Source organism: Somniosus microcephalus, chromosome 5 (genome assembly GCF_052327205.1).
Source record: "Somniosus microcephalus isolate GS21.2 chromosome 5, FLI_Smic_1.0, whole genome shotgun sequence".
Classification (NCBI taxonomy): Eukaryota; Metazoa; Chordata; class Chondrichthyes; order Squaliformes; family Somniosidae; genus Somniosus; species Somniosus microcephalus.
The window spans coordinates 267066966-267306517 of record NC_140991.1 but is presented as its reverse complement, the minus strand read 5'-3'; the positions used below and the strand labels follow the sequence as shown (position 1 = coordinate 267306517).

At 45.7% G+C, this 239552-nt stretch overlaps 1 protein-coding gene and 1 long non-coding RNA gene across 2 annotated transcripts; one reads left to right on the top strand and one right to left on the bottom strand.

Annotated features, from left to right (window-relative positions):
- The first annotated feature begins 41988 nt into the window (after nucleotides 1–41988).
- On the top strand, nucleotides 41989–227614 carry mboat1 (membrane bound O-acyltransferase domain containing 1). Its single transcript, XM_085988926.1, has 13 exons — nucleotides 41989–42243; nucleotides 60471–60616; nucleotides 94632–94709; nucleotides 115604–115699; nucleotides 123270–123325; nucleotides 152827–152881; nucleotides 167210–167393; nucleotides 180266–180458; nucleotides 184532–184635; nucleotides 189128–189192; nucleotides 198310–198442; nucleotides 216553–216704; nucleotides 226331–227614. The coding sequence occupies exons 1-13, from the start codon at nucleotides 42154–42156 to the stop codon at nucleotides 226494–226496; spliced, it is 1518 nt and encodes a 505-aa protein (XP_085845052.1). The 5' UTR covers nucleotides 41989–42153; the 3' UTR covers nucleotides 226497–227614.
- Nucleotides 152855–165113, bottom strand: LOC147117709 (uncharacterized). The gene is made up of 3 exons (XR_015078506.1): nucleotides 165015–165113; nucleotides 164210–164297; nucleotides 152855–152914 (listed from the first exon to the last, which is right to left on the bottom strand). It is a non-coding gene; the product is annotated as an uncharacterized LOC147117709 (long non-coding RNA).
- Nucleotides 227615–239552: the final 11938 nt, after the last annotated feature.

Here is a 239552-nt window from a genome sequence, read left to right as displayed (position 1 = left end):
TAATTAAAATGCTAATTAGACAACACAAATCAGTTTTGCATTAATGAGTTAGGTGGTAGTTAATAACTGGTTCACAGGTATCATCCATCAGTCACCCCATCAATGGGGGTTGGGCCTAGGCTGGGGAACAGGCCTGCACCCACCCCGCTCTCCCCCGGTTTAGCGGCCGCGCTGCCGTTGGTAAAAGGCCCTCCCCTAAGGGGGGGGGGCCATGTCCCATGGCCCATGGCCCAGTGTATCCCACAGCAGCCTGAAGACATTCTGCAATATGGGTACAAACTGGTGCTTTCTCTAAAATTGTCCAATGCACGGCACACTCTGAGTGACAGTGATTAATATCACACTGACCAGTCAAAATGGCACTCATGTTGGTTGGTCACGGAAACAAATGATACTGAAACTATAGCTGATGTGTTTCCAATGAAGTAAAAAGTCCCAAGCTCCCAGAAAGTCTTTTGCAAAGTTAATTTGTCTGAAATTCAGTTCACTTTCATTGAGCGAGACCCGGACTGCAGTTTTACTACATTAATGGTCTGGGATTGATAGTTGCACTGGGAGAATCTGGGTTATACTGTGGAGTATGCATGGCTACAAGTCAACATTTGTGCTGCCATGAGCAGTGTGCAGGCTTGGTTGCACAGATATGCATGGCTCTACTGCAAGAAATTAAAGTTGAAATGTTTTTGGAGTGGGCAGGAGCTCCCAAACTCTCAAAGCATTAAAAAAAATCCTACTCAGTCAGTGTATAATATGTCCAGGTAAACGGAATCTCTCAGCACTTTTTAAACTCAGCTGGACACCACACTGGAGTTTCAATTCGTACACTCCAGAATCAGATGGGACCCAACTTTAGAGTTACATCACCACTTTTGCAGCAACTCTTTCAGTTAGAGCGATACAAAAGTAAAGCATTAAGGCATCCCAATGAGAAACAACTTAGATGATTTGACTAAAATTAGAGTGCAGTGTGATTGATGATCCCGGCCGCCTTCTGTCCACCTCCGCATCTTCGCCACCCGTCTCAAAGGCCCATTGCTGGACTCCCCTGCGGCTTCAAAGACAATGACCCGCCTCCTGACGTCACGTAGGGCAGGATCAGGTGCGGCAGACTTTCGGCCTCGAAGCCAGGCCTTGGTGGGCCAGATGGAATCCACTAGCGGGCCGGATGCGGTCCACGGGCCGTATTTTGCCCGCCACTGGGTTAGGCCATTCTGTGCACCGCACCTTAGAAAGGATATATGGAAGGAGTGCACTGCAGATGCACCAGAATGTTACCAGGGTTCCAAGAGTTAGATTAGGAGGAGAAATTATATAAACTAGGCATTTATTCCCTGGAATAGAAGGTTAAGGGATGATTTGATTGACATTTTTAGGATTTTGAAAGGAATTGATAGCATAGAGAGAAACTTTTGCCGCTGGTGGGGTGGGTCTAAGTCAAGGGGAAATAACCTTAAAATCAGAGCCAGGCCATTCAGAAGAGAAGTTAGGAAACATGCAAAGGGTGGTAGAAGTGTAGAACTTTCTCCCACAAAATTCAGTAGATGCTAACTCAATTCATAATTTTAAATATAAGATCAATAGATGTTTGCTAGCCAAGGGTATTAAGGGGTATAGAGCCAAGACAGGTGAATGGAATTAGGATACAGATCAGCCACGATCTCATTGAATGGCGGAACAGGCTCTTGTTCCTATGTTGTCCTGTGCTTGTAAAGAAAGAAAGATTAACTGAACACTTTCAGGAAGAGAATGGTGTTTTAATACAGATGTGGGATCTCTAGTACTTAAATAAGAAAGTAGATAAGTGCAGGAATTATTTCTAATATTAATTCATGTATTTCAGATTGTTCTTGTTCGATTATCTTCTTTATTTCCGTCACAATCAGAAGTTCAAAGTTTTTTTCTGTAAAACTTCATTCACTCCATCATTGAGATAGTGAACCACCCAAGCTTTTAAAACAACAGTTCCGATGTTTGCACAATTCTGGTGGTGCTTTACACTATGATTCAGAGGTGGAAGCGGCAGAATAATTGTACGTTGTTACACAATATTGCCATTGAAAGGTGGATACATTCTTGAAGAGGAGCTGCAGGAAGGCATTCCCCAGGAAGAGGATGAGGGGAAACGTGAGTCCCTGCAGTACACCAACCAGTGCCCAACAGGCACTTATTAACAATGTTTTTCTCCTGAGGCTTGCATATGCCCCTTTTTGCAAACAGAAAGTTAGAACTTTGTACTTTAGCTGTAGCTTCCTGGCTCTTCTCTGTATTTCTTGGCACAAGACTGATTGCTTTTTCCTGAAAGCAGTCAACCTTATCTTTTTTATAACAACAAAGTTCCCCAAGCACAACCATGATTTTCATGATGAAGAGTGCATGTGTGCAATACGTTAAAAATAATGCACCAGTGTTTCATGGCAATTCGTGTGTGTGCTACTTCTAAGTGATGTCCTATTAGAAGGACTAGGTGGGGAGGATTCCTGAGTGGTCTCCTGAGAACTTGCTTGCAATCCCACTAGCCACATCTGTCTATGTTTGGAAGATCCAGACAATCCAGCCTGTGTACCAGGGTTAGCCTGTCGTGTTCCTCCAGTGGGGGCCTGCAGTGCTTTGGAGGGCATCCTAAATAACAACAGAAAATGCTGGAATAACTCAGCAGGCCAGGCAACATCCGTGGAGAGAAAATAGAGTCAACGTTTCGAGTCAAACTCTTTGTCAAGACTGGAAAGGCACAGGAAATGAAATAGATTGAGAGGCCAGGCTGGGAGAGAACAAAAGAGAAGTGAAGAGACATTAAGAGGTATTCAAAACGAGACGAGATGGTGATAGGACTAGTGGAGACAAAAGACGGCTCTAGATTAGGTGTGAAATGTTCTGGCAGAATGGGAGACAGCTGCCATGTGGGAGAGAAAAAAAGGGGGGGGGGCGGAAAAGGGTCAAAACAAAGGTGTGGATAAAAAATAAGCGTAAAAATGTCATGGGGGCCGAGGTTATGATCTGAAATTGTTCAACTCTATGTTGAGTCCAGAAGGCTGTAAAGTGCCTAATCGGAAGATGAGGTGCTGTTCCTCGAGCTTCCGCTGAGCTTCCGTGGAACAATGCAAGAGCCCAAGTACAGTGAGGTCAGAGTGGGAATGGGGCGGTGAATTAAAATGACAGGCGACCGGAAGCTCGGGGTCATCCTGTTGCTTTACCAGATGCAGATGTTAATTATAGTGCTTCTGAGTCTATTATAATGGTTAACTAGAGGTTCAGCACCATTATTGTAGGGTTGTTCTCACTGAAAAAGTGCACTATATAGCACCTTTCATATCCTCAGGATGCCACAAAGCACTTCACAGCCAATGGATTACTTTTGAAAAGTAGTCTGTGTTATGCAAACACAGCAGCCAATTTGCACAAAGCAAGGTCCTACAAACAGCAATGTGATAATGACTGGAGTGGGACTTGAACTCATAACCTTCTGATTTGGAGGCAAGAGTGCTACCACTGAGACAAATTAACTGGCTGCTTAGTTTTACATTTAAGTGCAATACACTGTGATATACCTATCAATTCATTCCATGAAAAGCGACGAGTTAAGATAGTAACTATAGGTTTTTATTGGCTAAATAACAGAGCCCACCCTCGTGGGTGATCGGTTCCAACAAGGAAGAATACTAGCCAATCAGTCACCTTTATACCTGGGCAAGCAGGCGGAGCCATGGGCGGAGTCAGCTGAGGTATGCCTAGGTATAACAGCGTGCGTGGCAAGAGGTAACCTTGTGTAGTGATAACAACAGTGTAAACAGTGATAACAACAGTGTAACAATAGTGAACGGTTGTGAACGATAACAGTGGTTTACCACACACTGTACCTCAAAGAAATCACAAAGAGTAAATGTATGTCTCCCTGTGATTGCACTAAAGGGGGAAAAAACCCTTAAAGAGAAAGATTACCAGTTGGCTCACTTTTCCACTCCCACTTCTAATCTAAAGGACCATGGCAAACTTCCTCCCTCCATTGCTCCATTCTGTCCTACCACTGTGAAAAACTCCAGGTTTCATCCATCTCTATGTATGTTGCAAACTTCACTCTTTGGCTTGTGGGCCTGACAATATTCTTCCTATTGTTTTAAGATAGTAGGTGCCTCCAAATACCTGCCTGCCCTACGATGTCTCTTCATCCTGTCCTACTCCTATTCGCCTGTCTTTGGAAATTTGCTCATGTCCATCCCTCCCAAATAAAGTGATCCCTTCTTACCCTTCCAGATATTGCTCTTTTGCCCATAAACTCTAAAATAAGAAGTTTTAGGAAGGCCAAAAGGAATGATTGAAAGATCTTGCATTTAAATAACTCCTTTCACGACCTCAGGACCCCAAATTGCTTTACAGCCAATGAAGTACTTTTGAAATGTAGTCACTATTGTAATGTAGGAAACACTGCAGCCAATTTCCACACAGCAAGGTCCCACAAATAGCAATGAGATAATGACCAGATAATCTTTTTTTTTAGTGATGTTGATTGGGGATAAATATTGGCCAGGACACTGGGAGAACACCCCAGCTCTTCTAAGAAATAGTGCTATGAGATCTTTTACGTCTACCAGCGAAGGCAGACAGGGCCTCAGTTTAAAGTTTCATCCAAAAAACAGCACCTCCGACAGTGCAGCACTCCCTCTACTGCACTGGAGTGTCAGCCTAGATTTTGTGTTCAAGTCTCTGAAGTGGGACTTGAACCCACAACTCTGACTCGCAGCTAGCAAACCACTGAACCAGTATAAATATGGAAAACTTTACTAATCCAATATTTGTGCTAAACGGCTCAGTGAAATTGAGAATACCCTGACTTGCCCACAAGGCCCTGCATGTACTCAGGTCAAAAAGACAGTCCTTTCATGCTTGAATTACAGTGCTATGATGTTAATTTTTGACACTGTTGGAAAGATTCCTTTATGTACGATTGTATCCACATTTTCTTATTAAACAAAATCTATTCCATACTGGGTTTTCTGTATGTCAGTGTTTCTTATTGCAAACTTTCAGCTCTGGATCAAGCTTACATTTTAAAAACAAAATGTAGATTCACATTCGCAGAAGACTGCATACTTTCTGTTGCTATGATAGCTTTACCAAAAAAAAGAGCATTTATTTAAAATGTAAAGCTCTCAGGAACAGTACAGAGGCTGTGAATTTCCCAGGAAAGCCAGGTGCAAAACTGCTCAAATGTAGCCAGCTCAAAAACATTTATTCAAAAGGAAAACGTTTTTTTTTAACCAATCTGCACACTGTCCTGATTCATGAATCAGAAGATGTATATATTTTTTTTAAGTTATCAGGTCTCAAAATTTTAACAAAGCTACAAGATCTGTAAAGTTAGACTTGCAAAATATTGTGGTCCAAATCTTATAAATGAAACTAAGTATGCAATCATGTCACAGTTTATGCACCTTCCATCCAGTTGTGGCATTGCAGTGTCCTTGTCCTTTCTGAGCCCGGCTGCACTGCATTATGCAGTGCACACCAATGGCTGTTATAACTGTGGTATCAATTTTTTAAAAACTCATACGCACTATTGACATTACTGTGATGATGCTTCAAAATATTGTTGTTTTGTAAACTCACTGACATGGAGTAAAATGCCTTTGATTTGACTGTGCAGCTTCATAATTCATGAATAAGTACAGAAAGTACCAGAAATATACAGCAGGTGGGCAGAATCTGCAAAGCAAAAAGACAAGTTAATGTTTCAGGTATATTGCCTGCTGTAATGGCCTACTCTGGTAACTTATTCCATGGCTGTTTTACTTTTGGTTGAAGATGATTCATGTGACTGCCCTTCTAACTTCCATAATTCTTAACTTGTGATCCTTGATATTTGAACAGTGAACAATTTGCCTAGATCAATTTTGTCACTTCTCTTCAAATCTTGAAGATTTCAGTTAAATAACCTAAGACCTAAAGGAAACAAGACCACACCCTCCTCCGCCTGGCTGAGCTTGTTCTCACATTGAACAACTTCTCCTTTAACTCCACTCATTTCCTCCAAATTAAAGGTGTTGCTATGGGTACCCGCATGGGTCCTAGCTATGCCTGCCTTTTCGTGGGCTATGTGGAACAATCTTTGTTCCAGTCCTACTCAGGTCCCTTCCCTCACCTCTTTTTCCGATACATTGATGACTGTATCGGTGCCGTTTCCTGCTCTCGCCCCGAACTAGACAATTTCATTCACTTTGCCTCCAATTTCCACCCTTCCCTCACCTTCACATGGTCCATCTCTGACTCTTCCCTTCCTCGACTTCTCCGTCTCCATCTCTGGGGATAGGTTATCGACCAATATTCACTACAAGCCCACTGAATCCCACAGCTACCTGGACTACACTTCCTCCCACCCCGCCTCCTGTAAGGACTCTATTCCATTCTCCCAGTTTCTCCGCCTCCGCCGTATCTGCTCCGATGATGCCACCTTCCACACCAGTGCTTCCGACATGTCTTCCTTTTTCCGCAACCGAGGATTCCCCTCTACCGTGGTCGACACGGCCCTCGACCGTGTCCGTTCTATCTCCCGCACTTCTGCCCTCACCCCTGCCCCTCCCTCCCGGAACCACGATAGGGTTCCCCTTGTCCTCACCTTTCACCCCACCAGCCTCCACATTCAACGGATCATCCTCCGCCATTTCCGCTACCTCCAAAGTGATCCCACCACCAAACACATCTTCCCCTCCCCTTTCAGCATTCCGTAGGGACCGCTCCCTCCAAGACACCCTAGTCCACTCCTCTATCACCCCCAACAGCCCTTCCCCTTCGCCTGGCACCTTCCCGTGCAAGCGCAGGAGATGTAACACCTGCCCCTATACCTCCCCCCTTCCCACTGTCCAGGGCCCCAAACACCCCTTCCAGGTGAAATAGCAATTCACTTGTACTTCTTGCAATCTAGTATACTGTTTTCGCTGCTCACGATGCGGTCTCCTCTACATTGGGGAGACCAAACGCAGATTGGGTGACCGCTTTGCAGAACACCTCCGTTCAGTCCGTAAGGGTGACCCCGAGCTTCCGGTCGCCTGTCATTTTAATTCACCGCTCCATTCCCACTCGGACCTCACCGTCCTTGGCCTCTTGTATTGTTCCACGGAAGCTCAACGTAAACTCGAGGAACAGCAAATCATCTTCCGATTAGGCACTTTGCAGCCTTCTGGACTCAATATCGAGTTCAATAATTTCAGATCATAACCTCAGCCCCTATTACTTTTTTCCTTTTAATTTTTTCCACCCCTTTGTTTTGGGTCCTTTTTTTCTCCCCCCCCCCCCCTTTCCTTTTGTTTCTCTCACCTGGCAGCTGTCCTTATCCTGCCAGTACACTTCACACCTAATCTTAGCTGCCTTTTGTCTCCACGGGCCCATTACCATCTCATCTGGCTTCGCATACCTTTTATTGTCTCTTTTTCTTCTTTTGTTCGATCGCAGCTTTGCCTTCGATCTTTTTATTTTCTTTCCAGGTTTGAAGAAGGGTTTCAACCCGAAACGTCAACTCAAATTTCTCTCCACGGATGTTGCCTGACCTGCTGAGTTTTTCCAGCATTCTCTGTTGTTATTTTCCACATTTCTTAATCTTTCTTAATAACTTAAATTCCTGAATACTCACAATTAATTTGATTGCTTGTCTCTGTACTCTGTCAAGGGCAATAACTTAGATGACCAGAATTGCACAGAGCACTCCAGAGGGATGAATTCCTCTATTACTTACAGTGAAACCATAAATGCATTTAAGGGACAGCGATGGCTCAAGTGCCTCTGAGTCAGAAAGTCATAGGTTCAAGCCCCACTCCAGTGACTTGACCATATTATCTTGTCTGACACTTCAGGGAGAATTTTAACTCAAGAAAACAGGTGGGTTGGGGTCAGGTGGGAAGTTAAAAATCTGAATCCTGACAACCCTTTTAACAGAGGCGGGACGGGGGCCAGCAGTCAGCCCTCTCCCGGGAGGCGGGTCGCCCATTTAAATATTATAATGAGGCTGATATGCCTCAGATTGAACTACCATTTCAAATTTAACAGTGGCTGGTCGGGTTTTGCAGGCCTCGTGAAACCCGCCAGCTAATGGAAGGCGAGGATTGCAGGATCCAGGAGGTAAGTGCCTTTACACTTACCTCCTGGATCCACCGTTCCTGCCTAACCCACCCCCTGCAATCAGAGACCACCCCCTCACGAGGCCTCCGATTCTCCCCATGTGGCCTGCTGCCTGCCTCCCCCCTCCATGCTCCTCCAGCCCCCCCAATGTCGAATGCCTCCACCTCCCCCCCCCCCCCCGATGATGCTCCTCCATCCTCCCCGATGAGCCCCTGACTGCATCCCCCACCCCCTCCCACTCCTCTGGCCCTCCGATCTGCTCCAGACCCCCCCACCCCCCGGTTACTCCGATCAGCCGCTCAGGCTCCCGATGAGCTCCAGAACCCCCCTCCTGCTCCCTGTGCTCCTCCAGCCCCACCACCACCACCCCCCGATCCTTCCCTCCCTCCTCTCTGCAGCCTAGTGCCGCATGTCTACCCACCTCCCGCAGCCAGCCAGCCTCTCAATCTAGCTGGTTAGTTCTGACAAAAGATCATCGACCTGGAACGTTAACTCTGTCTCTCTCTCCACAGATGCTGCCTGACCTGCTGAGTATTTCCAGCATTTTCGGTTTTTATTTCAGATTCCCAGCATCCGCAATATTTTGCTTTTGTATTAGAGAAAGCGCAACATGGAAGAAAGAAGAGAACCTTGAATATAACTTTGCTGAATGGTCATATAATGGTAACTTTATTTGCATGTTTTCTAAGAGGTTTCTAGCTTCCAGCTGGATCATGAAAACCCTTCAACTGCCACTGATACAAACTGAAATATACCCAGTTCCTCTCTTTAGTGACTCAGCAATCCCTGTAATGGCATTTATTTATATTACACATATACATAATGGCACCCAATCCTACAAGCCACTTTAGAAGAAATACTATCAAATATTTTTAATTCTCTGTTGCAAACTACAAAGGAAACAATATAACCCTAGTTTCAATAATGTTTGTGCATTTTGTTGAACCAACTCAAACAATAATATTCAAATAATCTTCCTCCAATAGCAGCCCAACCAGTCCTCACCTACCATTACCTCCTCCACCTGGCTGAGTTTTGTTCTCACGCTGAACAACTTTTCCTGAAACTCAACTTACTTCCTCCAGGTGAAAGGTTTAGCTATGGGAACCTATGAGCCCTGGCTATGCTTGCCATTTTGTAGATTATCTTGAACATTTTTTATTCCAGTCCTACTCAACGTTCCTTCCATCACCTTTTCTCCATTACATTGATGACTTTGTCGGTGCTGCTTTCTGCAATTGCCCCAATCTAGGGAATTTCATTAATTATTCCAAATTTCTGGCCCTCCCATGAGCCATCTCTGACTCTTTCCTTCCCTTGCTGGACTTCTCTCTCTATCTCTGGGGATAGGCTTTCAACTGACATTAGAAGCCCGCAAACTAACAACTACTTGGATTGTACTTCTTCCCCTTCCACTTCTTGTAAGAATGTCATTCCTTTCTGCCAGAGGTGTCTTCTTTACTTTGGTTATTCTCATCCTCCAATGTGCTAGGTTGAGGCTCTCTGGGTGTCTTTTTCTGTTGGTTTGGGACTATTTTTTTTTACAGAAGTATTTGGTGTTGCTGTAATCAATTTTGAGGCTTCTTGTTGCACTATTGGTTTTTCAATTTTTCACCTGGGTTTGGAACCTTCACTCAGATTTGATCGCCCTCTCACCATTAAGAAAATTACACTCATGGCTATGTCTACTTCCTGTTTCCTGCAACGGTGTTGATTTGAACAGTTTAATTAATGATACTTAATAGTAAGACACTAGGAGCTATGGAGGAGCAAAGAGATTTGTGTGTCCATGTATACAAATCATTAAAAGCTAGCGCACAGGTATAAAATGTGTCAAAACGGCTGAAGGAATGTTTGCCTTTATCTCAAAGGGGCTGGAATAGAAAGGGGAGGAAGTCATGCTTCAGTTGTACAGAGTCAGGCACTATCTGGAGTACTGCGTTCAGTTTTGGGCACCGTATCTCAGAAAAGATATATTGGCCTTGGAAGGGGTACTGTGCAGATTCACCAAAATAATACCAGGGTTTAAAGGGCTACATTTGGCTTGTGTTCCCTTGAGTTTAGAAGTTTGATGGGTGATCTATTCAAGGTATTTTAAATGATTCGATAGGATAGATACAGCGAACTATTTCCTCTGGTGGGGGAATCCAGCAAAAGAGGACATGATCTTAAAATTAAAGCTAGACCATTTAGGAGTGAAATCAGGAAGCAATTTTTCACACAAAGTAGTGGAAATCTGAAACTCGCTTCCTCAAAATGCTGTGGATGTTGGGTCAATTGAAATTTTCAGGTTTGACATTGATAGCTTCTTTGTTTAGGAAGGGTTATCAAGGGATATGGAAAAAAGGTAGGTAAATTGAGTTGAGGTACAGATCAGCCATGATCTAATTGAATGGCAAAATAGGCTTGAGTGGGTGAATGGCCTACTCCTGTTCCTATGTTTCATTCTGACTCTAAAAATATATTTTTTCACTTGACACGACTTGTGCTCCTTTTCACAGAAGCTGGATTAATATGCCTACAAAAGGAGCAAGATTTGCTGTTAGTAATGCCAATGTTGTTCTTAGTTAACTTCTTGTTAATAATTCTACTGGTCTAAAACTGTTTGTCAATGGTCTAACTTGGTATGCCAAAATGTCCAGTATGAGTCTCTTGATTTCTTCAGCAAATCCTTCAGGGTTTCGCCACACTGTCTGCTTCCTCACTACCCTGTGTATTTAGGGACACATCCAAGTTGAATACACTCAAATTCTTCTGGGACTTCACAATGCGTTCTGCCAAGAACTTTTATTTATACTTGTTTCAGGGATGTGGGTGATGCTGGCAAGGCTGCATTTAATACCACTCCCCAGTTGCACTGAGACGGTGGTGGTATGTCTTCTTTTCAGGGACTTGCTAGGCCACTTCAGAGGGGATTAATAGTCAACCATTTAATATGGAATCGGAATCAACATATAGGCTAGACCAGGTGGGGTTGCATATTCCTGAAGAACATCAGTTAGTCATTCCTGAAGAACTTCCAACAGCTAGTTGGATTTTCACAACAACACAGCAGCTTTTCTGGTGCTAGCCCACAAATTGAATTCAATTTTACAATTTACCCTGGCAAGATTTGCACTCTGCGTTGTTAGTCTAGTACCATAACCACTGGTCCATTATGTGACATTACTTCTCATAGTATTCCTAGTGGTTAAATATGGATTTCATATATGTTACCACTGCTTGTGATGTAGTTCTAGTTAAAAGCACAGTTTTTGGAGAACATGGTTAGGATAAACAGGTGTTGCTCAAACTGGAGAAGGGTTGGAAGTAATGTATCCCAGGGGTCAGTGCTGAGTCCACTTTTGTTATACAGTGTATATCTAATTTGGATTTGGCCACAGGGAGCACAATCTCAAAATTTGCTGATGACACAAAAGTAAGGGGTTTGGGAAACATCAAGGATTGTAAGGGGTTTGGGAAACAGCAAGGATTGTAAAGGGTTTAAGGAAGACATAAACAAGTTAGCAGATGCAATTGTACATATGCATATAAGTGTGAGGTAATGCATTTTGGGAAGAAAAACAAGGTGTCGAACCAGACCTAAACCTCTGGGATGTACAAGGAATCTCCCACATCATAAGTTCTCTGTTCCTTAAGGGGGTCTTTCTATAATCTTGCTTCTGAGTGCATTTTGGCTGCTGTGGTCTTCCTCACTTTTTCAACTGGTTGATATTTGCTTTTCCTACTGGCCTGATTACTACTTGCTGTCCCTTAGTAGCTACAATCTGTCTAGTTTGAGTTGCTGGTTTACCAAAGGTTAACTCTGGGTCTAACTATAATCTCTCAGACAGTATCCGTCTTGTACTCTCGCTATAATACAATTACAAGTCGTTTTGTCACAGAGTAGCAGAAACACAGTGTTCAGCCAAACAGTAAAAAGTTGTTTATGAAACCATTCACCAAATCTATTTCTTCTTATTTCCTTTGAATTTAGCTCTTTCAAAAATTGGATTTCTGTAGATAAATGTTTCTCAAATCAATCTTTTACTATTTCATCAATACCTGTGCCATTCCTGGATTGCATTGAAAAGCTAACAAAAAATCTTCCACTTCCTCACCCACTGAATGGGCTGAATTTTCTGGGGTGGTAGCAGGCTAGGTGGGAACCCGCTGTCGTCTCGCTCCCGCGCGCCTTTCCCACAGGCTCATCTGTCATCATGGAGCCGACCCGACCTGCAGCGGCGGGGGACCCAACTGAAATCATTATGAGGTAGTTTACAGGCACTTAAGAGCCTTTTCCCCCCTACTTTTTAAATTTTCCTGCATGGCCATGGGATTCACACAGCTCAGAAACCACGTGTGTCAACCTGAGGCTTGGGTTCCGTGGCCATTGCTCCAGCTGATTACTTGTCAGCATAGAAAAACCAAAATAAAAACATGTTGATTACATCAGCTAACAGATTGATGGAGATGAGGTTCTACTTGAAAAGCTACTGGTAAATGTTAATTCAGAAATTCTTGAAGGGATGTAAGTGCTACCCTGGATGGTGAGGGAAATACACTTTTTATTGGCCATTCTTGGCTGTTGCCTTCCAACTCAACAGTAATCATAGTGAATTGATCTGCACTATAAAAAATGACATATACCATTTAAATAAATGTTTGTGTTGTTTCTGGTCAGGTTTATCTCACAGTACACTGTGATTGTTCAGTTACACATTAAATCAAGTCATCAACCGTAACCATTTCATTCTCATCACTCATTCTACTGGTTCAATTTGCTCCATCTCATTCAGCCGGGTAACACGCTGGAGGCCCCATTAAGGCAAGTTCATTTTCTACAGCAGGATGGAGTCAGCAGCGACGTTGCGACCCGCCACGGACACCTGCCACACCGGATCCGCCAAGGTAAGGAAAATTCCAGCCTTTATGTTAAAAAAGAAAAAAAGACTTGCATTTATCATAGAAATGGTTACAGCACAGAAGGCAGCCATTTGGCTCGTCCAGGCTCTCTGCAAGAGCACTTCAGCTAATCCCACTCCCTCGCCCTTACCCCTTAGCCCTGCAAATTTCTTTCCTTCAGATACTTATTCAACTCCCTTTGAAAGCCACAACTGAATCTGCCTCCACCACCCTTTCAGGCAGTGCATTCCAGATCCTAACCACTCGCTGAGTAAAAAAGTTTTTTCTTACGTCGCCTTTGTTTCTTTTTGCCAATCACCTTAAATCTGTGTCCTCTGGTTCTCGACCCTTCTGCCAGTGGGAACAGTTTCTCTCTTATCTACTCTGTCTAGACCCCTCATGATTTTGAACACCTCTATCAAATCTCCTCTCAATCTTCTCTGCTCCAAAGAGAACAACCCCAGCTTCTCCAGTCTATCACCATAACTGAAGTCCCTTATTCCCGGAATAATTCTCATAAATCTTTTCTGCACCCTCTCTAAGGCCTTCATATCCTTCTTTAAGTGTGGTGCCCAGAATTAGACACAGTACTCCAGTTGGAGCCGAACCAGTGTTTTATACAGGTTCATCATAATTTCCACACTTTTGTACTCTATACCTCTATTTATGAAGCCCAGGATCCCGTAAACCTTTTCAACTGCTTTCTCAACCTGCCCTGCCACCTTCAATGATTTGTGCACACATACCCCCAGGTCTCTCTGTTCATGCCCCCTTTAGGATTGTTCCCTTTAGTTTATATGTCCTCTCCTCATTCTTTCTATCAAAATGTATCACTTCACACTTTTCTGTGTACAATTTCATCTGCCACGTGTCCGCCCATTTCACCAGCCTGTCTATGTCTTCCCGAGGTCTATCACTCTCCTCCTCACTGTTCACTATACTTCCAAGTTTTGTGTCATCTGCAAATTTTGAAATTGTGCCCTGTATACCCACGTCCAAGTCATTAATATATATCAAGAAAAGCAGCGGTCCTAGAACAGACCCCTGGGTAACACCACTATATACCTTCCTCCAGTCCGAAAAACAACCGTTCACCACTACTCTCTGTTTCCTATCACTTAGCCAATTCTGTATCCATGCTGCCACTGTCCCTTTTATTCCATGGGCTTCAACTTTGCTGGCAAGCCTATTATGTGGCACTTCGTCGAACACCTTTTGGAAATCCATGTACACTACGTCAATGCATTACCCTCTCTGTTACTTCAAAGAACTCAATCTTAGTTAAACACGATTTGCCTTTAACAAATCCGTGCTGGCTTTCCTTAATTAATCCACACTTGTCCAAGCGACTGTTAATTTTGTCCGATTACTGTTTCTAAAAGCTTCCCCACTACCGAAAGCGCCTTTCACGACCACTGAACGTTCCAAAGCGCTTTACAGCGAATGAAGTAGTTTTTGAAGTATAGTCACTGTTGTAATGTAAATGAATTATAATATCTGAGTTGAACTGATTTAGTTCTTCTTTGAGTATAGTAGTTCTAGCTGATACGAGAGAAATTTAGAATTTCAATATTGCCTCTTTGCAAGAAAGTGAAAGTCGATCTGCAGAGATGTCAGCTTTCTTCCTTTTTATGGGAACGGATAGACTATCTTAAAGTGTCTTTTTCACCCAGTTATTGTACTTGTTATTCACCATCTTTATGCAGCTGGTAATTTTTCAAAATAAAGAATTAACAGTTCAGATATTTGTCATAGGTGAAGGGAAACTGGAATATCCTCGTGGGGGAATCTAGAAGTAGGGGGCATAGTTTCAGAATAAGGGGTCGCCCATTTAAAATGGAGATTAAGAGGAATTTCTTCGCTCAGAGGGTCTTGAATCTTTGGAATTCTCTACCCCAGAGAGCTGTGGAGGCTGAGTCATTAAATATATTCAAGGCGGAGATAGAGAGATTTTTGAAAAACAGGGGAATCAAGGGTTATGGGGAGCTGGCTAGAAAGTGGAGTTGAGGCCAAGATCAGATCAGCCCCGGAGGAATTGAATGGCCTACTCCTGCTCCTATTTCTTATATTCTTATGTTCAGCAACTTTACCTTCCATATGGACGTCTCACCAAGACTATCCTCGTGAAAGTTACCAATGATACTGTTCTGCCTTATAATTGCAGGAGTTTTGTTTTGTTGCTGCCAGTAGGCGGCAGTAAATGGAAATGGCCAGTAGGGTCACTCAACAGGAAGTAGTATAGTGAGAGCAAACAAAGAGGTCACACCACAGCATGGAGTGTGCTGCAAGTTAATCCGCTGTAATCTTACATTGTTACGCCTTTGAAAGCATTGCCTGTGAGTTGAATGGTTTCATTACATATTCATGTTTAGATGTTAGTTATATCTCATGTATGTAACAAGGTGCATTTCTTTCTTTTTTCTTTCTCAGTTTTACTCCAACCCAATGCAACTGATTTGTATTGTTTCATTGACCTCATGCAAGTGTGGCATTATTAAACACCGGAGCTTGGACGCTACATCCTGACTCCCATGTCGTTATTGAAAGGAGTTTGGCTAGCTGTCTAACTGTATACAGACACATACACATAGGGAGGGCAGTACAGATACTCTGTGTGACTGCAACCATGACTCTCTCCTTGTCCTCCTCTTCCTCTCTGCAGCTTTTGACACAGTTGGCCATTCTATCCTCCCCTACCATCTTTCCTCTGTGGTCATCAAATCATAGAAACTTACAGCACAGGAGGCCATTCGGCCCATTGTGCCTGTGCTGGCTCTTTGAAAGAGTAGTCATGCTTCGTCCAACATTCTCGTATTTTGTCCATAACCCTGCAAGTTCCTCATCCTCAAGTACATGTCCAACTCTCTTTTAAAATTATTTATGGAATCAGCTTCCACCACCTTTGCAGGTAGAGCATTTCAGATCCTGACAGCTCATAGTAAAAACATTTCTCGTCATCTCCCCTCCAGATCTTTTGCCAATGATTTTGAATCTGTGACCTCTTGTTACTGACTTACTCGCCAGAGGGAATAGTTTTTCTCTATCTACTCTATCAAAACATCTCACCATCTTCAAAACCTCTATGAAGTCACCTCTTAATCTTCTCTGTTCCAAGGAGAATAGTCCTAACTTTTCCAACCTCGCCTCATAACTGAAGTCCCTCATCCCTGGTACCATCCTGGTAAACCTCCTCTGTAACCTTTCTAAGGCCTTCACATCTTTCCTTAAGTGTGGTGCCCAGAATTGTCCACAATACTCCAGCTGAGGCCTAACTAGTGATTTATAAAGTTCTAGCATGATCTCTTTGCTTTTATATTCTATTCCTCTATTTATAAACCCAAGTAATCCATATGCTTTTTTAACCACCTTGCTGTGTCACCTTTAAGGATTTGTGCATATAGACACTGAAAGGATTCGCAAATTTCATGTCTCCCCCGAGGATTTACTTTTGGTTTATTAAAGAAGCCCTGGTTGGACTGAGTTTGGAATCCAGGGCTCAACAAGATGGCTGCAGTCAGCCTCATGGCCAAAGCCTATAAGTTTCAGTTTGGACTGACAAGCTTGTATTCTGATGACTGTGAGAAGGAACTTTCCAGAACTTGAATGCAGACAGACCTTCTGCATTTATGCATGAGAAACAAACCCAGTGGCATTCGGGCCTCTGATTAAAAGCCATCAAGGTTGTTTGCACAAACAATCAAGAGCAGACAAGGCCTATTCAATATGTAGTGGGACAAGCTCAGCTGCATTCAGGCTTTCATTTAGAGGACGGCAACATTGTTTACCCAAGTGCTTCAAAACGATCAACGGGGCATTCAGACTGGAATGGCCCCATCACGAAACCAGTTAGACAAAGGGGAACACTGATGAGGCGTTTAAAACCGATTACTGGCCATCCAGGTCGATGGGCCCAGATCGGTACCTTTTGTATGAGTTTCAATACGTCCAGATTAGACAAAAGAAATGAGCTGATCTGGCGGGAGATAAGGGCTACCGGGAAGGGTATAACTAGTCCCCCGGGAGGCCATTTCTCTCTCTCTCCCGCCTCGCCTCCAGTGCCCTGCCTTACCATCAACCCAGCAAAAAGGACAGTCAACGAAGAGCCCGGCCAGGGAAGTAGAATACCCGCAGTTACGTTTAAATTACTGGGTTATCTCTGCTTTGGGGCGGTGAAAACCTAAGACATCGGCAGGCAACAGGGCACGGAGCAGGCGTTTCAACATCCTAGACTGGTGAGCATCAGTTTTCTGGCTCATCACAAGATAACCTAGATAGGTGTAAGGGTGGGAGTTAAATGGAATTGCTAAAGTGTCATTCTAGTCATTTTCCCTCGATGCGTCCGTTTCTCCTCCCCCGTTAAGTGTAATTGTGCTGCATCCATAGTGATTTTCTCTGTGTAGTAATTGTTCTCTATTTTAATAAACATTGGTTTTCTTTGCACTGAACCACTGGTCTCGTTTGTCTATATCGCTACTTGTAAATAAGTCCGGTGGTCAGAACCAAAGGGGAAGCGATTCGAACCGCACGGGGCTGAGGCAGCTCAGGCACACGACTGACTGACCAGACACAAACCCTAAACCAAAACCCCCTACAACACCAAGGTCTCTCTACTCATCTACACTTTTCAAAATCGTGCCATTTATAGTATACTGTCTTTCCTTATTAGTCCTCCCAAAGTGCATCACTTCACACTTCCCCACATTGAATTTCATCTGGCATGCTTCTGCCTATTTCAACATCCTGTCAATATCATCCTGAAGCCTGTAACTATCCTCTTCACTATCGACTACTTTACCAAGTTTCGCATCGTCTGCAAACTTTATAATGCTGCTCCCTACACCCAAGTCTAGGTCGTTTATAAATCTAGGTCGTTTATAAAAACTGAAAAGAGTAATGAACCCAAAACTGACCCTTGGGGAACACCACTGTAAACCACTTCCCAGTTTGAAAAACATCCATCCACCACCACCCTTTGCTTCCTGTCACTGAGCCAATTTTGTATCCATACCACCACTTTCCCCTTAATTCCATGGGCTTCCATCGTCTTAATAAGCCTCCTGTATGGCACTTTGTCGCATGCCTTCCGAAAGTCCATATGTACAAAATCTACGGCAGTACCTTAATTAACCTTCTCTGTTACCTCATCAAAGAATTCAATCAAGTTAGTCAGACATGATTTGCGTTTAACAAATCCATGCTGGCTCTCCTTGATTAACCCATGCCTTTCCAAATGAAAGTTTATTTTGTCCCTGATACTGGTTTCCAATAACTTCCCCACCACAGATGTTAGGCTGACTAGCCTGTAGTTTCCTAGTTTATCCCTCTCCCCTTTCTTGCATAGTGGTATAACATTAGCAACCCTCCAGTACTACTCCTGCATCCAATGAGGATTGAAAGATTGGCCCAGAAATTTGGGTCGGGGGCTTCCCACGGGTGCAATCCCCCGACCTGCACTTACCTAGCACACCGCATGGGATTCCGATCCTGGGCCTCCTCCAACTGCCGGCGCGCAGTGCTTACATATCCCAGGGGCGCAGTTAGTTCGATGCGTCCCCTGGGATCACGTGGGCCATGGAGAGCCAATGGTAGCAGGGAATGCTTCATTCATAAGTTTGACAGGAAGAGCTGTCAAACCTATAAATACTATAAGCCCCAAAACATCACTAAAACTTCAAATAAATTTTTTTTTTTAATCACATTTTTAAAATAACTATAAATTACATGAAATAACTATTTTAAACAATAATTTAAATGTTTGAAAAAATTAATTACATTTTCTAACGGGGCTAAAAATAAACTTACCTTTCTTTAAAGTATTTAAAAATAATAAACCTGTGGAAAAAATGTTTTCATTTTAATTAATTCACCGCTTACCTTGTTAAAAGCAGGCCTTGCACCTGCTTTTTAAAAGTGTAACTGCTGGAGACTTGCCCTCCCAGAGAAACCTGCAAAAAAAACGTACATTTGATGCGCACGCGCTGCCTCTCCGGCACACGCGTTCGACTTCTGAACCCCTTCTTTCAGGGGAACGGAAGTGCCGGTTTCCTGCGCATGCGCAGTGCATGCACGAAATCGGCACTTTCGTTGGGCCTACGCGCGAGTACCCCGTGCGTACTCACAAGTTGGGACCCGAATTTCTGGGCCATTGTGCCCAATGTCTCTGCTATTTCTACATTTGCTTCTTTCAGCAACCTGGGATGCATTCCATCTGGACCCGGCGACTTACCAACTTTCAGTAATGCTAATCTTTTTACAGTAGTACGTCTTCTCTATCTATTATTATCCTGTCCTTAACTTCCCTCTCTTTTAGTGTAACCTCCACATCATCCACTTCCTTTATGAAGACAGATGCAAAGTACTCATTTGATACTTTAGCCACGTCCTCTGCCTCTACATGAAGATTTCTCTTTAGGTCCTTAATAGGCCCAATTAAATGTTGCCTGCTAATCTTTTCTTGTAACCTCTCTTTGCCTCCCGTATTAACTTTTCTATTCCCTCCTATACTTTCCATAATCTTCCTGGTTATTAACTGAATTTTGCTCCTGACATTTATCATAAGTCTCTTTTTTCTTATTTTAACTTTTATTTCCTTTGTCATCCAGGACGCATTAGCTTTGGATACTCTACCTTTTCCCGTCAAAGGAATATGCCTAGTTTGTACCTGAACTATCTCTTCCCTGAATGCCCTCCATTGCTCCATTACTGCTTTACCCGGCAATCAACTTTTCCAATCTACCTGTGCTAGGACCCTTAAATCACTGACATTAGCTCTTCCCCAGTTGCGCATTTTTACCTTCGATATTTTCTGGTCTCTTTTCATAATCACTTTAAACCAAATGATGTTGTGGTCACTGTGAGCTAGGTGTTCTCCCACTGTCACACACTCCAATTGCCCTACTTCATTTCCCAGAATTACTGGAAATGGTGGAAGGCAGGGAAGATTAAATGACAAAAGGGATGGCAGAAACATTAACAACTGCCAACAGTGAAAACATAGGGGCCGAGGTTATGGTGTGAAGTTGTTGAACTCGATGTTGAGTCCAGAAGGCTGTAAAGTACCTAATCGAATGTTGCTGTTTCTGCCATACCCATTTACACCTCTTCTAGACTCATCTTTTGTTTCTTTACTTGACCCATTACCACCTCCTTTCACTTTGTACTATCATCCCCTTTGTCATTGAATCTTTGCTGCCTTTCACCCTATCAGAGACCTTCCCTTTTGTTCTTTCCTCGCCTCTGCAGCTGCTTAAAATCTGTAACCTCTCTAACTTTTTCCAGTTCTGACAAAACGGTAAGTCTTTCTCTCTCCACGGATGCTGCTTGACCTGCTGAGTATTTCCAGCATTTTCTGTTTCTATTTCTGCTTCCTTCCTTGTTCTGGACTGGAGACCTTTTGATTGAGAAAATTCTAATTCTAATTTTAACTGCTGTTTATATCTCTCTGTCCTCATTTCTGCTCCTTTCTCTTATTTTCTGTTGATGTTTCTACCATTCCTTTTGTCATTTAATCTTTCCCGACTTCCACCATTTCCAGTATTTTCTGGTTCCCCTCCCCCTGCCAAATTAGTTTAAATCCTCCCTAACAGTACCAGTTAACCTCTTAGTGAGAACATTGGTCTGGGCTTTGTTCAGGTGCAACCCATCCATCTTGTACAGGTGCCCCTTCCCCCAAAACTGTTTCCATTGCCCCAAGAATTTGAAATCCTGCCTCCTGCACCACTTCTCCAGCCACACATTTACCGGCACTATTTTCCTGTTTCTATACTCACTAGCACGTGGCACTGGGAGTCATCCTTTGAGACCCTGTTTTTTAATCTTTTTCCTAGCTCCTGAAGCTCTGCCTGAAGGACCTCAACACTTTTTTGACCTGCCATTGGTTCCAACATGGACCATGACTTCTGGCTGTTCCCCTTTCCCTCGCAGAATGTCCTGCACCCGCTCGGTGATATCCTTTATCCTGGCACCTCGGAGGCAACATCCCATTTGGTAATCATGTCCCGCTCTGTGACACACCCTATTATGGTTCCATTCCTAACTGTTCCAAATAGCTACCACTGCTCCTGCAAAAAGCTTCTTCTATGCTCACACCATCATCTTCAACGTGGTCTAACGTTTTATCCTTGGCCCCCATTCCTCATCTACATAGTGCTGTCTCTAAGCAACATTATCCAAGTTGTATACTGACAACACCCTTCTCAGCCACCCCCATTTCCATAACTGCTGCAGTGCTGTCCAACTGCCTGTCTGACCATCAGGACTTTTTCCAACTCAACATCGACAAGACCAAAGCTATCCCGCTTGTTCCCTGCCAGAAAATTCACATCTTGATTCTATTCCCTTTTCCAGGTGTCACTACCACCAAAGCCCACACCCATCACCTCCAGGCTCAAGTTTCTCCAATGCTGCACCATACACAAAATCTATCTCATTGAGAACTCTGCTGCCTGCTTCCTATCCAATATTAAATCCCATTCACCTATTATGCCTGCCCTCGCTGACCTCCAATACATTGATTTAGAATTCTTCATTATTTATAAATTCCTCTATGCCTTTGTTCTACGCTACCTCTGCAACCTCCTCCAACCCTCCAACCCAGCTCGTGCCCTCCACTCTTTCAACTTTGGTCTATTGCGAGTTCTCCACTCTACCATTGCTTGCAGAGCTTTCAATCATCGTGCTCCGGCACTCCGGAATTCACTTCCTTAAATCCCTCTACCTAACCATATCTCTCCCCACTTTCAAAATTCTCTTCAAAACCTACCACTTCTCCATGCCCTTAGTCACCTTTGCTAACCCTCCTAGTACACTCCTGCTTAGTGTCCAATTTCCATGCTTTGTAAAGCATCTTGGGACATTTTGTGATGTTTAAGGTGTTATATAAGTGCAAGTTATTGTTAGCCTTCCAAGTATGGAGAACTTTTCATTGCTTACTACGTTAAATCAATGTTGATCTGCCTTAAAATATTAACCACATTTTACTTTATTCTAACAAAAACAAGTGAATAGGAATTAAGGAATCCAATAAGCAAAGGAAACCTAACCAAGAAATGTGATTCTTGTTCACTTACTCGACGAGCATTACTCCAAATACAATGCCTTTGTTTCAATGAGATCACCTCTCTCTTTTAAACTCTAGAGAATATAGGCCAAGTCTACTCAATCTCTCCTCATAAGACAATTCCCCCCATCCCAGGTGTAGGAATTCGCAATAATTTACAGTTCTGAAGATCAATTTTTTTGATTAAAGAATCCCTGGGCGTTGTGCTTTTAAATTTCCAGGGATAAAAATGGCTGTCACCACATGGCTGAAGACAAAGGACAATGCTTTGTTTACAAAGCAATTGAATGCTATTAGCATTTGTTTGTATATCGAGTAGATACATCTGAACTGCAGAAGAGACTTTTGTACCTTGAATGGGAAACCTTTAAGAATTGAATGGGTTTTAAATCACTCAGCACTGGACAATAGGGCTGTTGCATTCTTTTGTTTCAGCCCAGGGAGCTCCGGAATATACATTAACCCAGTCTAACCACTTTGAGTTAGCCAATCAGCTTTCTCTTGTGTATTGGTGGGGAATTTTGCACACAGCCCTTGCAGGGCAGAACAGCAGGGGGGAGGGGGGGCTCACCATATATAAAATAGCTGCTGAGAAGCTATCTCTCGCTTTTACTTCCTGGGACCATAGGTGAGCCTCTCTCTCTCTTACTTCGCTGGACCAGAGGTGAGCAGGGTGTTCTGACTCCTCAACAAGGCAACCTAGCAGGAGTTTGGGGTGGTGATTTAAGGGAATTGCTAAGATTGTTTAAATAACATTGTAGCCATTGTATCCCTCGTTTTCGCCGTCTGCAACCCCGTTATATAGTTTTACTGTAATTACTGTGTTCGTGTGGTATAGTTTATTCTTTGGATTGTAGTTTATTTAGGTAATAAAACTGGATTTTTCTCTCATCCAAACTACGTGTCTGTTTTATAATATCAATAATTATAAGCCCTGCAGTCAGAACTGGAAGGTGGGGTAGCGATTCGAAACCGCTGTTTTAAAATTGGTTTTATTGGAATTGGTCTGAGTGCAGGCAAAGGCTGCAAGACCAGGAAAATTACTTTAAACCAGTTTAAAGAAGCCCCAAACCCTTACAATGGCGACCGCGGCAGGACTGCAGGCCGTTTTTGATATATGTGGTCTGGATCTAGAGAAAGCATCAGTTATTGTCTTTCTTGCTTTCAGTTTGTGGGCAGCCCTGCGGAAGGTAGTGGCAGTGTGTAAGCTGACCTATCGGGGTATAGGTGGCTGGGCTAGGAAGGGTGAGATGGGAGAGCAGGAGGAGTTTAAAGAGGCCAAGAATCGGGAGTCCCAGCTTGAAAAATGCCAGGCGGAGGTAGAACGCCTCAGAGAGGTGTATGAGGCCAGAGCTGGTACGAGGGTGCGGGAAGAGAATGCACGCCTCACACTAGAGGTCACGAAATGCCAGGCATTTATAGAGCGCCTTGTGCAGGAAGTCACAGAGGCGAGGGACAGAGAGATGAGGCTACAAGAGGAGAATGCACACCTCACCCAAGAAGCTAGCGAGGGAGAGAGCCATGCGAGAAACAAGATAGAATTCCTAAAGTACCAAATCACTGAGGCCAGGGAAAATGAGATGAGACTGCGGGAAGAGAATGCCAGGTTTGGTGAAGCAGATCATGGCCCCTGTAGGGTAGAGATAGAAAGCCTTAACATGGCTTTAAAGGCATCAAAGGGAATGATTTGCATGATCAGCCCGAAGGCAGGTCAGCCGGATTTTACTGGCAGCCCAAGTGAAACCATCCCACAGGCAACACCCAGGGAAAGGCTGGCTAGGGAATTAGAGACCCCAAGACCACAGCCCACAGCTCCGAGTCTTGAGGAGCTCTGGCAGCGAGGAGGGGTGGAAAATGGGGTGGTAGGAGAACACCAGCAGGTCCCGCTAGGCAGGCGGGGACCAGGATCAGTGTACCCCCTCCAACAACGGAGGTACGGTCCACCTGTGAGGAGTGAGCCTGAGAATAGGAATCCTCAGCCCACAGCAAGTTCGCGTTCACAGGCAAGCACTGTGGCTTGTGTGGGGGGAGGAGCCATTCATGTTCAGAGTAAGCTGTTTAAGCCAGGGAACAGGGAAGGAGAGTTCTGGGACCCCTGTAGAGCAGGTCCAGTAGCAGAAATCCGGGACAAGGGAGGCACACAGGGGATAGTTTTGGCCCCAGAAAAAAGGCAGGTCCAAAATTTCCCAGTTAAAGCCACCCGGGTGAGGGAACATGAGTTTGCTGTCCATGCAAGTTCAAGTTCACCGCATGTAAAGACAGGCACTGGGACCTGTTTAAAGGGACCAGCTTCTCAGCCAGCTTCTAGAGTGGTCCCCCCCATGATGTGGGACCCTGGGGAGGCAGGGATAGCAATCCCTCTTGCAGGAGACATAGGGAGGGAGCTGACACCAAGTTTTAAACATGGGGAGGAAAATTTCCAGCCACCAGCAGCGGGTGGTGAGAGTATACCTGCCCCCAGCACAGGAGTGGGCAGGGAAGAGCAGACAAACCCAGAGAGAGATTTGCACCGGCAGGCTGCCAGGTATATTATACAGTGCGGGCTATTTGGACATGGGGGAGCAGGTTCCCAGCCAGCTGGGGCTGTGACCCAAGCTCAGGGTCCACCAGCCAAAGTTTCCCCCATAGAGACACCCCTCAGAAGGTCTCAGCGGGTGCCCCAGCCTAAGAAAGCATGGTCACCCACTTTACAGTGGTGTAGGATGGTCTCCCGAGCCAGGGAGAAGCCAGAGAACAGAGGCCCCCACTCAACAGCCATAAGCTGCGAGGGACCAGAGACAGGAGGCAGTCCAGCTTCGCTGCAGCCAGCAGCAATCTGCGACAGTGCCAGAGATTAGTCTGGCCGTCCGGAGACAGGCGGCATCTGTATTATAGCTATGTGTGTGTATATAGCTTGATTTAAGGTGTATTTTAAGTTTGTTCACATAACGAGTTGCAAGTTTAAGTTTAAAGAGTTTAAGTTAACATGTGTGCCAAATGTTTGTATTTTTGGTCTGAGGTCGAGGGACCCGACCATGTCTCCACCTAAGGCAGCAGTTCAGTGAGACCTGGCTGCATGTCCCTTTTAAGTTTTTGCAGGAGATGAGAAAATGAAGCAGCCATGTTCGCCCAGCCCGAGCTGGACATCGAATGAAGATACGGAATGTTGGGGATCACCTCGCCACTGGACGAATCCAGGAGACCCCGCAGCGATCTTCGGGAAAAACCAGACAGAGTCCGGAGGAATTTGCCTACTCCTCCTACGGGGAGGAGATGGCCCCAGCTGGGTGGGGCACGGCCCCCAACCCAGCACTATCCTGACCGATGTTCACTTGCGGGAGACCTCGCTGTTGAGGAGTCATGATGGGGAAGCGCGGGCGCCTGGTCATAGGGACGCGTTCCTCGGGGGTGGGTGGTGGTGGCCCGGGAAAGATCGTATAGAGGAGGGGGAGACCCAAGAGTCGCGTGGGTGCGGTCGGGTGAGGGAGGAACTCACCCGGGGGCCCACGGGCAAAGAGGATAATTGTGGCTGGGAAGGATGAGTGGGTGGCCGGATCAGTGTGGGGCCAGGGAGAGCCGCCACACAGGCACCCATCATTTTCTGCAGCCAGTCGAGGGAAGACGGGAGGGGGAGGGACTGGGAGTCATGAGATCCCATACTCCCCGGTCTCAGTCTGTGCCAAGGTAATTTTTAATACATGAGGGTTACCCCGCCTCCACAAAAGGACAAGGGAACGGCTCGGGGCTGGCGGAGCAGGCTGGTCTGTAAATCCATTCTGCCTGTTTTAAAGTTTAAGACGATCAAAGGGGGGTGGAAGGTACTTTTACTGCCCGAGTGGGAGGAGCAATGCCCACTTGAATTTCGTGACCCATCATCGGCACGTGATGATCGGGGTTCATTTAAGCATGGTGTTTAATGATTTTTTGTATTTTGTGTTGCAGCCCCAAGTTGAGCAGAGGCGTAGGATCCTCTCCGTGCTTGGGACCAGTTTGTGACAACTCCAAGTTGAGCAGAGGCGTAGGACCCTCTCCGTGCTTGGGATCATTTTGATTACATTGTGTAACTAAGATTGCAACATTTTGTAATAACTTATGAAAAAAAGTGATTGTAAATTTGGTTTACACTGTATAATTTTACAAGCGCGTAGGGGTATGAGACCCCTTATTGAAAACTGAAGTATCTGTAAGATGCCTACCGTACCATGGTATTTTTTCTTGAATTTAAGGGGAATAGACGGGACGGGGATCAGTGGCAGATAGCTATTAGGTAAATACAGGGGATGGTTGTTTGTGAGGGGTCAGAAATTATTGCTCATTTCTTCAAGAGGATACTACAAGCAAGCTGGAAGTATCCAAGGGCGGACTGTAGGAATTCGCAATAATTTACAGTTCTGAAGATCAATTTTTTTGATTAAAGAATCCCTGGGCGTTGTGCTTTTAAATTTCCATGGATAAAAATGGCTGTCACCACATGGCCGAAGACAAAGGACAATGCTTTGTTTACAAAGCAATTGAATGCTATTAGCATTTGTTTGTATATCGAGTGGATACATCTAAACTGCAGAAGAGACTTTTGTACCTTGAATGGGAAACGTTTAAGAATTGAATGGGTTTTAAATCACTCAGCACTGGACAATAGGGCTGTTGCATTCTTTTGTTTCAGCCCAGGGAGCTCCGGAAGACACATTAACCCAGTCTAACCACTTTGAGTTAGCCAATCAGCTTTCTCTTGTGCATTGGACCCTTTGGGTGGGGAATTTTGCACACAGCCCTTGCAGGGCAGAACAGCAGGGGGGAGGGGGGGCTCACCATATATAAGATAGCTGCTGAGAAGCTATCTCTTGCTTTTACTTCCTGGGACCATAGGTGAGCCTCTCTCTCTCTTACTTCGCTGGACCAGAGGTGAGCAGGGTGTTCTGACTCCTCAACAAGGCAACCTAGCAGGAGTTTGGGGTGGTGATTTAAGGGAATTGCTAAGATTGTTTAAATAACATTGTAGCCATTGTATCCCTCGTTTTCGCCGTCTGCAACCCCGTTATATAGTTTTACTGTAATTACTGTGTTCGTGTGGTATAGTTTATTCTTTGGATTGTAGTTTATTTAGGTAATAAAACTGGATTTTTCTCTCATCCAAACTACGTGTCTGTTTTAATATCAATAATTATAAGCCCTGCAGTCAGAACTGGAAGGTGGGGTAGCGATTCGAAACCGCGGTTTTAAAATTGGTTTTATTGGAATTGGTCTGAGTGCAGGCAAAGGCTGCAAGACCAGGAAAATTACTTTAAACCAGTTTAAAGAAGCCCCAAACCCTTACACAGGAACCAGTCTGGTGAACCCTCATTGCACTCCCTCTATGGCAAGTCTATCCTTCTTTAGGTAAGGAGACCAAAACTGTACACAATACTCCAGGTGTGGTCTCACCAGGGCCCTATACAATTGCAGCAAGACATCTTTACTCTTATACTCAAATCCTCTTGTAATAAAGGCAAACATACAATTCAATTCAATTCAATTTTATTTGTCATATATGCAGCAGACATATGTACTGCACAATGAAATGTTGATTTTTACGAGTCCTCCCAACATTGGAATAAATATGGCATAGCAATGATAAAAATACTAATAGAAATACAGTAATAATAAATAAGACAACAGTAATAAGTAATAATAAATTATTCATTCATGAGTCTTATGGCCTGGGGGTAGAAGCTGTTTCGAAACCTGCTGGTACGAGACCGTATACTTCGGTATCTCTTACCGGACGGGAGCAGGGCGAAGAGGTTGTGGCTGGGGTGGCTCGCGTCTTTGATGATTCTCAGGGCCTTCCCCCGGCACCTCTCAGGGTAGATATCCTGGACAGCAGGTAGTTTAATTCCTATAGTATGTTGTGCAGCTTTCACCACCATCTGTAGAGCCTTGCAGTTTATGGCGGTGCAGTTGCCATACCAGGTAGTGATGCAGCCGGACAGGATACTCTCGATGGTGCACCGGTAGAAGTTGGTGAGAATTTCTTCAGTCTCCTGAGGAAGAACAGGCATTGGCATGCCTTCTTGGTTACGACGTCGATGTGATGGGACCACGTTAAGTCCTCCGCAATGCATACACCCAGGAATTTGAAGCTGCTGACCCTCTCCACCTCAGCCCCTTCGATGTAGATTGGGGTGTGTCCCTCCCCCTGCCACTTCCTGTAGTCGACGATCATCTCCTTTGTTTTGCTGATGTTGCGGGAGAGGTTGTTGTACTTGCACCATTCTGCTAGGGCTCTTACCTCCTCCCTGTAGCCTGTCTCATCGCCATCTGTGATCAGACCTACAACGGTAGTGTCATCAGCAAACTTGATGATGGAGTTGGAGTTGTGCGTGGCCACGCAATCGTGAGTAAACAGGGAGTACAGAAGGGGGCTGAGCACACAACCCTGGGGAGCTCCCGTGTTCAGGATCAGTGTGGAGGAGGTATTCCTGCCTATTTTCACCACCTGGGGTCTGCCCGTCAGGAAGTCCAGGATCCAGTTGCATAGGAAGGTGTTAAGTCCTAGCTCACTGAGCTTGTTGACAAGCTTGGAGGGGATAATGGTATTGAATGCTGAACTATAATCAATGAACAACATTCTCACATAGGTGTTCCTCTTATCCAGGTGTGATAAGGCAGTATCCAGTACAGTGGCGATGGCATCATCCCTAGATCTGTTTGGGCGGTAGGCAAATTGGAGTGGGTCCAGTGTCTCAGGTAGTAAGGAATTGATGTGGGTTTTGACCAGCCTCTCAAAGCACTTCATGATGACAGAAGTGAGTGCTATGGGGCGGTAGTCGTTTAAACAGGTTACTTTTGTTTTTTTGGGGACTGGAATAACCGACGTCATCTTGAAGCGGGTGGGGACTACAGACTGGTACAGTGAACGGTTGAATATATCCGTAAACACGGCTGCCTACTGGTCAGCGCATGCTCTAAGGACACACCCAGTGATTCCATCTGGACCGGGTGCTTTGTGGGTGTTCACTCTCTTAAAAGTCTTGCTCACGTCAGCCACGGAGATTGAGAAGACCCAGTCGTCCTGAGCCGCGGGCGCCCTTGTAACAGGCCAGTTGTTGTTGGCCTCAAACCAGGTGTAAAAAGTGTTGAGCTCGTCCGGGAGAGAGGCATTACTGGGCATGACACAGCTGGGTTTCCCTTTGTAGTCCGTAATAGATTGTAGTCCACTCCACATCCTTCGCGAATCTGAGCTATGATAGTATGACTCCACTTTGTCCGTGTATTGTCTTTTTGCATTTTTGATGGTTTTTCTGAGCTCGTATCTTGATTTCTTGTACTCATCCATGTCCCCAGAGTTGAATGCGGATGGACCGTGCTTTTAGCATAGCACGGATATCGCCATTTACCCATGGTTTCTGTAACGATCAATAACATGTCATTCTATAGTGGACACTAGGTGGAGCCGTAGAGCTGTATATAGCTGTATGTATAAGACTACACTACCCAGCTATATATTATATTAAGACTACATTACCCATGAGGCTAGGCTACCCACAAGGCAGCAGTCAAGATGGAAGCCTCTACAAGATGCTGTACAAGTCCATATGTGCTCAATAAAGGAACTAGCAAAAGCTAGCTGTGTTCATAATAAGAATGTCTATTTATTAATGAACATAACAGTTTCTGGTTGGGAAATGTTCATACAACAATCCTCGGAACAACGTCGTCTGTGCACTTGTTTATGAAACTAATGACTGAATCTGTATATGTGTTGATGTCATTGTCCAAGGCATTCCGGAACATATCCCAGTCAGTGGAATCAAAACAGTCTTGTAACATAGCGTCTGATTGATCTGACCAGCATTGTAGAGATCTTATCACAGGCTTTTCCTGTTTCAGTTTCTGCCTATAGGTGGGTAGCAGCAGGATGGAGTCGTGATCTGATTTGCCGAAGGGAGGGCGGGGGAGGGCCTTGTATCCATCCCGGAACGGAGTGTAAACGTGATCTAGTGTGTTCTTGGCTCACGTTGGGCAGGTGATATGCTGATGGTACTTAGGCAGTACTTTCTTCAGATTGGCTTTGTTGATATCGCCAGCCACGATGAATGCAGCCTCTGGATGGTTAGTTTCAAGCCTGCTAATGGTCCCATACAGCTCATTTAGTGCCCTATTTGCGTCGGCCTGTGGTGGAATGTACACCGCTGTAATGATCACGGATGAGAACTCTCTCGGGAGGTAGAAGGGTCAGCATTTGATCATCAGGTGTTCGAGGTCAGGTGAACAAGAAGATGTAAGTAGTTCCACGTCGGAACACCAGGAGTTGTTGATCATGAAGCATACTCCACCCCCTCTATTCTTCCCCGAGTCCTTTGTTCGGTCTAGCCGGTGAATGTTGAATCCCTCTGGTTGAATGGCCGAAGCCGGTATCGATGGATCAAGCCAAGTCTCAGTGAAAATCAAGATGTTGCAGTTCTTAATGTCTCGCTGGAAGGTGAACATAAGAACATAAGAAATAGGAGCAGGAGTAGGCCAATCGGCCCCTCGAGCCTGCTCCACCATTCAATAAGATCATGGCTGATCTGATCCTAACCTCAAATCTTCTATCACTCTGCATCCACCCGAACCCATGTGATCTCCCGGGAGAGGCGAAAAACCAGATAAAGACCCAATGGCCAATTTGGGAGAAAAAAATCTGGGAAATTCCTCTCTGACCCATCGAGGCGATCGAAATTCTTCCAGGAGATCACTCTGTCCCTATATTTTCTACAGTACTTACCTTCTGTAAAGGCGATCTCCACCCCAGCCAGGAACAGGAATAAAACCATCTCCTGAAATCTAACACAGAATTAGAACACAGTAGGAGCAGAACCAGGCTACACGGCCCCTGGGCCCACTCCACTACCCGCAGGGCCATGAGCATTCCGAACCTAGACTCATGTCCAATTTCCTGCCCGCTCCCCGTAACCCTTAATTCCCTTTACTTCTAGGAAACTATCTATTTCTGTTTTAAATTTATTTAATGATGTAGCTTCCACAGCTTTCTGGGGCAGCAAATTCCACAAACCTACCACCCTCTGAGTGAAGAAGCTTCTCCTCATCTCAGTTTTGAAAGAGCAGCCCCTTATTCTAAGATTATGCCCCCTAGTTCTCATTTCACCCTTCATTGGGAACATCCTCACCGCATCCACCCAATCAAGCCCCTTCACAATCTTATATGTTTCAATAAGATCGCCTCTCATTCTTCTGAACTCCAATGAGTAGAGTCCCAATCTACTCAACCTCTCCTCATATGACCACCCCCTCATCCCCGGGATTAACCGAGTGAACCTTCTTTGTACTGACTCGAGAGCAAGTATGTCTTTTCTTAAGTATGGACACTAAAACTGTATGCAGTATTCCAGGTGCGGTCTCACCAATACCTTGTACAACTGCAGCAATACCTCCCTGTTTTTATATTCCATCCCCCTAGCAATAAAAGCCAACATTCCATTGGCCTTCTTGATCACTTGCTGCAGCTGCATACTAACTTTTTGAGTTTCGTGCACCAGGACCCCCAGATCCCTTTGTACTACAGTACCTTCCAGTTTCTTGCCATTAAGATAATAACTTGCTCTATGATTTTTCCTGCCAAAGTGCATAACCTCACACTTTCCAGTATTGTATTCCATCTGCCAAATCTCTGCCCATTTACTTAGCCTGTCTATGTCCCTTTGCAGGTTTTTAATGTCCTCCTCACTCACTACTTTCCGTCCCATCTTTGTATCATCTGCAAACTTTGATATGTTACACTCGGTCCCCTCCTCCAAATCGTTAATATAGATTGTAAAGAGTTGGGGACCCAGCACTGACTCCTGCGGAACACCACTAGTTACTGGTTGCCAATCTGAGAACGAACCATTTATCCCAACTCTCTGCTTTCTGTTAGAGAGCCAATCCTCCACCCACACCAGAATATTACCCCCAATCCCGTGATTTTTTATCTTGAGCAATAATCTTTTGTGTGGCACCTTGTCAAATGCCGTTTGGAAGTCTAAATACACTACGTCCACTAGGTTCCCCTTTATCCACCCTGTATGTTACATCCTCAAAAAACTCAAGCAAATTTGTCAAACATGACTTCCCCTTCATGAAACCATGCTGAGTTTGTCCTATTAAATTATGTTTATCCAAATGTCCCGTTACTGTCTCCTTAATAATGGACTCTAACATTTTACCAACCACAGATGTTAGGCTACCAGGTCTATAGTTTCCAGCCTTCTGCCTACTGCCCTTTTTAAATAAGGGTGTTACATTAGCAGTTTTCCAATCTGCTGGGACCTTTGCTGAGTCCAGTGAGTTTTGGAAAATTATTACCAATGCATCCAGAATCCCTACCGCCACTTCCCTCAAGACCCTAGGATGCAAGCCATCAGGTCCAGGGGATTTATCCGCCTTGAGTCCCATTATTTTACCAAGTACCACTTCCTTAGTGATTTTAATCGTGTTTAGCTCCCCCCCCCCCCCCATTGCCCCCTGTTTGTCCAGTGTTGGGATATTCTTAGTGTCCTCTACTGTAAAGACTGATACAAAATAATTGTTCAGTGTTTTTGCCACCTCCATGTTTCCCACCATTAATTTCCCGGTCTCATCCTCTAAGGGACTAACATTTACTTTAGCCACCCTTTTTCTTTTTATATAACTATAGAAACTTTTGCTGTCTGTTTTTATATTTTTTGCTAATTTACTTTGATAATCTATCTTCCCTTTCTTAATCAATCTTTTAGTTATTTTTTGCTGTCTTTTAAAGACTTCCCAATCTTCCATCCTCCCACTAGATTTGGCTACCTTATATGCCCTTGTTTTAGTCGGATACTATCCTTAATTACTTTACTTAGCCACAGATGGCTATCTTTTCTTTTACACCCTTTTTTCCTCAGTGGAATATATTTTTTTTGGAAGTTGTAAAATAACTCCTTAAATGTACACCACTGATCATGTACCGTCTTACCCTTTAATCTATTTTCCCAGTCCACTCTAATCAATTCCGCTCTCATACCTTCATAGTCTCCTTTATTCAAGCTCAGCATGCTTGTTTGAGATCTAACCTTCTCACCCTCTAATTGAATATGGAATTCAACCATGTTATGGTCACTCATTCCAAGGGAATCCTTTACTAGGACATTTTTAATTAATCCTGTCTCATTACACAGGACCAAATCTAAGGTTGCTTGCCCCCTGGTCGGTTCAGTTACATACTGCTCAAGAAACCCATCCCTAATACACTCAATGAACTCATCCTCAAGGCTGCTCTGCCCAATTTGATTTGTCCAGTTAATATGATAATTAAAATCCCCCATAATTATAGCTGTTCCCTTATTACAAGCCTCAACTATTTCCTGATTAATACTCCGTCCAACAGAGTTGCAACTGTTCGGAGGCCTATAGACTACACCCATTAGTGTTTTTTCCCCCTTATTATTCCTTATCTCCACCCAAACTGTTTCACTATCCTGCTCCTTTGACCCAATATCATTTCTCTGTATTATAGTGATTCCTTCCTTTATTAACATAGCCACCCCACCTCCTCTCCCTTCCTGCCTGTCCTTCCTGGTTGTTAAATAACCTGGTATGTTTAATTCCCGGTCATGGTCACCCTGCAGCCATGTTTCTGTATTGGCCACAAGATCATACCCATATGTCGTTATTTGTGCCGTTAACTCATTCATTTTGTTACGAATGCTACGTGCATTCAGATAAAGAACTTTCAAATATGTTTTGTAACACTTAGTTCCTGTTTTTTCCCTTTTTAGTACTTTACTTTTTACTCCATACCTTCTGTCCCTTCCTGACACGTTCTGTTTTTTAATTCCCCCACTGCTACCTAAGTCTATGACCTTCTCTGTTGTCATTTCTATTATTTGCTCTCTAGAAACCTCCCCCCAACTAATTAGTTTAAAGCCCTCTCTACAGCCCTAGTTATATGATTCGCCAGGACTCTAGTCCCAGCACTGGCCAAGTGGAGTCCGTCCCAACGGAACAGCTCCCTCCTGTCCCAGTACTGGTGCCAGTGTCCCAAGAAGCAAAACCCATTTCTCCCACACCAGTCTTTGAGCCACGCATTTAACTCTTTAATTTTATTTATCCTAGCCAAATTCGCTCGTGGCTCAGGTAATAACCCAGAGGTTATTACCCTTGAGGTTCTGTTTTTTAATTTGACCCCTACTGCTCATACTCCTTTAACAGAACCGTCTTCCTTGTCCTATCTACGTCGCTTGTACCAACATGGACCACGACAACTGGATCCTCCCTCTCCCACTCCAAGTTTCTTTCCAGCCCAGAAGAGATGTCCTTAACCCTGGCACCGGGCAGGCAACACAGCCTTCGGGACTCCTGCTCTTGACTGCAGAGAACCCTATCTATCCCCCTAATGATACTATCCCCTACCACGACATTTCTTTTTACTCCCTCCACTTGAATGGCCCCCTGTACCACGGTGCTGTGGCCAGGTTGCTCATCCTCCCTGCAGTCCCCGCTCCCGCTTTCACAGGGAGTAAGAACCTCGATCCTGCTGGACAAGAGCAAGGGCTGCGTCTCCTTCAACACTACATCCTGGATCCCTGTACCTTCCTCACTCGTAGTCACACCGTCCTGTCCCTGACCACGGACTACATCTGCAGTAATTAACTTCATAGGTGTGACCATCTCCTGAAACATAAGAGTCCAGGAACTTCTCCCCCTCCCTGATGTGTCGCAGTGTCTGAAGCTCGGTCTCAAGCTCCATAACATGGAACTCCCCGAGTTCGTCCAGCTTATTGTCCAATGACTGCACATTCGCCAGGAGAATATTCGGAAGAGGGGGGCGGTGTTCACGTCGCCTCAGCTTCACTAATGCACCTGATCGTCTGCTCCGCTTGCACCGTCGTCGCTTCCTGATCACACTAATGAAGTCAGGTAAGCTGGTGGGAGGGTAGATGGTAGTAGCAGCAGAATCCCAGTTCGAAAAATCAGGGGTAGGTCCTATATCTCTGGACGATCTTATGTCCAGAAGTGATTGACGGTCGTAGCGGATAAGCGAAGAAACAGTACGTACAAAAGTGTTTAATAATAACAATAAAATAATTAATAAGATGGAAAGTTGGGGACGAGCTCGTAAAACGGCGGCTACGCTCGTCGGCGCCATACTGGGTTTGGTGAGGGGAGGAGAGAGACCTGGCTGCGGGATCTGGAAGAGGAGCAGCGAGGAAGGAGCCCGGGAGCGGGTCCTGGCTAGTTGGGGGTGGTGGGGGGAGCAGCAAAGCTGGGGCCCGGGAGCAGGTCCTGGCCAATGGGGGCGGGGGGAGTGGCGAGGCCTGGGCCCTGGAGCGGGTTCTGGCCGGCGGGGGGAGCGGGCGGAGAGCGGTGAGGCTGGGGCCCGGGAGCGGGACGTGACCAGCAGGGGCGGAGAGCAGATAGGCTGGGGCCCAGGAGCGGGACCTAACCAGCGAGGGTGGGGGGAGTGGCGAGGCCTGGGCCCTGGAGCAGGACCTGACCAGCGGGGGTGGGGAGCGGCTAGGCTGGGGCCCGGGAGCGGTTAAACGGTAGAATACTTTTTTAAAAAAACAACTAAACTACTGATACTAAAACTAGAATGCTAAACACTAAACAGCAGAATACTAAAAAACTAACAGTACGATATATTAAAATACAACATTAAATACAACATTAAAATACCAGTTGGGGAGGAGCTCGTAGAACAGCAGCCATACAGGTTGGCGCTATGACATCCTTGTTGCTTGCTGTACCTGCAAGTTAACTTTCAGTGATTCATGTACAAGGACACCCAGGTCCCTCTGAACACCAACATTTCCCAATCTCTCACCATTTAAAAAATACTCTGCTTTTCTATTTTTCCTACCAAAGTAGATAACTTCACATTTCTCCACATTATACTCCATTTGCCTTGTTCTTGCCCACTCACTTAGCCTGTCTATATCCCCTTGAAGCCTCTTTGCATCCTCCTCACAACTTACATTCCCACCCAGCTTTGTATTATCAGCAAACTTGGATATATTACATTTGGTCCCCTCATCCAAATCATTGATGTAGATTGTGAATAGCTGAGGCCCAAGCACTGATCCTTGCGGTACCCCACTAGTTACAGCCTGCCAACCCGAAAATGACCCGTTTATTCCTACTCTCTGTTTTCTGTCCGTTAACCAATCCTCAATACATGCTAGTATATTACCCCCAATCCCATGAGCCCTAATTTTGTTTAATAACCTCTTGTGTGGCACCTTATCGAATGCCTTCTGAAAATCCAAATACACCACATCCACTGGTTCCCCCTTATCTATTCTGCTAGTTACAACCACAAAAAATTCTAACAGATTTGTCAAACACGATTTCCCTTTCTTAGCTCCGTGTTGACTCTGCCCAATTCTATTATTATTTTCTAAGTGCCCTGTTACCACGGCCTTAATAATAGTTTCTAGCATTTTCCCTACTACTGATGTCAGGCTAACTGGTCTGTAGTTCCCTGTTTTCTCTCTCCCCTCCTTTCTTAAATAGTGGGGTTACATTTGCTACCTTCCAATCTGCGGGGACCATTCCAGAATCTATGGAATTTTGGAAAATGACAACCAGTGCATCCACTATCTCTATAGCCACCTCTTTCAACACCCTAGGATATAGGCCATCAGGTCCAGGGGATTTATCAGCTTTCAGTCCCATTAATTTCTCCAGTACTATTTTTTTACTAATACTAATTTCTTTCAGTTCCTCATTCTCACTAGAGAATTGGTTCTCCACTATTTCCAGGAAATGTTTTGCGTCTTCTTCCATGAAGACAGACACAAAGTATTTGTTTAATTTCTGAAAGCAGAAGGCAGTAGAGGCTAATTCATTAAATATATTCAAGAAGGAGTTGGATATATTTCTTAAGGCTAAAGAGATCAAGGGGAATGGGGAGAAGGCAGGGACCGGGTACTGAATTTGGATGATCAGCCATGATCTCATTGAATGGCGGAGCAGGCTCGAGGGGCCGAATGGCCTACTCCTGCTCCTATCTTCTATGTTTCTCTGCCATTTCCTTATTCCCCATTATAATTTCTTCTGTCTCAGCCTGTAAGGGACCCACATTTACTTCCGCTAATCTTTTCCTTCTTACATACCAATAGAAGCTTTTAAAGTCTGTTTTTATGTCTCTTGCTAGTTTACTCTCATAGTCTATTTTCACTTTCTTTATTAATTTCTTGATCCTCCTTTGCTGATTTCTAAAATCCTCAGGCTTACTACTCTTTTTGTCAAAATTATAAGCCTCTTCCTTTGATCTAATAATATCTTTAACTTCTCGTTAGCTACAGTTGGATCACTTTTCCTGTGGGGTTTTTGTGCCTTAAAGGAATGTATATTTGTTGTAAATTATGTATTAATTCTTTAAATGCTAGCCATTGCTTGTCTACCGTCATACCTTTTAATGTAGTTTCCCAATCTACCGTAGCCAACTTGCCCCTCATACTTTGGTTTAGATTTAAGACCCTAGTTTCGGATTTAACGAAATCGCTTTCAAACTCAATATAAAATTTTATCATATTATGGTCACTCTTCCCTAAAGGCCCCTTTACTACAAGGTTATTAATTAACCCTTTCTCATTGCACAATACGAGATCTAAAATAGCCTGTTCCCTAGTTGGTTCCTCAACATACTGATCTAGAAAACTATCTTGCATACATTCCATGAATTTGTCCTCCACACTATTATTGCAAATTTGGTTTCCCCAGTCTATATGTAGATTAAAGTCCCCCATGATCACTGTATTACCCTTGTTATATGCGCCTCTAATTTCCTGATTTATACTCTGCTCTATATTACAACTACTGTTTGGGGGCCTATAAACAACTCCCACCAATGTTTTTTGCCCCTTGCTGTTTCTTAGCACCACCCAAACTGATTCTACTTCTTGATTTTCAGAGCTAAGATCTTTTCTCTCTACTGTCTTTATCCCATCCTTTATTATCAGGGCTACCCCTCCTCCTTTTGCATTTTGCCTATCTCTTCTTAAAGTTAAGTATCCTGGAATATTTAGTTCCCAACCTTGACCATATTGCAACCACGTCTCTGTATGACTATTCGATTAAACCTGTTAATTTCTATCTGTGCTATTAATTCATCTATTTTATTGCGAATGCTTCTCACATTCAGATATAGTGCCTTTAGCTTTGACTTTTTTCTATTTTTCCCTGATGTCACCTTGGTCACTGATGCCTTATTACCATTGTCCCTTCTTGACCCACTCGGCTTATTTTTACCCAAAACTCTATTCTGCTCTAGAGCCTTGACATTTCTCCCGCTGCTTTTAAATTTACTCTTTCCTGAATCCTCCCACCCCTTCATTAGTTTAAAGTCCTGTCTAAGAGTTAAGATCAGGCGTTCATCAGGAATTACAGGCATAAACTTGTATTTTACCACTCCATGGTACAACTCAATGGAGCTGCAATGCAGTGTAGGAATAACATTACTGAAATTACTACTAAAAATGTTTATTACAAGGGGTCAACCTTGGCTCAGTGGTAGCAGTCTTGCCTCTGAGCCAGGTGGTCATCATCACATTGCTGTTTGTGGGAGCTTGTCGAGTGCAAATTAGCTGCCACATTTCCTACATTATAACAGTGACTACACTTCAACAGTACTTAATTGGCTGTAAATGCACTTTGGGACATCCTGAGGTTGTGAAAGGTGCTATAGTACATTCTTTCTGATAAAAACAAATTAAAATGTACAACAGCAGTGTACTCTTTTGATGGGGTGTTTCAACAAATGGACTGTAAATTAATAAAACTTTAAATAAAACTTAACAAATTAAATTAAAATTTGGTTGGCCAGGTTGATGATGCACTCCAGTCCCCGTGGCGCCCACCGATCGCGGAAGGCCTCAAGCGTGCCGGCGGACACCGCGTGCTCCATCTCCAGGGCCACCTGGATGCGAACATGGCCACGGAAGAGAGGCAGGCAATCGGGCCGAACGACCCCCTTGACCGCCCGCTGCCTGGATCAATTGATGGCTTTTTTGGCCAGGCCCAGGAGCAGTCCAATGAGGAGGTCCTCCGATCTGCCCGCTCCCCTCCGCACCGGGTGACCAAAGATCAGGAGCGTGGGACTGAAGTGCAGCCAAAAATCGAGCAGCAGCCCCTTCAAATAATGGAAGAGGGGCTGCAACCTCTCACACTCCACGTAAACATGAAACACGGACTCCTCCAGGCCGCAGAAAAGGCAGGCGGCCTGGGAGTCCGTGAACCTATTTAAAACCATATTGCACGGGACTGCTCCGTGCAACACCCTCCAGGCCAAGTTCCCAATAGAACAAGGGAGGTCACAACAGCAGTGTACTCTTCTGGTGGGTACATTAACAAATTTGACTGTAAATTAAACAAACTTCAAATGAAACTTAAACAAATCAAATTAAAATTGTATTGTCCGGGTTGATGATGCACTCCAGTCCCCGCGGCGCCCACCGGTCGCGGAAGTACTCAAGCGTGCCGGCGGACACCGCGTGCTCCATCTCCAGGGCCACCCGGGCGCGAACATGGCCGCAGAAGAGAGGCAGGCAATCTGGCTGAACGACCCCCTCGACCGCCCGCTGCCTGGACCAATTGATGGCTTTTTTAGCCAGGCCCAGGAGCAGGCCTACAAGGAGGTCCTCCAACCTGCCCGCTCCCCTCCGCACCGGGTGACCGTAGATCAAGAGCGTGGGACTGAAGTGCAACCAAAAATCGAGGAGCAGCCCCTTCAGGTAATGAAAGAGGGGCTGCAACCTCTCACACTCCATATATACATGAAACACGGACTCCTCCAGGCCGCAGAAAAGGCAGGCGGCCTGGGAGTCCGTGAACCTATTTAAAACCATATTGCACGGGACTGCTCCGTGCAACACCCTCCAGGCCAAGTTCCCAATAGAACAAGGGAGGTCACAACAGCAGTGTAAAGTTAATGTTGCAGCAGGTGTCCAATCTGCTGAAATACAAGGCTGCAGCAAATGGGGCAGTGTTGTACAAAAGTTTTCAAAGACGGTTCTTGGCTTTCTGCCTGCCCACGTGACTGGTGTATTAGTAACAGCACATCTTCGAAAAGGTACCATCATGATCGTTATGGAGGGAGAACAGCCACAAGAGTTATGCATCATTTTGATGGAAACTGTCTGATACATTAGTGATATAGTTAGAATTGAAATGACTCAGCAGGAGGAGGGACTCCTGATTTACCTGGTCAAGCTGAATGCTTAACTGAACCTGTGGTTTTACATGCATAGGATTACATCGGCTATACAGCACAGAAACAGGCCATTCGGCCCAGCCACTCCATGCTGGAGTTTATGCTCCACTCGAGCCTCCTTCAGTCTTTCCTCATCTAAATCTGACAGCATAACCCTCTATTCCCTTCTCCCTCATATGTTTGTCCAACCTCCCCTTAAATGCATCTATACTATTCGCTTCAACCACTCCCTGTGGTAGCAAGTTCCACATTCTCACCACTCTTTGGATAAAGAAGTTTCTTCCGAATTCCCCATTGGATTTCTTGGTGACTATCCTATATTGATGGCCTCTAGTTAGGCTCTTCCCCACAAGCGGAAACAGTCTCTGTATCCACACTATCAACATTTTTCATAGTTTTAAAGACCTCTATTCGGTCACCCCTCAGCCTTTTTTCAAAAGAGACCCAGCCTGTTCATCCTGTTTTTCATCCTCGCATTTCTGATATCATCCTTGTAAATCTTCTCTGCACCCTCTCCAGTGCCTCCATATCCTTTTTATAATATGGCAACCAGAACTGTATGCTGTACTCTAAGTGTGGTCTAACCAAGGTTCAATACAGGTTTAGCATAACTTTTAGTGATTTGTGTATTTGTACTCCGAGATCCCTTTGTTCCTCTACCCCACCTAGACTTGCACCCTCCAAGTAAGAAGTGACCTCCCTATTTTTCCTACCAAAATGTAATACCTCACATTTATCTGTGTTGAACTTCATTTGCGAAATTATATGCAAACTAAACACTTGGCAGTTCTGCTGTTCTACGTTTCTGATGTGGCTCTTTTCTGTGATAAATGTGAAAACTAGGTGAGAGAATAGAACACAAGGGCATGAATTGCATTGAATAAATGACCAAATATATGGCAAACATGCCATCGCATTACAGTCAGTGTTTGGGGAACTTTTAACAGACAGGGGAAATGTTTGCCAAACTCTTCAACAAAGACAAATACAGTGCCTCTTTGACTATGCAACTTTAAAGCAGCACCTGCAGTGTTTTAACAAACTTTGTTTTAAGAATCACTTTTTAAAATCACTATAGCGTCTTACAGGTGCTATGCGGTTTATTACACCACTTGACTGATGTGTTTGTAAACCAACAATTAAAGGCTTAGTGTTGTAAATGTGCGAGTTATGTTTGATCTGCGAAATGATTAACACCGAGGTGGCCCTCGATTAGATCAAGAAGGGTGTGAACTTAAAACTCTTCTCCGCTTGGAAGTTTACCAAAATTGTAATGGCAATTGGAGATTGGCAGGTTTACCCCAGGTTACAGCAACAGGTAACACCGCAGATATGGTTCTAAAACTGCATCTTCAACAACCCCCTTCCGGAGCCGTAACCTGGGATACGTTACCAAGCATTCATTCCTGGAACCACTCTCGCTTTGGTTCTCCCTCTGCAGCCGCTTCTTTTAAAATACTTTTCCAGTTAACTTCTTACTTAGGAATCTTCGTGCTGGTGCGCGTATTATTTCACAATTAAGCTACGTGTGAACCCAATGTCACGAGCCATTTTCCAACACCCCACGAAAAGACATCAACCCGACCCTTCAAAGGCAGGTGCACCAACACAACCCTCAGCAGAAAGAGGCTGAGCGACGCCTGCGCCAGCTAATCAGAAGCTCGAGCCTCGGCAGCCACTCGCATGCCTTGCACCAGCCCCGCCGCAGCCAATGAGAGGCGGCGGGTGAAGCGGGTCTTGAGGGCGCGGCGCTGGGTTGGGTGGGGTCGGTGAGAGGGGGAGGGAAGGTTTGAAGCGCACGCGTCAACGGAAGGAGAGCGGTTGTCAGTGACCGCGCTTCGTCAGGCGCTGGCGGCAGCGGCTTGCGACTGTGACGTTCTATGCGGCGTCGTTGATACTTCGTTAGAAGGAGAGCCCGTCACAATCATGTAGAATGGCAGAACCGCCAAGCATTCCATTTCGAACCACGGGTTCCAGATTGTTACACCCACTCAGCGTCCTCGTCAATGTGCCGCTGGACCAGGTAAGAAGACCCTCGTCCCGCAACCTCAGTGATCTGTTCTCATTCTCCAGCTCTTCAGTTCGTTGTGCATTCCGATACAGCATATCTGACTAGTAACTGCAGAGAGGTTGCCCACAGTGACACATTGACACGTTTTGCGTTAGAAGTGATAGTGCCTCAGAATGAATGAATGAACGAACGAACGGAGGTTTCTGTGAGGTGGCTTATCTTCAGCAAGTGTTGCCTGAAGGTTGGCTTTTCAAACAACAACTTGCATGTACCGTTAATGTAATAAAATGTCCCAAGGCGCTTCACAGGAGCGCTGTCAAACAAAATTAGACATCGAGCCACATACGGAGATATTAGAAATAAAAACAAGAAATGCTGGAAATGCTCAACAGGTCCGACAGGATCTGTGGAGAGAGAAACACAGTTAACGTTCCAGGTCGATAACCTTTTGACAGAGGAGATATTAGGACAGATGACCAAAAGCTTAGTCAAAGAGGTAGGTTTTAAAGAGCGTTCTAAAGGGGGAGGGAATTCCAGAGTTTAGGGCCTAGGCAGTAGTGGAGCGAAAAAAATTGGGGATTTGCAAGAGGCCAGAATTGGAGGAGCGCAGAGATCTTGGAGGGTTGTAGGGCTGGGGAGGTTAAGAGATAGGGAGGAGCGATTCCATAGAGTCACTTGAAAACAAGAATAACATTTTTAAAATTGAGGCGTTGCCTGACCGGGAGCCAGTGTAGGCCAGTGAGCACAGGCGTGATGGGTGAACAGGATTTGGTGCGAGTTAGGATATGGGCAGCAGAGTTTTGGATAAGCTCAAGTTTAGAGGTTTGTAGGTGGGAGGCTGGCCGGGATGGCATTGGAATAGTCAGGTCTAGAGGTAACAAAGATGTGGATGAGGGTTTCAGCAGCAGATGAGCTGAGGCGGAGATGGGTGATATTATGGAGGTGGAAGTAGGCCGTCTTGAGGATGGACAGGATATGGGGTTGGAAGCTTAGCTCAGGATCAAATAGGACACCAAGGTTGCGAACAGTCTAGTTCAACCTCTGACAGTGGCCAGGAAGTCGATGGCTAGGGAACAGAGTTTGTGACGGGGACTGAAGACGATGGCTTTGCTCTTCTCAATATTTAATTGGGGGAAGTTTCTGCTCATTACTGGACAAGCAGCGTGACAAATCTGAGGCAGTGGAAGGGTTCGATAGAGATGGAGGTGAGGTAGAGCTGAGGGTCGTCGGCATACATGTGGAACCTGATGTGTTTTCGGATGGTGTTGCTGAGGGGGGTAACTTGAGTGCGAAGAGAAGCCATTGCAGGTGATTTTCTGGTTATAACTGGATAGATAGGAATGGAACCAGGTGAGGGCAGTCCCACCCAGCTGGGCAATGGAGGAGAGGCATTGAAGGAGGATGGTGTGGTCAGCTATGTCAAAGGCTGCAGACAGGACGAGAAGGATGAGGAGTGATAGTTTACCATGATTACAGTCACATAGGATGTTATTTATGATTTTGATGAGGGCCGTTTTAGTGCTGCATTAGGGGTGTAAACCTGACTGAAAACCTTGTATTTTTGTACAATATTTGAGATAGGATCTTCTAGCATGCTCCGCTTGAGAATTTTGGCTTTGTCCAGTTTAGACTAGCAGTTCAATCTCTCTTTCTATAACTTCTGTTGTAATGTTTTACTGTCTCTTAAAAGGACTTTTCAATTTAGATAGAAAAAGGTAGGCCTGATGGAAAATAGTGAAAAATGTCTCGGTTGTATTTTTGAATATAAACACCCTTTTACTCGATTAGGGTGTCATATACAAAATTGCTGAAATAAAGTTTTTATGATTCATAAAAATCTATTGAACCAAGTTGTAGTACATTTCAGAACCTTATCGCACTTGCTGTACAGGGAGATGATCACATAAAAATAGTGATGTGACTGGCAAAAACCCTGATTTTTTGTGATGTGCATTAAATACTGTGGTAAATTTTGTTGATGAATTTGTTTTATAAAAAATAAAGATATTTAAAAATCTCGTGCCTGTGTACTTTTGCTTTCTTAAATGTTTTGTGTGTTGTAAGGAAATTTTTTTTATTATTCATTCACGGAATGTGGGCGTTGCTGGCAAGGGGCCAGCATTTATTGCCATCCCTCATTGCCCTTGAGAAGGTGGTGGTGAGCTGCCTTCTTGAACCGCTGCATTCCGTGTGGTGAAGGTACTCCCACAGTGCTGTTAGGGAGGGAGTTCCAGGTTTTTGACCCATTCACGATGAAGGAACAACAATATATTTCCAAGTCAGGATGGTGTGTAACTTGGACGGGAACTTAGAGGTGATGGTGTTCCCATGTGCCTGCTGCCCTTGTCCTTCTAGGTGGTAGAGGTCGCGGGTTTGGGAGGTGCTGCCGAAGAAGCCTTGGCGAGTTGCTGCACTGCATCTTGTAGATGATATACACTGCAGCCACGGTACACTGGTGGTGGAGGCAGTAAATGTTTAAGGTGGGTGATAGGGTGCCAATCAAGCGGGCTGCTTTGTCCTGGATGGTGTCGAGCTTCTTCAGTGTTGTTGGAGCTGCACTCATCCAAGCAAGTGGAAAGTATTTCATCACACTCCTGACTTGTGCTTTGTAGATGGTGGAAAGGCTTTGTTGAGTCACTTGCCACAGAATACCCAGCCTCTGACCTGTTACAGCCACAGTATGTGGCTGGTCCAGTTAAGTTTCTGGTTAATGATGACCCCCAGGAGGTTAATGGTGGGGAATTTGACACTGGTAATGCTGTTGAATATCAAGGGGAGGTGGTTAGACTCTTTCATGTTAGAAATGGTCATTGCCTGGCACTTGTCTGGTGCGAATGTTACTTGCCACTTATCAGCCCAAGCCTGAATGTTGCCCAGGTCTTGCTGGATGCATGTAGGGACTTCTGATCTTATGATGGAGGGCATGTCATTGATGAAGCAGCTGAAGATGATTGGGCCTAGGATACTGCCCTGAGAAATTCTTGCAGTGATGTCCTGGGGCTGAGATGATTGGCCTCCAACAACTACAACCATCTTTCTTTGTGCTAAGTATTGCTCCAGCCAGGGGAGAGTTTCCCCCCAGATTCCTATTGACTTCAATTTTACGAGGGCTCCTTGATGCCACAGTCAGTCAAAAGGTGCCTTGTTGCCAAGGACAGTCACTCTCGCCTCACCTCTGGAATTCAGCTCTTTGTCCATGTTTGGACCAAGGCTATAATGAGGTCTGGAGCCAAGTGGTCCTGGCAGAACCCAAACTGATCATCGGTGAGCAGGTTATTGGTGAATAAGTGCCACTTGATAGCACTGTCGATGACACCTCAAATCACTTTGATGATTGAGAGTAGACTGATGGGGTGATACTTGGCCGGATTGGACTTGTGAAGGGGAGGTGGTTAGATTCTCGCTTGTTGGAGATAGTCATTGCCCGGCACTTCTGTGGCGCAAATGTTACCTGCCACTTATCAGCCCAAGCCTGAACGACGTTGCCCAAGTCTTGTTGCATGCGAGCATGGACTGCTTCATTATCTGAGGAGTTGTGAATGGCGCTGAACACTGTGCAGTCACCAGTGAACATCCCCATTTCTGATTTTATGTCGGAGGGAAGGTCATTGATGGAAGCAGCTGAAGATGGTTGGGCCTACGACACTGCCCTGAGGAACTCCTGCCGCAACGTCCTGGGGCTGTGATGGTTGGCCTTCAACCACCACAACCATCTTCCTTTGTGCTAGGTATGACTCCAGCCAGTGGAACGTTTTCCCCCCGATTCCCATTGACTTCAGTTTTACTAGGGCTCATTCGTGCTACACTCGGTCAAATGCTGCCTTGATGTCAAAGGCAGTCACTCTCATCTCACCTCTGGAATTCAGCTCCTTTGTCCATGTTTGGACCAAGGCTGTAATGAGGTTGGGAGCCAAGTGGTCTTGGCAGAACCCAAACTGGGCATCAGTGAGCAGGTTATTGGTGAGTAAGTGCCGCTTGATAGCACTGTCGTTGACACCTTGCATCACTTTGCTGATGATTGAGAGTAGACTGATGGGGCGGTAATTGGCCGGGTTGGATTTGTCCTGCTTTTTGTGGACAGGACATACCTGGGCAGTTTTCCACATTGTCGGGTAGATGCCAGTGTTGTAGCTGCACTGGAACAGCTTGGCTAGAAGCGTGGCTAGTTCTGGAGTACAAGTCTTCATCATGATAGCCGGGATGTCGTCGGGGCCCATAGCCTTTACTGTATCCAGTGCACTCGGCCGTTTCTTGATATCGCTTGGAGTGAATCGAATTGGCTGAAGACTGGCTTCTGTGATGGTGGGGACCTCAGGAGGAGGCCGAGACAGATCATCCACTCTGCACTTCTGGCTGAAGATGGTTGCAAACATTTCAGCCGTGTCTTTTGCACCCACGTGCTGGGCTCTATGGGGATATTCATGGAGCCACCTCCTCCCGTTTGTTGCTTCCATGATTACTGTAGGGTTATGGCAATTCAGATTACGGTCTCCTAATCACTGCAAGGCATCCTTATTTTTTGCTTTAAAGGTGCATTTGTACTTTGGCAGTGATTTTTTTTTTAATACTGAAGTTTGGTCAAATATTGGTTTGATGCTATTGATGGACATGAGCTAAGGTTATGTGAAGCCATCCGCGTTGCTGAGATATTTTTTAAAAATCACTTGCTTATCATGTATGCAGAGGAGCACCACTGGGATCTAGTGTGGAAGGAGTTGCAAGTTGGGATGTGGAGTCATTGGGGTAGCGTTTCCGCTCGGTTGCGCTTGTTTTACCAAAATTGGCCAAACCAGCATAAAAGATCGAGCAATTTCAAGCCCAAGTCCAGCACACATCGAGTTTCCGTGATCTTTTACACTGGTTTAAAAAGAAAAGCGCTTGAACTGGGCCCACCCACAAAACAGATCAAATTAATCACCATGGCAAGTTTTTGCCAATTATGCCCGTTTGCTGCCTTTGGAAAAGGCTCTTCAAAAACAAACAAACGTGCCCTTTTTTTTAATAGGGGCACAACCAATAAAGAACTTAACCATAAAGGCAAAGGAAACTTATAAACTTAGATAATATTATTTCCAGTGTCCACTATGCACCCCAGTCCCTGCAGTGCCCGCCAGTCGTGGAAGACCTCAAGTGTACCGGCGGACACTGCGTGCTCCTTCTCCAGGGTCACCTGGGCGTGGACAAGACCAGGGAACAGGCAGGCAGCCAGAGTGACCACCCCCACGGGTCACGTCCAACTTGGACCCTGGAAATGGCCACCTTGGCCAGACCCAGGAGCAAACCCACAAGGAGGTCCTCTGTCTTGCCTGTCCCCCTCTGCACTGGGTGGCCATAGATCAGGAACATGGGACTGAAGTGGAGCCAGAAGTTGAGGAGCTGCCCCTAAAGACTACTGCACCTGGTATTCACAGTTGGTCTCCCATCTTAAGTGCTAAGCCAAGCCTAATTCTGCTTGGCTTCTGAGACTAAACCGGATCAGGCGCTATTGGAGCACTGTGGAAGTTGGCAAAGAGAAGTGAGTATGGAGCTGAGTGGTGACGAGATGTCTTAATAACCTTAAAGATAGGAGATAGGCGGTAGTTAGGAGACTGAATGGCTTGCGATTGGGCTTCCTGAGGAGCAGGCTGCTGGAGGAGAGTGGAACCATGCCTGTGCAAAGAGAATGATTAATGATGTCAGCAAGCATTTGGCCAAAGAAACATTATGTACAGCAGATAGTTTTGCACTTCTTGATTTTGCTGTACTTTGGAGTTGGATCACTGAATCCCAAGTTGTGCTGCTGCTTTAATATCAATGGCCATCAAAACCCTGTTGCATTAAGATAAAGACAGTGGCTGTGTACCATATTTAAAGAAGTTATGGGTGCATGGAGTCAGGAAATTAGTTGGTTGGGATAAAAGTTGTCTTTCCAGTAGAAAGTGAAAGGTGGTGACAGGTGAAAACGATTCTTGTTGGTAGAGCCAGGTTGTGCTGCACTGTGGTTTGGATCTTTTGTTGTTTTTTCCTTATTCCTTATGAATGATCTTTCATTTATATAGCGTCTTTTACATCCTCAGGACATTCTAAAGCACCTCGCAGCCTATGAATTACTTTTGAAGTATAGTTACAGTTATAATGCAGCCAATTTTATGCACAGCAAGGTTCCACAAACAGCAATAAGATAAATTACCTGCTTTAGTGATGTTGGTTGATGGATAAATATTGGCCAGGACACCGGGAGAACTCCCCAGCTCCTCTTCACGTAATGCCATGAGACCTTTTACATTTATCTGAGAGGACAAACAGGGCCTCGGTTAAACGTTTCATTCGAAGATGGCAGCACTGAAGCGTCAGCCTAGATTATGTGCTCAAGTCTTCGGCGCGGGGCTTTAACCCACAGTATTCTGACTTCGGGGACAGAGTGTCACCACTAAATCAAGGCTGATGCTCAGAATTTGTACACACTTTTAATATTGTCAAATTTTCTGCTGGCAAGTAATTAGTTGAGAAGATTCACAGCATTCAAAGATATCTGGAATAAGTAAAATGGCTGGGATCAGAAAGAGGGGTTGTAGTTTGAATAATGAGGCAATCCATATTGGAACCGGAAATGTGAAATTAGTACACAATGGATTGGTGTTCATTGCTAACAGTGGGGGGAGAAAAAAAGAAAAAGGTTGTCTGTTCCCTGAGTGTCTCCAGTCAATACAACACTGCCGTCAACAATGTCTATAGAGTACTTGATTGCATCTTGAGGGCATTTTATTCTGTCACAACCGGTTATTTTATTTCTGCATTGCCCACACTCTGGATCTTTGGTGCGAGCCAGATGTTCCTGTACTAGCCAAGTGGCAAGAATAGAATTCTTGTTTTGTTTTCAAGATTTACTCGTTTCATCTCTCTTGGTTGCACGGGTTTATAAAATTGCTGGTGCATCAGTGTAAAGAAAAAAAAAGTTTGCCTGATGTTTGATTTTTGAAACATTATTTTGGATTCAAAAGTTTTCTCCTGTTTGTTCAAAAGTCAATCTGGTATGAGTGTAGTTCAGTTTTAGAATTATAACCTGACATCATGGGTTCTCATTGAAACGTTTAAAATTCTGACAGGGCTAGACAGACTGGATGCAGGAAGGATATTTCCCCTGGCTGGGGGGTCTAGAACGAGGGGTCACAGTCTCCGGATACAGGGTTGTACATTTAGGACTGAGATGAGAAATTTCTTCACTCAGAGGGTGGTGAGCCTGTGGCATTCTCTACTGTGGTGTATGTAACCTGTTCCACGTTAAGAGAACTACCTTAAGAGATGTACTACTTTCTCTTGGCTGCTGTATACTGTAATACTGTAATACCGGTGGTGACCACACCGGTATATAAGTGTTGTGCAAGGATTTGCTGGGCAGTTCAGCCCTGACCTTCGAATAGTAAAGACCTGTTAAAAGTTATTCTTGTTGTCTGTGTCCAGTGATTGATCCTAAACATAACTGGAACATACAGACTCAACAGTGGCGACGAGTCCGATCTTACCCTGCGGCAAATTTACATCCAAGGCAGCTTCGTCCTCAAAACGGGCGTCGAGAAGAGGCACCCGCCCTCATCATCCTGCTGAGCACCATCGCACGGGAGGCATCGAGAACCCGGGTTAAAAAGAAAAAGAATTCTGACCACGAAGCCCTCCATCAGCGACAGGCAGTGATCATCCCTTCTACCACGGTGGTGGGTAAGCCGATCAGCGACACGAGCAGAAAGTCGGCCGCGTTGACTGTGGAGTAGGGGAGGGAAAACGGAGGAATAAGGGCGGAGAGCTCGACCACGGCCGGTAGAAAGGGCCGGGCTGCAATCGAGGCTGAGAGGCACAGCGACTGGGGCAGCTTAAGGCACGAGAGCCACGGAGAATTCAAACGCAGCCGGTGTACAGGACCGGGCTGCGAGCGGGGCTGCGAGGCAAAGCAGCGTCGGGGAGTTGAGAAGCTTAAGGCACGAGAGCCACGGAGAATTCAAACGCAGCCGGTGTACAGGACCGGGCTGCGAGCGGGGCTGCAAGGCAAAGCAGCGTCGGGGAGTGAGAACCGCTGGGGAGGCGAGAACGGCAGCAGCAAGGCAATCGCCATTGCAGCCAGCGGGGGAAGAAGGCAAATGCGGGAATCCGCCATTGTAGTCGGCGGGGGAAGAAGACGAGCGCGGGAAAGACCGCCAAGCGCGGGAAGCCGCCATTTTAGTAGGCGGGGGAAGAAGACAAGCGCGGGAAGCCGCCATTTTGAAAAAAAAGAAAAATTTAAAAACTTGCAAGGATGCCTAAACATGGGAGCATTAATACCTTTGATAGTGATGTCGAAGATTGGACCATGTATGTAGAACGCATGGAAGTTTATTGTAAAGCAAATAAGGTACCAGATGATGAGAAAGCATTAACCTTATTAAGCTCAATGGGGGCGAAGACATACGGGCTATTGAAGCATCTTCTATCACCAATTAAACCGGCGGATCAGACCTTCGCGAATATTGTTACTGTCCTGAAAAATCATTTAAACCCCACGTCGCTGATGATAGCGGAACGATTTAAATTTTACAGAAGAACGCAGTTGAAAGACGAAAGCAACGCTGAATTTTTAATTGAACTACGTAAGCTATCGAAGTACTGTCAGTTTGGGACAGGGCTAGCAGATGCGCTGAGAGATAAATTTGTGTGTGGATTGTTAAAAGAAGGAACACAAAAGCGACTGCTTGAAGAGAATGATCTTACGCTTGATAAAGCTGTCACTATTGCAGCATCGCAAGAAGCCGCAGCAAGAGGCACTGCGGAAACGCAGCTACGGTCACCGGAACTCTGTACCAATCAAATGGTCTTGAGTACAGTAAAATGTTATCGTTGTGGAAAGACAACGCACGATCAGAACCAGTGCTGGTTCAAAAATCAGGAATGCAGAAAATGTGGCAGGCTTGGTCACATAACTAAAGTATGCCGGTCAGGAAAGAAGACCAGCAACAAAAAGTCACCGCAGGAAAAGTACAAAAAGGTACACAAGGTGACAGAGAACAGTTCGAACGAACAGAAGTCAGATTCAGACGCCAGCAGTAATGAACTGGGTAGTCTAAGAGTACACAATGTTGGTAAGGAAGCAGACCTCCAAACAATTTGGGTCACACTTCAGATAGCAGGAGTCCAAGTGAAGATGGAATTGGACACTGGATCGGCATTGACGGTCATGAATAAGAAAGATTACAAAAGGTTATTCCCACATATTCCCCTACGGGATACGGAGATTGTATTGAAAACATACACGGGGCAAAGAGTATACCCCATCGGGAAGATAGAGGTAAAGGTGGTCCACAAGGGCAAAGAAAGCCGAGGAATGGACTTATATGTGCTATCTGAGGGAGGTCCACCACTACTGGGACGGGAGTGGATTAGGAAAATAAATATGGACTGGCATTCCTTAAAAGCACTAACGGTAGATTCCGGTACAAAAGATGTCAAATCTAAACGATTGTCCAGAATATTGGACGATGCTAAAGAGGTGTTCCAACAAGGACTGGGAACACTGAGAGGAATTACGGCAAACATCAAGATTGAAGAACATGCAAACCCGAAATTTTTCAAAGCCAGACCGGTACCTTATGCAATACGACCTGCTGTGGAAGCTGAGCTGGAAGGGCTAGAACGTTCAGGAGTACTGTCTAAGGTGGACTGGAGTGAGTGGGCCACGCCCATTGTCCCAGTCATGAAGCGTTCATCGAGCAACAAGCCGGGGGAACCGGGGAAGGTTCACATCTGTGGTGATTTCAAGATCACTGTTAATCCGGTACTTCACACGGTGCAGTATCCGCTTCCACAGATTGAGGATATCTTCGCTTCATTGTCTGGCGGGAAACACTTCACCAAGATAGACCTGGCGCAGGCGTACTTACAGATGGAAGTTGAGGAAGAGTCACGCCAGTATCTCACGATCAACACGCATAGAGGCTTGTACCGGTATAATAGACTGGTTTTTGGAGTGGCATCGGCTCCAGCAATTTGGCAGAGGGCCATGGAGCAGGTATTACAGGGAATTCCAGGTACACAATGTTACCTGGACGATATTCTGATTACAGGAGATGATGACGAGGAACACCTTGCAAACTTGGAACTGGTGCTCACCAGATTGAAAGAATATGGTCTTCGAGTTAATCGCCAGAAATGTGAATTCTTTCAGAAGCGGATCTCGTACTGTGGTCATGTCATTGACCAGGAGGGGCTTCATAAGTCTCCTGACAAGATTGACGCTGTTGTGAAGGCTCCCGCTCCGGATAATGTATCCCAGCTGAGGTCGTTCCTAGGGTTGATTAACTATTACCATAAGTTTCTGCCAAATTTATCCACGGTGCTGCACCCGCTGAACGCTCTTTTGCAGAAGGGAGTACCATGGAAGTGGAGCGAGGACTGTAAGAGGGCCTTTCGCGAAAGCAAGGCATTGATCGCCTCAGGAAGTGTTGGCTCACTTCAACCCAACGCTGCCTATTCATTTGGCTTGTGATGCTTCTCCATATGGTATTGGGGCAGTACTCTCACACAAGTTGCCAAATGGCCAGGAGAGGCGAGTTGCGTTCGCATCCAGATCATTGACCTCCGCTGAGCGCAATTATGCTCAGATAGATAGGGAGGCTCTCAGCCTTGTGTGGGGAGTAAAGAAGTTTAATCATTACCTGCAGGGCCAAAAGTTTACGCTTCTGACAGACCACCAGCCGTTGGTATCCATTTTTAACCCTAAGAAGGGTGTTTCGGTGATGACAGCACAGAGACTCCAGAGATGGTCCTTTTTCCTAGGGGCACATCAATATCAGATAGAATTCAAAGGTACAAAGCAGCATGGTAATGCTGATGGGCTGTCACGCCTGCCACTACCTACAGAGGAGGAGGCACCGACAGTTGACCCTGTTGAGTTATTTCACTCGACCATCATCGAATGTTTACCTGTCACCAATGCAAATATTGAAAGGGAGACTAGGAACGACCCGACACTGTCCAGGGTCTATGAAGTGACAGTGAAGGGATGGCCAGCACATGGTGGTCCACTGTTACTGGCATTCGCAGCAAGACGAGAACAGCTGTCCGTCTGTCAAGGAACATTGATGTATGGAACAAGGGTGATTATTCCTCCTAAGTTAAGAGAGAGTTCTAAAGGAACTGCATGAAGGTCATCTGGGGGGAGTCAAGATGAAAAGCCTTGCTAGGGCTTATGTGTGGTGGCCGGGTATCGACCAACAGATAGAGGAGCTGACGCAAAGCTGCTCAGGGTGCCAAAAAGTGCAAAATGCACCTCCGATTGCACCGCTGCATCCATGGGAATGGCCTTCAACCCCATGGCAACGTGTACATATTGACTTTGCTGGTCCTTTCATGGACTCCATGTTTTTAATTGCGGTGGACGCACATTCTAAATGGCCAGAAGTGATTAAGATGACTACCACTACCTCGGAAAAGACGATTGCGGTGTTAAGAACGATATTTGCGAGAAATGGATTGCCAGAACACAAATGTTCAGAAGACGGACCGCAGTTCGTGTCGGAAGAATTCCAGGGATTCATGAAGAATGGGGTGAAACATTATACCTCTGCCCCATATCATCCGGCTACAAACGGGTTGGCCGAGAGATTTGTACAAACGTTTAAAAAAGCAATAAAGGCCATGAGCGAAGATCAGATTCCACTACAACACAAGGTGGACAAATTCCTACTGGCATATCGAAACGCCACTCATGCAGTGACAAACCAAAGTCCTGCCATGATGTTCTATAACAGGAGGTTGCGGTCCAGGTTGGACTTGTTAAAACCAAATGTGCGGAGGGAAGTTGAAAACAAACAGTTCCAGCATATAAATAACAAGACCACTCGGAGTTTCGAAATAGGACAACCAGTGTTAGCCCGGGACTATAAAAACGAGAAATGGCAATCTGGAACAATTCGGGCCAGACAAGGACCCCTGATGTACACGGTAGATATTGGTGAATATGTAATACGGCGTCATGCTGACCAACTGGTAGAATCGAGAACAAGGGTCGAACCCATGGTTACGGCAGAGACAACCGTGAAAGAAGTTAGTGAACCTGAAGCATCTAGCTCAGAAGTGAATGTACCTGATGATGATGTCCAATCCATAAGAGACCAACTAGATGAGTCACCCCAGCAATGAGAATCAGAGACCCCTGAAAGGCGTTATCCAACTCGAATCAGGAGGCCTCCTCAGAGACTGAATCTTTGAACTGTTTTGCATGAAGTTGTGTATATATATATATGTTATTATGTTATGTTAAATGGGGATATAACTGTTAAGCTAAAAAGGGAGGATTGTGGTGTATGTAACCTGTTCCACCTTAAGAGAACTACCTTAAGAGATGTACTACTTTCTCTTGGCTGCTGTATACTGTAATACCGGTGGTGACCACACCGGTATATAAGTGTTGTGCAAGGATTTGCTGGGCAGTTCAGCCCTGACCTTCGAATAGTAAAGACCTGTTAAAAGTTATTCTTGTTGTCTGTGTCCAGTGATTGATCCTAAACATAACTGGAACATACAGACTCAACATCTACCACAGAAGGCTGTGGAGCCCCAGTCACTGAATATATTTAAGAAGGAGATAGATAGATTTCTAGACACAAAAGGCATCAAGGGATATGGGGAGAGAGCGGGAATATGGTACAGGAAACTTTCTGGTATCCGGCACTGACGGGACCGAGCTGGTGCCGGTCGATCAACGCTGCCAGAGAAACCAGCGCTAATGTTAACATACGGAGCTCCGTATCTAGCAACAAACCCCGTTGCTTAGCAACAGCTTCAAAACAGTCGGCACAGCTTGCAAGCGTCTCTGTAGCGAAGCAACAGCTTCAGCTAGACGCTTGCAGAGCCAGGAATGGAGAAAAAAAACAACGAAAAGTAAAAAAAAGTTATCTGAACCGACTCCTGAATTTTGCTGGTGAATAGAGTATTCCGGAGATTTAACCTCCGTTTAAACGAAAGTTTCCTGTATTGAGATAGAGGATCAGCCATGATCATATTGATCAGGCTCGAAGGGCCAAATGGCCTACTCCTGCTCCTATTTTTCTGTCTATGTTTCTATTCCTTGCTTTACCTCGGCATGATTCTGTTTTCTCCACTCTGCTGAAAGCACCGACTCGTGCTTGGGTACAGTTCCCCAGGCATTAGCGCCCTCTGTTATCTCACTCATCCTTCCCGAGTCGCCACACTGTGTGGAGGCAGGCTGTTCCACTGTGGAGGGTACCACAGCAATCCTGATTCCATTCTTTATACACACACTTTCCAGTAGGGGTCACCGGTAGCCACCAGGATTGGCTGATTAACCTCCCGGCCCATCTTCCCATTTGTCTGGGGGGCTTCTTCATAACCCCATGGAGTTGCAATTACCCCAGACAGCTTACTATATTACTTACCCCAGATATCAAGATGAAGGATCTCTTGACGCCTGGAGCCAATCTTGAAATTTCATCAGTCAGTCCTTTGGATGTATATATACCAATTTCATGCTGCTGAATGGTCCAGATTTTGTATTCACAAAACGGCAGCAGATCATAACTCAACAAGTAAGGGATATAGCATGCAGGAATGAAAACAATCAATTGTGAAGTTTTAAAAAAAGCACAGTTACTAATGGCTGCTAACTTTAAAAAGAAAGACGGCAAACAAATCAATTTTTTGTTTGACAATCCTTTTGGCTGCCATCTTGGTTTCTCCACTAAGCTGCACGTTATTAGAAGGACGTTGGAGTATGGTGAAGATTTGTTAGACGTACTAGAAATAAGTGATTTAGTTCTGAAGAGGGGCTCAAAACTTGGGGCTTTTTCAGGGTTTCAATATTATGAAAGATTCTGAGTGGACAGTTGGTGTGTGATTATTTCCATTAGTTGGTTAATTGGTAACAAGGGGCATAGATTCAGAATTATCACCAGAAAAAGGGGACTTGGAATAAATGCTTTCACTTAGAAGGGTTATTGGAAAGAAAAAGAAAGCCTTGCATTTATATAGCACCTTTCTTGACCTCAAGGCATCCCAAAGCTCTTTACAGCCAATGAAGCACTTTTGAAGTGTAGTCACTGTTGCAATGTAGGAAACACGGCAGCCAATTGTGCACAGCAAGCTCCCACAAACAGCAGTGTGATAATGACCAGATAATTTGTTTTTGTGATGTTGACTGAGGGACAAATATTGGCCAGGACACTGGGGAGAACTCCCCTGCTCTTCTTCGAAGTAATGCCATGGGATCTTTTATGTCCACCTGAGGGGGCAACAGGGCCTTGGTTTGACGGCACCTCGGACAGCGCGGCACTCCCTCAGTACTGACACTGGAGTGTCAGCCTAGATTTTTATGTATTAGAACCTGAAATGGTTTGCCACAAATGGCTACTGCGTCAGGCAGTGACCTCATTTAAAAGGGTGGAGGATAAGAAATATTCTAAAATGCAGCTGGTATTTAACTTTGTAAAGAGTTAAAGGCTAAGTGATCCAGAATTTGAATTTGTAGAAAGTTGATGCAGTACAAAAGATTGATTGATGTTTGGGGCGTAAATACTTTAATTCCATATTTTAAAAGTTACTTTTTTATTTGAAGCAGATTGACCTACTCTGTACTTCTAGCCTTCTCTGTTTTATTTCAATTTTTTCTTTTTCTTTTATAATAACTATCATATAGCCTTGGACATTGCTCATGAGAATATGTCTTTTTTTAACAACAATGGGAGTGAATCAACTAAGTGCGATTGGGGAAAGTGACAACTTAGCGAACGTGCATGCTACACACAACTTCTAATATTAGAGATATATCATTCTGTTTGAGAAATATTGCAGCAGACATTTGTGCTCAAGTTTTGAGTGGTGGTTGTGCCAAGCCCAATATAAACATGATTGGTTTGTTTCTATAAGATTGATATGGGTGGGGTTTGCCATTTTGTTTAGCACTAAGATTAATGTATTAGTTATTTTTTATCTATAAATTGGTAGGCGTGGCATAAATGGATGCAATTCACTTGTTCACTTGAGAGGGTGACAAAAGGAAATACAAAAGGGTTCGGAAAGAAGTCAAGAAAACAGGTAGGAAGGCAGAGAGAAATTACAAAAGGAAATGATCAAAGAAATTAAAAATAAATAATAAAGTATTCTATAGACACAAATAACAAAAGGAAAATTAAGATGGGGATAGGGCCACCAAGGGATGCACAAGATAAACTCTCAGGTAATCACAGTAAAATGCAGAAATATTGAATAGTTGCCTCGGTTTTTACTAGGGAGACTAACAAAGTGGACATGACATTAGAAGAAGAGATCAAAAGGACATCAAGACATTTAAGATGGATAGGAGGGAGATAATTGGTAAAGTAGACAAACTTGGAGAGGATAAAACAAAATATAACATTGCCACTAATAGATACAATAAGGAATTCAGGAGAAACTTCTTTACTGAGAAGGTGGTGAGAATGTGGAACTTGCTACCACGTGCAAGTATTTGAGGCAAATTGCATGGATGCATTTAAGGGGAATCTAGATAAGTACATGAGGGAGAAAGGAGTAGAAGGGTATGTCGATAAGGTGAGATGAAGTCGGGTGGGAGGAGGCTCGTGTGGAGCATAAACACCGGCTTGGGCCGAATGGCCTGTTTCTGTGCCGTAAATTTCCATGTTATATGTTTGGTTGGTACTGCCACTTTACTAAGTAAACCCTGCTGAGTTAAAGGCATTGTGCCTCAACTCCGCCCCCCCCCCCCCGAATTGTCATTGGTAAAGTTGGGTTAGCGATAGACCCTCATCTCCGGTATTGCACGGTTCAAAACTGCTACATAATTTCAGAATGTTATTGCACCTGCAACCTTATAACTTGGAGTAGGAATAAGTTAGAAAGTCCTTTCGGGAGTCCTGTTAGTATTTTATAAAACTACAAGGAGTAGGCAGAATTCACCGCTGGATTTGTACCTACTTTCTCATAGATACCCATTCTCACTATGTGACTGGAAGGATCAGTTTATTTAGCTAAGAAGGTTTGTCTGTGAATGGAATACAGTTGTCTGCTTTTAATCGCCATTTGTAGTGATCATGTGGATATAGCACTCAAATTTCAATTGCCAAGACCAATTTATATTGTGGGCTTTACTTGTACAGTGTGTATTGATTCGTTTGCGCAGGGCTCCCTATTGTGTTTTGCATATGGAGATTTCACAGGTAATGCTAGCCCCATCATTCCATGCAGCTGCAGATTACAGAGGTTTCTTAATGGCACTACAAAGAATTGCCAACTCACCTGCTCTGCGTAGTGGCTTCACCATGTCAGGTGAATCATGGTCAGTTCTTTTTTAAAAAACTTGGAAAAGCTCTCTAAGCTTTTAAAATTGTAAGCACTTAAACTGTTAAACAGATTTTTATTCATGAATAACCTCACAAATGAGCTGAGCTGGTGATCGTACTGTTCGCTAATCGATTCTGATATTTGGATTCTGGAGTAATAATGTGTAGTCCATTTGACCAAACATTGCAAAACTGGAATCCAATGAAATCTCAGAACTCTCTTTGTAGTGTGATTTCAAATAATCAATCAGAGTTTACGAAAAATATTTCTGTACTTATACAGCTGCCATGTCAATTTTCTCTTAAAAATAAAATTTATAACCAAAAAATAAAATTTATAACCAACTAACTCCATTTAAAAAAAATTATGGACTTGCTAACTCCAGCTTCTTGTCTATCAAACGTTCTCCCAGACAATGTGTGCTTCGTGGACATCTGCCATCTTTGAGTACACCTTCCTTCAAAACTGTGGCTGCTGTGTGTACTATCTACAGGATGCACTGCAGCAACTCCCAAACCCACAGCCTCTACCACCTAGAAGAACAACGGCAGTAGGTGCATGGGAACATCAATCACCTCCAAGTTCCCCTACAAGTCAAACACCACCCTGACTTGGACATACATCACCGTTCCTTCATCACTGGATCAAAATCTTGGAACTCCCTCCCTAACAGCACTGTGGGAGCACCTTCACCACACGGACTGCAGTGGTTCAAGAAGGTGGCCTGCCACCACCTTCTCGAGGGCAACTTGGGATTGGCAATAAATGCTGGGCATGCGAGTGACACCCACATCCCAAGAATTAATTAAAAAAACGACATCAAGGCCTGGCCAGTTCTGCCCAGCTGCTGCCCTGCAGAAAACTTCAGCTAAAGAAAGAGACTCGCACAGAGAGCAAGAGAGAGAAAGTGAAGAAAAGTTTTAGAACGAGATAGAGACGGCAACGAGAGAGGAGGGAGGGAAGGAAACAAAATCGGGAATGGGAAGCAAGTCATTTACAGAAAAAGATAATTTTTTATTTTTGTTTGTGAGTAACCTCAGGGAAGATCAACTAGTACAAGAATAGCTCTATTGATGTGATAATGGGAAATAAGTGTTCGTCAAAAATCCTTTTCCTCAACCAGATTTGGGGGTTCTAAAGTGTCGCCAGTAAAGTGTACACCAACGCACACAATTGGGAAGAAAAATGTTATGTAGAACTGATGATCATCCTTTGTACACAGACCACGGTCAGATGATTTATTTAAAAGTGCAACAGGATATTTTTCCCCTTTCAATCTAAAACCCGGTAAATAGTAAGATCTAAAAAACACTACTTCTCACGTTATTACGTGATCAGAATGATTCACTAGTACAGAAATAATCTAGATATGAGATGTGTAACCACATTTGAAACCGAAGATAAATGACTGGTTTTATAATTGCAGTAATATCCTTTTAAAGGATACCAAAAAAATTGAATGTTGACCACTGTCCGAACCGGTGGATACGATGTGCAGTATGTGGAAGTATATCTATTTATATTTATATACAAGAGAATGCTGTAGCTTCTATATGTTCACCTGCAGCATATATTCAGAAAATCATTCACACCTCTGCCCTGGTTTCTATGGCTCACTCGGGTATCAATGCTAATCTGAGGTGTGGAACAGTTGGGAGGTAAACTCTTGTACCCCATGTACCCACAAACGATATCTGGGTGTGGAAAGCCAGCGCAACACAGTGATGGTAAACCCTGCATAAATTATTAACTGGGGTTATTTGACCAGGGAATATGAAACTATTAGCGGTTGAGTTGCATCATTCATTTCAAACATGAACTTCCAGCAATCCTCCGCCTACGGGCTGATTTACTGAGCAGCAAGGGTTGCAACAGTAGACGGAACGAGACATAAAATCTGGCCGCTGTTGGTTCAGGCTGCCTTTTATTTTGTTTTGCAGGTGAATTTTGTGGTCTGTCAGTTGTTTGCCCTGTTGGCTGCGTTCTGGTTCCGCCTTTATCTCAGTCCCAGTAGAGCTGGTACTATCGTACGTCATGTGGTCATCACAATGATTGGCATATATGTTGCTATCTTCTGCTTTGGATGGTAAGTGTAAAAATGATTGTAACAATAAATTTGCACCATCACCTCCCCACCTCCCATATCAGTATGAATTCCTTTGTGTACTGCTTGCATTTGGATTTATTATGTCTTTCTTGGGCGCTGGTAATGTTTTTGACTCAGTCAAAATGTTTAAATGCAAAAAGCGCCAGTTAAGTCCAAGGTATATAGGTTGGTGCTCAAAAAACCCGAGGTATTGGTTAAACGGCAAATTTGTGAACATTATAATTAACATGACCTATCTTTCTGTTGACCATTTTGAAGAAGAGTGTAAATGCGTGGTAAACACACTGTGCTAGCACTCTCGCCTCGGAGTCAGAAGATTGTGGGTCCCACTCCAGAGGCATGCGCACAAAATCTAGGCTGATGCTCCAGTGCAGAACTGCGGGAATGCTTGGCTGTTGGAGGTGCCATCTTTCGGATGAGACATGAAACCGAGACCCTGTCTTCCCTCTCAGCTGGACACTTCAAAAGTACTTAATTGGCTGTAAAGCATATGGGGACATTGTGAAAGGTGCTATATAAATTCAAGTTCTTTCTGTTTAAAGTAAAACTGTGCCTGTTAGGTTAAAATAGGTTTCTCTCCACACATACTGGATGAAGGCCCAAAGCTAGCTTTCCCAGTGGAAGTTATTTGGATACTTGCCCTTCTTAATAGCATATACTGTGATCCTATCATACCATCCACCCCTTTCCTTTAATATACTATGCAGTTTTGACAACTGTTGGAAAAAGCACTTCACAGGGGAAAGTGGGCTTCTGGGCTGTACATTAACGAAGGAAATCTGTTGTCCTTACCTGGTCTGGCCTATATGTGACTCCAGACTCACAGCAATGTGGTTGACTCTTAACTGCCCTCTGAAATGGCCTAACTAACCACTCGGTTGTAAAAAACCGCTACGAAAAACAATAAGAATGAAACCGGACGGAGCACCCGGCATCGATCTCCGCACCGGCTGCGGACACGACAGTGGCACATCCAGCCCAATTGACCCTGCAAAGTCCTCCTCACCAACATCTGAGGACTTGTGCCAAAATTGGGAGTGCTGTCCCACAGACTAGTCAAGTAACAGCCTGACATAGTTATACTCATAGAATCATACCTTTTAGCTAATGTCCCGGATTCCTCCATCACCATCCCTGAGTCTGTCCTCTCCCACTGGCAGGACAGACCCAGCAGGGGTGGCAGCACAGTGGTATACAGTCGGGAGGGAGTGGTCCTGGGAGTCCTCAAAATTGACTCCGGATCCCATGAAGTCTCATGGCTTTAGGTCAAGCATGGGCAAGGCAATCTCCTGCTGATTACCACCTACCGCCCTCCCTCAGCTAATGAATCCGTACTCCTCCATGTTGAACCCCACTTGGAAGAAGCACAGAGTAGCAAGGGCACAGAATGTACTCTGGGTGGGGGACTTCAACGTCCATCACCAAAAATGGCTCAGTAGCACCACTTCTGACTGATCTGGCCGAGTCCTGAAGGATGTAGCTGCCAGTCTGGGCCTGCGACAGGTGGTCAGAGAACCAACACGAGGGGGAAAAACCTACTTGACCTCGTCCTCGCCAAGCGACCTGTCGCAGATGCATCTGTCCATGACAGCATGAAGGGATAATGACTAATCCTAGCCCTTTTTGGGCTACCCCAGATTCCCCAGACGTTCACCTTCAACTAAAGTTAGAGATAGCCGAATTCTATAAGACGCTTAATTGGGTCTAAAGGGCCAGGCTATCTCTCCCTAAAGGAAAGGAACGACTTGAAGATGTTACCGTCCTCCAGATAGCACTTTAAATAAGTTTAACTAGACTGTAACCTTCCGGATATTATGAGGGCCCGGAATCCCCCCCCCAGAATTCTGCAACTTCTCACAAAAGAGTGTACAGAGATTGAGTTCACGAGTTTGATACAGAAATACTATATGAGACAATTCTAAAAATATATAGATTTATTAAAGAACTGACATGCAGCTAACAGCTGGTGATTCAATCGCAACTTTAACGGTTCAAAATACAAATAGTTTACATTTCTTATTCTCACATCTTAGCTTCGTTACATTTCTAAGTCTTATTTCTAATCCAGGATATCCACCAAAATCAAATAAAAGTATCTTTTGATCCCCGAGACTCAGAGTTAAAAACTTAGAGCCTGCCTCTGAAGTTGAGAAACATAGAAACATAGAAGATAAGAGTAGGCCATTCGGCCCCTCGAGCCTGCTCCGCCATTCAATGAGATCATGGCTGATCATCCAAATTCAGTACCCTGTTCCTGCCTTCTCTCCATATCCTTTGACCCCTTTAGCCTTAAGAAATATATCCAACTCCTTCTTGAATATATTTAATTAATTGGCCTCTACTGCCTTCTTTGGTAGAGAATTCCACAGGTTCACCACTCTCTGGGTGAAAAAATTCCTCCTCATTTCAGTCCTAAATGGCTTACCCCTTATCCTTAGACTATGACCCCTGGTTCTGGACTCCCCGGCCATCATAAACATCCTTCCAGCATCTAGTCTGTCTAGTCCTGTTAGAATTTTATAAGTTTCAATGAGATCCCCTCTCAATCTTCTAAACTCCAGTGAGTATAAGCCCAATCGACACAATCTCTCCTCATACGTCATTCCTGCCATCCCAGGTATCAGCCTGGTGAATCTTCGCTGCACTCCTTCCATGGCAAGAACATCCTTCCTCAGATAAGGTGACCAAAACTGCACACAGTACTCCAGATGTGGTCTCAGCAAGGCCCTGTACAACTGCAGCAAGACATCCTTGTTCCTGTACTCAAACTCTCTCGCTACGAAGGCCAACATACCATTTGCCGCCTTAACCGCCTGCTGCGCCTGCATAAGAACATAAGAAATAGGAGCAGGAGTAGGCCAATCGGCCCCTCGAGCCTGCTCCACCATTCAATAAGATCATGGCTGATCTGATCCTAACCTCAAATCTTCTATCACTCTCCATCCCACCCGAACCCATGTGATCTCCCGGGAGAGGCGAAAAACCAGATAAAAAACCCAATGGCCAATTTGGGAGAAAAAATCTGAGAAATTCCTCTCCGACCCATCTAGGCAATCGAAACTCTTCCAGGAGATCACTCTGCATGCTTACTTTCAGGGACTGGTGCACAAGGACGCCCAGGTCTCGTTGCACTTCCCCTTCTCCCAATCTATTGCCATTCAGATAATAATCTGCCTTCGTGTTTTTGACACCAAAGTGCATAACCTTGCATTTATCCACGTTATATTGCATCTGCCATGCTTTTGCATCTGCCATGCTTCTGCCCAATCACCCAACCTGTCCAAATCATACTGGAGTTTCTTGGCATCCTCCTCGCAGCACACACGCCCACCCAGCTTTGTGTCATCTGCAATCTTGGAGATATTACATCTAGTTCCCTCGTCCAGATCATTAATATATATTGTGAATAGCTGGGGTCCAAGGACCGATCCCTGCGGTACCCCACTAGTCACTGCCTGCCACTCGGAAAAAGAGCCGTTTATTCCAACTCTTTGCTTTCTATCTGCCAACCAGTTCTCTATCCAAGTCAATACCTTGCCCCCAATCCCATGTGCCTTAATTTTACACGCTAATCTCTTATGCGGGACCTTATCGAAAGCCTTTTGAAAATCCAAATACACCACATCCACTGGTTCTCCCTTATCTATTTTACCAGTTACATTCTCAAAAAATTCCAGTAGATTAGTCAAGCACGATTTACCTTTTGTAAACCCATGTTGACTTTGTTCGATCCGGTCACTTTTTTCCAAGTGCTCTGCTATTACATCCTTTATAATGGACTCTAGCATTTTCCCCACTACCAATGTCAGGCTTACCGGTCTGTAATTCCCCGCTTTCCCTCTACCACCCTTTTTGAACACTGGGGTAACATTAGCTACCCGCCAATCCATGGGTACTGTTCCAGAGTCTATCGAATTTTGGAAGATGACCAGCAATGCATCTACTATTTCTCGGGCCACTTCCTTAAGGACCCTAGGATACAGATTATCAGGCCCTGGGGATTTATCGGCCCTCAATTCCATCAATTTCCCTAACACCATTTCCCTACAAATACTGATTTCTATCAGTTCCTCCCTCTCATTAGACCCTATGTTCCCCGACATCTTTGGGAGGTTATTTGTGTCCTCCTTTGTGAAGACAGAACCAAAGTATATATTAATTGGTCTTCCATTTCTTTGTTCCCCATTATAAATTCCTCTGATTCTGACTGCAAGGGCCCTACGCTTGACTTCACCAATCTTTTTCTCTTCACATATCTATAAAAGCTTTTACAGTCAGTTTTTATGTTCCTTGCAAGCTTACTCTCGTACTCTATTTTCCCCCTCTTAATTAATCCCTTTGTCCTCCTTTGTTGAATCCTAAACTGCTCCCAATCTTCAGGTTTACTGCTTTTTCTGGCCAATTTATATGTCCTTTCCTTGGATCTTATGCTATCCCTAATTTCCCTTGTTAACCACGGTTGAGTCACCTTTTTTGTTTTATTTTTATGCCAAACTGGGATGAACAAATTCTGTAGTTCATCCATGCGATCTTTGAATGTTTGCCATTGCCCATCCACCGTCAACCCTTTGAGTGACATTCCCCAATCAATCCTACCCAACTCGCACCTCATACCATCTTAGTCTCCTTTATTTAAATTCAGGACCCTAGTCTGAGTCAACTATTTCACTCTCCATCTTAATGAAGAATTCTATCATATTATGATCGCTCCTCCCCAAGGGGCCTTGCACAACAAGATTGCTAATTAATTCTTATTACATAATACCCAGTCTAAGATGGCCTGATCTCTAGTTGGTTCCTCGACATATTGGTCCAGGAAACCATCCCGTATACACTCTAGGAATTCCTCCTCCACAGTATTGTTACTAATTTGGTTAGCCCAATCTATATGTAGATTAAAGTCACCCATGTTAACTGCTGTGCCCTTATTGCACGCTTCTCTAATTTCCCATTTAATGCCATCCCCGACATCTGCATTACTGTTTGGAGGTCTATATACCACTCCCACTAACGTTTTCTGCCCCATGGTATTTCTTAGTTCTACCCATACAGATTCCACATCATCAGAGCTAATATCCTTCCTTTCAATTGTGTTAATCCCCTCTTTAACCAGCAATGCTACCCCACCTCCTTTTCCTTTTTGCCTATCTTTCCTGAATATTGAATACCCCTGGATGTTGAGTTCCCAGCCTTGGCCACCCTGGAGCCATGTTTCCGTAATCCCAATCAGATCATATTCGTTTACCTCTATTTGCGCAGCTAATTCATCCACCAGAATCGCTTGCCCCTTCCAGCGACTTCTGACTTCCTATCTGAAAGTTCCATATTTTATACGCTCTTTGCAGTGGTATATCCTTTGAAGTTTTCTGCTGATGTAAGCTAATTATCTCTAGTCATTCTTTCTGTTGACTTTTTTTATCTTACTGTCAGTTCAGCTGTTAACTTGCAGAATCCTGTCTCTACTTTTAGGTGTTCAAATTTTATCATAAAAAATGGTTATAACAGATGTATCTATTTGATGCCATTCTTACGAAAAACTTCAGTTCAATTTTTAAATTACCTTAACTGGTTGAAAGCAGACTTAGTGTCTCCTAACTGTTCTATTTTCAACACAAACACAATGTGATTGCTTGGTGCATCTATTGAAATAATATTTACAAATTCTTCTGTTTGTACCCTTTACAATATGTAAATCAAAAACACTTCAACCGAGTACTTGATTGTTTTCCTAGCCATCTTAGTTGGTTGTATTACAAACTTATGTCTCCTGTCTTTCATTTTGATGTTACTTTTACAAAGGCACATGTTTTTTTTAATGTTCTGTGTTTCTGTTGTAAGTGTTAGTTTATAACACTTTAAACTGGGTAATGCATTGTGTTTCTCCCAAACTGTAGACATTTTGGAAGCAACTCTTTGCTTCTTCAATAGGGCCATTGTTTTAGTATTAACAACCAATTCCCATTTCAAAAGCTTGTATGGTGTTTACAGCTTTGTGTCAACAAACCATCTTATTTCAGAAGCCTGTATTCACAGCTTGTGTCGTTGAGGCTTTTTGGATTTTTAAACCGAGTTTATCATGTTTTAATAAAGTCAGAATTCTGTTCACAGGATGGTGTATTTTTCTGAAATACGGCTATTCCTTTATAAGTATTGGTAGCAGTGACCACCGCACAGTCATTGTGGAGATGAAGTTCCGTGTTCACACTGAGGACACCCTCCATCGTGTTGCATGGCATTACCACCATGCTAAATGGGATAGATTCAGAACAGATCTAGCAGCTCAAAACTGGGAATCCATGAGGCGCTGTGGGCCATCAGCAGCAGCAGAATTGTATTCCACCACAATCTGTAACCTCATGGCCCGGCATATCCCTCACTCTACCATTACCATCAAGCCAGGGGACCAACCCTGGTTCAATAAAGAGTGTAGAAGAGCATGGCAGGAGCAGCAGCAGGCGTACCTAAAAATGTGGTGCCAACCTGGGGAAGCTGCAACACAGGACTACATGCATGCTAAAAAGCAGATGCAGCATGCTATAGACAGAGCTAAGCGAAGGAAGTGCAAAGGGACCTGGGTGTTCTTGTGCACCAGTCGCTGAAGGTAAGCGTGCAGGTGCAGCAGGCGGTTAAGAAGGCAAATGGTATGTTGGCCTTCATAGCAAGAGGGTTTGAGTACAGGAACAAGGATGTCTTGCTACAGTTGTACAGGGCCTTGGTGAGACCGCACCTTGAGTATTGTGTGCAGTTTTGGTCGCCTTACCTGAGGAAGGACGTTCTTGCCATGGAAGGAGTTCAGCGAAGATTCACCAGGCTGATACCTGGGATGGCAGGAATGACGTATGAGGAGAGATTGTGTCGATTGGGCTTATACTCACTGGAGTTTAGAAGATTGAGAGGGGATCTCATCGAAACCTATAAAATTCTGTCAGGCCTGGACAGACTAGATGCAGGAAGGATGTTTATGATGGCCGGGGAGTCCAGAACCAGGGGTCATAGTCTAAGGATAAGGGGTAAGCCATTTAGGACTGAAATGAGGAGGAATTTCTTCACCCAGAGAGTGGTGAACCTGTGGAATTCTCTGCCACAGAGGGCGGTGGAGGCCAGTTCATTAAATATATTCAAAAAGGAGTTGGATATATTTCTTAAGGCTAAAGGGATCAACAGATATGGGGAGAAGGTAGGGACAGGGTACTGAATTTGGATGATCAGCCATGATCTCATTGAATGGCGGAGCAGGCTCGAAGGGCCGAATGGCCTACTCCTGCTCCTATCTTCTGTGTTTCTATCCCACAATCAGATCAGATCAAAGCTCCGCAGTCCTGCCACATCCAGTCGTGAATGGTGGTGGACCATTAAATAACTAACAGGAGGAGGAGGCTCCATGAATATTCCCATCCTCAATGATGGTGGAGCCCAGCAAGTGAATGCAAAAGAAAAAGCTGAAGCGTTTGCAACCATCTTCAGCCAGAAGTGCTGAGTGGGTGATCCATATTGGCCTCCTCCTGAGGTTCCCAGCATCACAGAAGCCAGTCTGCAGCCAATTCGATTCACTCCAAGTGATATCAAGAAACGGCTGAGTGCACTGGATGCAGCAAAGGCTGTTGGCCCCGACAACATCCCGGCTGTCGTGCTGAAGACTTGTGCTCCAGAACTAGCCATGCCTCTCGCCAAGCTGTTCCAGGAAAAATGGAACACTGGCATCTATCTGACAATGTGGAAAACTGCCCAGGTATGTTCTGTCCACAAAAAGCAGGAAAAATTTAATCCAGCCAATTCCACCCCATCAGCCTACTGTCAATCATCAGCAGATTGTTGGAAGGTGTCATCGACAGTGCTATCAAGCAGCACTTACTCACCAATAACCTGCTCACTGATGCCCAGTTTGGGTTCCGCCAGCGCACCTCTGCTCCAGACCTCATTACAGCCTTGGTCCGAACATGGACAAAGGAGCTGAATTCCAGAGGTGAGGCGAGAGTTACTGCCCTTGACATTAAGGCAGCATTTGACCGAGTGGCATCAAGGAGTCCGAGTAAAGCTGAAGTCAATGGGAATCGGAGGGGGAAACTCTCCACTGGCTGGAGTCATACCTAGCACAAAGGAAGATGGTTGTGGTGGTTGAAGGTCAATCATCACAGCCCCAAGACATCGCTGCAGGAGTTCCTCAGGGCAGTGTCCTAGGCCCAACCATCTTCAGCTGCTTCATCAATGACCTTCCCTCCCACATAAGGTCAGAAATGGGGATGTTCGCTGATGACTGCAGTGTTCAGTGCCATTCACAACTCCTCAGCTAATGAAGCAGTCCATGCCCGCATGCAGCAAGATCTGGATGACATTCTGGTGTGGGCTGATAAGTGGCAGGTAACATTCACGCCACACAAGTGCCAGGCAATGACTGTCTCCAACAAGCGAGCGTGTAACCACCACCCCTTGACATTCAACGACATTGCCATCGTCTCAACCCCCACCATCAACATCCTGGGGGGTCACCATTAACCAGAAACTTAACTGGACTAGCCACATAAATACTGTGGCAACAAGAGCAGGTCAGAGGCTAGGTATTCTGCGACGAGTGGCTCACCTGACTCCCCAAAGCCTTTCCACCATCTACAAGGCACAAGTCAGGAATGTGATGTAATACTCTCCACTTGCCTGGATGAGTGCAGCTCCAACAACACAAGAAGCTCCACACCATCCAGGACAAAGCAGCCCACTTGATTGGCTCCCCATCCACCACCTTAAACATTCACTCCCCCCACCACCAGTGTACCGTGGCTGCAGTATGTACTATCTACAAGATGCACTGCCGCAACTTTCCAAGGCTTTTTCGGCAGCACCTCCGAAACCCGCGACCTCTTCCACCTAGAAGGACAAGGGCAGCAGGCACATGGGAACACCACCACCTCCAAGTTCCCCTCCAAGTCACACACCATCCTGATTTGGAAGTACATCGCCAATCCTTCATCGTCGCTGGGTCAAAATCCTGGAACTCCCTAACAGCACCGTGGGAGTACCTTCACCACACAGACTGCAGAGCTTCAAGAAGGCAGCTCACCACCACCTTCTCAAGGGCAACTAGGGATGGGCAATAAATGCTGGCCTTGCCAGCGATGCCCACATCCCACGAATGAATAAAAATAAACATATTGACCCATTGATAACAAAATTAAAGAAGTAATGAATCTGTGCAAAATATTGGTTAGGGCGCATTTGGATTATTGTATGCAGTTTGGGCGTCCCATTGCAGAATGAATATTGGCGTCATGGAAGAATGTGACTTAAATTCACTTGAGATTAAACCAGGGATGAGAGGATACAGCCATTAGAGACTTAAAAACAGCCATATTCACTGGAGCAATGGTTAAAGGGGAATCTAATAGAAGTCTTCAAACTTCTGGAAAGGTTTGAGAGGAAATGATTTTGGTTATTTGTTCGCAGGTTGTAGTGTTAGGTATGGAATTCCTCTCATTCTCCGCCCATCGCTGCATGTACTTGCACAATGTCCGCTCACTCGCAGCCCTTGCTATCCAACCCAGTTGTGGATGATTGCATTGACATCATGGCTTTGACAGAAATCTGGCTCACGGGTGGTGAAACCCTGCCCATTACTGCAGCCTCTCCTACTTGGCTATACTTTCCACCACCTCCCATGCCCAAACCGCTGCGGTTGTGGTGTGGCTCTTATCACCAAATTACACCTTGTTTTCTTCTCCCCTACTCCTCTGGCATCTTGTCCTCCTTTGATCACCTCACCTTGTTTCATTCCTTTAGCCTCTCCTTTAATATCCTCATTCTCTTCCGCTCCTCAAGCCCCAACCCGAGTTTCTCACTGAATTATCCTCCCATCTTTCATCCTTCAGCCTCTGCGAGTGTCTCCTCATCCTTGGTGATTTTAATCTCCATCTCAACTCTGCTTGCCATCTCTACTTTGATTTTACTGCTCTCCTGCACTCTTTTAAACTCTCCTACCCATATTCACAGCCACACCCTCGACCACGCCATCTCATGTGACCTCTACTCCCATTGTCTGAATCACAGACAAAGCCTTCTCCGATCACTCCCTTACCACCCACACCCCCTACCTCCTTCCAACCTCACATACCTGTGCACCTGTTCTTGGAAAGAAACACTGTCCCAAGTCACTTACAATTGCACTTTCAAGCTCCCAACTGTCTACCCTTTGGCCCTCTGTTTGCCACGATACTTCTCAGATGCCAACTTGCTCAACCATTTCCTCACCATCACCTTTGTTCCCAGTAAAACCTTTACTCTCTCCCATCCTCATTGATCTGCTGGTATGGTCTCCACCGTCACTTCCTTAAGTCCAAGGGGCGCAGAATTAAGCGTATCTGGCACATGGTTGGTTTAGCCATCCACCACAGATCTGGCTAGTCCACGCCAAGCATTATTGGGCCTTGTTCTCCTCCGCCAAAGCCACTCACTACTGCAGGATCATTTTGGAGAGCAAAGATAACTCCCAGCTTTGTTCCACTACAAACCGACTCCTTAAACTCCCCTCCCCTGCTCCCTTTACCCTTGGCTCCAACAACATGGATGGATCCCATGGATTTCTTTGTCACTAAGATTGAGGCCATTCATTCAGTTGCCTGTATTCCCCCTCCACCACCCCCTTACCCACTAAGCCAAATCTCCCTCAAGCCTAGCCTTGAACCCAAACCTTTCTCGACTTTCTGTCCTATCTCCCCATTTGCCCTCTCCAAACTCATCTTGTCCATGAGACCCACCTCCTGCTCTCTTAACCCCATTCCCACTAAACTGCTGGCCGTCCAACCTCCCCTCCTGGCCCCCATGCTAGCCGGCATTGTTAATGTTTCCTTTTCCTCCAGTACTATGCCCCTCCCTTTGAAAACTGCCATTCTCACACCCTCCTCAAAAGAAGCCCCACCCTCGACCCTGCTGTCCTTGCAAAGTATCACCCCATTTCTAACCACCCTTTCATTTCCAAATTCCTTGCCCGTGTTGCCTCCCAAAACTGTGCCCACCTTACCCTCAAACCTATTTGAATCTCTCCAATCAGATTTCAGCCCATTACAACACTGAAACAGCCTTGATCAAAGTCACAGAAGTTTGAATCAGACTGCAACCTATTTGACAAACAATCAGCTGAGCTTCCCATATCCTCACCATCACAAAGACCACCTATTTCTACCGCCATAACATTAACCATCTTTGCCCCTGCTTCAGCTCAATTGCTGCCAAAGCTCTCAGTCCATGCCTTTGTCACCTCCAGACTCGACTATTCCAAAGCCGTTCTGGCCGGCCTCCCATCCTCTGCCCTCCATAAACTTAAGCTCAACTAAAACTCTGCTGCCTATATCCTGTCCTGCTCACTGATTACCTGTGCTCGCTGGCTCCTGTCCCTGCAATGCCTTCAATTTAAAATTTTCATCCTCGCGTTCAAATAACTTTGTGGCCTCACCTTTTCTTATCTCTGTAATTTTCTCCAGCCCTACAACCATCCGAGAACACTCTCTTACCCCAACTCTGGTCTCTTGTCCATCCCCCACTTCTTTCGCCTTACCAATGGCGGCTTTGCTTTCAGCCATCTAGGCCTTAAGCTCTGGAATTCCCTGCCTAATCTTATCTGCCTCTCCACCTCCAACTTCTCCTTTAAAACCCACCTCTTTGACCATGCTTTTAGTCACCAGTCCCAATAGCTCCTTCTTTGTCTTGGTGTCGATTTTTGTTTGCGCATCTCTGAATCACCGTGTGTTGTTTTTCTACGTGCAAGGTGTTGTATAAATGCAAGTTGTTGCAGCTGCATCAATCCAGACGAGTAGTGAATATTCCGTCGTACACCTGGCCATCTTGTAGATGGTGGAGAGGCTTTGAGGGATCAGGAGGTGAACTTCTTGTTGCAGAGTACCCAGCCTCTTACAGCTACACTGTTGATTATTTCAAATAGTCAGTAACGAGGGATTCATTTAGAATTAATCGTAGGAGCATAAAAGGGGAGGGCAGATGAATGTTTCTCATGCAAATGGTGGTTTGAATGGGGTTTGCATTACCACGGGTAATTACTCAAATTGAATTAATCATAACATTTAAGAGTGAATTTGATAAAAACTTGAAGAAAAAATATTAAAGGCTAAAAAGGTGAATATGATTAGGATAGACAGGGGAGCGCCCATATATATAATGCTGTCCTTCTGTACCAAAACATTAGATCCTATGATAAATAGAGCTCATCTACAACGATCTCAGTGATGAGGCTATTTAGCTTGCAAATTCATAGCACTTAATGTCCGTGGCGTAGAAATTTGTGAACACCCCAAGAGCTGCCGGTGTCACCGCAGGCAAGTGTTAACGGCTGCCAAAAATGGTGGCATTGGCAGGACCGAGAAATTGACGCTCAGGACAACGTAACATTAGTCCAGCGCTAGACTCACTGTAACACCGTCCTGGTGGTGTTCGTCCCAGCAGGACGTAGTGTGGCTGTAGTGTCATTACAGCAAGAATATCCTACTTTGAAAGCGAGGCTGTCATTTCAGAAAGCACTGTTGGTCTCTTAAAGGGGAACTGCCTTCTGAAATAGAAAAAAATGGAAAAATAGGCAGTTTTTAACCCTTACAGCTCAACTGCCTTCTGGAAAAAAAAATTAAAAGAATTCCCAAATGGCAGCCTTCAGCTCTTAAAGCTGAATTGCCTTCCACACCAAAACAAATGGGAAATGTGCTTCAGCACTAACACAAATGGCTCAGCAAGCCAGAGAAGGAGCACCCAGGGTGTTGCATGCAGCACTTGCAGCGTTGACTCACTGCACAAAGCTTAAGAGAGGTCCTCTACCCACAGGGGCCAGAAAGAAGGATGTGGGACCACATCACTGAGGCCATCACTGCCAGCAGTGTCACTCCACAACCTGGCTCCAGTGCCCAAAGAAGCTCAGACCAGTGGTCAACGTCAATGAATGCATCTTCAAGAGCCGTCTCCCACCAACTGCACCACTAGCCTCACACACTTCTCAATGCACGACTTCCCCCGCCCTACCCCGCAATCACTCACCTTCCAACAATCTGTACCAAACACGAGGCACACCTCCCATTCCTAGTCTCACCTCACCCCTTGGAGGAGACGGTAAAGACCATTCTTGACAGGGCCACGGCTGAGCCCTTGGCCAGTGGCAGGGCTTAAAGGAATCAAGATGCTGGTATCTTCATACATTATCCTTCTTCTGGCATGCACCTCCTGCTTTCCTGCCCTCCCCTCACCAGAACTCCACCTTTGTGCCTTTTTCATTTCACACACCCAAGAAATACAGCCTGCCCAGCCAGTGGGTGACCAAGAAGAGGGAGATTAGAGTCAAGAAGAAGAACAAGAAACACTGTTACGCAATTTCACACTCCCAGTCACCAGCTTCTCAAGGTCGACCTGCAAGGCCATCTGCAGTCTTCCCCACTGAAAGTCAGCAGCCTTCCACTAGCTGCAGCCTCTGGGTTAGCACGGCGTGACATCAGCAGGAAAGGCAAAGGCACATACAAGACAGTCGCTAAGAGAATGCATAAGGATGATGAGTTGATTTCTTGATGTCATATTGGATGGATGGATGAATAAAGTTGGATTGAAATGTTTTCTTTGTGGCGGCTTTTATTTCAGCATTGTGGCCAAGAGAACGCTGTGATGGTCAGTAACAGAGGGAAGGTAAGGTGTGGGGCAAATGTTGAAAGGGGAATTGGGGTTGTGGTCACTGGTACCGCAGGCAGATGATTCCATCCCGAATATCTTGACCAGAAAGGGGCTGTCTGGATTGCATCCTTCCTTCAGCTTTCTCCTCTTCTGCGTCTTCCTCTTCCCTCTGAGTGGAAGCTGTAAATCTGAAATAAAAGCAGAAAATGCTGGAAATACTCAGCAGGTCAGGCAGCATTACGACCTGAGACGTGAACTCAATTTCTCTCTTCACGGATGTTGCCTGACCTGAGTATTTCCAGCATTTTCTGTCTTCTCAGAAGCCTTCCTTGAACATCCGAGGCCTTGCAAGAATCCAGCAGCACTCCCTGCACGCTTTTATAAAAAAAAACTTTTAACATGTACTGCACCAAGCCACTACTTCAATAAAATTTTAAAAACCTTAAATGCAAACTTACCTGAAAGATGTGTGTGTCACTTTAAGAAGTGCTGACTGCTTCTGTCAGTCTGCTGAATGCTCACTTTTTAGAGCGAGCTTAGGACTCAGCGCTGAACTCGGCACTATGGTTGAAGTTTGCAGACATGGCTATCGGCAGCGCTAAGGCCCTTACCCAAATGGTGGCTGCCAAGTCCTGCGCCAGAAAAGGGCGCTAGAGTGACGGCTGCCATTTTTCACTAGGACAACGGCGCAAACAGGTGGCGGTAAGCAGCCCAATTTCTAGGCCCAAGTTGATCAGGTTTGGGAGAACAGGCTAGAACAGGGTGGTTTAGTTGCCAGACCAACAGCCAAAGATTACCGTTGATGCGTGGCTTATGGAAGTGGCTATGATCTATAGTAGCTGACTGTCATTTTAAGGGTCTGTACCCAGGATTCTAATGGTGCCGTTTACCAGATGGCTCCCTATGAGGCAGTGTTGAACACTAGCTTTTTGTTAAGAGCCACTCTTGGCAATTCTGTACAGTGGGCGTGGGTCTGCACAAGTGATTTCTCAGATTCAAGAGTTTCTGGTTTTAATTATGCTACTGTGAGTAGTTGCCAAGTGAAGGTTAGTCCTTTCCAACAAAAACCTACAGGATTTATAGTTCAGTTTTAGTACAGCCCTGTCAGTTGCTTGTAAGGAAGCTGTGATAGCCGTGCCTTCAATGGTAGTCCTTCGCTGAGTTTTGCAAGAGAGGGGACAGCACTGAATTCCAGCTCAGTCAACATGCAACTGAACAGGCAATGATTGGAGGCCCAGAACCAAGTGAAGCAGCACTTCTGCAAAGCGGTGAAGGTGAAGGTGAAGGAGAGGTGGGCTTCAAATGGCCCATGGGCTGTATTATGATTGCAGCTACTATTAAAATAACACATTTTATTAAATTCCAAACTTGCAGAGATATTTCCTCCAGCCCAGTAGATGTGATGGAAGCAGAACTCTGTTATGCCTCAAACAGTAACATTTCTGTGTTGCATTTTTTTTTTAGTTCGTGTGATTGAGGACTGTAGACTAATATAACTTCAAGATTGGCTTCAAAGAGCTTTGTTTTGTCTTGGTATTGGCTTAAACAATATAATAAGAGACCTATAAATATAATAATGGAGACATCAGCATGGTGGTTGTAGACTAGCTGGCTTCCCTCTGTGACATCCCTACCCATATTCATCAGGTAATTGGATCTCCAAATGAATTGGTGTTGAGGTTGTCAGTATATTCTTCCATTTTGAGTGAGAACCATGCTAGCTGCTTGAGAGCCGGCAGGCTGTTTCATTTGCTTTTAACATTCTATTTACATATTAAACAGGTCATAAAACTTCTGTTCCAACCCTTTCTATTCAAATAGTAGAACTGATTGTCTACTATGGAAAGCCTGTTTGATATTATATAAGAGAGTGTGTGTTTTCTCTGGGGTTGATTTTCAGTGTGTCTACTATGGAAAGCCTGTTTGATATTATATAAGAGAGTGTGTGTTTTCTCTGGGGGTGATTTTCAGTGTGCCATGAGGCGGGCTTTTAGGCGTGCGGGGGGCAAAAATCCTGAATTTGGGGGTCCCAACACCATCCCGCCCAAAACCCGCCTCCACGTAAGTTTCACGGGGCGGGCGCCCCGCTCTGGGACCCGCCGACCCGAGGCGGGAAGGGATTAGTGCCAATTAACTGCCTGTTAACAGGTAGTTAACAGGCAGTTTTAGCCTAATCCCTATTTTGAGGGGTGTCGTGTGGGATTCCCGACGACTCCAAACCACGCCAGGTTAGAGCAGGCGGGCCATTGGGTTGAAGGACTTGGAGGGGTCGCGATGTCGGTGTTCAGGTGAGTGATGGGTGCATGAGTGCAAAGGTAAGTGTGTTTGGTGTGTCTAAAGTGTGTAAAGAAGTTTAAATTACCTGTACTTACCTTTACAGCCTTTCTTCCTCTAGGTTTCGGGAGTCCATCACTCAGCTGGCACTGAAAGTAAAATGGCTGCGAGCTGTCAAAAGTGACAGTCTTCAGCTTTCATTGCCGGTGAGATTTCTAACTGAGTCTGTGGAGAAGGATTCAGGTTAGGAGTCAGACTGTCAGTGTTTGACAGCTTCAAACAGCTGTGAAACACTGATATTTCATCTGTCAAGAACTCTTGACAGATGAAATTTCAGTCTGAGGCGTCATCTGTTGCCGGGTGGCCCTTAATTGGCCTGCTGAGCCCGCTAGGCGGGCTCAACCAGGTCAATCAAGGGAAAATCGCGTGGATTGGCCGGACGTCGATGTAGGCGGGACTAAAACCCGAAAGTTGTAGTCCCGCCTCCTTCCCGACTGCTGAATGAAAATCGACCCCGCTATCTCCACTTCTTGGTTTGGATTGTCAGAGGGCTTCTAATATATATCTCTTTCCTGCATTTGTTGTTTTTAATTCAGATTTCTAGTATTTTGCTTTTGTTACAATATCCTGCCCAGTCCATTGCATATCTCCATAGACTAATCATACTTTAAATAGGAGAGAACTAGCTGCTGGAACCTCCTGCTCATCTGAATGGACTTGGGCCAAGAAGTTGGATTTGCGCCCAAAACAGGTGGCAAGTCAGTGCTTTGCGCGCCGGTCCCTGGCAGCCTGAGGCCCGATTGATACTTGGCTTCGGGCCTCATTTGCCTGGCAAGCTGAAGATGTCAGTCAGGCGTCCTGATGCAGCTCGCCAGTCAGAAGCTGACCAATGGAATGGGAGGAGACTCGTGTGGAGTCTCAACACCAGCACAGACTAGTTGGGCCGAATGGCCTGTTTCTGTGCTGTATATTCTATGTAATATATCATTACAATAACAACAGCTACAAATTGCATTTATATAGTGCCTTTCATGTAGTAAAACATCCTAAGGCGTTTCTCGGGTGTGATCATCAAACAAAATTTGACACCGAGCCATATAAGGTGATGTTAGGACAGGTGACCAAAAGCTTGGTCAAAGAGGTAGGTTTTAAGGATTGTCTTAATTGGGGATGCAGAGGTTTGGGGAGGGAATTCCAGAGCTGAGGGCCGAGGCAGCTGAAGGCACGGCCGCCAATAGTGGAGCGAAGAAAATTGGGGATGCGCCAGAGGTCAGAATTGGAGGAGCGCAGAGATCTTGGAGGGTTGTAGGGCTGGAGGAGGTTAGAGAGATAGGGAGGGGCGATACTAAGTGAAGGTTCTAAAAAGCACACAAAGACTTTGGACTTATAAAAGGTAATTTTCAGATCCTTTCAGGAATTGTTTTGCTGGTTACTTGAAGTTTTATTTTGTTTCTGTTATATTTCTTGTAAATAACTATAACTATTAGTTTTAGTCTGAATAATATAGTTTAACAATGGGTGTTTTCTGCCTGGTCAATTCATCCATCATCTTTTAGCGTGGCCAGTTGACTGAGCAATATTGGTGAGATAATTCAACAAACATAGTTGAAAGGACTGTAGCACTGTATTCCGAACCTTTATTGTGCTGTTCTTCGAACTTCAGAAGGCCTTCGATATATCCACCATAGAGCTTAATGCAACCAATTTACTGTTTCTCTTTGTGTCTTGAATTGGTGCCAGTCACACATGTTGGAGTGCAAACTGACAAAAGTTTGGTATATGTTGCAGTTACTAACTTTGGAGTTCAAATGGTTATCTGGGTTGGTGTGTGTGCGGTGTTGTCTGGTAGAGCTAGGAGCACAAGTTAGTAATTGAACAGGAGGTCTTTCCCTTCCCATCAGCTGTATGCTGGGATCGAGCTGGATGGATGCTGCCAGCCCTCCAGTATCTCCTCCAACTGAGAACTGGCACCACCCATCATAGGAGAATATAGATGGTGACTGTCGGCAGATATTTTGACCATGGAGGGCACCACAGATGAACCTGATAGCTTGCATGCGTTTTCCAACAGTTGGCATTAGATGGTGATCAGAAGCAGCAACCCATGGCTCAGTTTTTCTGCTCTCCAGCCTAGTCACCGAGGCAATGATTGTGCTGCTCCTGTTGAGTTGCGCAAAATCAAACCAGACCAGAGACCGAACCTGGGATTTTGTGTGCTTCTGGTTGGCATTGGGTGGGGAACAATCTTTTGCTGTTGTAATTTGGAGACTAAAAGCTCTAAAACTTTGATCAGTAATGCGCTTTATGGTGTTTTGCACACCCAAGGCATCCGTATATTATGAAAAAGTTAAATCTGAAGTTATGATTGTTCTCATAGCTACCAACAAGAGGTATGCTCACATTTCGCAAGGCATTTGAGTGTTCCTAACTGCAAACAATGGGAATGGCCTCCATTTTCAGAGGTCGCGGAAAAGCAAAAAAGAGAGAAGGAACCAGCCAACACCAAGCAACACATTCTCTTGTTTTTTATTTGAAAAGGAATGTAGCACCCCTCCCAGCAATTAATCTAGTTCCATTTTGGTTCGATAAATGTGATCTTTGTTGTGTTTAACTTTGGAAAACAACCTGAAGATGTGTTTCTGAAACATAGAAACATAGAAGATAGGAGCAGGAGTAGGCCATTCGGCCTCTCGAGCCCACGCCGCCATTTAATGCGATCATGGCTGATCATCCCAATTCAGTACCCTGTCCCTGCTTTCTCCCCATATCCCTTGATCCCTTTAGCCTCAAGAAATATATCCAACTCCTTCTTGAATATATTTAATGAATTGGCCTCAACTGCCCTGTGTGGCAGAGAATTCCACAGGTTCACCACACTCTGGGTGAAGAAATTCCTCCTCATCTCAGTCCTTAATGGCTTACCCCTTATCCTTAGACTGTGACCCCTGGTTCTGGACTCCCCCGCCATCGGGAACATCCTTCCTGCATCTAGTCTGTCTAGTCCTGTTAGAATTTTATAAGTTTCAATGAGATCCCCTCTCATTCTTCTAAACTCTCGTGAATATATGCCTAATCAACCCAATCTCTCCTCATACGTCATTCCTGCCATCCCAGGTATCAGTCTGGTGAATCTTCGCTGCACTCTCTTCATGGCAAGTGTTACATTGTTATAGTATCATATCGTTAAATGGAACTACTTTGGTATGGAACTACTTTGGTATGGTGTAGTTATATTGCTATGTGGCACACTGTGCACGGGCAGGGCACACTGTGCACGGGCAGGGCACACTGTGCACGGGCAGTGCACAGTGCAGCGTCGGACATCTTTCCTCAGATAAGGCGACCAAAATTGCACACAATACTCGGTGTGGTCTCACCAAGGCCCTGTACAACTGCAGCAAGACATCTTTGCTCCTGTACTCAAATCCTCTCGCTATGAAGGCCAACATACCATTCGCCTGCTGCATCTGCATGCTTACCTTCAGCGACTGGTGCACAAGGACACCCAGGTCTCGTTGCACTTCCTCTTTTCCCAATCTATTGCTGTTCAGATAATAATCTGTCTTCCTGTTTTTGCCACCGAAGTGGATAACCTCGCATTTATCCACATTGGGCAGATGCACGGCAAATGCAGTATAATCACCCAACCTGTCCAAATCGTACTGGAGTTTCTCGGCATCCTCCTCACAGCACACACGCCCACCCAGCTTTGTGTCATCTGCAAACTTGGAGATATTACATCTAGTTCCTTCGTCTAGATCATTTATATATATATTGTGAATAGCTGGGGTCCTAGCTCCGATCCCTGCGGTACCCCACTAGTCACTGCCTGCCACTCGGAAAAAGACCCATTTATTCCAACTCTTTGCTTCCTGTCTGCCAACCAGTTCTCTATCCAAGACAGTACCGTACCCCCAATCCCATGTGCTTTAACTTTACACGCTAACCTCTTATGCGGGACCTTATCGAAAGCCTTCTGAAAGTCCAAATACACCACATCCACTGGTTCTCCCTTATCTATTCTACCAGTTACATTCTCAAAAAATTCCAGTAGATCAGTTACACATGATTTACCTTTTGTAAATCCATGTTGACTTTGTCCGATCCTGTCACTGTTTTCCAAGTGCTCTGCTATTACATCTTTTATAATGGACTCTAGCATTTTCCCCACTACCAATGTCAGGCTTACCGGTCTATAATTCCCCATTTTTTCTCTACCACCCTTTTTAAATAGTGGGGTTACATTAGCTATCCTCCAATCCATGGGAACTGTTCCAGAGTCTATAGAATTTTGGAAGATGACCAGCAATGCATCTACTATTTCTCGGGCCACTTCCTTAAGTACCCTAACATGTAGATTATCAGGCCCTGGGGATTTATCGGCCTTCAATCCCGTCAATTTCCCTAACACCATTTCCCTACAAATACTGATTTCATTCAGTTCCTCCCTCTCATTAGACCCTATGTTCCCCGACATCTCTGGGAGGTTGTTTGGTTCTGTCTTCACAAAGGAGGACACAAAGTATATATTTAATTGGTCAGCCATTTCTTTGTTCCCCATTATAAATTCCCCTGATTCTGACTGCAAGGGATCTACGCTTGACTTCACCAATCTTTTTCTCTTCACATATCTATAGAAGCTTTTACAGTCAGTTTTTATGTTCCTAAACTGCTCCCAATCCTCAGTTTTGCTGCTTTTTCTGGCCAATTTATATGTCCTCTCCTTGAATCTTATGCTATCCCTAATTTCCCTTGTTAGCCACGATTGAGTCACCTTTTTTGTTTTATTTTTATGCCAAACAGTGATGAACAAATTCTGTACTTCATCCATGCAATGTTTAAATGTTTGCCATTGCCTATCCACCATCAACCCTTTAAGTAATGTTCCCCAATCCATCCTAACCACTCGCGCCTCATACCATCGTAGTTTCCTTTATTTAAATTCAGGACCCTAGTCTCTGAGTCAACTACTTCACTCTTCCATCTTAATGAAGAATTCTATCATTATGATCGCACCTCCCCAAGAGGCCTCGCTAATTAATCCTTTCTCATTACATAATACCCAGTCTAAGATGGCCTGAGCTCTAGTTGGTTCCCCGACATATTGGTCCAGGAAACCATCCCGTATACACTCTAGGAATTCCACCTCCACAGTATTGTTACCAATTTGGTTAGCCCAATCTATATGTAGATTAAAGTCACCCATGATAACTGCAGTGCCCTTATTGCATGCATCTCTAATTTCCCTTTTAATGCCATCCCCAACCTCAGCATTACTGTTTGAGGGTCTGTATACAACTCCCACTAACGTTTTCTGCCCCTTGGTATTTTTCAGCTCTACCCATACAGATTCCACATCATCAGAGCTAATATCCTTCCTTACTATTGTGTTAATCTCTTTAACCAGCAATGCTACCCCACCTCCTTTTCCTTTTTGCCTGTCCTTCCTGAATATTAAATAACCCTGGATGTTGAATTCCTAGCCTTGGTCACCCTGGAGCCATGTCTCCATAATTCCAATTACATCATATCCGTTTACATCTATTTGCGCAGCTAATTCATCCACCTTATTACGAATGCTCCTCGCATTAAGACACAAAGCCTTCAGGTTTTTTTTTTAACACTCTTAGTCCTTAAGGTACCTCATAATAGACTAGACTAATGAACAAGGTCAGAGAATGCAGAGTAAGGGGACAAGTAGCAGAATGGATAGCTAGCTGACTTCAAGACAGAAAGCAGAGAGTAGGGGTAAAGGGTAGCTATTCAGAGTGGCAGAAGGTGGGTAGTGGTGTTCCACAAGGATCAGTGCTGGGACCACTGTTGTTCACAATTTATATTAACGATTTAGATTTTGGAATCAAAAACGCAATTTCTAAATTTGCGGATGACACCAAAATTGGGGGGGATAGTCAATACTGAGGAGGACTGCAACAAATTACAGGAGAAAATTAATAAACTTGCAGAATGGGCATATAATTGGCAATTGAAGTTCAACACATAAATGTGAGGTATTACATTTTGGTAGGAAGAATAAGGAGGTCAATTATTACTTGGAGGGTGCGAGTCTAGGTGGGGTAGAGGAACAAAGGGACCTAGGAGTACAAATACACAAATCACTAAAAGTTGCGACAGAGGTTAGCAAGGCCATAAAAAAAGCAAACCAAGCACTAGGGTTTATTTCTAGAGGGATAGAATTGAAAAGTAGGGAAGTTATGCTAAACCTGTATCAAACCTTGGTTAGATCACACTTAGAGTACTCTGTACAGTTCTGGTCGCCATATTATGAAAAGGATATAGAGGCACTGGAGAGGATGCAGAGAAGATTTACAAGGATGATACCAAAAAATGTGAGGGTATACATAGCAGGAAAGGATGAACAGGCTGGGTCTCTTTTCTCTTGACAAAAGAAGGCTGAGGGGTGACCTAACAGAGGTCTTTAAAATTATGAAAGGAATTATGAAAGGTTTTGATAGAGTGCATACAGAGAGAGAGTGTTTCCACTTGTGGGGAAGAGCAAAACTAGAGGCCATCAATATAAGATAGTCACCAAGAAATCCAATAGGGAATTCAGAAGAAACTTCTTTACCCAAAGAGTGATGAGAGTGTGGAACTTGCTACCACAGGGAGTGGTTGAAGTGAAAAGTATAGATGCATTTAAGGGGAGGCTGGACAAGCATATGAGGGAGAAGGGAATCGAGGGTTATGCTGAAAGACTTAGATGAGGAAAGACGGGAGGAGGCTCGAGTGGAGCATAAACGCCGCCATAGACTGGTTGGGCCGAATGGCCTGTTTCTGTGCTGTATATCCTATGTAATTCTGATGTTCTTATTCTTATACCTAATTTCCCCATGGCTCTTCTGAAATATACCCAAATTGGCACAGAGCCAAATTCCTAAATTTTCTGTCTTCATATAAGGTGCCAGATTTACTGGCCCCAATATTTACAGGGAGGGAGCATGTTTGCGGGGCGGGGGATGGTGGTGGCGGTTGCGGGCCGAACCTGGAAATCCTGGGAGTGTAGAGGTCCTGACTAATTTAATGGCAGGACCTCATTATCATTCTTTATGCTCAGTTTCCCGCTCGGCAACTAGCCAGATTAAATGTCTTGGAAAACCAGCAGTCGAAGGCTGCAGGCAGGGAAGATCCGGGGGAGGGGCGGGGGATGGGATAGAGATTGGTCGGGCCTGGAGAGCGAGCAAGCCCGGGGCCTGAAACCAGAGAAACTCCGGGGTCGGAGAAACTCGGACAAACACCGGGCCGGGACAGCACAGCCGAGCCGAGAGGCTGGGGCCAGGGCAGAAGCCCGGAGAGAGCGTTGGGAGCTGAGAGCTGAGAGCGCGAAATTTGAACGAAGGGAAACGGCTGAAAGGAGAAAAGGAGCAAAGAGAGGTAACTGCACCTAGAGAGAGAGAGACGGAGCGAGAGAGCGTGAGAGAGAGAGAGGAGAGGAAACACCAGCTGGAGAGAAAAAGCCGGAGAAATAAGTTTTACCTAACTCTACCTAAGTTCCATTTTAGTTAAAGTTAGTTCGGAAAAAGTTTAATTTTATTTAAATTTAGCTCGAAAAAAAAAAAAAAAAAACCTGGAAAAAGAACAACAAACCCGCGAGGAAAAGGAATAGAAACCCGAGAGAAACGATAAACTACCCGAACCAAGAGCCTGTGAGAAAAAGAGAAAGATAAACCTTTAAGAGCAGCTATATCAAAGATGAACCCCTGAAAAACTCCCAATTTTGGACCTAAAAGTGGGCTGAGGTGGAACACGACACAAAAAAGAGAAAAAAAAAGTTATCTATCTGAGACAAAAAACAAACGACTACAATGAGCAGGGAAATGATATATCCTGAGCAATGCACAAAAAATAAAGCAAAGGAAAAATACAAGTACACAACACTAAAAAATAACCCAGAAATCCTCTACGTGGACTATACCACACACAAAGGGACTAAGCTGAAGAACAACCTCATATTCTACACCGAATACGTCACCTCCTGGAAGGAGACTTTACAAAAACACTACACATACGTCTCCAGTGAAGGTATTGGCAGTGGAGGCAGACTGAAAATATGTAAAGATGGAAACCTAGATAAAGATGACCCCCTGCTAACCATAAGCTACTACAACAAAAATAGAAAGATCATGATACAGGGGAATGTGGAAAATCTGGACACCTTCGAAAAGGAATTCCCCCAGTTGAAAACTAAGGCAGACACAAAGAGGACCAATGGACAGGAAGCAAAAGAGAGTCGAACAGAGGATGAGGAGAGCCAAGTGGAGGAAGAAGAAGAGAGACCAGCAGAGGAAAACACCTCCCTGTACATCTCCACCCCCCCCACACCTCTCAACGAAAACAAAATGATGAAAGAGAATCTGGCCAAACTAGAACTTGATTTCAACGAATACAGAGAAACACTGGCCAAGAATTTGAAGGAGGAATTCAAACAGCTAAAAACGGAACACGAGTCCACCATCCACAAGCTGAGAAAGACCATAGAGGAGCAAAGAAATGAGATCAAAGAACTCCGTACTCAACTAAACAAAATGAAGGAGACCGTAGAAAGGCTCAGCAGGCAACACAAACCTCTTAAGGTCCAAAAACCTGAGGACACAAAAACAACACACACAAGGACACAGAACCCGCCGGATGCCACCCCACACGAAGACACACCGAAAGCCACAAACCCCGCTCCAACCAGCCCTCAGTCGAGTCATGCCCAGACTACTGCTACCCAGTCCTCACACACAGGAACACAAAAACCGACAGATACCCCCCCAAACGAGGACACACCGAAAGCCCCAAACCCCGCTCCTGCCACACAACATATCCCAGAAACCCAGCCAACAACCAGCCACCAGGCGAGTCCTACCCAGACTACTGTTACCCAGTCTGAAAAACCAGCCCCTCAGGCGGTCCTGCTGACCGACTCCAACGGAAAGTTTCTGGACCCCCAGAGGCTGTTCCCAGACCATCAAGTCCTGAAAAAATGGTGCAGCAACACAGGCCAAGCAATGAAGATCCTGAACAAAGAATCCCTTGGAAGCCCCAAATGGATTGTGATCCACACAGGCACGAACGACCTACGCACCCTACAGGAAGGCACGGCTTGGGCGGTGAGCAGGATGGCAGAAAAGGCCAGCAGGGAATTCCCCGAGGCGCGGATCGTGATCTCCACACTACTGCCCAGAAAGGACACCCCAGCCTATATAATCCACAACACCAACAGGGAGATCGACACGAGATGTTCTGTCCTCCCCAACGTCTCCCTGGCCCATCATCCAAACATCAACACAAGGGACCTCTATGACGAAATACATCTACTCAAACAGCGGATGTGGGTCTTCGCAAGAAACCTCATAAACACTGCCAAAAGACGCAGCCCTCCCACCCCCCCTACCATTGGGAGCCCAAACAGGACCACCAATGTCCCCCACCCCCCTTTACAAAACCAACAACAGAACCGTGCTTTTATACCTGACCCAAGACCCCCCCTCTAGACCACAGACTGTAGACCAACAACTGAGAAAGATCATGACGATGCTGAACAGCCTGATAGAAAGCCGGAGAAATTATTAATATTGTTATTTATCATTATCATTATTGTTATCTTATCAGTATTATTACTATTATTAGATAGATATATGTGCATGCCTCATGAAATTTATACTAAATCATCACTTAGCATTATAGAAAATAGTGTTTCCACACTCATCCCACAAAATAGGTCCATTTTATTTCGTTTTATTGAACTATATAAATGCGTTCTTTCCACATAAGCTGCTGGAATATCCAGGGCCTCCGCTCCTCAACTTTTGGGATGAAGAGTACAGACCCTGAATTCCTAAAAGCTATAAAAGACATTGATATAATTGTGTTAACAGAAACATGGTGCCAAAAGGACATGCCGACCCACTGTCCTCCAATGTACCATGAAATCATTGTGCCCTCAGTAAAGAACACTAAAACACGCAAGGGCAGAACCTCCGGGGGAATATTGGTGTGGTATAAGGGAGAACTGGACAAACACATCTCACCGGTAAAACAGGGGAAATCACACGTATGGCTAAAACTAGATAAAAATATAGGAATAGCAAAACAAGATGTTTACTTATGTGCGATCTACATACCTCCAATAGATTCGCCATATTTCGAAGAGGAGTTATTTGATACTCTCCACATGGAAATCAGCCATTTCCAGGCCCAAGGAAAGGTGATAATATGTGGGGACCTAAATGCAAGGACCGGTTGTGAACCTGACTTCATAGACCCACAGGGAAACAACCATGTGTTTGGCCAGACCCCTTTAGATGTCACACCAGCCATCGCAAATCGGAACAACCTTGATCGTGAAATAAATAAAAGCGGTAGGGAGGTAGTGCAACTCTGCCGAGCCTTAGGCCTGTACATAGTTAATGGTAGGTTCAGAGGGGACTCCCTAGGGAGACTCACATACTCCTCAACTCTTGGGTCTAGTGTGGTGGACTATACAATCACTGACCTGGACCCCTGCGATATCAACGCATTCACTGTCAGGCAGCAATCCCCCCTCTCAGACCATAACCAAATAAATGTGTACCTTAAACTTTCTGCCCAAACTACAGACACAAAAAAGGAACACAGTAAGCTACATAAAATAAACCAGACATACAGATGGGCCCCAGACAGTGGAGATAAATTCATCACAGCACTAAATTCACCTGATCTCACAAGTAAAATTTCAAAATTTAAAGAAAATCTATATGAGATCACCAGAGATGGTGTAAACACGGCCATAGAGGATATAAATATGATCTTCCATGAGGCAGCTGTAAAAGCCGACCTCGTGAAACAGAAGAGGAAGCATCACAAAAGACAAAATAAAAATATGAAATGGTTTGACCACGAATGCAAAAATGCCAGAAAAGACCTGAGAAAAATATCAAACCAAAAGCATCGGCAACCAAACAATCCGGACCTACGTACTAGATACAATGAAACCCTCAAAAGATATAAACACACCATTAGGAACAAAACACAAAACTATACCCACAAAATACTCGAAGAAATTGAAAACTCCACCAATCCAAAACAATTCTGGGAAATGTGGAATAACCTGAGTACAACACAATTGCAAGCATTACCAATCCAAGATGGCGACATCTGGAGAACACATTTTGAAAACCTCTACAAAGACATCCCAAAAAACAAAACAAACCCAAGTCAACATCAGGTCACAGAAAAACTCCACACATTAGAAGCAACAATTAAAGACAACCAAAACCCTCTAGACTCCCCAATCACATGGAAAGAACTGGCCACAAAAACAAAATCTCTCCACCTAAAGAAAGCCTGTGGCCCAGACAACATCAAAAATGAAATGCTAAAGTTCAGCAATATGGAGATGCAGGGTGCGATACTCAAACTATTCAACATCATATTACGCTCAGGCTGTTTTCCCGATATCTGGTGCCAAGGACTAATCTCCCCCATATATAAAAGTGGAAACAAATCAGACCCAAATAACTACCGCGGCATCTGTGTCAACAGTTGTCTAGGGAAGTTATTCTGCAGTATTCTAAATAGTAGATTACTTGATTTTCTTAACAAACATAATATCCTCAGAAAAAACCAAATAGGCTTTCTTCCAAAACACCGCACCGCCGACCATATCTATACCCTTCACACCCTCATTGAAAAACATAAACACCAAACAAAAAATGGGAAAATATTCGCCTGTTTCATCGACTTCAAGAAAGCCTTTGACTCTATATGGCACGAAGGGCTCTATTATAAACTTCTTCAGTGTGGAATAGGGGGCAAAGTCTATGACCTTATTAAATCAATGTATCTGAAAAACAAATGCGGGGTCAAAATTGGAGACAAACGCACCGATTTCTTCACCCAGAGAAGAGGCGTCCGGCAGGGCTGCAATTTGAGCCCGACCCTGTTCAACATATACATAAATGAATTAGCAGACATGCTGGAGCAAAGCGAGTCACCAGGTCTCCGTCTCCTGGATGGAGAAGTGAAGTCCCTGTTCTATGCGGACGACCTGGTTCTGCTGTCTCCCACAGAACAGGGATTACAGCAACAACTAGACCTACTCGACAAATACTGCCAAAATTGGGCTCTAACAGTAAATCTAAAGAAAACCAACATCATGATTTTTCAGAAAAGACCCAGATGTCAGGAAAACAAATACCAGTTTACCCTCAGTGATACCACTATAGGACACACTATGAGCTACACCTACCTTGGTCTAACTATTACAGCATCAGGGAGCTTCAGCATAGCAGTGAATGCACTAAAAGAAAAAGCCCGAAGAGCCCTATATGCAATAAAAAGAAAATTCTACAACATCCAAATCCCAATCAAAATCTGGCTCAAAATTCTTGACAGCATAATCCTGCCCATTGCACTGTACGGTAGTGAAGTATGGGGCCCGCTAAATCACCAAAGCTACACTAAATGGGAAAAACACACAATAGAAGCCCTACATGCAGAATTCTGCCGAAGCATCCTTCGCACCCAAAGAAAAACGCCAACAAATGCATGCAGAGCCGAACTAGGCAGATACCCACTGATAATAAACATCCAAAAACGAGCACTAAACTTCCTAAATCACCTCAAATCTAGCTCCCCAGACACCCTTCATTTCAAAGCCTTTCAGACCCAAGAGCTAAACCCAGAAAAGAGTCCCCTGAGTCAGCTGCTACTGAAACTAAGTACTCAGCCGGACCCTGACCAGCCCCAGACCAACACAGCCGTCCAAACACCAATCCGAGTGAACCAAATCATTAAAAAATGCAAAGAAACCTACCTGGAACATTGGAACAAAATAACCGAAAGCCAAAGCAGATTAGAATGTTACCGGGCCCTAAAAAGAGAATATAAACTGGCAGACTACCTCACGACCATCAGAGACACAAAACAGAGACAGACCCTCACCAGGTACAGACTAAGCGACCACCAACTGGAAATTGAAAAAGGCAGATACAAGAAATCCTGGCAGCCTAGAGAGAATAGAATATGCGATCAATGTCTGGCTGGCGAGGTTGAAACAGAAATGCATTTCCTCCTAAAATGCGAAAAATTCAACACATCAAGAAACATATTATTCAACAAGCTAAGCCAAACAACCCCAGATTTCAAGGAATTGGATGATCTGTCAAAATTGAGATTAGTCCTAGGAGAAGGAGACAGACCATACCTTGGGGCTAAATATGTAACAACATGTCACAACCTGAGGACTGTTTAAAAGTAAGACTGTTTAAAATTAATATTGAACATACCAAATGAAGTAGAAAGACTGTTTAAAATTAATATTGTTTAAAAGTAATATTGTATATACCCAACAAATGTCAAATCGATTGACACCTACAGAATGTTGGAAAACTGTACCTTTTTGCTATGTAAGCTTTGGCAATATGGTTCTCTGTAAACTTTCATGCCAATAAAGCATTTGAACTGAACTGAACTGATTGTGGGCCAGAAGTGGAGGTCAGACCGGCAATCGCGAGGGAGTGGGAACAGGCTCAGGTTTGTGGGTTTAGAGTGGGGAAGGAGTTGGACTGGCAATCGTGGGTTTGGGAGTGGGGGGCGGGGGCACCGGGAGAAATCGTGAGTTTGTGGGGGTGGGGGGGGGGAGGGGGCACCGGGAGAGATCGCGAGTTTGGGTGGTGGGGGGGGGGGGTGGTGGTCGGCCAATCGCAGCCCAAGATTTGCTTGAGGGGCTGGGGAGGGGGCAGTGTTCCTTTTAGGCTGCGCAGCCGGCTCATTGACTTTTAAATAGGAAAAACCGTGCATGTGCTGTATTTTGAATGGGTCGCGCAACCCATTAAAGGGACCGCGCACCTCCCAAAAAATGAAAGGGAACATTGGCGGGGCGGGGGGAGCACTCCTGATCCTCCTGGCCCAAAAGCAGTGCTATAAAAAGCACTTGCCTAAAACATAAAAAGCACTTACCTGCAGCAGGCACATATGTGGCGGGTTGGGGGTCGGGTTACCCATTTCCCCCTCACCCCCCCCCCCCCCCATCTCTCTCGCCCATCATGGGGTATTAAAATTTCCCCCGATGTGTCGCCAGAGCAGTAAGTATATCTATTTAGGGGTGCAGTCTGCAATTCGGCCCATTTGTACAAATACTGGGTATTTGAGCAATGTCTTCTGCGAGAGCCTAAACTCGAGCTATCTCTACATTTTAGTAACTTATTTTGCGGGACATACTTCCATCTTCGTTCCTTGGATTCAAAGAGACTTCAAAATAAACTGAGCTTGTAGTTCAGAAGCTAACAGAAACCATAATGAGGGCAGAGGGCAATCCTGTCCTGTTTCCTTCTCCAGCAGACTAAGCTCTGAAAGCAATATGAAACACATTCAAAATAAAAACCTAGTGAGTGACCTTGGCAAGCATTGCAACTCAAGTTGCCAGTATACAGATGTTTTAGTATTCTGAATGAATTAGTGAGAGTTTATAAGTATAGGCAGTTGGGAGCTTGAAAGGATAATTGTAAATGACTTTGGGCAGTTTTTTTTTGCCAGGGATGGATGCAGGAGGATGCGGGTGATGAGCGATACAGGGAAGTGGTCAGAGATGGCCTTGTCAATGATGGAGAGGTTGAGGGGGTGGCCATGGATATGGGTGGGAGAGTTTATTTCTAGGGTGAAGTTCAGGGAGGACAGGAGGGTGGTGAATTCAGAGGGCAAGGGGAGCTGAGGTAGAGAATGAAATAATTGAGGATGAGGAGTGCTCAGTGCAGTGGCTGAGGGAGGATATCTCGGTGAGAAACTCAGGGTGGAGTTGTGGACGGCAGACGAGGAAGATTTTAAAGGAGGCGAGAGGAATGGATCAAGGTGTTTGGGACAAAGTAGATCAAGGTGTTTGGGACAAAGTAGATAGAAACAGATTGTTTCCAGTAATGGAGGTGTCTCGAACAAGAAGACATAGATATAAAATTATATGCAAGAGATTTAGGATAGAGCGCAGGGGATTTTTTTTTTTGAGGATTGAGAGGTTGTGTAATTCTTTACCAAAGTGTGTGATTGAAGCAAGGACCTTTTCAACATTTAAGATTCGGTTAGATAGGTGCTTGAAGGAAAGGGGAATAAAGGGGTACAGGGTGGGTACATGGGATTAGAACTACTGCTTGCGCAGAGGGACCATAGCAACACAAACCAGGAGGGCCAAATTGCCTGTTTCTGTGTTTTAATTCCTATGTACAGTAATTCTACAAAAAGAAGAGTTATTAAATAGAAGTGGCTTACCTAACTCTGAAATATTAATTGACCTGTGCTGTCTGCCAATGATGTCAGTTCATAGTGGATCAACTTGATCTGACGGGAGGGTTTAGATGTGCAACGAAATGTACCTTATTGATGTAACCTTGCACCTAATGTCAGAGTGGAACTGATCAAAAGTCTTGCATACGGCACAAGGCTTTTCATAAGTACTTTTGTTCAGTAGCAGGAATGATGTCCTGAAGTCCTTCGGGAAGGAGACCTAATTTTGTCCACTTTTGTTTTGTTCTACAGAGTAGAGTATAGGTAGACTATCCTTTATCCGAAAACCTTGGGACCAGCCGTGTTTCGGTTTTCGGAAAATTTCGGATTTCAGAAGGTATTACGGGGCAGCACCCCGTAAGCCACCACTTTCGGTTTTCAGAGGTTTTCTGTTTTCGGAAGTGCGGATAAAGGCTGGTACACTATCCCTTATCCGAAAGGGTGGGGGTCGGCGGGGGGTCGGGGGTTGCGGGGGGGGGGGGGGAGAAAAGAATATCGGACGGGCTGCTGTATTGTTGGGTTCACTCTCCCGGTATACCTCCTTCACACTGCCCGGCTCGGCCTGCAATCTCCTACCCAGGAGGGAACTCAGTGACCCTCTGCCCTGCTCAGCGTAAGTCGTGCGCCACTCTGGTCATGTCGTGCGCACGACTTACGCTGAACGAAAAAAAATTCGGTTTTTAGAGGGTTTCGGTTTTCGGAAGTTCGGATAAAGGATAGTCTACCTGTACTGTGAAGTGGTGCAATGGCACAACATTGGGTCTGATGCTGGGCGTTGGTGCAAGAGTATTTGATTATTGCGCTGGACCAGCTGTGTAGCATGACTTTTTTTAATGGAAATGGTGCCACAGAAATCACAGTAGCCGTTAAGTGTGAGTTGCCATGGTTACAGCTGATGCTGACTACTGCTACCTGCCAGTAAATAGCTGTGGTATTTGTTTCAATTGCTGGTGACTTGAGAAAATAGCTGTGGTCAAGTTGCTTGTAGAGCTCATATCCTAGATAATGGCCTAGAACTGTTGCGCAGCCTCCAAGTCTCCATGCCTCTGCCTCCAATATGGTGGGCAGGAAGTGTGCCACCTGCATAATTGGTTAAGGCTAAAAAATGGCCGTGTAGTGCCCAACCTGAAATGGGCATTTAGGCCCTTTTGCATGCAAAGAAGGGGCCTAACACATGTTTGGGGCCCTCTCTGCAAGATTGGTTTGCCCTGAGGCAGCCAGCACCTGCTGTACTCAGGAAAACCAGGTCTACATCACAGAATCATACAGCACAGAGGGAGACCATGCAGCCCATCATGCCTGTGCCGGCCCTTTGAAAGAGCAATCCAATTAGACCCACTCCTCTATCCTTTCACTGTGGCCGTGCAAGTTTTTTCCTTGCAAGTATTTATCCAATTCCCTTTTGAATGTTACGATTGAATCTTCTTCCACCACCCTTTCAGGCAGTGTTTTCCAGATCATAACTACTCACTACATTAAAAAAGCGAACTGTGCCCCTTTGCACACCACAAAAATGGGCGTGCCCGAATGTCTAGGCCACTATCAGCTGAACGCATAGTGCCGTTTGAGTAAGAAGGAAGCTCGATAGGGCGCACAGCCATCTGGGCGCCACACAGGTACCTTCAAGATAGCAAAAGGTGCCTTGTTTGGTGATGTGTGTCACCCTCCTGCTATTGACTGGATTACGGCATCTCATGACCAGGGCTTACTGGCAACGCGCATTTCTTGGGAGGGAGTTTTTATTTTGTCAAACAGGAAAGCACCAGTCTCTCGTCAATCTGCCTGTCCAAACCTAGAGATCTCTGCGCTCCTCCAATTCTGGCCTCTCGCGGAAACCTGACTTCCATCGCCTCACCATTGGCGGCTGTGCCTTCAGCTGCCTAGGCCCTAAGCTCTGGAATTCCTTCCCTAAACCCCTCTGCCTCTCCATCTGCCTTGTTGTAAGTTGCTCCTTAAAACCTACCTCTTTAGGCAAAGCTTTTGATATTTAGAAAGAAACTAGATTCATAAAAGTTGCACCAACTGTTTTGAAAAGATATATTGGTCTTGGGGAGGGTGCAGCGCATATTCACCAGAATGATACCGGGTCTAAAAGGGTTAAAGTAGGAGGACAGTTTGCATATTCTAGGCTTGTATTCCCATGAGTATAGAAGATTATGGGATGATCTAACTGAGGTGTTGTAAGATGATTGAAGGATTTGATAGGGTAGATAGAAAGTATTTCCTCTGGCGGGCGAGTCCAAAACAAAGGGGCATAACCTTAAAATTAGAGTCGGGCTGTTCAGGGGTGATGTCAGGAAGCACTTCTTCACACACACGGTCGTGGAAATCTGGAACTCTCCCCCCCAAAATGATGTTGAGGCTCAGTCAATTGAAAATTTCAAAATTGAGATTGATTAACTTTTGTTGGGTAAGGGTGTTAAGGGATATGGAACCTAGGTGGGTAAGTTGAGTTAAGGTACAGATTAGCCACGATCTAATTGAATGTCAGAACAGCCTCTAGGGACTGCATGGGCTACTTTTGTTCCCAAATGTAAATTATAAGCCAAAGCCTGTGGTTGTTAAATATGAACAGCAATTATTTTTATTTGTGCTTAGGAAGCACATCTGCCAATGCACTTTATTATGGTTATGTTTATGTAATGTATTACAAGCCAAATGTATGTTGAATGTTTAAATGTCTTAATCTAAATGTACACTCTCAGGAGCCGCAAGCCTACATTTCGTTGTACTGCACTTGTGCACTAACAATGACAATAAAAGTTGATTTGATTTTGATTTGGGAAGCACGTGTCTGATCTTTGTTTTACCGTTCCTTCTCCAGGTACTCATTGCACATTTTTATAGAAGTTTCTTTGTGTTACTGCATTATGACAACAGCGAAAGTCTCAAACATTCACAGGTACGGAACCCAGTATGTAATGTGTTCTGAAGAAAAGGCATCAATTTGAAAATACGGCCTACGTTTCAAGTAAATCTGATAACTGTTTTAAAACAAATTATACTTACATTATATTTAATTATTTGTTTGAAAGATTCTATTTCCCCACCCCCACCTCACTTCCGGACCGTAAACCTCCTACAGTCAAGAGAATGAGTGGCTGCCTTTAGGCCTCTGTCATTGCCTCTTTTGCTGAGCTCTAGGCGGGACCAAACGGATAAACTTTTAAAAATAATTAATATTTTTCCTCGTCCCTAATGGACGATGCAGTGGTCTCTGCTCAGCACCTCCATTCTACACTGAGGCCAAGATTGGGAACTCTGAAGTCTACCGCCTTAGAGTTGCACAATTTGCTGCTCTAACATAAAATGTTTGTCACCACAATATAACAGTGTTTGGCACTGTTTTATTAATTTATTGGGGCTTGAACGGCAGCTTTGGAGGTACAAATTGAATAATGTATGCGGTGCTATCTTAACTTTGCCTGTATTTGAATTGGTGGCAATATCTAACTGAAGGCAGTTAATGCAGTCGAATCAGCTTACCAAATTATCTAAACTTGATTTGCTTTTTGCTTATAGTAAATTTAAAATGTGAAATAATTTTGATGTGATACATATTCTGTTTCATTTTCCTTGTTTGCTAACCTTAATGTTGCAGTTACTCCATTTGAAGCCTCTAAACTACATACAAATACATCTGAGGTTCAATGTTTTATGTTCAACACCTTGATATTTATTTTTTAAAAAGCACAATTTTTTTTTAATAACCACTGTTTTGGCCCATTTTAATTTGCTCTACCCAGGTACAAATTTGTGTAAATGTCACTGGATCCTTGTCTGTTTTTAGTGGTTTTATTGCACATGGTTGGTTTTTTTTGTTTTGCAATATACATGGTTTCCAGTGTGGGGTATGATTTTATATTACAAGTGAATTCTTTTTTCAAATTAAGAAACCAAGTTGAAGGGTCGTGTCCTGTAGTGCTGGCACCAACAGCATTGAAAAGAGTAGCAGAGAAGATGGGCTAAATCTGGAAGAAAGCATTAATGGACACTGAGTTTGTCTTTTAAAACCCATAAAATTGTAGGTGGGAGATGAGTTGTTTAATTTTGAGGTTTTGTAAAGAATAGGTAGATAGATTCTGGATAAGCAAGGGGGTGAAAGGTTATTGGGGGTAGGTGGGAATGTGGAGTAATCAGATTAGCCATGATCTTATTGAATGGCGGAGCAGGCTCGAGTGGCCTACTCCTGCTCCTAATTTGTATGTTCGTATGTAATAGCTTGGAGTAGGAGACTGTGCGATGGGTCCTTGTTTCAAAAACCGTATCAACGTAAAAAGAGCACGTGAAATAGCATGTTTGTTAGAGGAACAAGGGAGGAAAGTTCAGAAGATCACTGACCATAGTATCAAATAAAATGAAGACAAGAAAGGCTGCGGGAGCATTGTTGGAGGCTAGTGGCGAGATGGATTGCCTGTTGGGCTTGTTCTTGTAGCCTGTCTAGATGTGCGACGTATTCGAAGAGCCTCCCTCTGAGAGCTCAGCGAGTTGATTCAGTGAGTAGCTGAAAAATACAGAATATCAAAGTTCCAGGTTCAATCCCTGCTCTGTGCTGAGTTAACTGATGTTGCTTAAGATGGTGATACGGCTGGCCTTAACGCCTTTTGGGTTACAGAGGGGAAAATTGACCACGCGTCCTCCTCCTCCTCCTCATTGCTATCCAGTGCCCACTACTGGATGTACATGTTTGTGTGTGGATGTTGGGGAGCACGAGATTGGGCTCGGCGGCCAATTCACAGCAATGAAGATCCTGCCAACGTTCACTGTCAAGGCTCGTGTGAATAATGAGCTTGTGGGTGAGGTGCTGGAGGGTACCAAGTGTCTATGGAACCATGTTGCAGCAGGGAGTTAACACCTGCAGGAGAGGAGGGAAGGGAGGAAATTTAAAAGCCTTCTCGGATGCTGGAACAACATTCTAGTCTTGGACGGATGGGGCTGAATAGAATAGAGTTGTCGAAGGGGAAAGAAATGTTTGGTGTGCAAGAGGAAACCAAGGATTTAGCAATGGATGAAGTGGGAGAGCTGCACTCGCAGGAAGTAATGAGGCCAAGACCACCAACAGATAAAGATAAGGGGCTCTCGCTGTTGGTTAGACGTGTGAAAAATGAGAAGAAACTGATTTTAGAAGAATTGAAATAAACTAGATTTTCATTGCTCCATTGGAGGTCATGGAGGAGGAGATCAAGAAGGAGTGATTCAGATATTACACTGCAGGACATAAGAACATAAGAAGTAGGAGCAGGAGTAGGCCATACGGCCCCTCGGGCCTGCTCCGCCATTCAATAGGATCATGGCTGATCCGAATCTAGACTCACGTCCACTTCCCTGCCCTCTCCCCGTAACCCCTAATTCCCTTATCTGCTAGGAAACTGTCTATCTCCATTTTAAATTTATTTAATGTTGCAGCTTCCACAGCTCTCTGGGGTAGCAAATTCCATAGATTTACTACCCTCTGAGTGAAGAAGTTTCTCCTCATCTCAGTTTTGAAAAGGCAGCCCCTTATTCTTAGATTATGCCCCCTAGTTCTAGTCTCACCCATCAGTGGAAACATCCTCCCCGCATCCACCCGATCAAGCCCCCTCACAATCTTATATGTTTCGATAAGATCGCCTCTCATTCTTCTGAACGCCAATGAGTAGAGTCCCAACCTACTCAACCTTTCCTCATACGTCAACCCCCTCATCTCCGGAATCAACCGAGTGAACCTTCTCTGAACCGCCTCGAGAGCAAGTATATCTTTCCTTAAATATGGAAACCAAAACTGCACGCAGTATTCCAGGCGTGGCCTCACCAATACCCTGTATAACTGCAGCAAGACTTCCCTGTTCTTATACTCCATCCCCCTTGCAATAAAAGCCAAGATTCCATTGGCCTTCCTGATCACCTGCTCCACCTGCATACTAACTTTTTGTGTTTCATGCACCAGGACCCCCAGATCCCTTTGTACTGTAGCACTTTGCAGTTTCTCTCCATTTAGATAATAACTTGCTCTTTGATTTTTTTCTGCCAAAGTGCATAACCTCACACTTTCCAACATTATATTGCATCTGCCAAATCTCTGCCCACTCACTTAGCCTGTCTATGTCCTTTTGCAGGTTTTTTATGGCCTCCTCACTCATTGCTTTCCCTCCCATCTTTGTATCGTCTGCAAACTTGGATATGTTGCACTCGGTCCCTTCCTCCGAATCGTTAATATAGATTGTAAAGAGTTGGGGTCCCAGCACTGACCCCTGCGGAACACCACTAGTTACTGATTGCCAGCCATAGAATGAACCATTTATCCCAACTCTTTGTTTTCTGTTAGATAGCCAATCTTCCACCCATGCCAGTATATTACCCCCAATCCCGTGATTTCTTATCTTGATCAGTAATCTTTTGTGTGGAACCTTGTCAAATGCCTTTTGGAAGTCCAAATACACTACATCCACTGGTTCCCCTTTATCCACCCTGTATGTTACGCCCTCAAAGAATTTGAGCAAATTTGTCAAACATGACTTCCCCTTCATAAAACCATGCTGACTCTGTCCTATTAAATTATGTTTATCCAAATGCTCTGTTACTGTTTCCTTAATAATGGACTCCAACATTTTGCCAACCACAGATGTTAGGCTAACTGGTCTATAGTTTCCAGCTTTTTGTCTACTTCCCTTCTTAAATAAAGGTGTTACATTAGCAGTTTTCCAATCTGCCGGGACCTTTCCTGAGTCCAGGGAGTTCTGGAAAATAATCACCAATGCATCCACAATCTCTACCGCCACTTCTCTCAAGACCCTAGGATGTAGGCCATCAGGTCCGGGGGATTTATCCGCCTTAAGTCCCATTATTTTACTGAGTACCATCTCCTTAGTGATTTTAATCGTCTTTAGCTCCTCTTCCCCCCCCCCCCCACCCCCCATTGCCCCCTGTTTGTCCAGTGTTGGGATATTTTTAGTGTCCTCTACTGTAAAGACTGATACAAAATATTTGTTCATCGTCTTTGCCATCTCCATGTTCCCCACCACTAGTTTCCCGGTCCCATCCTCTAAGGGACCAACGTTCACTTTAGCCACCCTTTTTCTTTTTATATAGCTGTAGAAACTCTTGCTATCTGTTTTTATATTTTTTGCTGGTTTACTTCATAATCTATCTTCCCTTTCTTAATTAATCTTTTAGTTATTGTTTGCTGGCTTTTAAATGCTTCCCAATCTTCTATCCTCCCACTAGATTTGGCTACTTTATATGCCTTTGTTTTCAGTCGGATACTATCCTTTATTACTTTACTAAGCCACGGATGGCTGTCTTTTTTCTTTTACTCCCCTTTTTCCTCAGTGGAATATATTTTCCTTGAAAGATGTGAAATATCTCCTTGAATGTAGACCACTGCTCTTGTACCGTCTTACACTTTAATTTGTTTTCCCAGTCCACTTTAGTCAATTCTACTCTCATACCTTCATAGTCTCCTTTATTTAAGCTCAGTATGCTGGTTTGAGATCCAACTCTCTCACCCTCAAACTGAATTTGGAATTCAACCATATTATGGTCACTCATTCCAAGGGGATCCTTTACTAGGACATTTTTTATTAATCCTGTTTCATTACACAGGACCAGATCTAAGATTGCCTGCCCCCTGGTTGGTTCAGTTACATACTGCTCAAGGAACCCGTCCCTAATACACTCTATGAACTCTTCCTCAAGGCTGCCATGCCCAATTTGATTAGTCCAGTCAATATGAAAGTTAAAATCCCCCATGATTATAGCTGTTCCCTTATTACAAGCCCCAACTATTTCCTGATTTATACTCCGACCAACAGAGTTGCCACTGTTAGGAGGCCTATAGACTACGCCCACTAGTGACTTTTTCCTCTTCTTATTCCTTATCTCCACCCAAACTATTTCACTATCCTGATCCTTTGACCCAATATCATTTCTGACTATTGCAGTGATTCCATCCTTGATTAACATAGCAACCCCACCTCCCTTTCCTTCCTGTCTGTCCTTCCTAATTGTCAAATACCCTTGTATGTTTAGTTCCCAGTCATAATTATCTTGCAGCCATGTTTCCGTAATGGCCACCAGATCATACCCATGTGTAGTTATTTGTACCGTCAACTCGTCAATTTTGTTACGAATGCTGCGTGCATTCAGATAAAGAACTTTCAAATATGTTTTCTGACCATTTATTCCTGCTTTTACCCCTTTTACTACTTTACCTTTATCATTATACATTCTGTCCCTTCCTGACACGCTCTGGTTTTTAATTCCCCCACTGCTACCTTGCTCTATTGCCTTCTCCGCTGTCATTTTTATTTTTCGCTCTCTTCAAACCTCCCCCCCACTAATTAGTTTAAAGCCCTCTCTACAGCCCTAGTTATTCGATTCGCCAGGACTCTAGTCCCAGCACTGGCCAAGTGAAGTCCGTCCCAATGCAACAGCTCTCTCCCGTCCCAGTACTGATGCCAGTGTCCCAGGAAGCAAAACCCATTTCTCCCACACCAGGCTTTGAGCCACGTATTTAACTCTCTAATTTTATTTACCCTAGCCAAATTTGCACATGGCTCAGGTAGTAATCCAGAGATTATTACCCTTGTGGTTCTGCTTTTTAATTTGACCCCTAGCTGCTCAAACTCCCTCAGCAGAACCTCCTTCCTTGTCCTATCTATGTCGTTGGTACCAACATGGACCACGACAACTGGATCCTCCCCCTCCCACACCAAGTTTCTCTCCAGCCCAGAGGAGATGTCCTTAACCCTGCCACCGGGCAGGCAACACAGCCTTCGGGACTCTCGCTCTCAGCTGGAAAGAACTCTATCTATCCCCCTAACGATACTATCCCCTACCACTACAACATTTCTTTTATCTCCCCCCCACTTGAATGGCCCCCCGCTCCACGGTGCTGTGGCCGGGTTGCTCATCCTCCCCGCAGTCCCCGTTCCCATCCTCACAGGGAGTAAGAGCCTCAAACCTGTTGGAGAAGAGCAAGGGCTGCGGCTCCTCCAACACTACCTCCTGGATCCCCGTACCTGCCTCACTTCTAGTCACACCATCCTGACCCTGGCCACGGACTACATCTGAATTAATTAATCTAATTGGTGTGACTACCTCCTGATACACAGAGTCCAGGTAACTCTCCCCCTCCCTGATGTGTCTCAGTGTTTGAAGCTCGGACTCCAGCTCTTCAACACAGAGCCGGAATTCCTCGAGCAGCCAACACTTACTGCAAATGTGATCACCGTGAGCATCAATGGTGTCTACCAGCTCCCACATATTGCAGCAGCAACACATCACCTGTTCTCCCATTCTATGTAATTAATTAAATTAATTAATATTATTCTTAAATACCCTCTGCCCCGATTCTAGAAACCACAGAGTTTAAGCTTCAAAAGAGAGAAATACTCACCAACCAATCACTTACCCGCTTTCTGGTGACGTCACACTTGGATTACTTTTTACCCCTCTCCTTCCCTCTGAGGTCCGAGACTGGAGACTGGTACGCCTTACCTGGGTCTCTGAAGCTTTTTCAAGCTTCCCGCTCGCGCCTCCCGCCGACACCCGCGGTCTGAGGCCTTACCTGGGTCTCTGAAGCTTTTTCAAGCTTCCCGTTCGCGCCTCCCGCCGACACCCGCGGTCTGAGGCCTTTACCTGGGTCTCTGAAGCTTTTTCAAGCTTCCCGCTCGCGCCTCCCCAGGAGAACTGGGGATGTGCACTCTTCAGGGACTTGATGAAATTTGGGTGGAATGATAAGCAAAGGAGTTGACGGGTTTAGATGGGGAGATTATGACGAAGGAACAGAATTGGAAAGAAGACGGAGCTCGAGGAAGCCTGAGTTAATGGGAAAAGTCAGAGCTTTCGTCTCAATTACAGCATAATGATTGGAGAGGCCAGTCAGTCCATAGCTTTGGTGAGAAGCCATTTGGTGGTAACTTGTGCAGTACTGCATGGTGCCCAAGGCTGTGACAGATAATTCACTAAAATGTTCAAGAGCTAAGTTCCAGAAGTGTGTAGCATACATGGGTGATCAAATCGCAATTGGAACAGCTATACTGATACCCAGAGTGGGCAATAAATAACTTTGGAAAACATGGGTTTAAGGCTATAGGGTGGTCGTTTGAATGGGAAGAGAGATCAGCTTGTTTGAGGAGAGTGTGAGAATTAGCAAATATATGTAAGAGGAAAGATAGACACTAGGAGTAATAAAAACTGATGAATGGTAAAAGACAAGGTATTATAGCCATGTTACAAGTGAGTAGTGAAGTCACGAGTTCTGTTGATCAGCTTCACAAATGTTTGCCATTGGTCACTTTTGGCAACAATGACAAAGGTTCTGCACCTGACTGCAGCTGGTTATCTTGTGTGTTATTAATAGTTCAAGTTTGAGTATTAAAGAACTTACTGATAAATGAAAATGTTGTGTTGAATTCTCTTAGTTGCTTCTGAGTGCAGGACTTTAATTCGACTTTAATATCTGTGTGTCTTTGTCTAATTGTGGATCTGTTCGCCTTTTGTGGATTAGCAGGAGATTGGCTAAAGGATTAAATTTTGTTTTTTTTGCAAGTTTTCTTTACAAGGAAATGAGAGGATAGAATTGCATTCTTGTGGAATAACACGGTGCCCTGTTTTCAGTCCTAATGTCAGTGCTTTTTCAAAAGTCAGTCTTGAGATATGGGCGTCGCCACAAGGCCGACATTTATTGCCCATCCCTAGTTGCCCTTGAGAAGGTGGTGGTGAGCCGGTGCCTTGAACCGCTGCAGTCTGTGTGGTGAAGGTACTCCCACAGTGCTGTTAGGGAGGGAGGTCCAGGATTTTGACCGAATGACAATGAAAGTACAGCCTTAACAGACCCCCTCCTCTTAATTCAGTAATTCTTTTGCTTGAAAAATAATTCAAATTATTTAGTAGTTAAAGTTGAGCAATTTTAAAGAAACAATATTGCAAAGCACTGCCAGCACACTTTAAAATGCCATAAAACAGAGCAACTATTGAAATGCATAAGATCAAAATTTGAGCACTGTACAAGCTGTGCAACGCAAAGTTCAGTCAATTTGCAAAATATTCCACACCTGCTTGCTTCTCGCCAACAGCATATTAGGCCAAAAAGTATCAAGTACAACAGAGAAAAGTGCTACTTGGGACATTTGGTTTCGTATCAGCCACTTCCTCAGCAATTGCACAGAATTGGATGCCCTTGGTTCCTTTACCCCTGTGTGCTTTCTGGATCTACTCACTTGAGCCCGTTCCTCACATCCTCATTCCCACTGCTGCAACATTCGCCAGCACAGCATCAACAGTTTACGCCTTGGTCAGTAATCTGGTCTTCTTTATTGACGCCGACATTGGATTAAAACCTTGTGTCCTCTTGCGCTCAGAGGTTTGCTGTTTCAGAGCCTGTATGGGATCCTTGACTGTGTCAGATGCAGCTGCTTCCCCTGCTGATTGGGTGAACATACAGTGATGAAAGCAGTTGGCAACAGATCGTGCTTTTAAACAACAGGTACTTCAGCGAGTGCCACAGTTCTCAACCATCTGGGCAATCTTTCTCCCTTGCAGCGCCATACTTCAGTCAGAGTATGTGAATGTAGATGGTCCTGTGATATGGTCAGTAACCAGAGAACACAGAGTTAAGATAATTGGCAAAGAACCAGTGGAGGAGATGAGAACTGTTTTTACGCAGCGAGTATTTATGATCTGGAATGCACTGCCTGAAAGGGTGGTGGAAGCAGATTCAGTAGTAACTTTCAAAAGGGAATTGACGTAATTGAGAAGGAAACATTTGCAGGGCTATGGGGAAAGAGCAGGGGAGTGGGACGAACTGGATAGCTCTTTCAAAGAGTCGACACAGGCATGATAGGCCGAACGGCTTCTTTCTGTACTAAAGGTAGCGCCCCGGAAAAATTAGCGTCCCCGCGCTGGAAATTGAGTGGTTGTGCCCCAGGAGGGAAGCGGGGCGCTACTGGAAGCGCCCCGCATCCCTCTTGGGGCGCTGTGAGTCAATATTGCGGTGTTATATGCCACAGCGCCACACGCTGTGGCACGTCGTGTCGCGGTATTGCAGGCCTTCGTCCCCTTCTTAAAGGGGAGGGGCCTTGTGCAGCGCGACCTGGGGCCCAGCTAGGCCCCTGGGGATCAGGAGTGCAGGCAAAAGAGCCCGGCACTCAAGAGAAGTGCCGGGCTCTTGGAGCGCAGCCAGCACTCCGCGGTGGGGGGCTTTTCAGAAGGTCTGGGACGGGAGCGCAGGCAGGTGCTGGCAGGCAGCCAGCAACAAAAATGGCCACCGTGCACCTCGCCTTTAAATTGTGCCTCCCCGGCCACAGGTACGCCCCCCTGACCCCGTCGGACATAGCGTCTGGCGGTAAGTCAGGGGGCGCTCCCGAAGATCGTGGCCAGGGCGTGAGCGGGGCGCTGTGCATGCGAATGACGTTATCGCCAGTGGCGCAGCGCTACCAGTTAGCGCCACCCCTAACCTCCTGCTGAATTTTGCGGGAGGCGTGGGCAGTGCCGCGCCCGGGCGCTAGTTGGTTTGCATCCCGTTATCGCCCTCCTTAAGGCACTAACGGGAGGCGCAACCAACTGAATTTTTCCCCCCAAGGGTTTTTGGATTTCCCCATCGCCAGTAGCTTTCTTTCCCCCAAATCATGCTCGGCAGTTCTCCTACCTGAGTATCTTTCATTGATGAAAGTTAGCATTCTGGTTGGGTAAAGTTCTTTTTTTTAAAAAAAAAAGCACCAATTTCATACAGTCAAGATGTCTTTAGGTTTACAAGAAGATAAAAAGTCAGCCGTTTTATCATTCACCAGTTGTTGACCCTCTCCTTGGGAATGTCGCTTGGCTCCGAACGTGTGGGCCTGGCCTTGATGCCTGACGCTATTTGAAACGGTAATCCATGATGCAAAAACATGGGACGCATCAAATTGTTCAACAACAGTAACTACACATCAAAAAGCACTTAATAGCTGCAAAACACTTTGGGACATCCTGAGGTCGTGAAAGACACTATGTAAATTGAAGTCTTTCTTTCTATAGCCCAAGCAGGTCTGGTGCTGTAGCTTGCTTGAACCAGATTGAATTTGAAATGAGCAGTAGAGTTCACTGACTAGGACCCATTCCGGGTGGGAGTTCGAGCGAATCAATAATTCGAATTAAGCAAGAAATTTTCAATGGGAGGTATTACTGCACAGTTTCAAATCGAATTAACAGATGACTCAAGTTAAACAACTTCAAATTAAGAGGAATAGACTGTATCATCCATTGTTTAACATGAAGCTTCTGTCCAAACCCCTTCCCCCAGTCACTTATGAGCTAAATAAAGTGTGAGGCTGTTTTTTCAAGGAACCCTGCTACCCAGGCAGCTGATTACTATTCCGGCTGGTCCACTGTATTAGCACAGACCCAACATGTGAGACTGTTGATGCAGTCTGAAGTTCAAGGCCTTGCTGTGAACTCTGGCTAATTGCAAGATTCCTTGGTGGCATCACTACTGCAGTGATTCCTCACATCATGGTTATCAATGGGCTTTTCATTGGTTGTGTTCAAAGTTGCCAAAGTTTTCATGTTGTCCTTGATTGATTTGAGTATAGAAGATATTTAGATCCTACTTCTCATCTGTCTGGTATTTGGACTTTCAAACAGTACTTTATTCAGTGCTTTTAAAAAATATTATAAAGAGATTAATGGTGATATCATCATTGACTTTCTTGTAATGGGATGTCACATGGCGTCACTGAATTTCATTCCAGGCTTGGCCCCACTGAAAATCCTCTTGAGTACAATATAGGTGCTGCAGTTTTGTATTAATAATAACCAAGCTTCTCTCTATATTAGTGTGGTGTGGCAATGCTGGTGTTGGACTGGGGTGGACAAATGTAAGAAGTCACACAACACCAGGTTATAGTCCAACAGTTTTATTTGAAATCACAAGCTTCCGGAGCGCTGCTCCTTCGTCAGGTGAAGTGGAGAGATGCATAAAGACACAGCTTATATAGTCAGAGAACACTGCCAGATGATTACAGGTAATCTTTCTAACTGCCATTTATCACACCTCGGCACTTCACCTGACGAAGGAGCAGCGCTCCGAAAGCTTGTGATTTCAAATAAAACTGTTGGACTATAACCTGGTGTTGTGTGACTTCTTACATCTATATTAGTGTGCACATGACATTATGTAATTGATTCTTAAGTTTGAACTGAAAATAAAAATTTTAACCCTGAAAGCCATTTGAGAGTATTTTAATTCCTCTTTTTGATGAATTTAAGTAGAACTGGGAGTTAACTACTTATTTCAAATTCAACCTGGTTGAAGCAAGCTGGAGTATTGCAGTGGTATGTGCAGTCCTGCATCTGTTGGGGTGTGGAATCTAACTAAATATAATGCATCATTAATCGTATGCTTGGGTGCAGTTCCTGTCAGTTTTTCATGATAAATTCCTGTGTCCTTAGCGCCACCACTGGTGGGGAGGTACAATGATAATGGCCTGGACTAATGATCCAGAGACGTGAGTTCAAATCCCACCACGGCAGCTGGGGAATTTAAATTCAGTTAATTAAATAAATCTGGAATAAAAAGCTAGTATCAGTAATGGTGACCATGAAACTATTGGATTGTTGTAAAAACCCATCTGGTTTACTAATGCCTTTATGGAAGGAAATCTGTCGTCCTTACCTGGTCTGGCCTATATGTGACTCCAGACCCACAGCAATGTGGTTGACTCTTAATTGCCCTCTGAAATGGCCTAGCAAGCCACTCAGTTGTAACATGAAAAACATAAATAAGAATAAAACCGGACGGACCACCCGGCATCGGCCTCAACACTGGCTACAGACATGACGATGGCACACCCAGCCCAGTCGACCCTGCCAACTCCTCCATCACCATGGGCATGTCCTGTCCCATCGGCAGGACAGACCCACCAACTATGGCGGCACAGTGGTATACAGTCGTGAAGGAGTGGCCCTGGGCGTCCTCAACATTGGCTCCAGACCCATGAAGTCTCATGGCTTCAGGTCAAGCATGGGCAAGGAAACCTCCTGCTGATTACCACATACCGCCCACCCTAAGCTGATGAATCAGTACTCCTCCATGTTGAACACCACTTGGAAGACGCACTAAGGGTAGCAAGGACACAGACTGTACTCTGGGTGGGAAACTTCAATATCCATCACCAAGAGTGGCTTGATAGCACCACTACTGACCGAGCTGGCCAAGTCCTGAAGGACAGAACTGCCAGTCTGGGCCTGTGACAGGTGGTGAGAGAACCAACACGAGGGGAAAAACCTACCTGATCTTATCCTCACCGATCTACCTGTCGCAGATGCATCTGTCCATGACAGCATTGGTAGCAGTGACCATTGCACAGTCATTGTGGAGACGAAGTCCTGTCTTCACACTGAGGACACCCCTCATCGTGTTGTGTGGCACTACCACCGTGCTAAATGGGATAGATTACGAACAGATCTAGCAGCTCAAAACTGGGCATCCATGAGGCGCTGTGGGCCATCAGCAGCAGCAGAATTGTATTTACCACAAACTGTAACCTCATGGCCCGGCATATCCCTCACTGTACCATTACCATCAAGCCAGGGGACCAACCCTGATTCAATAAGGAGTGTAGAAGAGCATGCCATGAGCAGCACCAGGTGTACCTAAAAATGCGGTGCCAACCTGGGGAAGCTGCAACACAGGACTACATGCATGCTAAAAAGCGGAAGCAGCATGCTATAGACAGGGCTAAGCAATCCCACAATCAACAGATCGGATCAAAGCTCTGCCGTACTGCCACATCCAGTCGTGAATGGTGGTGGACCATTAAACAACTAACAGGAGGAGGAGGCTCCATGAATATCCCCGTCCTCAATGATGGTGGAGCCCAGCACGTGAGTGCAAAAGACAAGGCTGAAGCGTTTGCAACCATCTTCAGCCAGAAGTGCCGAGTGGATGATCCATCTTGGCCTACTCCTGAGGTCCCCACCATCACAGAAGCTAGTCTTCAGCCAATTCGATTCACTCCATGTGATATCAAAAAATGGCTGAGCGCAGTGGAGACAGCAAAGGCTATGGGCCCCGACAACATCCCGGCTGTCATGCTGAAGACTTGTGCTCCAGAACTAGCCGCGCCTCTAGCCATGCTGTTCCAGTACAGCTACAACACTGGCATCTATCTGACAATGTGGAAAACTGCCCAGGTATGTCCTGTTCACAAGAAGCAGGACAAATCCAACCCGGCCAATTACCACCCCATCAGTCTAGTCTCAATCATCAGCAAAGTGATTGAAGGTGTTGACGGTACCAAGTGGCACTTACTACTCACCAATAACCTGCTCAATGATGCCCAGTTTGGGTTCCGCCAGGACCACTCAGCTCCAGACCTCATTACAGCCTTGGTCCAAAAATGGACAAAGGAGCTGAATTCCAGAGGTGAGGTGAGAGTGACTGCCCTTGACATCAAGGCAGCATTTGAACGAGTGTGGCATCAAGGAGCCCTAGTAATACTGAAGTCAATGGGAATCGGAGTGGGGGGGGGGGGGGGCGTGGAAACTCTCCACTGGCTGAAGTCCTACCTAGCACAAAGGAAGATGGTTGTGGTGGTTGGAGGCCAATCATCTCAGCCCTAGGACATCGCTGCAGGGTTTTCTCAGGGCGGTGTCCTAGGCTCAACTATCTTCAGCTGCTTCATCAATGACCTTCCCTTCAACACAAGATCAGAAATGGGGATGTTCACTGATGACTGCACAGTGTTCAGTGCCATTCACAACTCCTCAGATAATGAAGCAGTCCATGCCCGCATGCAACAAGACCTGGACGACATTCAGGCTTGGGTTGATAAGTGGCAGGTAACATTCGCACCACACGTGCCAGGCAATGACTGTCTGTCTCCAACAAACGAGAGTCTAACCACCGCCCCATGACATTCAACAGCATTACCATCGCCGAATCCCCCACCATCAACATCCTGGAGGTCACCATTAACCTGAAACTTAACTGGACCAGCCTCATAAATACTGTGGCAATAAGAACAGGTCAGAGGCTAGGTATTCTGCGGCGAGTGTCTCACCTCCTGACTCCCCCAAAGTCTTTCCACCATCTACAAGACACAAGTAAGGAGTGTGATGGAATATTCTCCACTTGCCTGGATGAGTGCAGCTTCAACAACACTCAAGAAGCTCAACACCATCCAGGACAAAGCAGCCCGCTTGATCGGCACCCCATCCACCACCTTAAACATTCACTCCCTCCACCCCCGGCGTACCGTGGCTGCAGTGCGTACCATCTACAAGATGCACTGCAACAACTCGCTAAGGCTTCTTCAGCAGCACCTCCCAAACACGTGACCTCTACCACCTAGAAGGACAAGGGCAGCAGGTGCATGGGAACACCACCACCTCCAAGTTCCCCCCCTCCAAGTCACACACCATACAGGAAACTTTGGTTTATCCGGAGGTTAACTGTCCGGAATGCTCGAGCCACTGGCAAAAATCAGGAGCCGTGTCGTTAGTTTTTTTTTCTTTTTGTTGCTTTTTTCTCAACAGTCAAGCTCTGCAAGCTCTCGCTGAAGCTGTTGCTAAGCTACAGAGATGCTTGCAAGGTACGGCTGACTGTTTAGAAGCTGTTGAGCAACAGGGTTTGTTGCCAGATACGGAGCTCAAAATTTCTATGTTTCAACATTAGCGCTGGTTTGTCCGGCAGTTTTGATGGGACGGCAACAGCTCAGTCCCGTCGGTGCCGGATAGCACAAAGTTTCCTGTACTAACTTGGAGGCATATCGCCGTTCCTTCATCGTCACCGGGTGGAGATCCTGGAACACTCTCCCTAACAGCACTGTGGGAATACTTTCACCAAACGGACTGCAGCGGTTTAAGAAGGCGGCTCACCAGCACCTGCTCAAGGGTTATTCGGGATGGGCAATAAATGCTGGCCTTGCTGTCGACGCCCACATCCCATGAACGAATAAAAAAAGTGAGAAGTTTACATAAGGAGTTTCTGTTATAAAATGTGAACATAAGAATTTGTGCTGGATTACATTAAAAATATCACTTCAAAATGGGGGCTGAATTAAGTCTGCATACCCATGTCCAATTATCTGCTGAACAGCGCCCCATATTGTGCCCCTCTGTTCCCCATTGCCCATCCTTCCTCTCTCCCATCCATGGTTCTCCTCTCCTTCCTTTCCCTTCTCCCTACCCGCTTCTTATACCCTCCCATTTCCTTCTCCCTTTCCCCCTCCATCCCTCCTGCACCTTCTCCATTTCCTTCCCCCAGGTAACGTTGCAACAAGAATATTAAGACAGCATCCATTGCCATTGAGATTAAACTGCCGCAGCTCCATTAGCAGTCTTTGGGCAGCCCCCGCTCATCAGCTGAAATGGCTTTCCATCAGCAGCATCCCGCCCAAGATGATTTTCTGACCCTTGACTTGCCTGCTATTCCTCATCCCCTCTCCACTTCCCCTTCCCTATTCCCCTCCCCTGTCATTCTCGTACTTTTTCTCCTCTCCTCCCCTCCTCAATAAACTTGCTTCTCCTCTGCCCATCTCGCCTCCTCTGCCTTCCTTTCCTCTCTCCCCTGTTTCTCCCTTTCTTCCCCACTTGCCTCCCTACTCCCTTCCCCTCCCTCACATTAGTTTCTTTATCCCAATCTTCTAACCTTGCTTGGCCTGAAGAATTCGCATTGGTCTTAACTTCCAGTGTGCTGTGCCACAAGTGATCAACTCGTATATAATATGTATGATGAGGTGTACAGTTGTTGGTTAGCAAATGAGATGGTGTTCGAGTTGGTAAAATAGAGTGATAATGAAGTTGTAAAAACTGAGGAAAATTCAGTACATGTCCTGACATTTATGAAAGTTATTAACGCCCTGGTGGCTCAGAAGGTTGTGCACCATCCCAGTGTGATACGAAGCCATACAGACCAACAAGGTCTTCGGTTCTATCCCTGATTTGTCCTGCGCTTGCTGATCCTAGCTGGGTCAGTGGTTGGGGAGGGAGCTAAAGTTGGCCTCAGCATCCCTGAGCTGAGGAAGGGAAAAATCAAACCAGGATTTTTGCTACTGGTGACACCTGCCAGAATGGGTGTGTGTAACTTGCCTCATGCTCTGACCTCTTCTCCATCTCCACTTCCTTCACCCCACCATTGGCCGTGTCTTCTGCTGTACAGACCATGGGGGGAAAAAGTCGGTTGGTTAGCACCTCCCGTTAGTGCCTTCGGGGGGCGCTAATGGGGTGCTAGCAACTTACCGCCCGAGCGCGGCGATTTTAGCGCTGCTCGCGAAATTGACCCGTTGTTTTGCGCTGGCACTAAACACTACCACCACGATCTCTTGCGCCCGCCGATCATGACGTCATGCAAGCATGCAGCACCCCGGACCGGAAATTGAGTCGTGCCCCCTGCCTTAGCACCTGCCACTAGGAACGACAGGTAGAGGGGAACGTTTTCAAGTCCAGAAGGGGCTGGGGGAGCGCTATTTAAAGGCAGGCGCTTCCTACCTTTTCTTGTCGGCAAAACCTTTGGTACACGCAAGTTGAGAGGGAGAGAGACGTCTGGAGAGATTTAATGCTGTCCTAAGGAGTTTTGGCCCTCAGCACCACTTTTGAGGTTCCTAAGCGCCGAACTCTTTCCCTGGGCCTGTCCATTAGTGCTTCCAACACAATTGCTTTAGAGGTCACTCCAGGCCAAGATTCAAGGCTGCAATGAGCAGGGTGTGGCTAGCCAGCAAGATGGCCCTTCCCCTTTAAGAACTGGACGGCGCCAGTCTGTCTGTCTTCCATGGTAACTGACATCACCTGAGCTTCGGTAGCGTTCTGAGGTAGCGCCTTGCTCCCCGACATTTGCACCTTGAGAGGTGTGTAGCACCTGATTTAGCGCTCAAATCACCTCCAGGGGTGATGGAGGTGAATTTTGCAGTCAGAGGCGATAATTAGCGTTGGGCGCTAAACTTTGTGCCCGGCCAATATTAGCGCCCCAAAATGGGCGATGCCCAATTTTTCCCCCTATGAGTCTCCCTAAACCTCAGCGCCTCTCCCTCTTCCTGTAAGACCCTCTTTAAAACCTACCTCTTCTACCAAGCTTTTGTCACCTGTCCTAATCTCCCCTCCTGTGGCTTGTGTCAATTTTTTTTTGTCTGATCATGCTCTTGTGAAGTGCCCTGGGACGTTTTAGTACGTTAAAGGTGCTATATAAATACAAGTTGTTTTTGTATGTATGGAAACTGAGAGGGGTCTGGATTGGGACTGGTTGGGATCACCCTCCTCCCAACTGACGCTCACTATCAGTCAGAGGTTGTGGTCCACATTGGTACCAACGACATAGGTAAAAAGAGGGATGAGGTCCTGCAGCAAGAATTTAGGGAGCTAGGTAGAAGTTTAAAGAGCAGGACCTCAAAGGTTGTAATCTCTGGATTACTCCCGGTGCCACGTGCTAGTGAGTATAGAAATAGGAAGATAGAACAGATGAATGCGTGGCTAAAGGGATGGTGCAGGAGGGAGGGCTTTAGCTTCCTGGATCACTGGGTCTGCTTCTGGGAAAGGTGGGACTTGTACAAGTCGGACGGTTTACACCTGAACCAGAGGGGAACCAATATCCTTGCGGGGAGGTTTGCTAGCACTGCTGGGGGGGGTTTAAACTAACTTGGCAGGGGGATGGGATACAGAGTGGAGCTATAGTAGGGGGTGATTTACAGCCAAATACGGAGGAAAAAACAAGTCAGCTGGGAAGGCAGAGCAAATATGTGAAGGCAAAAGGGAATATGGCAGGGCTGGAAGGCATTTATTTTAATGCAAGGAGTCTTGCAAATAAGGTGGATGAACTGAAGTTGTTGTTGAACACATGGGAGTACGATATTGTTGCTATCACGGAGACATGGTTGAGGGAGGGTCAGGACTGGCAGCTCAATATTCCGGGGTATAGAATCTTCAGGCGAGACAGAGGTGGGTGTAAAAGGGGAGGGGGTGTTGCAATATTAATTAAGGAGTCAATTACTGCTGTAAGGAGGGACGATATATTAGCGGGTTCCTCTAATGAGGCCATATGGGTAGAACTTAAAAACAAAAAGGGGGCAAGCACTTTGCTGGGAGTGTACTATAGGCCCCCAAACAGTCAGGGGGAGATAGAGGAACAGATATGTAGGCAAATCTCAGAGAAGTGCGAAAATAATAGTGGGGGATTTCAACTTCCCCAATATAAATTGGGATAGTCAGAGTGTGAAAGGCTTAGAGGGTGCAGAATTCTTAAAGTGCATCCAGGAGAGCTTTTTGAGCCAACATGTAGAAAGTCCTACAAGAGAGGGGGCAGTACTGGACCTAATTCTAGGGAATGTAGCCGGGCAAGTGGTGGAAGTGTCAGTAGGAGAGCATTTTGGCGACAGTGACCATAATTCGGTGAGATTTAAGGTGGTCATGGAAAAAGACAAAGACGGCCCGGAAATAAGGGTTCTAAATTGGGGGAAGGCCGATTTTAATATGATAAGGCAGGATCTGGCCAAAGTGGACTGGGAGCAGCTACTTATAGGAAAATCCACATCAAAACAGTGGGAGACTTTCAGAAGGGAAATAGAGTACAACGCCAACATGTTCCTGTAAAGGTCAAGGGCGGGACCAACAAGCAAAGGGAACCTTGGATGACAAGGGATATACAAAAATGCATTAGGAAAAAAAGGGGGGCTTTTGGCAGTTACAAAAGACTAAAGACGGAGGAAGCCCTAGAGGAGTATAAAAAGTGCAGGGGCATACTTAAAAAAGAAATTAGGAGGGCAAGGAGGGGCCATGAAATAACACTGGCGAGCAAAATAAAGGAAAATCCTAAGATGTTTTATAAGTATATTAAGGGCAAGAGGATAACCAGGGAAAGGGTAGGGCCCATTAGGGACCAAAGTGGCAAGCTGTGTGTAGAGCCAGATGATGTAGGCGGGGTCTTAAATGAATTTTTTGCATCTGTGTTCACTATGGAGAAAGACGATGTAGACATAGAAATCGGGCAAGGGGACTGTGACATACTTGAACATATTAGCATCGAGAGGGAGGAGGTACTAGCGGTTTTAGCAGGCCAAAAAGTGGATAAATCCCCAGGCCCGGACGAGATGTATCCCAGGCTGTTGTGTGAGGCAAAGGAGGAGATCGCAGGGGCTCTGACACAAATTTTCAGAGCCTCTCTGGCCACAGGGGATGTACCAGAGGACTGGAGAACAGCTAACGTAGTACCATTATTCAAGAAGGGTAGCAGGGATAAACCAGGGAATTACAGGCCAGTGAGCCTAACATCTGTGGTAGGGAAATTATTGGAAAAAATTCTGAGGGACAAAATTAGTCTCCACTTGGAGAGGCAAGGATTGATCGGGGATAGTCAGCATGGCTTTGTCAAGGGTAAATCATGTCTGACCAATCTGATTGAATTTTTCGAGGGGATGACTAGGTGTGTGGATGAGGGAAATGCTGTGGATGTGGTTTACATGGACTTCAGTAAAGCTTTTGACAAGGTCCCGCATAGGAGACTGGTCAAGAAGGTAAGAGCCCATGGGATCCAGGGTGCCTTGGAGCGTTGGATCCTAAACTGGCTGAGTGGCAGGAGGCAGAGGGTGATGGTCGAAGGTTGTTTCTGTGACTGGAAGCCTGTGTCCAGTGGGGTACCTCAGGGATCGGTGCTGGGTCCCTTGCTGTTTGTGATCTACATAAATGATTTGGATGAGAATGTAAAAGGTATGATCAGTAAGTTCGCAGATGACACGAAAATTGGTGGGGTGGTAAATTGCGAGGAGGAAAGCCTCAGGCTACAGGACGATATAAACGGGTTGGTCAGATGGGCGGAAAAGTGGCAAATGGAATTTAACCCTGAAAAGTGCGAGGTGATGCATTTTGGACGGACAAATAAGGCAAGGGAATACACAATGAGTGGTAGGACCCTAGGAAGTACAGAGGGTCAGAGGGACCTTGGTGTACATGTACATAGATCCTTGAAGGCAGCGGAACAGGTAGATAAGGTGGTTAAAAAGGCATATGGGATACTTGCCTTCATTAGCCGAGGCATAGAATATAAGAGCAGGGAGGTTATGATGGAGCTGTACAAAACGCTGGTGAGGCCACAGCTGGAGTACTGTGTGCAGTTCTGGTCGCCTCACTATAGGAAGGATGTGATTGCTTTGGAGAGGGTGCAGAGAAGATTCACCAGGATGTTACCTGGGATGGAGCGCCTCAGCTATGAAGAAAGGCTGAACAGGCTGGGGTTGTTTTCCTTGGAGCAAAGAAGGCTGAGGGGGGACCTGATTGAGGTGTACAAAATGATGAGGGGCATAGATAGGGTAGATAAAGAGGAACTTTTCCCCTTAGTAGGGGGGTCAATAACAAGGGGGCACAGATTCAGGGTAAGGGGCAGGAGATTTAGAGGGGACTTGAGGAGGAACTTTTTCACCCAGAGGGTGGTTGGAATCTGGAACTCAATGCCTGAAAGGGTGGTAGAGGCAGGAATCCTCACAACATTCAAGAAGCATTTGGATGAGCACTTGAAATGCCATTGCATACAAGGCTATGGACCAAATGCTGGAAAATGGGATTAGACTGGACAGGGATTGATGGACGGCGCAGACACGATGGGCCGAAGGGCCTCTTTCTGTGCTGTAAAACTCTATGACTCTGACTATCCAGGCTGACATAAAGAATGGCCGCCTGGATGAAGTACCAGAGGGCGACTCCTGTCCATGGAACTGTGTGCCAGAACTAGCACTTGCAGGAGAGGTGAGGAAATTGAGAACATTTCTTTGAGAAAATGCAAGATGTTTTAGTATTCTTTTCTACATGTAATAACATGGTGATAATTTCAGTACATTTATGTTTCTTGTTCCTTAGGTATTCATTTGTAGCAGCAATGGGCTATCTGACATTGTGCCAAATTAGCAGAGTATATATCTTTAACTATGGACTGTTGGCCACAGATTTCTCCGGGTGAGTTCTTTTTCAGACATTTCTCAGTTGCGATTTAGTTTTTGAATTTAAAGGGGAACATTAAGGGGGCACGAGGAATGTAATTATTTACCTGGGTAAGCATGATGAAATTAACTTTTGTAACTTTTTGTCTCTGTTTTAGAGACAATTTCAAGGTACTTTAATAAGTTAAATATCAGCAAATTCCGATATTTTCTTTTGTGTATATACTTGTGTTCTAATTTGTTGTTGTGGGCTTCTGTTTTCCCTATTGAAGCTAGCTGACTTCAAGACCGAAAGCAGAGAGTAAGGGTAGAGGGTAGCTATTCAGAGTGGCAGCAGGTGGGAAGTGGTGTTCCACAAGGATCCGTGCTGCGACCACTGTTGTTCACAATTTATATTAACGATTTAGACTTTTTAATCAAAAGCACAATTTCTGATTTTGCGGATGACACCAAATTGGGCAGATAGCCAATACTGAGGAGGACTGCAACGAATTACAAGAAGACATGAATAAACTTGTCGAATTGGCATATTATTGGCAAATGAATGTCAACACCGATACATATGAGGTATTGCATTTTAGTAAGAAAATTAAGGAGGTCACATATTACTTGGAAAATAAGAATCTAAATGGGATAGAAGAGCAAAGGATCTCGGAGTGCAAATACACAGATCACTAAAAATAGTGACGCAGGTTAATAAGGCCATAACAAAAGCAAACCAAGCTTTTCTAGAGGGATAGAATTGAAAAGTAGAGAAGTTATGCTAAACTTGTATCGAACCTTGGTTAGACCACACTTGGAGTACTGTGTACAATTCTGGTCGCCATATTATAAAAAGGATGTGGAGGCATTGGAGAGGGTGCAAACAAGATTTATAAGGATGATACCAGAAATGCGACTTTATACCTATCTGGAAAGGATGAACAGGCTGAAAAGAGAAAGTTGAGGGGGTGACCTAATTGAGGTCTTTATAATTATGAAAGGTTTTGATAGAGTGGCTAGAGAGAGAATGTTTCCACTTCTGGGGAAGAGCATAACTAGAGGCCATCAATATAAGATAATCACCAAGAAATCCAATGGGGAATTCAGAAAAAGCATTTTTACCCGAAGAGTGGTGAGAATGTGGAACTCGCTACCACAGGGAGTGGTTGAAGTGAATAGTTTCGATACATTTAAGGGGAGGCTAGATAGGCATATGAGGGAGAAGGGAATAGAGGGTTATGCTGATAGTTAGATGAGGAAGGATGAGAGGGAAACTCGAGTGGAGCATAAACACCGGCATGGACTGCTTGGGCCAAAAGGCCTGTTTCTGTGCTGTATATCCTATGTAATCATTACGGAATGCTTTCCCTGTGACTTGTTGCCAAAGCCTAAGAAGAACAAAAGTTTGCTCGACTTGTATGACAGCGCTGCTCGATGCAGTAGCCTTGACTTCAGTGTCAGTGTTGTAATGTGTAGGGGCAGCAGGCCTGCAGTGGAGTGGACAACTACCTTGGGTCGTTTTGCTGGACTCTTCCAGAGGCTGTGGCAAATATCAACACCACCACTGTTGGTGACGGGTGTCATTTGCTTTTACTGGTCACCTGCTGACATATGGGGATCTTTCCTGGCCAGAAATAAAAGTCATGATTTGTGACTTTCAAAGAATTGCACACTTGTACTTGTACTTGTTCCTGCTGTCGCTGGTGCTGTGGAATGTGCACCACAGTGTAAAGGTTGGGTGGATTTCACAGCACGAAGAGCTCCAGCACCTTTTGTTAGAAGTCATTATGTAATGCAAAGGGAGCATTAACATATCGAGTTGTCCTATTGACATCAGTGGAATGATTCCAGGTGCACTTTTTCTATGGATGTAGATATACTGTAGAGGGATCACCATGCTCTCACCCTAAAGTTAAACAGAACTTTGTTGTTCCTTTTTATGTCAACTCATCTTGCAAGTGTAATTTTGATTTTCGTCAACCAATAAAAAAAAAATTAAAAACGGCAAAATCCTGCTTTATCTCTGTCTTTTAATTCCCTCCCCCCCCCCCATTATCCCACCCAAAAGAATTCAACAAAACACACAATCTGCAAGTCATTGGCCCTTCTGAGAGTGGTGAAAGTTATACATTTGAGTGTTGGTTAACAAAGGAGACTGTTTCATGGTATCTGACAAAGCAGCCCGCTTGATTGGCATCCCATCCTCCACCTTAAACAGTCACTTCCTCCACCACTGGCGAACCGTGCTGCAGTGTGTACCATTTACAAGATGCACTGCAGCAACTCGCCAAGGCTTCTTCGGCAGCATCTCCCAAACCTGCAATCTCTTCCACCTAGAAGGACAAGGGCAGCAGGTGCATGGGAACACCACCACCTCCAAGTTCCCCTCCAAGTCACACACCATCCTGACTTCGAAGTATATCGCCGATCCTTCATCGCCGCTGGGTCAAATCCTGGGACTCCCTCCCTAACAGCACTGTGGGAGTACCTTCACCACACAGACTGCAGAGGTTCAAGAAGGCAGCTCACCACCACCTTCTTGAGAGCAATTAGGGATGGGCAATAAATGCTGGCCTTGCCAGCAACGCCCAGATCCCATAAGCAAATAAAAAAATGTTTTTAATGTCCCATTCATCTAGTTTCTTTCAAAGGTTAATTGGGACAATGATATCAGGGGGTTTGAAGATGGGACCTCCACTGTTTCTGTTTCTTGCTCACACCCTCTTCACCCATGCAACATACCATTCTCTCAAATGGAGATAAACTATCGTCGTGCCTCTACCGGTGCTGCTTTGGGCTATGGTGTGGATGGACTGGATGGTCAATATTTCCTTTAGAGGAGCTGACTTCAAACAGCCCCAGCTAAGAATGAGAACTTGCTCTGTGCTTCAAGATGCCCAAACACCGGTCCACTGCACCTCCATAGTCCTATAAATTGACCTAATTTTTATCTGCGACAGTCTACTAGATTACAACATGTGGCAGTAGGGTTCTAATACACGGGGAAATTAGAATGGTCTGTAACATTCTTACAAATAGTTACTTCGCCAATTCTTTCCTGTTTGATTTTAAAAGGCTTTTTTTGTATCGAAAAGGCATCACTTTGTATTTATATAGTACCTTTAACAAAGAACGGGGTTTTACTGCGGGTGGGGAGGGAGAGCGAGAGTGAGAAAGGGAAGAACAGATAATTAGATGCTGAACCATGGAGAGAGAGGTGAGGAGAGTTGGCCTAATATTTATAGCACTTATGTTACAGGAACATTAGGTATTTGCGAAAAATACTGAATTTAAGCATGACCTCTGTTTTCGTGGATAAAAATTTCAGTCAATTTAATTAATAGCTTATGAAAGAGTAGCTCTGTCAAAAATGTTCAAGGTTAGGCCATTTGATGTTGCACTGTCTTAGGAACTCAGACTGGGTTGCAGCATTTGACCCATTCATGTATATCTGTAATAAATAAATTATAGTTTAATATTTTCTTGTTTATTCATCTCGACATTAGCGAGTGTGAGCGAGCAGTTTTCCTGTAGCTCGGTTAGTGATGTCATATGACGTGTGCACTCCGGTTGTCGTTCAGCTTCATACTGGTGCTAAATTGATATTAAGCCCTAAGCATACCCTGAAGAGCCCCTCTTTGAAAGGGCTTTCATACCTGTGTTGTGTAAGTTGGAGGCTATTCTGGGTTTAGATAACATGCAGCAAGAGGTACCAGTTTGAAGAACAAGTTTGTTTGGTCACGGTGCATGCATTTAGTGCTGTTATCATGTATGTACGGCTGCATTACTTTCCAGTTTGCTGCGTTGCCAGTGAGTCTTCTGCTGGTTTAACAATGTCAAATGGGATATTCGTACTACTTCATGGAACAAGAATATACTAATTTTTCACTTGTAGGTATCCGAATGCAAAATTAAAAGTGAGTAATACTACTCTCTTGGTTACTTCAGTTAGGTTGAGGTAACACTGCCTGTATTGAATTTGGCTTCCCCCTCTCCCAGCCAAATCTTTCCTATGTTTTCCTGGACGGAACTAATTTGCGCTGTGGGATAGTTTGTGTCGTTGCCAACATTTCACAATTACCTCAGCCCAGTGGCTGTTCTTCATGTTTGAACCAAGTTGGTGAGTGTAAGCAGGCTATTTGGCTGTACGATGTATTACATCCCACTCCTATTCTTACTCAGCACCCTCACGCATACATTTTCCAGCAGGTGTGAGTGAGAGTCTCCACCTGTTTTCACCCTAGCCTGTGGCACTGGGGCCAGTTGTCTTTGCCCTGTTGCCTGCCTGCCTGAGATCAGGGATTAAATCTGGGACCTTTGGTGTCTGAATCCCACTGTGGTAGTTTGAGAATTTGAATTCTGACCTATATGTGACTCCAGTCCCACACCATAACAGTTGACTCTTAACTGCCCTCTGAAGTGGCCTAGCAAGCCACTCTGTTGTATCAAAACCGCTACCAGTGGTTCAAGGCAAAGACCCACCACCACCACTTTCACATGGCAATGAGCGAAGGGCAATAAATGCCAGCCTTGCCCATATCCCAGGAATGAACAAAACAAATTACTCCGTTCCACACTTGAAGGGGACATGGGAACTGCTGCACTTTTGGCACAGGTGTGACAATATTCTCTCCGTGACACCTGTATTAAAGATGCTTTTTGTTTGGGAGCTGGGTTTAATCATTGAATGTAATCCATCCCAAGCCCATTGTTCTCAAAGTGATGATTGCTGACAGTTGGAGATTTGTTGTTCTTGAGCGGTTTTGAATTATTTTTGTTTGGGCATTAGTTTCATCTAAAGTGCTCCTTTAATCTTTGTATCTTCAGATGAATTAGCAGTGATGTTTATTGGTTGCTAAGCTTTAAGTGCTCATATATGGACTAAAGGTAATATGGTGAAAATGAATACTGGCCTTTGAATAACCCATTTCTTTTGTGTGTGTTTTTTTTTTAATGAACAGAAATGTCTTTGTGTGTCTTTAATGAATAAAATTGCACGCATTTTTAAAGTATATATTCAAGGAGTGGCATACAGAGGATCGGGGTAAGGCCATGTAATTCCACTGTACAACCTATCATGTATCCAAGACATGGGCAAGTTACTGGATGATGCAGTTCCCTTTGCTCCTACCCTCTTACTAAAGAGGGTTCATCCTGCAGCCAGTCCAGTTAATGCAATGGCTGTGTTGCCGTGAGCCATGCTCGAGTGAAGTAGGAAGGAATACTCTCAGCTCCGTTCCTTATGTTCTGTAAAATTAGAACCGCTTCCTTTTTGGGCTAGTTCTATTATAATCCCACTGCCAATACTGGGATTCCAAGTCCGGTTTGTAATTCCTGGTCTAATGCCCCATCTTCTGAAGCTGCCAAGCAGCTCCTGCATCTGCCTTACTTAGGTTTTTGGTTATTTCACAAGTACTTTTATAAAAAAAATTTAAAAAAAAACATGAAATATTGTAATGTCTAGTGAGGAATAGGTTGTGTGTGCTAACCTGCAAACTTCACTTTTGCCATTTTAAAGCTGTCTTCATGGTTATTTTTACACTTCATTTCAATCATTGGTCTTTCTGTTTTGCGTCGTCTGTCTTGCTGTATTTCTTGCATTCCCCTGTTGATCTGTTTCTTCTTTTCCTTTACGCTCAGTGGATTCTTGTGGTGAGTTGTTCATCCTTCCCATAGTTGCTGTAAATCTTGGTGTGCTGTGTATTTAAGCATGTTGGCTGTGAGTTGGCTGAGCATTCAGTGAGTTTCATGATAACCCAGCATTAATCTTTACTTTTAGAACATACCTGTGTACATATGCTGGTGGTAGGGGAAGTATCAAGTTTAGCAGCATTCTCATTTGTAAATGTGACTGCAGATTATTTATTTATCACTGCTATATGGTACGCTGCAACTATGCAAGAAAGCTTCTGCTTTACTATTTGAATGAAACTTGAGCAAAACACTGGAAATGTGCTCCAGTGTCTTGAGCCTTTTTTTTCTATTGGCAATTGGATGACACTGGTAAGGCAACATTTATTGTCCATCCCTAGTTTCCATGAGGGTATCAAGAGTCAACCACATGGCTATTCACCGGTCCAGTGCCCAGGTATTAATCTACTTTACATTGCTGTGATTTAACCTTCCCTTTTTTTGTTTTGTTTCTTTCCATTCTTTCCCCCCCCCCCCTCTTTACTTGCCAATATAGTTCAAAATGGGGACTATCACTTGTGTATATCTGCACTTGATGTAAAAAGGAGAGGAAATACTCACTCCTTCATCTGAATTTGGCACCTGGCCCATTAAATGGAAAATCTTTTGAAGTAGTGCCATCAAAGCCAACAAAAATAATCGGGTATTTTATATGTTTTTTTAATTCACTGCAGAAATGAGAGTGGCTTAGTCTTTTGTAAGGAAAAAAATGAATGCGGCTATCCAAGGGAATGAGAAGTTAAAGACTGTTAATGGGTTTTGGGGCTCTTCCGCATACAATTCCCCAACATCCCTCCTCCCATTACCGGTTTCCATTCGATTACATTTCCCAAACCCAAATGTCTAATGACGCAGATCATCCTGTAGAAAGTCATTAACTGCTCCTGTGGAAAGCAAAAAAGCGCAATCTGGTGGGCAGGATTAAAGCAACTGGGTCTGAACAGAGCAGCTGCATAACGAAATCTGCTGCCCCGGGGCCTGCTGTACATTTGAGTGCAACCAACTGTCCAGAAAACCTGCTTCCTGAATTTGTTCACAAATATTAAAAATCTCATTTTACCAGTTCCGCAGACTCCCTCTGGATGCGTTTTGTGATTGTAGCTTAATGTTTGTACATTAGTTGATTTAGTGATTGATTTATGTCATTAAAATAGATGGCCCAATCTAGAAATGAATTGAACCAACTATATCTCAGGTACTGTACACTGTAATTCATAGGCAGTTCCTCTGCAAAAAGAAAGCAGATTATCAAAACAAAACGAGAGGGGGGGCAGGTGGTGGGGAGACACGGGAGTGGGGCAGGAGTTACATAGCTGTCATTTTGGCAACAAAAGATATATTTGCAGTGAATACTGTAACTTTCAGTTGCTGTATCTTGGACTTCTGTGACTTGCATTATGGTGTTGATCTGTTGCAAGCAACTGCATAGATATTTTGAAAATAAAATGGATAAAGCTTTGACTACAAGGAACTCCATAAAATTGTTCAGTTTATCTGGAGTAAAACATCTAAAGCGAAACATCAGTTATCAATTATTAGAAGGTAATTGTTCAATATCATCAGCGCAGTGTATTGAAATTTTGGGTCCAGCAATGGACAATGCCAAACGTGCATTTAAGAAGAGTTAATGAAATGAGAGTTTGAAGCTCGTTTTGTCGTATGTAAAGAGTTCCAGTTCATTCATTCTATTTTGTAACTGAACATTTGAGACTTGGGTCCTTGGCGCTCAGGAGTTATGTGTACTGTAAAATGAATGGCTATGGCTATGTTGACTGGATATATCTGGAATAAAGCTGTTCGGATTTTTGGGTGTCATTTTCTACACACCAGCAGTTTCAGATTTTCTGTTTTATTTAGTAGCTGTTTCTACTGTTAATATTAAAAAGCTGAAGTTATTTTTCTTTCCTTTCTAGTCCATTGATGATAGTCACCCAGAAAATCACCAGCCTTGCCTTTCAAATACATGATGGTAAGGACCCAATGATCTATTCTTGGCACGGATTTGTATTTTTTCACTTTTTTACTTTACTAGCGCGGAACCACTAATTTATGTTTCACATGCTTGAAAATGCCTATTATAACTAACCTGTAGCATATAACTGTGCGGAGGTATTTATTGTGTTAATCACAACAACATCTGTTCTAACCTAAAGCCCCTGGAGTCGTGTGCATGAATCTTTTACACATTTGGATGACTCACTGGGAAGGCATGCAAGACTTGGCCCCTTCCCTCACCAGTTTTTGGATGTGATGCAGACTGACAAAATTCAAACTCTTGGGGAAGTCAGAGTGTGTGAATGGTGATTTTTATAACTGAGGTTGAAACAGCAGTTTAGCATCAATAACTGCAGCTACCAGGATGCTCCATGTGCTGATGGTTTTGCCACTAGGCTACTTCTATGTGACCATCTTAAGAAAATGAATTCAGAATTATTGAAAGAATTCTTTGATTAATAATATGATATTAAGGTTGCTTCCAATTTAGTAACAAATCTGTTTCATGTTAAACAATGTATTTTACAGTGTAACAATTTCAGGCTATTTCACATTAGAACTTGCTGGTTATTCTGAATTTCAAAACACTCAAACTGTTGCTTTTGCATATTTGTCTATTCCAGTCCACCTTGCCCAGTTTGCCAGCTTTAGTAGAAATGCCAGTCATGAATTATCCCCCCCCCAAAAAACACATCCAGAAAACTAAATAATTAAAGTGAAGAGCAAGGAGTAAACCATTCAACCTGTTGAGGATTATCCCTCTAGTATCCGAACTGCCCCAGCCCAGCGTCCAAATACTAAAACCTCCCTTACTATTTTGTCAGTACTGCTTTGCCTAACAGATTATTCCAAACATTTATAACTCTTTGGGCCTGATATCTTGTTTCAAATTTATTTGTCACCAATTTAAATATGTCCCCATGTCCTAATTTCTTGTCTTACTTTTGAAGTAATATTCTGACTTTATCTTCTCGGTACCGTTTAACATTTATATGCATTGAGAACCACCTTTAACTTCTTTCTTCCTAGACTGCAGCAGCTTCTCTTGGCATTCCTCATAGCTCAACTCATTTTTTGTTGGCATCAATTTTATTGCTTTTCTCTGTACTCTTTCTGATGTTTGTACTTCTGTCTCTATGGTGCGGTGACCAGAACACAACACAGCACAGCATGCAAGAGCTAACTAATGCAGTGTAAAGCCTTGCCATAACCTCTGTAGACTTGTACCATGTTCCCAGCGATCAGGTCACCTTTTCAATTGCTTTGCCTCGCCTCCGAGTCAGAAGGTTGTGGGTTCAAGTCCCACTCCGGAGACTTGAACACAAAAATCTCGACTGACACTCTAGTACAGTACTGAGGGAGTGCTGCACTGTCGGAGGTGCCGTCTTTCAGATGAGATGTTAAACTGAGGCCCCGCCTGCTCTCTCAGGTGGACGTAAAAGATCCCATGGCACTCTTTCGAAGAAGAGCAGGGGAGTTATCCCCGGTGTCCTGCCCAATATTTATCCCTCACTCAACATCACTAAAAAAACAGATTATCTGGTCATTATCACATTGTTGTTTGTGGGAGCTTGCTGAGCGCAAATTGGCTGCCGCATTTCCCACATTACAACAGTGACTCCACTTCAAAAGTACGTAATTTGTAAAGCACTTTGGGACATCCGATGGTCATAAAAGGCGCTATGTAAATGCAAATGCAAGTCTTTCTTTAGACATGGAAAGAAACCTGGAAGCAATTGCAGACTAGTCACTTTCAAAGTTTCCCTGCATTTGTTCACTTACATTCGTGGTGCAGTTTTTCAAGCAATGTGTATTACTTTACATTTCTCACTGTTAAATTTCATTGCGCATAACGAATGGCATAACAAATGGCCAATGGTGTAACCAGTCAAAGTCGTTCTGCAGCTGCATCCTTTCTCCTGCATTTTTTATTTTGGTGCTGTCAGCAAACTTGGAAACTTTCCCTTTGTTACCTAATCACTGTTGTAGAGCTTGATGCCCAGTTGTGCAGGTTCTGAGCAGATTCAACAAGGAAGGAACAGTTATATTGGCCACTTGCACCAGTAACTGCAGATTTTCAAGCCAGATTGTTTTAACTGGTATGCAGCACAAAAGCCAGTCTTGAGTTTAATTTTTTTAATCAGCGGGTTTTGGTGATGGTGAGAGTTCAACCATTAAGAAAATGACTTTGCATCCCAGCTGACATTTCCAGAGAAGTTGGCAAAACTTTGTGATTTGTGAGATGACCTTTTTGAAGTCTTGTGTTGGAAACAACATTCTTCAGTTCAAGATGATGTATGATACTACTGAGAGCCTGTTTATGAAGACGAGCAATTCTGCTAAAATTATAGTCGAGTAAATAAAGAGAAACTGGTTCCACTGGCAGGAGGGTCGATAACCAGGGGACACAGATTGAAGGGAGTTGTCAAAAGAACCAGAGGGGAGATGACTAGAAATATTTTTTACGCAGTGAGTTGTTACGATCTGGAATGCATTGCCTGAAAGGGCGGTGGAAGCAGATTCAAAGTAACTTTCAAAGGGACTATACTTGTAAGGAAAAATTTGCAGGGCTACGCTAAGACACCAGAGGAGGGGGACTCGCTCTTTCAAAGAGCCAGCACAGCCACGATGGCCCGAATGGCCTCCTTCTGTGCTGTATGATTCTAAGAGGTGTATGTGTGGATTCACTGGACTTGAAATTGGTTTCTAGTTTCTCATCTGCAATAAACACAAAACTGTTACCAGTGCTGTGGTGTATGTAACCGTTCCACCTTTAAGAGAACTATTTTAAGAGATGCACTACTTTATCTTGGCTGCTGTATACTGTAATACCGGTGGTGACCACACCGGTATATAAGTGCTGTGTAATGATTTATTGGGCAGTTCAGCCTGACCTTCGACTAGTAAAGACCTGTTGAATTTATTCTTGTGGTCTGTGTGCAGTGATTCTTATTTAACAATAACTAGAACACACAGACTTAACAGTGGCGACGATGACGATCTTACCCTGCGGCAGAGATATATCCAAGGCAGTTTAACGGGCGTCGAGAAGAGGCATCTGCCCTCATCATCCTGCTGAGAAAAGACTCGGGTCTGAAGAGCAAGGAAGAATCCTGACACGAAGCCTTCCATCAGCAACAGGCAGTGATCATCCCTTCTATCACGGTGGTGGGTAAGCCGATCAGCGACGAGCAGCAAGTCGGCCACGTTGGCTGTGAAGTAGGGGAGGGAAAAACGGAGGATATAAGGGCGGAGAACTCGACCACGGCCGGGGGAAAGAGCCGGACAGAAGTCGGGGCCAGAGGCGCTGAGACTGGGGCAGCGTAAGGCACGGGAGCCGCGGTGAATGCAAACGCAGCCGGTGTAAAGGACCGGGCTGCAAGCGGGCTGGGAGACGCAACAGCGTCGAGAGAGAGCTCGACCGCGACCGGGGAAAAAGGCCGGGCAGCTACCGAGGCCGCGAGGCGCGGGAGAAAATAATTTAAAAAAAATAACAAAAAAAACCGCGGAGAACTCAGCCGCAGCCGGGGGAAAGGACCGGACTGCAAGAGGGGCTGGGAGGCATGATTTGAGAACCGCTGGGGAGGGCGAACGCAGCAATACGGCAATCGCCATTACAGCCAGCGGGGGAGAAAGGCAAACGCGGGAAGCTGCCATTTTTGTAGGCGGGGGAAGAAGACAAGCGCGGGAAACCGCCATTTTGAAAAAAAAATGAAAGAAAAATTTCTTTTTGTTTCTCAAGAAGATTGCGAGGATGCCTAAGCATGGTAACATCAACGATTTCGATGCCGATGTTGAAGATTGGGCCACGTATGTAGAACGCATAGAGATTTATTGTAAGGCAAATAAAATATCAGATGAAGATAAAGCACTAACCTTACTAAACTCAATGGGTGCGAAGACATACGGGCTATTGAAGCATCTTCTATCACCAGCTAAACCGGCGGATCAGGCTTTCGCTAATATTGTTGCTGTCCTGAGAAATCATTTGAACCCCACACCGCTGATGTTCGCGGAACGATTTAAATTTTATGCGAGAACGCAACTGAAAGAGGAAAGCAACGCGGAGTATTTAATTGAACTGCGTAAGCTAGCGAAATACTGTCAGTTTGGGGAAAGACTGACAGAGGCACTGAGAGACAAATTCGTGTGTGGATTGTCGAAAGAAGGAACACAAAAGCGGCTGCTTGAAGAGAATGATCTTACACTTGATAAGGCTGTCACTATTGCAGCATCGCACGAAGCCGCAGCGAGAGGCACTGCGGAAATGCAGCTGAAGGCAGCGGTACTCAGCGTAGATCAAATGGCTTTGGGTACAGCGAAATGTTATCGTTGTGGAAAGACAACACACGATCAGAACCAATGCTGGTTTAAAAATCAGGAATGTAGAAAATGTGTCAAGCTTGGTCACATAGCTAAAGTATGCCGGTCAGGAAAGAAGACCAGCAACAAAAAGTCACCGCAGGAAAAGTGCAGAAAGGTACATAAGGTGGCTGAGAAGAGTTCGGATGAACAGAATTCGGATTCGGACTCCAACAGCAAGGAACTGGGTAGTCTGAGAATTCACAATGTGAGTAAGGAAGCTGACCTACAAACTATCTGGGTCACACTTCAGATAGCAGGAGTCCAAGTGAAGATGGAATTGGACACCGGATCGGCGTTGACGGTCATGAATAAGCAAGATTACAAAAGGTTATTCACACATATTCCCCTACGGGATACGGAGATAGTATTGCAGACATACACGGGGCAAAGAGTATACCCCATCGGAAAGATAAAAGTCAAGGTGGTACATAAGGGCAAAGAACACCAAGGAATGGACTTATATGTACTACCTGAGGGAGGTCCACCACTTCTGGGACAGGAGTGGATCAGGAAAATAAATATGGACTGGCACTCCCTCAAAGCAATAACGGTAGATTCCGGAAAAAGATGTCAAACCTGAACGATTGTCCAGAATATTGGATGAGGCTAAAGAGGTGTTCCAACAGGGACTGGGAACACTGAGAGGAATTACGGCAAAAATCAAGATTGCAGAACATGCAAACCCAAAATTTTTCAGAGCCAGACCAGTGCCTTATGCGATACGACCTGCTGTGGAAGCTGAGCTGGAAGGGCTAGAACGTTCAGGAGTACTGTCTAAGGTGGACTGGAGTGAGTGGGCCACGCCCATTGTTCCCGTCATGAAGCGTTCATCGAGTAACAAGCCAGGGGAACCGGGGAAGGTCCGCATCTGTGGAGACTTCAAGATCACGGTTAATCCGGTGCTTCACATGGTGCAATATCCGCTTCCGCGGATTGAGGATATCTTTGCTTCATTGTCTGGCGGGAAACACTTCAAGATAGACCTGGCGCAAGCGTACTTACAGATGGAAGTTGAGGAAGAGTCGCGCCAGTATCTCACAATCAACACGCACAGAGGCTTGTATCGATATAATAGACTGGTTTTTGGAGTGGCTTCGGCTCCAGCAATTTGGCAGAGGGCCATGGAGCAGGTATTACAGGGAATTCCAAGCACTCAATGTTACTTGGACGATATCCTGATTACAGGAGATGACGATGAGGAACACCTTGCAAATTTGAAACTGGTGCTCACCAGATTGAAGGAATATGGACTTCGAGTTAATCGCCAGAAATGTGAGTTCTCTCAGAAACGGATCTCGTACTGTGGTCATGTCATTGACCAGGAGGGGCTGCACAAGTCACCTGACAAGATCGAAGCTGTTGTGAAGGCTCCCGCTCCGGAAAATGTATCCCAGCTGAGGTCGTTCCTAGGGTTGATTAACTATTACCATAAGTTTCTGCCAAATCTATCCACGGTGCTGCACCCGCTGAACGCTCTTTTGCAGAAAGAAGTACCATGGAAGTGGAGCGAGGACTGTAAGAAGGCCTTTCGCAAAAGCAAGGCATTGATCACCTCAGAGGAAGTGTTGGCTCACTTCAACCCAACGCTACCTATTCGTTTAGCTTGTGATGCTTCTCCTTATGGTATTGGAGCAGTACTCTCACACAAGTTGCCAAATGGCTTGGAAAGGCCAGTCGCATTTGCATCCAGATCATTGACCTCCGCTGAGCGCAACTATGCTCAGATAGATAGGGAGGCTCTCAGCCTTGTGTGGGGAGTAAAGAAGTTTAATCATTACCTGCAGGGCCAGAAGTTTACACTGTTGACAGACCACCAGCCGTTGGTATCCATTTTTAACCCTAAGAAGGGTGTTTCGGTGATGACAGCACAGAGGCTCCAGAGATGGTCCCTTTTCCTAGGGGCACATCAATATCAGATAGAATTCAAAGGTACAAAGCAGCATGGTAATGCTGATGGGCTGTCGCGCCTGCCACTACCTACTGAGGAGGAGGCACCGACGGTTGACCCGGTGGAGTTATTTCACTCGACCATCATCGAATGTTTACCTGTCACCAATGCAAATATTGAAAGGGAGACTAGGAATGACCCGACACTGTCCCGGGTCTACGAATTGACAGTAAAGGGATGGCCAGCCCATGGTGATCCACTGTTACCGGCATTCTCAGCAAGACGAGAACAGCTGTCCATCTGTCAGGGAACATTGATGTATGGAACAAGGGTGATTATCCCTCCTAAGTTAAGAGAGAGAGTTCTAAAAGAACGACATGAAGGTCATCTGGGGGGAGTCAAGATGAAAAGCCTTGCTAGGGCTTATGTGTGGTGGCCGGGTATCGACCAACAGATAGAGGATCTGACGAAAAGCTGCTCAGGGTGCCAAAAAGTCCAAAATGCACCTCCAATTGCACCGCTGCATCCATGGGAATGGCCTTCAACCCCATGGCAACGTGTACATATTGACTTTGCTGGTCCATTCATGGACTCCATGTTTTTAATTGCGGTGGACGCACATTCTAAATGGCCAGAAGTGATTAAAATGACTACCACTACCTCGGAGAAGACGATCGCGGTGCTAAGAACGATATTTGCAAGAAATGGATTGCCAGAGCAAATATGTTCAGACAACGGACCACAGTTCGTGTCAGAGGAATTCCAGAAATTCCTGAAGAAGAATGGGGTGAAACATTATACCTCTGCCCCATATCATCCAGCTACGAATGGGCTGGCCGAGAGGTTTGTACAGACGTTCAAAAAGGCAATAAAGGCCATGAGCGAAGATCAGATTCCACTGCAACACAAGGTGGACAATTTCCTACTGGCATATCGAAACGCCACCCATGCAACAACAAACCAAAGTCCTGCCATGATGTTCTATAACAGGAGGTTGCGGTCCAGGTTGGACTTGTTAAAACCAAATGTGCGGAGGGAAGTCGAAAACAAACAGTTCCAGCATATCAGTAACAAGCCCACTCGGAGTTTTGAAATAGGACAACCGGTGTTAGCCAGGGACTATAAAAACGAGAAATGGCAATCTGGAACAATTCGGGCCAGACAAGGACCCCTGATGTACACGGTAGATGTTGGTGAAAACGTAATGCGACGTCATGCTGACCAACTGGTGGGATCGAGAACAAGGGTCGAGCCCATGGTTACGACAGAGACAACCATGGAGGAAGTTAGTGAACCTGAAGCATCTACCTCAGAAGTGAATATACCTGATGATGATGTCCTATCCATAGGGGATCAACTAGATGAGTCACCCCAGCAACGAGAACCAGAGACCCCTGAAAGGCGTTATCCGTCTCGGATCAGGAGGCCTCCTCAGAGACTGAACCTGTAAACTGTTTTTACATGAAGTTGTGTATATATGTTATTAGGTTATGTTAAATGGGGAATATATACTGTTAAGCTAAAAAGGGAGGATTGTGGTGTATGTAACCGTTCCACCTTTAAGAGAACTATTTTAAGAGATGCACTACTTTATCTTGGCTGCTGTATACTGTAATACCGGTGGTGACCACACCGGTATATAAGTGCTGTGTAATGATTTATTGGGCAGTTCAGCCTGACCTTCGACTAGTAAAGACCTGTTGAATTTATTCTTGTGGTCTGTGTGCAGTGATTCTTATTTAACAATAACTAGAACACACAGACTTAACAAGTGCCTTATTCTTAAGCATGTCGAATGTCACTTTTATTATACTTGCCTGTTTCTCTCGTTCTCAAACTTCTCTACAGCTTTTTCTTGAGTGCAGCTAGACTGTATCTAGATAGTATGGCTATCGATGGGACTACAAGTCCCTGATCCAGTTGAGGTGTTCAAAGGGCACCCGAAACTGACCAGGTGTAGCTCACGGTGTTTGGCAGCAGACGTTCAAGGTATTGTTACTGCCAGTCATACTCCGACAACAGAACCTTATTTTATCTGTGTATATATTTGGTTGTTGGATACTTCTGATTTTTATGTTAATGTCAAGTGATGTAGAATTTCACTGGATACTGATGCTAAACTATTTGAAGTCATTGGCCTAGAAATTGGGCCACATAGTAGGCCACTTAATGCCTGAAAAATGGGTACTAAGGCCCCAAAATGGCGGCCAGGAAGCCCGCGCAAACTTCCAGTTGGAAGTGCGCCGTCCATCATATTTGGAAGGACAAACAAGAGGCACCCTTTACCCACGTGTGAAGCAGGCATTGGGCCCCTTAGCTTAACAGCTGCTTCTGACACTCACTCCAATATTGGCAGCTAGCACCATGGCGGGCTGCACTCGGGGGAAACCAACCCCATAGAACACCTGCAACAAAGAAAATAAAGAACTTGGCTGAAGGTGCAGCATTAAAGACCCCTCCTGATCGTTTCTTCCCCCCCCCCCCCCCCCCCGCCCCCACTGTCGGCCACAACATCCACGATCTCCAGCCTTGAGATGCCCGACCCACGACTCCAGATCTCCCCCTCCACCCTACCCACGCCCCTGCGTTCTCTCGTCCCCCTTCTCGACCGGACCCACTTATCCAACGGTTGCTGTGGCACTAGCAGCGGCCTAATTTTCTTTGCTGGCAGGTTGCAATGCCACGCTAGCTCCATTACAATAAGGGTCAAGGCCCAATATCAGAGTCACCTCGGATCTAATATCCCGAGCCCAAAAATAGGCGCTCCTGAATTTCTGGTCCGTCAACTTGCATATAACTTTCATTATTGGGTATGAGAACAAGAGGGATTCAGTTTTAAAACATCTGTTACCATTTTGCTGAAAAAAGGCAGTATCCAAGATCCCTTTGGGCGAGGTTGAAGAGCAGCCTGTTCTGAAGAAGAACCTCAAGCCCAACAAAATAATTGAAAATTATGGTCTACAAAAGCCTCCTTGTGAGGCTTTCCTTTAGGAAGGCATAACTGTGGGGCTTCTATGCGTTAGCTGTTTTACAAAGTAAGCTTCTGAGCTAGGGCTAGGGTGGGGGATGAGAAGTGGAAGAGTTAGGGAGCGGGGGTAAAGAGAAAGAGGTGAACGAACAATGCACATTATGAAAATGGGAGAAAGTAAACGGATACAAGCAAGGAGAAACATGTATTTAAAAAAAAAAAAAAAAAAAAAAAAATCCCAGGCCAGCTTACGAATTTTAAGGGAGGTAATTTTTCATGTTTTATAATTAAAACCAGCATTCCACCCAATCCCGCGGGTTTCCCGCTTGGCAAGTTAGGTTAAAATTAGCCCCTTAAGTTCTAAAAACTGCACATTAAAGGTGTGTGTGATATAAAATATTAGCATTTGCTTGGCTTTTGTTCTCTACATGTTTGGCATAAGGGTATTGGATGGCTTCCTGTGAGCTGCACGGTAATAATTAATTTTAGTGGTTGTGATGATGGAGTAGACCGTGGAAACAAAGCTTGACTGGTTTATAAACCTCAGCACAGTTCCCAAGGTTGACCTCCTGCTTCCAGCTCCCTGCCAACTTTTGTTTTTCTCCTTGGTAGAGTTTATGGCAATGATAGAGGTAATGTGACATTGGTGGAAATTAATTTTTGCAAGAAGTCATAGGACTTGAAGTAATGGCACCATGGAGCTGAATTTTAACAGGCATAGACGGGTCGGTTGGGTTTGGGACAGAAGTTAAAATGTTAAAAATCTGAAAACCCGACCCCAACCTGCCCACTGGTTTAATGGAGGCGGGCAGCCAACCCGATCCCAGGAGGAGGGTTGGCAATTTAAATATTTTAATGAGGCCTCAGGAAACCTGGCAGCTGAAGGGAGGCGAGGACAGCTTTGGTGGAGAAGGTAAGTGCCTTTACAGCACTGCTTGTGGGCCAGGAGGAGCAGGAGTGCTTCCCCACGGCCCCCCAAGCTCCCCCTCCCTATACAAAGATCCCCGGGGTCGGAGATTACACCCTGCTCCTGAGGCCTGCTCGAATAGAAGCCAAGCCTGTCAATCGGGCTGACTTCCGGGCGGGGAACCTGTCAAGTGCAAAAGACGCACACTGTAGAGATAAAACTCCACAGCCTGCGGGGAAACCCCACCCCCCCACCGCTTACGTAGGCTGTGCGTTTATAGTTCGTATGTAATTGTCCACTGCACTAGAAATCAGCAGCCTGGTGTTCTCTGGATGCTCAGTGGGGGCAAAATCATTAGAATACGTTTTGTGGGCGCTACGAGTGCCCTTAGGTTCCAAAATGGCGTCTGCGGCGCACGCTTCTGACGCCATCTTGGTAAAGGGGTTAGTGCGTGGGTATGCAGAGTAGGCAGATCGTGATTGATGCCAGCGCTGCCATTTTGGAGCTCCACGCTCCAGCCGACGCCCTCTCTTAACCCCGCACAGCTGAACATGCGTTAAGCAGCATGAAGGAACTCTCACCAGCGCTATTTAAAGGGATCATCAACTGCTTACAGGTTAGTTGCTGGTTGATTTCTTCTGGCTGTTGCTACAATTCTACACATTTTTGGTGCTTTCCATAGTTATTTTAAGTTTCAAAAGTGTACAGGGAGTGGTGTGGCAGGTGCTGAAGTACTTTTTGCTGACTTCAAGGCTTCTGCACAAACCAGTTGATCCCAGACATGGGTTCACTAGTAGGCCTTCTCCTTGGAATCAAACATGACTGCGAGAATGAGCAGAGGCCAGGCAGAGCAGGAAAAACTACTAGAAGAGGGAGGAGGAGGAGGATGGGGGGGGGTGGGGGAGGGAGAAGGGCTCTCAGCAGGAGGCCATATCTGCCCAGGGTGCTCAGGGAGCAATTCTCCTACCCGAACCTCAGCGAGGAACAATGTGTGAAACGTCTGCACTTCACTGAGGAGGTCCTCACTGAAATCTGCCACCTGCTGCAGCCATAACTCCAACCTCAGAGCAGGGCAAGGACCACATTGCCAGTGGCTGTGAAGGTGACCGTGGCTCTGAACTTTTGAGGCTGGCTCCTTCCAGGCTGGTGCTGGAGATATTAGCCACATCTTGCAGATTGCAATGCACTGTTGCATAAGAGAGGACACTGAGGCTCTCTATTCACATTTCATTCCCGCTTGCCAGAGAGAAGGAGGCGAAGCGAGCACGAAGGTTTTCAAGGTTTGCAGGCTTCCCCATGGTGCAGGGTGCCATTGACTGCATGCACACTGCTTTGCAGGTGCCACATGTCAACTCTACCATGTACCAGAACCGAAAGGAATTCCGCTTCCTCAATGTGCAGCTGGTGTGTGACCATAGGCAGCGCTTCATGCAGGTCAATGCCTGGTATCCTGGCAGCAATTATGATACCTACATTCTGCGGCAGTCCGCTGTGCCAGCTGTATTTCAGCCACCATGGCAAACCAAAGGGTGGCTATTGGGCGACGTGGGCTATCTGCTGACAACATGGCTCATGTCTCTGGTTCGCAACCCACGTGCGCAGCAATCATACAATGAGAACCATGCAACCACAAGGACTGTGATAGAGCAGACCATTGGCATACCGCCCTGCAGTTCTCAGCTGAATGGGTCTCACGCTTTCTGGTGGTTTGCTGCACAACCTCGCCATCATGAGGGAACATCCCTTGCCACCACCCTTCAGGCAAGAAGCCGAGAAGCACAAGGAGGAGGAATAACGACAACAGCCCCTTACTGGCCAGCCTGTACGTGAAGAACTAATTTGAGTCCAATACCAGTAACCTCAACCCCAATTCCTCATTCACCAACAGTCCCACACACCTTACCTTCACTCTGTCACTGACCATCACATTGTCCTCTTGGCCACAATGCAAAAATAAAAGACAACACAAAATACACATTCCAAACCAAATTTATAAATTAAATCACGCCATATTGCATACAAAATGAAACTAATCACTCTTGTGCATTCCCTTAGTGCCTGTCCTCCATGTGCCTTTGCCTGTCCTAGTGCTCCTACGCAGTGCTACCCCAGTGGCTGCAGCATGGCTGGTGGAAGGCTGCTGACTTTCAGGAGACTGCATATGGCCTTGGAGAATGGCCAAGTGCAGCTCTGGGCCTAGGAGGCCTGGCTTCAGACTGCACCATCTCGGCATAGGCTCAGCAGTCTGGGCTGGCTGGCTGACAGGCAACTGCAAGGGCAGTGGCAGGGGTGGGATCAGGAATACTGTTATCTTCAGAGAGGACAGCAGGTTTGTGCTGCATCGAGCCACTGCCACTCCCACGGAGCGGTGCATCAGCAATCCTAGTAATCTGTTGGAAGACAGATTGCTGGACTGTTGTGACACCCTGCAAGCCCCTTTGAAAACGGGTATTCACAGCTATGATTGCAGCAGTCTGGGCTTGCACGGCAGCAGACTGGGCTTGCACGGCAGCAGTCAGACTTTTGCTCGGGCTGCAATGGAAGCTGAGACATCGGTTGGGTCCACAAGTGTATTGATGGAGTCGGCCACCAGTTCCATGCTGAAAAGGATGGGCTCCAAGCTCTGCGCAAAGCCCTGTGCCAAGTTGCTGCTGGACTCTTCCATGCTCCTTGATATTTAACACAGGCTTTCTGGCAGGCTTCCCAATGCACCAAGGATTTCGATGTGTTGACCCATCAACCTTCTTCTGTAGCCTGGCCCCTCAAAGTCCTCATCTTGAGTCCTCTGCAGCAATGTTCCCATAAAGCTGTGCGGTCGCGCAGCGCTCTGTACGTCCCGTGCAGCTGGTGAGCCAGCTTTTAAATAGAAAAACAGCGCATGCGTGGAATTTTGAATGGCAGCCTGTTGAAGCAGTCGTGCGGGCCAAAACAAAATTAGATGGAACATTGCTCTGCAGCAGAACTCGTGTGCGACCTTGCCCTCTGGCGAGCTAGCACTTGTGCTATCCTTTCCTTCTGTCCTGGCTGCAGCGCACTTGTGCGCAGTGTCTCACCACGTGCAAATCCCGCCTCTATGCTATCCTCTAAGATATGTGCCGTGTCAGTATCTGAGCTGGTGGCTGCGAGTGTGAAATCAACTGACGGTGTGTCTTCATCTTCACTGTCTTTTTGGTCTTCCTCCACTGCCTGGGTAGGTTGCAGTTCATGGGTATCTGAAAGGAAAAAGGGAAAAGACTAAGGTTGTGGTGAGGGGAGAGGGGAAAGTAAGAAGTGCATGCTTACACCATCTTCAGCTTGTAAGTCAGAAGAGATCGTGGGATGAGGGGGGAAGTGGGATGTGAGAAGGAGGCTCAGGAATAAGGATACCGTCATCTTCAATGGATTCAGCCCCGCTGCTGACCATGGCCTCGGCAATGTCCCTGCCGATAATGGCCAGCACCGTCTCCTCCATGAGGGTTAGCGCATTCAGGCGCACCTCTGCCCCTCCGGTTAGTTCCTGCTGCCTCCAGTTGTGCACCACCTTGTCCTGCAAGAGAGAGGGAAGTATGTCATTGAGTAGTGTGCAATATGTTTGCGTGATGCGGCTGTCATGGTTTAATAGCTGGTAGTGTGTACAAGCTGACAGATGTGGGTGTGAGGCTATTAATGGTGACAAGTGTATGAGGGTGAGGTGAAGCATATGAAAGTTAGGTATGAGCCCTGATTGATAGAGATTGTTGGTAGTTGAGTGATGGGGGTATGGTGACTTGATCTTTGGCTGAGGCTAGTGGTGCAGTTGGTAGGATAAGGCATTTGAAGATGACCTTGACCACTCGTGTGAGATTATTAAACTTCTTGTGGCACTGCATCCAAGTCCTTGGGGCAAAACTCCTGGCATTTACCTCCACGGCTATCTGTTCCCACAGCCTTCTCATCGTGTGTCTGGAGGGTCTCCTGCCCCCCCACCCCTGCAGATACAGGACATCTCTCCTTTTCACCTCCTCCACCAAGACCTCCAGTGCAGCGTCGGGAAACCTTGACGCATGGTCTCTCCCATGGCCAGCCATTGTTCATTATTGCACTGCACTATTCCGAATGATCTCGGCACCTCCAGCATGCACAATACACCTTCCCATTAAGCCGCGCAGGCTAGCTTTAAGTAGTGCTAGCAAGTAACAATATTGGGGGCCCCTGCTGACGCGTGCACCCAGTGAACAGAGCTGTTAGCGCTGGCTGCACGCAGCAATCATGATAATGAGCAGGGGGCATGAAGATGGCGTGCTGCCCGCATTACGCTGCGGTACCGGGGCTGCTCCATATGGGGTAATCACGGAACACGATCCCTGCGCCTGTTTTCGGGGGCTAGCCAATTGGCTGGAATTTTCCCCTAAAAGGACGGGTGGGCTTGGGAGCAGTTATATTGTTAAAAATGAGATTCCCGACCTGATCCTGCCTCCAACCTGCCCACTTCCGGTTTTAATGGAGATGGGACGGGACAGCGGGCAGGCGACCAACCTGCTCCCAGGGGGCGGTACCTTAATTTAAATATTGTAATGAGGCTGGAAGCTGCTTTTTTCACCTCCATTTTGAATTTAACTGCCTGTGGACGGGTTTCACACACTTCATGAAACCCGGTAGTTAAACCGAGGCAGTGACTGCGGCATCCAGGCAGTAAGTGTTTTTATACCTACCTCCTGGATCCAGGGTCCCTACCTAAGCCACCCCCTGCGATCGGAGACCCCCTCACGAGGCCTCCGCTCACCTCCTCCGTGATTCCTCCCCCGGACCGACCCCTCTCATCTGAGGCCTACCCGCCCGCAGCCAGCCTTGCAATCTGGCTGGCTGCGGGCGGGAATCCGAGGCCTCGCATTCGAATCAGGCCCTGCCGTTAAAGTCGGCAGGGCCTGTGGCAAACCCAGTCTCCCAGGTTTCCTGCCCGCCTCGGAGGCCCCTGCCCCCAACCCGCCTCCCGTGAGAAAATTCTGGCCATTGTGTCTCTTAGTTTAAAGGTTTTATCATGATAAGCTTATTGAATTGGATAGTCTACTTTCTCGAGGAGGAGAAGTTGTATTTCGAGGCTCGCCCTTAGGGTCGTGCTGACACATTTCCATGTACATTGGAGGCCCGTCCTGTTTTGATGTATTTTTAGAGTTTTTGCTCAGCTGTAAATTTTTGTTGTTTTCCTCAAAAGTTCATAGTGGGGGAAAAAGTGATACTTTGGAAGAATGAACGTACAATTTTGCTTTCTTCCACTTTCCCCTTTGTTGCATGCCATTCCCATTAGAGAGGGCAGTGACTACCTCTTCCCAGTTCAGTACCGGTGCTGCTCTATACGTGCCAAAGGAAATGTTTATACAGACTAGTAATTTAAGAATATAAGAATGTAGAAACAGCCCATCTAGTTTGGTGTTTCATTTCAAGCCCTCGTCTAATTGTTTTCACTTTTCTTCCCTACTTACTCTGTTGCCCAGGTGTCTCTTGAATCAGTCAATCTAGTTGCTGTTTGTGTAGTATTGTAATTAATTGGTGGATTAGGTGCGAGATGGATTATGGTTATCTACCAATGATTTCCAACTTCACCTAGAATCGTAAAATCTTACAGCACAGAAGGAGGCCATCATAACGACTCTAGATGGTCATAGGCATTGGCTCATAAATCTGGAACGCAGGCATTCCTAGATGTTGTGGGAATTCTTTCATTCATCTCTTCCTTTCTTCTTCCCCCACCGCCTCCTATAATGTCAGCACTGAACTGCCCACAAACTGCAAATGATATATTACAGCAGCACATTGCACTTTTGTGGTCTTTGGATCAAGAAAAGTCCAAGAGGAGTTCTGTGAGGAATGCAGCTATAATATTTTATTGGTATTGAAATTAGGTTCACTGCATTCAACACTCAGCCATTTCAGTGCAGAATAGCACTAGCATAGGAACAGGCTGGTGGCTGGGGCTGGACATACTACAACAGCTTGCATTTATATAGCACCTTTAAAATAGTAAAAATGTCCCACGGTGCTTCACAGGAGCGTTATCAAACAAAACATAACATCAAGCCGCATAAGGTGATATTAGGACAGGTGACCAAAAGCTTGGTCAAAGAGGCCTCGGCAGCTGAAGACACGGGCGCCAATGGTGGAGCGATGAAAATCGGGGATGCGCAAGAGGCCAGAATTAGAGGAGCGCAGAGATCTTGGAGGGTTGTAGGGCTGGAGGAGGTTTCAGAGATAGGAAGGGGCGAGGCCATGGAGGGATTTGAACTCAAGGATGAGAATTTTAAATTAGATTTTAAAAAGTTATAATACAAGACGTCAGTTGGGAAACTAAAAGATAAATGTGAGAGAGGCATGTTTTAAAATAATTTTTGATCAGAGCTGCCTGGTAGTAAGGGGTGTCTTACCAAGTGTGTGAGTGGACAGTGTTCACTGGCTCATGTCATTATTAACATGGTTTGTGTTTTGGTGATGCGGTTCCTCGCAACAGATCCCCCAGTCAGATCTGACGAGTTCAGTATTTCATTGTTGGCTAACTAGGGTTGTCGTTGATGCTATTGAAGTGGCAAATTTATTTTTTGCCTCTTTTTTTTGTTGTAAAAGCAATTCTTACAAAAACTGGAGATTTGGGGAGAAGATGATGTATTTAGTCGCCGTATGGATTTTAATGTGTGCCTGTGTACAGCAGAAGAACCAGGAGTAGCTTGTCATTGATTTTTGACTTGAGGGCTTTTTGGAGTTTCGATAACTTAGTGATTTAACATTTGAAATATTCCACTCTGCATGCATGCATGCATGCATGCATGCATTATGAATCACAGAGGGTTATTTTTTTAAAATGAGGACTCCGTTCGACTTCTGAGAAATGCTGTGAAACTGGTATAACCTGAAGAACAGGCTGCCATTGCTTCATACGTTGAAGCAGAGTAGGAGCGGGGCTTAAAGTTCAAATTGGGTCAAATTTCATCAAGTCAGAAACCAAAGTAATGGCTGAGGGGAAAGCAGTCCCCTTTTCGTTCTGTGGTGCTCCTGCATTATTCCACCTTCATAGTGCTCCTTCTATTTACTGCCACAAAACATAGACGTAGAGAAGAAGTTTCCACTTGTGGGGAGTCCAAAGCTAGGGGTCATAAATATAAGATGGTCACTAATAAATCCAATAGGGAATTCAGGAGAAACTTCTTTACCCAGAGAGTGGTTAGAATATGGAACTCGCTACCACATGGAGTATTTGAGATGAATAGCATTGATGCATTTGAAGGGAAGCTAGATAAGCACATGAGGGAGAAAGGAATTGAAGGATATGCTGATAAGGTGGTGAAGTAAGGTGGCAGGAGGCTCGTGTGGAGCGTAAACACTGGCATGGTCCAGTTGGGCTGAATGGCCTGTTTCTGTGCTGTAAATTCGATGTCATTTTAATTTTCATTGAGGGACTAAATCAAAGGGTGACAGTCTGAATTGCAGATACCACCAAGATTTTAAAAGGCTACAAGATAAAATAAGCCCGGAAGTAGTGAGCAGGTGTCAATTTTCTGTTTTATAAGCTTGAAGGTTATGGATGAAGTAATTCGGATGCTCCACAGTTTTGAGGGCCCGGTAAAGAATGAGTTAGAGTATGGGAAAGTGTGATGAATTTTTCTTTTAACACACTGAAGACTTGGAAGAGGAGCAGCTTGCAGGATGGAACATAGAAGGAACAGAAATGGAACTTTGATGATGAATGCTGACCAATGGTATTTATCAATAAAGGAGAGAGGGATTGGAGGCTGGAGGTGAGAAAGCATCGTCTGTCGGGGGATTCTTTTTTTCTCTCTCCTTGCAGGTGTGAGAGCCTGTTTAAATTTGGAGCCTCATTCAAATCTTAGCCAGACTGTCGTTTTACAGAGTGCGGAGAATTGTGGAGAGCTAGTATTGGGGCAAAAGAGCAAACTTTTTTTTTAAGGCAGTTTTGGGAATGGCGAGACGAAACTTCCATTTGAGGTCACAGGAGATAATGAGGTCAGGGGCATTGCTAAAGGACCACGGGTGGAGGTGCTAAAGGTGAGTTGTTGGTTCTGCTTCAGAGAGTGTTGAAAAATCTGAGCTTGGTCAAGCCAATCTCTTTAGGCCATATTTACTGGTGCTACTTTCCCCCACCCTTTCTCTGATTCTTGGTTTGCCCCGATCTACATTTTGTGAGTTTCTTTCCTTCTTGGAGGGACTGGCTGAGATTGGCAGCTCCTTGTGTGGAGAATTGCTGGTGTGAAACCTTGTTCTATCACACCGTAGCCCAGTCTTCACTCTTTCCTTACACACGCTTTCACTTATACAAAAGCAAAATACCACAGATGCTGGAAATCTGAAATAAAAACAGAAAATGCTGGAAATACTCAGCAGGTCAGGCAACATCTGTAGAGAGAGAAACAGAGTTAACGTTTCAGGTCGCTGACCCTTCTAAAGAACTGGAAACAGTTGGAGATGGAACAGGTTTTTAAGCAAGTGTGGGGGCAGGGAAAGGGGGGAGGGGAGGAAAGAACAAAAGGGAAGTTCTGTGATGGGATGGAAGGCAGGAGAGATTAAAAGACAAAAGGGATGATGGTGCAAGGCAAAAGGAGATGGGAATGGGACAAGTTAAGAAACAAAAGATGACTCTAGATGAAGTGTAAATGACAATGGCAGATGTAAGATTCGCAAAATTTGTGCATTTCCCTGAAGGTTATTATCGATAAAAGGGACCCTGTGTGGACATTTCTTTGAAATTAAAAAGGGTGCCCAAAATGGCGTCCGTGCCTCGTGGCAGAAAGCCTGCGGGTCTCCAAAATGGATTCTGCAACCCAGGCTGTTTGAGGTAAATCGAAACTAAGGCTGCATGTTTCCTGTGAACAGCACTTTGTGATTTGGGACCCAGACAAACTGTGAATTATGTATTAGGCCGAATCAGGAACATAAGAACATAAGAAGTAGGAGCAGGAGTAGGCCATACGGCCCCTTGGGCCTGCTCCGCCATTCAATAGGATCATGGCTGATCCGAACCTAGACTCACGTCCACTTCCCTGCCCTCTCCCCGTAACCCCTAATTCCCTTATCTGCTAGGAAATTGTCTATCTCCGTTTTAAATCTATTTAATGTTGCAGCTTCCACAGCTCTCTGGGATAGCAAATTCCATAGATTTACTACCCTCTGAGTGAAGAAGTTTCTCCTCATCTCAGTTTTGAAAAGGCAGCCCCTTATTCTAAGATTATGCCCCCTAGTTCTAGTCTCACCCATCAGTGGAAACATCCTCACCGCATCCACCCGATCAATCCCCCTCACAATCTTGTATGTTTTGATAAGATCGCCTCTCATTCTTCTGAACTCCAATGAGTAGAGGCCCAACCTACTCAACCTTTCCTCATACGTCAACCCCCTCATCTCCGGAATCAACCGAGTGAACCTTCTCTGAACCGGCTCGAGAGCAAGTATATCTTTTCTTAAATATGGAAACCAAAACTGCACGCAGTATTCCAGGCGTGGCCTCACCAATACCCTGTATAACTGCAGCAAGACTTCCCTGTTTTTATACTCCATTCCCCTTGCAATAAAAGCCAAGATTCCATTGGCCTTCCTGATCACCTGCTGCACCTGCATACTAACTTTTTGTGTTTCATGCACCAGGACCCCCAGATCCCTTTGTGCTGTAGCACTTTGCAGTTTCTCTCCATTTAGATAATAACTTGCTCTTTGATTTTTTTCTGCCAAAGTGCATAACCTCACACTTTCCAACATTATATTGCATCTGCCAAATCTCTGCCCACTCACTTAGCCTGTCTATGTCCTTTTGCAGGTTTTTAATGTCCTCCTCACTCACTGCTTTCCCTCCCATCTTTGTATCGTCGGCAAACTTGTATATGTTGCACTCGGTCCCTTCCTCCAAATCGTTAATATAGATTGTAAAGAGTTGGGGTCCCAGCACTGACCCCTGCGGAACACCACTAGTTACTGATTGCCAGCCCGAGAACGAACCATTTATCCCAACTCTTTGTTTTCTGTTAGATAGCCAATCTTCCACCCATGCCAGTATATTACCCCCAATCCTGTGATTTTTTTATCTTGATCCGTAATCTTTTGTGTGGCACCTTGTCAAATGCCTTTTGGAAGTCCAAATACACTACATCCACTGGTTCCCCTTTATCCACCCTGTATGTTCCATCCTCAAAGAATTCGAGCAAATTTGTCAAACATGACTTCCCCTTCATAAAACCATGCTGACTCTGTCCTATTAAATTATGTTTATCCAAATGCTCTGTTACTGTTTCCTTAATAATGGACTCCAACATTTTACCAATGACCGATGTTAGGCTAACTGGTCTATAGTTTCCAGCTTTTTGTCTACTTCCCTTCTTAAATAAGGGTGTTACATTAGCAGTTTTCCAATCTGCTGGGACCTTTCCTGAGTCCAGGGAGTTTTGGAAAATAATCACCAATGCATCCACAATCCCTACCGCTACTTCTCTCAAGACCCTAGGATGTAGGTCATCAGGTCCGGGGGATTTATCTGCCATAAGTCCCATTATTTTACCGAGTACCACCTCCTTAGTGATTTTAATCGTGTTTAGCTCCTCCCCCCCCCCCCCCCCCCCCATTGCCCCCTGTTTGTCCAGTGTTGGGATATTTTTAGTGTCCTCTACTGTAAAGGCTGATACAAAATATTTGTTCAGCGTCTTTGCCATCTCCATGTTCCCCAACACTAGTTTCCCGGTCTCATCCTCTAAGGGACCAACGTTCACTTTAGCCACCCTTTTTCTTTTTATATAGCTGTAGAAACTCTTGCTATCTGTTTTTATATTTTTTGCTAGTTTACTTTCATAATCTATCTTCCCTTTCTTAATTAATCTTTTAGTTATTCTTTGTTGGCTTTTAAATGCTTCCCAATCTTCTATCCTCCCACTAGATTTGGCTACTTGTTTTCAGTCGGATACTATCCTTTATTACTTTACTAAGCCACGGATGGCTGTCTTTTCTTTTACTCCCCTTTTTACTCAGTGGAATATATTTTTCTTGAAAGATGTGAAATATCTCCTTGAATGTAGACCACTGCTCTTGTACCGTCTTACACTTTAATCTGTTTTCCCAGTCCACTTTAGTCAATTCTACTCTCATACCGTCATAGTCTCCTTTTATTTTAAAGCTCAGTATGCTGGTTTGAGATCCAACTCTCTCACCCTCAAACTGAATTTGGAATTCAACCATCATATGGTCACTCATTCCAAGGGGATCCTTTACTAGGACATTTTTTATTAATCCTGTCTCATTACACAGGACCAGATCTAAGATTGCCTGCCCCCTGGTTGGTTCAGTTACATACTGCTCAAGGAACCTGTCCCTAATACACTCTATGAACTCTTCCTCAAGGCTGCCATGCCCAATTTGATTAGATTGGCAGATCTGAATTCAATGAGGCCTACAGTTAAAGCCATCAAACAGTCTGCCTACATAATCGGAAACAGATTAAACACATCCATCGAGGCTGGACAAGCCCATCAAGGACTTTCAGGACAATACGAGTCCATTGTCGGGCCGGTCGAAGCAATTACCGGCCATCTAAAAACCCGTCAGTATAGATTGCTACCATTATTTTAACTAGCCCGCCAAAAATAAAACAAAGAACTAACCTGATTTGGCGGGCAGATAAGGTTTTTCGACGAAGGTATAATTGAAGGCCCCCAGGTAGCAAGTGGGGGTAGTTGTTGGACGAAGAAGAAGACTGCTGCTCGACTGCTGTCGGTATCACTGCTCCCTGGTCCTTCGGCCCCTCGCCCTCGTGGCTGCCGCCCTTTCCCCCATCCCGCGCTTACCCCCTGGCCTTTGCCTGTGCCCTCTCCAACTCCATCTAGACTCGCCCCGACACCGGGTCGGGCGAACACAGGCAATTCAGGCCAGGCGAAGCGGGATGCGACGAGGGGAGGAGGAGGAAGACCACCCAGGGAAGGCCAACTGAGGGTAGGCTTCGAATTATTGGGCCTTTAGCCTCAGCCGACCTGCGAGTATCTTCATGCAAACTCAAGCTGTCGGCGAAGAATCACCCCTGCAAAGTGAAGTACCCAAGCAGAGACTGTAACTTCGGGGTACTCGAACCTGGACAACGCCCTTGCAGCACCCGGAGCCCACGTGATGACGGCAGGCTCCAGAGAGCACCAAGAGCGAACCCTGAACCCAACCGCTGTTTTGAGTCTAGCAAACCCTTTTTATTGGTGAGCATGAATTCTGACCGCTCATAGATTAACCTAGTTAGGTATAGGGGGTGGGATAAGGGGATTGTTAAGATAGTTGTTTTCCCTCGATGTGCCGTGTGTTCCCCATTCCCTGTGTAAGTATAGTATTATTATGACTCTCTTGTAATTTTTGCCTGAAGAAGAGTACATCAATGATTTTCCATAAGATTGTATCAAGTTTTCCTCTTCAATAAAATCTTGGTTTTGTTTGCATCCAACCACCTGTCTAATCGAGTCCTCAATATATCGCTGCCTGTATCTAAGTCCGGTGTCTAGAACCCAGGGGGCGAGCGATTCGAACCGCTCAAGGAAGGTAGTCAGAGGCAAAGCTGACTGACCCGAACACGCCTGTGCAAAACCCCCTACACAGAATCGTCAACAGCTGCCATGTGAGAAAGAGAAAAAAAATGATAGGGGCCGAGGTTATGGTCTGAAATTGTTGAACTCGATGTTGAGTCCAGAAGGCTGTAAAGTGTCTAATCGAAAGATGAGGAGCTGTTCCTCGAGCTTACATTGAGCTTCACTGGAACAGTGCAAGAGGCCGAGGACGGTGAGGTCTGAGTGGGAGTGGAGCGGAGAATTAAAGTGACAGGCCACCGGAAGCTCGGGGTCCCCCTTATGGACTGAACTGTAGGGGGTGGCATGTGCGCCCAGTCAACTTCGCCTCTGACTGTCTTTTGAGCGGTTCGAATCGCTCCCACACCCCTGGGTTCTAGACACCGGACTTAGGTACAGGCGGCGATACAGAAAATCGAGTAGACAAGTGGTTTGGTGCAAGAAAACCAAAATTTTATTGGAAACAGGATAGAAGAATCTTATGAAAATTACTGGTATGAAATACAGGCATAAACAATTTACACTTATATGGGAATGGGGAACACACGGCACATCGAGGGAAAACAACTACATTAACAATCCTCTTATCCTTAATCCCACCCCATATACCTAACTAGATTAAGCTATGAGGGGCCAGGAATTCATGCTCACCAATCCAAAACATGTTGCTTTAACGGTTGTGAGTTTGGGGTCCGTTCTTGTTGTCCTTTTGGGTATCCTGTCGCCACGTGGTCTCGGGGCGCGGCGCTGAAGTTGTTGATGCGAAGCACCCTCCTTTTCCTCAGCTACCGTCGTCGTCGAGTCGCAATGGGTTTTCTTCTTCTTCTTCCTCGGGTGGTCGCCGGTGGTAATGTTACGGTCGGGGGTCAATTGGCGGTCTTTACCGTCTGAATGATTTCACTATCCAAGCTTCGAACGCCAGTTTATTAGTCACGGGCACCGCTAACCATTCTTTGAATGCCAGCTTATTCTGTAACCGGGCTATCACTGTCCATGTGACAAGCGCCAGCTTATAACTAGGCTGTTTGTCTCGATTTTGCTACCCATCCTTCGAATGCCAGCATATTCTTAAATTGGGGTTACACTATATTCACCAAACACCAGCTTATAACCGAGCATTTGTCCCCAAATGCGTCTTTCCGCTGCCCTTCTCTGCCTTTACCGGTTTACCACCTTCTTCATCTCGTCTGCCCGTTTGTGGCCTGTGTGTCCTGTGTGGTTTTGAACTTGGGTCTCGTTCTCCTCCCGCGTTTGGCCCCGGTGTAATGGGCGTCCTTGGTTGTTGAGTGGCGCGGGGAGCGAGAAGAGAGCCCACCACGAGGCCAGGGCACGAGTCAAGAAAGATAGAGCGCTAAGAGAGTGATTGCCACTGATGGGCCTACAATTATACCCATCGTTCAACTCCTTATCTGCGCGCCAAATCAGGTCAGTCCTTTTGTCTAACTTTTGGCGGGCTTGTTTAAATGATTACAATCATTTACTTTAACGACTTGTGGAGTGCTTGTCTCCGGGTCTAATGGCCCCGATGTCCTGGTTGTTTGTCATGGATGAAACTTAATTGTCCCCATCCTGACTTGATGGTTACTGTGAGCTGTTGCCGATTTAAATATGCAAAAACCTAATGGCCACGATTTTAGGCCCATTCTAGCTTGATTTGTTACAAGTCGAATGAATGCATATTCTGGGGGAGAAATTCAGTTGGTTGCGCCACCTGTTAGCGCCTTAAGAGGGTGATAAGTGGGGCGCGAGGCGGCTAGCGCCCGGGCGCGGCGAGACCTGTGTCTCTCGCGAAATTGAGCAGACATTTAGCGGCGGCGCTAAACCGCAACGCCCGTTCAGCTGCGCACGCAGATCCTGACGTCATTTCATGGTGCAACGCCCTTGGGGCGCCCCGAACCGGAAATTCAGTGGCGCCCCCCCTCCTTTCCGCCTGTCGCTCCCAGCGACTGGTTGACTGGAACGGTTCCCAGTCACTGTGGGGCTGGGGGGGCGCTATTTAAAGGGGGCTCTTCCTGGCTTCTTTGTGGTAGCCATTTTTGGATAACTCCTTCTGAGAGAGAGAGAGAGAGAGGGAGAGAGATAAAGGGAGAGAGCTTTCTGCATTGAGTCAGCGCTCGCTGAGGCACTTTTGGCTTCTGACCAGAACTTTGTAGTTGGTTTGCTTTTTCACCGGCATAACCTTGAGTGGTCACATACTATGGGGCCTGCAATGGGTGGGAACATTGGGCTTCTCCATTACATTGAGAGGGCACAGAGACGCAGAGAGAGCGTGCCAATCATGGCCAGACGGAGGAGGGCCAACAGGCGTCAGCACACTCGACCTTACCGTCCCAGGGTTTTCCGCCAACAGTTCTCATACCTCAATATGTTTGAGGAGCAGTGTTTTCGGAGGCTGCGATTCAGCAAGGAGGTGGCCACTGAGCTCTGCCACCTGCTTCAGCCAGATCTGCAGCCTCAACTGAGGAGCAGGACGTCTCTTTCGGTGGCAGTGAAGGTCACAGTGACTCTCAACTTCTATGCCACCGGCTCCTTTCAATCCGCTACTGGGGACATTGCCAATATCTCCCAGTTCGCGGTGCATTGCTGCATCCGCCAATTCACGAATGCCCTGTTTAAAAGGACACGTCAGTACATCTCCTTCCCCATGACCCCAGACAAGCAGCAAGAGCGCACAATGGGATTTGTAAGAATAGCGGGCTTCCCCATGGTCCAGGGCGCCATTGACTGCACGCATGTGGCTTTGCAACCGGAAGGGGTTCCATTCGTTGAACGTCCAGTTGGTCTGTGACCACGGACAGCTGATAGTCGCTGTCAATGCCCGCTTTCCAGGCAGCAGCCACGACGCCTTCATCCTGCGCCAGACTTCTGTGGCAGACCTTTTCGCGGCCCCGGCTCACCCAGGAGGCTGGCTTCTCTGGGACAAGGGCTATTCCCTGTGCACCTGGCTGATGACCCCGCTCCGTGTGCACAGCAGCCCTGCTGAAGAACGATACAATGAGAGCCATCAAGCTACCAGGAACATCATTGAGCACACAATCAGCGTGTTCAAGCAACGGTTCCGCTGTCTGGACCATTCCGGAGGAGCCCTTCAGTACTCACCTGAGCGAGTCTCCCATTTCGTTGTTGCATGCTGCATAACCTGGCAATCCTCAGGACTCAGCCACTGCCACCAGACATTGGAGCACCAGCAGAGGAGGAGGAGGAGGAGCAGCAGCACCAAGACGGGAGGGAGGCACAAAGTGCAAGGGCCGTCCGTCAGCGGCTTATTGCAAGTCGGTTCTAGGCCCCCTTTGAGGGAATGGCTTCTGCCATTCAAAGAACATGAATGGAACCGTGCCGCAACCCCCTAAGCCGGTCAAGGCACCAAATAGCTCAAAGAGCAAACATGCACATTCTGAATAAAGACACTTCTTTGTTTAACAAACTGTGTGCCCTTCCCGCATGACAAAGTAATAGAGAGAAAACCCCCAAAAAGCAGTCAGTCACTAACTGGCTCTCACAACCTGGAGACAATGAACAAAACAGTAACCAAGAAATGACCACGATCTTCGGCCTTCAATAAAACATTTAACAGCATTTTGCCACACCTCCTACTTTTTGCCCTTCGAGGGTGACCTGCTTCGCTTGCGAGATTCGCCCCTTCCCACCCTGCAGCTCCTCCGCAATGGGACCCCAGTGGCTGCAGCAAGGCTGGGGGAAGGTTGCTGAGTGTCAGAAACGGAGACTGCAGATGCCCTTGAGGGACGGCCTGGACCAGCTTTGGGCCTGGAGGGCCCGGCTGCTGACTTCTCCAACTCTGCATGGGCGGCAGCAGTCTGTCCTACAGGTGGTGGCAGCTGCAGTGGAGAAGTGACAGTGTTGGCAGCAGGAATGCTGTCATCCTGAGAGAGGACAACAACTCCCTGTTCGGATGACACACTGGCACTCCCACGGGGCAGCACTGCAGCATGTGGAGCAATCTGCTGAAGCACAGACTGCTGGCCTGCTGCGGCGCGGCGAGAGCCCCGGCGATTCGTGCCTAATCCAGCGAGGGTGGCGGCATTCGGTGCTCGTGTGGCCTCAATCTGTGTCTGCATGAAACCAGCCACTGACTGCATTGCAGCACTAAGCACTTGCGTGGCAGCCGCCTGTGCTGCGCCGAAGTCCTGGAGACTCCTTGCCTGTGCTGCGCCGACGTCCTGGACAATCCTAGCCTGTGCTGCGCCGAAGTCCTGCACACTCCTTGCCAGTGACTCAATGGAATCTGGCATCCTTGCCACTGCAACCATGAGCTCAGTGTGCCTGTGCTCCGCCTGGGCGCCCATTTCACCAAGGAGCCGCACCTCCTCTGCGCTCACTGTAGCAGGACTCGATGGCATACTCTCCCTCCGGGGAGAAGGCCGCCGAGCTTCCCTACCCCCCTCGCGTTGCTGCAGCCCGCTGGGCCCTGGAGCTTCACCCTCTTCAGACCATTCCCCCCTGCTCCCCTCCAGGGAAGACGTGTCCCCATTATGGCCACGGGCTGCCTCGGCTGAGGGTGGCCCTGATGGCCCGGCTTCCTCCTCGTCGTCGCCTTCAGAGTCACTCACAGTGGCAGCTTGAGGGCCTGCCTCCTCATCTGGCGAATCAGCATCTGAAAGCAGGGAGGTACAAGAGTGGCTTTAGCGTGAGGACAGGGCGGCAGCGCGGGAGGCATGAGTGCTGCAATGTACTATATTGGTTCGATAGTGGCAAAGGATGCTGGTGTGAGGCACAAGTGGAAGGAGAGAGGTCAAAAAGATGATGACCTTACCATTGCTGTCCATAACGGGGTCGGCATCTCCAGTGGCAATGGGGCCAATCATCCGGCCTGCCATAATCTGCTGGACTCGCTGCTCCAGATCGGTGAGGGCTTGAAGGTGAGGCTGGCCTCCCCCGGTCCGTTGCTGCTGCCTCCTGTTATGCGCCAGCTTGCCCTGCAAGAGAAACGACGGGCTCTGAGTACAGTGTGAAGCCCTGATCTTGGCTGCACTGCCTCCCATGGTCGATTAGCTCTTAGTGTGTAAAGTGCTGAATGTGCATGTGAGTTTCCTGAAAGGGCCATAGGTTTTGGAGGAGTGCTGGGCATTGGGGCTTTCAGGACCCTTTGGCCATAAAGTGAGGTCGGCATGCAGGGATGAAGAGGATTCTGAAAAGGGCACTCACCCTGACGACCCGAGTGAGGTCGTGGAACTTCTTCCTGCATTGCACAGGGGTCCTAGGCACCATGCTGCTGGAGGTCACTCTGTGAGCCACCTCCCTCCAAGCTTTGCGATAGTCGTTGGGCAGCGGCCTCCTGCCATTGTCCGGGAACAGGATAGATCGCCTGCGCTCCACTGTGCGAACCAGAACTTTCAGGGCCCCCTCACTGAACCGCTGCGCTCGCTCCCTGGCCCTCTCCATGGTCCTAGGCTTAAGAATGTGGTAGCAGGTCTGTCCAGGCCGAGAATCAGAGCTCCGATGCGCAGGGTGTGGCTGCAATCCAAGATCGAACCTCCCCTTTAAGAGCTGACCGGCGCCAGCGTGTCTGCGTGCAATCGCTAACTGGCCGCACCTGTGCTGCGCCCGCCCTCGGTGGTAGCGCCTCGCTTCTCTGGCTTAGCGCCTTAAGACAGTTGTGCAGCGTCTGTTTTAGCGCTCCAAGCACCTCCTGGGGCGAAGCAGGCCAGTTTACCAGTAGATGGCGATAATTTGCGCCGGGTGCAAAATTTCGCACCCACCCGATACTTTCGCCCCAAATGGGGCGATACTGAATTTCTCCCCCTCTGTGTTTTACTTTGGCTGTCTGTCTCCACAGAGTCCTTCTCACAAATTCCTGCATTTTAAGTTTCGTCTCCGGGCCTGCCTGTCTGCAGAGCCCTGTTTTTAAAAATCCTGTCGGTTTTGGTCACAAGGTTACAGAAGCCATTTTTGGGTACCCTGTTTTTAACAACTTATCCAAACAGGGTCCCTTGATCCATAATTTGGGGAGTGCGGGAATTTTGAGAACCCTGGACTTACAGAACGGAGGTGTTTCGCAAAGCAGTCACCCAATCTGCGTTTGGTCTCCCCAGTGTAGAGGAGACCGCATTGTGAGCAGCGAATACAGTATACTAAATTGCAAGAAGTTATCACTTTCTGTCTTGAGTTTTTTTTTCTCTTCAGTGTTTATAAGAAAAGTATCTGATATCGGTGCTGAAATCTTGTTTAACACAGTGACGCACAAACAGACCAGCAGCCAGAGTTACAGTAAAAACAACTGCCCATTTCAAGTTTGTTTTAAATTCTCAGAGGAAGCTGCCACACTAACCTTTTAGGGAACGATTTATTTTAAACAGTTTAACTCTGAACAGTGATACATTTGGGCTGTGAAGCTGGTAGATTCGAGCACTGGTGCTCCACAGGACCATTATTTGTGTGCAAGAAGAGCTGTTTGTCAGAAAGTTTTTGCACAATTCTAATTCAAATGCCTTTTTAATTCTAAGGGGACAGGACTAACTTGCCATGTTACAGGGCTCAACTCCGCTTGGTCTGCTAGGCAGGCATAAGTTCATTTGGCAGTGAATTGGCACAGCGAACCAGTGAATGTACTCCACTGTTAGGGGAAGACCTGTGGTGGCGGTGGGGAGGGGGATGGTTGGTGTCTGTGTGTGTGACTTTTATTGGCTTTAACTGTTGATGACTTGCATTTCTGAAACTTATACGAGTTCTGCATCACCGTTAATGGGGCACAAACTAAATGTTATTGGAGTGTATGGATGAATGTACTATGTCTAGTTTTAAAGATACTTACTAACCTGTTTTCCACTGATTTATTCATTCTAATTTTCAATAGGGCTGGGACGTAAAGATGAGGAACTTACTTCTGAACAGCGCCGTCTTGCCATTAGGTAGGATAAGGAGGCCTGCACTTGACTTGCCCTCTGTATATTTAATAGCAGATTTAAGAGATGATTACTTCCAACTTAATCCATCATAATTATTATCCATTCCTTAGTTAATTATTTACCTTGTATAGTCTAATCACCAAACTATTCCACTATAGAGTTGGGGGAGGCTATGGGACTGTCTGTACACTTAGGGCTCGATTTTCATTGAGTCGTAGAGGCGGGCTTGGAGGCATGCAGGGGGTTAAAATCGCAAAAACTGGCGGGTGGCACTTCCGCCCCGCCTGGTTCCCGACTCCGAGCAATTTTAACTCCGTCGTGTCTGATGGTCCCGACTCCGTCCCGCATCCAACAGGCGGGACTGGTCGTTAAGGCCCTTAACAACCACTAAATGGCCTCTATAATCCTATTTTGAAAGGCCCTTGCGAATTTAACCCTTTTCCCACATGAAACACACCTGGTGGGAAACACGAATGCGAAACCTGGCGGGAGCACTATTGGATTGCTGACTATCAACTGCAGGTCAAACATTAAAGAGGAGATTTCATCAGCCATGATTTGCAGGTGGCAGGACTTAGTGGTCTCAGGTCTGGGGCAACTTTTAGAAGGCTTAACCACACCTGTGGAAGGTTGGAGCCTCACACCCATCTCCAGTGTGACCTCCTGGGAAACCCCTCTCGCCACCTTCACTCAGCGCTTCCTCAACGGAGGCATATACCAGAAGCATGGGAGCCATTTATTTCCTTTCCATCTGGGCATTAGAGGAGCACGAGCACCAGCCGCGGCAGCAGCAGAACCAGGAGCAACAGCAACACCAGGAGTGCCAGGCTGCTGCTCACACACCAGAAGCTGCACAGGCCAGAAGGGGCCAGCACCTGGAAGTGGCTGGAGAGCACCTTGCTGCACATCAGGGGGGGCCATGGGGACCCGTATCTTCCATGAAGGTCTGGTTTCTCTGTTCAATAGATGCCCATCGCTCCTCAAGAGATGTCATTCTATTCTGAACAATGACCATGTTTTCCATACCCTGGCGACTAAGCTCCTCCATGGCCGTAGCTATCCTCTCCTCTACGGTAGCAATCCTTTCCACGGAGGTAGCCATCCTTTCCGTAGTGATGTGTTCATGCGCCAATGACTCCACAAAGGCTCTGCTCATGTTCGCTATGGACTCCTCCATTCGCTCCACACTCGCAGCGACCCTACAGACCAAACTTGCCAGAGACTCCTGCATCTGTGCCTGGAGTTCCATTACCTCTGACCTTATGGATGGACCCAGAGGCAGAGGGTCGACATGCTGCTGAGCCAAGCTGGCAGAGTCCTGCGCCCTCCGACGAGGATTCTCCACTGCTGTCCCTGTCTCCACAATCTGCTGATGCTCACTTGTGAGCTGTGATACACCAGGTGACGTCACTACTCTATGTCCCAAAAGTCCCACTGAGGTGTGAGTGCGCTGGTGCTGGGTGCGCTGAATTCTGCTGACGCTGCGCCCTCAGAGGTTGCAGCTTCCTCTGAGGAGTCTGGCTGCTCAGCCTCTTCTTTCTGGCTAGGGGGGACGGGTGCTTGTGATGGTCCTGTGGGGGAGTAAAGGAAAGAGTCAAAGATGTGATGCAAAGGCTACATGCTCATAGCTTTTTGCAGATGCTCATAAGTCCATCTGTTACAGCTTCACAATCATTATCAGCGACTCATGCAATGTCAAAGAGAGAGATGGGAAACTTTTCTGTCACCAGCTTGCTGTGTTACACCCGTCTGTCCGTCCCCCATGCGCGAATCATCCTCTATTCCCATAACTTCCAGGACGGCCTCCTCCCAGGGGGTCAGCTGGGCTATTGAGGCTGTCCCTCCTCCTGTCCTGGCTCGCTCGCTCCTGTTGTCTCCCTCATTGCAGGAACAGAGAGCTCACAAGTGGAGGTTGAGTGAGAATGAAGGAGTGAGTGTAGAGATTGCACAGCATGGATACTTAGAAGGAGACAAAGATGGAGTGAGGTTGCAAGACCAAGGGCCCTCCCTGTGTGTTGTCAGTTGTGTTCAAAACATCAGAGTGATAGGGAATGTGAGGGCTGCATGGTCGAATAGTTATGTGAATGTGAGCATAGCGAGAGAGGGAATGGGTAAGGGTGCATGGATATCCGTGTCAAGTGGGATGTGGAGGAAGAGATTGCTAAAGCTGAGTGCTGGTGAGGAATGGCAGTGGGGATCAGATTGAAGGTGATGGGAAATTCATACTCACTTTTCCAGTGTGCTGAAGGTCATGAAATCTTTTCCTGCATTGTATCCAGGTTCTGCGGGTGACTCCCAAGGAGTTGACCTCCTCAGCCACCTGCATCCACACAGCCTTGGTCTGAGTGGGAGGCCGCTTCCTCCCTGATGAAGGGAAGAACACCTCCCTGTTGGCTCTAGCCCCATCCACTGATGCCTGCAGTGCCACCTCGTCAAAGCGAGGAGCTGATCTGGCCCTCCCCCTTGTCATATTTGCTGCAGCTCCCTCACACTGCACAGTCAAGAAGCTTGGCAGTCTGCAGAAGAAGCAAGGCTTGCTGTGGACCTTAAATGCAGCAGCAATGCTGACGTCATCGGAGGGGACTTTCAGTCATGGAAAAACCCATTTGCAAAGGCTTCCCACACGTTGGAAATCAATTGGCCAATTGAATTAAAATTGCATCAATCTCCCACATCCATTTAGATTCGTGTGGGAAACATGAAATTCGGATAACACGACACCATCCCGCACCTGAGTTAAAATCACCCCCTTAGATTCTGCAATTAAGCGTTGAGAGCGACACACAACACATCTCCAAATGTAGTTTACAAAGGAAATAATAGGACATGGATTCTACATTGTACCAATGTTCCCCACACAATGGGCTGGATTTTGCTACGGGGGCGGGTTGGGGTCGTGTTCCCCACATTTCGTGTTTCCCACACGAATCCTGAACGATGTGGGAAATTGATGCAATTTTGATTTTATAGCCCAATTGATTCCCCACGTGTGGGAACCCCTAGCCAGTGAGCTTTTCAGGTGGGAAGCTCGCCTCCGATGACATCATCACTGCTGCTTCATTTAAGGGCTTCCACAAGCCTTGCTCACTTCAGCAGACTGCCAAGCTTCTGGCCCTGGCAGCTGCTGCTACCATCATCAATCATGGCGATACATTGGAGTAAGGCATCCCCCAGATTTGACGAGGCAGCCCTCCAGGCATTGGTGGAGGGAGCGACAGAGAGCAGGGAGGTGCTCTTCCCCTCCTCGGGGAGGAAGAAGCCACCCCAGCAAACCAAGGCTGTGTGGCTGAGGGTGGCAGAGCAGGTGAATGCCAGCTCGAATACCAGCAGAACATGGATCCAGTGTCGGAAACGCTTCCATGACCTGCGCACTGGAAAAGTGAGTATGATGTTCCCATCACTCTTAATCTGATCCCCATTGCCTTTCCTCACCAGCTCTCAGCTTTACCAATCTCTTCCTCCACATCCCACTTGACACTGACATCCATGCACCCTTTCCCACTCCCTCTCTCTCTATGGTCACATTCACCTAACTAATGGACTATGCAGCCCTCACACTCCCTATCACTGTCATGCTATGAAAACAACTTACATCACATAGGGAGGGCCCTTGGTCTTGCCATCTCACTCCATCTTTCTCTCCTTCTAAGCATCTATGCCATCGATTCTCTACACTCACTCCTTCATTCTCGCTCAAACTCCACTTGTCTCCCCCATTGCAGGAAAAGAGAGCTCACAACCGAAGAGAGCGAGCCAGGACAGGGGGAGGGGCAGCCTCCTTAGCCCAGCTGACCCCATGGGAGGAGGCGATCCTGGAGATCGTCGGCATCCAGGACGAGACACAAGTGGGGGACGGAGAGACCGGTGCAGCAGAGCAAGCTGGTGACAGAAGAGTTTTCCAACTCTCTCAATTGCATTGCATGACTCGCCGATAATGACTTGGAAGCTCTAGCAGATGGACCTCTGATCATCTGCAATAAGCACTGTGCAGGTAACCCTGGCCTCTCATCTCTGACACTTTCCTTTACTCCCCCACAGGACCATCGCAAGCTCCCGTCTCCAGGACGCAGGAGGAGGTTCAGCCTCAGCATCCAGACTCCTCAGAGGAAGCTGCAACCTCTGAGGGCGCAGCGTCAGCAGAAGGCAACGCACCCAGCACCAGCGCAGACACTCTCACCTCGGTGGGACCTTCGGGACATAGAGTAGTGTTGTCACCTGGTGTATCACAGCTCACAAGTGAGTCTCAGCAGATGGTGGAGACAGGGACAGCAGTGGAGAGTCCTAGTCGGAGGGCGCAGCACTCCCAGCTCGGCTCAGCTGCATGTTGACCCTCTGCCTCTGGGTCCATCCACAGTATCAGCGGTGATGGCACTCCAGGAAAATATGCAGGAGTCTCTGGCAGGTTTTGTCTCCAGGGTTGCTGCGAGTGTGGAGCGAATGGAGGAGTCCGTCGCTAACATGAGCAGAGCCTTTGTGGAGTCATTGGCGCATCAACGCATTACCACGGAAAGGATGGCAACCTCCGTGGAAAGGCTGGCTACGGCCATGGAGGAGATAAGTCGCGCGAGTGTTGAAAACATGGTGAGTGTTCAGACTAGACTGACATCTCTGGAGGAGCGATGGGCAGCTATTGAACAGAGAAACCAGACCTTCATGGCAGTCCCTCTGAGAAGGACTGCCAGTCCCGACACGGGTCCCCATGGCTCCCCTGATGTGCAGCAAGGTGCTCTCTCGCCACTTGCAAGCGCTGAGGGGGACCTGACCCATGAGAGGGATGATGGTGGCAGAGAACAAGGAGGTGGGGGCTCCTCTCCAAGCGCTCAAACTTCCATGCCACTGACAAGTCCTCGGTCAGAGCCCCACCTGAGTCAGCACCCAAGTGAGATCGGCGTCTCAACCCCTGCACAGGAGCAGCAGACTGTTGCGCAGCCCTTACAGGCTCGCAACCCCAGAGGACGCCCGCCAAAGGTGTCCAGACAGGAGCAGCAAGGAAGTGAGCAAGGGGCCTCCACATCTGATGCCACTGGGGAACCACTACGTAGGAGCACGCGTAAGAGAAAGAAACTGCACAAATAGTCACTTGGGTGGAATTTAATGTGTTATGGTTGAAAGCCATCAGAATAATGTTAATAAATCGTCTGTTGGCTACTGCTGAAGTTGTGACGTGTGTCATTTCGCGAATGGGACTTTCACTTTGAGGTCAGTATGGTGGTCACATCGCTAGAAGTCAGCTGGTTCCTGGCTATTGTCAGTGCTCAGGTAAAAGGATGCGAGGCAATAGTCCCTCATGGGCGAGGCTCAGCAAATCTGCCCAATATGAGCGCGTTCCTTGCATGCCGGCCACCAATGTTCTCGCGCACTGCTGCCGCTGGTTGATGAGCCTCTGCAAGATGTTCGTCTTCGCTCTCCTCCTCCCCCTCCTCCTCCTCCTCATCTGAGGAGGATATGTCAGGAGCCACTTGGTCCTCGGCCATCTGCAAGCCACGACGCTGTGCCATGTTGTGAAGCACACAGCAAACCACAACGATTCTGGAGACCCTGGCTGCTGAGTACTGCAGGGCTCCACCTGATCTATCCAGGCATCTGAAGCGCATCTTCAGCAGACCAATGGTCTGCTCGATCATGGCTCTGGTGGAAAGGTGGCTGGAGTTGTAGTTCTCCTCAGCTGCGTTGGATGGGCTCCTCAGCGGCGTCAATAGCCACGTCCTCAAGGGATAGCCCTTGTCTCCAAGTAGCCATCCGTTAAGTTGGTGTGGCGGACTGAATAGCGGAGGCACAGTAGACTGGCGCAGTATGAAGGAGTCATGGCAACTGCCAGGGTACTTGGCACAAACATGCAAAATTTCCTTCTTGTGGTCACACACCAGCTGAATGTTGAGGGAGTGGAAGCCCTTGCGGTTGACAAAAATACCAGGATTGCGATGGGGAGCCTTAAGGGCCACCTGTGTGCAATCAACGATGCCCTGCACCCTTGGAAAGCCTGCAAGATTAGCAAATCCAACCGCTCTCGCCATGACACTTGCTCGATCCTTGGCGAAATGGATGTGATTGTGCGCGATGGCAAAGAGGGCATCGGTTACCCGCTTGATGCAGGTGTGTGCGGCCGCCTGGGAGATGCCGCTGATGTCTGCTGCTGATCCCTGGAATGAGCCTGAGGCAAAAAAGTTGAGTGCGATGGTGACTTTGACGGCCACTGATAAGGGGTGTCCAGCTGTTCCTCTGGGCTCCAGGTCTTGCTGCAGCATTGCGCAGATGTCAGCCACTATCTCTCGCGAAAGTCGGAGCCGCCTTTGGCACTGCTGCTCGGACATGTTGAGGTAGCTGACCCTGCGTCTGTAGACCCTGTTTGGGGGGTATCTCCTGCGCCGACGGCCTTCCATGCGCTGGCCCCTTCTGGCCTGTGCATCCTCAGGTGGGGCAGCAGCAGCTTGGCGCAACTGTTGTTGCTGCTGCTGTTGGGCGGCCTCATGTAATATCCAGAAGAGCAGGACAAAAATGGATCCCATGCTTCTGGTAGATGCCTCAGTTGAGGAAGCGCTCAGTGAAGGTGGCGAGAGGGGTTTCCCAGGAGGTCACACTGGAGATGGTTGTCAGGCCGCAAACTTCCAGAGCTGTGGGTATGCCTTCTGAAAGATCCCCCAGACCTGAGAGCAAAGTTATGCCACCTGCAATTAAAGCCTGTTCAAATCTGCCATTTAATGGTTGAGCTGCAGCTGCTACTCCACAAGCCAGTTGTGCTCCCGCCAGGTTTCAGATGTGTGTTTCCCACCAGGCGTGTTTCACGTGGGAAAACGAGTAAACTTGCAAGTGGTTAGGAAAATGGGATTATAGAGCCAATTGAGGGCTTGTTAAGGGCCTTAAGGGCCTATCCCGCCTCCTGGAGGCGGGACGGAGTCGGGACCAGCAGACACGAATTTAGGAAAATTGCATGGAGGCGGGTTTGGGCCCGCACGCCAGTTTTGCGATTTTTATCCCCCACTCGCCTCCAATCCCGCCTCCCCGGCCCTAGCAAAATCCAGCCCAATGTGTTACAGCATTTGGCTGTGCCATGTAGGAGGAGGCTTAGTTCCGAATAGTTGCTTTCCTTTTCTTCCTCTCTTCCGGCTCCCTACACAGAAACATAGAAACATAGAAGATAGGAGCAGGAGTAGGCCATTCGGCCCCTCGAGCCTGCTCCGCCATTCAATGCGATCATGGCTGATCATCTAAATTCAGTACCCTGTCCCTACTTTCTCCCCATATCCCTTGATCCCCTTAGCCTTAAGAAATATATCTAACTCCTTCTTGAATATATTTAATGAATTGGCCTCAACTGTCTTCTGTGGTAGAGAATTCCACAGGTTCACCACTCTCTGGGTGAAGAAATTCCTCCTCATCGCAGTCCTAAATGGCTTACCCCTTATCCTTAGACTGTGACCCCTGGTTCTGGACTCCCCCGCCATCGGGAACAGCCTTCCTGCATCTAGTCTGTCTAGTCCTGTTAGAATTTTATAAGTTTCAATGAGATCCCCTCTCATTCTTCTAAACTCTAGCGAATATAAGCCTAATCGACCCAATCTCTCTTCATACGTCATTCCTGCCATCCCAGGTATCAGTCAGTGAATCTTCGTTGCACTCCATCCATGGCAAGAACATCCTTCCGCAGATAAGGCGACCAAAACTACACAATCCTCAAGGTGTGGTCTCACCAAGGCCCTGTACAACTGCAGCAAGACATCCTTGCTCCTGTACTCGAATCCTTTCGCTATGAAGGCCAGCATACCATTTGCCTTCTTAACCGCCTGCTGCACCTGCATGCTTACCTTCAGCGACTGGTGCACAAGGACACCCAGGTCTCTATGCACTTCCCCTTTTCCCAATCTATTGCCGTTCAGATAATAATCTGCCTTCCTGTTTTTGCCACCAAAGTGGATAACCTCACATTTATCCACATTATACTGCATCTGCCCAGTCACCCAACCTGTCCAAATCGTACTGGAGTTTCTCTGCATCCTCCTCACAGCACACGCGCCCACCCAGCTTTGTGTCATCTGCAAACTTGGAGATATTACATCTAGTTCCCTTGTCTAGATCATTAATATATATTGTGAATAACTAGGGTCCTAGCACCGATCCCTGCCGTACCCCACTAGTCACTGCCTTCCACTCGGAAAAAGACCCGTTTATTCCAACTCTTTGCTTCCTGTCTGCCAACCAGTTTTCTATCCAAGTCAGTACCTTGCCCCCAATCCCATGTGCTTTAACTTTGCACGCTAGTCTCTTATGCGGGACCTTATCGAAAGCCTTCTGAAAGTCCAAATACACCACATCCACTGGTTCTCCCTTATCTATTCTACCAGTTACATACTCAAAAAATTCCAGTAGATTATTCAAGCATGATTTACCTTTTGTAAATCCATGTTGACTTTGTCCGATCCTGTCACTGTTTTCCAAGTGCTCTGCTATTGCATCTTTTATAATGGACTCTAGCATTTCCCCCTCTACTGATGTCAGGCATACGGTCTATAATTCCCTGTTTTTTCTCTACCACCTTTTTTAAATAGTGGGGTTACATTAGCTACCCTCCAATCCATGGGAACTGTTCCAGAGTCTATAGAATTTTGGAAGATGACCAGCAATGCATCTACTATTTCTAGGGCCACTTCCTTAAGTACCCTAGGATGTAGATTATCAGGCCCTGGGGATTTAGCGGCCTTCAATCTTGTCAATTTCCCTAACACCATTTCCGTACAAATACTGATTTCATTCAGTTCCTCCCTCTCATTAGACCCTGTGTTCCCCGACATCTCTGGGAGTTTATTTGTGTCCTCCTTTGTGAAGACTGAACCAAAGTATGTATTTAATTGGTCTGCCATTTCTTTGTTCCCCATTATAACTTCCCCTGATTCTGACTGCAAGGGACCTACGCTTGACTTCACCAATCTTTTTCTCTTCACATATCTATAGATGCTTTTACAGTCAGATTTTATGTTCCTTGCAAGCTTACTCTCATACTCTATTTTCCCCCTTTTAATTAATCCCTTTGTCCTCCTTTGCTGAATCCTAAACTGCTCCCAATCCTCAGGTTTGCTGCTTTTTCTGGCCAATTTATATGTCCTCTCCTTGGATCTTTGCTATCCCTAATTTCCCTTGTTAGCCAATGTTGAGTCACCTTTTTTGTTTTATTTTTATGGCAAACAGGGATGAACAAATTCTGTAGTTCATCCATGCGATCTTTAAATGTTTGCCATTGCCTATTCACCGTCAACCCTTTAAGTAACATTCCCCAATCCATCCTAGCCAACTCGCGCCTCATACCATCGTAGTTTCCTTTATTTAAATTCAGTACCCAAGTCTCTGAATCAACTACTTCACTCTCCATCTTAATGAAGAATTCTATCATATTATGATCGCTCCTCCCCAAGGGGCCTCGCACAACAAGATTGCTAATTAATCCTTTCTCATTACATAATACCCAGTCTAAGATGGCCTGATCTCTAGTTGGTTCCTCAGCATATTGGTCCAGGAAACCATCACGTATGCACTCTTGGAATTCCTCTTCCACAGTATTGTTACTAATTTTGTTAGACCAATCTATATGTAGATTAAAGTCACCCATGATAACTGCTGTGCCCTTATTGCACGCATCTCTAATTTCCCGTTTAATGCCATCCCCAACCTCCGCATTACTGTTTGGGGGTCTGTATACAACTCCCACTAACGTTTTCTGCCCCTTGGTATTTCTCAGCTCTACCCATACAGATTCCACATCATCAGAGCTAATACCCTTCCTTACTATTGTGTTAATCTCTTTAACCCGCAATGCTACCCCACCACCTTTTCCTTTTTGCCTGTCCTTCCTGAATATTGAATACCCCTGGATGTTGAATTCCCAGCCTTGGTCACCCTGGAGCCATGTCTCCGTAATCCCAATTGTATCATATCCGTTTACATCTATTTGTGCAGCTAATTCATCCACCTTATTACGAATGCTCCTCTCATTAAGACACAAAGCCTTCAGGCTTGATTTTTTAACACTCTTCGACCTTTTAGAATTATTGTTTACTGCGGCCATGTTTGATTTACACCCTTGATTTCTCTGACTTCCACTTTTGCTTTCTCCTTCCTGTCTTTTGCTTCTATCCTTGCTTCCCTTTCCTCTGTCTCCATGCACAGGTTCCCAACCCCCTGCCATTTTAGTTTAAACCCTCCCCAACAGCACTAGCAAACACTCCCCCTAGGACATCGGTCCTGGTCCTGCCCAGGTGCAAACCATCCAGTTTGTACTGGTCCCACCTCCCCCAGAACCGGTTCCAGTGTCCCAGGAAATTGAATCCCTCCCCCTTGCACCGTTCTTCTAGCCACATACTCATCTGAAATATCCTTTTATTTCTACTCTGACTAGCACGTGGCACTGGTAGCAATCCTGAGATTGCTACCTTTTGAGGTCCTATTTTTTAATTTACCTCCTAACTCCCTATATTCAGCTTTTAGGACCTCATCCCGTTTTTTTTACCTGTACCGTTGGTACCTATATGCACCACGACAACTGGCTGTTCACCCTCCCCCTCCAAAACGCCCTGCAGCCGCTCCGAGACATCCTTGACCCTTGCACCAGGGAGGCAACATACCATCCAGGAGTCTCATTTGCGACCGCAGAAACGCCTATCTATTCCCCTTACAATAGAATCCCCTATCACTATAGCTCTCCCGCTCTTTTTCCTCCCATCCCGTGCTGCAGAACCACCCATGGTGCCACGAAGTTGTTTGCTGCTGCCTTCCCCCGATAAGCCATCCTCCCCAACAATATCCAAAGCGGTATATCTGTTTGAGAGGGGGATGGCCACAGGGGACCCCTGCCTGCGCCTACTGCTCTGCCTGGAGGTCACTCATTCCCTTTCTGCCTGTGCAGCCTTTACCTGCGGTGTGACCAACTGATTAAACGTGATATCCACGACGTCCTCAGCATCGCGAATGCTCCAGTATGTATCCATTCGCAGCTCCAGCGCCGCAATGCGGTCTGCCAGTAGCTGCAGCTGGATACACTTCCTGCACACATGGTCGTCAGGGACACAGGAAGTGTCCCTGATTTCCGACATAGTGCAGGAGGAGCGTGCCACGGGGCCGAGCTTTGCTGCCATGACTTACCCTTTAATTAGTTTAAATTAAATCAGTACCACCAATTATACTACAATTAAATGATATACTCAGGGGCCCTTGTTTCCCAGCACTCCCCGCTACACAACAGAGACCTTAGAAACTATAACCACAAAATTAAGACCGTCTAAACTTTATAAACTATGAACCTTAACTGTCAGACTATAGAGTAGCATAAATAATCACCGTACTCACCCAATCAGCTGCTTCCTCCTGCCCGCGTCACATTTTGAATCGTGACGTGGCTCTGGAACGCCACCGCCGGACTGTGAGATTGGTAAGCCTGTGGAAGAAAAGCCCACGAAAGTGAGTTTAAATACTCACTAAAACGCTGCTCTCACCGCTCCCGACGCTGGCCTGTGAAAAAAGGCCCGTGAAAGTGAGTTTCAATACTCATTGAAACTCCGCTCTCACCGCTCCCGACACTGGAAGGAATATGAGGGAATCCATTACCCTAAATGAACCTTACAAACTTTAGTGGTTGTCCTAAAGAGTGACATTGATAGAATGGGCTGGGAGCAAGATGGTTGCATGCCTTTGCAGTTGGGAAACCGTATGAGATTGAGGGAGGGATGGGAAAGAGGGAAATTAAATAAACGTCAATTCATATTTTCTCTCTTTCACCTTTTTTCTCTTATTTTGGTTTCCCCGTGCCATGCTACATTTTTTTGATGGGGCAGACGAAGAACCTGTCCACAGAGCTCTGCCAGGGCAGCCACTGTAGGTGTGTGAGGTTTGGCCTGTTTTTGACTCTGTGTGCATTCATGGTTTCCCCCTACCCACGTTTTGCAAGATTGTTTTCTCCCTCCTTGGAGGGACTGGGATCATATTTTTAATTGTTACATTCTTCACTCTTTCCGTACTCACATTTTACTTCTGTCTTTTAGGTTTTTTTTCTCTTCATGCCTGCGTGAGGGAGATGCCACTGTCTGCCCTTGGGCTTATGCCAATAATATAATTATACTTGCTGGGAGATATGCAAAATACTGGCTTGACTCACTACTTGATATTTTTTCTTTCTTCCTCCACTTTCCCTCCCTTTTCCAACTCCTGCTCCTCGGTGGAGGATCACCTGGACCCTGGTTGTCTTCTGAAGTCACTACTGGGATGAGAAAAAATTATCATGAATAAAAACAGAAAATGCTGAAAATACTCAGGTCAGGCAGCACCTGTGGAGAAAGAAACAGAGTTAATGGGCTGGATTTTCCCTATGGCGGCGGGCGAGCTGGGTTCCGGTCCCGTCTGCAGCCGCTCTCTGAAAATGATTTTCCGTAGTTTGGCCTTGTTACGCCCTCCCTGCGGGGTTCCTGGCCAATTAACAGGAAGCGGGTCTGATGACATCATTTGATGACGCATCATCAGCTGGTTTCCTTAAAGGGACCACGGCTACTAAGGTGCTGCAAACACTGACGAGCACTGCACAAAGGTGGACGGCTGCACCCAGGCTCATGCATGACTCCCTCCATATGCTTATGGAGGGAGTCGCAGCACGCAGGGAGATTCACTTCCCTTCCCATGGGCGGAAGAGACCTCCCCAGGAGATCAATGAAGCCTGGTTGCACATTGCACAGGAGGGCACAAGCAGGGATGTCGTCAGGAGTCCCTGGCTGCAGTGGCGCAAGCCTTTCAATGATCTCAGTAGGTCACAAAACGTTACTGCCAAGCCACACTCAACCTCATCCTGCTGTGCCACTCACCACATCCCCATCACTCTGCCTTCCCTACCCAACTCCTGCACATCCTTAATCACACCAACTTACCTTGCACCTCCACCCATCCCTCCCTATCTACATTATCACTTCCCCATCTCACTAGCCACTCCTCACACTCATCCTACTGTAAGCATACCAACTAACAACACACAAGGGTAGGCACTTGAGAGGGTTAGCCAATGTTCATGTGAAGTTTCTTTTAATATATTGTCATGCATTGAAGTCTATATTTTCAACACTACACCTTATTGGACAGATCTGTGCAGACCTCAAGAAGTGTCTTAGTGAGTTCCAGTGAGTGTTGAGACATAACTCCTCTTTCCCTCTTGCCCCACCCACCCCCCCCCCCCCCAGCTATAGTGATGAGTGTGAAAGGAATGGCTTGGACATTAAAGGGATGCTTTACGGTGCTGGTGTGGGATGGTGTCTACCTGGCACATCATGTGGCAGCCAGGGTTTACAGCGTCAAGTGAAGAAAATCTGGCCATGGTGTTGCCATTGCTGGCCAGCAATTTTGTCAGGGGCTGATGCCGTGTCCAGTGCAGCATCAGGTGATGGCGGCGAAGGTTGGTGATGTTGGTGTTGAGGCTGATAGTGGAAGGATTCGGAGGACCAAGGTCTGATTGTTTCAATGGCTCCGATGTTGCTGGAATAGATGGCAGCTGCAGGTGAGATGACAGAAGCGATCTGTCAATGGTGAGAGATTGTTCCAATGAGGTGACAGTGGATATAGAGTTGGCTGTAAACATTTGCAAGCTACAGACAGCTCTATGTCTTCCAAATGCAGTAACCAACAGTTTCTGAGCTCTGAAACTGAACAGCTGCAACATGGTATCCTTTATACTACTTCTGCAGCTGTCAGGTTATCCGATAAATCAAATCAGACTCAACTCATGCCAGGGTGAGCTGGATTGTTCCCCGAGCAGCGGGTAACCCATGGGGAGCACGTAAAATTACACGGTAGGCTCAAAATAGCATTAAATTGGCTGTTAACAAGCCATTTAAAGATCTAAATTGTCTCCCCCACCGCTTGGTGTCGGGTCAGTTCTGTGCAGGCTGACCCGACACCTGGGAGACTCGCATAGAGGCAAGTTGACTGCAGGTTTCCTACCCGCTGTCAATCTTTGCTATTTTGACAGCGGACCCGCCCCCTAACCCGCCCTCTGAGCGCCGGCAAAATCCTGCCCAATGTTTCAGGTCATTGGCTTTTCATTACAACTGGGAGAAGTTCGAGATTGAACAGTTTTTAAGCAAGTGCAGAGCTGGGGAAAAGTGGGGGGAAAGGAAAGAACAAGGGGGAAGGTCTGTGATGGGGTGGAAGCCAGGCGTGATTAAATGACAAAAAGGACAATAGTACACGGCAACATGGGGTGGTAATGGGCTGCAAGACCAGGTCTGAACATGTATATGATTATTTCATTCTCCTTTGTAAATATGGTTGTTCATGTATTTATTGTGATGTTTTCCCATTTTTGATTCACAGTGTAAGGCCCACTTTACTGGAGTATTGCAGTTATCACCTGAACTTTCTAGGTATTTTGGCTGGGCCTACCAGCAGTTACAAGGACTATATTGCTTTTATTGAAGGAAACCATATAAACATGAAACTAATAGAAGAACATTGGAAGCAAAGGGGCTGTAGCAAGTTCCCTGATCCTTCACCATTGGTATGTATACAATGACAATAATTCTATTCATGGTGTCTTGTTGAGATTGCCTGTAAAGAAGCAAAATTGTAATCAAATTGAAAAGTGGGTGTTGGGGAACTGGGCGGTGCAATGGGTTAGACACTGGACTTTCTCCTCTGGGACCTGGGTTCAGATCCAACGTCGACTAATGGGATGAAAGTCTGTTCTAGCTGCAGGCTGTGAGGGTCCCATGCAAAATAGGTTTGGGCATCTCGATCCAGTTCTTAGTGTGCCTTCACCTAATGCTGCCCCTAATATGGTATTAATTCGTATTGTCACTTAGACAGGCCACTACTGGTGCAGTAGGAGATGCTCATCTGAAGTTGAGGCTTACTGCTTGATGTTGGCACCGGGTGCCTGAAATGAAAGAAATTGCATTCCCCAACACTAACATCCCTGGTGGACCCACACAGAGACAGGGACACACACACACACGCTATGCTGGAATACTGTCAAAGGGAAACCAGCAACAGCAATAGGTTAGAAGTAATAATATCAATTCTAACTGAATAACCTTTTAAATTTCTTTGGTTCAAAGAAACTTTTTCACAAAATTTTGAAACCTGTGGCTACAAGAGCAGGTCAGAGGCTGGGTATTCTGCGGCGAGTGACTCCCCAAAGCCTTTCTACCATCTACAAGGTACAAGTCAGAAGTGTGATGGAATAATCTCCACTTGCCTGGATGAGCGCAGTGCCAACAACACTCGAGAAGCTCGACACCATCCAGGACAAAGCAGCCCGCTTGATTGGCACCCCATCCACCACCATAAACATTCACTCCCTCCACCACCAGCGTACTGTGGCTGCAGTGTGTACCATCTACAAGATGCACTGCAGCAACTCGCCAAGGCTTCTTCAGCAGAACCTCCCAAACCCGCAACCTCTTCCACCTAGAAGGACAAGGGCAGCAGGCGCATGGGAACACCACCACCTCCAAGTTCCCCACCAAGTCACACACCATCCTGACTTGGAAATATATCGCCGTTCCTTCATCGTCACTGGGTCAAAATCCTGGAACTCCCTCGCTAACAGCACTGTGGGAGTACCTTCACCACACGGACTGCAGCGGTTCAAGAAGGTGGCTCACCACCACTTTCGCAAGGGCAATAAATGCTGGCCTTGCCAGCGATGCCCACATCTCCTGAATTAATTTTTTAAAAAGCCTCTCAACCAAGCCTGTTCTGTCATTAAATGAGATCATTGCTGACCTGTATGCTAACTGCATCTACCGGCCTTGTCTCCATCTCCCTTAATACCCTTAGCTCATAAAAATCCATCGATCTCCGATTTAAAATTATTATTAATTGAGCTACCATCTACTGCTTTTTGTGGGAGAGAGTTTCCACACTTCTACCACCATTTGTCGGAACAAGTGTTTCCTAACTTTTCTCTTAAATGACCTGGATCTAATTTTAAGTTTATGTCTTCTTATCCTAGACTCCCCCACCAGTAGAAAAAGTTTCTCTGTATCTACCCTATCAATTCTTTTCAAATCCTAAAAACGTTTTAATACGTTAAAGGCGCTGTATCAATGCAAGTAGTTTTTTCTTTTATTTGTTCATGGGATGTGGGCGTCGCTGGCAATGTCAGCATTTATTGCCCATCCCTAGTTGCCCTTGAGAAGATGGTGGTGAGCCGCCTTCTTGAACCGCCACAGTCCATGTGATTAAGGTACTCCCACAGTGCTGTTAGGTAGGGAGTTCCAGGATTTTGATCCAGCGACGATGACAGATCAGCGATTTACTTCTAAGGCAGGATGGTGTGTGACTTGGAGGGGAACTTGGAGGTGGTGATGTTCCCATGCAGCCTTTGTCCTTCTAGGTGGAAGAGGTCGCGGGTTTGAGAGGTGTTGCCAAAGAAGCCTTGGCGAGTTGCTGTAGTGCATCGTGTAGATGGCACACACTGCAGCCACGGTACGCCGGTGGTGGAGGGAGTGAATGTTTAAGGTGGTGGATGGGGTGCCAATCAAGCGGGCTGCTTTGTGCTGGATGGTGTCAAGCTTCTTGAGTGTTATTGGAGCTGCACTCATCCAGGCAAGTGGAGAGTATTGTAGATGATGGAAAGGCTTTGGGGAGTCAGGAGGTGAGACACTCGCCGCAGAATACCCAGCCTCTGACCTCTTATTGCCACAGTATTTATGTGGCTGGTCCAGTTAAGTTTCTGGTCAATGGTGACCCCCACGGTGTTGATGGTGGGGGATTCGGCGATGGTAATACCGTTGAATGTCAATGGAAGGTGGTTAGACTCTTGCTTGTTGGAGATGGTCATTGCCTGGCACTTGTGTGGTGCGAATGTTACCTGCCACTTATCAGCCTAAGCCTGAACGTTGTCCAGGTCTTTTTGCATGCAGGCAAGGACTGCTTCATTATCTGAGGAGTTGTGAATAGCGCTGAACACTGCCGTCATCAGCGAACATCCCCATTTCTGACCTTATGTTGGAGGGAAGGTCATTAATGAAGTAACTGAAGATGGTTGGGCCTAGGACACTGCCCTGAGGAACTCCTGCAGTGATGTCCTGGGGCTGTGATGATTGACCTCCAGCCACCACAACCATCTTTGTGCTAGGTATGACTCCAGCCAGTGGAGCGTTTTCCCCGATTCCCATTGACTTCAGTTTTACTAGGGCTCCTTGATGTCAAGGGCAGTCACTCTCACCTCACCTCTGGAATTCAGCTCCTTTGTCCATGTTTGGACCAAGACTATAATGAGGTCGGGAACCGAGTGGTCTTGGCGGGACCCAAACTAGGCATCAGTGAGCAGGTTATTGGTAAGTGCCGCTTTATAGCACCTTCGATGTCACCTTCCATCACTTTGCTGATGATTGAGAATAGACTGATGGGGCGGTAATTGGCCGGGTTGAATTTGTCCTGCTTTTTGTGGACAGGACACTGGGCAGTTTTCCACATTGTCGGATAGATGCCAGTGTTGTAGCTGTACTGGAACAGCTTGGCTAGAAGCGCGGCTAGTTCTGGAGCACAAGTCTTCAGCACGATAGCCGGGATGTTGTAGGGGCCCATAGCCTTTGCTGTCTCCACTGCGCTCAGCCATTTCTTGATATCACGTGGAGTGAATCGAATTGGCTGAAGACTGGCTTCTGTGATGGTGGGGACCTCGGGAGGAGGCCGATATAGATCATCCACTCGGCACTTCTGGCTGAAGGTGGTTGCAAACGCTTCAGCATTGTCTTTTGCACTCACGTGCTGGGTTCCACCATCATTGAGAATGAGGATATTCATGGAGCCTCCTCCTCCCGTTAGTTGTTTAATGGTCCACCATCATTCACTACTGGATTTGGCAGGACTGCAGAGCTTTGATCTGATCCGTTGATTGTGGGATCGCTTAGCCCTGTCTATAGCTTGCTGCTTCTGCTTTTTAGCATGCATGTAGTCCTGTGTTGCAGCTTCCCCAGGTTGGCACTTCATTTTTAGCTATGCCCGGTGCTGCTCCTGGCATGCTCTTCCACACTCCTTATTGAACCAGGGCTGGCCCCCTGGCTTGATGGTAATGCTGGAGTGAGGGATATGCCAGGCCATGAGGTTACAGATTGTGGTGGAATACAATTCTGCTGCTGTTGATGGCCCACAGCGTCTCATGGATGCCCAGTTTTGAGCTGCTAGATCTGTTCTGACTCCATCCCATTTAGCACGGTGGTAGTTGTTGTATCCGTGTGTTAATGGAGACACGGAATGCAGGAGTTGGTTTCACAGGTGTTTACTGAACAAAGTCTGGAGGTGAACTAACAGATACAAGACACTATACAGGCTTATATAGCCCGAGTGGCCATTACCGGCATTACAGTACACAGGGGCTCTTAAAGGCACATACACCACAATTCCTCCCCTTTTAGACAACCAGTACATAACATTTTAAGTAATCATTAATTAACATGCTACAAGAACAATAATCTACACATTTGCTGCAGTTAATCAATTATAAGTCAGTCTCTCTGAAGGCTTCCTGACTCGGTCCGGATAACACCTCGGTGGTGTAGTAGTTTCTGGTGGTGTAGTAGGTTCTTTTGGCAAGGTCGATTCGGCTTGAATGCCAGTGTCGGGTTCATCTGGTTCCAGTATCACCGGATCGGAGGTAGATACTATGGGTATCTCTGCTTCATCATTAGGCGTATAGAGTTGTGGTGTAGGTTGTCCCTTTTCGGATGACTCTATGATCTGGTCAGCATGGCGCCTTATTATGCTTTCACCAATGTCCACGGTATACATCAGCGGTCCTAGTCGTGTGCAAATAGTTCCAGGCTGCCATTTCTCGGTACGGTAGTCCCGGGCCAAAACTTGTTGACCTATCTGGAAGGTTCTAGTTGGCCTTTCATTCATGCCTTGAAATTGCCGGTTCTCCACGTCCCTTCTGATGTTTGGCTTGATCAAATCCAGCCGGCATCTTAGGCTTCTATTGAAGAACATCATGGCGGGAGTTTGGTTTGTAACCACATGTGTTGCATTCCTGTATGCAAACAAGAAGTTATCTACCTTATGCTGTAGATTTATGTCTTCATTACCCATGGCCTTCTTGAAGGTCTGGACAAACCTTTCAGCCAATCCATTGGTGGCGGGATGGTATGGGGCGGACGTGCAGTGCTTAACCCCATTGTTTTTTAAGAACTTCCTGAATTCTTCGGACACAAATTGCGGTCCATTATCAGAACAGATCTGTTCAGGCAGCCCATTCCTGGCAAATATGGTCCTTAATACTGTGATGGTTTTTTCCGTGGTGGTGGAGGACATCTTTATTACCTCCGGCCACTTGGAGTGTGCATCAACCGCGATTAAGAACATGGAGTCCATAAATGGACCAGCAAAGTCGATATGTACCCTTTGCCATGGAGATGAGGGCCACTCCCATGGATGTAGTGGGGCGTTTTGGACCTTCTGGCATCCTAGGCAGCTCTTGGTCATTTCTTCGATGTTTCCATCGATACCTGGCCACCACACAAACGCTCTGGCTAGGTTCTTCATTTTCACTCCACCCAGATGCCCCTCGTGAAGCTCTTTTAGCACTTTATCCTGGAGTTTGGGTGGAATCACCACTCTGGATCCACACATCAAGGTTCCTCGGCACACTGACAGCTGTTCTCGTCTTTGCGAGAATGCTGGCAACAGTGGTTCGCCATGTGCTGGCCATCCCTTCACCGTTAAATCGTAGACTCGTGAGAGAGTCAGGTCATTTCTCGTTTCCTTTTCAATGGCAGAATTTGTTACTGGTAGACATTCCACTATGGTTGAGTGGAACATCTCCACTGGGTCCACTGTATGTGCCTCTTCTACCGTTGGCAACGGTAGGCGCGATAAACCGTCAGCATTCCCATGCTGTTTTGATCCTTTGTATTCTATGTCATATTGGTGTGCCCCTAGGAAAAGGGAACACCTCTGTAGCCTTTGCGCTGTCATAATGGGAACACCCTTTTTAGGGTTAAATATGGAGACGAGGGGTTGATGGTCAGTCAACGAGGTACATTTTTGTCCGTGTAGGTAATGGTTGAATTTCTTAACTCCCCATACCAGGCTGAGTGCTTCCCTGTCGATCTGGGCATAGTTACGCTCAGCTGAGTTCAATGAGCGTGACGCAAAAGCTATCGGCCGCTCCGAGCCATCAGGGAATCTATGCGATAATACCGCTCCTACGCCGTAAGGGGATGCATCGCACGCCAGTCTGATTGGCAGTGATGGGTTGTAATGAGCCAAAACTTCCTTGGACGTGATCAAGCCTTTGCATTTATGGAAGGCACGTTTACAGTCTTCGCTCCATTTCCAAATTACTCCCGTTTATAGCAGTTCGTTAAAAGGGTGCAGAACAGTTGACCAGTTCGGTAAAAATTTATGATAGTAATTTATCAATCCCAGGAACAACCTTAATTGTGAGACATTTTCAGGTGCTGGGGCTTTTATGACCGCTTCAATTTTTTCAGGTGACTTATGCAACCCTTCCTCGTTAATTATGTGGCCACAATATGATATTTGTTTCTGGAAAAATTCGCACTTGGGGCGATTTGCTCGTAGGCCCCGTTCTCTCAGCCTAGTGAGCACCTGCTCCCAATTGGCAAGGTGCTCGTTGTCGTTTTCTCCTGTTACAAGGATGTCGTCTAGGTAGCATTGAGTCCCCGGAATCCCTTGGAGGACTTGCTCCATAACTCTTTGCCAGATAGCTGGAGCTGATGCTACTCCGAAATCCAGTCGATTGTACTGGTATAGGCCTTTGTGTGTATTAATCGTGAGATACTTTTTAGAGGCCTCTTCACCTCCATCTGTAGATATGCTTGTGCCAAGTCAATTTTGGTGAAACGTTTCCCTCCGGATAGTGAGGCGAAAATATCTTCTATCCTCGGAAGAGGATACTGTACCGTGTGAAGGACCGGGTTTACAGTCACCTTGAAGTCCCCACAGATGCGAATTTTTCTCTGTTCTTCAGATTTATCATTATTCAACGTTTTCTTCATGACCGGGACGATGGGTGTTGCCCACTCGCTCCAATCTATCTTGGATAATACGCCTGCCTTTTCCAAATTCTCCAGCTCTGCCTCGACTGCTGGACGAATTGCGTATGGCACCGGCCTTGCCTTAAAAACCTTGGGAATTGCCGCATCTTCCACTTTTATTGAGGCGGTGACGCCTTTCAAGGTTCCTAGTTCCTGTTGAAACACTTCCTTGGCGTTGGCCAGATGTCTTTTAATCGTTCAGGTATGACGTCATCATCATTTTTTTTCTTACTGGTCACCGTCAGTGCCTGAATGGAGTGCCAGTCTAAACGTATCTTCCTGATCCATTCACGTCCCAACAGCGGTGGACCACCATCTTGCAGAACGTATAAATACAACTTCTGTATTTCCTTGCCGTTGTATACAACAGGCACCCTTATTTTTCCTTTGGGGTATACTTTCTGCCCCGTATATGTTTTCAAGATAATGGATGTGTCTTTCAAAGGTATATGCGGAAATAGCCGCTCGTAATCCCGTCGACTTATGACGGTCAGAGCTGATCCTGTATCTAGCTCCATTTTAACTGGGGACCCCGCTATCGTGAGGGTAACCCAAATGGTCTGGTAATCTTCTTTGGCAATTACATTATGTAATTTGAGACAGCTTAGTCTCTTGTTTCCGGAGTCGCTATCGCTCTTCTGGTCTTCGGAGCTACTGTCCGTCATCATTTGTACCTTTCTGTATTTTTCCTTATTGATTTTTTTCCTGTCCGTGGATTTTTTGTTTCCAGATCGGCATACACGTGCAATGTGTCCAATCTTTCCGCATTGCCTGCATGCTTTGTCCTTGAACCAGCAGTTCCTCTGGTCATGGGTGGATCTGCCGCAGCGATAACATCTCTTGAAACCCTGTGTCATTTCATGGGTGTCGAAGTCCTGTGGCTTTTGCTGTATCTCTGCAGCTCCTCTTGCGGCTGCTTCGTATGATACAGCCACACTGAAAGCCTTGTCCAGTGTCAAATCTTTCTCAGAAAGTAGCCTTTTCTGTGTTCCTTCACTTAGGAGACCGCAGACGAATTTGTCTCGAAGAGAATCTGCCAGTCCTGCCCCGAATTGGCAGTGCTTTGACAGCTTCCTTAATTCGGTGAGGTAATCAGCGTTACTTTCATTCTTGTGCTGATTCCTCCTGAAGAATTTGAATCGTTCCGCTATCAGCAACGGTGTTGGGTTTAAGTGCTCCTGTAGGGTATCAACAATCTCCTTAAAATTCTTGTCCCTCGGTTTGGCTGGAGTGATTAAGTTTCGTAACAGCCCGTATGTCCTTGCGCCCATTAGATTTAGAAGTACTGATGCCTTTTTATCATCCTCTATTTCATTTGCTGTGCAATATACCTCCACTCTTTCCACATATGTGGTCCAATCCTCTATATCGCTATCGAATGCAGTAATATTGCCAGTCTTAGGCATCCTGAAAAAAAATGGCGCCTCCCGCGCTTTCCTTTCTTCCCCACAGAAAAAAAATGGCGCCTCCCGCGCTTTGCTGCCGCTGCTGACAACGCTGTTCTCCGCGGTTTTTATTTACACAGGTATTTTTTTTTAATAGGTGGAGACTCGTTCCCGCCGGACTCTCTGGGACTTTTCCCTCCCTCTGCAGCGCCGGCCATCTCCTGAGTGCTCCACCCTCTGTCTCTGTTTGCCTCTGCCTTCGCTGCTCGGCCCCGCTGCAGAGCCAGCCGATGGAGCCCCAGACCGCCGCCCAGGAAGGATTATTGCTGTACCTGTCACCAGCTCGGCTAGCTTGTGAAACCACAGTTTTTTTTTTTTTCTTTCTTGTTTTTCTTCGACTTTCGTCTGAGGAATCGATCTCCTTGAGGTGCTGCCGAATTGCAGGGAAGTCCGTTTCCAATTCGTCACCACTGTTGTATCCGTGTGTTAATGGAGACACGGAATGCAGGAGTTGGTTTCACAGGTGTTTACTGAACAAAGTCTGGAGGTGAACTAACAGATACAAGACACTATACAGGCTTATATAGCCCGAGTGGCCATTACCGGCATTACAGTACACAGGGGCTCTTAAAGGCACATACACCACAGTAGTGCCACACAACACGATGGAGGGTGTCCTCAGTGTGAAGGCGGGACTTCGTCTCCACAATGACTGTGTGGTGGTCACTGCTACCAATACTGTCATGGACAGATGCATCTGCGACTGGTGGATTGGTGAGAACGAGGTCAAGTAGGTTTTTCCCTCGTGTTGGTTGTTTTGCCACCTGTCGCAGGCCCAGACTGGCAGTTATGTCCTTCAGGACTCAGCCAGCTCAGTCAGTAGTGGTGCTACTGAGCCACTCTTGGTGATGGACATTGAAGTCCCCCAGCCAGAGTACATTCTGTGCCCTTGCTACTCTCAGTGCTTCTTCCAATTGGTGTTCAACATGGCGGGGTACAGATTCATCAGCAGAAGGAGGGTGGTAGGTGGTAATCAGCAGGAGTTTCCTTGCCCATGCTTGACCTGAAGCCATGAGGCTGCATGGGGCCCAGAGTCAATATTGAGGACTGCCAGGGCCACTCCTTCCCGACTGTATACCACTGTGCCGCCACCCCTGGTGGATCTGTCCTACTGTTGGGACAGAACAATCCCAGGGATGATGATGGAGGAGTCTGGGACATTGGCTGAAAAGTATGATTCTGTGAGTATGACTATGTTAGTTTGTTGCTTTATTAGTCTGTGGGACAGCTCTCCTAATTTTGGCACAAGTGCCCAGATGTTAGTGAGGAGGACTTTGCAGGGTCATTGCCGTGTCCGTAGCCGGTGCCGAGGTCGATGCCGGGTGGTCCGTCCGGTATCATTCTTTTTATTGTTTTTTGTAGTGATTTGTTAAACTGACTGACTGGCTTGCTAGGCCATTTCAGAGGCCAGTTAAGAGTCAACCACATTGCTGTGGGTCTGGAGTCGCTCATCGGCCAGACCAGGTAAGGATGGCAGATTTCCTTCCCTAAAGGGCATTAGTGAACCAGATGGGTTTTTACGGCAATCCGATAGTTACATGGTCACCATTACTGATACTAGTAATTATTCCAGATTTATTTAATTAACTGAATTTAAATTCCCCAGCTGCCCTGGGATTTGAACTCATGTCTTTGGATCATTAGTCCCGGCCCCTGGATTACTAGCCCAGTGACACTACCACTGTGCTACCATTCCCATAGTTGTTGTTGTAAATAACTTAACTTGAATATTTATTTAAGAATAATTGATGCTTTAAATCAGTTCTGTTAGTGTGTTTTATGGGAAATTCATATTTACATAGTTATACTGAGGGAGATTGAATGTTCAGCTGTGGTTTGCTGTATACATTCCATGAACCCAGAGCATCCTAGGAATACACAGCAGGTTGGTCAGCATTTGAAAAAGGAAGACCGATTAATGGCCCTTCATCAGAAGTTATGCGATTTCCAGCGTTTATGATTCTTTTTATCTCTCAATATTTCATAAGTGACTCTTAAATGCTGTCATGAGTAAGTCACCTGCAGCAGCTCGTGGAGGACACGTGTTAAAATCAAAGTGTTCAACTGCGGCATTTAAAAAAAAAAAAACTACTGTTTGGATTTTTACTGTGTGCTGTTGGCTCTGAATTTTCTCTGACTTTCTGCCGCTGTGCCACTGCAACCTCGTCGGAAGTGCAGTGGAAACCCCGCTTAGCCCGTAAACCGGGTTTGTGCTGCACTTCAGGCAAAGTTACAGTAGCAGAAAGGCAGAGGAAATTCAGGGCCATGATCTAACCCCGTGTGCTGGAGCACCAGTGGATGTTTAGCATCTCATGGTTTCGCTGTGGTCCCATCAAGGCAGTCGACTTCATACTTCAATTGTCTCGCCATTTGACACTGCAAGGGTTGCAGACAGCTGTCTGTGCTGAATTCAAAAACAGAACGGGTTTTGTTTTGTTTTATCAAAAGTTTTGTCTCATCAAGTTTAGTCCTGATCAGTATGAGAAACAATGAGGAATCATAGACTGATACAGCGCAGAAGGAGGCCATTCGGCCCATTGTGCCTGTGCCAGCTCTTTGAAAGAGCTATCCAATTAGTCCCACTCCCCTGCACTTTCCCCATGGCCCTGCTTATTTTTCCTTTTCAAGTATTTATCCAATGAAAATTACCATTTGAATCTGCTTCCACCACCCTTTCTGGCACTGCATTCCACATCATAACAACTCACAGCGTTAAAATAAAGAACACTTTCTATGTTTTATTTCTAGTGTGAATGTTGAACACTCTAGTCAAGCATAGCGCAGACAAGGTGCAGGGTGAAGCCTCCCCATCTTCTCCCTTAATACCTGTACTCTGCTCCAGGAGTGTGTCTTAACCTAAACCCAAGAAGACCACCCCTTTCGTATTGAATCAGTAAAAACTGGTAAGTTTCCAGCATCAGCCATCCTCCTGGTCATGGGAGTAAGATTGCCCACAGGACAAATTGGCAGCTTTGTGCTATGCTCAGGCTGAGAGGAACGTTGAAGCTTGTAGAGTGAGCAACTTTCATTAGTCTTGGTTGGATTCCAGCCCAAATCTTATAGGTGAAAGGACAGTGCACCAACCTGCTTCACAATCCAGTCTCCTTTTAAATGTTAGGATACAGGAAACTTTGTTATATCCGGCACCGACGGGACCGAGCTATCAAAACTGCCGGACATACAAAGGTAATGTTGAAGCATACGGAGGTTTTCATCTCCGTATCGGACAACAAACACTGTTGCTTAGCAACAGCTTGTAAACAGTCGGACCATACCTTGGAAGCGTCTCTGTAGCTTAGCAACAGCTTCAGAGAGACTTTCCAGAGCCCGACTGTTGAAAACAAAGCCACGAGAAGAAAAAAAACCTCACAAAACGGCTCCTGATTTCTGCCGGTAGATCGAGGTTTCCGGACATACAACCTCCGGATAAACCAAAGTTTCCTGTAGTTACTGGCACAAAAAACTCAATTCTAATTTCACAATGTGCATGCCTTTTTAATGATGAGTGCAGAATTTGATCAGATCAATGTACGGAACTCTGGAACCTTCCTCCAGCTGTGCAGACCTTTTGTTTTAAAAGAATCGTGTGTGGAAATGGCTCTGCACAAAAGTGTGCTTCATAAATCATTGTGTAATTCTCATCTAATTGAGATGCTCATTTTGCTGTACAAAAGGATATTACTCAGTTTATTGTGGTGTTGAAGAACTTGCGTGTATGAAATAAAAATAATTCCATGACACTAGGAACTGATTGAATGTAAAATAAAAAGGGGAAGGAAAGGAGAGATCGCTGCAGTTCAACCATCTTGGAAATTTGGCCTTGTTTAAAACTTGTGAAATGATTTTTATGAAACATTTTTTACTTCAGCACATATACTAAAATTGGAACGATGCAGAGAAGATTAGCCAGGAGGTTAACCTCCATGTTGATAGTGTAGTACTGTATGTTGATTTTTCACTTGGATAAAAACAGTGTGACAAATCCGTTCTAGTTGAGTCAATTAGACAAAAGTCTCTTGACCACACGAACAGTACTGAGTGACCCTCTGATGTTACAGTAATGTCATGCATTTTTATGACCTCGAAGGCCCTGGATTAAAAACCTGACACCTCTTGTTGCAGAAGTACTTGAGTCACATTTAGAAGCCTGTAAATTCAATCAGCAAATGTTTAACATTTAAAGCATAACAATACTTTTGTATTCTGTTGGGAGAGGGAATCATATTTGTGTGTTACCAAGCACATGATGCCACAATCTTCAACTCCAACATCACTGTCATTCAAAAGAAAGCAGGGACAGGGTACTGAGTTTGGATGATCAGCCATGATCTCATTAAATGGCAGAACAGGCTCGAGGGGCCGAATGGCGTACTCCTGCTCCTACCTTCTATGTTTCTATAACTTTTCACCGCTACCAATCCCCCTCTAATGTGCTCGACAAGCCTGACATTTTAATACAAAAGCAAAATACTGCGGATGCTGGAAATCTGAAATAAAAACAGAAAATGCTGGGAACACTCAGCAGATCAGGCAGCATCTGTGGAGAAAGAAACAGAGTTAACGTTTCAGGTCGCTGACCTTTCATCAAAACTGTTTTTATTCATGACATTTTAATGGATGTTCAAAAACATTGTTAGTATATGTGTATGTGTGTGTGTGTGTATATGTATGTAGGTGTGTAATAAATATATATATAATGAAATTAATAAATGTTCAGCACGGTTTCAATCTCGGTTTCTACCAATGTTCATAAACCACTTGAGTATGTTTGCTGTTGACATAAAACTGCTTAACTTTGATTTATTGCATTATAATTTGCTTTTAGCTATAGTCCTACAATCTAAATATTTTGATACTGATGATGCAATGCTGACAAATACCTAAACATATATTTTGTGGGGTTTATTTTGTTTTTTTAGAGAGCTGTGGCAAACAAAATGGTTATCACTTTTGTATGTCTAGTTTGGTTTACGGGAGTTACAAAGAACTTTCCTATCTCCTACAATGTGGATGACAAGTTTATAAGCGAAGCCTCTTTCTTCTGGAGACTCTGCTACCTCTTCATCTCAGTCCACGCCTCCAGACCCAAGTATTACTTTGCCTGGACTTTAGGTAGAGTAAGTTGGTGTGCCTTCTTTAACTGTACATTAATGCCATACTTCACATTTTATGATTAATTGAAGCTTTCTGACTCTACAATTAAACTTCATAAATCAATGAGCAATAGGGAAAGTATTTTTTGCTTAGAAGTTATCAAAATAATAAATGATTTAATAAACAATTTTAATGTTACTTGTGACTTGTTTGACCCTATTGGAAATTTGAGCTTTTAAGTTTTGTTCATGGGCGACGGGTCAGGTGAAAGTTGGGAAGGATTCGACTTGAAGGATTTGCATAAATACTTTCTTTTCTCAGTGAACTGTTTGAAATGAGCCTCAGTGGAAAGTTGTGCTTTCTGGAATTTGAGCAGTAAAGGGACAATCGGTAGATCCATAAATAAATGCTGATTGATTGTTTAAAAATGTTTCCTCAGTTTAATTTCCCCACCCCCCCCCCCCCCTGCCAAGAAGCCCCTGCCTTCCAATGTTTGCATTAAATTTGGCAAGGAAGATTTCAGAAGAAATAATTAGGTTACCTGGATAGATACTGCTTTTCAGTTTCACTTCTCTTTCTCTTTGTCTGTCGCTCTCTCTCTCTCTCTCACTCATAGGTCGCACTTTGCTGCAGATGTGAATCAGTGTTTTGAAGAGAAAGCCAGTTAAGCTTGGAGCCTGAAATTTACAAGGAATTACAAATGCCCTTTGATTACCCTCAGTAGTTGCTGTCTAGCTTCGATTTGCCTGTTTAGATCAGTGGTCTTAAAGGCAGAGGTCAGGTTAGCAGCTAAGCATCACAAACATGTGCCAGCTCAGAGAATACCCATGAACAACATCATGGGAGATCTAAGTATATCACAAATGTTTTGATATGTGTCCCTGATACTTCAGGTGCTACATTTTGTCACACATGCAGATTTCTAGTCACATTTTGACCAGCCATTTCCTGCTGGCTTCAGAAAAAACTTTTCCAGCAATAGATAATCTATTCTATTTGAGCTCGGAATGTGGTTTGATACAGCAGTAAACCGTGGAGCAATAAAGGGACAAGCCCCATAGCAGCAGAATAATACATTGTCTGTTATGCGGTACAGTGTTCCTGTTGTTATAAAACAACCTATCCTCTAATTTACGTGAGCGACTCCATGGAAGGTTTGCAAATTAATGACAACGTTTTGAATCCATCATACTTTGTATAAAACACTGACATATCACGTCTAAACATTTATTTAAAGTATATAAGAAGAAAGTTCTTCATTAGCCTCGAATTAACTTCAAGATGTACCGAACTGCAATTAGGCTCGGGGCCTGAGTGACAAGGCAGTTAAAGACAGCTCTTGTTTCATGCAATGCTCCTGTCCACATAAGACTAGGTACCCTGTGACTTACTGTCAGTAATGCCGCAGGAAATCTGCTAGTATATATTGATGAAATTGGTAGCTGAGTTTAAAGCTTTGCTTAATTTTTTGGACACTAATCAGAGGCGAACCGTCATTTGGCAGTCAACATTTTTAGAGATGCAAAGGAAGAGTCTGAAGTCCAGTGTTGTTCCAGTCATTTGTTTTGAGTTTTAAGGTGCGGTTGAAATGAAAAGTAGAATGATGCAGGTTTGCAAAGCACAAGGTAGTGAATTGCCAAGGTCCTTCTGAAAGCCTGCTTCCACTTTAAAATTTGGAGAGTTGCCTGTCTGGGGTTCAAAGCTGTAAAGTAGAAAAAGTTGAGGTCCCAAGTTGGGCAACACAAATTGGAAATTATGATAACTACCCTTTGTCTGTGTATGTGTGTGCCTGTCTGTGTATGTGTGTGCCTGTTTGTCCGTATATCTGTTTGTCTGCCTACCCGTGTGTGTCTGTCTGCTTCGTTGTGTTGTGTGTGTGTGTGCTGCACAAGCTTAACACTTCCAAGAAACTTTCCAGTGTAGAATCAAACTGAGTTTGGTATTTCCTGTCTTTGCTTTACTGCTACAAAAAAAAATAGTTTGCCAGTCTTAATCTAATCCATCTCTGCTTCGCTTTATCTTTCTCTCTCTATCTCTTTCTCACTTTCTCTCACCTTTCCTTTTTTCTCCTTTCTCTTCCTTTTCTCCCTCATTCTTTCTCCTTTTTCTCTCCCCATTCTCTTCCTCTTTCTCTATTTTTCTTTCTCTCTTTCTCTGTCCCTGTCTTTGTCTCTTCATTCCTTCCTCGTTTGTTTCCCTTCTACTCAGAGATAAATTAATCAGAGAAGAGATTATAAACCAGAAAAGGGCAATTTATATATAAAGAGCTGTGAACAGCAATGGTTTTTTTTTAAATGGGTGTACAGAGCCTTTTAGAACCTTCTGGGGAAATGACAGGATCCCAGATGAAACATGCACTTTGCATCTAGCTGTTTTAGTATGTGCTGGTCTGTAATTACAAAATAATTAAAGTGGTGAATTGCTTGTATCCTCAGTGTCTTTCCAATAAAAACTCATTGGGCCTGAAAGGGGGCATCTATAGGCAGAACATAATGGCAAAAAAAATGATCAATCAGTACAGATTCAGAAAACTAGCAATGCTTCACTCTAACCTGGTAAATCTTACGGGGTACCAGAGACGGATAAAGGTTTGAAGTTGGTTCTGGGACAAACCTAATGGACGTCGATGCAAATGAGATAGTTGGGAGATTACAGATGAAATGGAGGGGGTGGTGGGCTTGGTGAGAGAGGCCATTAGGACTTGGTGGGAGGGGGGTTGGCGATCGCGGGGGGGTTGGCGATTGCAGGGAGGGGGTTGGCGATCGCGGGGGTGGGGGTTGGCGATCGCGGGGGTGAGGTTGGCGATTGCGGGGGGGGGGTTGGCGATCGCGGGGAGGGGGTTGGCGATCGCGGGGGGGTTGGCGATCGCCGTGGGGGTGGGGGGGGTGCGGGGGTAGAGAGCGTCTGCTATCGGCAGATGGGAGGCCGAAGGCTTCCTTGGGCAGCTGAGGGAAGCTTGTTTACCTGTATCCCTAGATTCCTTTGCTCTTCTACCCAATTCAGTTTCTTATTTTCTAAGGTGTAGATGATGTTTCTGTTTTTCCTGTCGAAGTACATCACCTCACCTTTATCTATGTTAAAGTTAATTTGCCACTTAACTGCCCAGTATTATGTTACATTCTTCCTCAGCATTAGCTATACTCCCCAGTTTGGTATCATCTGCAAATTTTGATATCGAGTTGCTTGTTCTTGAACAGTGGTCCCAGCACTGATCCTGTGGAACACCGCTTTCTACCTTTTTCCAATCTGAATAACTACCCTTTACCCCTACCCTCTGCTTTCTATTTTTTAGCCAATTTTCTATCCATTCAGCTATTTGTCCCCTGATTCCACATGTCCTAACCTTTGTCTTGAGCCTATTGTGTGGTACCTTATGAAAATCCAAGTATATGACATCTACCGCATTACCCTTTGGTCAAAAGTATATGGTTTGTTCCATTGTGATGATTTGCACATTAAGTGTAGATGTGGAAAGTATTCATATTTTTCAATGCCCTGTAAATTATACATGTATTTTGTAAAGTCTGTCCTTTTTATTTTTCACTGAAAAATACATGAATATTATTTGAATGATTTGGGAGGGACCAACATCAGAGAGCTCCCCTGACACATTTTTGGCACAAGGGATTGAAAGCAGAAGCTTTGAGACATCAAATAAATTTATGAAAGTTGTAGGAGCAAGTATGAAAGCTTGTTGGCACCTGTATGTTGTCAGCTAAGATCCCTACTGAGTGTAATGAATAAATATCTTCTGTCATAATGGGAAGAGTTACCTCGGACCAGTCGCAACAAATTTCATTGTCTCAAAACTCATGTAACATGTAAAAGTCTAGGTTGGTCAGCGCATCCAGTTTTCCATCTGGGAACCATTCAATAGCATTCTTAATGGCTTATGGGGGGTGGTTAATTGTCCACGTTAATCTCGTGTGGATTGTCTCCTACTGAAGTGCATTTTTTTTATTACTAGTTTCTGATTTTAAAAAGATTAAGGTCCGAGAGGTTGCACTAACTATTGCTGAAACATTTAGATATTCTTTCACAAACTAAATTAAGCAATAACTTTGGTTTTCTGCTTCCCTTTTATCTTTCAGCTGATGCAATCAATAACGCAGGTGGCTTTGGGTTCAATGGCCTTGATAAAAATGGCAACTTGCGATGGGACTTGATCTCAAACCTAAACATCTGGAATATTGAGGTGAGATTCCAATTGTTAAATACCCTATTGTTGTGTCAGATTTTAATTAGACTAGAACTATACTGAATTATTTTCTGCACGATCACCAATATGTTCTGTTACACGAAACAGACAAAATTGAACATTTATTTTGAGTAGCTAAATTGTGTGTGTTTCTCTTTCGTGGTTTAAGTTTGGTAAATACTCCGTGTTGTGCTGGATTCACAGCTCTAAAGTTATAGATGAGCATTTTATGACATAAAGATCAAAGATTGTAAAATTGCAAAACCTTGCTCATTGAGCAATGACTCATTTTGATCCCATAATCTGTTCTTGCATAAGTGATGTTTTTCTTCAACATCTATTTCCAAAGTTGACTTGACTACTTTCACTTACGTAAAAGTTAGTGAATCATGAGTTTCTTAGGACGCTGCTTGTTTATTGGAAATGTTTTATCACCTGATGCCTTTTCATTGTTTTTTACTTGGTTGGCCAGCTTACTGCTCGAGAAATAATTGACTGTTTGACAAATATAAGGGATAATCTACTTGGTGCTGGCAGCGGCCAGCTCCGTCCATGTGCATCAGAAATATGGGCATGCGCTGGGCTGTTTTTCCGACCATCTATTAAAATGGTTGGCAAATCATGCGCAGCAAGTCCCACGTTTCTAACACAGAAAACACGTTTTTTTTAAACTGCAAATGCGGGAAGTCTGAAACAAAGGTACCAATGCAATTTTTAAAGATTTTATGGCAATGTGTGACTTTTTCACAGGTATACCAATATATCGGATTTTATGGGACTGTTCGAGGAAACCAGTTAATAGAGTTTTAAAATAAATTTACTGTTAGTTATTTTGCCTGTAAGCAATAATTTGCATAAAATCACTAATATTTTCTGGTCATTAACACCAGATAATTTGATACTATGCTATCACTGTTCAAACAGCACTGGGGTATATCTAATCTGTTTTACAACACAAATAATGCTTCATTAAAAGTATTTCTGTTTAACCGCATCATGAATAATGTCTTTTTTTAAAGTTTATTTTTCCCGAATTCTCTGCCCTGAAGGTGGAGACTCGCATTGGATATGGTTCTACCTGCACCTTCAACCCTATGGCATATTGCCCAAGTGAACCATTTTAATGTGTGAGCTTGGATAGTGAGTGTCTATGGTCTGTTTGACTGTGGGGATCATCAAAGGTGAGCTCGATCCTGTACTCGCCTGAAGACCACACATGCACTTCACAGTAGTGGGTCACTATTACGAATGAGAGCCCTCACTGATATTGTCCCATAGACCAACTGGTAACATTCCTACCTCTGTCCAGACTGGGATCAACTCACTCATCCACAACTAGGGATAGAGCCGACCACCTTCCTGGTCTACATTGAGCCACCTGGAGGATCTGTGGTGTTCTGACATTACTCTCCCATGTTCTAGAACTGTAATGTGCCAACTGAGCAATTCTGGCCTAGATGAGGGCGATGAGACAATGTGCCCCTCACAGTGCTGAAGTGTGCATTGTTTTTAGAAATGATCCCTTTAAAAGACCAAAGAATAACAATTAATATAAATGAATTTACACTTCTCAACAAAAAAAACTGTCTCCAGTGCTGTAGTTCAGTGGTCAATGCTTCTAAATGAGTTGTCATGGAAACCAAATGCTCTTTTGTTGAGTTTGTAGGATTTTATTCAGGCATTTCCCTGCTCATTAAATGTCTTTCAAGTTGGGAAATGCATGTCAGTTGAGAGTTCTTATTGTAGCTATTTGTACTTATCCTTAATTGACCTATGAGGAAGAAAGCTTTCATGGTCTATTGGCCATTGCCAGCATATGACTCCGTGATGCTAATGCTGCTCTATATAAGGTAGAAACATCCCAAAGCTTTTTACTACAGTTTTAATTGCGTGAAATCGAATGAGTGATTCCACGTTACGGTGCCGCCAATGGGCAACAGCGCTCGCAGGCCCCGTATCTCGTGAATCGCAGGTCATACGTAGCCTGTGACTTTCTGCCCATTTCCAGTAATTGCATGATCACCCCACAAGTCTTATGATGTTGTCTCTGCCATCAAGCTATTCCCAAGATCTTTCGCACACACCACAGTCTGTTACTATGGCCGTGAATTTAATCGCGCTTAGGGGACGGGTTTGGAGGCGGGTCCACTGTCAAAATCGCAAAGATTGACAGCAGATAGGAAACCCGCTGTCAACCCGCCTCCATGCAAGTCTCCCAGGTGTCGGGTCTGTCAGCGCAGAACTGACCCGACACCAAGTGGCAGGGGATACAATTCAGCTCCTTAAATGGCTTGTTAAGAGCCAATTTAAGAGTATTTTGAGGCTTACTTCTAATTTTACATTCTCCCCCACGGCTTACCCGCTGTTCGGGGAACACGCCAGCTCAACCTGCCGTGATTTGAGTCTGCTCTGATGTTTCTGATAAGCTGACAGCTGCAGAAGTGGTGTCAAGGATGCCATTTTGCAGATGGTGAGTTTCAGAGCGCAGAAACTGTTGGTTACTGTATTTTTAATGCATATAGAGATTCCTTTAGCTTACAAGTTTTTAGATCCAATTGTATGTCCAGTGCCACCTCATTGGGAGAACCTCTCTCACCATTGACAGATCGCTTGTGTCATTTCACCTGCAGCTGCCATCTATTCCAGCAACATCGGAGCCATTGAAACAATCAGACCTTGGTCCTCCGAATCCTTCCACTATCAGCCCCAACACCAACATCACCAACCTTCGCCGCCATCACTCTGGACACGGCATCAGCCCCTGACAAAATTGCTGGCCAGCAATGGCAACACCATGGCCAGATTTTCTTCACTTGACGCTGTAAACCCTGGCTGCCACATGATGCGCCAAGTTGACACCATCCCACACCAGCACTGTGAAGCATTCCTTTAATGTCCAAGCCATTCCATGCACACTCACCACTATAGCAGGGAGGTGGGGGAGATGTGTCTCAACATTCACTGGAACTCAGTAAGACACTTCTCAAGGTGCGCACAGATCTGTCCAATAAGAGGCACTTTTTGAAAGAAATTTCACTGTATGACAACACATTACCAGAACCTTCACATGGACATTGGCTAAACCTCTCAAGTGCCTACCCTTGTGTGTTAGTTGGTATGCTTGCAGTAGGATGAGGATGAGTGTGAGGGGTTGCTAGTGAGATGGGGATATGATAATGTAGATAGAGAGGGATGGGTGGAGGTGCAAGGTAAGTTGGTGTCCTGGGGAGGTCTCTTCCGCCCTCGGAAGGGAAGAGGACCTCCCTGCGTGCAGTGACTCCCTCCATAAGCATGGGATTCATGGGAGAGCCTGGGTGCAAGCGTTCACCTTTGTGCAGTGCTTGTCAATGTTTGCAGCACCTCCATGCTGTCAAACACTGAGAGAACAACTGGCAAACTCCATGTGGACGTGATCACTTTAAGGAAACCGGCTGACGCGTCATCAAATGACATCATCAGACCTGCTTCCTGTTAATTGGCCAGTAAGCCCGCACACATGTAAGGGCGGGCTTAACAAGGCCAATCAAGGTACAATCACGTCTGCAGAGCGGATGTAGCCAGGAGCGGGACTGGAACCCAGAAACCAGCTGTCCCGCCCCCATCCGACCTCCTCAATTAAATGTGCGGCCTATATCTTTGTCAGAGGAGGAAAATTTTAAAACGCACAATTTATATTCTCCCAAAGCAGACTTTAAACAGTTGTGGTTAGGATGTTTGTATTGATTGGGTAAATGGAAAACTGCAGCATGGAAAATAACTTGTGCTTAAATAGAGGGAGGTGAAGTTTCTGTTCAAAAAGAAATGAGAGTCTTGGAACTTCAAATAAAAAAGGGAAGTGCAGCACTCTGAGAACTAGGAAAATGGGTCTCGTTTGAGATTTTATTGCAGAAGAACTTCAGACTAAAGTGCAGAAATTGGTTAAATCCTCGTTGCATAAAATGCAAGGGATAAGAGGGAAGAAAGGGAAATGTAACCCTTAATGGGCACTGAGACTGCATGCTTGCAACTTCAGGGATTGGATGCTTCCTGTTACCTCGGCAACTCCAGATTATTCTTTTCCTTCTGGAGTTTATGTCAAGGTGCAGATTTTTCTTTACTCACTTTATTCTTATCTCAGCAGAAGGTGCATTTAAAAAAATAATGGTAGCTGCCCTGACGAGCTTCTCAGCAACCTAATTAGATGAACTGTTTGTATGTAAAGTATAGGTTAAGTACTAAGGGTTCCGTTTAATCTTCAACAATTAATTGTAGACTGAACCTGACACTTTTCTGCTGCCTGTTTATTAGCTGTGAATGGGCTAAAGTTCTCTCAACTTCCAATTTAAAAAAAAAACTATGCTAAAATGTGTACTTGCCATATTATATAGAAAGTGGAAAATATCCTTTTATCTGAAGATCTTGTAAGGTAATCTTGCTTTTCTCTTCTCATACTGAAAGAAACCTCCTGCATTCAGTTTACTGATTGCTTTTTAAACTTTTCCATTACCAGACTGCTACAAGTTTAAAAATCTGCCTGGACAGTTGGAACATTCAAACTGCAGCTTGGCTAAAGAGGTAAGCATAATTGCTGTCATGAGTAAGCCTTTTACTAACAGTCTTGCATAAGATTCACTGCAAATAATATAGGACCTGTGACGATCAAAATTCTGCTTAAATCTTGTGACATATAACATCATTTGGTTTATTGAATTGATCTTTTGTTCCGTTTTGTTACTGTGTACATTACAGAAATTAACTGCTCTCCTTTTTGTTAGATTGCCCCTGGTTTCCTGCTGGGTGCTCCCGTCTTTTCTGTTTTACCCCAGCCCAGTATTCTGGTGCTGATGGGACACTGTGCGAGGCCCAATCTCTTGACATTGGCATCTCCGCCTTGCTCACTAAGTGCAGGTTTGCCTCTGATCTGCAAGAAGCAGCTGTGTGTCTTCCCCCAACTCGAGCATCATTAAAAAAATACATACTTATATGGATATGTGTGTGTGGCAGCGCGCAACTTAAAAATGAATAATGTTGGTTTTACTTGAAAATTTTCAACTAGGTGAAAAATTCATGGTGGTGAATCAAACAAACTTGTTTTGTTGATTTTTTTTTTGTTATTGGTACATTTTCCTTTTATTGGTAGCTTTTCACCATGTATATTGGATGAAGGAATAGAGGGCTGTCGATCCAAGTTTGCAGGTGGCACTAAGTTAGACGGAACAGTAAGTTGTGTAGATGGGAACAGGAAATTATATCAGGACATAGACAGATTAAGTTAGTGGGCAAAACTGTGGCAGATGGAGTTTAATGGGGGGAAGTGTGAGTTCACGCACTTTGGCCGCGAATTTAATTCTGGAGGCGGAATGGGGGCGGGTCAGCTGGTTTCCGGGTTCTGGACCCGCCCCCAGCCGCCGCCTGTCTGCAGACGTGATTTTCCCTTGATTGGCCTTTTTAAGCCCGCCCTCCCAATTAACAGGAAGTGGGTCTGATGACGTCATTTGATAATGCGTCATTGAGGTGCTGCAAACACTGACAATCACTGCACAAAGGTGAACACTTGCACCCAGGCTCTCCAGTGACTCCCTCCGTATGTTTATGGAGGGAGTCACAGCACGCAGGGAGGTTCTCTTCCCTTCCAAGGGCAGAAGAGACCTCCCCAGGACACCAACTTACCTTGAACCTCCACCTAAACCTCTATATATACATTATCACTTCCCCCCCTCACACTCACCCTCATCCTACTGCAAGCATACCAACTAGCAACACACAAGGGTAGGCACTTGAGAGGTTTAGCCAATGTCCATGTGAAGTTTCTGGTAATGTGTTGTCATACAGTGAAATCTCTTTTTCAAAAAGTGCCCCTTATTGGACAGATCTGAGCAGATTGAGAAGTGTCTTACTGAGTTCCAGTGATTGTTCAGAGTGTGCATGGAATGGCTTGGACATTAAAGGGATGCTTCACGGTGCTGGTGTGGGATGGTGTCAACCTGGCGCATCATGCTGTAAACCCTGGCTGCCACATCAGGTGAAGAAAATCTGGCCATGATGAATCCATCGCTGGCCTCCCGGCCAGCCATTTTGTCAGGGGCTGATGCCCTGTGTCCAGTGCAGCATCAGGTGGGTGAGGTGGAGGTTGGCACTGCTGTTGTGGTGCTGCCACAGCTGCTCTCCCTCCAAATCTGACGACCAAGATGAGAAGATGTAAATGGTTCCCATCCCGTTGCTATAGATTTCAGTTGAGGCAAGAAGCTTGCAAGCGCACACTCAAATGGCTGGATTTTGCCAATGGGGAGCTTTTGGAGGCGGGACTCCCACTTGTCGGGTTTAGTCCCACCTCCATCGACTTCTGGCCAACCCACGCTATTTTCCCTTGATTGACCTTGTTAAGCCCGCCTAGCGGGCTCAGCAGGCCAATTAAGGGGAAGCTGGTTACAGAGCTGTCAAACGATGACATTTCATCTTTTGACAGATGAATTGTCATCATTTGACAGCTCTGTGAAGCTGTCAAACACTGACATTCTCTGTAGTTTGATGAGTTCCTGAATTCAAGACTCATCAAACCTCTTTCTTTAGCAGAAATTAGATCGTTGCTGCATTGGAGAATGCAGCAGCCATCTGTCATCTCTCTGCATCCCCAACGATTGAAGCCTGCTGGAAGAAACAAAGGTAAGTAAACTTTTTCTAATACTTTCCACTTACCTCACATACTCGCCTCTCCACACTTGCACCCATCACTTACCTTCACAGCGCACTTTTGCATCCCTCCGACCCCCGCAGACCCTCTGCTCGCCTCGGTGACCCTGGCCTTTGGGAAGCCCGCACTTGTGTGGGTAAAATAGGGATAATCTGCTTATCTGCCTGTTAACAGGCAGTTAAGTGGCTGTAATCCCCTTCCTGCCTCCAAGGAGACGGGACCCGGTGCGGGTCGGCTACCCGCCTCCTGGGAAGATGGCACGGAGGCGGGTTGAGGGCGGGATGGGCACCCACCCCCAGGTTCTGCCATTTTCCCGGCAGTCCCGCCTCCCCAGGGCTGGCAAGATCGCGCCCATGGTGTCCTGAAATTATTTAAATCAGATAACACTGCAGATGGGTGTCAGCTTGAACAGTCACAAGGTCAGTAGATTTAAATGTCAGCCATGTTTCAGGGCCGCTTTTAAAGTGCTTCACCAATGACAACAAATCAGGTCCTCCAGCAACTCGTCTTCTCGCAGCTGGCGTGTTTCTGACAAGATGGGAAACGGGAGCCAGGAGCACGAAAATGGGCAACCACTATAAAAATAGGATTAGCAAGGCAGTTAGCAGGCTCTTAACTGCCTTAACTACCTGCCCCACCGGTTCCAGTTGGGTCAGTTTAGGAGTAGCTGACCCTACACTCACGAAAATCGCATGGGGATGGGATGGCAGTCTGAAGCCATTTTTCCCCGATTTTCGCTGCTGACCCGCCTCCTCAGGGCTATTAAAATCAAGCCCTTTGGACCTGAGAAAGACAAATTGGAATATTTTCTTAATAGTGAGAGATGAGAAGCTGTGGAGGAGCAAAGGGACTTGGGTGCCTATGTACACAAATCACTAAAAGCTAGTGCACAAGTATAAGAACATCAGAATTAGGAGCAGGAGTAGGCCATACGGCCCCTCAAGCCTGCTCTGCCATTCAGTAAGTTCATGGCTGACCTTTGACCTCAACTCCACGGGGAAGCGTCAGTATACGTGAAAGCAATGAGAGATATATCTGGGCTGCAGCCTTATTTTCTTGAGTTCACATTATAACTATTTCCATGTCACTGGGAAGATAGAACTCCGTGGGCAAAGGCATGCTGCACATAGAATCATTAAAAGACTCCATTTAATGACTGAAAAAGACTCGTAGGATTTCAAACACTCTTGTAGTTTTGGTTTCAGAAAATGGTTTCAAGTATCAGTGTAAGTTAAGTACTGTGTTGCTGTTTATCTACCGCTTTATGTTGCTTCTGTGTAAATGTCTTCTAATAAATTTGACTGGCATTTCTAGCTTGAACTATATAGCCTGTCAGTTTGGTATTTTTCCACGTATATGAACAGACCGACACAAGATAACTCTTGTAAGAGAGTCAATGGCCCAGAAATTCGGGTTGGAGGCTTCCCGCGGGTGCAAGCCTCCGACCTGCACTTACCTAGCGCGCCAGCCGTTGAGCTGTGGGCCCACGTGGGATTCCGATCCTGGGCCTCCTCCAACTGCCGGCGCGCAGTGCTTGCGTATCCCGGGGCGCAGTTAGTTCGAAGCGTCCCCTGGGATCACGTGGGCCATGGGGAGCCAATCGGAGCAGGGAATGCTTCATTCATAAGTTTGACAGGCAGTGCTGTCAAAACCATAAATACTATAAGCCCCAAAACATCACTAAAACTTCAAATAATTTTTTTTTTTAATCACATTTTTAAAATAACTATAAATTATATAAAATAACTATTTTAAACAAAATTTAAATTTTTGAAAAAATTAATTACATTTTCTAACGGGGCTAAAAATAAACTTACCTTTCTTTAAAGTATTTAAAAATAATAAACCTGTGGGAAAAATGTTTTAATTTTAATTAATTCACCACTTACCTTGTTAAAAGCAGGCCTTGCGCCTGCTTTTTACATGTGTAACTCCTGGAGACTTACCCTCCTGGAAAAACCTGGAAAAAAAACGTAAGTTCAATGCGCACGCGCTACCTCTCCGGTGCACGCGTTCCACCTCTGAACCCCTTCTTTCAAGGGAACGGAAGTTCCGGTTTCTCGCGCATGCGCAGTGCATGCACGAAACCGGCACTTTCGTTGGGCCTACGCGTGAGTACTCAGCGTGTACTCACCCGTGGGGACCCGAATTTCTGGGCCATTGTTAAACCGACCCAGTCACTTTACACATAAGATTAGTAGTTTTTAATCATGTGACCTGCAGTGGCTACCTATGGAAGCTGCCGTTTGATGTGAGCACAACGAGAGTGTTGGTCAGTAGTGCGTGTGATGAATAGATTTGTTGAAAGGAATTCTGCTTCTCTAATGAGTAATGTGAACAGGTTCAAAGCACAGAGTATGGTTAGATAGAAGTGTTCTTTTTGAAATGATTCCCATGAAGATTCTAATGCTAGGATTAATACGTGGTAACTACTGTAACTGGACATCTGTGGTCAATTTGTTTAGTCAATGGCGTTGGGGAAAGTTTCACCAGAGGTTGTTTAGATAAAGTAAGTGATCCAAAAAGAGAATATCTATGGAGATTAAGAGTTGTACAATATGTTAGGCAGCTGTTTGTTATATTTAAGTAGATTTGAGGAAAAAGAACAGGAAGTGAAGATCATTGAGCTGTTCAGTTGGCAGTAAGGATCAATTATACGTAAAGGAAAGGGGAAGGAACCCATTGCAGAATGAATGCTGGGCAGCCAAATCTCACTGATATAACCAACTGCTGGCAGCCCACACCCATTTGTGGTAAATTAGCTTAAGGCACAAATTAGGATTGTATGCAATTCTTAATATCTGTCAGTGTGGTGATTTAAAAAATACATTACTCTGTCTGGGGACATGTAAGGGGTAATTTAAACTTTCGGTGATAGTGGATTGACCACCGTTGAACACTTGCCTGATTTCCCTTTCCATTGATTTCAATATAAACGGAAATCGGTTGGGAGTATATAATGGGAGGCCGATCTGCTACCACCCCTTTCCACCACCACCAAAAGTTAAAATAATCCCTGTAGTGTCTGATTGATTTAGCGGTAGCTCTCTTGGTGAGTCAGAAGAGTGAGTTCAAGCCCTAGTCCAGAACTTGAGCACATAAACTAGGCTTTAGGTGCAGAGCTGAGGGAGTGTTGCATTGTTGGAGGGGCCTTTTTTCACGAGATGTTAAATCGAAGCCTCGCCTGCCTGTTCAGCTGGACATAAAAGAACCCATGGCACTTTTAAAGTAGAACAGGACGTTCTTTCAGTGTCCTGGCCAACATTGATCCCTCAACCAACACTTTTAATTAATACTGTTTGAGGGACAAGCATTGAGCTGTTATCTCTGTGCCAAGAATTAAGGTTCAAAATGCAGAGTCTTAGTTTTACAGATTTTATTATAGGAAATGAAACTCTGACAACGCACACAACGATGCGGGAGCCCTCGCATTACAGTTGCTGAGTTTGCCCGCAGGGTGATTAGCCCTCAGGGTCTTCCCTAACTTTCTTACAGTGGTCTCATTTTTTTAAGTTCAGCTAAATGGCCATTACATCAGACAGCTCCCGCCACCTCCATGACCTTCACTCTTGGATTTACAGCTAACTTACATCAACTCAGCAGTCCAGACAGTGGGTCTCATGCAAAAGCTATCCTTCCAGGTACAGAAATTGTAACGATATAGTTGCCAAACAGATAGATATCGCCTGTTTCAACAGATTCTGCAAAACAGTCTTTTAATTAGAAAATGGAGTCCTGAATGCAAAATTGATTCTTTAATTAGATTCTTTAATGTAGCATTTGTAACAAGCACCACCAAAACAAGTTACCTGGTCGTTTATCGCATTTGCTTTTGGTGGGACTCAGTTGTATGAAATTTGGTTTACCGACAAAAGCACGGTGACTGCATTTCAAATGTGGCCCATTTGGGTTGTCCTGAGGATAGTGAATGCCACTCTTTAAATGTAAGTTTAGTAATTCTGATCATTATGTACATAAATTGTATGGCTTCCAGTTTGGTAGTGTACACCTTTATCTGTTATACAGGTAGACTATCTTTTATCCGAAAACCTCGGGACCAGCCGTGTTTCGGTTTTAGGAAAATTTCGGATTTCGGAAGGTGCGCGAAAACACTTCGGTTTTCAGAGGTAATTCGGTTTTCGGGAGTGCGGATAAAGGATACACTATCCCTTATCCGAAAATAACGACTATAAATACTGTAGTTACAGGGATAAATACTGTAGTACAGTTTATTTGTAAGGAAAACATTCAGTAAAACTTCAAACATGTACAGGTACAAACTAAGCTAAATACCTGTACATAAACATGCAATAAAGGTACATTACATCTGGCTTGAGGATCTTGGAGAAGATGGTACATCAGTGTTGTCATCATTGTCATCAGGTTGGAGTTGGACATCTGAAGATGGGCCAGGAACAGGATTCTGAAGTGATGAAGCAGCATTACATCTGGCTTGAGGATCTTGGAGAAGAGGGTACATCAGTGTTGTCATCATTGTCATCAGGTTGGAGTTGGACATCTGAAGATGGGCCAGGAACAGGATTCTCAAGTGATGAAGCATGACTACGACAGACGGCCTTTTTAAAGACTTCTTCCAGTGTCATCTGTCTCATTAACATTGGTTTCTGTCTAAGCAGTCTCTCTTTAATTGAGTAAACTTGCATAATCTCTTGCTCACTGATAAATGCACGTTTTTCAAGGCCAGCAATTAACTGATCACACATTGTCACCATATCGTCTATGGGGATTTTTTCACCTGTGTTCACAATGTCATCATCATCATCACTACTGTCCTCATGCTTGTCTTTATTTAACACCATTTCAGCAATTTCCCCATCACTCAATGAATTCACAACAGGTGCATCATTGTCAATGTTCAGCACTTCTTCGATGTCAGCTTCCTCTAACGTAGTTACACTTTCGGATGATAAACCTTTGGCGTAAGTGAGGAGGTTTGATATCATCATCTTCTCCTGACTGACAGGAAATCCTTCAAACTCGTCATCTGCAGGTCCATCTTCATGAAACATCGTTGAAGGCCAAAGTCTGTGCCAAGCATTTGTTAATGTTGGTTTGTCAACATCGTTCCAAGCATTAGCAACTGCATAAATGGCATCCTTAACATTGAATTCTTTCAGGAAGCTTTGGATTCCTTCGCCTCTGTTGATTGCATCAAGCATAGAGTTCAAAAAAACATCTTTATACTTGCTCTTCATGGAGCGTAAAATTCCTTGGTCACAAGGCTGTATTAAAGATGTCACATTAAGGGGAAAGTTAATGCCGAAAACATAACTTTTCACAAGAAGTTCAGGAGGGGGATGTGCGGAGCAGTTGTCCAGGAACAATAAAATTTTGCAGTTTTCTTCCAGTCCAACTTGCCTGCAATGAGCTCGTGTCGCTGGTACGAAGTGGTTATTGAACCAGTGAGAAAATATTCCTCTGGTTACCCATGCTTTCCTGCTCGCATAATAATGCACAGGTAAATTGCATACACCTTTCAAACATCTCGGATGTTGGCTTTTTCCAATCACTACCAACTTTAACTTGTGTGTGCCTGCAGCATTGGCACACCCAAGAACAGTCAACCTGTCCTTAGCATCCTTAAAACCTGGTGCACTCTCATCAGCCGTTGCTAATGTTTTTCTAGGAACGTAGCGCCAGAACAGAGCTGTTTCATCAGCATTGTAATTTGTTCAGGACCGAGGTTTTCATCCGATATTATTTTTGCAAACTCATCTATGTAATTTTCAGCTGCTTCATGATCAACAGAAGCTTTTTCACCACAGATTTTCAGATATCTTATACCATGACGCTTCTTAAATTTATGCAGCCAACCTTCTGAATATTCACACTCAACTTCAATGTTCAGTTCTTCATGGTATATTCTAGCTTGCTTCATGACCATCAAACCAGTCAGTGGCACACGTTCACCTCTGCGTTGTCGAATCCACTCAATCAGCACACGGTCAAGATCTTCATTTTTTGCCCTATGCAATGTTTTCCTAATTTTCATTAGTTTATGGTCATCACTGTCAGTGTAAAATTTCAACAACTTGTCTTTCTGTTTCTTTAAGTCATATACGGTGGTACTTCCCACACCATATTCTTCAGTAAGATGTCGCACAGACACACCACGATCAAGCTTCTGCAATAACTCCACTTTCTGCGATATCGATAATGAGCGATGCTTCCTTCTCTGCTTCTCACTGTTACCCATTGGGGTATCTGCAGCTCTTTTTAGCATTTTCACAAATTGTTAAAAGCCAGCAAATATCTAAGAGAGCTGCAAATATCTAAGAGAGCAGCAAATAGCAGCAAATATCTAAGAGAGCAGCAAATATCACACAGAGCAGCATAACACCTGCGTGGGTCAAGCATCGGCAGCGTCGGGTCATGCTTTGTGCCACTTTCGGCTTTCAGAGGTTTTCTGGTTTCGGATGTGCGGATAAAGGATGGTACACTATCTCTTATCCGAAATTGGGTGAGGTTTGGCGGGGGTGGGGTACGGCGGGGGGGTCGGTGGGGGTCGGGGGTGGGGGTCGGCGGGGGTCGTGGTCGTGCGCATTTCGGTTTTCAGAAGTCATGCTTTGCTCCACTTTCGGCTTTCAGAGGTTTTCTGGTTTCGGATGTGCGGATAAAGGCTGGTACACTTACGCTGAGCGATTTCGGTTTTCAGAAGTACGGAAAAATGCTACACTATCCCTTATCCAGCTAGGCCTGTAAGTCGTGCGCCACTCTGGTCATGTCGTGCGCACGACTTACGCTGACCGAAAAAACCTTCGGTTTTTAGAGGGTTTCGGTTTTCGGAAGTCCGGATAAAGGGTAGTCTACCTGTAGATACTATTTTAGATCAACTTTATTCATGTATTTAAATAACTTTGTCTATTGGCAACCAGAAGACGAAAGGACTGAGCCTATATTAGTGAAGTGTGATTGGAAGTCGTGCAGTGCAAGAGTCTAATTTTCTCACCCTTAACGTTGTCCCTTTCTGTTTTTCTCAGTGTCTGCTACGATCGGGCCCCCTACTTCCCCACAGCGCTAACATTTATCCTTTCAGCCTTGTGGCATGGAGTGTACCCTGGCTATTACTTCACTTTCATGACTGCAATCCTGATCACGCTGACAGCAAGAGCAGTGAGTACCCATAATCCATCTGCACGAAGATTGTAGACCAGCGGGAAGCATCATTTCTTCACTACAGTACCCATTGAATTACAGAAGGGCAGTCACTGATTTGTTTTGTGACTCAAAGTAATTCACTGATGTCTGGTAGGAATAGCTAAGTTAGCCACTTTCATGAACCCATTATTTACAGGTTACAGTTATGTCTCAAAGCATTCCTATTTGTTTAATTAGCCCGGATTCCTGATTCTGATCCCTGTCCAGTGACCCCTGCGTTAGGGATGAGGTGAATCAGCCCAGGTTCCTAATTTAAGGAGGGATATACTTGCATTGGAGGCAGTTCAGAGAAGGTTCACTTGGTTGATTCCTGAGTTGAAGGGGTTGTCTTATGAAGAAAGGTTGAGCAGGTTGGGCCTATACTGATTGGAGTTTAGAAGAATGAGAGGTGATCTTATTGAAACGTTTAAGATTCTGAGGGGGGTTGACAGGGTAGATGCAGAGAGGATGTTTCCCCTCGTGCGGGAATCTAGAACTAGGGGGCACAGTTTCAGAATAAGAGGTCGCCCATTTAAGACGGAACTGAGGAGGAATTTCTTCTGAGGGTCGTGAATCTTTGGAATTCTCTACTCCAGAGAGCTATGAAAGCTGAGTTGTTGAATATATTCAAGGTGGGGATAGACAGATTTTTTAAAAACAAGGGTTATGGGAGCGGGCAGGAAACTGGAGTTGAGGCCAAGATCAAATCAGCCATGATATTGAATGGCGAAGCAGGCTCAAGGGGCCAAATGGCCTATTCCTGCTCCTATTTCTTATGTTCTTAAGAGATTTCAGTTATGATTAAATTGAACAGCATTTGTCTGTTACATCCATTTTGCTGACTTCAGTTATAAATGCTCGGGATTGTCTTTTAACAGAAGTAGTTCCTCTTTAACATCAATGTTTAATTGATCACATAAATCTATGTTTAAGAGGCAAGGCAGCTCTAATTGTACTTGCATACCATTGTTAAATTGGTATTTATCCAGCATGGTCCTCCCTAGGCTATGGTAACATTTTTGAAGTTCTTTTTCTGCAGTCATCTCAACTTACGGCCTCCTTTGTGAACCCTTTATTAAAAATTAAAACTTTTTTTTATTTTGGACAGGTTGCATGGAATAGACGTACTGAAAGGATGTCAGGAGTAGGATTCTTTTCAGCAATCCCACTCCTTAATGAGCAGAATCTTACTGTGTGATAGAAATATAATGGCTGCATTCAGTTGTGACAGGGTTCAGTAACTTGCACTATCATGTGTTGGGTTACAGTAAACAACAACTTGTATTTACATAGCGTCTTTAATGTAGTAAAACGTCCCAGTGCTCTTCACAGGGGCATTATCAGACAAAATGTGACACCGAGCCACATGCAGAGATGTTTGGACAGGTGACCAAAAGGTAGGTTTTAAGGAGCGACTTAAACGAGGAGAGATAGGGAGGCGGAGAGGTTTATTGACCGAATTCCAGAGCTTAACGCCTAGGCAGCTGAAGGCACGGCCGGCAATGGTGGAGCGATGAAAATTGGAGATGCGCAAGAGGCCAGAATCGGAGGAGTGCAGAGATCATGGAAGGTTGTAGGGTTGGAGGAGGTTACAGAGATGGGGAGGGGGCGAGTAAAACTCCAAAGCATGCTTATCTGAAAAACTTCAAAACAAAACAAACTTGCAAAGAATAAAAATCTCTTGTAACTTTTCATAAAGGAGCTACGGAGTACCGAGAGACATTTCTGTCTTAAAAAATCCTGTTCTGCCTAGGTCTGGCCTGGCTGCTGGCTGTCTGCTCAACTCTGGTCACTGATTATACTATTTGACTTCTCCTAATATTCTAGTCAGTCATGTGTTTTGCAGACATGCAGGGCTTCGGCAAAACCTTTAAATTGTTGTGTGGTAGCTGGATGGAATTTCTGATCCTTATTGGGCAATGCAAACTGTTTCTTCCATTCCACAGCAATACATTATATGAATATTCTGTTTCCTGTACATGGCTTCAAATGCTTGACCATGTTGCACACTTTTGTTACATTTCTTCTTTCACTGGACAGTTATATTTTAGGATGCAGTATATGAGAAATTTGAGACATGACATTTGGTAAGTGTAGCATGCTTGGGAGGAAAATGATGACTTTGGACCAATGGTTCCCACAGCTCTCCACCACTGGGGTTTTCCTCGTGTCATTTCTGGGACCGTTGTAGACTAATTGATAGAGATTGATTGCTATGATTAGTCAACAACTCCATTGTCATTGTGCCATGCGACTACTAGGATGGTAGAAGGCAAGCTAAATGGACCTTGGTCTTTTTCGTCTAGCAGTTCTTATGTTCCTTAGCATTGCATTGTGCTTAAGAAATCTCCAAATGCATGCTACTGTGATGCAACACGGAACAGTTGTGGACCTCAGCTACGCCAGCTCTTAAACTTCTCCATAGCCTAGTGGGCTCCAGTATCTGTTAATTAGTAATCCTGCTTGTGCATACTCCCAAGTGTCACTTGCTGTAGTAACGTTGCTTGTCGGTACATCCTTAGTATCAGCTTGAGGGTTAATGAGAATGAATGCAGCAGCTACCTTTGTGTTCTGTACACAGCACCTTAGAACACTAATGATGACTCTATCCAGGTTCATTTGGCATTTGTGATCTCCATATAGACAGGGTTAGTGTTGTGTGCAATCTTCAAAAACAGATTGATTTGTTTGTTTTCATTTGCTAATTAGTTTTTCGTTGCACTAAAGAATGGTCTGTTTCAAGAAAAATATGCTCTGATTCAATTAGGTTAGATGTTAGTGAAAATTAGAGTGAGAGGTGCATTTCATAATGTCAGTGTGTGAAATTCTTTGCAGTCTTTCTATCCTGATCGGTTTGCTGTTGCTCTGTCTGGGTGATTGAGTATTTGAGGTAAAATCGAGCTATCTTTCTTGGCTCATTTAAATTTTTTTTAATGCATTTAATGTTTGTCTTTAACTTTTTGAAACTCTCAGTCTATTTCAAATCTGATGGGTAGAAATTAATACAACCTTCAGTTGGGGGGGTCATGGAGAGGTCAACTGTTGGATGTATAATCTGTGAAGTTAAAGCCCCGTTTCTAGTAGTATCCATGATGCATTCAGGGCTGAAACCTTTTACATCAGGCCGCTCCGATTATGAAAGGCTGCAAAGGTTGGATCCAAAATTTTCCTAATTTACAACAGTGATTACACTTCAAAAAGTACTTTATTGGCTTTAAAGCGCTTTGGGACGTCCGGTGGTCGTGAAAGGTGCTATATAAATGCAAGTCTGTCTTTTCTTTCAAAATTGGCTCAGTGGCAGGAAACAAAGGGTAATGGTCGAAGGGTGTTTTTGTGACTGGAAAGCTGTTTCCAGTGCGGTTCCACAGGGCTCAGTACTAGATCCTTGCTTTTTGAGGTATACATCAATGATTTAGACTTCAATGTAGGGGGGTTGATTAAGAAGTTTGCAGGTGATATAAATGTTGGCCATGTGGTTGATAGGAAGAAAGCTGATGACTGCAGGAAGATATCAATGGACTGGTCAGGTGGGCAGAAAAGTGGCAAATGTAATTCAATCTGAGAAGTGTGAGGCAATGCATTTGAGGAGGGCTAACAAGGCAAGGGAATACACAATAAATGGTAGGATACTGAGAGGTGTAGAGGATCAGAGGGACCTTGGAGTGCATGTCCACAGATCCCTGAAGGTAGCAGGACAGGTAGATAAGATGGTTAAGAAGGCATATGGGATACTTTCCTTTATTAGCCAAGGCATTGAATATAAGAGCAGAGAGGTTATACTTGAACTGTATAAAATACTAGTTAGGCCACAGCCAGAGTACTGCATACAGTTCTGGTCACCACATTACAGGAAAGATGTGATTGCACTCGAGAGGGTACAGAGGAGATTTACGAGGATGTTGCCAGGACTGGAGAATTTTAGCTATGAGGAAAGATTGGATAGGCTAGGTTTGTTTTCTTTGGAACAGAGGAGGCTGAGGGGAGATTTAATTGAGGGGCCTAGATAGAGTGGATAGGAAGAACTTATTTCCCTTAGCAGAGAGGTCAATAACCAGGGGGCACAGATTTGAAGTAATTGGTAGGATTAGAGGGGAGTTGAGAACTTTTTTGATCCAGAGGGTGGTAGGGGTCTGGAACTCACTGCCTGAAAGGGTGGTAGAGGCAGAAACCCTCATTACATTTAAAAAGTACTTGGATTTGCACTTGAAGTGCCGTAACCTACAAGGCTACAGATCAAGAGCTGGAAAGTGGGATTAGGGTGGGTAGCTCTTTTTTTGGCCAGCACAGACATGATTGGCCGAATGGCCTCCTTCCATGCCGTAAATTTTTATGATTCTAAGGGGGAGAAATTGAGTATAGCCCTGTTTGGGGCGCCAGCCTCGCCAGGGCGCTAAAAGTAGCGCCCCGGAAACATTCGCGCCCGCGCACCGAAAATTGAGTGGTAGCGCCCCAAAGGGAAGTGCGGCGCTACTGGAGGCGCCTCACATCCCTCTTGGGGCGCTGCAACTGAATATTGTGGCACGTCGCGCTGTGGTATTGCAGGCCTTCCTCCCCTTCTTAAAGGGGAGGGGCCTTGTGCAGCGCGATCTGGGGCCCAGCTGGGCCCCCAAGGATTGCGAGTGCAGGCAAAAGAGCCTGGCACCGAGGAGAAGTGCCAGGCTCTTGGAACGCAGCCGGCACTCCGTGGGGGGGGGGGGTTCAGGAGGCCGGGGACGGGAGCGCTGGCAGGCAGCCAACAACAAAAATGGCCCCCCTGAACTGGTCGGACATAGCGTCCGGCAGTAAATCAGGGGGCGCTTCCAAATATCGCGGCTGAGGCGTCAGCAGGGCGCTGCGCACACCGATGACATCATTGGTGGCGGCGCAGCGCTAACGGCTAGCGCCACCACTAGCGTCCCGCGGAATTTAGCGGGAGGCATGGACAGTGCCGCACCCGGGCGCCAGTTGGCTTGTGACCCACTTAGCGCCCTCTTAAGGCGCTAACGGGTGGCGCAGCCAACTGAATTTCACCCCCTAAATGTCCCCATTGATGTGAGATGTTAGAATGCTAATGTTGCAGTGTCAGAGGCCACCAATCGTATTTACTCGGGGGGAATTTTAACCCCAAAGAATGGGCGGGTTTGGGTTAAGGTGGTAGAAATCTGAATCCCGACTCCAACCCACCCACTTCCGGTTTTAACAGAGGTGGGACGGGTTGTGGGCAGCCAACACACTCCCAGGAGGTGGGTTGGCACTTTAAATATTATAATTAGACCGCGTGTCTCATTTTGAATTTCCATTTTAAATTTAACTCTGGGCGGCCGGGTTTCCTGGACTTTGGGAAACCTGGCAGCTAAAGGAAGGCGAGGAATGCTGGATCCAGGAGGTAAGTGCCTTTCCACTTACCTGCTAGATCCAGTGTCCCTGCCTCGCCATTCTCCCTGTGATTGGACATTTCCCGACCCTCCCGATCTCCCCCCTCACCCCCCCCCCCCCCCCCGCCGAGGCCTCTGATCTCCCCCATGTGGCCTCCAATCTTCGATTCCCCGCGCCTCCCACCCGCCCGCCACAATCCTGGCCTCCGATCCCTCCCTCTCTCCTCTCTGCTACCCGGCTGCAGCCTGGTGTCGCAGGCCTACCTGCCTGACAGCCAGCCAGCCTCTCAATCTGGCTGGCTGCGGGAGGGGACAGAGAAAAAAAATTGTTAATCAGGCCCTTCTGTTAAATTTGGCAGGGCCTGAGGGAAACCCATTCTCCCGGCTTTCCTGACTGCAATCCAGCCCCAGCCCCCGCCCACTCCCTATCCGCCTCCAAGTTAAAATCCTGCCCAGTATGTCTGTTGTGGATATTTACATTAAAAAAAATTATGTTCATGTGACCTGGACGTCGCTGGCAAGGCCAGCATTTATTGCCCATCCCTAATGGTCTAGACTACAGGTATTTTGATATTCAACCCAGAAGTAGAGTTTGTGCAATCAGTAATGTTGGCATTTCTATGTAATTCTAATTGGTTGTTACAAATTTTAGGCTTGTACTATTTTGTTAGTTTTAGTGTCACAGAATACTCTTTTTATAAGCAGACCCTATATTCCCTACAATCAGTTTAGCTTTACTGTCCAATATCGAATCACATGGTAGTGTGACCTGGGGATCACAGCAGTGTGAACCCCCCTGTTGCGTGTACTGGATATTATAATCTCGCTAGTGTTCCCATGTACTCTGATACCTCTTTTGGCTTATTAAATTTATATGGACTGATTAACGTCCAGTGCGAGGAGAGCAACAGTAAAGCAACAAGCTGGTTTATTTTACACTTAATATATGAACAAACAGAGCACAGTTTTTAGTGAAGTTTAATTTCCGCTCGCGTCCTCTACAGGTCACACAGCCCTTCGCAACTCAACTTCACCTTCAGAACAAACCACAGTCTCTCCCACAAGCACCAGGCACCATGACATCTAAAACCTTCAAAGTGGTCCAATGCCCCATCAGCTTTTTAAAAAAGTTCTGCAGATATTTGTAACAAATTAGTTTCGCAGAGATAAAAATGAAAAGCAGCTTTCCTGGTTGGGTTCCAGCCTCCCGCCTGGCACGGTTACAACTTAGACCCAGCACGTCTTCAGGGTTTGAACAAAACACATCAAGCAAACCCCCAACTTAACACTTCAGATGGTATGGGAACTTTAAAAAAAAATCTCCACACCACACCAGCCCGTCTCATCTAACTTGGAATATTAACACACGGGGGAAATTTGCTGAGCAGCCCCTTTCCTCCTCAACGGCTCTTTCCACCCCTTCTCCGACCCTGACCGGCCAGTTTATTAAATTATAAGCCTTGTAGCGCATTAACAGGCCATCAGCACAAACTCCAGTTGACTTCGAGAAGACAACACTGTTTTCCCCACCCTCAAACTCCAGTTGACTTAGTGACAGTTTTGCCCTCCCTCCCTACAAACTAAACCTAGAGGCTTCCAACCATTGACAGCATCCCTCAAAGGTTTGCGTGTTTATTTTTGGGTGGGGGAAAGGAATTTGATGATCAATAGTTCACAAAGTGGCGGCCCAGCCCAGACAAAATGGCGACCATCACACAAAATGGCGGCCCTGAACCCCTCCCTTTGACCGACTAGAATCTTCCTTCATGTTCCGCCCACCTCCGCCACCCGACCCAATGCCCCGCTGCCGCCTCCCCTACCCTGCCTATCCGTGCCGCAATTCCCAGCCTAATCCCCTACACTGCTTTCCCCCGCACCGCCTCGACCCTCCTTCGTAATGCGGCCTGCAACCAACGCATCTCCGCCTAACCCCTGGAGCCTCCTCGCCGCTACCAGATTAATTAACCCCCCCCTTTCCCATCTCCTCAGCATTCTGCTCACTTTAATATACAGCCTCTTTAATTCGTTTTAGTTAGGCTTTCTTTTATAATTAAAAACCGCTCCCACCACGATAGCCGCCTACCCTGCGCTTGCTGCCGCTCCGTCAGGTTGATGAGGGGAATGCGATTGATGTGGTGTACATGAACTTCCAAAAGGCGTTTGATAAACTGCCACATAATAGGCTTGCCAACAAAGTTGAAGCCCATGGAATAAAAGGGACAGTGGCAGCATGGGTCTGAAATTGGCTAAGTGACAGGAAACAGAGTAGTGGTGAACAGTTGTTTTTTGGACTGGAGGAAAATATACAGTGGTGTTCCCCAGGGGTCGGTACTAGGACCACTGCTTTTTTTGATATATATTGATGACTTAGACTTGGGTGTACAGGGCACAATTTCAAATGGTGGAATGGGCGGATGTGTGGCAGATGAAATTTAACGCAGAAAAGTGCAAAGTGATACATTTTGGTTGGAAGAACGAGCAGAGGCAATATAAACTAAAGGGTACAATTCTAAAGAGGGTGCATGAACAGAGATACCTGGGGGTATATAAGAACATAAGAAATAGGAGCAGGAGTAGGCCAATCGGCCCCTCGAGCCTGCTCTGCCATTCAATAAGATCATGGCTGATCTGATCCTAACCGCCAATCTACTATCACAGAACCATCTCCTGAATCTAACAGAATTAGACACACAAAATAGGAGCAGGATCAGGCTACACGGCCCCTGGGCCCGCTCCGCTACCCACAGGGCCATGTCCGATCCGAACCTAGACTCATGTCCAAATTCCTGCCCGCTCCCCGTAACCCTTAATTCCCTTTACTTCTAGGAAACTGTCTATTTCTGTTTTAAATTTATGTAATGATGTAGCTTCTACAGCTTTTTGGGGCAGCATATTCCATGGACCTACCACCCTCTGACTGAAGTAGTTCCTCCTCATCTCAGTTTTGAAAGAGCAGCCCCTTATTCTAAGACTATGCCCCCTAGTTCTAGTTTCACCCATCATCGGGAACATCCTCCCCGCATCCACCCGATCCAACTCCTTCACAATCTTATATGTTTCAATAAGATCGCCTCTCATTCTTCTGAACTCCAATGAGTAGAGTCCCAATCTACTCAACCTCTCCTCATATGTCCATCCCCTCATCCCCGGGATTAACCGAGTGAACCTTCTTTGTACTGACTCGAGAGCAAGTATGTCTTTTCTTAAGTATGGACACCAAAACTGTATGCAGTATTCCAGGTGCGGTCTCACCAATACCTTGTACAACTGAAGCAATACCTCCCTATTTTTCTATTCTATCCCCCTAGCAATGAAAGCCAACATTCCATTGGCCTTCTTAATCACTTGCTGCACCTGCATACTAACCTTTTGAGTTTCGTGCACCAGGACCCCCAGATCCCTTTTGCTCTACGATTTTTCCTGCCAAAGTGCATAACCTCACACTTTCCAGTATTGTATTCCATCTGCCAAATCTCTGCCCACTTACTTAGCCTGTCTATGTCCCCTTGCAGGTTTTTTATGTCCTCCTCACTCACTACTTTCCCTCCCATCTTAGTATCATCTGCAAACTTTGATATGTTACACTCGGTCCCCTCCTCCAAATCGTTAATATAGATTGTAAAGAGTTGGGGACCCAGCACTGACCCCTGCGGAACACCACTAGTTACTGATTGCCAGTCTGAGAATGAACCATTTATCCCAACTCTCTGCCTTCTGTTAGATAGCCAATCCTCTATCCATGCCAGAATATTACCCCCAATCCTGTGATTTTTTTATCTTAAGCAATAATCTTTTGTGTGGCACCTTGTCAAATGCCTTTTGAAAGTCTAAATATACTACGTCCACTGGTTCCCCTTTATCCACCCTATACGTTACTTCCTCAAAGAACTCCAGCAAATTTGTCAAACATGACTTCCCCTTCATAAAACCATGCTGACTTTGTCCTATTAAATTATGATTATCCAAATGTCCTGTTACTGTCTCCTTAATAATGGACTCCAAAATTTTACCTGCCACAGATGTTAGGCTAACCGGTCTATAGTTTCCAGCCTTCTGTCTACTGCCCTTTTTAAATAAGGGTGTTACATTAGCAGTTTTCCAGTCTGCCGGGACCTTTGCTGAGTCCAGGGAGTTTTGGAAAATTATTACCAATGCATCCACAATCCCTACCGCCACTTCCCTCAAGACCCTAGGATGTAAGCCATCGGGTCCAGGTGATTTATCCGCCTTGAGTCCCATTATTTTACCGAGTACCACCTCCTTAGTGATTTTGATCGTGTTTAGCTCCTCCCCCCCCATAGCCCCCTGTTTGTCCAGTGTTGGGATATTCTTAGTGTCTTCTACTGTAAAGACTGATACAAAATATTCATTCAGTGTTTTTGCCATCTCCATATTTCCCACCATTAATTTCCCGGTCTCATCCTCTAAGGGACCAACATTTACTTTAGCCACCCTTTTTCTTTTTATATAACTGTAAAAACTCTTACTATTTTTAAAAATATTTTTTGCTAATTTACTTTCATAATCTATCTTCCCTTTCTTAATCAATCTTTTTGTTATTTTTTGCTGTCTTTTAAAGTTTTCTCAATCCTCTATCCTCCCACTAGATTTGGCTACCTTATATGCCCTTGTTTTTAGTCGAATACTATCCTTAATTTCTTTACTTAGCCATGGATGGCTGTCTTCTTTTACACCCTTTTCTTCTCAGTGGAATATTTTTTTTTGGAAGTTGTAAAATAACTCCTTAAATGTACACCACTGATCATGTATCGTCTTACCCTTTAATCTATTTTCCCAATCCACTCTACTCAATTCCGCTCTCATACCTTCATAGTCTCCTTTATATATGTGCACAAATTGTTGAAGGTGGCAGGGCAGGTTGAGAAAGCAGTTAAAAAAGCTTACGGGATCCTGGGCTATATAAATAGAGGCATAGGGCTGAATTTTCATTGGGCTGTGGAGTCGGGATTGGAGGCGTGTGGGGGTTTAAAATCCCGAAATCGGGGGTCCCGACCCCATCCCGCCTCCATGCCAGTTTCAAAGGAGGCGGGTACCTGCCCCGCACTGGGACCCGCCTCCCCGAGGCGGGAAGAGGATTAGTGCCAATTAACTGCCTGTTAACGGGCAGTTTTTAGCTTAATCCCTATTTTCATTGTTGAAATGTGGGTTTCCCGACGGCTCCAAACCACGCCAAGTTAGCGAGGCGGGCCGTCGGGATGAAGGGCTTGGAGGGGTCGAGATGTCCGGTGTTCAGGTGAGTGATGGGTACATGAGTGCAGAGGTAAGTGTGTTTGGTCTGTGTAAAGTGTTTAAAGAAGTTCTACTAACCTTTACTTACCTTTACAGCCTTCCTTCCTTCAGGTCTCGGGAGTCCCTCATCTCACCGGCACAGAAAGCAGAATGGCCGCCAGCTGTCACAATCTGCAGCCTCTGCTTTCTGTTCCGGGGAGATCTCTAAATCATCCTGAGAGGAAGGAATTAACCTGGAGTACAGATTGTCAGTGTTTGATAGCTTCAAACAGCTGTCAAATACTGATATTTCATCTGTCAAAAGGTCTTGACAGATGAAAATAATGGACTCCACCTGTTGCCGGGTGGCCCTTAATAGGCCTGCTGAGCCCGCTGAGCGGGCTCAACAAGGTCAATCAAGTCTAAATCGCGTGGATTGGCTAGAACTCTATGGAGGCGGGACTACAACCCCAAAATTTGTAGTCACGCCTCCTACCCAACTCCTCAATGAAAATCCAGCCCATAAGAGTACAAAGGCAAGGAAGTTATGATGAATCTTTATAAAACACTGGTTTGGCCTCAACTGGAGTACTGTGTCCAATTCTGGGCATCGCACTTTAGGAAGAATGTTAAGGCTTTAGAGAGGGTGCAGAATAGATTTACAAGAATGGTTCCAGGGTTGAGAGACTTCAGTTATGCGGATAGACTGGAGAAGCTGGGTTGTTCTCCTTAGAGCAGAGAAGGTTGAGAGGAGATTTGATAGAGGTGTTCAAAATCATGAGGGGTCTAGACAGAGTAGAGAGGGAAACTGTTCCCATTGGCGGAAGGGTTGAGGACACAGATTTAAGGTGATTGGCAGAAGAACCAAAGGCGACATGAGGAAAAACTTTTTTACGCAGCAAATGGTTAGGATCTGGAATGCACTGCCTGAAAGGGTGGCGGAGGCAGATTCAATTGTGGCTTTTAAAAGGGAATTGGATAAGTACTTGAAGGAAAAAAAATTGCAGAGCTACGGGGAAAGGGCGGTGGAGTGGGACTCGCTGAAGTGCTGTTGCAGAGAGCCGGCACGGGCTCGACGGGCCAAATGGCCTCCTCTGCTGTAACCATTCAATGATTCTATAAATCTGATTTATTTTGCTTCTTTTAACACCAAAAATAATGGCCCAGAATTTGCTAGAGAGGGCCATCTTGCTGTTACTTAGACTTTTTTCCTCGCCCTTCAGATCAAACTTTTTTGCGCTGCAGGTGCGAGCTGATAGCGGCATGGCGCGGGCAACGGGGCATCTGGGACCTTGGTAAACGATGGGACCAACAGTATATCTCCTTAACCAATGAGATTGAAGGATTGTGAAAAAAACAGGAAAGACGGAGAAGGAAATAGGATGAATTGGAGTCAAATTAGATACAGAAAGAGAAATGAAGAGAGGGAATAATTGGATTAAGTGAGAGAGAAAAAAGAGATCGTAAGGAAAAAAAGAAATTAAATTTGAGATTTAAAAAATCTCTTAAGAACAATTCATTACCTGCAGGAATGAGACTCCACAGTTTCGATAGTTCCCGTTTTGGGATGAAGAGGTTGAGTGGCATTGCAGGAACATTACCCTTGTCATCAAAAGGGTACTTGCGCTAAGTACAAGTCCGAACTTTCTGCGGCAGGTTTAATTGTTAATTTATGTGTAAATGCAGCAATTTTTTGACACTCACGGGGAGGTTGAAAGTAAGCTGCCATTTTTGCGAGGCTAATGGCGGAGCGGCAAATCGTCTTGCAATTTGTGGTGATTTGCAGCACACGCCGTATCTTTTCCTCGCTACAAATTGCTGGACAGTTTACACATTAATAACGGCTTGCGCATTCAACTCCCCAGCAAATTGTGGCCCAATAAAACACACCATGCTACCCCTGATAATGGGCTAAGTTCACTTTTCAGACTAGCAGATCCCTGAAGCTAGTTGCCCCTAACTTTAGCAAGAGAATTCTCTCCCTCTGCCTGACTGTTTCTCGCTCCCAGGTTCATGCAGATTTTTTTCAAAGTGAGAGAGGAAATACGGAACTTGACTACTGACTCCTCCCTGAGCTCTAGGTATTGGGTGGTAAAGGTACTCTTCAGATCAAAGGTGACATTGTGTCCACTTATGGAAGTGATGGATGACATTGAATCTGAGGTAATATCAGAAGACCTTAATTCTATAACACACATAATGAATTACTTTCTTTGAAGTTCAGTGACCTTTGTTCTGCTGTTCTGTGCCAGCAACACCCCACAAACAGCCATGAAGTGAATGACAAGTGTTCAGATGCATATTAAAGATACAGTGATGCTCTCTGAAGAGAAACAATATTTCTTACCGCACCAGTTTTCAGGATCAGGAAGTATTTGTGCAGAACTTGACCCCATCTTGGGCTCTACCCAGCCTATTTAATCTGGGGGAGATTGCATGCGGTCAGAAGTTGGGGTGGGTTTTATTTTGTAATTCGATTTGCTATTTTCATTGCAGGTTCTGCACTGTGCTCAATGTTAAATTCCATGTGTGATTTATTTGCTTAGTTTCTGTAGTTAAGCCAGCTTTAATGTACAACTTGGTGGTATCTGCATTCTATTTTTAATGTTTTCATTACATTTCGATATCCTTTGTGTCCCACTATTTAGCCACTTTATTACATTTACTGCTTCTGCATTCAAAGAGCTTTGAGTTAAAAAAGAAAACCTCTCAGCAACAGACCTTGCCAAATGACTTCTGAATGCTAAGGTCTATACCCTCTGCCAATCCTGTTGGATTCCCAAAGAACTCTACTAAATTTACGAAGCGTGACTTCTCTTGCATAAGCTTGGAATTATTGTCCAATGCTTTTTGAAGGGATCTTGTCTTGACTCCTGTACCTTTCCAAATGTAGAGGATAATCTGATTTTCTTTTTGAGTTGCCCTCACAAGTTGGCCTGTGAAGACAGAGGGGGTGATTTTCATTCAGAAGTCAGGAAGGAGGCGGGACTACAACTTTCAGGGTTGTAGTCCCGCCTCCATCGAGATGCGGCCAATTCACGTGATTTTAACTTGATTGACCTTGTTGAGCCCGCCCAGCGGGCTCAGCAGGCCAATTAAAGGCCACCCGGCAACAGGTGATGTCACAGACTGAAATTTCATCTGTCAAGACGTTCTGACAGATGAAATATCAGTGTTTCACCGCTGTTTGAAGCTGTCAAACACTGACAGTCTTACTTCTAACATGAGTCCTTCTCCACAGACGCAGTTAGAAATCTCTCCTGCACAGAAAGCTGCAGGCTGTCACTTTTGACAGATCGCAGCCATTCTGCTTTCTGTGCCGGAGATGAGGGACTCCCCGACCCTAAAGGAAGGAAGGCTGAAAAGGTAAGAAAATGTATGTAAAACTTATTTAATTACTTTAGACACACCAAACACACTTACCTTTGCACTCATGCACACATCACACACCTGAACACCGACATCTCGACCCCTCCAAGCCCTTCAACCCGACGGCCTGACTCCTCCAACTTGGCGTGGTTTGGAGCCGTCGGGATTCTCACAGTTCAAGCTTAAAAATAGGGATTAGGCTAAAAACTGCCTGTTAACTACCTGTTAACAGGCAGTTAATTGGCACTAATCTCTTCCCGCCTCGGGTAGGCGGGTCCCAGTGCGGGGCGGGTACCCGCCTCCTTTGAAATTGGCATGGAGGCGGGTTGGGGGCGGGATGGGGTCAGGACCCCCGATTTTGGGAATTTAACCCCCCGCACGCCCTCAATCCCGACTCCACGGCTCAATGAAAATCGAGGCCAGAGTGTTGTTGGTAGTTTCATTCAGTCGCATTTTGAAGGAGCCTGAGATGTTAGTACATTATCCTTTCACCTCGGGGAGTCAAGTTTTAATCCAGACCAGAATAATGTGATGCAGCTTGCCTCTATCAGCTAGCTGTGTAGGTCCTCAATTAAATACATTAGGATACTCATCCCAGTTGGTGGGGTAGCCCCATAGCCCAAAGCATCTGCATTTGGCCATTGTATACCTGACCTTGGAGTGCTTGATGTTGACACTGGTGCCCAAAGTTGGAGAGTTCAATTTTGCTTTTAGTTTCAAAAGTATGATCTCGATGCAGAAGCTTCATTGTAAAGATTGTGTTTCTGAAGCTGAAAATTAAACCCACAGCATTTTGCACAGCCACCATCATTGTTACTGCAGCAAGCTGGCACGACTCACAACGCTGACTGCAATGTGGACGTGGAGGTGGCACTAAACTCTGAATCAAAGTGAATTTACAGGCGTAGCGCTCAGAGAACTCCTAGGCCTCAGAGGGTCATGGCAGTGTGTTCGGTCTGTATTGATAAGGAAGTGGTGTTTGAATCACCTGAAGCACATGGTAAACAAAACCCATTACAGCATTGGGGAAAAAAGAAGCTGATAAGATAACAGAAAGGGCAGACTGTTAAGGTAGGATATTTCATCCACTTAAGATTTCAGTGTTTTTTTAATGATAGAAACTGCTATTAGTGAGTGTAGCCTTAAGATATTAGTTGGTATATGTAGTGTATGTAACTGTTCTACCTTTAAGAGAACTATTGTATGTAACCGTCCACCTTTAAGAGAACTATTTTAGGTGTGGCACTACTTTATCCTGGCTGCTGTATACTGTAATACCGACGGTGACCACACCGGTATATAAGTGCTGTGGCAGAATTTATTGGGCAGATTCGCCCTGACCTTCGAATAGTAAAGTCCTGTTAAAGTTACTCTTGTAGTCTGTGTATTACTTCGCTATACAACCCACAGACTTTACAGTATAAAAACTAGAGTTTTCAACTCAGGCTGGAGGTATTCCTTTAGATTGATCACGTGATGCCTGCAAATGTTATTGCATTTACTTTATGAAGGTAGGGTCCCCTGTAGTTGAGTATCTTTGCTCGTGGTTTCGTGCCTGTAGCTGCTGTGTGAGAAGTTCCGAAAGCCAGGAGGCCACCCGTGAGCAGATGAAGAGGGGAATCTGAGGGCGGAGAAGAAGAGAAACCGAAGGTTGGGGAGGGATTCTCAGGAGAAACCAGAGCTGGGAGGAACTTTGAAACCACCAGTAACTAATAGTAACTCATGACATTGCACCAATAACAGTAATACTAGTAATATTCAAGATTCCTCTAATAACCAACAGTAATACAATAATTCACGGATAGTCTATATGTAACTGGTAGGAATAGGTATAATGCCTATACCTAGGTGCAGTCAGGCTTCTCAGTAGATGCCACTTTTAACAGGCCCCATCTCTCTCTTTAATCTCTTTGGACTCTGGTTCAATGTGAAGGTGACAACTCTGAACTGGGAGCTTCAGTCACAGCCAATCTGTACGTGGACATCACATGTCAAAACCTGGCAGCACAGACTAACCTGAACCAAACCAGCAGATCGCATATAGGGCAGTGGGCTCAGTGTTTGGGACACTTCTCAAGGGCATGTTGTCCTAAACTCAGCTCAGAACCAACATTCCTAAATCACTCAATAAAGGAGAGTTTTCATCGAATGATCATAATCATAATCATCATAATCAACTTTATTGTAATTGTTAGTGCACAAGTGCAGTACAACGAAATGTAGGCTTGCGGCTCCTGAGAGTGTACTGAAGAGGCCATTTGCCCCCCACCCCCCTGGTGCTGGTCTTCCTTCCTGTAACCCAATTACCCCCCACCACCGCCGTATCCGTTTATATTGCTCCTTTTCAAATATTTATTTCCTTTCAAACGATGTTATAGTCTCTGCCTCAATAGCTACTTATGGTAAAGCATTCCATGGTCTACTAGTCCACAGTGCAAAAACCTTCCTTCCCTCTTCCCCCTTGGTTCTTCCAGTGGGAATCCTCGGTCTCCGTCCTCTTGTTCCCCATTTGCCTGCCAGTGGAAACATGTTTTCACTATTTACCCACTGTAGTGTTCCCAGGTTTCACTCATCCCTTCACTAGCTGCTCCTCTCTCGGTACTGCTCCCACTCACCATGTTGCTGCTGATCCCAACTCTGCAGGAAATGCTAGGCACCACACCCACCCCGTTCCCCAATCTCCCTCTCTGCCCCCACCTAATCCCCAATCTCCCTCCCCCCTGTCTCCTCTTCCCACTGCTCCCCCCCACCTCCATGTCCTTGGTCACCCACTCTTCCAACCCAGCCCCGTACCTCTTTCTGCTCCATCTCTCTCGCCAACCCCCACCCCCCCCCAAAATTCTCTGCTGTTTCTGCACCAGCCACTCCTGTTTCCGGTCCCCCCCTCCTAAGCGGGGGGCCGTCTCTCTGCAGGTGGGGGGTGACGTCATCAAGCCGGAGGCTTCTCAGCAGCAGCAGCCAGGGATGTCACGGAGCATGTGAGCGGGGTGGGGGGGTGGCGGCAGGTGGTAGGGGGCGGCCCTATTGAAGCGAGAAATTTAAAGGGCCAAGTTCTCCCGGCCTGCCAGCAGCAGTGCCTGGGAGAGTCATGTCCCACCCCCGGAGACTCCTGGGCAATCCGGGAAGGTTGCCAACATTAGTAACAACAAAATGCTGGAAATACATAGCAAGTTAGCCAGCTTCTGTACAGAGAAAAAAATGAGTTAACGTTTCAGGTGTAGTGTAAGTGTCTTTGTCAGAATTCAATCTTTGTCTCTAGATTTTGATTGGTGGTTGAGAGCTAGGTCCAGTGTATATGGCTTCAGGTACGTTATTGAAAGTGATTGCGTCTCTCCTTGGCTTGTAGTTGTCATTGTTCATTTGGACGACCACATTATTAAACCTGATGGCAATTGTAAGTGAAGAGTTGTGAAGCCCTTTCATCCCTTTTTAAAAAAACATTCCTGGGTGATTCTGTCAAATGACTTCTGTCTTCGAGGCGAGAGTGCTACCACTGACCCACAGCTACACCTAGCTATGGGCTCAGTATTACCGGGTTGGACTATCATTTCCATTTTGTCTGTTTTGCTTTGCTATGTAGCGAGGTGCCACTACCTACATTGATTACCTCCCCACTTTGAACTGGGAAGAGTGTGGGTTTGATCCCATTCCATGGCTTTGAGTGTTTGTGCTCCAAAGCTCAGTATCCCTGTGTCTTTGGGTTGCCAACACTCCAGGATTAACCTGGAGTCTCCAGGAATTAAAGGTTAAACTCTTGGACAATGCTGCGAGCCACCTTGGAGAAAAATCATAGGGCATTAAAAAAAATTTTTTTTCATTTTCTTTGAACACTATTATTTATGAAAAAATATTGGAGATGGAGGAAAAAGGCTGTTTGACTGGGCGGGGCAGTTGGAGGTGGGAGGCCATGGGATGAAACCTCCTGGACTACGTTGAACCAAAGTTGGCGATTCTACTGTGTCTGTGTTGTGCAGCCACTTAATTTGTGTGGCATAAACTTTTTGTAAAAAAAAATATTTGTCTAAGTGGCCATTTTGACGGCATGCACTCTTGACAAATAAACTTCAAAGCACTTTTATTTTTGTTGAATCTTGAGCTCAATCTCTGCTTGTTTGCTTTTCTCCTGCCCTTTAGATGAGGAGCAACTTCAGACATTACTTCCTTTCTTCCAAGGCGATGAAAATTGGCTACGATATTGTCACTTGGGCTTCTACCCAGCTGGCCCTGTGCTATATTGCAACGCCTTTCCTCTTACTGGCTGCAGAACCCACTATCAAATTCTACAAGTAAGTCGACCTACTCTCTGATTTTGGGTTTGTCTACAAACGGCAAAAAAGCATTGACATTAATTAAAAATTGTACCTGCAAATATTTTTATACGGGGAGATATTTTGTTTTCCTGTTCTACTTCCCTCCAAAAGAAATGCACACACTTGTATAGTTTGGCTGCTAAAATGGCCAGCCTCTTATTGGTTGTTCCTTAAATGATATGATGGTTGATTGTGGTTAAAAAGTAATTGGAGTAACCTTGACAGTTAAACCAACAACAACAGCTCAACTTAGCATTATTATTTGTTCTCGGGATGTGGTGAAGTTGGCAATGTAAAGGTCGCATTGATTATCCATCCCTAATTGCCCTCCGAAGGTGGTGCTGAACCGCCTTGCGATTGTTTTTACAACTGAGTGGTTTGTTTTAATGAGATCCGCCCTCCCACTTCAGAGGTGGTTGAGAGTCAACCACATAGTGTGAGACTGGAATCGCATGTAGGCTGGTAGTTCCTTTCCTTGAAGGATATTAATGCCTTGGATGGGTTTTTCTGGTAATTTTCCATCGCTAAAACTGTGATCATCCAGGAAGGCAAAGATAACACCAGGCTTCTCTTCCCCACCACTAACTGTCTTCTCAAACCACCCTCCGCTGCCTCCACCTCCCTGACAATGAATGCGAGGAGCACATGGATATTTTTGTTAAATAGATCGAGAACATCCATTCCAACTGCCTCTGCTACTTCACTCCCTTACCCTAACCCACCAGGCCTTACTTCCTCTCCGTTTTCCCCCTGCCTTCACCCTAAATTTGCATGTTTCTCTCCTATCTCCCCCTCTTGCCCTTTCAAAGCTCATCTTGTCAATGAGACCGACTTCCTGCTCTCTCTCGACCCTATTCCTACTAAATTGCTGACCACCCAACTTCCCTTCCTGGCTCCCATGTTAGCGGATATTGTTAACGGTCTCTCTCCTTCAGTATTGTACCCCTATCCTTCAAATCTGCCGTCATCATCCCTCTCTTCAAAAAAAAAAACAACCCTTGACCCCTCCATCCTTGCAAGTTATCGGCCCATCTCCAACCTCCCTTTCCTCTCAAGTCCTTGAACGTGTTGTCGCCTCCTAAATCTGTGCTCATCTTTCCCAGAACTCCTTGTTTGAATACCTCCAATCTCTCTTTCTCATTTTTTCTCCCTTTCTCTCTCGCTCTCGCTCTCAGTTTTAGAAACATAGAAGATAGGAGCAGGAGTAGGCCATTCGGCCCTTTGAGCCTGCTCCACCATTCAATGAGATCATGGCTGATCATCCAAACTCAGTACCCCGTACCTGCCTTCTCCCCATATCCCTTGATCCCTTTAGCCTTAAATATATCCAACTCTTTCTTGAATATATTTAATGAACTGGCCTCCACTGCCCTCTGTGGCAGAGAATTCCACAGGTTCACCACTCTCTGGGTGAAGAAATTCCTCCTCATTTCAGTCCTAAATGGCTTACCCCTTATCCTTAGACTATGACCCCTGGTTCTGGACTCCCCGGCCATCAGAAACATCCTTCCTGCATCTAGTCTGTCCAGGCCTGACAGAATTTTATAGGTTTCGATGAGATCCCCTCTCAATCTTCTAAACTCCAGTGAGTATAAGCCCAATCAACACGATCTCTCCTCATATGTCATTCCTGCCATCCCAGGTATCAACCTGGTGAATCTTCGCTGCACTCCCTCCATGGCAAGAACGTCCTTCCTCGGGTAAGGCAACCAAAACTGCACACAATACTCAAGGTGTGGTCTCACCAAGGCCCTGTACAACTGTAGCAAGGCATCCTTGTTCCTGTACTCGAACCCTCTTGCTACGAAGGCCAACATACCATTTGCCTTCTTAACCGCCTGCTGCACCTGCATGCTTACCTTCAGCGACTGGTGCACAAGAACACCCAGGTCTCTCTGTACTTCCCCTTCTCCCAATCTATTGCCATTCAAATAATAATCTGCCTTCCTGTTTTTGCCACCAAAGTGGATAACCTCACATTTATCCACATTATAGTGCATTTGCCATGTTTCTGCCCAATCACTCAACCTGTCCAAATCGTACTGGAGTTTCACGACATCCTCCTCACAGCTTACCCTCCCACCCAGCTTTGTGTCGTCTGCAAATTTGGAGATATTACATCCAATTCCCTCGTCCAGATCATTAATATATATTGTGAACAGCTGGGGTCCTAGGACCGATACTTGCGGTACCCCACTAGTCACTGCCTGCCACTCGGAAAATAACCCGTTTATTCCAACTCTTTGCTTTCTGTTCACCAACCAGTTCTCTATCCAAGTCAATACCTTGCCCCCAATCCCATGTGCCTTAATTTTGCATGCTAATCTCTTATGCGGGACCTTATCGAAAGCCTTCTGAAAGTCCAAATACACCACATCCACTGGTTCTCCCTTATCTATTTTACCAGTTACATCCTCAAAAAATTCCAGTAGATTAGTCAAGCATGATTTACCTTTTGTAAATCCATGTTGACTTTGTCCAATCCTGTCACTGCTTTCCAAGTGCTCTGCTATTACATCTTTTATAATAGACTCTAGCATTTTCCCCACTACCGATGTCAGGCTTACCAGTCTATAATTCCCCGCTTTTTCTCTACCACCTTTGTTGAATAGTGGGGTAACATTAGCTACCCTCCAATCCATGGGTACTGTTCCACAGTCTATCGAGTTCTGGAAGATGACCAGCAATGCATCTACTATTTCTAGGGCCACTTCCTTAAGTACCCTGGGATGTAGATTATCAGGCCCTGGGGATTTATCGGCCTTCAGTCCCATCAATTTTCCTAACACCATTTCCCTACAAATACTGATTTCTTTCAGTTCCACCCTTTCATCAGAACCTATGTTCCCCATCCCAATAATGATTTTAATTCCGATGGAGGATGAAAGATCACGGTACTTCAGTAATAGTCCAGTATGTGTAGCAAGTAGACTAACCCTGTATCTGTACTATACACTCTTATGGGAGGCGTTTACAGTTTGTACAAGAGCATGTAAATTGCAGGACAGCTGCTTCAGACAAGTAATAGATTTGCGTTTCTGTCCTGTTTTCAACTGTGAACTGCGCTGTGATGGCAGCTGTGTGACGTCGTCCATTTACAGCAATGAGACCTGGATAAATAACAGTGCTAGGAGTGAGTGAATTGTCAGTTTTACCCTTTGTATACCGGATATCTCTGCTGTCCTGCCAGACCTCTTGTGAGCAGACTGTTAGTGGAGAATACGGGGGTTTCTATTTTTAATGTAGCTTGATATAATTGTGAGATATCTCAGGGAATGCAGGGTTCCAAGTTAATTTCTAACTCAATTTAGAGTCCAACAGACAAAATAAAATCGCTTTCCATACAAAGCTCCATCGTAAATATTAAGAACTGGCTGCTCTTCAAGTTTTCTGGCTAAAAGATTTGGCATTCAAAAAGAAAAACTGAGCCCAAATCGACCAAAGCTCCGTTTCAGCCGAACCAGATGTAACCAATTCCAATTTAGATTACTTTTGGCCAGATGTGGGCTCTGCCTCATAACAACTGCCAGACTTAATCCTTTCAGAATTGGAGTATTATTTAGGACCAAACCCAAAAATAGACTTGTACTTTCTTGCTGCAATTATATAGGACTCTGGTGAGACCACATCTGGGCCTAGAAATTCAGTTGGCTGCGCCAGGCGCTAACGCCAAAAAAGGGCTATATTTCCGTCGATAAAGCCTTAGCGCCGGAATGCAGACCGATCTGCGCCGACGCCCAAATTCATTTGAGATTTAGCGCCGGCGCAAAGTGTTAGCGCCCGCTCGGGTGCGCGCGCAGCTTATGACGTCATATCCTCGTGCAACGCTGTTTTAGCGCCCCAAACCGGAAATTGAGTGGCGCCCGCCCAATGTGGGCGTGGCGCTATTAGGAATTGTAAAATGGAACGTTGCAGAGGCCCTGTGGGCCTCGGGCAGCGCAAATTAAAGGGCACCTCCACTGACCTATAAAGCCCAGCCATTTTGCTGCAATGACTTCACTGCTTTGGATTTCTACACAGAGACCAAGGGACAGAGATTCCAGATTTGGGACAAGATAGGAGAGGTCTTTTTGGCTTCTGGCCAGTGCTTTGACATTTGACTCTTGCTGATTTCACTGTTGCGACCTTGATTATGGGGGCTGCATGGGGGGCCAACATTGAGTTACAGCATTATGTGCGGAGGGCTCGCAGACGCTGTGAGAGACGGGCAGCCATGCGTAGACACAGAAGGGCCATCAGGCGTCGCCAACGTAGGCCTTACGCACCCAGGCAATACCGGCAGCAGGTGTCCTATGCCACCATGTCTGCGGCACTTTGTGTAAAGAGGCTGCGCTTCAGAAGGGAGGTGGTTGGAGAGATCTGCCAGCTGCTTCACGCAGATTTGCAGCCACAGCTCATGTCCAGGACGTCTCTCTCGGTGGAAGTGAAGGTCACGGTGGCTCTCAGCTTTTATGCAAGCGGCTCGTTCCAAGCCGCTGCTGGGGACATCGCGAACATCTCCCAGTTCGCCGCACATCGCTGCATCCGGCAGGTCACCGATGCACTGTTCGCGAGGAGACACCAGTTCATCTCCTTCCCCATGACCCAACAGAGGCAGCAGCAGCGTGCAGTGGGATTTGGCAGGATCGCGGGCTTCCCCATGGTGCAGGGCGCCATTGACTGCATGCATGTGGCTATGCGGGCACCTATAGACAATCCCGAGGTTTACCGCAACCGCAAGGGCTACCATTCCCTCAATGTGCAGCTGGTGTGTGACCACAGGCAGCGCATCCTAGCTGTAAATGCCCGCTTCCCAGGAAGCAGCCACGATGCTTTTATCCTGCGCCAGACTACTGTGGCTGACATGTTCCAGGCACAGCCTCCACCAAGGGGATGGCTTATCGGGGACAAGGGCTACCCTTTGTGCACATGGCTCATGACCCCGCTCCGCGCGCCCAGGACCCCAGCGGAGGACTCATACAACGAAAGCCATCAAGCAACAAGGAACGTCATAGAGCAAACCATAGGCGTCCTCAAGCAACGCTTCCGCTGCCTGGATCGCTCCGGCGGCTCTCTACAGTATTCGCCGGATAGAGTGTCCCAGTTCGTCGTCGTGTGCTGCATGCTGCACAACCTGGCTAGCCGCCGGACGCAGGCACTGCCACCTGACATTGCACCACCACCTGAGGAGGACGAGCAGGAGGACCATCAGGAGGAGGAGGGGGAGGAGGAGCAGGCCAGGAGGGGGCCAGAAGGCCCAAGGGCCGTACGCCGGGGGCTTATTGCTCGACACTTCTAGGCCCGCTGTGAGGGAATGGCCTGTGGGAATGAGCGCACCTGAAGGCAGCCGCTCCGGAAGCCGTCAGCCGGTTAACGCAGCAAACACTTGAAACATGACACCTGGACAAGCTGAATAAATAAAAAACTGAGGCCCCTTCCCACATGAAACTCAAAAACACAGAACACACCCAAAAAACAGTCACAAACATATGTCACTCCCCCAACTTGGGGAGGACTAACAAAAGTTGGCCATCCACATGGCCTTCAACATTGGCCGTAACAAAAAAAGGGCCCCCCTCGCCAACAGAAAGACCCCCATAAAAACAAAAAATGCCTTCAATTTCGGCCATCCACAAAAATCAGCCCCCAAAACACAATCCCCCCCATATATACAATGCCGCAGAGACCACACTCTAGCGGCTGTGCCGAGAGGGCGAGTCCTTAGAGAGCCTTCCCCGGCCCCTGCCCGGCCTGCTGCTCCGCCTCAACGTGGGCCCTGTGGCGGCCTCAAGGCTGGGGGAAGGCTCATGAGGGCCCCCATGCGTCGCGACAGATGCCCTTGGGGGTCGGCCAACACGACGCACGTCCCGGGAGGGGCCGGCTGCTGACTGGTTCGGCTGTGGCTGGCCAGCATCAGTGGCAGCAGCAGCTCCTCGCACCCTGGCTGGGGGAGTGGCAGTGTCGGATGCTCCAAGGGGGGCAAGCTGGCTGCTGCCAGGCGCGCGAGGCTCAGCAGACACAGTGGCAGTCGTCCGGCCTGGCAGTTCAGCTGGCGCAGCTATGTGCTGGAGGCCAGCCCGCTGTGTTGCAGCAGGGCGGCGGGTGCGGGTGTGACGCCTCTGCGTCAAAGCGAGTGTGGCAGAAGTCAGTGACCGCACTGCCCGGGTATGTGCCTCCAGCTGCTGTGACAGTGTGTTGAAGGAACCACCTCTCTGGCGACTCTCCTCCTGCAGTGCCGCGAGTAGTTCGACCCCCCTGGCGTGCGCTGCGGCCAGTTGCTCCACCCCCCTGGCCTGTGATTGCCCGAATGCTGCCACACTCTGAGCCAGGGACTCGATGGCGTGCGGCATCTGCTGCACAACCCCCATGAACTCATGGTGGCGCCGGTCAGACGCCACTGAGATCTCTTGCAGGAGGCGCACCTCCTGGCCGAGGCCACTCTCCGGACTGGAGAGAGGACTCTGCAGCTGGGGAGAAGCCAGCCGAGCTGGCCGACCCCTGCCGCCTGCCTGGACCCCACTGCAAGCAGGATCTGCCCTCCCCTGCAACACCTCCCCCTGGCTCTCCTGCATGCCAGACGTCCCCCCTTCATTGCCATCCCCTGGCACGGCTGAGGGCTCGCCCGATGGGCCGGCTTCCTCCTCGTCCTGGACGACGTCCTCCTCCAAGGGCCTGGCACCCGGCGCCTCGGGGACCACCTCCTCCTCAGCAGCTGAAAGCAGGAAGGCACAAGAGTAGCTTTAAAGTGAGGACAGGGCGTCAGCGAGGGACGCCTGAGCGGTGGCATTATGCGCATTTGTCCGTCAGTGGGAAAGGATTTAGATCGGAAGCACTAGGGCAACGAGAGAGCTGCAAGCGGTCATCTCCTTACCAGTGGCTCCCAGCACAGGGTCCGCATCCCTGATGGCTACAGGGCCAGTCACCCGGGGATGCAGGAGTCCAGCGACGCTCTCCTCCAGAGCACTTAGAGCCTGGTAGTGGGGCCGTCCACCACCGGTCTCCACCCGGCTGCGCGCATTTCTTGCCAGCTTGGCCTGCAAGAGAAAGGACGGACTCTAAGTACAGTGTGGTGCCCTGTTGCTGTGTGTACTGCCTCCCATGGTGGAATAGCCTGGCCAGTGTGGTCAGTGCAGAAAGTGCTGTTGATGATCATGCCAGTGGCATTGCTGCGTGAGGAGGGCTGCCCATTATGCCTTTGAGGTCCCTTTGCCCATAGTGTGAGGCTCACATGCAAGGATGAGGAGGACAGTGGAAAGGGTACTCACCTTCACCAGCCGACAGAGGTCATTGAACTTTTTGCGGCACTGGTCCGCAGTCCTGGGCACATCTGAGTTTGAGGAGACCCTGCGTGCGATGCTCCTCCAGGCTTTCCTGAACTCTCTCCTGGGAGCCTTTCTGCCATTGTCCGGGCACAAGATGGGTCTTCTCTCCTGGACAGCATCAATCAGCACCCTCAGTGCATGGTCTGAGAAGCGCTGGGCTCTTTCACGGGCCATCTCCATCTGTCCTGGCGCTATTTTGTCCCACCAGCACTGTTGAGGCCTAGCAGCAGGGCTCCAGTGTGCAGGGCGTGGCAGCAGTCAAAGTTGACCCTTCCCCCTTTAAGAGCAGGCCGGCGTCAGGGTGTCTGCTGTCAAGCAACACATGACCGCACCTGCGCTGCGCCCGGCATCGGCGTTATCAGGCCGCAGCGCCGGTTTAGCGCTGGAACCGAGCATTGCAACGCCGGTTTCAGCGCTCGCCAAAACTCTTGGCCAAATCCACTGAATTTCGGCGCGGTTGCCTGCAGTTTCCGGCAGGCGCTAAATTTACCGAACGCCCGACTTTAGCGCCCCAAAACTGTGCAAACTGAATTTCTAGGCCCTGGAGTACTGTGTGCAGTTTTGGTCTCCTTACCCGGAAATACTCAGCAGGTCAGTCAGCATCTGTAGAGAGAGAAACAAAGTTACTGTTTCAGGTCAATGACCTTTCATCAGAAGGATGTACTTGCCTCAGGGGCGGTGCAACGAAGGTTCATGAGATTGATTCCTGGGATGAGAGGGCTGTCTTATGAGAAGAGTAGAATGGGCCTATACTCTCTGGAGTTTAGAAGAATGAGAGGTGATCTAATTGAAACGTATAAAATTCTTAGAGGGGTAGATGCTGAGAGGCTGTTTTCCCTGGCTGGCGAGTCTAGAACTAGGGGGCATAGTCTCAGGATAAGGGGTCGGCCATTTAAGATTGAGATGAGGAGAAATTTCTTCACTCGGAGGCTGTGAATCTTTGGAGTTCTCTACCGCAGAGAGCTGTGGATGCTCAGTCATTGGCCCGTAATTTCCGATCCCTACGGGTGTGTACGAGCTGTGTACACACCCGTAGGGGCATCGGAAATGCCGGTTTCAGGCATGCTCTTGACAGATCAGACGCCTGCCCTGGAGAAGGGCCTCTGCGGACGGATAGTTCCGCTTTCTGCAGAACCTCCGCCCGCTGAAAACCCTTAGAAATCTTACACCTGGTAAAAGCAGGCATAAGGCCTGCTTTTACCAGCATAAGAGTTTAAAAAAGCATGCGCCCCTGGGATACCTGGGCCCTGCGTATTTCAACTGTGGAGAGGCCTAGGAGCGGAAGTGTCCAGACTTCGGGAGCCCTCAGGTAAGGACGCAGATTTTTTTCCAATAGGAGGCATCCGCACGCAAGGAAGCCTCCTATTGGAAATTACGGGCCATTGAGTATATTCAAGACAGAGATTGATAGATTTTTTTTGGACACAAAAGGAATCAAGGGATATGCAGATAGGGTGGGAAAGTGGTGTTGACATAAAAATTTAGCCATGATCTTGCTGAACGGCGGAGCAAGCTCGAGCGTTCCGAACCCCGGCCCTGGGGGGGTCTAATCCTGAAGAGAGGTCCGATTGCCGACCCCCGGGGAATCCAATCCCCTACACGGTGGTGGTGGGGTGCGGGGCGATCCCAGTTTGGTGGGGGGGGGGGGGCGCGATCTCGGGGAAGGGTTTGTATCGATGGGGGGTGGGGGGGCCGGGAGGAAGTACTCCTGGCCCACAAGGAGTGCCCCTGCCTCGCTGTAGCTGCCGGAGCCCAGATAAATCCAAGGCTTCCAGCCTCATTAACATATATTTAAAACGCCATCCCGCCTCCTGGGAGTGGGTTGGCTGCCAGCCCCTTGCCCCACCTCTGTAAAACTCAGAATTCAGCGGGTTGGAGCCGGCTTGCCGACACGCTCGGAATTTTTGCCCATTTAACCTCCCACCCACTCACGCACGTTAAAATTCCGCCCTTGGGGTCAATTGTAGCACCACCTCCTGCTTGTGGCTAAGATAGACTGACTCGAGGCTGAGGACATTTGAGCTCCGTGCCTTCCCACATGGTGCATTTGCACGATCTTAGTCACAAGTGTGATGGTATGGCAACAAAGTATTTCCTGACTATTCCGCAAAGTTCTGTTGTAGCAATGACCTTTTAAATCTTCATAGAATTCCTCTTAAGTGGAATCTTCTGGTACAACACTAAAACTGCAGGATTGTTGTAGTGTGTGCAGTCTGAATGAGGTGATTGTGTTGGGCCGTATAGCTTGGTGTTGTGGAAGACGCACACTGAATAAGTTTTCTCTCTATCTTTGTTTTGAAGGTCGATGAATTTTCACTTTCACATTCTGTGTGTCCTTGTGCTGCCAGTTCTGGCAATCAAGAAGCGGAAGAGTGTCGACAAGATAGCACAAATTGATCCAACCTCCTTGAATGCCAACTCCTCCAACGCAGCCCCTAATCGCCAACAGCCCAAGAAGGAGCAGTAGTGACTCGGCATAAGTAAAGTGAGATATGCAAAAGAAAAACTGTTGAAGGGGAAAAAAGAAAAGACCCAGCAGTTTATATCTAGTTGGTCTTAATCACAAGGGTGTCCTACTGAAGATTTAATGAATGAAATGGTTTGATGAAGTGTACGTTTGTTTACTGTACAGAGATCCCTGCATTGAACAGCCACTTCACTGACTCTACTCTAGCTGCAGTGATTGAGCCTGGATCACTGGGGTGCCCGTAGAATGCAGGCATTGCTGTCATTTGTCACCTTGTTGAGTTTTTTTTTCTCAATGATATGATTGTCCCATGAATTTTTGGAGACTTTCATAGTGGATATGTGTGTATATAATATATATATATATAAATGACCTCTCATCAGCTACCAGAGAATTGCTGGTGAAGTCTTGAAGTTGAGTAATAGTTCAAGATTTATTTTGGCCCGATTGTTAAAATACTAATGCTGTTGCGATAAAACCTATCTTTTCCCATTGTTATTTAAAGTTGATCTGCCATATTTCTTATAACCTTTGCCCATGCCAAGTGACACTTTTACACCCCTACCAACAAGGCATTCATGTTATTGGTTTTCCTTTCCTTAGCAAACAGTTAAACCCATGGTCGCAAATTGCAGCCTATTGATTTGTAATCTGATAATCTCTGAGCCTCGGGCTATAAGTGGTTGGTTTTGACTGGTCACAGCTTGGAGATACAAAGCTGACTGTTCTGAGGAACAGTCTCCCCTCTACTGACTGGAGCCCCTTAATTGTCGCGGCATTGCACCCATCCTTCACCTTAGCTGGATGAAGAACACGTACAGGTTAAAAAGGGGTAGGGGCGTGCAATGAACATCCAGTACACTTGCAGTGGCAGATAGTTTCATTGAAGAATAACAGCTAACTGATTACAGTGATTGAGATCAGGAGCGAATGGGTCCACAGATTGCACTAAATACGAAGTCACCGAACTTGCAATAATTCAGTGTTCTGTTTTGTTTGTAAAATTTTCGATGAATTCAAAACCGCTTGTACGTACAGGTGTGCTAATAGATTTTATAATTATAGAATACTTGATGTTACCAATACTTTTTATATATTAAAACTATTTATTTCTTTTATTTAGTGCCCAAAGCCTTGCTTATTGCAGCTGACAATGCATTTGTTTGTTTATCTAGGTCTTTTGCAGGGATGACAAGGGAACTGGGTTTTTGAAGGCAGATTGATTTTTGTGTGCAAGAGGGGGGAAGCATTGCAGAATTTGCTTTCCTCCTCTTCTCTGTATGATGAAATAAGATACTGACCAAAGCCTTAATGGATCCTTGAAGGAATAACTACAGCTATCTCATTTAGTTTGGTATTGTTAGGTTAAAATTAGATACTCTTTAGTGAGTGTGGTATGTTGAGTTAACGAACGGCAATATATTGTAACAATAATGTCGAAGTGATATTATAAAAGGTCTTGAAACCCTCTAATGAAGATGTCCTGTCACTGTTGGAGTAATGAAACATCGACAACTAAAACTACTAGTATTACATGCTTAGTACCAGAAAAATAATCCTGTCTTGTGAGCTTGGGACTATCCATTGGCGGTTCCGTGTGTGAAGTGGGTCTGAAGACGTTTGGCGCATGTTCTTGTGGCGGGGAGTGGGGGAAGAGTAGAGGGACTTTGCTCTGCATCAAACTGTTGTGGCAGCAAAATATTTCCTGGTCATGTTGGAAACTTATTTTACCAGAAAGTTCTCTATTGTAGCAGTGACCTTTTAAATCTTCGGAGAATTCCTCCTAAGTGTTTGACCATTGAGAGTGAATACTTGAAATGGAAAGTGTTGCATCCTCATCATTAACATCCGTCACTGTAATGAGTACAGAAAATTACCTCTTTTTTTTATACAAGAAAAGCAACCCTTTAGAAAGTGAAAAGTGTTTTGAATTCCTTTTCTGTAAATTACTATTTCGGTCTCTTCAATTCAGGAAATCTGAGGAGGCATCCCTGATGCAGCTGAGAGGCAACAGGCCGTCATGTTGGCACTACACTCTTAGTGTTGTAAGGTGTTCCCAAATGTGTGCCAGCCGTCGTATCTCTTTTCTTCCTCGCTAATTGAGTGCTGCACTGTCGGAGATGATGTCTTTCGGATGTGACATTAAACCGAGGCCCCGTCTGCCCCCTCGGGTGAATGTAAAAGAGCCCCTGCCATTATTTCGAAGAAGAGCAGGTGAGCTCTCCCCGGTGTCCTGGCCAATATTTATCCCTCAACCAACATCTAAAACAGATAATCTGGTCACTTATCTCGGTGCTGTTGGACCTTGCTGTGCACAAATTGGCTGCTACATTTCCTACACTACAACAGTGACTACACTTCAAAAGTACATCATTTGTTGTAAAGCGCTTGGGACATCTTGAGGCGTGAAAGGCGCTATATAAATGCAAGTTCTTCTTCGTCTTCAATATCTGTAATCTTGATTTTGAAAACTGGCGATTTGTTGGGAGTCTGGTGTGGCTGTAGAACAGTTTTATGTTACAGTTGCAGTTTTGTTACAAGTAAGGTGTGGAATGAAAGGATTTAATGATGAAGTTCGAATTTCTTATCTTGCAAGTTCAACTCTCTGTCCAGATTTTGATGAGTTACTGCCCAGCGTTAAAATCACATCAGTTGGAGAATTCAAGAATTAATTTCTTTTTCTTTCTTCACAAAATATCTTGGTATGTCTTTGAATAAGGCGCTAGTCTGATTCTGTGGCCTGGAAATAGTTAATAGAAGTACCATCATATACTGGGATAAAGTATTGAATCAGTTCTGCAACAACTTCATGGGGCTTGTGTTTAAGCATTGCACCAGAGCAGGTCACAGTGGGGTTGGACCCTACGGTTTGTTTACAGACCGAATGAGAATGTTTTCAATCTCCACTGAATGTTCTCACTGTGTTTGGTCATCGGGAACCACCTGTTTCATTCAAGTTGGCTTTCCGCACATGGCAAATGCATCCCAAAGCAACTACTGGTATTTCCAAAAACAAAAAAAGCTGAAAACACACAGGTCAGGCAGCATCTGTGCAGAGAACAGTCTGTTTCAGCCTTGTACACTTCATTTTGACAAAATGTAGATTGTCTGTTCTCTCTATAGATGCTGTTTGACATGCTGTTTGTTTCCAGCCTTTACTGTTGGTTTCAGATTTCTAGGACCTGTATCTGTTTTGCTTTTTACTTACTAGTATTTACAGGCAGTTCTCTGGGATGCCTTACTTTTGTTGTCTGCATGCCAGTGGTATCTTGTGCGTTTGGCCTTTATTCAACATTACTATTGGTGTTGTAGTACTAGAACTTTTGATATTTTTTTGAGTCATAAACTCCTATTTTATGAGCCAGATTTCTATGAGAAATTTATAGCAATAATCTGTTTCCTGCAAGAACTCCTGATGTCATAAAACCCAGAATGTGTTGTAAGAAGTCAATAATAATGTTACATGCAGTGATTTCGCAAACATAACCAAAGTACTAAATCAAAAGCAAAATACAGCGGATGCTAGAAATCTGAAATAAGAACCGAAAATGCTGGAAACACTCAGCAAGTCAGGCAGCACTGTGGAGAGAGAAACAGAGTTAACATTTCAGGTCAATGACCTTTCATCAGAATTCTGTTTTTAAAGAGAGGCGAGTTCCCTTTCAGAATCTCAAACAGCAATGATTACTCTACATACCTTCCCCTGAAGTGTGACACTTCTGGGTGATGTGATGTCCGCATGTTACCATTAATGCCATTGCACTTTATTTTTACTGCATATTTGTTACTATGCTTCAAGCTCACAATGAAATGTAGAACAGGTTTGTCAATTTTATTTTGAAAGCTTATCCGGGAATCTACAAGGGATGAAAGTCACTGCATTGGTTGGTGCATCTTAGTGAGACTGTGCGTATGTTTGAACCATGTCGGTTGAAATCTCATTGAATTGATGTGTTTTTCTCCTCCAAAATCCCGCCCCCTCCCTTCAGTGCTTCTACAGTGAGAAAGTGGGCCTGATAGTACCAAGTCATCACAACACAACATAGTTACTTACAAATATTCCAACCTTTTATTACATAATTTGCCACCCTTTTCAAGAACATTTATGTTTTAACATTATATGTCATCTGTAATATGCCATCTGTATGCACTTCCTAAGTACTAAACATTGGCCCGTATTTTCCGGTGCCTACGTGGTGTGTATGCGCCCATAAGGGCCCCGCAAGTTCTGGATTTTCATGCGCGAGGACCCGGAACTTGCGATCTGTCAGGAATCTTCTTGACAGATCGTAGCCATCCCCGAGAAATGGACACCCGCGGGCGGAGAGTTGGGCTATTTGCCCAACTACTGTCCAGCGAATGCCCGTGAAATTCTTACGCCTGGTGGATTTTCATAATCTAGACTGTTTTTGTAACATTGTTAAACATTGGGTGAATGGTTGGTTTAAAACAGTTGCTTTTGACGGTACACTATATTTCTTTGCCGTGGTCCCTAAATTAGTGCTTAGGAGATTTTAAATGTTCATGCTTTGAACATTTTCCTTTTGAAGGTTTGTTTGACATGAAATAGTAACAACTAGAATGTGATCTGATCAGGTACTGATGAAGGTCCTGTGATGTGTGAAGTTCACAGCGGACTTTAACTGCAGCAGAAATACATCATACTGACCCTGGGAGCGTCAGTGTGCAAAATGGGCAGAATTTTCACCTCCCTCCCCAGAACAAAGGTACCTTACTTTTTAAGCACATAGTTCACCAAAAGTACAGTGAATATGATCTGTTGTAGATACAGAGCTCAGAATATAATTTCTTTCAAATTAAAAAAAAAAAAAAAAAATTGGAACCAGCCAGTCGATCAGGTAGGTCTAGTGCGGGGGGTGGTCCGATGGTGGGTGGGGGCTGTCCCGATCACGGGGCAGATGATGGTGGGGGGGGAAGCAGATGGTGGGGGAGGAGGGGTGGGATGGGGGTTTACTGGGTAGCTTGTTGGGCCTGGAGGAAACACTCCTGGCCCACAAACAGTGCTAAAGGCACTTACCTCATGGATTCAGCCCTTCTCACCTTCTTTCAGCTCCCAGGTATCCCGGGGCCTTGGAAATCCAGCCGACATGAGTTAAAAATAGAATGACTGTTAAAATGAAGACAGGCAGCTTCATTATAATATTTAAATGACCAACCTGCCTCCCGTGAGTGGATTGGTCGCCTGCCCTTCATCCTGCCTCTGTTAAAACTGGAAGTGGGCGGGTTCGAGGCGAGTTGGGTTCCTGTTTCAGATTTTTAAAATTTTAACCTCCTGACCCAACACCAACCCTTTCAGCCCCAGTGCTTAAACGAATTTGTCTGAAATTATTATCTCGCTATTTTAGCGGGTGAGTTAACCCCTTTAAAATAAATGTGTTGGCACCTCTGCCAAAATAGTATGGAAAAATTTCAAACCAATACATTTGCACGGTGTTATTCCAGTGCCCCTGTCTTGTATATAGTTTCATAGATAGCATTAGTGGCAGTAAACATCCACCATCAGTGAGTGATATTGAGTCTTCAGCACTCCGAATTTAAAACTTCCCTTTGATGCAAAAAGTTTTAATGTTTACCTATTTAGTATGTTTAATTATTAAACTCAATTTCATTGTGGATGTCTTTCTGTTTTTTTGTCAAATGTTACTAGATCAATTTACGAAGGATTTCAAAAGTTGATAGGAGTTTATCAGAAGTTTGGAACTGAGGATGGGTATTAACAAGACCTTTTGTTGAACACATGCAGTGCAGAGCAATTGTAGTTTACATTTCTCAATTTGTCGTGAAAAAGTTGTTTATTTTGGCAATTTTGTGCCGGTACTTTGTGGCTCACATGATCTGTTGTGCAAAGTCTTTTTTTTTGCGGGGGGGGGGGCGGGGGAAACAGAGATATTTGATTCACTCAATCAATGAGGAAGACCTCATGAATGACAATATCTTGAAGATTCTGGAGATTTACCAACCTAGGGCAAAACTCCATATTCCCCACTGTTGTTGCATTCTGCATCAAGGGGTATTCAGTTTATCTAAAGCCTTCTTTCAGTTGGGCTGTCACAGTGGGTTAGTATTCTGTCCTTTCACTTCTGGGTCCAGGTTAAAATCCAGCACAGACAAATGGGAACAAAGTCATTCCTCTCTGATTACTGGTAGATGTTCTGAGATTCTACGGAAAGTTATTTATTCAAAATGTAGCATTTTTGTTTCATTCTTAAAACTGGTTAATGAGTTTTTTATTATTAACTATGATGACACTAAATGTATGCCACAGATGTGGTTTAGGAACTGGAAACTTTGGTCTTTACACACCAAAAATGTTATTTAAAAAAAAAAAAACTTTTTGAAATATTTTAATCTGTGGTATACAAAGGATATGTCATGGGCACTGGTGACATGATCAATACCTACACCAATGAGGGAAGCGGATGAGTGAGTTGGCTGCATAGTCATCCTTGAGAGATTTATCAGTTCTGCTGGCTGTGGCATGTCCTGTGTTGATCACATATGTATGAGGTAAACTTGTGGCCAAAATGACTTAGCCCTTTTACATCAGTAATGTCGCCCATACAACCTTCTGTGTGAACCTGAGGTGCGAGAATGCAGTCCCTTTCCATCCAACAACTGATGCGAATTTGAAAAGTATGTTTCACTGTTGAGTTACGGAGCTAAATATTCACATGTCCTTGCTGTCTCAATGCTGGAAGTAGTGTTTCGGGGCCTGGGAATTCCCATTTTGGGAATCTTTGCGATAGTGTTGAGTGCTAATACATCTTTTCCAGTAATTTAAAAGAAAAAAAATCCCCTCCCCCCCCACCCCTTTCATATACACATTATATAAAAATAATGTACAGTGAACAGTAGACTAGTTCATTTATTCACGAGAGAAAATTTAACACCTGGAAATGCTGGAAATGTACTGTGGGTCTGTCAGTAACCTTAAGACAATAGTAGGCAGGCATTTTTTCCTTTTAATATCTTCCTTATAAAATGGATGGGTTTTATTGTTCCTGATTGTATTTCCTCTCTTTAGCAGATGTTAAAGGACGTTTAGTTATTGCATTACAACTGAACAGTGGTTGGAATGCCCAGTGATTCAGATGGTTTAATGGTTTAAAAATATTGTGCAAAAAGATTCAAGGGGAAAACCAATCTGTACAGGGATACAAGTGTTAAAATGATTTTTTTTAATAAGTGACGTTATTTATTTTTGAGCTTTTGTATATTGACAATAAAATCAGTGCTATATTTTTAAATGCAAACTCTCTTGGGTATTTTCTTTTATTGCAATGTTTCTCTTGTTACAACAATCATATATTGATACACAATTGATGTGCACAGAATGATGCAGCGTACATGATACAGAAGTACAGAGCGCTGGGAATGGGAGCGGTGCACTGTCTGGAAAAAATTAAAACTCCAGCTGGCAGTTCTACGGAAAGATTTAACTCCTGTAGCAATCAAAGGGTTTCCCCTAAAGGGAGTTCTGGCTTTGAGCAGTGTGTTTCCCTTGCGTGTTAATATAAACCTACGACATTGCCGCACAGTGCAAGTCAAAATGAGTACAGTAGCATAGTGGTTATGTTACTGGACTAGTAATCCAGAGGCTTGGTCCAGAGACGTGAGTTCAAATTCCACCACGTCAGCTGGGGAATTTAAATTCAGTTAATTAAATAAATCTGGAATAAAAAGCTGGTATCAGTAATGGTGACCATGATACTATCGGATTGTCATAAAAACCCATCTGGTTCACTAATGTCCTTTAGGGAAGGAAATCTGCCGTCCTTATCTGGTCTGACCTATGTGTAACTCCAGACCCACAGAACTGCCCTCTGAAATAGCCGAGCAAGACACTCAATTGTACCAAACCGCTACGAAAAACAATAAGAAGAATAAAACCAGACGTGTCACCGGCATCGACCTAGGCAACGCCACACCCAGCCCAATCGATCCTGCAAAGTCCTCCTCACTAACATCTGGGGACTTGTGCCAAAATTAGGAGAGCTGCCCCACAGACCAGTCAAGCAACAGCCTAACATAGTCATATTCACAGAATCATACCTTTCAGTCAGTGTCCGAGACTCCTCCATCCCCATCCCTGGGTATGTCCAGTCCCACCGGCAGGACAGACCCACCAGAGATAGCAGCACAGTGGTATACAGTTGGGAGGGAGTGGCCCTGGGAGTCCTCAACATTGACTCCAGACCCCGTGAAGTCTCATGGATTCAGGCCAAGCATAGGCAAGGAAACCTCCTGCTGATTACCACCTACCGCCCTCCCTGAGCTGCTGAATCAGTACTCCTCCATGTTGAACACCACTTGGAAGAAGCACTGAGAGTAGAAAGGGCACAGAATGTACTCTGGGTGGGGGAATTACAATGTCCATCACCAAGAGTGGCTCGGTAGCACAACTACTGACTGAGCTGGCCGAGTCTTGAAGGACATAACTGCTAGACTGGGCCTGCGGCAGTTGGTGAGTGAACCAACACGAAGGGAAAAACCTACTTGACCTCGTCCTCACCAATCTACCTGTCGCAGATGCATCTGTCCATGACAGTGTTGGTAGCAGTGATCACTGCACAGTCCTTGTGGAGACAAAGTCCCGTCTTCACACTGAGGACACCCTCCATCGTGTTGTGTGACACTACCACCATGCTAAATGGGATCGATTACGAACCGATCTAGCAGCTCAAAACTGGGCATCCATGAGGTGCTGTGGGCCATCAGCAGCAGCAGAATTGTATTCCACCACAATCTGTAACCTCATGGCCTGGCATATTCCTCACTCCAGCATTACCATCAAGCTAGGGGACCAACACTGGTTCAATAAGTAGTGTAGAAGAGCATGCCAGGAGCAACATCAGGCGTACCTAAAAATGAAGTGCCAACCTGGGGAAGCTATAACACGGGATTACATACATGATAAACAGCAGAAGCAGCCTGCTATAGACAGAGCTAAGCGATCCCACAACCAACGGATCAGATCAAAGCTCTGCAGTCCTGCCACATCCAGTCATGAATGGTGGTGGATAATTAAACAACTAACGGGAGGACGAGGCTCCATGAATATCCCCATCCTCAATGATGGTGGAGCCCAGCAAGTGAGTGCAAAAGACAAGGCTGAAGCATTCGCAAACATCTTCAGCCAGAAATGCTGAGTGGATGATCATCTTGGCCTCCTCCTAAGGACCCCAACATCACAGAAGCCAGTCTTCAGCCAATTCGATTCACTCCACGTGATAGCAAGAAATGGCTGAGCGCACTGGATACAGCGAAGGCTATGGGCTCCGACAACATCCTCGCTGTTGTGCTGAAGACTTGTGCTCCAGAACCAGTGGCACCGCTAGCCAAGCTGTTCCAGTACAGCTACAACACTGGCATCTACCCGACATTGTGGAATACTGCCCAGGGATGTCCTGTCCACAAAAAACAGGAAAAATCCAATCCGGCCAATTATCGCGCCATCAGTCTACTCTCAATCATCAGCAAAGTGACGGAAGGTGTCGTCAACAATTTTATCAAGCAGCACTTACTCACCAATAACCTGCTCACTGATGCTCAGTTTGGGTTCCACCAGGACCACTCGGCTCCAAACCTCATTACAGCCTTGGTCCAAACATGGACAAAAGAGCTGAGACATAAGGTGAGTGTGACTGCCCTTGACATCAAGGCAGCATTTGACTGAGTGTGGTATCAAGGAGCTCGTGTAAAATTGAAGTCAATGGGAATCGGGGAAAACTCTCCACTGGCTGGAATCTTACCTAGCACAAAGGAAGATGGTTGTGGTTGTTGGAGGCCAATCATCTCAGCCCCAGGACATCGCTGCAGGAGTTCCTCAGGGCAGTGTCCTAGGCCCAACCATTTTCAACTGCTTCATCAATGACCACCTCTCCATCATAAGGTCAAAACTGGTCTGACCTATATGTAACTCCAGACCCACAACTGCCCTCTGAAATAGCTGAGCAAGACACTCAATTGTACCAAACCGCTACGAAAAGTAAGTAACAGGCGCGCCACATAAGTGCCAGGCAATGACTATCTCCAACAAGAGTCTAACCATCGGCCCTTGTCATTCAGTGGCATTACCATCACCGATTCCCCCACCATCAACATCCTAGGGGGTCACCATTGACCAGAAACTTAACACGACCAGCCACATAAATACTGTGGCTACAAGAGCAGGTCAGAGGCTGGGTATTCTGCGACGAGCGTCTCACGTCCTGACTCCCCAAAGCCTTTCTACCTTCTACAAGGCACAAGTCAGGAGTGTGATGGAATACTCTCCACTTGCTTGGATGAGTGCAGCTCCAGCAACACTCAAGAAGCTCAACACCATCCAGGACAAAGCAGCCCGCTTGATTCGCACCCCATCCACCACCTTAAACATTCACTCCCTCTACCACCAGCGCACCGTGGCTGCAGTGTCTACCATCTACAAGATGCGCTGCAGCAACTCGCCAAGGCTTCTTCGACAGCACCTCCCAAACCCGCAACCTCTACCACCTCAAAGACAAGGGCAGCAGGCGCATGGGAACACCATCATCTCCAAGTTCCCCTCCAAGTCACACGCCATCCTGACTTGGAAATATATTGCCGTTCCTTCATCGTCGCTGGGTCAAAATCCCGGAACTCCATCCCTAACAGCAGTGTGGGAATACCTTCACCGCACGGACTGCAGCGGTTCAAGGCGGCAGCTCACCACCACCACCTGAAGGCAATTGGGGATGGACAATAAATGCTGGCCCAGCCTTGCCAGCCCCGCCCACATCCCAGGAATGAATAAGGAAAAAGGAACCATTGAAAAATCTTTTATTTAGCCTCCTTCACATTAAGAGCCAAACAAGAAATCTTGGCTTTGATCTGTGACACTAAAACATTCACACACCACGCACTAGAGATTGAAATTTACGTTTTATAGTTAAAGGGAAGATAATTATATGAATACACTGGTTTGAATTTGAAAGTTAAATCACAATGAATTTGAAGTGTACTAAAATGATTCTCTCAATCATCGAGTTTCTTTTGGACAAAAGGAATGAAAGTTGCAGCACTTGAGCTTACTTAAGTCTGATCCGATTAAGCCCAGCTGCGACCTATAGCGAGGAACTAATGCTGAGAATCATCACTGGTTTTATCTCCAACTTTGTGCACCTTTTTTCAGAGGAATCCACTGATTAGCCAGAGTACCAGAAAGCATGAAAACGTTCCTTGCATCTCTCTCAACCGCATCACTTTTGGGCTGAAAGCATTTAGTGCCTTTTCACGACAGTTCCTCATTGTTCTGCGTGTTAATTCTTACTCCAGTGAAGACTCTGGCTGAAATCATCAGAGACTGACTTTTGGGGAAACTGCACCGATTGTTTCAATGGAAGCAACCAGGCTAGCATTTCCGAAGCTTGCGTTCCTGGACAGGCTACATCATAGCCTTCAATGTGTTGAGCGACTGGAAGTGCTTGAAGCTAATGGATGAGCGCAATAGGAAAACATTGCTTTCCTCTAAGATGGCAGCCCACACCTCAAGTGAAGATAATATTCACCAGTAGTTATGAAACGGTTAAACTTCTATTTAATGTTCTCCTGGCCAGCCTCCCATCCTCCATGTTCTGTAAACTTCAGCTCATCCAAAACTCTCCTGCCCGTATACTATCCCACACCAAGTCCCACTCACTCATCACCCCTGTCCTTCCTGACCTACGTTGGTTGCTGGTCTCATCTTCATGTTTAAATCCCTGCATGGCCTCGCCCCTTCCTATCTCTCTAACCTCTTCCAACCCTACAATCCCAGAAAGCTCTCCATTACTCTGGCTTTGGCCTCTTGGGTATCTCCCCCCCCCCCCCTTCAAAACATTATTGGCAGCCTTGGGTTGTGTTGCCTAGGCCCCGCTCTCTGGAATTCCCTGTGTAAACCCCTCTGTCTCCACTTCACTCTCCTTTTGAAATCCTTCTTAAAATCCACGTCTTTGGTCACCCCTCATGTTTTTTTATGTTAAAGGCACTATATAACTGGAAGTTGTTTCCCACTTTTTCCCCTACACTCCTTATCTGAAGGTGTCAACTCTTTGCTGGTGCCCTCAATTGCTTTGCCCAAGTGACGATTATTCAAATATCAGCCTTGACGGTGAGTGTCAGTAGGTTGTTTACCATGGCGGGCAGGGCCCGATCCTGTCCTTGCTTAATAATCGTGTACGCTTCCAACAGGGTTTGTTGTATAGTGATAAGGAGCGGGAACCTCTGTTGTCCGCACTCCCACCTCCCGACCCTTCACTCGATGTGCTAATTGTACCATCCCTCCAGCTGCCCTGTTAAAAATAAACTCTCTCAAAAATGGGACCTGAGGTTTTCCTGGTTCGTATGGTTCAGCTGCTCACTGGAATATACAGGGGAAAGCCAGTGAGGGTGCCATCTCTGCTGCATTTATGAGGCTAGGCATAGAAATATGATTTTGTTACATAGGCCATTTAGGCCCTCGAGTCTGTTCTGCCATTCACTTAGAGCATAGCTGATCTGTACGTCAACTCCATTTACCCGCCTTTTCTCCATAGTCGTTGATACCCTTACCTAATAAAAATCTACCAATCTCGGTCTTGAAAATTTCAATTGACCCTGCATTCACAGCCTTTTGGGGGAAAGAGTTCCAGATTTCCACTACCCTTAGTGTGAGAAAGGGTTTCCTCATTGCAATCTTCAATGGCCTGTCTCAAATCTTCTAGATTCCTGCACCAGAGGAAATAGTTTCTTTGTATCTACCCAATTGAATCCATTTGTCATTTTAACCACCCTGATTTGATCACCGTTCTATATTCTAAACTCAAGGGAATACAAACCAATGCAAACTGTTCATAATTTATCCCTTTAAGCCCTGATAGCATTCTGGTGAATTTGGGCTGAACGCCCTCCAAGGCCAATACATCTTTCCTGAGGTTTGGGTCTGACCAAGGCTCTGTACAACTGAAGTATAACTTCCTCACTTTTGTATTCCAACCCCCTTAAGGTAAAGGTCAACATTCCATTAGTCTTTTTGATCATTTTTGTACCTTTGTACTA

Excerpts from the sequence above, each read along its gene's own strand:
- mboat1 (XM_085988926.1), top strand. The coding sequence starts at position 42,154 with ATGGCAGAACCGCCAAGCATTCCATTTCGAACCACGGGTTCCAGATTG. Across the intron at positions 42,244-60,470 it reads TCAATGTGCCGCTGGACCAG|GTGAATTTTGTGGTCTGTCA; the intron begins GTAAGAAGACCC and ends TTTGTTTTGCAG. Across the intron at positions 216,705-226,330 it reads CCCACTATCAAATTCTACAA|GTCGATGAATTTTCACTTTC; the intron begins GTAAGTCGACCT and ends TTTGTTTTGAAG.